This window comes from Podarcis cretensis (genome assembly GCF_951804945.1).
Source record: "Podarcis cretensis genome assembly, chromosome: 14".
In the NCBI taxonomy this organism is placed as follows: Eukaryota; Metazoa; Chordata; class Lepidosauria; order Squamata; family Lacertidae; genus Podarcis; species Podarcis cretensis.
Genome location: NC_137183.1, coordinates 9,056,185 through 9,344,542, shown reverse-complemented (window position 1 = coordinate 9,344,542; position 288,358 = coordinate 9,056,185). Strand labels below are relative to the sequence as shown.

General features: G+C 45.3%; 1 protein-coding gene across 1 annotated transcript; it reads left to right on the top strand.

Annotated features, from left to right (window-relative positions):
- Positions 1-154,771: 154,771 nt before the first annotated feature.
- On the top strand, positions 154,772-285,558 carry INSYN1 (inhibitory synaptic factor 1). The gene is made up of 3 exons (XM_079953473.1): positions 154,772-155,949; positions 156,625-157,582; positions 283,353-285,558. The coding sequence occupies exons 2-3, from the start codon at positions 157,421-157,423 to the stop codon at positions 284,019-284,021; spliced, it is 831 nt and encodes a 276-aa protein (XP_079809599.1). The 5' UTR covers positions 154,772-155,949; positions 156,625-157,420; the 3' UTR covers positions 284,022-285,558.
- Positions 285,559-288,358: the final 2,800 nt, after the last annotated feature.

The following is a 288,358-nucleotide window of genomic DNA, read 5'->3' as shown; positions in this document are numbered from 1 at the left end:
AACCACCTGCATCTGTTAGATATAAATATAACCTTACTAGGGTTGCCATATTTCAAAAAGTAAAAACCAGGACACCTTGCTTGAGCTTTTTGTTTTTTATGAAAAATTGTGATTTTTCAATTGACTTGCCTAAGATCCAGGACAAGGTACCGCCTTTCGGAAACTGCCCCCAGGACGTCAATTCCACCTTTGAAATCCTGGGAATGTCTGGGAATGGCAGCCGTACCTAAAAGCCTCTGTGTGTGTGTGTGTGTGTGTGTGTGTGTGTGTGTGTGTGATGACTTGGGGGCAGGACCGACCGCCCCCCTAATCTCTGCATTCAGTGAAGGGTTCAAATTTGAACAAAATCATAAATTCATGAATCTAGCAAGGGATGGAAATATGGAAATACTGGCCAGCTTCCTCATGACGCCAGCCTGGAAATGGCTTGTGGCGCAGGGGTGCCCAGGTAATCCCCACTACACATAATCTATCATATGACATGGCACACACCATTTGAATGGCAATGCCCATCAACTAGGGGAGCTGGCCCCCTCAAATATTTTATAGGGGGATGAAGGCACCTCAGCCCCTAGAACAGGCACCCCCAAACTCAGCCCTCCAGCTGTTTGGGGACTACAACTCCCATCATCCATAGCTAACAGGACCAGTGGTCAGGGATGATGGGAATTGTAGTCCCAAAACAGCTGGAGGGGTGAGTTCGGGGATGCCTGCCGTAGCAGTTGACTCCTAGCTTCCTAGGGGTAGGTCACGGAAGAAACAAAAGGCTGGTAATGGCCTGGTTTGTTTGATAATGGTAAGCCATCCACAAAACTTAGCTACAAAATCATCTTTTGGTGTAGGAATGCCCTTGGCCTGATGTAAGCAACAGGAAAAAGTGCCTTTTGCATTGCGCTTGAGAATACAGAGATTCTAGCCTTGATAATAATAATAATAATTTTTATTTATACCCCGCCCTCCCCAACCAAGGCTGGGCTCAGGGTGGCTAACAAGCAATAATAAAAACAAGTTAAATGAATACAACTTAAAAACAAGATTAAAATACAACATTAAAATATTGAAACATTAAAATATTAAAATGCAGCCTCATCACAGGAGGAGAAAGGAAAAAGAAAAAAGAAAGAGGGGGAGGGGGAGGGAATCAAATTGACTCCAAGCCAAAGGCCAGGTGGAACAACTCTGTCTTACAGACCCTGCGGAAAGAAATCAGATCCTGCAGGGCCCTGGTCTCATGAGGCAGAGCGTTCCACCAGGCCAGTGTTGAAAAGGCCCTGGCTCTGGTTGAAGCTAATCTAACTTCCTTAGGGCCTGGGACCGCTAGGGTGTTGCTATTTATGGACCTTGAGGCTGTCCGTGGTCCCGTATGTACGAGGGTCCTAGGCCGTGAAGGGCTTTAAAGGTCAAAACCAGCACCTTAAATCTGACCCTGTACTCCACTGGGAGCCAGTGCAGCTGGAAAAGTACTGGGTGAATATGCTCCCATGGCAGAGACCCTGTGAGGAGCCTCGCTGCAGCATTCTGCACCCGCTGGAGTTTCTGGGACAGCTTCAAGGGCAGCCCCGCATATAGCGAATTACAGTAGTCAAGCCTGGAGGTGACCATCGCATGGATCACTGTGGCCAGGGTGGGGACCCTGGCCATGGGGGTGCCTAGTTGCGCCCCCCTCAGAAATTTGCAGTCAGGGCCACGAACATGCTACACCACTGCATTGGCTAGCCCTGATGTGACTCTTACCAGTTCTGAATATAAACCCAGCCTTTTGTCTGGGAAAAATCGTAATAATGCCCTGACTGCTGTGCCTTTAAGAAATCTCTTCCTCCTCCTGCTGCTGCTGCAGGATGCTATTCAGTCCCATTTATATGCAGTGCTTCTGCAGCTGCTGCACCTGACAGAGCTGTTAAACCTCAAACAAAACATGTTTTCTAATAAGCCAGCGTTTAATTAGCCACCTGTGCAATAAAGGCCTTTATTAAACTGATGCCGGCAGAGCAGAGAGACAAAGGGCGATAGGACGCATGGGGCAGGGAGCTGGTGCTGAGCACCCCTCATAGGCTGCTTTAGATCTCACTGTGTTCGGGGGAATTGCTGAAAGGTTTCCTGTGCCTGGCAAGCATCTTTCAACCAATCTACCTAGTGGGGCTGGCTGGCTTCTTACATGACAATGCACAGAGATACTCATAAAAAACCCACAACCCGTACGCTGTCATTTGTGTTGGACAAACTTGCCAGTTTTGGGTTCTCTCCGTTCCTCATTTTCCAAATCTTGAATTTAGTTTTGAAGCGAGTTGCAATTTTCTTCTTTCTTTGTTCAAAATCCTGTTAAAAATTTGTCAGCAAACACTCCTAATAAACTTATTCTTGGCTACAGTTTCGACCAATAGACCCACTCTTTTTTGCAAGCAATTTTCCTTAAAATAATGCATTATACCTGCATTTTAATTTTTTGTTTTTACTAACACATTGTTATGAGTTTTTTGGGGAGTAGACTGTATGCTTGAGCTCTTAATGGGCCATTAAGGTAACAAAGGAATTGACTCTACAGCAACTCATTGGTAGTTAAGAATAATAATAAAATTTTATTTGTACCCCACCCTCCCCAGCCAGAGCCGGGCTCAGGCCAGCTAAAATCATAAAACTAACACAGTTAGAAAAACAAAGGCCAGAGTTGAAAGTTTAGTGAGGCGAGCTAGAAGCTGGCAGGTTGCAGGCTACTTACAAACTCTCCAAAGGTCAGATTCATGTGTTTTCCCATACATCAGTCAGGAAAGTTGCACAGGCAGTAAAACATAGCTTAGTTACAATGTGGTAAAAGTTCCTAAACTATTAGTAGAAACACAGGAGAGACTGGTGAGATCCATGTGGCTGAGCTGGAGCAACACTGAATTCACAGCTGCTCTGGGGGCAGGGTGAAGAGCAAAGGCTTGATTGCCTATTTCCTCCTGAGGTAAAGAGAAGTGTCATAGCTAAGCCTGGCAGGACAGTTTACTCTATGGTATTAACTCCTTCATGCATTAATTAGACTTAAGCATGCTGGTTATATGAGGCTGGACAACCAGCCTCATATAACCAGCATGCTTAAGTACTCTTGATCTGTGATATCTCCAGTGGAAGTTTATTTTTATCAAATTATTTTTAAGGTATCATGTGATGGGTGGGATCACCTGTCTGAGGCCCTGGAGAGTCAAAGCCAGTTGGAGTTGTCAGTGCTAGATTTAATGAACAAGTATAATTTGACCTGGTACAAGGCAGCTTCCAACATGCAAGTAAAGGTAAAGGTAAAGGTACCCCTGCCCGTAGGGGCCAGTCGTGTCCGACTCTAGGGTTGCGTGCTCATCTCGCTCAAGAGACCGTGAGCCGTCGCCGTCCGAAGACACTTCCGGGTCACGTGGCCAGCGTGACGAAGCTGCAGCTGGCGAGCCAGCACCAGCGCAGCACACGGAAACGCCGTTTACCTTCCCGCTATAAAGCTGTACCTATTTATCTACTTGCACTTAAGGGTGCTTTCGAACTGCTAGGTGGGCAGGAGCTGGGACCGAACGACGGGAGCTCATCCCGCCACGGGGATTTGAACTGCCGACCATGAGATCAGCAAGTCCTAAGCACTGAGGTTTTACCCACAGCGCCACCCGCGTCCCACCAACATGCAAGTAAACTGCATTCCTAAAGGTGAGTTGTGCTAGAATCACTGTTATGACTGCTTCTGTAGGGCTAGGGGGGAGTCTATGTTGTACAGTGGTACCTCGGGTTAAGTACTCAATTCGTTCTGGAGGTCCATTCTTAACCTGGAACTGTTCTTAACCTGAAGCACCACTTTAGCTAGTGGGGCCTCCTGCTGCCACTGTGCCGCCGGAGCACGATTTCTGTTCTCATCCTGAAGCAAAGTTCTTAACCTGAAGCACTATTTCTGGGTTAGTGGAGTCTGTAACCTGAAGCGTATGTTACCTGAGGTACCACTGTACAATGCTTTTTGTGCTGAATGTATATATGTTTGAGGTTTGTTCCATGCCCTGCATTCTCCCTGTTGTTTAAAATTTATTATGATTGTTATCATTTCAGGAAACAGTTGAGAATTTTATCCCTTGCAAAATTGCAGCTTTCCCACTTCACAGAAGGACTCTGCTGTCACATCTGAAACAGGTAGACTGTTTGCACTTGTGTGAGTGAGGCTTTTTTTTATTTTCTTGCACAACTGAGCATAGCCAATTAGTCATGGGAACCGGCCATGACTTATCCCACGGTGTTTGCTGGCTTTGCTGCATGGATGCACAGAATGTGCACCTCCTCCTTCATGTTAAGGCTCAAATTCTCCAGCAACTGTTTCAGAGATGTCCTCCCTTGAGGCTGGCATCTAGGATAACCCTTGGTAAGTTCACACGGAGGAAGGAAAAGAGAACAGTGTAGAATTTAATAATGCAACCTATTGTTTGACAAACCTTTGTAAGCGATGTCCACATCAGAACTGCTGTTAGATATCATACAACCCCCTTGTTGCTCAGCTTACCTGTCAGTTCAGTTTGTCTTCTTCCTTTATTTTGCTTGGCTTACATTTCTCTCCCAACCCCCCGCCATTTTGAGCAAGGAGGAGGAGGCGACAGAGGAAGGGTTTCCTAGACAATGGGAGAAATAAGCAACCACATCACCACCTTCTGCCTTCTGATGCAAGATGCAGCAATATTTGCCATTAGCTAGGCATGGGCACTTCAGAACTATGGGCTGTAGCCAACATTCTCTGAGGGCTGTTGTATTAGCAGACAGGTGAGTTTTATTTCCCAGGCAGGCACATTCTGTGAGAGCAGTGAAATAACTGAGACAGGATGCCAGAGTTGGGTGAAAATCAGGGCAAATCTTTATTGACTACACTGGGTAAGTTGGGTTGGCATGGCGGTAGGGAAAGGGTCAGTTCCTTATTCTGCTCAGCTCTTATTGATGGAATGGCACTCAGTTGGTTGATGGTTGGCACTCAGTTGGCACACAATTCACCTCCATGGGAGTCACCCAGCATTGAGCCCCGGTGTGGTGCAAGCCAGGGGTCTCACGGGGCAACCAGGGGGAGATATTCTAGTCAGGCAAGAAGAAGAGGAGGAGTTTGGATTTGATATCCCGCCTTTCACTACCCGAAGGAGTCTCAAAGCAGCTAACAATCTCCTTTCCCTTCCTCCCCCACAACAAACACTCTGTGAGGTGAGTGGGGCTGAGAGACTTCAGAGAAGTGTGACTAGCCCAAGGTCACCCAGCAGCTGCATGTGGAGGAGTGGAGACGCAAACCCGGTTCCCCAGATTACGAGACTACCGCTCTTAACCACTACACCACACTGGCTCTCAGAGGTCGTAACCTGAGTTTAGGGAGTGCTTTAGCCAATCCTCCCTTCAGACCCCTTAAGGGAGCCCCTTTTATATGCTGGTTATGCCCAGTGCCATTTCCACCAAAGAATACAAGATTCCATACACGGGTGGCGCTGTGGTCTAAACCACTGAGCCTCTTGAGCTTGCCAATCAGAAGGTCAGAGGTTCGAATCCCCATGGCAGGGTGAGCTCCCGTTGCTCTGTCTCAGTTTCTGTCAACCTAGCAGTTCGAAAGCATACCAGTGCAAGTAGATAAATAGGTACCACTGAGACGGGAAGGTAAACGGTATTTCTGTGTGCTCTGGTTTCCGTCACAGTGTTCTGTTGTGCCAGAAGCGGTTTAGTCATGCTGGCCACATGACCCAGAAGGCTGTCTGTGGGGTGGAGAGCTTGTGGGGTGAAATGGCCCTCAAGCCTCATGGGCAAGGCATTTTAAAGGCCTCGACCTCTATTTCCTCTTGTGAGATCCCAAGGGATGAATGCCATCCTGTGAGATCTCATGAGGGCACAATGGGGAGCCATGGCTATGTCTCTTGCACTGCTGTGATCCTAACAGTAAAAAATGATGGAAGGATTGGAACAGTCTTGGCTTTTCCTCTAAGAATTGTGGGAGCTTAGTTTGTTAAAGTTGCTGAAAGTTGTTAGGAGACCCCCCCCCTCCCGTTCACTCCCCACAGAGCTACAATTCCCAGAGCAGTTTAACAATCAATATCTCTTCCCAGGGAAGTCTGAGAATTGTAGCTCTATCGAGGAAATAGTGGGTCTCTGAACAATCCCCAGCATCTTTAGCAAATTACAGTTCCCAGCAGCATGTGAATCAATATGGCTAACCTGACCCAACAACCTACCTCCCCCCATACAAAAAAACTACACTACAACCAACTGAGTGCAATCAACCAAGTTCTGAATTCCCTAACCTCTTGCAATGTCAAAAACAAAGAAACAAACCTATCTCTAAGGTGCTACTGGACAATTTTTATTTATTTTTATTTTTATTTTTATTTTTATTTTTATTTTTATTTTTATTTTTATTTTTATTTTTATTTTTATTTTTATTTTTATTTTTATTTTTATTTTTATTTTTATTTTTATTTTTTATATGTTTTGACTGTGTCAGACCAACACGGCTCCCTACCTGAATCTAGACCTATCCAAGTAATGCTGGCACAAACCCCTTGTCAGGGAACTGACATAGGAGCCAGAGGTGGAGGCAAGGCTCTCAAGCGATGCTGGAGAGGGGCCCAGCAGGGAGAGACGGAGCTCATCGGCGTAACACCAGGGATAAAGGGGGGCAGATGGGAGAATCGGCAAGGGGGCTCCAGGACTCTTCGCTGGAGACCAGCGGGGAGAGCACGGGTCCTCCGCTACCCACACCCACCCTGCGCAGAAGACTTCCGCGCAGGGAAAGTAGGCATAGACTTGGCGTCAAAGAACTTCTTTGCTGGAAGAAGTTCAAGAAACGCCCACTGACGGATTCTGCTAGCGACTGAACAGCCACGAAGTGAAGGGCTGTCCAGCCAGAACAGGCTTAACCAGGCTACCTATCCAGGAGTATCAGCAACTTACGCACGAGCAACCCCTTATAACCATTACACCCCTACACCAATACTATGCAACAGAACAAAAGAACAAAACACCATCTCCCTCCCTCCTCTCTTTCCCTTCTCTCCCCCCTCCCCATTGTACTTTTCTCCCCTTACTTGTCTGTTTTGTAATACAAGAAAATCTTTAATGAAAGCTAATTTTTAAAAAGCAAAAGAAATCTCAGTTCCTGGAATTCTCTGGGGAATTCCATGACTGTTCAAAGTGGCCTCATCCTGCTTTAAATGCATGGTGCAGATTTGGCCTGTGTGTTCATTTGGAAACTGGACGCAATCTATGAAATTTGTGGTGGTTGATCATTTATTTTGGTATCCTGTTGATGAACTCTGTGACAATGGAAAGTGGTCCAACACAGGACATACACACACACTGATGGGAAACCTCTGTCCCTGCAGGTGTCCTTGACTCCATCACCCATCAGCCCCAGGCAGCATAGGCAACGGCCAGGGATGATGGAGTTTCAGTCCAATGATTTCTGGAGGACCACATTTCCCCGTCCTGGGAAGAATGTAATCCCCTCTCCCAGGTTGGCCATTCCTCCCAATATTACAGCTAATTGGCTGACTGCTGCAGCGCTGTTTGTTTCAATTAATTTCCCCTTTGCCTTAGGTTCTATTTATAGCAAGGCTTCCTCTGTAGGATCTTCCCTGAAACAGGAAGGCAGATGATGGGAACAGGGAAAGCAAGAAAAGTGAAGGCACCGGTACAACGCCTCTTTACAGTAATTTGCTTTCTGCAATATGCTACATCACAATCCACGTTCTTCTTTTCCTCTTCATCTGAAAATGTTAAAAAAATCAAGTTGTTCCATCAGCAAAACTGAGCCGCTGGAAACAATTTGCTTTAAACTTTTTAAGATGCCATTTGGGAGTTAATAGCCTGGAATGTGTTATTCACTTCCATTTTAATAGATGATGTACTTTGAAATTCAGCCTTATTATTATTATTATTGATTATATATATATATATATTTATATATATGGCAATTTTTGAGATTTAATTGTGGTGAGTGTGGGGTTGTGTGGAGGGGGATTAATGGGGAAATGGCTCCAGTGGTTTAAAAAAAACCAGGGAACGTCTGACTGTCGGTGGTTAAGACTCAAGATCATGCCCTGGCTCAATGCATACAATGCTTAGTTAAACCATGACTAGTGAAACTCATGAGTAATAAGAGGTTCTGGGCAAAGAGCCCTGTTTGAAGAAGCAGGCTGTCTTAAGGAGGCAGTTTTATATGGGAAAAGAGGCCCCTGTAGAGATGCAGATGGTCATTTTCCATCCTTGAAACTGTGATGTCACAGTTGGCTGCTGGACAATGTGGAAGTGATGCCACAGAACTGCCTGTTGGGGTTGTACAGACTCATCTGTTTCCATTCCAAGACCCTCCAAGTGTCCCTATTTTCCAGGGACATTCCTGACTTAGAGAATGGTATCTGATTTGATCTGATGTGATTTCCTTAGGGCGCCCCAATTTTCACTGAAGAAATGTTGCAGGGTATGGTAAAGGCAAAGGTAAAGGGACCCCTGACCATTAGGTCCAGTCGCAGACGACTCTGGGGTTGCGGCACTCATCTTGCTTTACAGGCCGAGGGAGCCGGCGTTTGTCCGCATACAGCTTCCGGATCATATAGCGAGCATGACTAAGCCGCTTCTGGCAAACCAGACAGAGCAGTACCTCTTTATCTACTTGCACTTTGACGTGCTTTTGAACTGCTAGGTGGGCAGGAGCAGGGACCAAACAATGGGAACTCACCCCGTCGTGGGGATTCGAACCACCGACCTTATGATTGGCAAGCCCTAGGCTCTGTGGTTTAACCCACAGAGCCACCCGTGTCCCGTAGGGTATGGTAGGATGTCCCTTTTTTCATCACACAAATACTGGAGGGCATGGAGTTATCTGACCCCCGAGCCATCAGAAGGCAGGCCTGTATAGGGAAGTTTTTCAGTGTTTAATGTTTTATTATGTTTTTGAAATAATAATAAAATTGTCCAGTAGCACCTTAGAGACCAACTAAGTTTGTTCTGGGTATAAGCTTTTGTGTGCATGCAAACTTCTTCAGAAAGAAGAAGTACTCTCTGAAGAAGTGTGCATATACATGAAAGCTTATACCCAGAACAAATTTAGTTGGTCTCTAAGGTGCTACTGGACTTTTAAAATATTTTTTATTTTGACTGCCTCAGACGAACACAGCTACCTACCTGAATCTTATTATGTTTTTTATATATGTTGGAAGGTGCCCAGAGTGGCTGGGGCAACCTGGCCAGATGTGTGGGGCTTAAATAGTAAAAATTTCATTATGGGTTAGGACGTCCCTATTTGCATCAGAGAAATGTTGGAGGGTTTGCCTTCTATGGGTGCTGAAGGACTGTTGCTATTTTCTAGCTGGATTCAGTTGCATACCAGAAAACTCAGGTTGGCAATTAAGCTGGATTTGGTTCTCTTGTGCAACAAACCCTCTCCCCTGGCCCCGCAAAAATATGGACTTTTGATAAGTGATGGGGAAATGCACTTGAAACTGTGGAATAACATTTGCTTAATGCAACATCATCTAGCTTCCCTGCAAACAAATGAGGTTGAATGCTCAGTAAAATGTTTGCCTGGAAGTGACCCTTGTCAGTTTCACATGTGTGCTGTCATATGTCCATGAAACTGTATGCTTTTAAAATACCCTATTTTTTGCTCTATAAGAATCACTTTTTCCCTCCTAAAAAGTAAGGGGAAATGTGTGTGCATCTTATGGAGCGAATGCAGGCTGCGCAGCTATCCCTGAAGCCAGAACAGCAAGAGGGATTGCTGATTTCACTGCGCAGAGATCCCTCTTGCTGTTCTGGCTTCAGAGATTCAGAATATTTTTTTTCTTGCTTTCCTCCTCCAAAAACTAGGTGCGTCTTGTGGTCTGGTGCATCTTATAGAGCGAAAAATATGGTATGTGCTCTCTCTCTCTCTTGCATATACTTTCCCTAAAATGTGCATTTCCGCCTTAAAATATGCATTTGGTACACATTTCCCCCACGAAGTGTGCAAATAGGCATTTTTGGCAAACAGAACTGAACCGCACAATTCGAAGAAGTGCCCAGAGTGGTTGTCAACTGTGTTCCGATTGTGGTATTTGACTGGGAATTGGGCTGATTTGCTTAAAAATGCAACCCCAACCAGCAGTCTCCCTTTTGGTCTCAGCTGCCTGCAAATGCAGAAGTTACTGGAACTGAAGATGAGAACGAAAGAGTTAACCGAGCTGCATGGATGGAAAGGTTCTGTTTCTCTTGAAAATGGGTTTGGTTGCCCCCATGGCACCTTTGCTGAAATGCTCTTTGATATTTACAACCATCAGTGAATCACAGTGAAAATCCACCGCGGCTGCTTTCCCTGCGCTACCTGAACTGTGACCTTCCCCTTCTAACAGAGGCAGCTGGCCGATAAGGAGAAGACGCAAGAAGCGGCAGAAGAAAAAGGATTTCATGACAATGTGTAAACTATGAATCACTAAAATTGCTGCAGGCCAGATGGAGCTGGGCTTCGGGGACACAGAGAAAGCTACTGGGATGGTGGTTTATTTGCTTACTTATTACTGTGTGTGTGTGTGACACACCTTAGTTTCAAGACTTTGTCAAGATCAGGCGTCCTCAAACTTGGCCCTCCAGATGTATTGCGACTACAATTTCCATCATCCCTGACCACTGGTCCTGCTAGCTAAGGAACATGGGAGCTGTAGACCAAAAACACCTGGAGGGCTGAGTCTGAGGAAGCCTGGTCAAGTTCAACATATAAACTCTCTAACCACCTGCAAGCTCACTGAGGCTGCAAGACACTCAAGGCAATTCAAGTGTATGTCCATCTGTGGCAGGGAAACCTCTGGCCTGTGGGCCAGATTTGCCCACCATGCCCTTAGAAATGGCCCATGAAGTTCCCCACTGATATACAGTGGTACCTCGGGTTAAGAACTTAATTCGTTCCGGAGGTCTGTTCTTAACCTGAAGCACCACTTTAGCTAATGGGGACTCCCACTGCCACCACACCACCACCACACAATTTCTGTTCTCATCCTGAAGCAAAGTTCTTAACCCGAGGTACTATTTCTGGGTTAGTGGAGTCTGTAACCTGAAGTGTCTGTAACCTGAGGCACCACTGTACAGTGATGCCATTTCACTTTTGTATGAAGAGAAAAGTTGGTGATGAGCTCAGCAGACATGAGGCAAGGAGGGGGGAAAGCAAGAGGGGTGGCTGGTGTGAAGGGAAAAAAAGAAAGGCGGTCTTATCAACCTTTGGCTGTGGCCTCACTCACTTTTGTCTCCAAACCCGCCCACTTTTTGACCTGGGTCCTGTTGGTATTTGGCTCACAGCGAATTGCCTTTGATGGAGGTTGTGCGCCCCTGGGCTCGATAGAAGGAGGTGCTGCTTGAGAACAATGAGCCCAGCTCAGCTGGCAGCTGCGGTACAACCCTCCAGCCGCATGGCGGTAGTGCTCAACAGCAGCAAGGAGGCGGCCAGCAGCAATCTTAACTTTCCTTTTTTATTATTTTACTTATGATTTTCAATTTTATACATTTCAATCATTCTATAATCGTTTTAACATTTCAAAACATGACTTCCTTCCCCCTCTTTCTGCGGTTCCTTAAATTTATTTTTAATATTTTCTGCATATCCAAATTAACTTAATTTGCTCATTTATTCATCTACTAAATATATACTCTTATAAAACTGCAGGTTATTACAATAATCCTGCCAATGTTCTTATCTGTTTACAATTTATTTGTAAATATTCAATAAACCATTTCCTTTCTTTTATAAAAAGTTTGTTATCTTGATTTCTTATTTTTCCAGTAAGTTTCACCATTTCTCCATATTCCATATGTTTTTGTATCCATTCTTCTTTTGCTGGGACTTCTTTCCATTTTTGGGCAAGTAACATTCTTGCTGCTGTAGTCGCATACATGAATTCATTTCTATACAGTTTGAAGAAGAGAAGAAGAGTTTGGATTTGATATCCCGCTTTATCACTACCCTAATGTCAGGAAACTGCCATCGGAAGAACAGGTGGTGGGAGGGCTCCAGGAGGATAGAAGAGATTCAGCAGCCGAAGAGGGAACCAGTAGGGGGGGAGCAGGAGCTTCCAGGGACAGGAAGACGGAGGGGAGGCTCTGGGACACTTCCAGTGAGAACAGTGAGGAGGTATCAAGGCTCCCTTTAGCGACCCCCACCCCTCGCCGGAAGCTGTCACGCAGGGAATCTAGGAGACGCGTTTCCGTCAAGCAGCTTTTATGCTGGAAACGTTTCCGCAAGCGCCCACTGTTGGATTCTACCAGTGACTGACGGAGCCATGTCCAAGGGCTCTGCTCAAGGCAGGGCTTTGCTACGTTAAGCAAACTCCGAGGGACTAATCCTTTTACGCACAAGTAGCTCATTGTCCCATCACACCTAAGGAGTCTCAAAGTGGCTAACAATCTTCTTTCCCTTCCTCCCCCACAACAAACACTGTGAGAATTAAGGCCTTTTGGGAAATGATTTATAATGAAATTAAGAAGGTACTTAAATGTACTTTTCATAAGAAACCAGAGGCATTTCTTTTGGGCATGGTCAGCCAATTGGTGTCAAGGAAGGATAGGACTTTTTTTATGTATTCCACCACAGCAGCAAGGATTCTTTTAGCAAAGTATTGGAAGACACAAGAACTACCCACATTGGAAGAATGGCAGACGAAAGTGATTGACTTTATGGGACTGGCGGAAATGACTGGCAGAATCCGTGACCAAGAGAAAGAGACGGTGGAAGAAGATTGGGAGAAATTTAAAGTATATCTTAAGAACTGTTGTAAAATTGATGAGTGCTAAAATGTCAAGGGAAAGGAAAAAATAGAATTATAGCTGTAATTGATTGATGAATTAGGAGAAGAAATTGAAAAAGAAAATAAGTTATTATTTAATTGGAGCGAAGGGTTGTTGAAAAAATTTAAAACAAGGATGCAGAGAGGGGGAGGTAAGGGGAAGTCCGAGAAAGAAGGTTTATGAAAAAGAGGATCTGAAATTATACTTGTTTATATGTTTTTGTATGTCTAGGTGTGTATGTTATTTTGTTTTAAATTTATGTTGGAAAATCAATAAAAATTATATAAAAAAACAACAACAAACACTCTGTGAGGTGAGTGGGGTTGAGAGACTTCAGAGAAGTGTGACTGGCCCAAGGTCACTCAGCAGCTGCATGTGGAAGAGCGGGGAAGCGAACCCGGTTCACCAGAGTACGAGTCTACCGCTCTTAACCACTACACCACACGGACTCTATAGTTCTGTCCCTATAATTCCCAAAAGGAAAGTTTTTAATATATTTTTTAACAAATGTTATTTTAAACATCTTTTTCAATTCATTATATATCATTTCCCAGCAAGCTTTAGCCTTACTACAAAACCACCACATATGATTGAAAAAAGAACCTTCTTTCTCTAGCAATCTTAACTCTCCGAGACTTTCTGAAGAAGGCACTGTGCTAGAACATGCATAGGGCAAATGGATTCCCCACCCCCCTCAATAAATATTTGCAATCCCAACGCCTTTTTGGCCCTTTTTACTCCTCATCCTTCCTTTCTAGCTGCCACATAAGGCACCTGGGATTGTTTGATAGAGTTCCTGAATTTGGGAACCCTAGCAGTGCCTTAAAGATTGAGGACAACTCATTTCATGACTTTTTCTAAAGGGAAAAAAAGAATCTTTATGTAAAGAGCAACCCTTTCTCATTTGGGCATGTGCTGCTTCACGAGATGAAAGCTAAAGAAGTCTTTGCACATTAAAAATTAACATGAAATAAAGTTTCATAAAACCAGAAAACACACACACACACAAAGTCAGCCACCTTCAAAGCGCCCTTTGAAGATCAATTGACGGAGAACTGATAGAATAGCCGTCTCCTGAATTCTCTTTTTGTACTTTTGTAATTGCTGGGTAAATTTGAGCATTGTAACAGGTGGGTTGTGTTGTGGGAAGGGTCTGGGATATATCGGACAGAATCCAAAGGGGTTACAAAGGCCATGATCCCAGGTGGAAACTGCTCCTTATTCTTAAGAGGAAGGAAAACTCATTGGTGACAAGCCACTAGTCGGCTGAGCGAAGGCAGCCCTTTTTCATGTTGTTGCCCTTGATCTTCCATCAACTTCAGCCATCATGACCAATGGTCAGGGATGAAGGGAGTTGGAATCCAAAACAGCTGGAGGGCAGCAGTTTGGGGAAGAATGAGCTATAGAGTTTAGTCACATTTCTACCAACAAAAATCTATATTTCATCCAACCCTTTCCTTTTTGTTTATTCCCTTTAACAGTTATTTCCTCAATACAGTCGTACCTTGGTTTTCAAACAGAATGCATTCCGGGAGTCTGTTCGAATCCTAGAACTGTTCAAAAACCAAAGCGCGGCTTCGGATTGGCTGCAGGAGCGTCCTGCAGCCAATTGGAAGCTACAAAAGTTGCGCTGGACGTCCGGCTTCTGAAAATCGTTTCAGGGGTTTTTGATCGTTTTGATCACTTCCGGGTTTTGATCATTCAGGAGCCAGTTTGTTTGGGAGCCAAGGAATTCAGCTTCCAAGTCTTGTCAAATCTTACAGCGTGGAGGGCTTCTGTTCAGGATCCAAGCCACTCCATTTCATCCCAGCATTTTGAGAGAAATGGTTTCCACGTCTTGCTGGGGCAAGTCATCACATGACAAATGCAGAAGCGATCAGGCATCCATGGGGAGCGGGAGCTACCAGTCCATGTCAGGATCTGAAAACTGCCTCTGATTATAAATCTATATATCATGTTTATAAACCCACGCGTTTTATCCAAGGAGCTCCATGGTTCTCCCTGCTCCCCATTTTATCCTCACAACCCGTCTCTCATGGATACTTTAACTGAGATTCCTGCCTTGCAGGGGGCTGGGCCAGATGATCCTTGGGACCCTTCCAATTTTACAGTTCTATGATTATAATCCTGTTGTGGCATTGAAAGGATTGGTATGACTAAAGGTCCACAATATTATACATGGTGGTGTAGAGGAAGTGGATAGAAAGACATTTTTCTCCTGATCCCAAAACCAGGGGGTTATGAAGCTGAATGCTGGAAAATTCAGGGCAGGCAAAGGGAAGTTCTATTTTTTTTTAATAGAATATTTATTAAAGTTTTCAGAAATAATACATTAAAAAACCAGAAAAAATAATAACAAAAATTCAAAAATACAAAAAAACACAAAAAACACACACACATAAAGTTTCCATTACTTATTTTCTTTTAACTTATTTTCCAGACCTCCTCATACCTCCCTTTCTTGTATTCCAATTGAAATTGTTAGTTCAGCAAATCCTCACCATTAGTTTTTACTTATTTCTAAACCTTATTTTCCGTATCTCTTAAACATTACAGCTGGAAACCACTTAATTTCTGTCCAACATCATTCTAACATTCATTAATTTTACAATATTTCTGTAAGTAATCTTTAAATTTCTTCCAGTCTTCTTCCGCCGACTCTTTTCCCTGGTCTCGGATTCTGCCGGTCATTTCTGCCAGTCCCATATAGTCCATCACCTTCATCTGCCATTCTTCCAGAGTGGGTAGATCTTGTGTCTTCCAGTATTTTGCAATAAGTATTCTTGCTGCTGTTGTGGCATACATAAAAAAAGTTCTGTCCTTCTTTGACACCAATTGGCCGACCATGCCCAGGAGGAAGGCCTCTGGTTTCTTCAGGAAGGTATATTTAAATACCTTTTTCATTTCATTATAGATCATTTCCCAGAAAGCCTTGATCCTTGGGCACATCCACCAAAGGTGAAAGAATGTTCCAGGCAAAGGGAAGTTCTAATTCACATCACACTTAGCTAAACTATGGGATTCTCGACCACAAGGTACAGTGATGGCCACCAATATGAATGGTTGTCAGTGGCTACTAGCTGTCAGGTGTGCGTGCAGGAGCCAGGCCCTCTGACCAGTAGGGCTTCGCAGGACTGGGGCCTTCCTAAGTTTGTTCTGAAGAGGCAAGGCATGGCCACACAGGTGAGGCCAGTTGGTAACTCACAGCACCTGGTGGCAAGAGCGGGAAGGGATATAAGGTCAGCATTTCTTGCTGTGTTTGGCTCCTTGACTCCTTGCTTCTCGGACCCCTGACTTCGTGACTCCTTGCTTCTTGATCCTTGGACCCCTGATTCGTGACTCCTTGCTTCTCGGACCCTTGACTTCGTGACTCCTTGCTTCTTGATCCTTGGACCCCTGACTTCGTGACTCCTTGCTTCTCGGACCCTTGACTTCGTGACTCCTTGCTTCTCGGACCCTTGACTTCGTGGCTCCTTGCTTCTTGATCCTCGGACCCCTGACTTCGTGACTCCTTGCTTCTCGGACCCTTGACTTCGTGACTCCTTGCTTCTTGATCCTCGGACCCTTGACTTCGTGACTCCTTGCTTCTTGATCCTCAGACCCTTGACTTCGTGACTCCTTGCTTCCTGACCCTCGGACCCTGGGCTTCTTGCCTCCCAGCTCTCTGACCCTCAGACTCTTGGCTTCCTGACTCCTGGCTTCTGGACTCCTGTTCCTACTCCCACCCCACCATCTTGCCCCCGGTCCCGACATCCCCAGCCGGGACTTCGAACCATGACACTAGTCATCTTGGCTGTGTACTATAAGAGGGAATGTGCTTCTGAATAGCATCTGTGGGATTCTCAAGTGAGGAGGGTACTACTGTGCATGTATATTCCTTGTGGGTTTCCCAGAGGCATCTGGTTGGCCACTGTGAGAATTGGACGCTAAGCGAGATGGGCCATTGGCTTTATGTAGCAGGGTTCTTTTTAATGTTCTCCATGATCACCACACTATCAATAGTGTATTTACAGATGTGTTTCCAGCTCATCCATCTCCCAGACCATTGTGGGGGCTAATTTCACCACTCTCATTCTGGCCTTGAAGCAGTGACAAAGTTGGGGACTTCATTGCAAGATTCCATCCATTTTCCTAAGTCGTTTCCTTTACAGCGATTTGGCGCACACATTTTCCGGCTGCTTCTTTTCATGCCATTTCCAAAAAGTGCCATTCATATGAGCTGACAAGCTCCAGTCTGGCACACAAAGCAAGTCCAACGCTAGATTTATCTGACCATTTTAAAAGTTGGAAATAGCCGGGGATTCCAAGCATTGCGAGGGGATCCTGAATGCTCCATCTGCCTGTCATTGCATTGTTTTCGTTTAGAGAGGGAAGGCATGGACTAGTTGTTGATTTCCTTGTTTTTCATCCATTAATGAAGATGGGACATGAGTTTAACATCTGCAGGTCTCTCGTGAGAATCTTAACTCTAGCGCTAAATCCAGTTATTCAAACCTTCAGAAGGAATCATTCAATGCACTGAATAGGCTGGTGGGGAGAAACTGTACAAAAGTTGCAAAGATTTTTTGAAAAACCTGGGGGTGGGGGACGACAAACTGCACATTAAGCTAGGTAAAGGTAAAGGTAAAGGTACCCCTGCCCGTACGGGCCAGTCTTGACAGACTCTGGGGTTGTGCGCCCATCTCACTTAAGAGGCCAGGGGCCAGCGCTGTCCGGAGACACTTCCGGGTCACGTGGCCAGCGTGACATCGCTGCTCTGGCCAGCCAGAGCCGCACACGGAAACGCCGTTTACCTTCCCGCTGGTAAGCGGTCCCTATTTATCTACTTGCACCCGGAGGTGCTTTCGAACTGCTAGGTTGGCAGGCGCTGGGACCGAGCAGCGGGAGCGCACCCCGCCGCAGGGATTCGAACCGCCGACCTTTCGATCGGCAAGTCCTAGGCGCTGAGGCTTTAACCCACAGCGCCCACCTGCGTCCCAGCACATTAAGCTAAATGCAGCTAAATCTTTGGGGTGGGGGGAGGTTCTCCATTTAAATAATTACAGGCATGCCAAAGATTAAGGCTTTCTGGGAAATGATCTATAATGAACTGAAAAAGGTATTTAAATATACCTTCCTTAAGAAACCAGAGGCCTTTCTCTTGGGCATGGTCGGCCAATTGGTGCTAAAAAAGATAGAACATTCTTTATGTACGCAATGACCGCAGCAAGGATACTCATCGCAAAGTACTGGAAGACACAAGATTTGCCCACCTTGGAAGAATGGCAGATGCAAGTGATTGACTACATGGAATTAGCAGAAATGACTGGCAGAATCCGAGACCAGGGAGAAGAATCGGTGGAAGAGGACTGGAAGAAATTTAAAGAATATCTTCAAAAGCATTGTAAAATGTTTTAATGTTAAAATGATGTGAGATACAAAAATAATAGGGCACTAGGGGTTTGGTAAAAAGAAATATGCAAAAATGATGTGGAAAAGAAGGGGTAAGACCAGAGTACTATTATGTGGTGTTTAAACAAATGATATAAAGGACTAAGTTAAATTACAAAGAACATGTGATAAAATTTTCTTTTCATTTTTTCTTAAAAAAGAAGGAAAATAAATGCATAATAGGTTGAAATGTACAATATTGAATAAGATTGGAAAGAGGGTAAGAAATTGCTAAAATTGATTTGTGGATAGGGGAATGCAGAAGAAGGAGATGTGAGGAAGTCAGGAAAGAGGGTTAAAAAGTTAGTAAGTAAGCAATATTTTTTTTTCTTTTTTCTTTCTGTTGTTTTGTTCTGTTTTGTTTTTGCTTGTTAATTTTGATGCATTGTTTTGATTTGGATTTGTTTTGAAAAACCTTAATAAATATTTCTAAATAAATAAATAAATAAATAAATAAATAAAGGCATGGTGAGAGTCACAGTGTATGGCAGGCGTGGACAATCATTTTTCAGCTTGAAGGCTGCATTTCCATCTTGGGGGTGGCACATTTGCCGGGCCCCAGAGGCTGGAGCAATCAGTGCAACATTCACCTTTGTACAACAGGCTAGTTTCTAAACTCCTTTGCGCACCCCTCTCTCTCATAAAATCATAGAATTCTTGAGCTGGAAGGTGACCATACCCTTCGACATTTCTCCGTTGAAAATAGGGACATTCTATTCAACATCAGGAAGCTGCTTCTGTGTCTGATGTCCCGCACACGTAGATGACATGTACACATATACATCTGTCACCTTGAGCCACTTGCAACCTCTCAGCCTAACCTACCTCACAGGATTGTTGTAAAAAAAAAAAAAAAAAAAAAGAGGGAGGGAGGGAGAAAATGGATCATGTGTAACACCTTCAACAGATAAAACTTTAGCTGAGTCCCTGCCAGGGAAAAAGGCAGGAAATTAATAATACTAATACAGTGGTACCTCGGGTTAAGTACTTAATTCATTCTGGAGGCCCGTTCTTAACCTGAAACTGTTCTTAACCTGAAGACCATTTTAGCTAATGGGGCCTCCTGCTGCCGCCACACCGCCGGAGCACGATTTCTGTTCTTATCCTGAAGCAAAGTTCTTAACCTGAAGCACTATTTCTGGGTTAGCGGAGTCTGTAACCTGAAGCATATGTAACCCAAGGTACCACTGTACTAATACTAATACTAATACTAATACTAATACTAATAGAAACCATGAAACTGATCAGAGTGTAAATCCTATTGAAGTCAGTGGGACTTATTTCTGAGTTAAAATGCTTAAAATGTAAGGCTTCTCAGTCTTTACCCAGTTACTTGATGTGAGCTCCCTTGGAACAGTTTGTGTTTTATCCACTTTTGATAAGTTTTCCTGGTCTCTGTGATCTGAGCCCCGCTGGACCACAAGCCCATCCCAAAACTTTTTGAAGATGTTGATGCACTGTTTTAAGCTTCTACGTTTGATCTTTTGGTTTTGGCTGAGCTATTGAGTGTTGATGGATATCCCCACCTTTGTCTGTGTTCCCGATCCTTGTGTGCTGTTGTTCGGCCAGGTTTATTTACCCTCACCTCCTTCCCCGCTACCCTGTGCGCTTTGCTTTTTTGCATGTACCAGCTCCAGAGGCACATGCTCTGGAATGGGTAATGAAGGCCCATTCATCACTGTCTCATTATGGCCATAAGATGCTCTGACAATGCACTGCATCAAAACCAAGCTTGCCAATTTAAATCCCAAGCTCTGTGCAAAAACCGAGGTTAATAGAATCAAAACGATCTTTATCCCAACATCAACAGAAGGGGGAAAGAGTTGATAAGGTTTGGTGCAACAGCCCGAGAACTGCTTTGTCATAGGTCCCAGAGGACTGGCGGGGTAATTTGCTAGCCCTTGATTTGGAATATGGGGATTGGCTTTGGTGACCTTCAAGACTCTTCCAATCACAGAATGACAAAATGTGGTCTTTTTTTCCCATGTGGTCAAGCCGCTACAATATAACTTTTTAAAATTCATGTAAACAGGGCCAGATTAAAGAAGAGTTACATTGACCATTTGCTGTTCTCTGTTGCTTTTGCATGTTTTTACCTATAATTCCATTGTGATTTGTTTTGGCATTCATCTCTGTGTTGTTGCATTTTTAAAAAATCTCTCAAAACATGTACTTAAAATGGATATATTCCCCCCTCAAAAGGGGTATTCTAATGCATCTTTTCATACATTTCAGCTGTCAAGAACAGTACCACAACAACTGGAGAAGGGAGCACTCATGTGGGTAGATACAAGGTTTGAATTCACACTAGGGATGGTGGAAAAATTAGATTTCATTCGCATTTAAAGGTGAGCCTATCTATTTCACAGTTTCCAAAACAACAACTGAAGCACAGCTGCCTTTCAAAATGAAACAAAATAAAACCCTCATGAAAATTAACCAACATTTTAGTGCAAAGCTGTAACATACACATTTCTGTATGCAATTTTTGCCTAATTTCGTAGGTTATTTGTATGCTGTATTATGTTTACTAATACCTTCATTGTAAGGTAAAGGTAAAGGTACCCCTGCCCGTACGGGCCAGTCTTGACAGACTCTGGGGTTGTGTGCCCATCTCACTTAAGAGGCCAGGGGCCAGCGCTGTCCGGAGACACTTCTGGGTCACGTGGCCAGCGTGACATCGCTGCTCTGGCCAGAGCCAGAGCCAGAGCCAGAGCCGCACACAGAAACGCCGTTTACCTTCCCGCTGGTAAGCGGTCCCTATTTATCTACTTGCACCCGGAGGTGCTTTCGAACTGCTAGGTTGGCAGGCGCTGGGACCGAGCAGCGGGAGCGCACCCCGCCGCAGGGATTCGAACCGCCGACCTTTCGATCGGCAAGCCCTAGGCGCTGAGGCTTTAACCCACAGCGCCACCTGCGTCCCTTTTACCTTCATTGTACGTTCCCTTTAATCTAATTAATGCATATATTACAGTTTGCTTGGTTGGAGAACTGCATTGCAAAATGTGGAGAAGTGAAAATTTCAAAGGATGATTGTGTCTTGCTTTGCATATTGGTTTGAGAAGTGTAAATTAAGTAGTTTCTCATTAAAATGCAAAACAAAATCAAATGCCCACACTCTTCCTAGCTACAGGCAGCATTTTATAGAAACTATGGGTTAAGCAGAGCTGGAAAAAATGCTCTCAATTCCTAGGAGTCAGTAGCATCCCGTATTTTTGTGACTTCAAGTGTCCAGACACCCAGAATTTGTGTTATTTCTGGTCAGAACATCTTTATGACATAGCTTATTTCCCTGGAGATGTGAGTCTCTCACTGCATCACAAGCTGTGTTATAATTGAGGGATACATGAAGTGCTTTAATGATCTCAGCACCGAAATAACAAAGTGGAATTCTCCCGTGAGATTTGAGTTTGGCTCAGAAATGTAAGAAAAGCTCGCGAAGCACCCATTTAACAACATTTGACAATCCCACTTTCACCCTGAAGGATCAAATGCCTCTCTGTCCTTAAGTAAACGCCTCTCTCACCCCACGCCAGCCTCCCCCAGTCTTTCCCAGTTCCAAAATAAGCTTCCTGTGAAAATGAATCCGCAAGCCGTGAGTTTGAAAATTGCCTCTATTGCTTTAATTAAGGAAGCAGAGGCATTGATTATCAAGCATCTGTGAAGACTTTTAATTAGGCCAAGAAGCAAGTGCCTGTGGTGATCATGGACAAGCATAACTTCTAGGCATTGTTGGGTGATACTCTGGCCTACACCACAAACATGTCATTCCTTCTTGTTTCCCTTTCCTATACTTACACACTGCTGAGCTGAAATGCACTCTGCCCCCCCCCACCCCGCCACTTTTCGATGACTTGACTGGAAGTAAGCATACTGTGAATCTCCTTGGGGAAAAGGCTGTCAACAGGACTGTCCATTTAAGGGAACCCTATTCTGCCTCTTTGTCCATGGGGTTTTCTTGGCAAGGATATTGGAGTGGCTTGCTGGTTCCTGGTCCAGGTGGATCGCGTTTAGTCAAAACTCTCCACTTAAGACAACATTTTAAAAAGCAGATACACCACCTTGCCGACAAAGGTCCGTATAGTTAAAGCTATGGTTTTCCCAGCAGTGATGTATGGAAGTGAATGCTGGACCATACAGAAGGCTGATCGCAGAAGAATTGATGCCTTTGAATTATGGTGCTGGAGGAGACTCTTGAGAGTCCCATGGACTGCAAGAAGATCAAACCTATCCATTCTTAAGGAAATCAGCCCTGAGTGCTCACTGGAAGGACAGATCCTGAAGCTGAGGCTCCAATACTTTGGCCACCTCATGAGAAGAGAAGACTCCCTAGAAAAGACCCTGATGCTGGGAAAGATTGAGGGCACAAGGGGAAGGGGACGACAGAGGAGGAGATGGTTGGACAGTGTTCTCGAAGCTACCAACATGAGTTTTGCCAAACTGTGGGAGGCAGTGGAAGACAGGAGTGCCTGGCATGCTCTGGTCCATGGGGTCACAAAGAGTTGGACATGACTAAACAACTAAACAACAATTCTGCCTCTATAGGAGCCATGGCTGCACCTCAGTCAAGCCAGCCAAGAGTAGGGAACAGATGCCACTATCTAAGACTAAGGAAGAACTCCTGGGTTTAATCAGCCTAGAGGCAGCAGTCAATGGAGAGAAAGAAGAGGCAAGGGTGTAGGAAACAGGCAATGGGCTCTCAATGAGGCTTTTGTTACCAGCAGGAGAAAACACCATAGCAGTCAACATCCCTCTGATGAAAATTGGGATGTGCATCTTAGGGTGCTGCGATCTCACGCAGGTCAGCTGACTTGCGAGAGAACGCAGCACCACTGCAACCGCCAGCGCTGGCTGCAAGTGCCAGCTGATCCTCCTCCCCAAGCTCAGTGAGGGGGAAATTGGACATTCTGGGATCAAATCAGAAGCCAGGATGGCTTCTGTAATTCTGGGGTCGTCCGGGAAAATCGAAATGCTTGAAGCTTCCCCAGGCTGCAGTGGGACTGCAGCCTCCTCTGGGATGGGCAAAGTCCCAGATCTCAGCTCGCCTATATCCTCTGTCTTGTTGGGATTCAGGACCAGTAACTCTCTGCTTAGGCATTGTTAAAAGCCCCATGCACCCTATGAAAGATCAGCTGTAGCAGGGATAAGGAATTTTGTTTTCTTGCATCAGTGCTAAGTATAATTGTGAGCTGCCATCAGTGGTTTTGAAGAGCTGTTGTTCATCACACTTCAGCAAAAACAGAGACGTTGCTCATTGAGGGTCAGAGGCTTCCTTCATATTCTGTGAGCCTGCCTAATTCAATAACTTTCAATGCAAAATACTCACCCAGAGCAAAAAATGGAGAGTTTTGGTGGAATGCATTGTCATCAGAGCATCCTATGTCTCGAAGGAAATCATGGATTGCCACAAGTAACTGCAAGACATGAAGGGGGGGTGTTGTGTGTTCTCCTATGAAATAGTGTTCATTGTTTTGTCAGAGAATACCTCCTTTTTTCCTCTCCCCAACTCCCACGATCTTGCATTCCTTGAGCAAGGAAGAGACCAACGTGCCTGAAAAGAGCTTAGCTGAACTCTAGGGGCAACAGCTAAACTATTCCGTTTGGAATCGTGTTGCACTTCCTGATCCTGTCATCTTCCAGCAAGGAAGCTATGTGGGAGGAAAATGAGTCCACAACAAGATGCAGCCCTTAAGAATTACCTTAAACAGCAGATGGAGATGGAGTTTGAAGCTGATTAGAAAACCTCGAGGCTGATCACAGCTCCAGGTGGATCAATAGCAGTGGTCTGTCTGTTGAGCAGCTCTTTCAATATGTGATCGGCCTGTGATGCTCTACTCTCAGCAAGCCATCCTGGAAGGGAGGGAGGGAGGGCAATCAAAGCTTAGAGAACACACTCCAAAGTTGTCAGAGATCTGGGGCCTTGGGAAAAGAAATTCAGAGGCTATGTGCCTGGCGGCTGGCTGCTCTTGTTTTCTTGAAACAGCCGTTCATTGTGGGGTTGTTGTTTTTGTTTTGTTTTTTTAATCCTTGGGTAATAGTGGGGGGTTGGCAGCCCTAAAGCAAAAAGTCTAGTTGACAGATGTACATCACACCTGTGACCCTAGCCCCAAGACACTCTTTGGGCAGCAGCCAATTAAGTCCTACTCGGAGTAGATCAATTACAATGAATGGATCTAAGGTAGTCATGTTCACTGACTCCAATGGGTCTGCACTGAAACGGACTTTGTTTTGATACACTTGCTGCACTGATTCAGACATAACTTTAAATATCAATTGAGCTGTGGAATGAGAAACCTGTGGTCCTTGAGGAGACCTGTTTGCCTGCTCTTCCTGCTGTCCAGAACTGTTGATAGGCAAGTCCAAGGCCCCTGTTTCCCCTTCTTTGGGATCTCTTTTACAACAGAGTCCTTCAGATCCAGGCCCGTTTCCAATTTTACATGCCCACCACAGGAAGAGGTGAGTTGCACTCATGCAAATGGAAGAAAACCCCTGACATTTGCTGGCTGGCCTTATTTTTCAGAAATGCTTAGGGCAAGGCAGGCACTGTAGTATGGAAGGCATGCGATAAATAATTGAATCATAGAATCATAGAGTTGGAAGAGACCACAAGGGCCATCGAGTCCAACCCCCTGCCAAGCAGGAAACACCATCAGAGCACTCCTGACATGTGGTTGTCAAGCCTCTGCTTAAAGACCTCCAAAGAAGGAGACTCCACCACACTCCTTGGCAGCAAATTCCACTGTCGAACAGCTCTTACTGTCAGGAAGTTCTTCCTAATGTTTAGGTGGAATCTTCTTTCTTGTAGTTTGGATCCATTGCTCAGTGTCCGCTTCTCTGGCCTGTCCACAGATATGGTGTGTCCCTCCCTGCTTTTCCTCTCCACCACCCTCTCTTTCTCTTTTTTTCTCTCTCTCCCCATAGTTGTAAGTCTGGTTTTTATTAAAAACAATATTTTATTTTTACCTGGCTGCATTTAAAAAAGCACAGCAGAACAAGCAATGCAAGAGAAAGAGGCCATGAGAAGAAGGAGCCAGAGGTTGCAAGAGAGCAGAGGCTAGGTAGACTCTGAGGAATTGCATGTCCCAAGACTTTGCCAGCTGAGTCAATTCAAGGGTTAGAGTCATCTTGTTTAAACAGTCTGACCAGTTTTTGATTGTTTTTCATTATCTTATGTGTAAATCGCCTTGATGGCTTGTTTGGCAGGCAATTAATAGTAATAAAACTCCATAAAGCAGCTCTTAAGGAATCCCAAGATGCTCAATTCCTAAAGACCACATTTTAGCAGAGGAAGTCAATGTGGTGCCCTTCACCGGTAGTTGGCTTGGGGTTCTCTACAGAGTCCCATACTGCTACCACAGAGGAGGCCTCCCCAGGGTTCTGCTAGGGCAGGATCCTGGCAGAGGGGTTCCTTGATCTGGGTAATAATATGAGCTTGGAAGTCACTGCCCAAAGGCACCCCCAACTTGGATGTCTATGCTAAGGTGCGAAGGCAGGCTCAAGGCTGGGGGCTAGGGGAGCTGTATATTGTTGAGGTTGGGTCAGAAGGATGGTCACATAGCCTCTTCCTGACCATCTTGCCCCTTCATGCAAGATATGTGTGACAGTGTTGTGCTCCAGCAGGTGCCCTCTGGGGCCAGGACCCCTGTCTAGGGAGATATAAGGCTCCCAGCCAAAAGACTCCCCACGGAGAGCTGGGATTATGGTACAAACCATGGATAAGCACAATGACTACGTCAAGCTCCGAAACGTAATCCAAAGGCAAGGTCAAGGAAGGGTCTAGGGCTACATTCACACCAATTTACACAGTCAAGGCGTCCCCCAAAGAATCCTGGGAGTTGTAGTTTATTAGGGGTCCTGAGAGTTGTTAGGAGACCAGTATCCCCCGTACAGAGCTACAGTTCTGAGTTCCCTGGGAAGAGGGATTGGCTGTTAAACCACTCTGGGAATTATAGATCTGGAGCGGGGAGATAGGAGTCTTCAAACAAGTCACAGCACCTTTAAATTGTATGAAGGACTTTTGCTTTGAGCCTATGAAAGAGGAAGGAGAGAGAGAGACTCATGTTTCCTTGATCACCTTCTTATAGAGACATATAAAGCTGTTCTCAGTCACACACACTTGCTGACTATCTTGAGTAATTCAAAAGTAACTGGATGTATTGCTCCGGAGAGGCAAACTTATTTTAGTACAAGACTCTGACCTTCCATAGATTGAAGTCTGCTTTATCAGATTCGAGAAACAGAGTTAACAGCAGCTGAAGTTGGTTGCAATCTATGAATGCTTCTGCTGTTAACAGTAAAAGAAGGAACTAAGTGGCCCTTATATTTTTATTGCACAGCCATAGACACCCCCAACGTACTGCCAGTATTTCAAGTTTGGTTTTCTGTTTGGAAAAGCAAAACCCACCCAGATGCAACAGGCCTACTGCTGTTGAAAGCAACGGTAGCCAATGTAACACCCATCAGATGATGGTGTTTGAGCACATCTCCCATCATCCATTGGTCATGCTGCCTGGGGTGGATAGGAGTTGGCATCCAGCAACATCTGGAGGACCACAGATTGGGGAAGGCTGTTCCAGGGCATTGAAGAAGGGAAATGATATTGAACACATACAAAAATGGTTGTTGGTCTAATGTGTAGCAGAGATAGTTCAAGGGTGCCCATTGGCCATGGTAGCAGGGGCTGGTGGGCGTTCAAAAGCATCTTGAGCTATGCCCCTCAGGAATTAGAATCATGCCAAGTTATTCTTAGACAACCGAGGAGGAAACCTCCTTTTCCCCAAGTTATGTGACCAGGATTTTTTTTTATTAAAAAAAAATCAGTTTCATTTTATGAAATACAAAATTGCCCCTTGAAACTGCATAGAAGCTACATAAAAAGCAGAGAAAACACTTAACAATGTTAGGAGGAAATGAATAGGAAGGAACTCTAATGTAATGAAAGCATGGGGTGGTTCAGGAGGTTCCAGAGGCCGTATGAAATGATGTCAGGGGCCACATGTGACCCACCTGTACTCTCCATGCTTTCTTTGGAGAAAATTCACTGAACATCTGAATAGCCATTCACAGGAATGTCCATGTTTATGTCTTGACCACCCTTCTGTATCTTCTCATTTGGACTGCTGTCATGTACTCTCTTGGGATGAGGAATAATTGCATGTGCACTGGAACATGGGGCGGAGGAAAACAGAGAAAATGCCCTCCCTTCCTTTTTTTTAAAAAAAATAATTTTTATTAACAGACCAATCAAATCACATAAAATGCCCTCCCTTCCTAAATGGCACATTTCCTGAAGTTGGTTTGGTCCAACAACTTTCACATATTGAATGACTGTCTCTCCCCCCACCCCCCAGTGCTCTTCCACCAATTTCTTCAACCTCTGCTTGGGACTTCTTCCAAAATAATTCATTTATTCTCACTTTTAAAAAAAATATATTGCGCATGGTGCTTGATTGACACCTGGACATTGAGTGATGTCACGACGTCAAGCATCGTTGCATAACCCCAATCTGTTTGCTTTGTAGCATGAGACCCACATGATCTCACTTGTGGAACTTGTTGTTAGCTTGCGAGCCAGGAACGGCTGTGCTAAAAGGGGTGCCAAAGCACTTTAAAATCAAACTATGCTTCTTTTTTAACAATGAAAAACAGGCAACTTTGTTTGTGGGGGGTGGGGTGAAGTAAACCCTGCTCTTCTGAATTTAGGCTCATAGCCCAAAATTTTGTAGTGAGGGGATTCAAGTGTTCACTGGGAAGGCTTCCCCCCAAAAGTCATTGCATTCCTCAGCCAGGAAACGGGAAGGTGTGAACATGTTTGCTTCTTCCTGAGCAACTAAGTGCATCTTGTATTTTTGTTTCGCCTTATACAGTACCTCCATAAGGAAGTAAACTGGTTATACTTCCTTTTAAAAAGACAGAAAGTGCACACTAAACATTTTGGAAAGTGACAGATTTCCAAAAGGGCCAATTTGCCAGGAGAGGGATTAGATGGCGCTTTATTCTAAGTCCCTATAGCTTCTTCCCCTTCCCAACTTGTTCTGAGAGTCTAGGTTTTAAAAGGGAAACCTGTAAACCACAAAGTAGTAGTGCAACTCTGGTTTTGACCCCAATGCTTTGACAACAGAAAAAAGAACTCCTTCCAGTAGCACCTTAGAGAGCAACTAAGTTTGTTATTGGTATGAGCTTAACAAACTTAGTTGGTCTCTAAGGTGCTACTGGAAGGAATTTTTGTTTGTTTGTTTGTTTGTTTGTTTTGACTACAGCAGACCAACACGGCTACCTACCTGTAACTAGAGAAAAGAACCTTATTGCAAAACAAAGGAGCTAGGAAACAACATGCTTGGACTGCTCAGGACCTTAAAGGACCACCTCTCCCCAAATCAGGGGTGCCAACTTGAATAAAATATTGGGTGGGGGCATGTAAGCCCCACCCTGCATAATCAATCACATGATATGGCATGCACAAACCATTTGAATGGCAGTGCCCATCAACACTTCCAAGGGAGGTCCAGAGGATCACAATGAGAAAACTGATGTTTTCCCTTAGTCGCTCCCCATTGACAAAATGCTCTCCCTAGGGAGGCCCATCTGTCCCCAACTCTGTCATTGTTTCGACACCAGGTAAATACATTATTGTTTTCCCATTTGGGCAGCATCAGAGACTAGATGTTTTAACTCTGCATGTCTTTAACAGGTGAATTCCCCCCCCCCCCGGCCGCTGATTACTGTATCTTATGCTCGTACATCAGGGACGCAGGTGGCGCTGTGGGTTAAAGCCTCAGCGCCTAGGACTTGCCGACTGAAAGGTCGGCGGTTCGAATCCCTGCGGCGGGGTGCGCTCCCGCTGCTCGGTCCCAGCGCCTGCCAACCTAGCAGTTCGAAAGCACCTCCGGGTGCAAGTAGATAAATAGGGACCGCTTACCAGCGGGAAGGTAAACGGCGTTTCCGTGTGCGGCTCTGGCTCGCCAGAGCAGCGATGTCACGCTGGCCACGTGACCCGGAAGTGTCTCCGGACAGCGCTGGCCCCTGGCCTCTTAAGTGAGATGGGCGCACAACCCCAGAGTCTGTCAAGACTGGCCCGTACGGGCAGGGGTACCTTTACCTTTACCTTTATGCTCGTACATCGCTTCAGGACTGTTTGTTGTGAGGAGCGATGTGCACATAAGCCACCTAAATAAAACACTTGTCGTTCTCTCTGTGTGACTGTGGGATGCTGAATCAGTCTTGCAAATGTTGATGGTGTAAATTCACAAGGATCTCACCCAACCCAACCCAACCTTGATGGGAAGGACTATCGCTCAGCAGGAGAGCATCTGTCTTGCATGCAGAAGATGGCAGGATCAACCTGTGGTGTCTCCAGGTCAGGCTATGGAAAGCTCCTGCCTAGAACCCTGGAGATCTGCTGCGGGTCAGAGTAGACTCTACTGAGCTTGAAGGACCGGTGGTCTGATGCAGTATAAAGCAATTTCCCATGTTGCACACAAATACCCCACTTGTTATGCAAATGTTATGCACTTATTATGCTGTCCCAGAAACTCCAGCGGGTGCAGATTGCTGCAACGAGGCTCCACACGGGGTCTCTCCCATAGGAGCATATTAACCCAGTGCTTTTCCAGCTGCACTGGCTCCTGAGAGAGTACAGGGTCAGATTTAAGGTGCTGGTTTTGACCTTTAAAGCCCTTCACGGCCTAGGACCCTCGTACCTATAGGACCGCCTCTCCACGGAGAGCCTCAAGGTCCATAAATAGCAACACCCTAGAGGTCCCGGGCCCTAAGGAAGTCAGATTAGCCTCAACCAGAGCCAGGGCCTTTTCAACACTGGCTCTGGGCTGGTAGAACGCTCTCTCATGAGACCAGGGCCCTGCAGGATCTGATTTCTTTCCGCAGGACCTGTAAGACAGAGTTGTTCCGCCTGGCCTTTGGCTTGGAATCAATTTGATTACCTCCCCCTCTTTCTTTTTTACTTTCTCTTTCTGTGTTGGAACTCCTATTTGGGGACTTCCCTGTCTTTATTCTGGCCTGTGTAGGACCAGTCTGGATCGTTAGCCTTGGTGAAGACTTGACGTCTTTATCCCCCAAAAAGTTTTTGATTGAGTTTCCACTGAAATGAGGCTGCATTTTAATGTTTTAATGTTGTATTTTCATCTTGTTTTTAAAGCTGTATTTCAATCAATTGTTTTTATGTTTGGTGTTAGCTGCAATGAGCCCGGTCTTGGCTGGGGAGGGCGGGGTATAAATAAAATTTATTATTATCATTATTATCATTATTATCATTATTATTAAATGGACCACCTTAGCCATCAGCGGGGATGCAGGTGGCACTGGGGGTTAAACCACAGAGCCTAGGACTTGCCGATTAGAAGGCTGGCGGATCGAATTCCTGTGACGGGGTGAGCTCCCGTTGCTCGGTCCCTGCTCCTGCCAACCTAGCAGTTTGAAAGCACCTCAAAGTTCAAGTAGATAAATAGGTACCGCTCTGGCGGGAAGATAAACGGTGTTTCCATGCACTGCTCTGGTTCGCCAGAAGCGGCTTGGTCATGTTGGCCACATGACCCGGAAGCTGTACGTCGGCTCCCTCGGCCAATAAAGCGAGATGAGTGCTGCAACCCCAGAGTCGGCCATGACTGGACCTAATGGTCAGGGGTCCCTTTACCTTTACCTAGCCATGAGCACTGATGCAGTCCCCAGCTGTGTCCGCCTGGCCCTTGCAAGGTCTTCTCCCTTCTTCTTTGCATGGTGTGGGAGCCACTCCAGCCTCTTGTAACTTCATCTGTTTTACAAGTCACAGCCTGCACAGCTCATCAGGAGGAAGTTGTGACGTTCCAGTTTATTATGTAAAGTAACTGCGCACAATCCATTTTAATGTAATAACAATTCATCCCTGTTGATTATGTCACAGCACAGGAGAGAAAAGGAGAGGGAAGGAGCGGAGGGAGAGGGAAACGACACATGCAATGTTTATTAAGAAGCACAGGAGCTCCAGTGTTGGTGGCTCTTGATTTATTCAAAAGGTCATTTGATTACTGTTTTTCTGCTCACCCCTCCTACATCCGGAGAGAATTCCTATCAGTTCAGGACATAAATCCCCCCCCCTTTCATTCCTCCCACTCCAGTTACAAAACAAGCACGAGAAATCCCGCTTGTAGCATTTCACGGAGCTGCGCTCTCCCCCCCCCCGCCCCCAGCTGCTCGTCACATCTTTCTGGTTTTCAAAGACTTTGTGCAAAACCCCAGCGCAGCAGCAGCAGCACGTTGCACCAGAGAGAGGTGTGATGGTGATGGGGGGGGGGGGGCGTTGCTCTGCAAATCCTGGCTAACGTCTACCGAATTGGATCTCGGTACTGTATGCATTATGAAGCAAAACAAAAAACAAAAAAACAAAAACGGGCTGCCTGCCCCCGCTGCAAAAAACAACAACATGTTTGCTGGGTATTGGTGCAGGAGGAGAATTGGCAGTTTGGAGAAGGAGCTTAACCCTTCTCCTGCCAACCAGTTCTTTGACACAACAACTCTCTCTGATGCAATTTTCCAGTGGGGTCAGTTGATTTGCCCAGCCAGGCTCTTATTGAAACCAGGCATAATCACTGCTATGGAGAAGAGTTGCCTCAGTGGCGTAGGGTGGGGGGTGCAGGGGGGGCTGGCCGCACCAGGCGCAACATCTGGGGGTTAGAGTTAGGGGGCGCAAATCCACGGGTTAGGGGGCGCAAATTACTTGCCCCGCCCCGGGTGCTGACAACCCACGCTACGCCACTGAGTTGCCTATCGCACTTTTAAACTTAAAATCCGTTGTTGTATATTTTTTAAAATGTTTGTTTTGCTATTGGGATTGTAGTTCCATTTGTGTTTCCCAAGCTGGTCTCTGACCGTAATAAATTTTATGTATGTATGTTGTCCCATCACAGTAGAGCATCTGCCCTGCATGCAGAAGGTCCGAAGTACAATAACCAGCATTTCCAGGGAGGGCTCAGGAAAATCCCCGACTGAAACCTTGGGGAGCTGCTGCCAGTCAGTGCAGGCAATGCTGATGCAGATGGACCAATGAGCTGAAATGGCATAAGATGAACAGGGAACCTGTGGTCCTCTAGAGGGGGTAGAAATGGTTCAGCTTGCATTTAAGCTACCTACTTCCTGATACAAAATGGGAACCCTTCTACATTCACACTTCTTCCAATTTGGCAATGCAGTTCTCCAGTCAAGTGCCTATACTACGGCAAAGTGTGCATACAAATGCATATAAAGGTGGTGGTGGAGAAACTCACATATAAAATGCTTTTTAGTCAGGGAAATGGCTTTCAGAAATGTGCATATTCAGAGAAATTCTCGCTAAAATGCTGGTGAAAAGATTCTCAAACTGATATGGAAATTGGAGAACTGAACTGAAAGAATGAGAAGGAAAGAAATCTGAAATTGCCCTGCCCATCTCCAGGTATTGGGACACGGGTGGTGCTGTGGGTTAAACCACAGAGCCTAGGACTTGCCGATCAGAAGGTTGGTGGTTTGAATCCCCACAATGAGGTGAGCTCCCATTGCTCGGTCCCTGCTCCTGCCAACCTAGCAGTTCGAAAGCACATCAAAGTGTAAGTAGATAAATAGGTACCGCTCCGGGGGGGGGGAGCTAAACAGTGTTTCCGTGCGCTGCTCTGGTTCGCCAGAAGTATAAATAAATTATTATTTTATCATCATCATCATCATCATCATCATCATCATCATTATTAAATGGAGCACCTTAGCCATCAGCGGGGATGCAGGTGGCACTGTGGGTTAAACCACAGAGCCTAGGACTTGCCGATTAGAAGGCCGGCGGATCGAATCCCTGTGACGGGGTGAGCTCCCGTTGCTCGGTCCCTGCTCCTGCCAACCTAGCAGTTTGAAAGCACCTCAAAGTGCAAGTAGATAAATAGGTACCGCTCTGGCGGGAAGGTAAATGGCGTTTCAGTGCGCTGCTCTGGTTCGCCGGAAGTGGCTTAGTCATGCTGGCCACATGACCGGAAGCTGTACGCCGGCTCCCTCGGCCAATAAAGCGAGATGAGCGCCACAACCCCAGAGTCGGTCACGACTGGACCTTATGGTCAGGGTCCCCTTACTCCAGATATTGCCTTCTGCACTACAACTCCCATCATCCCTGGCCACTGGCTATGCTAGCTGATGGGAGCTGGGACACCTTGTAGGGCATAGGACTCTCTACCCCTGCAATAGAAGGCAACTTTCAATGTCCCGTGTTCCTAGGTGATGGTGCCTGGGCCAAGCTAGAGCCAAGTGGAAGACGTTGCTGCCATTTCACAGGCGATCCCACTCCCTTACATTCAAATTAAGTTGGCAAACCTGGGCTTCAGTTACAGATAATGCTTTTCTGGAGAGCTGGCTGAAATCTCACAAAGGCCTGGTTAACACACTTGGCTTCCCTGCCAACTCAACTCCACACAAACTTCCCCACCATCTCTGCAGCTCCTGGTCCATTGGGAAATCCTTTCCCTCAAAAGGTACCTTCTAGTGGGAGCAGTTGACTGGGTAATGGCAAAGGCTCCTCTACTGGTCTTCATGAACGCAGAAAGCCTTTCCCAACCTGGTGCCTTCCAGTTGTTTTGGACCATAGTTCCCATCAGCCACAGCCAGCGCAGCCATAAGATTCCAAAAGCCATCTGGTTGGCAGTTTTAGGTGATGGGGTCCTGGATGAGACAGACCTTTGTCCTGACACAGCTGTGATCTTCTTATGTTGTCCATGCCACCTTCCTAATTAGGCAGCATGATAACTGGCATGTCCTGCTGCCAGGTTGATCAGAGTACCCCTGGCAGTCAATCCCCGCCAGCTGGTAAACCTCTTCTCCATGCTTAATCCCGCGATGGGCCACGGCTTCCATTTCAAAATTTAGTTCCTGAGCCTCTCATGCGCAGGCATGACTTCAGGCTGCGAATTAAAAACCTTATCTGATTCTGTTTAAGTCTTCAATCCAATCGTAGAAGGATTATGCAAACTCACAACATAGGAACATATAAAAACAGACTTGCCATGGACAAATTCACTGATATTTGGAATCCATTCTTATAAATACTGTAATAGGTTGTTGTCGTTTAGTCGTGTCCGACTCTTCGTGACCCCCTGGACCAGAGCACGCCAGGCACTCCTGTGTTCCACTGCCTCCTGCAGTTTTGTCAAACTCCTGCTGGTAGCTTCGAGAACACTGTCCAACCATCTCGTCCTCTGTCGTCCCCTTCTCCTTGTGCCCTCAATCTTTCCCAACATCAGGGTCTTTTCCAGGGAGTCTTCTCTTCTCATGAGGTGGCCAAAGTATTAGAGCCTCAGCTACATGATCTGTCCTTCCAGTGAGCACTCAGGGCTGATTTCCTTCAGAATAGATAGGTTTGATCTTCTTGCAGTGTAATAGGTTAAGATCTGGTAATGTGCAATAACAGTTTTGGGTTTTCCCCCTTCCCCCCTTTATTTTCCCTTCTACATGGGTTCTGTTTCTCTTTCTTTCTCTCTCTCTCACCATGTTTAGTGCAGGACACGGGTGGCGCTGTGGGTTAAACCACAGAGCCTAGGGCTTGCCGATCAGAAGGTCGGTGGTTCGAATCCCCGTGACGGGGTGAGCTCCCGTTGCTCTGTCCTAGCTCCTGCCAACTTAGCAGTTCGAAAGCACATCAAAGTGCAAGTAAAAAAATAGGTACCACTCCGGCAGGAAGGTAAACGGTGTTTCCGTGTGCTGCTCAAACCGCCAACCTTCTGATCGGCAAGTCCTAGGCTCTGTGGTTTAACCCACAGCGCCACCCGCGTCCCTTCCAATGTATATAAAAACATAATAAAACATTAAACATTTTTTAAAAAAGCTTCCCTATACAGGGCTGCCTTCACATGTCTTCTAAAGGTTGTATAGTTATTTATCTCCTTGGCTCAGGGGTTGCATAACTCCATACCCTCCAACATCTTTCTGATGGAAATAGAGATGCCCTAAGGCAAAGTGGAACATTCTGTGATCAAATAAAAAACTAGAATGAATTCTGTAAATCCAGGACTATCCCTGGAAAATAGGGACACTTCGAGGGTCCGTTGGCCCAGCTGGCTCCTCTTATGTTTTATTCGCCAGGCTGGTTATTGTGTTTCAGGAATAGCAGAAACTTTGCAATTGTATAACTGGAACCTGTTTTTTTTTTGTCAGTCCCTGAAATGTATTCTCTCCACTTCCGCTAGCTTGCCAACCCATTTAAGCAGGCTGTGAGGTTAGGGAGCCATTTTGGCAACCAGAGGTAGAGATAGGCAGGGCTGACCCGTCCTGTTTTACCACCCGAGGAGAAATGAGAATACAGTGGTACCTTGGTTTATGAACTTAAGCCGTTCCGGAAGTCCGTTCTTAAACAAAAGCCATTCTTAAACCGAGGTGTGGTTTCCCTAATGAGGCCTCTCGCTGCCGGTGCCCTTCCACCATTCGGCTTCCATTCATAGACTGAGGTAAAGTTCGCTAACCAGAAAAACCTACTTCCGGTTTTGTGGAGTTCATACACAGAATAGTTCATTAACAGGGCTGTTCTTAAACTGAGGTACAGTGGTACCTCGGGTTAAGAACTTAATTCGTTCTGGAGGTCCGTTCTTAACCTGAAACTATTCTTAACCTGAAGCACCACTTTAGCTAATGGGGCCTCCTGCTGCCGCTGTGCTGCCGGAGCACGATTTCTGTTCTCATCCTGAAGCAAAGTTCTTAACCTGAGGTACTATTTCTGGGTTAGCGGAGTCTGTAACCTGAAGCTTCTGTAACCTGAAGCGTATGTAATCCGAGGTACCACTGTACCACTGTATGCCACTCCCTGCCCCCTATCTTTGTACACACACACAACTTCCACCACCACCGGAATGCCCCCCTCTTGCCAAACTCAGTGAGAGCCAGGGGTGGGGAAGATGACTGTCAACACCACATGCCGAAATGCCCCCCTCCCGCCTTTCTCCCAGAAGCAGGATTCAAGATGGCTCAGAACAATGAAAACCATCACAACATAACACAGAAAACTAACAACATGTAGAAGAGAATAGTTAAAAGGTAAATATAAAAAGACCTTCAGGCACATGACATCCCCAAGGTGGCTCCCTTCTGCCTAATAGTGGCTGGGAGCAGATTGAGGTACCTTAATTTCTGCTATGCTTCCTTATTTATTTTATTCTATTTCTCTTTTTTTTAGTGCACATTTTATCCTGGGTTCAGAGATGGTGGGTGCTACGCACTATCTGTGAAGAGAAACTGGAGGCTCCCGAATCCAGGATAAATCTCATTTTTGCTGGGAAAGTGATGCAAAGCACAGAGGCCAAAACCCAGAGGCCAAGGACTCAACTGGTTTTTTCCCAGAGAGGCTGTTCTTCTCTGTTGAGAAACAACAGCAATTAAATTAACAAGAGAGTGACTGTTTGCCTTATCTATATTTCATGGCTTTGCTAGCGTGGTGGTTTTGAAAAACAGACTGGGGGGGGGGGGTTGTTTCTTGAGAAACAGGATGTCCAGCAATTGCTACCTGTTATCCTTACGACGGACAACATAATTTAGCTTTTGATTAATTTTGTCGCACACCTTTCCTCACTGTATTAGGCCGTTACTGCTTCCTTCTGGCACACCCTCTAATTGTCCCCTCCTGACTCTGTCTCTATTAACTCATCCTGTCTTTCCAGAATCACTTCTTCACCCATTTCAGTTCCTCCCATTTCAGTTCAGCTTCAAATTGAGGGATGGGGAACCATTCCGTGGGCCAGGTTCCCTTCTGGAAAAGCTTTCTGAGAGCCACTCAAGGATGGAGCCAGAGGCAAAAGTGAGCAGAGCAACCGGTACCTTTGTAAAGTAGGCTAGTTTCTATGCACACTCACCTGTCCCTCTGTCCTCCATCCAGCAAGCCAAGAGGTGTGATCAGAGTTCAAGGACACATTCCAGCCAGACAAAAACACTCAGAAGAGGAGCAAAGCAGGGTCAGTGAGAGATGTCTCCTGAGGAGAGTGGGTGTGGCCTGGAAAAAGTCTCAAGGGCTGCCTGGATGGCTATATTTGACTCCTAGGTGCAGTGGCGTAGAGTGGGTTACCAGTGTCCCGGGCCATGTGGAGGAGGAGGGAGGGAGATGGACTGAGTATGCATGTGCATTCACTTCCTGTTTTGCATGGAGAAGCCATTTTAATGGAGTTCAGCGATGGACGTGGGTAGCTGTATTGACACAGCGCCGGGTGTTGAAATTTTGCACCCCTAACAACTTTTAGGGATGCGGGTGGCGCTGTGGGTAAAACCTCAGTGCCTAGGACTTGCCGATCGTATGGTCGGTGGTTCGAATCCCCGCGGCGGGGTGAGCTCCCGCCGTTCGGTCCCAGCTCCTGCCCACCTAGCAGTTCGAAAGCACTCTTAAGTGAAAGTAGATAAATAGGGACCGCTGCAGCTTCGTCACGCTGGCCACGTGACCCGGAAGTGTCTTTGGACGGCGTCAGCTCCCAGCCTCTTAAGCGAGATGAGCACACAACCCTAGAGTCGGACACGACTGGCCCGTACGGGCAGGGGTACCTTTACCTTTTTAACAACTTTTGTTCCTGGGGCAACTGCCCCTGCGGCCTCCCACACAACGCCACTGCTGGGGTATGACGTACCATTCTGCAGTTATGATGTAACACATCCTTTGATCAGTCTTGCCCATTCCACTTTGACATAATCTTAGGTTTTAAAAGAGCCTGTGAAGTTCCCTGCCCATCGCACACACCCCTTTTATTTCTTCGTTCAGAAGGATTTGCATACACCACACAGGAGGGTCATGGAAGAAATTAAGGCTGCATACAAATGCAAATATAGCTTGAGGAATGAGTCATCTGTGCATCGCTCGTTTGGGGAAAGACACACGACGTGCCTCAGAAAACAGCATCAGGACAAATTGGGTGTTCCTGTTTCTGGGAGAAGTGGGCTCTTCAGAGTGAGGATTGCCCTCTGTGGCCCCCACAAGGCTTCCTCACTCCTCCCCCTTAGCCAGCAGCAAAGTCTGCTTATTGAATGGCCTCTCTGAAAACCAGCCTTACCCAGAACAATGGCACAATTTTTATGAGAAAAATAGAAAACACCTGGATGAGACTTCGGTGGGGTTTTTTCCCCTCCCCAAAGCTGAAAACCTGCCTGGATCATGGGGAGGATTGGGGGGGGGGGAGTTTGGGAGGGGGAGAAATATTCATGTTTTTAACCATACAGTGGTACCACAGGTTACAGACGCTTCAGGTTACAGACTCTACTAACCCAGAAATAGTACCTTGGGTTAAGAACTTTGCTTCAGCACGGCGGCAGCAGGAGGCCCCATTAGCTAAAGCGGTACCTCAGGTTAAGAACATTTTCAGGTTAAGAATGGACCTCCAGAGCGAATTAAGTTCTTAACCTGAGGTACCACTGTATAATAAAAGAAACAAACTGATCTACAAAAATAAAGAAAAGAAAGAAACTAAAGAAAGAAGGAACAGAAAAAGAAACAAGATGCTTCCCCCATCACTATATCTCAATTTCCATCCCCTAGAGAGGATGGTGTGCCCTCCCATTCCTCACCTGGGCTCATCCCTCTCTTCTCACAGCCTCTCACCCTGTGATGTGGAGATAAGCCCTGGATTTGTATGAATGCAAAAAGCTAAAAGCAGAAAAAGAAACCGAGTCTAGTAAAAAACTATTTTGTATGCACCCTAATATGATGGTGTCTGGGTTCAAATCTCTGCTCACTAGAATTCCTTGTTTGTTTGTTCACCATACATTTTCTTACCTGACATCACAGATACAGTTTTAATTAACCCTAGATGAGCTGATTCAGAATCGGGCATAAGCTGAATGGAAACTCGGGAACCTCTCCTATAGCAAGTACATTGCTGACACCTTCACTGAGTGAGCAGTTGGGCACATTTAATGGGATGTTCCTTCCCTGCCCCTGTGAATCACAGTGTCAAATGTCATGGTACATGTTATGCACTGGCTAATTACAAGCTTTGGTGGCATCACTAACTTTAATTCTGTTTTCAAATGGAACCAAGTTCATTAAAGGTGTTACTTTACGCTCATCTGCTTATACCAGTCTTCCCCAAGCTGGAACCAATTTTGAAAGGCCTTGCACAGTTCAGGACCAGGTTCTTTGAGAGAACACCTGGCCCCTTATATACTTCTGAGGAGAGTTTCTCCTTAACATCCCCCAAATATCAGGAAACCACAGAAACTCAATAAGGCTTTCTGTGTGGCAGCGCCTGTTCTGTGGAACAGCATGCCTGCCGAGATAGGATGGGTGCTGAATCTCTGTGCTTCCTGGTCAGTAGCTGATGGCAGCAAAAAGGATTCTGGAAGGTGGAAGGCACCACCGCAGTAAGAATTCAGTCGGTAATATATCCATTCGCATCAACGTGATTGTGAATTTTTCATGGACCACATTATTTAGCCTAGGTAAGAGGCCAGATTCATATGACAAATTGTCTGATACTTTTTTTAACCTCTGAGGAAGAGCTACATGGTAGAGATGCATTTTGAGTCTGGGCATATATTATGGTTTGTGTCACAAGTTTGTTGTTATACGGACTGAATATTTCAATTTATTTTTGCATTCAAGTGAGAGAGGCTAGTTGGCCCACTGTCACCCAGCGATCTTCATGACCGAGTGGGGATTCAAACCCTGGTCTCCCAGGCCCTATTCTGACACTCTAACCACTATGCCATCCTGGCTCTTGGAAAGTACAAATGAAGTACGTTTGCCTTTAAATGCAAACTGAATCAAATTTCTCTCTCCTCCAGAACCAGTGGTGCCATAAACAAGCCAACCATGAGTTCTGTCCTGTAGCTGCTCTCATTTCGTTGAAGGGTCCTGTTACCCCTCTCTGTGCAATTTCTGCCCACCGGCCCCTTCCGAAAGTAGGGTGCCCCCCTTGATTTGATGCTGAAGCAGGTAATCACTGCAGCCGGATGCAAATAAATGTGCCCATTCAAGGCCATCTCTGCCTGATGAATGGTATTTCATAGGGGAACAATAGCACAGCTTGTGCACTCATCAAGGGCAACAAAGGATATCGCTGAATGCTTAATATATGCTCCCGATCTCAGGATTTGACAAAGGAAGAGACTGAGAGAGCTTGCATGCTCAAATTATGTTTTCTTGTGCTGAAAGCAGTCACCCTCCCACTTTTTGGGTCTCTGTTGTTGCCAACAGAGAAACATTCCAGATCCCCAGGAATTGTTTGCTTCCAACTCCCAGCTGGGGCACTGATAACAGGAATATACCTCTCCATTTTCAAATGCTATGTTGTTGTTGCTTTCATGTAAATCACTCCATTCGTCCAAGGAGTTCAAGGTGGTCCTCCTCCTCTCCTTTTTATACTCACAGCAACCCTGTGAGGTAGGTTCATGTCTGAGCAGGTTGGAACTGCGTTCTCTGCCCTCTCCCTGCACACCTGGCATGCTAACCATTGAACCACATGGACATGTTACACCAGCATCAATGTTACTCTTGCTTTTCTTTATTCTGTCACCTAGTTAGTCAGTCAGCATTCTTTGACCACTGAGCACATACCCTCCAACATTTCTCCGATGAAAATAGGGACATCCTGGCAGTCATCTTTGAGAATTCCTGGAGAACAGGCGAAGTCATGGCAGACTGGAGGAGGGCAAATGTTGTCCCTATTTTCAAAAAGGGGAAAAGAGAGGACCCAAATAATTACCGCCCAGTCAGTCTGACACATCAATACCAGGGCAGATTCTGGAGCAGATCATTAAGCAGTCTGTGAGCACCTAGAAAGGAATGCTGTGATCACCAATAGTCAGCATGGATTTCTGAAAAATAAGTCATGTCAGACTAACCTGATCTCGTTTTTTGACAGAATTACAAGCCTGGTAGATGAAGGAAACGCAGTGGATGTAGCCTACCTTGATTTCAGCAAGGCATTTGACAAGGTGCCCCATGATATTCTTGTAAAGAAGCTGGTAAAATGCGGACTTGACTATGCTACCACTCAGTGGATTTGCAACTGGCTGACTGACCGAACCCAAAGGGTGCTCATCAATGGTTCCTCTTCATCCTGGAGAAGAGGGACTAGTGGGGTGCCACAGGGTTCTGTCTTGGGCCCGGTCTTATTCAACATCTTTATCAACGACTTGGATGATGGACTCAAGGGCATCCTGATCAAATTTGCAGATGACACCAAACTGGGAGGGGTGGCGAACACCCCAGAGGACAGGATCACACTTCAAAACAACCTTGACAGATTAGAGAACTGGGCCAAAACAAACAAGATGAATTTTAATAGGGAGAAATGTAAAGTATTGCACGTGGGCAAAAAAAATGAGAGGCACAAATACAAGATGGGTGGCACCTGGCTTGAGAGCAGTACATGTGAAAAGGATCTAGGAGTCTTGGTTGACCACAAACTTGACATGAGCCAACAGTGTGACGCGGCAGCTAAAAAAGCCAACGCAATTCTGGGCTGCATCAATAGGAGTATAGCATCTAGATCAAGGGAAGTAATAGTGCCACTGTATTCTGCTCTGGTCAGACCTCACCTGGAGTACTGTGCCCAGTTCTGGGCACCACAGTTCAAGGAGGACACTGACAAACTGGAACGTGTCCAGAGGAGGGCAACCAAAATGGTCAAAGGCCTGGAAACAATGCCTTATGAGGAACGGCTAAGGGAGCTGGGCATGTTTAGCCTGGAGAAGAGGAGGTTAAGGGGTGATATGATAGCCATGTTCAAATATATAAAAGGATGTCACATAGAGGAGGGAGAAAGGTTGTTTTCTGCTGCTCCAGAGAAGCGGACGCGGAGCAATGGTTCCAAGCTACAAGAAAGAAGATTCCACCTAAACATTAGGAAGAACTTCCTGACAGTAAGAGCTGTGCGACAGTGGAATTTGCTGCCAAGGAGTGTGGTGGAGTCTCCTTCTTTGGAGGTCTTTAAGCAGAGGCTTGACAACCATATGTCAGGAGTGCTCTGATGGTGTTTCCTGCTTGGCAGGGGGTTGGACTCGATGGCCCTTGTGGTCTCTTCCAACTCTATGATTCTATGATTCTATAACAACAACAACAACAACAACAACAACAACAACTACCCCACCCATCTGCTGACCGGGTTGCCCCATATAAAAACATAATAAAACATTAAACATTAAAAATCTTCGCTATACAGGGCTGCTTTCAGATGTCTTCTAGAGGTTGCATAGTTACAGTCATACCTCGGGCTACAGACACTTCAGGTTGTGTGATTTCGGGTTGTGCACAGCGCCAAACCTGGAAGTACCGGAATGGGTTACTTCTGGGTTTCGGCGCTTGCGCATGTGCAGAAGTGCTAAATCGTGCTTTGCACATGCACAGAGGTGCTAAATCGTGCTTTGTGCATACGCAGAAGCAACAAATTGCAACCCATGTGTGTGCAGATGCGGCACTGCAGGTTGCAGACGCTGCGGGTTGTGAATGTTCTTCCCACACAGATCATGTTCGCAACCCAAGCGTCCACTGTACTTATCTCCTTGGCTTGGGGGGCACATAACTCCATACCCTCCAACATTTCTCTGATGAAAAGCAGGATATTCTCTTTTCCTTAGGACGCCCCTGTTTCCTTAGGGTGCCCCTGTTTTCAACAGAGATGTTGTAAGGAAAAGCAGGACATTCTGGGGTCAAATCAGAAACTGGGAAGACTTCTGTAAATCTGGGACTGTCCCGGGAAAATAGAGACACTTGGAGGGTCTGTGAGCATACTAAGTCCTCAGTGGGTGGTTTGGGGGTGCTTTTCCTAAAGACCTTTTTGCACTTCTGCAACTCCTGGGGTTTCCTTCAGCTTGTGCATAAATAATACCATTTTGGCTACAATCAGAGCCCACACTCGGGGAATGAGCCCATTTTTAGTATATAGAATGTGACAGAGAAATTAGGGTTCCTTGCTGGGTATACAGGCTATGGAACTGAAGGACTTGGCCCGAAGGAACATGAAACCACCCTCTTGGGGAAACTAAGGAGGTCTGGGCACAGTCAGTACCTGGATGGGTTGCTACCTGGGAACCAAATGAATGCCTCCTTGGCTTCCATGATGGAAGAAAAGTAGGGTGTAAATATATGTAAATAAATGAAATACGTAAATGCAAGGAAGCATTTTTTCTCCATATGTGGAAGAGAAAATATTGCTACATGCTCCTGATTTCTCACTGCTGACATATTCCAAGTCTTAATTTTGTTTGAAGCGCAGTTTGCTAGAGAATTGTGTTTTTGTATTATTATTATTATTATTATTATTATTATTATTATTATTATATTTCTTCAAACAAACACGTCAAACCAGCTACTCAAGACCATCTCCAGCGGCTGAAACAGTATCTTTCACTTGTACAAAGGTGACTTTACTTACACTCTCAGCAATATTCTCAGCTCCTTCCTTCCACATTTAAGCTGTTCCTACAGCCATTAGTTGCAGCTATCACTTCCGATTCCTCTTTTGGGGATAACTATTCTCTCATGTTTTAACAACTAAGCAAGCAAAGCTTCTAGGAAGCAAACAAATATTCTTTTACCAGATAGCAACTCCCACCTAGGCCCTTCTTGTGAGGTTGAAACTTTAGCCAGCTTTAGATGTAATCATGATTTGTGTGTCCATTCAAACTGAATTTTCTCCTTTCTCGGCCCTCAGCTGTGCCACCTTCTTCCAGATCTGATGGACATCTCATTCTAGATGGCTAGAGAGAGCTATATCCAGCTATCAGGAGATCAGCTCCTGTCATTAGCTCCCATTGACAAAACATCAACTGGACCATCCTGGACGATTAGCCAGCAATCAGCTTGTAAAAGCTGGCCTGTCAGCAGCCATAAAGTATATATTTATGGGATAAGTGGTTCAGCTGATTGCTTAGAGGCATAAGAAAATGGCAGGCATTTCAAGAGGAGAAAAGCAGCAATGAAAAAGAAAAAGCTAAGCTAAGCGAGTTGGATACCGTGAATGTGTCCTACGCTAGGGAGAAGAAAAGTGGGGAAATTCCATATATGGTGTACAGTCAGGGAATCCTTGACATGTCTTATTTTAGAAATGAGATGCAATTACTTCTTCAGACTAAGCACTCACTAGAAGCCGTGTGGAGATGGGGGAGAATTTCAGTTTGGTTCACATGCTGACTGCAAACCTGCCTAATCCAGAACATTATGTCAATGGAAATGTCGCTACCCTTTTTAAAATTTGCACTCTCAGGATTCTTTTGCAAAGCAGTTTCCGAGCAAAACACATGCATGAAAAAGACACACATTAGTAAATGCAATATTCTGTTAGGAAAAATGAATTGCAAAAATGTATACGTTAAATGAAAAGTGCCTTGAATTCTGATGAATGTTCGTGAGGACTTAAAAAAAAAATCAACCTGACTGATAATTTAAGATTATTAGACTTCCGGTCGGCGCCAGCGCTTAATGGCGGTCCGAGCCTCGAGCTCCGAGGCAGGACTGCTTCGTTAGTTCGGGTCTTACCCGCTACGGCAAGCGGGGGACCCTTAAAATCACAGGCGCGGAGCCTGTGAACAAAGGAGATTCGGTGGGCACCTTTTGCGCCCCCCGGCACTGTGAGGGAGCCTTTTTAAAGGCTTCTGAGCGGCATCGGGGTAAGCGCGGTGCTGAGAGTCGTCACCCAGCTAGCGGAGTGAAGCCGCGTCGCCATGAGCGGAGAGCGCCGATTCCTTCCTGTAATTGGAATTTGACCACAGCACCCGTGAGTAAGATCGAAAAAGTAACGGGACATTAAATAAGAAATTCGGCTGAAAACGGGAAAGGCATAAATTAAGGAAGTCTGCCTCCCCGGAACTGCAGGAGAGATAAAGCAACGGAAATCAAGCTGCATTTGAAGGGAACCTTTCTATTTTTTTTAAGCTGTCAAACTGACATCGGACTTAAAACTTCCCCCCAGATTGGCAGGAGAAGGGGGGAAGGGATTGGGACGTTGTTAACCTGCCGGAAAATTATTGGAAAATTAAGATCTTCCATTGCCAAATCCCCCTGGGTCGGGCTGCCCAAATAAGACACCGGGACGTGGACTGTCAAACTTTGCGAAGTGGGGGTTTGTTCGTAACAAAGTCACCGGACCTTAGATTTACCCTGTTGCATTTTGGCCACATAGAAGATAGAGACGTTACAATTTGGATATTGGAAACTTTTGGCTACTGTTACACTTCCTTGCTTCTTTGCTTTTCTTTATCTTTGCCATTTGGATACAATTGAATGCTCCCTCTAGAGGGCTTTAAGTGAAACTGTTGCACTTGGAAAAGTAACAGTGGGATTTTCCACTTGGAAATCAACTCTGTGAAAACGACCTTGAGGATATGAGTGCCCCTACAGAAGAGATAGTAACAAGGCAGAAAGCAAAACAATCTCAGAAGAAAAGGGGCTCTATATCAGGAACTGTTCCAGCTGCACAGGAAAAAACACCAGCTTCTATGGATCCTATGACTCAGGCACTACTTAAAATAAATCAATCCCTGGAAGCATTGACAAAGCTATCGACAGAGAATTCTAAAAAAATAGCAGAGTTGACAACAAGATTGGATGTGAATACAGCTAGTGTTAAATCTAACACAGATTCTATAAATAGATTAATTCAGGAAAATTCAGAAACACGAAAGATTGCAGAAAGTGCAAAAACAACGGCTGAAGAGACAAGGGAAAAGTTTGGGCCTATTATTAAAAAAGTGAATGAGCATGATGCAGCCCTCTCCTTACTGGGTGCCTGAAGGGGAAGGGGACAACCTTGTGCAATTTCTCACGGAGAACATTATAGCTTTTTGGCAGGAGGAATGGGAGGAAGAGGATGAATTTGAGATAACATCAGCCTTTCGATTGGGTAGAAAGCAGGATAAAAAACCAAGGGATTGTCTAATTACATTGAGATCAAAAGAAGAAAGAGATAAAATATTGAATCTACATTATCAAAAGGCATTGGTGATACAAAATTGTCAGATACAGATTTTTAAGGACATTCCCAAATACATTTTAGAGGTGAGAACATATTACAAAAGCCTAGCAGATCTGCTGAAGAAAAACACCATACCATTCAGATGGGAGTTTCCACAAGGATTGTCCTTTAACTTTAAAGGAAGGAAGATTAAAATAAAAACAATTCAGGACAAAGAACAATTTCTGGAGAGATACCTGGAGGATTTGCAGAAAGGAACTGTGGAGGAGAGGGAATCACCTGATATAGCAAATTTGTCATTTGGACTTTTACCACCACCATCGGAGGAAGAGCAGAAGCTTGGAGCAGTTGGAGGAACAGCTACTTAAATACAAAATGTCTCTGCAACTCCTTAGTTGGAACTGTAACGGTTTGAACCTTCCTCGGAAAAGACGACAGGTTTTTCACATTTTGAAGAAAGAACAATTAGATATAATATGTTTGCAAGAAACCCATATTGCCAGGATACATAGGAAATTACTGATAAATAAGAGACTTGGTCAAGAATTTATCTCATTAGACAAAGTAAAGAAAAGAGGTGTGGTGATCTATGCAAAGGAAAAATTGGCTCCAAAATTGATATTTAAAGATGAACAAGGAAGATACCTGGCAATTGAAGTACAAATTCAAGGAGAAAAGATACTAATTGTGGGAGTTTATGCCCCAAATGAAGGGAAGGCCGAATTCTTTAGGAAGTTGCATGAGACATTAGTTGACTTTTTAGACTATAAAATCCTAATGATGGGAGACATGAATGGAGTTGTCTCAACAAACATGGATAAAGCACAGAGACAAGTGATTTCAAAAGAAGGGAGACTACCAAAGATCTTTTTCGAAATGACTGAAACAATGGACTTGATTGATATTTGGAGAACAAAGAATCCTCTAGAGAGAGAGGGAACTTTCTTCTCTGAAGCAAAAATGACATGGACAAGAATAGACCAAATTTGGATTTCTAGCAGTCTGGCGTCAAGAACAAAAAAAGTAGAAATATGTCCAAAAACGTGCTCCGACCATAATGCGGTGAAGATGGAGATGAAACTAACAACAACTGGATCCTTTAGATGGAGAATGAATGACACCCTATTCAAGGATGAAGAGATCCACAAGAAGGCCCTTAAAACATTAAAAGATTACTTTGAGATCAACAGGAAAACAGATGTGGAAAAAAGAATAATCTGGGACGCAAGTAAAGCCGTGATGCGAGGTTTCCTAATTCAACAAAATTCTATAAAGAGGAAGCAACAAAATGAGAAGAAGGAAAAAAATTTAGAAAAAATAAAAGAAGGAGAGAAGAAGTTGAGGTCCAAACCAAAGTCCCATGAGATTTTGAGAGAAATAAAGTTTTACCAGATGCAGTACATGGAGCTCATGAACCAACAAATAGAATGGAAGATAAAGCAAATGAGACAAAGAACTTTTGAATCAGCGGATAAATGTGGGAAACTTCTGTCATGGCAATTGAAAAAAAGGCAGAAAATGAATACTGTAACAAGTTTAGAAATGGATGGAAAAATTATCCACAAACCCAATGAGATAAACAATTGTTTTCAAAGTTTTTTTAAGAAATTATACGCACAAGGGCCAATCAATGAACAAGAAATAGAAGAATTCATCAGAAAATACGGTCTACCAAAAATTCCAGAACAAAGTAAAAGGATCTTAAATGAGGAAATAACAGAACAAGAAATAGAGGGTGCCATTCAAAATATGAAATTGGGAAAATCACCAGGACCAGACGGCCTGATGGCCAAATACTACAAAATGCTGAAAGAACGGCTGATACAACCATTGAAGGAAGTTTGCAATGAAATTTTGAAGGGGAAAAAGGCACCTGAATCGTGGAAAGAGGCTTTCATCTCACTTATACCGAAAACAGAGACTGAGAAGAACCAGGTCAAAAACTACCGCCCTATATCTTTACTCAATGTGGATTACAAAATTTTTGCAGACATTTTGGCAAAAAGATTGAAAAGAGTGTTGGCAGAAGAGATTCATAAGGACCAAACAGGCTTTCTCCCAGGTAGACATATGTCAGACAATGTGAGGAACATTATAGACATTTTGGAGCTGCTGGACGTTGACATTAACAGGAAAGCAGTTTTGATTTTTGTGGACGCGGAGAAAGCCTTTGACAACATTTGTTGGACTTTTATGAAAAAGAATCTCCAAGGGATGGGGGTAGGCCAAGGTTTTGAAAACGGTATAGGTGCAATATATTCTCAACAAAAGGCCAAATTAATTGTAAATAACGTGGTAACAGAAGAAATACCTATAGAAAAAGGTACACGACAGGGTTGCCCAATATCCCCTTTGCTTTTTATATCAGTCCTGGAGGTTTTGTTAAACATGATCAGAAAGGACCAGTTGGTTAAAGGAGTTCAGGTCGGAGTTAGACATTATAAATTAAGAGCATTTGCAGATGATCTAGTATTGACTTTGCAACAGCCAGACACTAGTACTAAAAGAGTATTAGAATTAATTGAAATATTTGGTCGAGTAGCAGGCTTTAAATTGAATAGACAAAAAACGAAAGTGTTGGAAAAAAATTTAACAATGGAAGAAAGAGAGAGTTTTCAGAATGAAACAGGCTTGGAAATAACAAAAAGGGTAAAATACCTGGGGGTAAACTTAACATCCAAGAATGTGAACTTATTTAAGGATAATTATGAAAAATGTTGGTCAGAAGTTAAAAGGGATCTGGAAATATGGTCAAGGTTGAAACTTTCCTTGTTAGGCCGAATCGCTACTATTAAGATGAATGTATTGCCTAGAATGCTGTTCTTATTCCAGACGTTGCAGATTGTGGACAAGATGGACTGTTTCAAGAAGTGGCAGAAAGACATATCAAAATTTGTCTGGCAGGGCAAAAAGCCCAGAATTAAATTTAAGATTTTAACTGATGCAAAGGATAGAGGGGGGTTTGCCCTGCCGGACTTAAGACTTTATTATGAATCAGCAGCTTTCTGCTGGTTGAAACACTGGCTACTTCTTGAGAATACTGATATTTTGGATCTGGAAGGGTATGACAATAGTTTTGGTTGGCATGCATACTTATGGTACGACAAGGTAAAGGTGTATAAAAGTTTTAAAAACCATATTGTAAGGAAAGCATTGTATAACGTTTGGATTAGATATAAAGATTTGTTGGAAAGTAAAACCCCTAGGTGGGTGTCACCAATGGAAGCTAGGGAAGTAAAAAAGCTTAATATGGATTCTAAATGGCCAAAATATCATGAGATTTTAGAATACGATGGCGAAAGGGTGAAACTTCAGAGTTATGAGAAACTAAAGCCTAAGGTTCGAGATTGGTTGCACTACCATCAGATAAATGAGACGTTTAAACAGGACAGGAAAATAGGATTTCTGAAAGAGAAGTCAAAATTAGAAACAGAATTGCTGGAACCCAATACTAAGAACTTATCAAAAATGTATAACTTGCTGTTAAAATGGAATACACAGGATGAAATGGTGAAATCAGCTATGATTAAATGGGCACAAGATATCGGTCATGATACTATGTTTGCTGACTGGGAACAGTTATGGACCACCGGTATTAAATTTACTGCATGTAATGCTTTAAAGGAAAATATTATGAAAATGATCTATCGGTGGTACATGACCCCAGTCAAGCTTGCAAAAATTTACCATTTGCCTAATAATAAGTGTTGGAAATGTAATGAGACTGAAGGCACTTTCTACCACCTTTGGTGGACCTGCCCAAAGGTTAAAGCCTTCTGGGAAATGATCTATAATGAAATTAAGAAGGTTCTTAAGTGGACTTTTCCCAAGAAACCAGAGGCTTTCCTCTTGGGCATGGTGGGCCAAATGGTGTCAAGGAAGGATAGGATTTTCTTTATGTATGCCACTACAGCAGCAAGAATTCTACTGGCAAAGTATTGGAAGACGCAAGAACTACCTACTCTGGAAGAATGGCAAACAAAGGTGATCGACTTTATGGGACTGGCCGAGATGACGGGCAGAATCCGGGACCAGGGGAAAGAGACAATGGAAGAGGACTGGAAGAAATTCAAAATATATCTTAAAAATAATTGTAAAATTGAGGAGTGTTAAGATGTCAGGGGGTAAGAAGTAAAGAATTGCAGCAGTAAACAGAAAATTTAAGAATTTTTTTATGAAAGGGAATTAGGACAATGGACGTAAGGGTTGCTAAAGAACCATTAAACAAGGATGCAGGGATGGGGAGGTATGGGGAAGTCAAAGAAAGAAGGGTATGAACTGATGAGCTTGAAGTTGTACTGTTTTATATTGTTCTTTATTATTTGTGTGGAAAATTAATAAAAATTATTATAAAAAAAAAGATAATTTAAGATTAGAAAAAGTGTGTGTATGGGGGGAGGCGGGATTGTAAGAGAAACTGAAACTGACGGAATCACTCACCCCTCACCTCCACCAGAGTTGGGGAACAGGATCAGGTGAACTGAATCGTGAGCTCCCATCCCATAGACCACTTTGACAGGTGCAAAGGGGCCACCCACCATGGCATTAGGTGACCCAACTTTAAAGGAGATTCTTTCCTTATTTTCTTAAACAAATTCACAGACAGATGCTGCTGTCCATGCATTGAACAAAGGCCTGAAGAAGATAGCCTGCTCTCTGGGTATAAATGCAGTCTGTACTCTAAAATCCTGCATGATCAGATATCAGCATTCTAGACACCCACCTTGCTGATACAGGCAACTTTTTAAGCCTCTTCTGTCCAACCTGGCCAGCCTTCCCAGCAAAACTCTTCAGGGCTTCAACTGGAAGGTTTTTTTTGTCATAGGCTATGCCAATACTAAGGGACGCAGGTGGCGCTGTGGGTTAAACCACAGAGCCTAGGACTTACCGATCAGAAGGTCGGTGGTTTGAATCCCCGCGACGGGGTGAGCTCCCGTTGCTTGGTCCCTGCTCCTGCCAAACTAGCAGTTTGAAAGCACATCAAAGTGCAAGTAGATAAATAGGTACCGCTCCAGTGGGAAGGTAAACGGTGTTTCCGTGCACTGCTCTGGTTCGCTAGAAGCGGCTTCGTCATGCTGGCCACATGACCTGGAAGCTGTACACTGGCTCCCTCGGCCAATAAAGCGAGATGAGCGCCGCAACCCCAGAGTCGGTCACGACTGGACCTAATGGTCAGGGGTCCCTTTACCTTTACCATTTTATGCTCATACTATCCAACGTGAGCCAAGCTAGAAAACTAGGTTATATGTAACTCCATCTTGTTCTTAAGCAGCCCTCTCGTATAATTGGGAATATCGTTTACAGACCATGATTTGGTTGTCTGGCACACACAATGCATTTTTGTTCCAGGAATAGAGACTGAACAATAAGAAAAGTGTCACTGTGTAGTATCTACCTGGAACATAATTCCAAAATGGTTTCTTTTGGTTTGAGCTCTGCCTGAAGAAAACTGAACAAATCTAAGGGCTCATCTAGAATTTCTTTTGTGCTGCCCATTTTGTGCCAGTGTGGACGACTCCAGAGAAAGATTTGACCAGTAGTAATGGATGGTGCAATCATTGCAAAAGGGCTCCCAGCATATTTCTTACTTTCATGGAGGAAGACAACATTGAACTCAGTGACGCTGACCTGAATATGCATAGTGTTGCAGAGTCAATAAAAGAGATTCCCTTCGACAGCTGGTAGTTTCCCCGGGGGCAGAGATGACGGAGTCAGTTCTAGTCTGGGGATAATATCCCTTCCTCTCTGAACTGTATTTAAGCTAGGCTATTTGGAGGCTATTAGGAGTGCAATATGTCCTGGACCTTTATTGTCTGATAACTTTCATTTTGCCCTTCACTTAACATATTCAAGTCCAACTTATTCATCTCGTAACATTGAAGTTCTTCTAGGTTTGCTAAATAGTTGGTTTTGGTCTTCTTTTAATTTATTGCTATGTTTTATAAAGCAACCTCCATGAGTAGATGGCCTGGTCATCAACAACTCCACCACAGCCTAGGTTGGGTGGCTGGAGCGGGTGGCGCTGTGGTCTAAACCACTGAGCGTCTTGGGCTTGTGGATCAGAAGGTTGGCGGTTCAAATCCCCGTGACGGAGTGAGCTCCTGTTGCTCTGTCTCAGCTCCTTCCAACCTAGCAGTTCAAAAGCACACCAGTGGAAGTAGATAAATAGGTACCACTGCAGCGGGAAAGTAAACGGCATTTCCGTGCACTCTGGCTTCTGTCACGGTGTCCTGTTGCACCATGCTGGCCGCATGACCTGGAAAGCTGTCTATGGACAAATGCTGGCTCCTTTGGCCTGAAAACGAGATGAGCGCCACAACCCCATAGTCGCCTTTGACTGGACTTAACCATCCAGGGGTCATTTACCTTTTAGGTTGGGTGAGATACTTCAGGAACCAAATATGGTACCATTCCCTAGTATATTGCGTGGTGGGGAAGGCTAGTGCACTACATCAGATAGTTTGAGAAGCACTGTTTTAAGCCAATTTGGGGGCAGCTTTTTGTGGAAAGGCGCCATATTAATAAAGTCAACCATTTGAAGAGCCCATCCTTGGAGACTACTATCTCAACTCCTGCAGACTGTATGCCTCTGGTCACCTGAGTGGGGAGGAAAGTGTTGTTCCCCTGGCATCTTGTTTGCAGACTTCCCAGAGGCAGCATTCTGGCCACCATGAGAACATGGGTGTAATGGTTGTAAGGGGTTACTTGTGCGTAAGTTGCCTTCGGTTTTGGTTAGGTTGCCTGGCCAACCGTGCCTTGGCTGACAGCCCACACTCCGTGGCCAGTCACTTGCAGAATCCGTCAGTGGGCATTTCTTGAACCTCTTCCAGCATAAGAGCTGTTTGACACCATGTCTCCTCCTACTTTCCCTGCACGGAACCCGTCTGTGCAAGTAAGGGGAAGGCAGAGGCGTGTCCGCACTCTCCCCACTAGTCTCGGGTGAAGGGTCTTGGAGACCTCTCTCCGAATCCTCCATCTCCCTCCCTTCTCCACTGGTGTTATGCTTAATTCCTTCCCCCCTGCTGGTCCCCTCTTCTGCATCGCTTTGGAGCCTTGCCTCCACCTCTCGCTCCGATGTCAGTTCCCTGACAATGGGGTAGGCAGATCTTGGGCCTGATCTACCAGGGCTCTTTCTGTGTTCTTGAAGTAGGGGGAGACACACTTCTGGTTTTGGTGATTCTCCAGAGATCCTTCCACTCCTGCCTTCAGAAGGTCCTGGCAGGCAGGGGTGTGTCTAGACAGCAAAGCCATTTGGAAAGCTAATCTCACCACATGCTCTACCTGCCAGGAAACGGATGCATCTTTTCAGATCATCTGAGTCTCTGTTGGCCCTCTTGTTTGTCAGCGAGTTTACTCTGGGAAATCTAATCATCTTTTTAGAGCTAATCCTTCTAACAAACCCTGCCAAATCCCTTTATCTGGTAGTTTATTAATATTAGCGCCTCTTGAGCAGAAGTGAATAAAACTTTTATTTCACATTTGTTCCTCGCTTTCCCCCTCATTGTTGTTAATAGGCACAATTCAATTAAGGAAGGAAACGTCTGCCTTTTTCTTAAAAAAATAAAATAAAAAATAGAGTACCCCTCCCCCTCTACCCCTGCTGTTCACTCCAGAGCTAATCATGTTCAGTTGTTGAAATTAACTCTGCTTTCCTTGATCACACAGAAGAAACCAGAACATCACAGCATGGTACAGCAGTCAACATGGCTGGCCTGACAATTGAGCTAGTTAGGCGAATGACTGCAGGATAGCAAAACTCCCGGGCAGCTCACTATGTTCGTTTTCTCTCCCTAGCTCCCTCCCTCCTCCCTCCCTCTCACACACACTAAGGTAAAGGTAAAGGGACCCCTGACCATTAGGTCCAGTCGTGACCAACTGTGGAGTTGCGGCACTCATCTTACTTTACTGGCTGAGGGAGCCGGTGTACAGCTTCTGGGTCACGTGGTCAGCATGACTAACCCACTTCTGGTGAACCAGAGCAGCGTACGGAAACACCGTTTACCTTCCCGCCAGAGCGGTACCTATTTATCTATTTGCACTTTGATGTGCTTTCGAACTGCTAGGTTGGCAGGAGCAGAGACCGAGCAACAGGAGCTCACCCCGTCGCGGGGATTCGAACCGCTGACCTTCTGATCGGCAAGTCCTAGGCTCTGTGGTAAACCCACAGTGCCACCCGCGTTCCTCTCACACACACTACAGTATACAAACTACCCATTCCAAACATGAAAAATGCTTAACACATCAGAATGCCATGCGGGGCAGCATTAGGACTGAGCCAAAAAGGGGTAGGAGAGTTCAGCAAGGCAGGACTCAAGATAGTTGGACTCCAACTCCCATCAGCCCTATTCAGCCAGGCCAATGGTCAGAGGTGGTAGGAATTAGAGTCCAATAACATCTGGACGCGGGTGGCTCTGTGGCTTAAACCACAGAGCCCAGGACTTGCTGATCAGAAGGTCGGTGGTTCAAATTCCCATGACGGGGTGAGCTCCCGTTGCTCGGTCCCTGCTCCTGCCAACCTAGCAGTTCGAAATCACCTCAAAGTGCAAGTAGATAAATAGGTACCATGCCAGCGGGAAGGTAAATGGTGTTTCCGTGCGCTGCTCTGGTTCGCCAGAAGCGGCTTAGCCATGCTGGCCACATGATCCGGAAGCTGTATGCCAGCTCCCTTGGCCAATAAAGCGAGATGAGCGCCACAACCCCAGAGTCGGTCACGACTGAACTTAATGGTCAGGGGTCCCTTTACCTTTACCTTTAACATCTGGAGAGCCACACATTTCTCACTCCTTCACAAGAGGAGTGGGGGGGAGCACACCGCCCCCGGCAACACGATCCTGGTGGGGTGCCATCATGGCTGCCCCCCTGCCCGCGCTGGGCACCACACCCCCGCAGGCAGTGCGCCACACTCCCAGGACGCATGCCACGCTCCTGCGGGTGGCACGTCACGCCCCGCCCCTGCCTGCTCTCCCCCCCCCCTCCAGTGCCGGAGCATGAAGCTCCACCACCGCACTCCTTGTGTGTAGGATGCTGTTGGTCAGGAATTTTAAATTCTGAAATATCAAAAACTGAATGTTCAGGGTTTCCTTGCCAGAATGCAGGTACCAGTTTTGTGGGTGGCATTCCATTAGTGGCTTGTGATTTATATAACATCCTTTTATCCAGCATAATGAGCACTGAAAGAGAGCTTGCCGTGGTGCGAATGCTGGACTCGGGAATGAAAGGCACTTCTCACACCAATGCATGGAATAAAGCCTTGTTTTTTTTATTATTATTAAAAGAAGAAGAAGATGAACAGTTGTCTCGGGAGACTGTGATTTTTAGCAGGGCAACAAAAAAAGAAGTGCCTTGTGCCTTTCTCTGTCAGCTGTTTTCCCTGTCAAGATTGCACACATCCTGCTGTTTATACAAAAAGAGGAGCAAAGATACACACACAGGGTTTCATGTGCATTTTTAGAAGCACAAACTTTTAAATGCATCCAGAACCTGCAGGGGAAGAAGCAGGGGGTGATTTTGATTTGGAAAATGGAAGTAAGCTTATGCAGCCCCCTCCCCATTGCTGCTGCTCCATTCAAAACTGCAAACTCCCAATGCTTTTTTTCCATTCTAAAAAAGGTCTGTGTTGCATTCATCTGCAAGTGCGGTGGGCCTTGCCTAATAGATTAGGGAAACAGAGGTTCAAATCCTTGTATAGTTTTGAATCCAGTTGGGCAGATCACTTCTTCTGAGCCCTGGCTATATTGCAAGGCTGCTGTGAGGCTATGGACCTTGCTGTTTGGAGAAATAGTGGGCTGCTAATGTCACAAATAAGCAGAAGGGATGCATTCCCATTTCCTTAATCATCTTGATAAACTGAGGCTCAGAGAAGGCAGTGGGGCTTTATTCATAGCAAGTAACACAGCCAAGTGTCCCTGGCTCGACTCCTTAGGCTTGAGACCATATAACACCGGAAGTAACACAGCCAAGTCTCCCTGGCTCGACTCCTTAGACTTGAGACCATATAACACCGGTCCTGAAAGAGCTTGGCTCCCAGTACGTTTCCGAGCACAATTCAAAGTGTTGGTGCTGACTTTTAACTCCTAAATGGCCTTGGCCCAGTATACCTGAAGGAGCGTCTCCACCCCCATCGTCCAGCCCAGATACTGAGGTCCAGCTCTGAGGGCCTTCTGGCTGTTCCCTCACTGGGAGAAGTGAGGTTACAGGGAACCAGGCACAGGGCCTTCTCAGTTGTGGCGCCCACCCTGTAGAACACCATCGTATTAGATGTGAAGGAAATAAACAACTATCTGACTTCTAGAAGACATCTGAAAGCCACCCTGTTTAGGGCAGTTTTTAATGTTTGATGTTTTATCGTGTTTTTAATATTCTATTGGGAGCTGCCCAGAATGGTTGGGGAAACCTAGCCAGAAGGACGGGGTATTTATTATTACCATTATTATTATTATTATTATTATTATTATTATTTCAGATGTCACTGGAAACTGAGCTGTGTCCTCAGATGGAGGCTGCAACGTGGGGGGTGAGTTCCTCCTCTGGGTCTGTCTGGCCCATTGCTCGGCAACATGTACGACTCTCTGAGAGTGGGGTATGAGAGGAATAGAGGCAGCAGGACTGAGAATGGGATGATGGGTGTACCCTCTGATTCCTCCCTGTCTGCATCTGTGCTGAGCCTCCACTGAGGTCCAGCTCCGAGGGCCTTCTGGCGGTTCCCTCACTGGGAGAAGTGAGGTTACAGGGAACCAGGCAGAGGGCCTTCTCGGTGGTGGCACCTGCCCTGTGGAACGCCCTCCCATCAGATGTCAAGGAAATAAACAACTATCTGACTTTTACAAGGCATCTGAAGGCAGCCCTATTTAGGGAAGTTTTTAATGTTTTATGTTCTATTGTGCTTTTAATTCTTTTGGGAGCTGCCCAGAGTGGCTGGGGAAACCCAGCCAGATGGGTGGGGTATAAATAATAAATTATTATTATTATTATTATTATTTGCAGAGAATGTGCTAGGGAATCAATACTCAGCAGGATTGTCCTCTCAGCCCACCAGCTGGTGAAGTGAGGGTGCAATCCTGCTCGCTACAGGAGTCTGCTTGGCTGGTGTGTTCCCTGCAGGGAAAGTGCTGGCGAAGCACCACCCTGCAGGATTGTGTCCTCTGCCCTGGACCATGTCTGCATGTGTACCCAGCTCTAGAAAGCAGCTTGCCCCACATTGCTCAGTACTTTCCCCTGAGTGCCTGTTTTCGACTCCATTTCTCTAGAACCCAGAAACGAGACTGATTGCTTTGTAGCCCCTGCTCACAAGAGCTGCCTGTCAGCTCCATTCTGTCGAAAGAGACTGTGGGTTTTCCAACTGTCACAAGACATTTGCTTTGTTGTGCTGTGCTCTGCCTTCCACCTTGCTTGGGTTACCAGTCCCGCAACTTCCCCTGGTGCCCAAGACAGGCTCGGTGATGGTGCCTGGCGGTGACTTTCAATTTCCCGCCCATCACTTGCAATTCCTCCTGCTCTCCCTGCCCCTGAGACCAGGGGAGGCCGTGGTGGAGTTTGCTTGGCTTTCTGTGCAGGGAGGCAAGTCAACGATTCAAATGCTAACCCCAGTGCTGCTGGAGCATATTGCGCCTCGGAAGCGGCTCACTGCAAAATGTCAGCGATGTCCAGTTGAATGAGTCTCATGGCTGAGGTAGATAGAGCTGGACAGAAAACGGGAGAGAGAGAGAGAAAGAGAGACTGGCAATGGCAAAACCACAGAGACATAGACTCCCCCAGAACTCAGAATAACATAACATCCTGAAGGCCAATCAGGCTGATTTACATTTTTATGGAATAAATACTTGCAATTGAAGGCCAAGTCATGAATCACTACCTTTTGCATTTGCAAGCTGAAAGGAATCCATCTGAGCACAGGGGAGACAAGTCGAAGCATTCCAGCGATGTGAATTCCAACAAATGTCTCGGTGAAGGGGCACAAGTCTCTGAGTTCTTTCGGAAACATCAGAGAGGAAGAAAAAGTCATCCTGTGAGTTTTGAGGCTTGCTTTGTAGTAGTGAGAGCTGGAAGAGGAAGACTCTCGTGGTTTTCATGGCATCTTCATCTGCATGTCAGACTCACTAGCAGGAATCTTTTTGCCCAGTGTGGGACTTGAACCCACAACCCTGAGATTAAGTGTCTTGTGCTCTACCAACTGAGCTATCCTGCAGTCAGAGACAAACTGTATAGTCCAGAGAGGTTACAAGGTGGAATGGATGAGTGTGTCCTTTTCGGTTTCTTTAAGCATCTACTTTTTCCAGTCTTAAGTTCAATTCTCCCTATTTCTGTATCAGTTTGTAATCACATATTTTTATAAGTCCACATGGAATTTTGTACACATTTTCTCCTGCTATATTTATATTGTGCACATATTTATGCATTTAAAACCATTTCTAAGCCACATTGGATTATATCCAATGTTAGTCCTACTCGCAAGTGGAGCCATTGAAATTAATGGGTCTAAGCTAACTGTGTCCATTAATTTCAGTGGGTCTGCTCTTATTAGAGAGCATTGGATACATTTAATATTTTTTTTAAATCAGTATACAAACAATACAGAATTGAAACAATAAGAAAAGTATAATCATAAAAACAGAGGTACCACACAAAAACCACTCTCCTGTCCTTCCCCTTTTGACAGCTCCACATTCCTTGGTGTCACCTGGAGCCACCTCAACCCACTCTTAGCAAATCCCGGATCAACCTGAATCAACCCGAAGTCTATTTTGCCCAAAGCCAATAAGAGCCCTATGAAATATAGATGTTTTTGCAAGCAATTTCCCCCAACCAACGTACTGTGTTTTAAAATGTTAATTTCACAACTAAAACTGCATCACATACCGGTAATTTGGATGGATGTGAATTTTAACAGACAGTTGCATTTCAGTTTGCATTTTGGTTCAGGAAGCGCAGATGAGGTAGGTGATGATTTTCCTCTCCCGTACATCTAGTTTTCGAAGCATCTTCATCTATGCATCAGACTCAAGGTCTGGGAGGCAGGACTAGAGGATAATGGTATGGAGTGAAGAAGTTACAGATTAAATCTGAAAGCAGCAGTCTTTGAGACCAGAGGCAAACAACCTGATCCAAGACAGTCCAGTGGGCAGGCAGGCAAAGACCAGAGCATCCCAAGGCATGCAGTGTGGTCCAAAGCAAGCAGGGAGTTGAATTCCAGAAGGTAAGGAAGTGGTGCTTATTCTCAAACCTGGAAGCCAAACTCATCCCTCCAGCCCTCCCTGTTTGCAATAGGCCCTTGAAGTGTGATATTGCCGCTTGTTTGCCTGGATGGATATACAGTGGTACCTCGGGTTACAGATGCTTCAGGTTACAGACGCTTCAGGTTACAGACTCCGTTAACCCAGAAATAGTACCTCGGGTTAAGAACTTTGCTTCAGGATGAGAACAGAAATCGCGTGGCGGTGGCGGCAGGAGGCCCCATTAGCTAAAGTGGTGCTTCAGGTTAAGAACAGTTTCAGGTTAAGAATGGACCTCCAGAACGAATTAAGTTCTTAACCCGAGGTACCACTGTATGTGTGTTAAAACCTCTGGCCTTGCTTTGCTTGAATGCAGGCTATTGCACAAAGGGAAGTGTTACATCTGCTGTTCTGCCTACTTTCCTTGGGAAGCATACTCCACAAGCAGGGAGCCACCACTGAAAAGGCCAGCTCCCTTGTCACCACTCACCACACCTCTCTTAGAGAGGGAACATGGAGAAGGGACTCCAAAAAAGAACACAGTTTCAATATACCCAGGGGTGTAGGAAGGGGGGGTGGGGGCGGTCTGCTCTGGGTGCCCTCACTAAGGTGGGTGACATTTGGCGTGCTGCCTGCCCACAACTCCCAAGCCTACCCCGAACTGTCAGGGTAAGGGGGGGACTGCGCTGCTTTGCCAGTGGCATCCCCCCCTTCCACCTTTTTTTTTGATAGCTTGGGGGAGGCTTGGGAGTTATGGGCGGGCAGTGCACCGAATGTCCGCCATTGGAGGCTCGCCACCCTCTGCGCCACGCCCCACCCTCTGCACACCACGCCCTGGGCGGTGCAGGCATGAGGGAGCCAGTGTGGTGTAGTGGTTAAGAGCGGTAGAGTTGTAATCTGGTGAACTGGGTTCGATTCCCTGCTCCTCCACATGCAGCTGCTGGGCTAGTCACACTTCTTTGATGTCTCTCAGCCCCACTCACCTCACAGAGTGTTTGTTGTGGGGGAGGAAGGGAAAGGAGAATGTTAGCCGTTTTGAAACTCCTTCAGGTAGTGATAAAGCGGGATATCAAATCTCTTTCTTACACAATGGCAAATCAGGAGGGTTTTCCGGCATGGCAAACTCTCCTCCAAACCAGGAGGCTCTGAAGCAATTCTCACTCTCATCTGCAGCATTCTCAAATCCCTGCTGAAAGGAAACAACCCATGGGAAATGCCAGGATAACTGTGCCCTCTTACAGCCTCCTTTTTTCTTCCTTATATCAGCGATGAGAGCTTGTTCTCAGCCAGCTCTTCAGAGTCAGTGGCGCAGGCTGCATTGAGACCAGAACTGGAATACAGCAGATCCTACTTGGGATTCTGGCTGCTGATGCTATGTAACTGCAGCCCTGTTGGCTCCAGTTCTTAGACATGTCCAATGCGGGTACTGAAAGAAGCTACGGACTCCAATCCAGGGACTCGGGGGTAGCGTCTCACAATAGGGAACCAGAATCTAGCCCAGAGGGATTGCACTAGAATAGGGGACACGTCTACAAAACAAATCACACACTTTTATTGCAACCCTGGCTACCACCACATGGCTCTTTTCACAATCACTAAAGTGGATTAGAGAGCTAAGGTTGTCAACACATTCCACTAAAAGTGGGATTTGGCTTGGAATGTGTCATTCGTTTAAAACAGAAGACTGATCTGTGACGGCGGTGAGCCAGCTTACAGAAATGTTCAATTTCCCATCAAATCCATGGCACACTCATTCATTCAGGAAAGCTTTTCTTCTTCTGAGGAGTGGAAATTGGCTAGAAATATGTACCATGTGGTTTTCCTTGCAGCTCCTAAGGTATCTTGCTGCCCTAGGGTGGGGTAGAAGACTCTCTTCCACCACCAGTCCTGAAGTAAGATTCAGCTACTCCTCTAGTCAGATTTTGTGCACAGAATGGGGTAAGCACCATCTTGTCTTTCACCTCAGACAGAAAAATGGCTTGGGCTGCCCCTGGCTGAAAGACAAAGACCTTTTTGCAACAGGGAAATAGGGTCGTGAGGTGTGAAGGTGCCCTTTTGGCTCAGTCCCAAGTAAAACCAAGTCTCTGTTTGGCTAGGACCTGTGCCAACTTTCCCCAACCTGCCCTCTAGATATTGGTGAACTAAAACTCCCAACATCACTACTGGAGATTGTCCAGCAGTAAGCTCTGAAATCCAGGCCTGTGCTGATTTCATTGAGCAGCTTCCATGCCATCTATTTTCCCTATATACTTTTTCCCTAGTATCACATTACCAGTACACACTTGGGTCACTCTCCAGAATCCATGACATGAAATCGATGCCATGTGAGACATGTTGGAGAATTCTGATGGAAACAGAAGGGGACACTTATTCTTCCATATCAAGAACAGAAATAAAACCTGTTGTTGTTGTTTTCAGTCTGCAAACGATATGTAATTGATGACGCTCCCACCATATCTGTTGCACTTCCCTCTATCTAAATGAACAGTGTGGAAATAATTACATCACTAATTACGTTAAATTAGTAATTTATGTAAATCACATGAATAATTATGTAGATTACATTAAATAGCCAACAGTGAGGTGAATAACATAGCATCTGAGGAAACCAAACTGCAGCAGAATGGAAACAGCACTTATTGTGACGATGGAATAGAAACTGCTATTATCTTTCATCTCTGGATGCAGACAGTGGACTTTGCTGCACAACAGATAAAAGGATGGAGCAGGGTTGAGTTTTGCTTTTCCACATGCTTTTTTTTTTTTTAAAGGGAGAGCAAAGGGTGAAAGAAAAATGTGAGTGTCCTCTAGAAGAACCTCAATAAAACAACATAACACACATAACACTGCGTTAGCGTGACAGCATACACTCATTGTGCCATTAGGTTCTAATGTAATACACTTGCAGTGTTGTAACGTAACACGGATCACTCAGCACTTTATGGCATTAGCAGAAAGGATTGCTGAAGGCGTAATAACCATGCCTTAATAGCATCAGGCACAAAGGCGTGAGCCATATTTTACAAAAAGGAAGAGGAAAAGAAACAAATGCTCCAACTGTACAGGTCAGATCTCTAATCAGCTAGATTAACTCCTTGGATGGACAGAAATCTGCTGGCAATTCTTCCCCAGCTGAGCCCCGTTTTAAAAAGAGGCGTACTTTCCTTTGTCTGTCTTGAATCTTCCAACATTTCCATCCTATCTCACACGTAGACCTCAGGACAAATTAGCTTCAAAACCAGAACCACCACAGATTAATACATCAATAATTATCATTGAAGAGGGATGCGGGTGGCACTGTGGTCTAAACCACTGAGCCTCTTGGACTTGCTGATTGGAAAGTCAGCGGTTCAAATCCCCACGATGGGGTGAGCTCCCATTGCTCGGTCCCTGCTCCTTCCAACCTAGCAGTTCAAAAGCACATCAAAGTGCAAGTAGATAAATAGGTACCACTCCGGCGGGAAGGTAAACGGTGTTTCCATGTGCTGCTCTGGTTTCGCCAGAAGCGGCTTAGTCATGCTGGCCACATGACCCAGAAAAACTGTCTGAAGACAAACGTTGGCCCCCTCGGCCAGTAAAGTGAGATGAGGACCGCAACCCCAGAGTCGTTTGCGACCGGACTTAACTGTCAGGGGTCCTTTACCTTTTTAATCACTGAAGAAAATATTTTGGTCAAAATGCATTGGGATTTACAATATTGAGATAAAACATTTTCATTTAATTTTGTTTCATTTGAATATATTTATGTTGGTGTTGTAAACGTTCGTTACTAAATCAGTGTTTTATCACTTTATTCCCCCCCCCCCGATTCTAATTTGTTTGTTACCATTAGCAGGCGAACCGCGTTGCAAATTTCAGAGGAGTGTGGGTTATGAAGGGCAACTGTGTGTTGGTTCATGTACTGGTCCGGAAATAGGCAAGTGGGGATAAAAAACATGAAGCAAACACATTTCTCCTCCGTTTGGAAGCAAGAGGAGGTGATTTTGAGCTCCAAAATCCAGAGAGAGCTGGAGGTGAGGATTTCGGAGTCACCCCTAACCTCAGACCTGGTAAGGACATGAGAGCAAGACTGTTCTCACCCAATGGGTTTCCTGAAGCTCTAGATCAGGGTTGGGGAAACTCAGGCACGGAGCCAAATGCAGCCTTCAGCGGACCAACTTCACACCCTCTTTGAATATTTTTAAAATCTGGCTGGAATATGCCCTTGAACTCTGACAATGCTTGCCTGGCTAGAGAAGGGTGTGTGAGAGTGTATGTGGAATCACATTTCATGCTCCACCCACTTTTGCCTCTGGCTCCACCTACCACTGGCATCATCATCATCATCAGAAGTTGCCCCACCCACTCTGGGTGGCTTCCAACAAATTAAACACAATAAAACATCAAACATTAAAAACATCCCTTTATAGGGCTGCCTTTTAGAAGATGTCTTCTAAAAGTCATATAGTTGTTTATCTGTTTGACATCTGATGGGAGGGCATTCTACAAGGTGGGCGCCACTGCCGAGAAGGCCCTCTGCCTGGTTCCCTGTAACCTCACTTTTCATAATGAGGCTCTCAGAGTTGGATCTCAGTTTCCATGCCGAACGACAGGGGTAGAGAAGCTTCTTCAGGTATACTTGGCCGAGGCTGTTTAGAACTTTAAAGGTCAGCAGCAACACTTTGAATTGTGCTCAGAAACTTACTGGGAGTCACTGTATGTTTTTCAAGACCAGTGTTATATGGTCCTGGCGGCTGCACCCAGTCACCAGTCTGGCAGCCGCATTCTGGATTAGTTGTAGTTTCAGGGTCACCTTCAAAGGTAGCTCCACATAGAGCACATTGCAGTAGTCCAAGTAGAAGATAACCAGAGCATGTACCACTCTGGCAAGACAGTGCATAGGAAGGTAGGGTCTCAGTCAGTGTACCAGATGGAGCTGGTAGACAGCTGCCCTGGACACAGAATTAACCTGCACTTCCATGGACAGCTGTGCGTCCAAAATGACTCCCAAGCTGCGCACCTGGTCCTTCAGGGGCACAGTTACCCCATTCAGGACCAGGGAATGTGCCCTTTGGAAGGTTGCACAGAGGCAAATGGAGCCCCTGGTCTGCAAAAGAGCTCACCTTCCAAACACCCCGGTGCGATATCAGCCAGAAAAGTTGTATTAGCATCAAAAGAAGGGGAGTTCTGTTCAATCTATTAAAGTGTCATTGATGGGCTTGAAGGTAGCTTAGCACAAGAGGAGCATTAGAGAAGTAAATGCCCCATTTGTATTCAAAAGAGCTTTCTCTCTCTCTCTCTCTTTTTCATTTAAAGTCATTGATGTAAGAAGTGGTGCTTAAAACAGCTTATAAAAGGAAGAGTGCATCTTTGCTATGAGACAGAAGGCGGTGTTTATGTCGAATGGTAAAGGGAAGCAAATAGCCCATTAAGGAAATATATTTCTTTTGTGTCTCTCCTCGTTAGTGGCAAGTCACAGGGGGCTCCGAATGTGCGCTGCAGTTCTGGGAAGACGGGAGGGCCACGGCACCCAGGAACTACCGCAAGCAGGGAGATACTTGTCATCCTTGAATCATTCAGCAAATGTTCCTTTCAGCTTCCTGCCAAGGACCACAAACGTCTTCCTGCTGTGTTGCTGGGGCTTTGTGCTGCAGAGATTCACTCTCGGCTGCACCTTAATGGCTGGATCATTCATATTCTCCCTTGAGGAACCGTGTCCTATGAAAAGTTGGGGTTGGGTCAAGATTTTTCAGCAGATTCCCTCTTTCCCCCAGTGAAATTATCTGAGGATTTTTTTGGGGGTGGGGTGGGCTCCCTAAAAATAATAATAATAAGGCCATCTAATATTCACAGACTGTTGGCCACCAATTTTTTTTTAAATCATTAATTTGGTTCCATTTAGGAATTGGTTCCCATAAAATGTCTTAATGTGATTTCACAGTAAGAGCATCAATAAGGGGAAGCAATTCCATATATAAAAAATGACAAGAAATTATTTCATATCTTTGGTTTGTTATTATGTTGTGTATTTTTGTGTTTGTGCAATGTAAACCGCCCCATGATACTCCAATGAAGGGAGATATATAACTTAAATAGCTAAATAGACAGACAGACAGACAGACAGACAGACAAATAAGCAAATAAACAGATAAATATGTAAAAACAATTATATATATACAAAAATCAAAAACAATTATATATATAATCCCTAATTGAGACCACAGCAATTCTTTCAGCATTTGGCTACTATTTGCTTCCACATTGGCCTGGAATGACAGCATTGCTGTTACAGATAGGTAGCCGTGTTGGTCTGCCATAGTCAAAACAAAATAAAAAAATTCCTTCCAGTAGCACCTTAAAGACCAACTAAGTTAGTTCTTGGTATGAGCTTTCGTGTGCATGCACACTTCTTCAGATACACTGAAACAGAAGTCACCAGACCTTTCTATATAGTGAGAAGGTGGGGAGGGGTATTACTCAGAAGGGTGGTGGGATTGGGTGATTGGCAGATAGCTGTGATGAGCCTGTTGACGACTCTTAACGACTGCAATAGGTCTTACAGGAAAAAGCAAGGGGTGAGAAGGTGAAAAATGGCTTTGTCATGTATAATGAGATAAGAATCCAATGCCTTTGTTCAGACCAGGTCTCTCCATGGTTTTAAGTTTGGTGATAAGTTGCAATTCAGCAGCTTCTCTTTCTAGTCTATTTCTGAAATTCCTTTGTAATAGAAGAGCTACTTTGAGATCTTGTATAGAATGTCCTGGGAGATTGAAGTGTTCTCCTACTGGTTTCTCTGTCTTGTGGTTCCTGATGTCGGATTTATGTCCGTTTATTCTTTGGCGTAAGGTTTGGCCTGTTTGTCCAATATAGAGAGCTGAAGGACACTGTTGGCATTTGATGGCATACACAATGTTAGACGATGAGCAATTAAATAGTCCCGAGATGATATGTGTGATGTTGTTGGGGCCAGTAATTCCACAGCATTGCTGTGGAACTGGTGGCCAAGATACAAATTAACAGCATTTCTGCAAACCTGGGAGTTCCCTCAAGTGTAATGATACCTCTCTCTTGTGTACCAAGTTTTGACCTGAGAATAAATCCATTCTTAGCTTATAGGGTTGAATTTAAGCCTTATACCAAATACAACTCATAGAGCAGCAGGGGTGGGAGACCAATTAGTTCAGCTCACATTTTAATGAGAACTTACCTTGTTTGTGAGGGACGCAGGTGGCGCTGTGGGTAAAAGCCTCAGCGCCTAGGACTTGCCGATCGAAAGGTCGGCGGTTCGAATCCCTGCGGCGGGGTGCGCTCCCGCTGCTCGGTCCCAGCGCCTGCCAACCTAGCAGTTCGAAAGCACCTCCGGGTGCAAGTAGATAAATAGGGACCGCTTACCAGCGGGAAGGTAAACGGCGTTTCCGTGTGCGGCTCTGGCTCTGGCTCTGGCTCTGGCCAGAGCAGCGATGTCACGCTGGCCACGTGACCCGGAAGTGTCTCCGGACAGCCCTGGCCCCTGGCCTCTTAAGTGAGATGGGCGCACAACCCCAGAGTCTGTCAAGACTGGCCCGTACGGGCAGGGGTACCTTTACCTTTACCTTTACTACCTTGTTTGTACTTCTGAAACCAATATGAAGCCATCCTTGGAAATACACGCTTCTCTGATTTTTGTGGTGTATTTCTCGAACCAAAAAAAATGCATACCAAATTGTGCATATTAAGGGAAAGCACCCACAGAAATGCATATATTATTAATAAAAATGATGCACAAAGATGCGTTATATTGCTGCAAAAATATGTATGTTCTGCAAAATGTGATACAAAAATGTGTATATAAGAATAAATGCATTTGGAAAAGCATATGTATTTCCAAATACTAATGTTGTGTTGTGTGTGTGTGTGTGTGTGACCTTCACAAACTGATGTTAACTGAAAAGACTGGGGGTGCGGTGAATGAGATGAAAGAAACCAAAATTTGACCGCTTTGTTTATTCTGAAAGAGTGGAGGCAGATTGCCTTATTGCTCCTTTTCAGGACTGAGCCACTGGGTTCTTAAGTGGTGTATTGATCATTAAACAAGGCTGTGGGATCTAATCTCCATGTGGATCCTCAGAAAACCACTGCCTCGTTGACATCTGCCTGGGATAAGAGCCCTCCTTACGTTGCTGCACTTATGGTGCTGCCTCGATTTTCTTCTTTCTCCCCATTCTGTCTTTGGCGTTGCCCTGTCAGTGCTCATTTCTTTCTCAGCCTCCAACAGTGGATTGTCATGTTCCATAAAAGGCAAGACAACAATGCAGAGGAAATTGATAAGCGCACGCAGCTTGGCGAACAGAAGGAAGTGAGTCCCTCTCTGCAGATGGAGCTGGAGAGAGAGTGAGTGTGTTGTGTGTGTCCATTTGCTGGAGGTCCTAAAAATAAACTTGGGCTGGATGCAGAACTGCCAATCATTCTCTAATGATATCTTGAGCGGCTTGAGATGCTGGGCAGTTTTCAGTCTGGCAGTAGATGCTCCTGGTATGTTGGTGCTACTTATTCATTCACTTGTGATTCATCAGGCAGATGCTGATGCCCCCAGGTGGAGTGGGTGGGGTACTGTCACACTCAGAAATATTCATCATCAGAAATGTGGAGTTTAAATCAGGGCTAAGCTGAAATTGGAAGGGGGGAAGGTTCCAAATTAATAAAAATTAAAATCATCCCCTGCGAAGCCTACCTTCGAAGGAAAATGTTGACCTGCGTAAGGGGAAGCATTCTGTACAGTGGTACCTCGGGTTAAGAACTTGGGACATCTGTGTAGTTTCCATTTCGTTATGAACCACTTGCCTTGTTTATGCATCTTGACCTCTGGACCCCCTCACAAGAGTCACTGCCAACATGTTTTGGGATAGGATCCTGACACTGATTTGTTATATGGCAGCTTTCCTATGCAGCCTGTTCACATTTTAAGATTCTGAAAATGCCCATTTGCACAAGGCTTGGTATTTATTCCAGCCTTTCCCAACCTGGTGTCCTCTATATGTTGTTGGGTTCCTGCACCCATCAGTTGCAACAAACAGGGCTAATGGTCACAAGGGATGGGTTCTAATACAGTGGTACCTCGGGTTAAGTACTTAATTCGTTCCGGAGGTCCATTCTTAACCTGAAACTGTTCTTAACCTGAAGCACCACTTTAGCTAATGGGGCCTCCTGCTACTTATTGCAGCAATGCACACGCTGGTCAAAATTCCGTACAAAAATGTGCATGCAGTGGTACCTCAGGTTAAGTACTTAATTCGTTCCGGAGGTCCGTTCTTAACCTGAAACTGTTCTTAACCTGAAGCACCACTTTAGCTAATGGGGCCTCCTGCTGCTGCTGCGCCGCCAGAGCACAATTTCTGTTCTCATCCTGAAGCAAAGTTCTTAACCCGAGGTAATATTTCTGGGTTAGCGGAGTCTGTAAGCTGAAGCGCATCTGTAACCTGAAGCGTCTGTAACCCGAGGTACCACTGTACTCTGATTTGGCTTTGTGATGTCGCTATGCAGCAAAATCTGATTGTGGCTGTGATCTAAGCATGCTGCCTACATGACCCCTGATTGGGTGGATCATAGAGTCAGCAGAATCCTGTAACTATTAAGACGAACCCTCTTTTATAGGAAAGAGATGCTGAGAAGGGCAAAAGCAGGATCAAAACAGGGCATGAAAAGTGACAATGTTTCTGAGAGAAATCCCATTTGGGGCCAACAAAAATCCAGCTTGTTGAGAGTCAGTGTGGTGTAGTGGTTAAGAGCGGTGGACTCGTAATCTGGTGAACTGGGTTTGCGTCTCCGCTCCTCCACATGCAGCTGCTGGGTGACTGTGGATCAGTCGCACTTCTCTGAAGTCTCTCAGCCTCACTCACCTCACAGAGTGTTTGTTGTGGGGGAGGAAGGGAAAGGAGATTGTTAGCAGCTTTGAGACTCCTTAGGGTAGTGATAAAGTGGGGTATCAAATCCAAACTACTCTTCTTCTTCTTCTTCTTCTTCTTCTTCTTCTTCTTCTTCTTCTTCTTCTTCCTCCTAGTTTCAACCTTCTGGCTCTGGGTTTAACTTGTAGCATCATGAAACACATTGCCCCTTTCAGCCCAGGGCCTTCAACCCAGTGAGACTTGCAAAGCTATCTGAGTGTCACTGAAGAGGACATTATCCCACAAATGAGGCAACAGGGTGGTATCCACAGTTACTCATACTCAGAGCAGACTGATTAAATCAGTGGACAACTAGACACTCTGACTAACATTGGATATCACCCCACAGAGTTTAAAAGGCAGCAGGAAGGACCTATTAACTTTTTAAGTAGTCACACATATTGATGGAGGACCAGAACTAGGGATGCTAGGCATCCAGAATGTGGCACTAGACTGGTGACTGGGAGTGGCCGCATAGACCATATAACACCAGTCCTGAGAGACTACATTGGCTCCCAGTATGTTTCTGAGCACAATTCAAAGTGTTGGTGCTGACCTTTAAAACCATAAACAGCCTCGGCCCAGTATACCTGAAGGAGCATCTCCACCCCAATTGTTTTGCCCGGACACTGAGGTCCAGCGCCGAGGGCCTTCTGGTGGTTCTCTCACTGGGAGAAGTGAGGTTACAGGGAACCAGGCAGAGGGCCTTCTCGGTGGTGACATCTGCCCTGTGGAACACCCTCCCATCAGATGTCAAGGAAATAAACAACTATCTGACTTTTACAAGGCATCTGAAGGCAGCCCTATTTAGGGAAGTTTTTAATGTTTGATGTTCTATTGTGCTTTTAATTCTGTTGGGAGCTGCCCAGAATGGCTGGGGAAGCCCAACCAGATGGGTGGGGTATAAATCATTAATAATAATAATAATAATAATAATAATGCAGAGAGTCCCTCCTCCAATTTGCATTTTGACACAAACCTACATAATTCACACTTCCCAAAACCAATATGCAAACTGAAATGCAGCTGCCCATCAGAATTCACACATACCTGAATGTTGGGATGCTGGTGGCTTCTGGCCACAATGACGATTCTCTACCTCCAATGTCAGAGGCAGCATCCTCTGAAACTCACTTGCTGAGAAGCACAAGTGGGGAGAATGCTGCTATTGCTCTCTGATCCTGATTGCGACCATCATGAGAACATGATGCTGGACTGGCTTGACCTTTGCCCAGATCCAGCAGGGCTCTTCTTAGATTTCATTGGTTGGAGATGCTTGGTCCTGCTTAATCTTTCTGAACCTAAGGACCATATCCAATGTTCTCTATCCAGTAGTGCAAGATTCCTTGCGCCAGTGGATAACAGAGTTTAAAGATCACCAGCAAAGGAAACCAGTGTGGCAGTGGTGCTAATGGAAACTTGTTGCGTAACAGCTGGCTTTTTTTTTTTTCTCAATCCAATGTACAACGATTATTGGCAATGTAATTGTGTTTTCTCTTGCAGAAGACCTGGTTTTTGTTGCTCAGCAGCTGTTTCTTGTTGTGCCTTCTGTTGCACAGCCATCCTTGCTAACGTACTTGTGTTTCCCCTTGTGCCACAATGTTCCACCTTCGCAACACTTATCCCGCAAAGCGAATTTAATTTAGCACTACATTTGAGACAACCCTAGATGACATTTCAGCTCAATCCCTATTTTACAGCCCCATGAATTAATGAGAGATCCCCTTCTCCAATGAATGAAATTCTTTCTGAGATTTGAGACACACGCCCTTTTGGATTTTCGTTGGTCTGGGTTTTTTCTACTTTTGTTTAGCCTGTTGTAATATCACCTTACACAAGAGCATTAGGGGAGAGGGATGAGCAGGATTGGGGAAGTGGAACTGAGAGTGACTGGCATGCAAAAGAGAAGAGATGTGGGTGATAAAACAACCACTATAGAACTAAAAGAGAATGTAAGTCAGTGTCTCGGTGGAGTCACTTGCCTTCTGTTTTGTACTGCATCTTTATTACCAAGACTTCCAGTTTCTCAGGGATTCATTAACTTCAATGTTACTTGGGTGTGCTTTTTTTTCTTAATTTGGGAGCCGGGGAATGTTCAATCCCTTGTTTGAGCTTCCCAGGGAAACTTCCATAATCAACACCAGTTTTCAGCTTCATTATACACATTAATGTGGTTTCCAAAAAACAAGAGGTGGGGTGGGAGACCACATTTCAAGGAACAAAGACCATGTGTTTGAAATACAGGAGGAAGATTGCAAGTTCCTGTACTCCCTGGTAATTAGAGATGACAGCTTGTTCTGTTTTGGTGATCCCAAACACATTGGTTCAGAGATTAAGACTGTAATGTACAGGACTAAAGGAGCACCTTAAATGACTAATTGCACTCTGCATCCTTGCCCTAATGTAGAAACTGGGTCATCCCTGCAGGATTGAGCGAACTCCAATTTCCTTTTATTTTTAACTGGTTTCTAGACACCACGGTTGTATAAAGAATAGAACTGGACAAATCTGTAAATTTTATTTTTTTCCCCAGTCCCCCCCCCCCCAGCTTAAGGTGAGCTTTCCACATTTCTACAACAGTTGATAAAAATTTTTAAAGTGTGCTCATGAAAATTGACCAACATTTCCATGCAATTCTACCCTAAAACACAACACCAGTGTGGTGTAGTGGTTAAGAGCGGTGGACTCGTAATCTGGTGAACCGGGTTCGCGTCTCCGCTCCTCCACATGCAGCTGCTGGGTGACCTTGGGCTAGTCACACTTCTTTGAAGTCTCTCAGCCTCACTCACCTCACAGAGTGTTTGTTGGGGGGGGGGAGGAAAGGAGATTGTTAGCTGCTTTGAGACTCCTTCGGGTAGTGATAAAGTAGGATATCAAATCTAAACTCTTCTTCTTCTTCTTTGTATGCAATTTTGCCTAATATACACATTTTGCTAAGCATTTCCCTCAATAGAACAATGCTTTGTGTGTTATTCTCTCTAATGTGTGCACCTGTGCGCACAACTTTACCCTCATATATGCATTTTTGTACACCTTACTTGGCTAGAGAACTGCATTGCAAATATAGGATGGCTGCATTTTTGTTCTCTTATTATGTCAGAAAATGTGACAATAGACAGAGTTGTCTTTCGGTGCTAATGGGATCAGATTTCTCCCCCATCCCCAGTAAAGAAACTTGAAAATATAGAGGTAACCCTGTGCAAATGCCAAAATCAGAAATGAGGCTTCAGTTGAGCAGACGCGAGTCCCGATTCTGCATTTGCTCTCTGTGGGGCAATATACCGTATTTTTTGCTCTATAAGGCTCACTTTTTCCCTCCTAAAAATTAAGGGGAAATGTGTGTGCGTCCTATGGAGAGAATGCAGGCTGCGCAGCTATCCCAGAAGCCAGAACAGCAAGAGGGATTGCTGCTTTCGCTGCGCAGCGATCCCTCTTGCTGTTCTGGCTTCTGGGATTCAGAATATTTTTTTTCTTGTTTTCCTCCTCCAAAAACTAGGTGTGTCATGTGGTCTGGTGCATCTTATAGAGCGAAAAATGTGGTATCTGGTCCTTTATCTGTCTTGCAGTGAGCTCCACACAGCCCAGAACCCCCCCCCTCAGCCTCTGTCTCTTTTTCAGCATGCATAACCCCAAATAGAATGAGTGGGGCCGAGAGAAGCATGTACACCAGCCCTGCTGTCCCCTGTGCCGATCATGCTTACCCAGAAATTTCCAGCTGAGATGTCAGCAGCATCTCCCCAGAGCGTGGCTCCATCTATCCCACGCAGCCTGGGGAGAGTTGCTGGCTCTCATGGTGGCTGCTGGTGTCAGTTCTCGGACTTCGCGCTTTCACTGACAGCTCTTGACAGAGCTGTTGCTTTTGCCGCCTCCTCCTGAGCCTCCAGTTTGACCTCTGGCCCCTATAAAAAGCTTGGTGTCATCTCTATGAGAAAAGGAAAGAGATGGACCATGTGGGGCCGCAATGGTTAGCATGACACAAAGTGGGTAGAAGGTTGTTCATAGCAACAGTCCTTTTTGGTTACGCAAGCCCGTTTTCTTTTATTAGTAAACGCCTTGCCGCTTTTTTTTTTATATATACCTGTCATGAGACAGGATCAGTATTATCTCAGGAACTCTGCAGTGCTCTAATTTTATTGTCACAGAGGGCATGTTCTCCAAGTCTAGTCGACGGGCTGCAGTCAACGTTCAAAACCACTGATACTGAAGGATGTGCTTCTTCCATTTCCCCACTTTGCTCATGAGATATTCACTGGCTGTTTCCTTATTTATCAATGCAAATGATGCAGGGCCAGCGTATCTTGAAGAGCATACTGAGTCTCGGGAAAGGGTCTTGGTTCAGTGGTAGAGTATTTGCTTTGCATGCACAAGGTCCCAAAGGAGGCGCGATAGTAAAGGTAAAGGGACCCCTGACCATTAGCTCCAGTCGTAGCCGACTCTGGGGTTACGGCACTCATCTCGCTTTACTGGCTGAGGGAGCCAGCGTACAGCTTCCAGTTCATGTGGCCAGCATGACTAAGCCGCTTCTGGCGAACCAGAGCAGCGCACGGAAACACCATTTACCTTCCCGTTGGAGCGGTACCTATTTATCTACTTGCACTTTGACGTGCTTTCAAACTGCTAGGTTGGCAGGAGCAGAGACCGGCCAACGGGAGCTCACCCCGTCACGGGGATTCGAACCGCTGACCTTCTGATCGGCAAGTCCTAGGCTCTGTGGTAAACCCACAGTGCCACCCACATCCCAGGCATGATAGAGGAGTACGGAATTATTCATGGTGAGAAGAAAGTGGGCTGGGAGAAGCTTTGCTCCCCTCTCAGAATGCTAGAACTCAGGACCATCCAGATGTATATATAGATGACATTTAACATCTAATAAATTGGCTAAAATGTATAAGAAGATTCCTATTAACTGTTGGAAGTGAAACCAGATAGATGGTTCCTTTTTTCATATATGGTGGCCTTGCAAGAAAGCAAGGGCATTTTGGGAGATGATATATGATGAGATTTTTTAAAAAGAAGATGTTTAAAATGATGACACCAGAAAAACCTGAAACTTTTCTTTTAGGGATCATAGGGACAGAAGTCACCAAAAATATGATTAAGCTGTTTATGTATGTTACAACTGCAGCTAGGATTCTCTACGCACAAAAATGGAAAGAGGCAGAAATACCCTCTAAAAAAGGATGGATAAGCAAGGTGATAGATTATGCAGAACTGGCAAAATTAACAGCTAAAATAAGAGAACATAATGATGAAGGTTTTGTGGAAGAATGGAAACCATTTCTGGATTATTTAAAGAAATATTCTTATACGATGAACACGTGAGCAAGATTTGAACTATGAGCAACAGAAGGGATTAAAGATTACAGTAGCTTTCTTAAGGTTTAAGAGATAGAAGACAAGGGGAGAGAAACAGAAACACCATGAAAAAGGTGTTTAATAAAAAAAAGGGTTTTATTATGTGTGAAATTTTGGGAAACTTCGGGGGGACGGGGGATTTCAGAAAAAAGAACTCCAGTGAAGCTGAATGTTAAAAGGTTCGGGACAGACAAAATAATATTTTTCACATAGGGTCTGGAACTCACACCCACAAGAGGTGGTGCCGGCCCCCAACTTAGATGGTTGTAAAAGAAGGTTAGACAAATTTGTGGAGGATGAGACTATCCATGCCTACTAACCTTCACTTTTGGAGGCAGTAGATTTGCAGCTGGGAATCACAGGTGGGGAGGGTGCTGGGACTGTCTTTGTGGATTGTTCCATGGGCTTCTCATTAGATGCTGTAAGAACAAGATGCTGGATTCAATGGGCTACTGGCCTGATCCAGTGGCTCTTCTTGGGTTCAATCCCTAGCATCTCCAGACAAGACTGGGGAAGTCTGCTTCCTGAAACTGCGAAGAGTCACTGCTGGTCAGTATAGACAATACTAAGCTGGCCTGACTCAGTACAGGGCAGATTCCTATGTTCCTAAGTCTGTGCCAAATCTCAATATATAGACATCTGATGTGGGCATGCCCATCCTGTGTTTCTTGCACAAGCTTTTTTGTCCATTGTCCACTTTGTTAGCTCTCAAGTTCATAGATAATTTCCCCCCCTTGAAATTTTCTGATCTCTCTGGTTCACTAGTCAGCTGCTTGTTTAGCAATGCTTGTTATTCAGAACTGCCAACCTTTTCATAGGACGTGTGGGAATCATGTGGTCAACATTCCACTTTCCTACTGGCTGAGAATCAAGTTGCTATGGGAATCGCTGCAATTGAACATTCAAAGTGAGTTTTGGGGAAAATATTCATTTGAATAGTGTTGCTATTCATACCATTTTTCCTGCAAGGAAGCCTAGCTACTGGAGCAGAATACACAGAAAGCAAATCTGGGGGTTAAGGAGGGGAAGGATGCAGCGTGATGCATGTTGAAAAATGCATACCCCAATTTCAACATAACCACGATTCCTAGAATACTGTTTGAAACTTGCCAACCAACTGTTGAAAAATAGGCTTCTGCTTTTCATTGGAGCTGGATTAGCCAGAGTAACACTGTCAACCTTCACCTAATGGTAGGACCAGCCTTAGTTGTTTGGAATCACAGGAGGGGAGAATATTGTTTCTCTCTGCTTGCAGCCTTCCGATGGGTATCTGATTGGCCACTGTGAGAACAGGATACTGAAACAGAGGGGCCAAAGTTCTTCTTATGGCCTTCTGACACAACCACTTCCGATAACAGATGGCAGCAGGGGTTATAGGCCTCCTGGCCATTACACCTATGACCACAGCCTGCCCTTCACCTGCTAAGATAGACTGCTGCTTTCAAGTGGGCCATCTTGTCACCAGCACAGAAATAAGGTTCAACTGCTAATTCAATTGGCTTCCACATGTGGAATAGGGGAGGGACACCATCTTGTCCTTTGCTTCAGGCAGCAAAATGTCTTGGGCCAGCTCTGCTTCCAATGTTTCCATTCTACAGCAGTTATCAGGCTCAGACTAAGGCACTCTCACTCAGGGTTTTGGGATGAAAACAAAAGCCGCTTGCCTTTAAGCCCAGATTGTTGACACTTGCATTCATTCCGATTGCAGCTTTGCAGCTTGGTTCTATCCCCTTCTGTACTAAAGAATAGATTCTGCGTGGTCTCTGGCCAAATCCCATGTTCTGAACAGAATCAAGTCAATTCAGGTTGACCCAAGACTCACCTCCTCCCAACTGCATGTTTTAATTGGGGTTGAAAAGCCTAATTAAATCCTCTGCAAGCCCCCCAGGACAAGAACCAGGTTATGTTGGCCCTGGATTGTCCCAGGTTTGATTGGGGACACTCCAAAGCACCAGATGGGGACATGAATTGGGTTGAGGTGGGTGTGCACAGCCCTCCTAAAGGGTATAATGAGCTGCCATGCTGAGTTAGCTCGATGAGGCATACCTCAGGGTTCCTAAGGTAAAAGGTAAAGGTACCCCCTGACCGTTAGGTCCAGTCGCGGACGATTCTGGGGTTGCGGTGCTCATCTCAATTTACTGGCCAAGGGAGCTGGCGTTTGTCCGCAGACAGCTTCCAGGTCATGTGGCCAGCATGACTAAGCCAATTCTGGAGAAACCAGAGCAGTGCACGGAAATGGCATTTACCTTCCCACCGGAGTGGTACCTATTTGACGTGCTTTCGAACTGCTAGGTTGGCAGGAGCTGGGACCGAGCAAAGGGAGCTCACTCCGTTGCGGGGATTCAAACCACCGACCTTCTGCCCTTCGGTAATGAGCCCTGCCACCTCTGTCCCTTAACGCAGCCCCCTCCGAAGCATCTTCCGTTCTGTCTGTGTTGGACTTTATAACTTGGCAGAATTGGCTCGGAAATATTGTATCCCAAAAGCTTTGGATCTACCTTGTAAATTGGCTTAGTATACCTAACCATTTAAATCAAAACAGATTCACGCTGTTGGTGTTTAATTGTTGCACTGTAGTTGAGATTTCTGCATTGCATGGGGCTGGGCAAGATGACCGTTGGGGTCCCTTCCAACTGTATGGTTCTATTAATCAAGGGGTTGTATTGTAGCTTAGTAGGAGAGCACATGCTTTGCACTTAGATGGTTCCAGGTTCCATCCCTAATGCCTCTAGTTAAAAAAAGGGATTCAAAAGCAGCGATGTGAAAGACCCAGAAAACTGATACCTCAGTACATAGTATCAGACTAGATAGACCAACAGTCTGATCTAGAATCAAGCAGTTTCCTTTGCCTGCATGAAAAAAATGGAAGTGGTTATCGTCACTCAAGCCTTTTTCTTCCAGCTGCTTCTGGCTTTGAGAGGAGGGTCTCTGAGCAAATCGCTAGCAAAAGCAGCAGGCCAATGCTTACAGACCCATGCTCCTTGCCGGCGCAATCCCTTTGCTCCTGTGCTGACGTTTGGCACTTACACACAAACCTACAGTTCTCTCATGCCTTCCTTTTGGGATCCCTTGACTTTGAGACAGGAGAATGCCATGAAACCAGAACATTGTGGTGGAAGAAGAGGAGGAGGAGGAGGAGGAGGAGGAGGAGGAGGAGGAGTTTGGATTTGATCTCCTGCTTTATCACTACCCTAAGGAGTCTCAAAGCGGCTAACAATCTCCTTTCCCTTCCTCCCCCACAACAAACACTCTGTGAGGTGAGTGAGGCTGAGAGATTTCAGAGAAGTGTGACTAGCCTAAGGTCACCCAGCAGCTGCATGTGGAGGAGCGGGGAAGCAAACCCGGTTCACCAGATTACAAGTCTACCGCTCTTAACCACTACACCACACTGGAATCAGAGAGTATTATTCAAGCAATTTATTATAACAGACGGGAATTGGTAGAGTCATCAAAAATATGCTAAGCAGAATTGATTGGCACAGATGTCCATAAACGGTGCATGAACCACAGTTTTAACTGCTTTAAACTAGCCTAAATATTCAAATTGCCTGTTCTGAAAGCCTGCATGGAAACACATAGACTGTGCATGAACCCCTTGATCCAGCCTGTGCTATCTGTGGCCTCTGGTTCAGGGCGACTCCCCATGCAATATGCAGATCAGCAGATATCTCAATATTATCCCACAAAGCAACCAAGCAGGTATCTGATTTATTCCTGAGGGTAGGATCACCAGTTCTACAGAGTTCCTTAATAATGTTTGCCAAACGGAGCTCACAGCTATTATTAAAACAATATTGGGCTCTATAAATATACTGTTCCAGGGAGAATCCATGCTGATGGAAACAGCGAACCATTTAGCAGCCGCCCAGGAGGTGTGCCTGTCCCCGTACCAATCAGGAGGGAAGTGCGAAGAAACACTGGCAGCTCAGGGCAGGGAGGTCAGGAAGAACGACACAGGAGAGGAGCGAGAATATTCAGAGAAAAGGCAAGGCAAACTAAGTTTGCAGGAATTATTTGTCTTCATAAGGAGTGACAGGGGGAATTGGAATGCTATTATAGCAACTCACAGCCTCCCACTTCCACGGCTGCTTTCATGCATTAGTGAATCGCTTTGGGATAGAAGCGGCAGACAGCAAAGTAGTTCACTAGCAGGAAGTATGGACCATCAACGGCTGGCAATCTGGTGGGAAAGGGAATTCCCTCTTTTGCATGTGCTGAAGTCAGCAAGAGCATGTTCACTGATTGGTTAGTCCCTTCCTAGGATGTGCTGATGGCAGGGCCCAATATCTATATAGCAGATATGCACATCCAGAGTGCTGACTGAGGAACCTTGAACCTCTCTGACAGAGATGGGGGCCTGTGGCCCTCTAGATGCTGTTGGACCCCAAACTCCCGTTATCCCTGACTAATGCTGGCTTGGGCTGATGGGAGTGGAATGTCAAAAGCATCTGGAAAACCACAGAGTCCCCACCATTGCTCTTCTGCCATCTCCCCACAGCTATAGGTAACGTTGGTAGCATTGTTGGAATTACACTTATTTTTGTGATGCTAATGCTTTTCAAAGGCTGTGTGGGTCATTATTTGATTAAGATTAGGGGGAATCGGGTGTTGTGCTATTGGGCTGTTGGGTTTTAGTAAGGCCTCTCTACTTCTCATCCATAAATTGAACATTTGGCAGGAATATCTCTCCCATTTCGATCACCCCGCAACAAAAGAAGAAGAAGAAGAGTTTGGATTTGATATACCGCTTCATCACTACCTGAAGGAGTATCAAAGCGGCTAACATTCTCCTTTCCCTTCTTCTCCCTCAGCAAACACTCTGTGAGGTGAGTGGGGCTGAGAGACTTCAGAGAAGTGTGACTAGCCCAAGGTCACCCAGCAGCTGCACATGGAGGAGCAGAGACACGAACCCGGTTCACCAGATTACGAGTCTACCACTCTTAACCACTACATCACACTGACCAAAAGTCAGTGGTTCTTACTACTTCATCCATTAACACTGCTTCAAGATATTTAGAAAATGCCAGCAAAAATACTGGGAGTCTGAGATGCTGGAAGTTGGAGTCTGTCAACATCTTGCAGGCAGGTGGGGCACAGGTTCTCCATCTTTGATGTAAATAATTTGTGTTGACTTATCAGAGGAAAACAGATCCTGCAACAGCTTCCATAAATTCAAAAAGCTCATTGCGCTAGCCACAATATTAACAATAACACATGAATGCAAAGATATTGCTTGTGAGAAAAAGCCTAGAAACATTTGGTAGTATGAATAAATGGAAGAGACAAGTTTTACCAATTATACTGATTGGTTGCTAAATCAAGCTGAAAGAGAGATTCTGAATCAAGGTACAGGTAGGTGGGGAAACAAGTTGTGGATGGTGCCTGTTGTAGAGCAGAAGGCAAGGAAACCAACAGGAGCCAACCTGAGTTGCCATATTGAGCTATTTTTTAAGAGGACCCCAAAGTTGTTGAGCTCCTTTTTTTTCTCTTTTCTACGAAAACACCACAAATATGTGATTTTTCAATTGGCTTGCCTAAGATTCAGGATAAAGCACAGCCTTTAGGAAGTTCTGCCCAGACGTCAATTCTGCCTTTGAAATCCTGGTAATGTCTTGGAAAATCCAGACATATGGCAGCCCTAAGATAGGCAGAGTTAACCAGTTCTTGTTGGGGCTCCATCTTCCTCCCTGCTGAGTTGTATAATTAATTCTACTTTTGTCTCTATCCTCTTCTCTACACAGTTCTACAAGGGCAACACTGAGATTGAGGAGGAGGAAACCCCTACAGACCAGCCTCCACTGAAAAAAAATACACAGAAAAATGGCAGGTGCTTTAGACTGAATACAAAGGATATAGCAAAACTGCATTAGAATCCTAATGGAGAGATGGAAGACAACTGGGCCAAATGGGGTTGGATATCTATGAAGACTTATGAATGACACCATAAAGTTTAAAGAAATGCCAGATGGGTGGAATGGTGTAATGCACTCCTACAGAAACAGTAAGCATATAAAAATGTAGAATAGTAAGGAATGAAATTGATATGGCCACAAGACAAATTTATAGGGTAACAGAGCATCCATACACAATTTACATCTGCACTGGGAACAGCTGCTGAACACTATTTCTGCACTGATCATACATTTGGAAAAACAGAAAAGTACGCCACTTCATATTCTACTTGCTACAAAAGTCTCCTTAAGAAATACAATGTGGATTCAGAAATATAATATGAACTCAGACAGAAAGATATGAGCCTGACTCGAAATGCGTTTATCCCTACAAAGTCACCAATATCCAGGGAGGAGTGTTACAGGTGAACTAAAACAAACCCACTGTTAGTAGTGAGAAGGAGGGAGAAATTTGATTAAGTTGGCAGTTAAAGGCAAAGTTACCAAATTCCCATTTTCTGAAATAATATTGTGACTTGCCACCCCAATCCCTGAGTGGTGTGAGAATCCAGGGGTACCAGGCTTGCTTGCCAGGGTCTGTGATTCCTTTTGGACAAGGAGACACAGCAGAGACTGTGGCGTATTTATGGTATGTGATTTATTTACACATATATGAAACCTAGAGAGGGTGCATTGCATTCACATCCCAAGAGGATCCTGTTCCTTCCATTCCTGCGGCTTTGGATTCCAAGAGACCCCAAACATTGTGTCTGACCCTCTCTGAAGCATTACCATCTTCTCCCTGGCCTGCCTCTTAAGCTTGCAAAACTGACCCCGCCCCCCGATGCTTACATAATCCAAACTAAAAAAATTCCTTCCAGTAGCACCTTAAAGACCAACTAAGTTAGTTCTTGGTATGAGCTTTCGTGTGCATGCACACTTCTGTGCATGCACACGAAAGCTCATACCAAGAACTAACTTAGTTGGTCTTTAAGGTGCTACTGGAAGGAATTTTTTTTGTTTTGACTATGGCAGACCAACACGGCTACCTATCTATAATCCAAACTGTCATCCTACACACTCTGCCCGCTAACACACAGCTGGGAGAGGGGCCTCACCCAGGGGTGTAGGAAGGGGGGCAGTGGGGGCGGAGCACCCCAGGGGTCCTCACTGAGGGGGGTGACATTTCAGCGTGCCACCCGCAACTCCCAAGCCTACCCCGAGCTGACGGGGTAAGGGGGTGAGCTGTGACGCTTTGCTGGTGGCGTTTCCCCCTTCCCCTTTGTTTTGACAGCTTGAGGAAGGCTTGGGAGTCATGGGCAGGTGGCGCACTGAATGTCTGCCATGGGTGTCTTGCTCCACCCCCGACTGCAAGGTGCGCACATTGTTCTGGGACCTGAGAGGCTTTCCTGCACCTGGGAAGGCACCCTCTGCACCACGCCCCCCTCAGGAGCACGCCCATCCTGGGAAGCACGGACATATGCTCTGCTGCTGGCCTCAACCTCCTTGTCTGGCAGAGTCTTCACCCTCCTAATGGTTTTCTTGATGTGTTAATGTCTTGGCCATTATTGGCTTTGTTCCTCCAATGACCCACATTCAGCTAGCTATGGCAGTGGCCTGGCTCCTTAGCATAAGCTGAATCTAGCCGTGTTTGGCCCAGTTTCATCAAACCTTCGTCATCCTTTGGAATTTGCTGAATTTCACAATGAAGTTCTTCACCCAAGTCATGTGTACAGAAATGCATGTACTATGGTAAAAGTGTGCATACTGAAAATCCTGCATATATTAGTCAGCTGCACTCTCCAGTTCCCAATACAGCAGGTTTAGTGCGTTTCCCATGGGGGCTTTCAAACAGGACACCTCCAGCCACAGTTGTTCCTCTGGCCTGCGCACTCCTCTTCCTCCTCCAGCTGTGCTACCTTTCCTCATCTCTAGGTGGAGATGGGAAACATTGGGGGCAAATCCTGGTAGAGATAAGGATTATTCCCACAGTGTGAAATAGCTGTGAATGCTGATTAATTGCGTCTCCCTTTGATCTCCTCTTCATTAGTCAGCTTCCTCCACTTTCGAGCATAATTAATACATTCCTGATCAAAGACTATCAGAAGGCAAGCGCAAGCAACTCTTGTTTCATTGTGTGTTCCTATTAAAAGAAGAACTGTAGCAGCAATCAACCTGGAGAAGTAGCAAGAGCTTCCACTTCGACGGTGGAACCAGTCAAACTGGCCCCAAAAAGTCAATTACAAAGAGGAGGGCTGTTTGATCATTAATTTTAGAATCAAGAACACAGCATGGGATGCCCCACTTATTTCACACTCATTCCCTCTCCCCAGATATCAGTAAACACATGGAAGGGATGGCAGAGAAGTTCTGGTCCAAGCTTGAGGTCTTTGGAATGCCTGTATATAAAGCAAGTGGTTCTGCTCATTTCAGGATAAGGATGACATGGCACACCTTTTGCCTCTGGCTGCATGTTTATCATCTCTTTAGAGCGCATTCAGCGCACATTTGGTGCACATGGTTTTCCCCAAAGACTCCCGAGAAGTGTAGTTTGTTAAGGGTGCTGGGAACTGTAGCTCTGTGAAGGGTAAATGGCAGTTCCCACAATTCTTGGGGACAGGCGGACCATGTGCTTTAAAAATAGGGTGCATAAACAGCCAGAGGTTATTCTGAGCCCTTGGTAAGTGACGTGACACTTATCCCATCTTCCCATCTCAACCAAAACCCAGACCTTTTAGAAGGTTGGAGGAATAACTGGCAGCAGGTAGGGCCAGGGTGGGGAAGCTGTGCCCCCACAGCGATGTTGAACTCAAACTCCCACCATCCCGTGCTGCATTTCCCCTGCTGCTTTTTGTCCTGGTTTTATGCTGATGCTCTTTTGACCGTTGAAGTTTGTGGTGCGCAACCTCTGGCTCCAGAGCTTTGTGAAACCCTTGCCCAAATTCAAAAGCCATGGAAGCTGTTCCATTAGAGCAAATGGGGCACTACCCTGCAACCTGAGCCAGGCCTGATCTGTCCACCTTCTTGCTTACAAGCAGCCCAGAAGGTGGCATTCCTTCTTAACTTCAGTATTGTACAGTGTCGAATGGCTGTGGCTCAGAAAGAGAGTGTCTGTTTTGCCTGCAGAAGGTTCCAGGTTCAGAGCCCAGAATCTCCAAATAGGGCTGCGAGAGAAATCCCTGTCTCAAATACTGGAGATCCACTGCTAGTCAGTGTAGACCAAGGGTAGTCAACCTTTTCATACCTACCACCCACTAATGCATCTTTCTTGATGGTAACATTTCCTTACTGCCCACCAGTGTTTGATGGAAGGAGGATTCACCCCCTATCTTCCTGGCAGCAGATGACAGAACCATGAAACAGGTGTAGAATACTCAAGCAAGAGTTTTATTTACAACCTTACAAACACAAAGCATGTAGGCAGTGGCGTAGTGTGGGGGGTGCAGGGGGGGCTGGCTGCACCGGGCGCAACATCTGGCGAGGGCGCGCTCGCCGCCTCCGGAGTCGCCGAAGAGCCTCGGGCGCAGGCTGTAGCAGAGCCCCATGTCTCGCGGAACTGACGAGCTGTGCGCACGTCCGGGCTGAAGGCGTCCGGCAGGCAGCGGCTCTCAACGCTCGCCGCAGTCCCCACGCGTCAGGGCCGCGGAGGGCGTGCCAGGCAGCCCCTCCTCACAGCCCTGCCGCCGCCACTGCTGCTGCAGCTGCTGGGCCATGTTGCATTTTCCTCGCCTCTCTGCCCTCCTCCTCCTCTGGGCAAGCGGCGTCGTTTGGGCGGCAGCGCCAGTGGCAACTCGCCTCAGATCACCTGACACGGACCCGCTGCCGCCGCCGTGGCTACCTTACCATAAATACCCCAGCCCAGGCAGCAGCAAGAAGAAGCTGGCAGCGGCGGCAGGTTAGGGGTTAGGGGTTAGGGGCGCAAATTACTTGCCTTGCCCCGGGTGCTGACAACCCACGCTACGCCACTGCATGTAGGTGTTCTCTTTTGCAGGCAAATTCAAACTGCAACTTCTCCTCCTTTTGTACTCATCACCAGCTGTACCTAATCAGCCTAGAAACCCACATCCAGAACTCACAGAAACAGTTAAAGCCCTAAACAGCCTCGGTCCAGTATACCTGAAGGAGCGTCTCCACCCCCATTGTTCAGCCCAGACACTGAGGTCCAGTGCTGAGGGCCTTCTGGCAGTTCCCTCACTGTGGGAAGTGAGGTTACAGGGAACCAGGCAGAGGGCCTTCTCGGTAGTGGCGCCTGCCCTGTGGAACGCCCTCCCAGCAGATGTCAAGGCAATAAACAACTATTTTACTTTTAAAAGACAACTGAAGGCGGCCCTGTTTAGGGAAATTTTTAATGTCTGATGCTGTATTGTTTTTAATATTCGGTTGGAAGCTGCCCAGAGTGACTGGGGAAACTCAGCCAGATGGCAGTGGTATAAATAATAAATTATTATTATATTATTATAGTTCTTAAAGTTACAATAATCTTTTCTGTTTCTTTGCGGAATGACTCCTAACACTACTGCCGACCTGGAATCCTGAAATACCCACTAGTGGGCGGTAGGGACTAGGTTGACAACTCCTGGTGTAGACGATGCTGAGCAAGATGGACCAGTGGCCTGGTGGGTATTGGGCTTCTATTGTTAACACCTTTGTCCTTTATTGCTTGAAGAATTCAGCAGGGAGGAGGAAGGGCATACAACAAATATTAGTTGTCTCTGCCTGTCATTGGACTCTGGCTCCACCTACCATTGGCCTCCTGCCTTACACTGTCCCAGTCCCAATGGACACCAGCTGCCAGTGTTTAAAAACCTTCTGCAAGTGATATGTTCTGGATCATTGATTTGATGGGCAAGGAAGAGATGGGCGGGAGAGAAAATGGTGTAGCAATGAGAGAGCAGTCAGGCTTTTTTCTTCTGGCGGACTCCTTCCCCATCTGCCTCCTTGGTTAGGTGACCGTAGGTGGTCTGAGATGATAAATAGGTGCTAAATAAAGATGATACATATGAGATAAATAAGATGCTAAATATATCGAAGGCTGCTACCTCAAAATGATAATTGCCATTGTCTCCTCTGAGAGAAAAATGAAGTTGCAGAATGTTGGATGTCTTCAAATATGCCCAATTAACCAGTTTAATTGACTCTGAAATGGTGCACAGAAAATTAATAATTTTCAGATAATCTATTTTGTTCAGTATCAAAATAATTTTCTGGCATGTCAGTGAGGACTGGCCCCCCTCATCACTTAAATTACTTAAATAATTGATATGATGGACATGATTCAGTCAAAGTTAATCCTCTTTTAAAGTCCAACTGATTTCAGTGAGGAAGATGTACAGTAGGTAGATATTTAATTCTCTCACTGAAGCCTGAGTTTAAGAAGCTTGGCCACCACACATTAAAAACCAGAGAGTCATAAACATTTGTAATAGAGCACAGCTCACAAGGTAACCTTCAATCCATTGTTTAATGAAACAAATTCATGGGGAGTACAGAGAAATCTGAAGTGTGGCTATATTCTGCTTCACAACCACATCATTGAAACGTGCTTTCAATTAAAGACTTAGCAGTATTGAGATAAGATGAAATGGAATACATTTTGATTCATGGTGATAATTTATTGTTTGCTCCAACCTAAGGGAAACTAGTTTTAAAGGTAGCTATGGATTTTCTTATTAATTATTTAGTTACAGTACATCCACGGTAGATGGTCTGTGCATATTTGGTAACGTATTTATAGAGAAATATTTTGTGCTATAAATTTCCTTCACCCTTACGTTTCCATTAGTAAGAATGCATAAAAATATTTTTTTTCATGCACTATCTGGTGTCACTGGATCAATTTTGTTGAATTAATTAAAATAAATAGTTTTAATTGGATTCTTTATAAATGTGTGATTAATTGTTACTATTTTGAATTATACTGTGTTCTTCTCTTTCTTGGTAGGTCAGGCAAACTGCTATTCTGCATAATGCTTTTTACAGGGCAGGGTAGGGGGCACTGGGTTGAGTTTATAGGATTAAGGGGCCAGTGGTCTGAAAAGGTCTAGGAACCATTGCCTTAATCCATTTGGCTGGCCATGATGAGAAATAGGATGTTGGACTAAATTAGCTTTTTTGTCTGATCCAGCAGGGCTCTTTTTCTGTCCTTGTCTCTTCCCACGTAAGTGGGTGTAGGAGTGCAGCCTTAAGATCATCGGGTATTTTTACCTTTGTGCACAAAAGGAATAGCAAGGCCATGCAAAGAGATGCTTGCATGTTATTTGCTTGGGTTATGTTTTATGTCTTAAATAAATACTGAATGAGAGAAAGCATCCCCGGTGTACAAAAAATGGGAAAAGAAGATTCACGATGAAGCTTTTTCTAGCAAATTGTCTAGTTATGTGTGCCAGTTAGAGGGAAGACAAAAATGTTACTTTTACAGAAAAGTAGAGATGTTTTATTGAATACTAGGAAAATGAAATTCACAACTCCGTAAATATTGGCTGCACTTGAGATATGCTTTAAAATGCAAGATGAAAGGCATGTAGTTTAATAAGTAGTCCTGCAATGAAAGCTAATACTGTTGCTCTTTGGCAGCTGACATCCTGTGGCCTCCTGACTTTGAAGCTAGAGGTGGCATTTAAAGGGGGGCTCAGGCCAGGGGGGCAAATATGGTCCTTGTTAGGCCTTTGGGTCTCTTCTGAGGCCACAGCCCTTGCTGGCTCTCCTCTGTTCTCCTCCTTTTCTTATCTGGATGGCAGATTTCCTTGAGCTCTGATGTCACAGACTGGCTAGATGTAAAGGAGTTTTGTGAGGCACCAGCTGGGTAACCCCCAGAGGAAGAAGACTCAATGCCAGGGGACTGGTGGTGGGACGATGATGAGTGATCAAGGGGAGAAAAGGAAAAAGACTGGGAGGTGGCGGCATCGGAAGCTGAAGAGGTAACAAGGTTTAGTGAGCCGGAAGAGGCTGTGGCAGACAGCAGTCCAGAAGCGGAGGCAGAAGCAGAGGCTGGAGAGGAGGGTTTCAAGAGGCAGAGATGAGGCACATGGCTGAAGAAGTCAGAGGGGGAGTGTCTCCCGCTCCTCCTTGGTCTCCCAGAGAACATGCAGAGAAAGGAAGAAGGCAGAGAAAAGAGAGACAAGACAAAGCAGCTTTAGGCTTCTGGAGAAGGAACCAGGGGAGAAGTCTTAGAGAGCAGTGGGAAGACCTTCAGTCCTTGCAACTGCCTCATTAAGGCAAGACCTACCAGGAAGAGTTGCTGGGATCATTAGGCCTGCACTGTCTGGGTTTCTTTGAAGAAGGAGTTAATTTCACTGACACCTGTCAAATTATTGCTGGCTTCCTCCTGACTCTTCTCCTGACACTGATAATGTTCTTGCTTTCTTGGATAGAGGATAGAGATGGGTGCACAAAGGCATGGAACAACTAGCCTACTGTACAATGGTAAAATTTGGATTCACAGCTCTCCCACTTTTGCCTCTTGCCCCACTTACCACTGGCACGTGGCTTCTAGATGTGGTTGCCCAGAAGAGAATGCAGCCCAAACAGGTCCCTTGTTCCTGCCATCATTACTAGTAATTGAAATACTTTATTGTCACTTGTACAACTTGTATACGGTGAGATTACACAAGCACCCCCCACTCAGCTCTCTTAGTCTTAATTCCCCTCATTTACTGACGCACACCCACCAAACCCGAAAGTCAGTTGCCCTGTTGTTATCTTTTCATTCAGCAGCCTAACAGCCCACAGATAGAAGCTGTTCTTTACCCTGTTGGTGCGACTAATCATGCTTCTCTATCTTCTGCCTGAGGGCAGGAGATCAAGAAAGTGCTGGCTAGGGTGTGAATCATCCCAGAGAATTTTCCTCACTCTCCTGAGGCAACGTTCTTCCGCTATTTCATCTAGCGGATTCACGGGACAGCCCATAATATCTTGTGCTGTATTCACCACCCTCTGTAGGCACCTTATGAGGAACGGTTGAGGGAGTTAGGTACGTGCAGCCCAGAGAAGACAGAGGAGTGATAAGATAGTCACCTTCAAACATCTGTAGGGATGCCCCATGGAAGATGGGGCAAGCTTGTTTTCCGCTGCTCCAGAGGGTAGGACCTGAACGAATGGATTAAAATGACAAGAAAGGAGAGTCTGACTCAACGTTAGGAAGAACCTTCTGATGGTGAGAGCTGTTTGATGGTGGGACAGACCATCTCTGAAGGTGGTGGACTCTCCTTCACTGGAGGTTTTTAAAGAGGGTTTGGATTCTTAAGCTGTGATTCCTGCATCACAGGGGGTTCAACTAGATAATCCTTAGGGTCCTTTCCAACACTTGTTGTTGTTGTTTAGTCATTTAGTTGTGTTTGACTCTTCATGACCCCATGGACCAGAGCACGCCAGGCACTCCTGTCTTCCACTGCCTCCCACAGTTTGGTCAAACTCATGTTAGTAGCTTCAAGAACACTGTCCAACCATCTCGTCCTCTGTCGTCCCCTTCTCCTTGTGCCCTTCATCTTTCCCAACATCAGGGTCTTTTCCAGGGAGTCTTCTCTTCTCATGAGGTGGCCTAAGTATTGATGCCTCAGCTTCAGGATCTGTCCTTCCAGTGAGCACTCAGGGCTGGTTTCCTTCAGAATGGAGAGGTTTGATCTTCTCGCAGTCCATGGGACTCTCAAGAGTCTCCTATAGACCATAATTCAAAAACATCAATTCTTCGGTGATCAGCCTTCTTTATGGTCCAACACTACGATTCTACAGTTTAAGCTAGCTGCCATCACCACACGTTTGATCCAAAATAAGGTGTGGGGCACAAAGAGATCAATATTTGCCCTTTCCTTGCTTGCTGGCCTGAGCTGATTTGTTTCTAGCCTCCCCCTTCTTGCAGTGCACTGCCCGGCACCCCAGACCTTGTGGCAACTTTTTTGCTGCAATGTATCAGCGTCTGCCTTCCCCTGCTGAGGTCCTTGGCTTCACTCCTAAGTCCCATCAGCTTCCCGAGTTACAATCACAGTTTGATCTATGCTCTAATTGCAGAGGTGAATCAAACTTATTGGGACAGGGTACAAGTGGGGGTGGCTTGGTCAAGGCTTTAGTTTATGGAATGCCAAAAAAGAATGGTGAGGGCATTCTGGAGAAGATCCAGACAGAACTTGTGGGGGGGGGAGAGAGAGACAGAGAGAGAGAGAGACTCTGTGAACCATTTAACCTTCCCCTTATGACTTCTGGAAGCTGGGGGCCAGAAAGAGTAATGATCCTTCAAGGAAATGTTCAAAGTGGAGCTAGCCGGGCATCTAAGCACGGCCCTGAGATCCCTGAGGGGAATATCCACGTTATACTTTGGTCTAAAGCAAAAGGCTCTCCGTTACAGAAATGTCTATGTGGGTCAGCCTGAAATAAATGTTGTTTGGTTGGACGATTGCCAGGGTGCAGTTGCGCCTTGTGAGCTACTATTTAGAACCCATTTTTGTTCATCCTTTCCTGAGGGGATGAATGGCATCTGCTCAGGAACAGTAGGGAGGGGGATTTTTTTATTCTTATTCCCCGGTTCCATTCCATTCTTGAGCTCCTGGTCCACTCTGCCCTGTATTCCCCTCCTCCCGATTTTTAACTAGGAGTTCTTCCTCAAAATAATTCTAAAAATTGGAGCTTTGCCACAGACATTAAATTCTTGGTGCTCCCTTGCATCTCTCCCTCATCACTCTGCAATAGCTGCACATGTAGAGTTGTCATATTTCAAAAAGTAAAAACCAGGACAACCAAAAAGGAGGAGGAATGAATGAAAGTCCCCTCAAAGTATCTGCTTTATATACATTATTTACACAATGGGCTGCACATGATTCGCTAATTCCGGAATTCTACTGTAAGCCAATCAGGTTGTGGATTCACTTCTATCTGGAGCATGATTGGGTGATTCCTGCCAACCAATCATACTGCTGCATTGTTCTAGGATCAATCAGACCGCTGCATTCTGAATCCTATTGTTCTAGGACCAATCAGACTGCTGCCTTTTTGAAACCCCAAAAGTTGTTGAGATCCAGGACAAAGTGCTGCTTTTCATAAATTCCCCCTGGACATCAATTCTGCCTTTGAAATCTTGGTGATGTCTGGGAAAATCTGGACGTATGGCAGCCCTATGCACGTTAACATTGATATAATCAGCCCTGTCTTTAGCATATGCGCCGCCGGGGTGCAAAGATCCACTCAGCGCCCCCAAATTTAGTTTAGCTCCCAAATTAACTTTTATTATGTGGCAGATGAAGGTGATGGACTATATGGAACTGGCGGAAATGACTGGCAGAATCCGAGACCAAGGAGAAGAGTTGGTGGAAGAAGATTGGAAGAAATTTAAAGTTTATTTACAGAAACATTGTAAAATTAAGGAATGTTAGAAGGATGTTGGAATGAAGTAATGTGCTTTTAGCAGAAATGATATAAAGGATTAAGTAAAAATGGATTGTTAATTGGTGAAAGAACAGAACGTTAAATTATAGTATATTAAGATAAATCATTAGGATAGAAATAAAGATGGAAAGGATTTGCTGAAATATCTAATTGAATTAGAATACAAAAAAGGGAGGTGTGAGGAGGTCAAGGAAATAAGCAAAGGAAAGAAAGTTATGTAAAGGATTAATTTGTTTTTGTTTTTCTTTAATTATCTGTTTCTTTTTTTCTGTTTTTTCCCCCCTTTGTTCTTGTATTGTTTTGTATTTTTATTTTTTTCCTGTTTAAATATGTTCTTTATTTTTTTTGTAACCTTTAAAATCTCAATAAAAATCTATTGGGAAAAAAAACTTTTATTATGCTTATGTCAGACACCACACTTGACAAGCGCCGCCGTTATGAATGACAAGTGCAGCGTGTCTTTGGTAAATGAGCGCACAAAGTCGAAAGTCCTTTAGTGAAACAGTAGGTATACATTTCGGTAATACCGAGGTATATATGTTTTTTGTTTTTCTAGCTTGATCAAAATTATTTATTATTTCATAACAGGTAGATAGTTAAGAGCTTAGGCGGCTTCAGCGGCAGGAGCCTGGCGCCCCTCAGAATTTGGCGCCCGGGCACCCCACACCCCTTGCACCCCTGGATAAAGATGGCCCTGGATATAATTCAGTAAAAATCCTGCAAAAAAGCAATCACCATGTGATTCCCAGTATTGTGGCATCAATGTTACTTTTCTGCAGTGTTTTACCATCAGGGATAAAGCACTCGACCCGTGAACTTGAACTGGAAGGAACAAGAACGCAGAAAGCAAATGAGAATCATATACACCTTTTCACCTTCCATACAGGACCTGTAGACTACTCTAAAATGTTTGGAGCAGTATGTTTTTCTCAAACTTCCTCAATAGCTAACCATCCCGCAGGATGGCTCATCTGGGGGTGAGCTATGTTCTGGGGTCTCCTATCCCTGTCACCAGTGAGGACCCTCAAAATCTGGCAAGCGATCTCCCCATTTTGAAGTGAAGCTACAGGGAACAAGGCAGAGGGCCTTGCCAGTAGTGGCACCCACCCTGTGGAAGAAGAGGAAGAAGAAGAAGAGTTTGGATTTGATATCCTGCTTTATCACTACCCTAAGGAGTCTCAAAGCAGCTAACAATCTCCTTTTCCCTTCCTCCCCCACAACAAACACTCTGTGAGGTGAGTGGGGTTGAGAGACTTCAGAGAAGTGTGACTAGCCCAAGGTCACCCAGCAGCTGCACATGGAGGAGCGGGGAAGCGAACCCAGTTCACCAGATTACGAGTCCACCGCTCTTAACCCCTACACCACACTGGGTCTCTGGAATGCCCTCCCATCAGATGTCAAGGAGATGAGATACAGCCTTTGGAAGACATCTGAAGGCAACCCTATATAGGGAAGCTTTTTCATCTTTAATGTTTTATTATGTTTTTATATATGTTGGAAGCTGCCCAGAGTGGCTGAGGAACCCACCCAGAGGGGTGGGGTACATAATAATAATGATGATGTTGTTGTTGTTGATGATGATGCAAATCCATGCCCATTAAAATATCAGGAATGCAAGAAACTGACTTATACCAAGTCAAAAAAATGGTCTATCTTCCTCCTAAGTCCTGCTGAGCAAATGAGACTTCTGAGCAAATGTACAGAGTTTGGGGCTGCATGTTACAGGTTGCCTCTGGTATCTCTGCCTCCCAGAGGACCAGAGATGTCCTCTGCAACAAAATTATTTGATTTAAAAATAATGGGAACTGATAGCCCTTCAGTATAATGAGGATGAAAACCTGCCCTCCCCTCCCCAATGGAATCCCAGCTGCATACCACATTTTTTGTGTGGCACCAGAAAACTGTCACTGAATTGTAGAGCAACTGCATCCCTGCGCTGATTGTGACACAAGCATCAGTACTGAAGTGCATCTCGTTTTCAGACCAGGCTTCCTTGGTACATGTACTTGTTGGGTTGCAACAGCCACTGCTGATCCTGGGTTGTTCCATACCGGCCGTGAGTCCCAGTTAGGGATCGGGGAAGAGATTAATTCTGTTTGTATTTTAATGCCTTTCTTGCAAACTTTCCAAACACACACCTCCGAAAACCAAAGTGTGAACCAGAGCACAGCTCTCCCTTGAAATGAACACTTCTCTCTGAATTTTGGTGGGCAGTTCGCCACACAAAGAATGCATACAAAACTGTGTATATTTGTGACAATAAAATACAAAAAGTTCCTTCCCTTAGGGCTATGTTTCTGGCTCAGCAAAACTGTGTACAGAAATGTGCAGGAAAAATGCGTATGGATTTTCATGTGGACATTTTTGAACGGGGAGGGGATTCACGAAGGGGAAAACTGAAAATATTTCAATTATAGTAGCTCTTTCAAAAATTGCCTCTGTGCATATGAATTAGATTGCTAAAAAACTGTGCCGCATAAATAGTTAAGGTGTCCTCCAAAGGCTTCTGGGAACCGTGGTTTGTTTGTTAAGGAGCTATTAAGGAATTGTAGCTTTGCAAAGGAATCTCCTAGCAACTCTCAGTGGCCTTAACAAACTACAGTTCCCAAAAGTCTTTGAGAGAAGCGACGACTGTTTAATGCTGTAAAAGAGTGCTTTTAATGAAAGACAAACATAACGTTTGCTACTTTTGGCAATAAGTAAATTTAAAACTGGCAATTTACTCATGGAAACTTTGCACGATGAACCATCCATATAAGAACAAAGGCACTTCTGAGCAATTTTAGTGCTACTGTCACATTTTTCTAACCCCACCGTCTGGCTGTGTTCCTAGATGCAAACCTGAACAATTTGCAAGTAAACATGCCCAGCACTGCACAAGCAGGATGTCGAATATGGCAGATTGCAATCCCTCTGACGGCATCCCAGCACACACCAGGCATTCTGCTTTCAAATGTCACCAGTGCAAGTACCCAAATCCGGTTCAGCTGAACATCAAACATACCCTTTGTGTCACTTGTGCTTAAATCCAGAGCTTATTTTAGAAAGCTCCAGGGAGCTTTCCTAGTTGTCTAATGTGGAAGGGAAATTAGCGTCCCCACCAGCAGAGCTTGTCTGTTGTAACATGTGAAACTTGAGAGGGGGCATCTTGGCAATTTTGAGAGTGGGGTGAAATGTGAGAGAAACATGGGATGGGCTAAAGCCACATTAGAGCCCTCACTGCCTGCATCATCATCATCATCATCATCTATTTATTTATTTATTTATTTATTTATTTATTAATTACGTATACCCCGCCAATCTGGCCAGGCCTCTCCAGCCACTCTGGGCGGCTTGCAACAGAATATTAAAAACACAATAAAACATCAAACATTAAAAACTTCCCTAAACAGGGCTGCCTTCAGATGTCTTCTAAAAGTCAGATAGTTGTTTATTTCCTTGACATCTGATGGGAGGGCGTTCCATAGGGCGGGTGCCACTACCGAGAAGGCCCTTTGCCTGGTTCCCTACAAGTGAGGTAACCACCAGAAGGCCCTCAGCACTGGACCTCAGTGTCTGGGCTGAGCAATGGAGGTGGAGACGTTCCTTCAGGTATACTGGGCATAACAGGTTTGCACCTTCCTGTGCACACTAAGTAACTCCAAATCAGTTCATAGAATCACAGAACTGTAGAGTTGGAAGGGACCATGAGGGTCCTCTAGTTCAACCCCCTGCAATGTGGAGATCTTTTGCCCAACACAGGGCTCCAACCCACAACCCTGAGATTCAGAATCTCATGCCCTACCATCTGAACTATCTCCCAGATAAACTTTTTTTTTCTGAATACATTTTTATTAAAGTTATACACAAAACAGACATATAAAAAAGAAATATATATATATATATATATATATATATATATATACAGAAAAGATTACAAAAAAGGGGTCACTACAACAGAGATATACAAGCCAACTTTTTCCTTTTTCCAACTATACAAAGAAAATAATTTAGCTACATCGTGCAAAAAAAAAAAAAGAAAAGAAAAAAGAAAAAGAAAAAGAAAAACACCCTAGACTCCCTTCCACCCTTTTGGTAAGTATCGAATATCTACTTCCATTACGTATTTGATTTTTAACCTATAATCCTAAATTCACTCGCTGGTAGTATTGTTCTAACCCCGCCAGTTCACATTAGACATTTATTCCAATATAGTTCCAGTATTTACTCCAATTTTTCAGATATTTCTGTTCATCTTGATCTCTTATTTTACCTGTTAATTTATCAAGCTCAGCATAATTTACCATTTTAATCTGCCAGTCATTTATGCTGGGGATGGTTTCCACTTTCCAGTATTGTGCCAACATAATTCTCGCTGCTGTGGTGGCATAGAGGAATATCGTCTTGTCTTCCTTTTTGATTTCTTTGCCCGTCATTCCCAGCAAAAAGGCTTCAGGTCTTTTGGGAAAAGTGTACTTAAGTATTTTTTTAAGCTCATTATAAAGTGATTCCCAAAAGCCTTTCACCTTTTTACATGTCCACCATAAAGGATATAGATCACCCTCCACCTCACCACACTTCCAGCATTTCTTATCCTTTAATCTATACATTTTGGCCAATTTCACAGGGGTGTGGTACCACCTATATAACATCTTCCAAACATTTTCTCTCAGTGCCATACATGCTGTAAACTTTATGTTACAATTCCACACTTCCGACCACCTTTCGAAATCGATGTTATAACCAAAGTCAATTGCCCATTTAATCATTGCCTCCTTCACCTCCTCGTCCTTTGTATACCACTCTAATAGTATATCATAAATTCTGGATAGGGTTTTGTTTTTGCCTTCTACTACTTCTATGTTAAATTTTGATTTTTTATCATCAAAACCCAACTTCTTCTTATCCTCTTTTAACAAATCATTCACCTGGTGGTATTGCAACCAACCAGTGAATAAGCTTTTTATCTCTTCATAAGGTCTGAGTTTGGGCCCTTGGTCTGTTTTTCTTAACATTTCTTCATAGGTGGCGTTTTTCTCCTCCATGTTTGTTTTCTTGACCGTTAGAACCTCTATTGGTGAAATCCACCAGGGAGTCTTTCTTTCAAGGAGGTTTTTATTCCTTTCCCATGCTTGGTATATCGGTCCCCTAAAAATATGGTTTAAAAAGCTCTTGTGGACCTTCACTTTCCCATACCAAAGGTACGAATGCCATCCGTACCAATTATTGAAACCTTCCAGGTCCAATAGGTCTCTATTCTCCAGTTTTATCCAATCTTTTAAGCAGAGTATGCAAGCCGCTTCATAGTATAAACTTAGGTCTGGGAGAGAAAAGCCCCCTCTTTCTTTTTTATCTATCAAAATTTTCATTTTTATCCGTGGCCTTTTCCCCTGCCAAATATATTTCGCCAAGGCTCTCTGCCACTCTTTACATTGTTTTAAGCCTTTAAGTATGGGGATAGTTTGAAATAGAAATAGCATTCTAGGCAGAATATTCATTTTAACAACAGCTATCCTCCCCAAAAAGGAGAGTTTCATCCTCCCCCAAATTTCCATGTCTTTCTTTATACTCCTCCAGGTGACATCATAATTATCCTTATATAAATTTATGTTCTTAGCTGTGACCCATATTCCAAGATATTTCACTTTCTTAGCTTTCTTAAGTCCTGCCACGGCTCCAAATTCGTCAATTTTTTGTAAAGCTTCTTTTACGCTATTTTTTGGGTCTTCTAAGGTTAATACGATGTCATCTGCAAAGGCCTTGATTTTATATTCCCTCTTTCCTACCTTGACTCCTTTAACTTCTGTTGCCCCCCTTAGTCTCTCGTTCAGTATTTCTAATACTGTTATAAACAATAGAGGAGACAGGGGGCAGCCCTGTCTAGTTCCTTTATATATACTAAAGTATTCTGTTGTGGTGTTATTTATTACCAACTTTGCCTTCTGTTCCTTATATATTGCTTCTATGCCTTTTCTAAATTTCTCTCCCATTCCCATCGTTTCCAGACTTTTCTTCAAGAAATCCCACGAGATATTATCAAACGCCTTTTCAGCGTCTATGAACACCAAGGCCGCTTGTCTATCTATACTCATATCCAAATATTCAATAATATCTATCAAGTTCCTTACATTTTTCCTTAATTGTCTCCCTGGGAGGAAGCCCGTTTGATCTTTATGTATTTTATTGTTCAGGACCTTTTTTAATCTTTCTACCATTATATCTGCAAATAGCTTGTAATCATTATTTAATAATGAAATTGGCCTATAGTTTTTCACTTCCAAGGTATCTGCATCTTTTTTAGGAATCAATGTGATATATGCTTCCTTCCAGGTATTCGGGATCCTTCCTTCTTTTAATATATTATTCATCACTTCTCCTAACACTGGGGATATTTGGTTACTTAGCGTTTTGTAATATTTGGCCGAAAGGCCATCTGGCCCTGGCACTTTCCCACTTTTCATCTTTTTAATGGCCTTCTTTATCTCTCCTTGAGTAATTGTCTGGTCTAATATCTCTTTTTCTTCTTTTGAAATTTGTTTTAGGTGATGTTCTTGCAAAAAGCAGTCTATTTCTTGTTTTGTTTCCTTTCCTCTTTTATATAAATCCTTATAATATTTTTGGAATATCTTTCTTATTTCTTTTGGTTCTTCCACAATCCTTTCGCCTTCCCTTATCTTACTAATCGTGTTTTGTTTTCTTCTTTCTCTTATTTGCCACGCAATGTGGTTTAACAGTCAACGTCTCTTCTCAGGGAAGTCTGGGAACTGTAGTACTGTGAGAGGAACGGATGTCCTAACAAGCACCCTCAAAAAGCTAAAGTTCCCAGGATTTTTTAAGCAGGAAGCCATGGCTGTTTAAAGTGGTATGATCCTGCTAGGATTGCATAGTGGACATGGGGCCTGGAATGTGAACTTACTCCAACTTTGCACTCTGTTTTGCCCCCATCCAGTGAAGTGGGGTCCAAGCAACCTCTGGCGAGGGAAGCCATTGACAGCAAAAAAAATCCTAAATCTCCCTGCCCTGTGCCGCTCCCTAACCCAGTGCTGAGCTGGCCTAGATCAGAGAACGTCGACCCATGCAAACAGTAAGAAGACTCGGTTTCATTTCAAATGAGAGAACGCTCATCCATCTGGCTGTGGTATTTATAGCTTCACCAGCATCATTGTACTCGTTCAAAAATAAAATCGCAGAAAGAGAGAGGGAGGGAAGAAAGGAAGGATTCCAACGGCAGGCGCAGAACAACACCCCCATCACATGATTTGTTTCTAGACAGGGCTGGCATCAGGGATGGGCAAATCTGTCAATTTTGGGTTTCCTCTCCCTTTCTCATTTCTCCAGCCTTAAATCCCATTCGCCGCATTTCCACATCCGTTTGCGATGTTATTATGCACTATGTTTTCCTTTAAAAATAAAATCCTCATGAAAATTGATCAGCATTTCAGCGTGCCTTTCTCCGAATGGACACACATTTGTCTGTGGCTTTGCTTCACGTACGTAGTACATCTATTTCTTGCAGAGCAGTTTTGTACACACGACTTGGCTGGAGGACTGTGCTGCAAAATTGGGAGAAGTGCACACTTCGAAAGAGGGCTGTGTTTTGGTTCATGTGTTGTTCCAGAAACTGCAAATTCACAAGGGAGCCTCCTTCCCTCCCACAAGTCTCCTCCCCAACCCAATTCTCCCTCCTTCTTGCTATCACTGCCTGTTTACCTGTCCTCTCTCTGCATGCAAGTAGCAACAGGTGTAACAAGATGCAATAGCACCCTCCACTTGAACTCTCTCTCTCTAGCTTGGCGTGAGGAATGTAATCCCTCAGATGAAGGAAGGACATTTTCAGTGGCATTCAGGAATATGAGGACCACAGCCATGGTGGGGTCAGTGGGGCCATCCCTCCCTGCTTGAGCACTGCTTTGCTCCATCTGCATTTTGCAGGAGGGGGAGAGTTATAGGTGTGTTTTTTTAAAGTGACATGAAAGCATACATTTAAGGGGGAAAAACCAAGAGCCTGTTTTATGGATTTTGATGTTTGGTTTAGATTTACAGGTGCCAGTGCTCCACCCAAGATGGCAGCAGTGCTTCAAAGTCCACTATGGCAGTCAGATACAAAAGAAGACGGGGCTCATGCAAATGCCCCTTTAATAGCTATTAATGTCCCCCCACCAGCCCGTCCTGGCAGCCACTCTGTGACAGGCACCCCTGGGGCTTTCTCAATATTCCAAGTGTCCCCACAGGCCCATAATGGTTGATTTAGACCCCTGGTTGGGCAAAGGTAATGTTGCAAGCCAGGATATCAGCCATGGCTGCCATATTTCAAAAAGTGAAAATCCGGATACAGAAGTTGTTGAGCTTTTCTTGCTAAATAATAATAATGCAGTTTTTGAGCAAAATAATAATAATGCAGTTTTTGAGCTATTTTTAAGGAAATTCGCCAAAATCTAGACTACCGACAGGGGTTGCCATATGCAGAGCCATAGCTAGGTGACCTTTCACCCCTGGCAGAACTGTCCAAATTGTGCCCCCTAGCCACGGATAAATTACCGTATTTTTCACTCTATAACACGCACCCGACCATAACATGCACGTAGTTTTTAGAGGAGGAAAATCTGTACACATGCCACCCGTAGGCATTCCCTCCATAACACGCACAGACATCTCCCCTTACTTTTTAGGAGGAAAAAAGTGAGTGTTATGGTGCAAAAAATACGGTAGCTCTTCTTTCCACCTCTCCTCCAAACCCCGCCCCCATTCAATTCACCCTCTATTTAAACATTTTCTTATGAGGCAATAATCATTATTTTTATTTATAGACATATTTTTAAGCTGATTTTGTGGGGGGGGCACCTGCACCCCTGGAGGGGGCCCACCTCACCACCCCCTAGCTACGGCCCTGGTCATATGTCCAGATTGTCCCAGACATTTCAGTGATTTCCACCCAGACACTGTTTGCGACGTATGGCAACCCTGTTTTTCAGTTTGGCACAGACTAAGAATAAATCCTTGGACCACTCTTTGTCCAAAGCTACTTTGGAAAAAACACCAGAGCAGACAGAAGCTGGTTAATCCAGTCTCAGGACTACAGCAGATGTGACACCAGAGATCAGCTCTGTTGTGGGATCTCACAGCTGTTTTGATCATACTTAAAAGTAGCTTCAGGGGCTCCTATCTTAATCAGGACAGGGGAAGGAGATGCTTAATCCCTTTCCCCCACACCATTTTGCAACCCTAATGCAGCTCTTACCTTTGGGAAGAGGGGCAGCAACTATCCAAATCATGGCTGTGATTGTTCCCTACTCCTCTTGCCCAAGCTGGAAAGTAGCAGCAATTTAGATTGAAAACAAAGCATTGGAAGGAAGGGTTAAGCACTCCCTCCCCCAGCACCAGTGTTTGAATTAAATTCAGAGTCCCACGTGGCTGCTTTAATATATTTTTATAAGTCAATGACAGATCTCTCGGGTCACCGTTACTTTGGTCCACAGCAGGGACAATATTTGCCAGGCAGGATGAAATGAAGCCTTTTTTTTTCCCCCGTTGGCAGAGTGCTACTTTGATTATTTTTGGATTCCAGAGTGCTAATGTTGCCGTGAAATCTCACATTTCCTGTGAGTTTCTTTGGGTGTCCTTGTCATGCCTGTGCAACCTGCACGTTTGTGAGTAAACAGATACAAAGGTCTGTACATCTTGCATGTCCTTTCCTCCAAAGAAAACTGACTCTGTAAAGTGATGTGGATCAATTGCAATTCACATCATCCCTGGCCAGTGACGCCGCTTGCTAGGGCTTATGGAATTGGTAGTTTAGCAACACCTGACAAAAAGAAAATATCTAAGCATAAGGAACACACCCACCCACTGCAATTGATTCAGGGCCAGGGCCGGATTGGGTTGGGTGTTGCCCTGATTGGGTAAAAGTAGGGGTGCTCTGTGCAGAGCCCTACTTGGTACCATTTGTAGCAATTGTTCTGAAATGTAGGGTCCAGGTTAAAGGCGATCCGTGCAAAATGCCCGCTGAAGTAAGCTGGGCTTACTGCAGCGAGCATCACCAGGCAGAAGCCATTTAAATCTCCCACAATGCCCCTGATGTAGCCTTACTCCAGGGGCTTTGTGGGAAATATATATGGCAGCCCCCACTGTGGCCTTGTGAAATGTTGCTGGCTATAAAATAAGCCCCAGATTAAACATTCATCATCAGACCCCACCAGAGCATGACTCCATGGCAAATTTGTTGTTGTATTCCTGTACGCTGTTGTTGGCATATTCCTGTATGCTGCAAAGGTCTGGCATAATGGGGACCTGCCAAAGCTAGATGGCTTTCAGGCAAAATTTCTACGATCTCTGCTGCAGGTACCCAACTGTGTCCCCAACTCCATACTTCTGTTAGAAGCTGGTGAATGCCCAATTTCAACTAAAGCGTGGTGGGCTGCCCTAAAACATTGGCTCAGGATTTCAGTGTTTGATCTAGGGAAGGGCTTGTACCAACACCTGACCAATGAGGAATTTGTCAGCAAATGGCAGAAAACCAGGGCTAAAAAAGCCACCTCTATTGGTCTGTCACACCCCCCCCCCCAACTGTCTTACCTGGGTTATAAAGGTGCCCAAAAGATGTTAAAGCAAAGATTGTGGAATAATGCACACAGTGACTTGCGATCTCAATCACACGCAGTCTGTAGTCCGCTGGCAGTAGGAGTACAATATGGGCATGCCTTTAAGTTAACATCTTACATTACAAACCTGACAGTACCAAACTATCTAAGGCTTTTCACCAAAGCCAGACTAAACGTCTTTCCTTCTGCAGTGTTGGATGGCAGGTTGAGAGGAGTTCCCTACCAGGGCAGACTTTGCTCGTGTGCTCAAGACATTGATTCCATAAAACATATTTTGTTGCTCTGTGCAAAATATGAGCAAGCCAGGGCTGAACTGATATTACCCTTGCTGGTACCTTTCCCGGGAAAATCAGAGGCTCACTATGTCAGGTTCCTATTGGAAGACCAGACAAACACTAGAACATTAGCAGTGGCAAAGTTTTTATTGGTGGTTGCAAGAACCAATGATCCCTATATTCTGAACAAAATGCTTGTTTAACCTGGAGGTAGGCTGTATGAATTGTGTATTGCTTTGTAACGATTTGTTGGGACTCTGGACCGCAATAAAGATTGTTTGTTTGTTTGTTGTTGTTTAGTCGTTTAGTCGCGCCCGACTCTTCGTGACCTCATGGACCAGAGCACGCCAGGCACTCCTGTCTTCCACTGCCTCCCACAGTCTGGTCAAACTCATGCTGGTAGCTTTGAGAACGCTGCCCAACTGGACTTCCGGGTTAGCGCCTCCGTCAATGGCTGAATTCCTCTGATCGGGAGGAACTTGCTCCGTGGATTTTAGGGTCTGACCCCCACGGCGAAGGCGGAGACCCACTAAAAACTACAGGCGGGAGAAGCCTGTGGACATGGGATTCGGCTGGCACCTTTTGCGCCTCCCCTACTCGCAGGGAAACCCGGTTTCAGGGATCCGGAGTGACGTGGGGTGAGTGGCGCGGTGCTTTGAATCGACTGCTTTTTTCATGGAGTGAAGCCGCATTGCTGTTGCCGGAGAGCGCTGACTTTTTCCTGTGGACAATTTGATCTTGAAACAACTACCCGTGAGTAGAACGGAAAATTGGATTTTTAAACGTCTTAATTTGGCATCGAACGGGGGAGGTTTTAAACAGGAAGTCCACCTCCCCTTTTTTTAAATAGACTAAAGCAAAGAGGTTGCAAGCTAAAGTCTTGGAAAGTCTTTTGTAAAGAATTAAATTTCCATCGGCTAAAATTGTTAACCCCCCCTCCCTTGGAAGCAGGAAAAGAGGGGAAAATTTTTAGATCGTCTAAGCCTGCAGGAGAGAGAGCGAAGAAAGATAAATTATCACCGTTTTGAACCTGGAAAAGGGCTGCCAATAAAAGTGACGTTTTGGGAAAGTTCATTGACTGTGAATAAAACCTATGTGGACAGATAGCTAAACAAGAGAAATATATTGTTTCCATTGTTTCCTTCTGCGCTTAAAAAGGAGCAAAAGTAACTGAAAATTGAAACTAATTTTGTTGCTGGACCTGCGTTTAAAAGGACTGATACAAATAGAAATTGTTTCCTCTAGAGGGAGTCTTTGAAACTATTACAGGAGTGGATCTAGGGAATTTCCCAGCTGCAGAGATAAAAGACTGTGAGAATCAGGGATTGACCTTGAACGGGTAAGAATGTTGACATAAGAAGCTTTACTGACTGCATTTTGTAAGATAAGTGCTTTATTGGATCAGCTTCATAAGAAGACAGATGTTATGATTATTAAAATTGATAATCTGGGACAAAATGTGACTGACTTGGGACAAAAAGTGAACATCAATACAGAAACTACGACATGGCAAGTTGTGGAGAAGGCGAGGGAGGAAGTGGTTGTTGAACCTCAAGTAATACAAGTGGAGAGAGCCCCAGCCTTACAGAGGCAATTTGATGAATATAAGTTGTTGCCTTCTGTGACTGAATTTAGAGAAAGTCAGATTTTGAGGATCGGAGCCTCGCTTGGACTGGAGAAGGAAAGATGGACAGATCCCCTTATACAGGGATGTTCTGGCTTTTGGGATTTGGATTTGGGTCAGGAGGAGATCGGAGTTGTGGGGGCTTCCAGCTTTGGAGGGATTTTGAAACATGTCCTGAAATATCTTTTGGACTTTAATTTTGACTACGGAGAATGGGCTGACCTGTCAAGAAGGAATAAAGACATTGTTAGGTTGGAGATTCCCCGAGATCTACTCCTCAGCGCCAAAGGAAGGAAATTAAGAACAAGATCAGCAGAAGATAAAGTAAAGCGTATGTATAAATATGAAGAAGATCCGCAGAAGGGACATGGAAAAGAGTTAAGAGCCTCGGACAGAAGATCACAAGGTTGATGGACCATATGGAATTGACAGAAAGGACTGGCAGAATCTGAGACCAGGGAGAAGAGACGGTGGAAGAAGATTGGAAAAAAAGTTTAAAAGTTATTTATAGAAATATTGTAAAATTAATGAGTGTTAGAAAAATGTTGGAATGAAATTATATGGCTTTAGTAGAAATGATATAAGGAGTTAAGTACAAATAAGTTTTATGGTATTAATGGTAAGATAAGGTTAAAATAAATTAAGATAAGAATGGATTTGCTGAAATAATAACTAGAATACAAAAAAGGGAGGTGTGAGGAGGTCGATGAAACAAGTAAATGAAAGACAAAGAAATGGAAAAATTGGATGTGTTTTTAACTGTTTTTGCTTTTATTTTTGTTTTGGAGGTATTGTTTTTTTTGTGTGTGTATTGTAATGTATTGATTTGTTTTGCTTATTTTTTTTTAAAAAAAATATTTCTTCTTCTTTCTGTAATCTTTAAACTTTTAATAAATATCATTAAAAAAGAGAGAGAGAGAACGCTGCCCAACCATCTCGTCCTCTGTCGTCCCCTTCTCCTTGTGCCCTTCATCTTTCCCAACATCAGGGTCTTTTCCAGGGAGTCTTCTCTTCTCATGAGAGGCCAAAGTATTAGAGACTCAGCTTCAGGATCTGTCCTTCCAGTGAGCACTCAGGGCTGATTTCCTTCAGAATGGATAGGTCTGATCTTCTGGCAGTCGATGGTGGGAATTTCTGGGGGATGAAGGGGGCTCAGAGCAGGTGTCAGAGGGGGTCCTGCTGGGATACTGAGATCCCAACAGCTGCTGCTGACACTGAACCTATTTGAACCAGAAGCCTCTGAAATCTCTAAGGAAACATTAGGCCTGGGGCCCAAAGGTGGACCTTGGGACTCTCGCCAGACCACACGCTTCATTGACTTTGCTTCTTATGTACTAGAAATGCTTTTGGCTGGCTAGAAGTGTCTTTGACCTCTTGCTTGCCTGGATGAAGGATGGGGAGGTTTGCGTGAACTGAGACTATTAGACAAAAGTAAAAATTGCATTAATTGCTCTGCCCACGATTGACTCTGACCCTGCTCACCAATGGCATGTGCCCCCAGGCAGCAATGTGGCCTTTTGGCCAAAAGAGGTTCTATGGCCCTGCTCTAGGGAGTGACTCAGAAGGCAACTTGGATGGGAAGCTACCTTCTGTGGCACTCCCCAGAGATATGCAGGAGATATGCCCATTTTTGTTGCTCTTGCCCCACTTGGCATCCTAGTTGCCTCCTGAGTCGGTCCTGAATCATGAGGACTTGAATCATGAAGGATTGGTCCAGTATATCTGAAGGAGCATCTCCACCCCCCATCGTTCTACCCGGACACTGAGGTCCAGCACTGAGGGCCTTCTGGCAGTTCCCTCACTGCAAGAAGCCAAGTTACAGGGAACCAGGCAGAGGGCCTTCTTGGTAGTGGCACCCTCCCTGTGGAACACCCTCCCACCAGATGTCAAAGAGAACAACAACTACCAGACTTTTAGAAGACATCTGAAGGCAGCCCTGTTTAGGGAAGCTTTTAATGTTTGATGTATTACAGTATTTTAATATTTTTTTGGAAGCCACCCAGAGTGGCTGGGGAAGCCCAGCCAGATGGGTGGGGTATAAATTATTATTATTATTATTATTATTATTATTATTATTATTATTATTATTATTATTATTATGTTGGGTACCCTCCAAGTGTCCCAGTTTTCCAGGGGTAGAGAAGTAGAGAAATGTCCTTATTTTCATCTGAGGAATGTTGGAGGGTATGCATTCAGGCCAGGGCAGAGGTAAATAGGTTGGCATTTCAAGTGACCCTGGAATTCAGTTGTGTGGGACGCAACACCCCAGGCCCTCTCTCGGTTACACCACTGCCTGGTTATGGAAACCGGGATTTATTTGTGTCTCTGTTTTATAAAGTGGGCCAGAATGTCTTCTCTTTATGAGCTCATCCTTGATGGGTACTTAAGGAATATTCTGAAACCAATGCCTCTGCTGAAAAGATATCAAGCCCATTGTTCTATGCTGACTGATATTTAATTTGAAGTGCACCGAGCAGAACGGGATCCCTGCAGCACTGTAAAAAGGCTGCCTTTTGTTTAGCTGAAATCAAAGCAGGACGTCAGCACCAAGACCATGCAAACACAACAGAGGCAAACAGCAAGAGCTCCCACTCTGCACCTTTTATTCACCGGTTCAGCCGGTGTACAACCTGTGCACTTGTGTACATGAGAGCTGAGCTGTTCCAGCATATGCCCTTTCACGCCAACACTTGTGCATGTGTACAAGTATGAATATTTTGCATAGATAATCCATGTGTGGAAACAACTTGAACCAGCATTTAGTGTCCTGTGTGAGCAAGTTGGGGCTTGCGTGGTCTCCTGAGAGATGCAGCTGGTGGAACCTAAGGGGTGGTGCTAGGCAGGTTTGGCGGTAGTGACTGGTGGGTTGGCGACAATGCCAAGAAATGTCTGATGGGGGTGCAGGAATGGATCTAGCCTTTTTGGAGAAGGACTGTAGCTCAGTAGTAGAACATCTGCCTGCAGAAGGTCCTAGCTTCAATCTCCTGAAATCTCCACGTATGGCCAAGACACCCTGTGTGAAACCCTGAAGGGCCTCTGCCAGTCCCTGTAGACAGTCCTGAGCTCAATGGACCAGTGATCTGACTCAGTAGAACCACTGGTCCTGTTAGCTAGGGATGATGGGAGTTGTAGTCCCAAAACATCTGGAGGGTCGAGTTTGCCTATGCCTGCAGTAGAAGGCATCTCCTTAGGTTTTTATATTCTACTTGAGGAAGGACCTCAATGTGCTCACCTCTCTTGGAGGAGCCTGAGGGACATTCTGTGTGTACAAACAGCAACATCTCTGCTTGCATCACGACATTCTTAAATATTGCATTTGTTGTCTCATTTATTGGCATGTATCACATTAATTTCCCTAGTTGCTCATTACTTTTGATTCATTCCTCACATTCATCTCCCTGGATTCCTTCTTTGGCAGGAGATTTGACTTCGGCATCATTTCCCAGGGGTGCCACTCCCCACCCCCGTCGTTTTCCTACCACCCTCAAAATGCTCAGGGATGACACAGCTTCTGGGCCATTTTGCAGGCAAGGGAGGGGTGGCAATCACTGAAGCTCATTCTCTTGCAGCCAGACACATGATGTCTGGGTTCAAACATCTGAAGGGCTGCTGTGCAGAAGGTGAAATAAAACTTGTTCCTCATTAATCTTGATAACAGGACTAGAATGAACAAGTGGGAGATATGGTGTGCTATGGTGGTTAGATTGTTGGTCTAGGGAGACCAGGATTCAAATATCCACTGCACCATGAAGTCTTTGGACCATTCATGGCCTACCGCACAAGGTTGTTCTGAGGTTAAAATGAATGGGAGGAGACGTGCTCGTGACACATGCTTCTTACAGGAAAAGGTGGATCTAAATGTAATAAATAGACAGATATGGCAAGGAAGCCAACTGCAGTGAAACCTTAGGAGAAACTTCCTAAAACTAAGATTGTGCAATGGAAGTGTAAAGGTTCTAGGGGTTGCTCATGCGTAAGTCGTCGCCACACCTGGCTGGGTTACCTGGGTGAACCCTTTCTGTCCGGACAGCCATTCATCCATGGCTGTCTCATCGCTGGCAGAATCCGTCAGTGGGCATTTTTTGAACTTCTTCCAGCAAAGAAGGTCTTTGACGCCTAGTCTCTGCCTACTCTCCCTGCGCGGAAGTCTTCTGCGCAGGGAGGGTGTGGGCAGCGGAGGACCCATGCTTTCCCCGCTGGTCTCTGGTGAGGAGTCATGGAGCCCCCTCACCAATTCCCCCATCTGCCCCCCTTCTCCACTGGTGCTACGCTGATTTCCTTCCCCAGCAGATGGGCTGCCTCTCTCCCTACTGGGACGCTCTCCGGCATCCCTCTGGAGCCCTCCCTCCGCCTCTGGCTCCGATGGCAGTTCCCTGACAGGAAGTCGCTACCTTGAGGTTGTCCTTCACCAAAGACATCTAAGCAGAAAACTGTACAACCATCTATCAGGGACATAGTTGTGGTGAGATTCCTGCACTGAGGCGTGGCTTGGATTAGATCAGGAGTGAAGAACCATGTGGCCTTACTGATGCTGCTGGAGTCCACTCCTATCAGCCCCAGCTAGCATGGCCAATGACTTGGGATGATGGGAGTTGTAGTTCAGCCGTATCTGGAAGTCCAAAGGTGAAACCCAAGTGAATCTCCACCCCTCATCTCTCCCATTTCCTCATTCGTCTCCTCTACGGGTGCTGCTACGTGCCCTCTGTCTTTGAGCTCTTTGCTCTCCTACTTTTAAGGCTCGCCGGGTTCTGGGAGATGGAGGGTCTGGGATGCTTTCTAATGACAACATGTGAGCTGGGATTTGTTCCGGCTCACCCATGATTTCCAAGCTTTCCCCATCATCCGCCTCTGAGCTGCGACCTCCATCAACCTCCTGTTGTCAATCTATACTGTTTTCCTCTTCCTCCTCCCTGGAAGGGTCAGAATGGGGAGGTGGTCTCCACCATTCCTCCTCTGCCCAGTCCCTGACAGTTTCCATAATTCTGATTAGAAGGCTTCTGACCCTGAAGCATCACGTCAGACTCAGAGACTTGGCACATCCTTAAGTCTATGATAGGGCTGCCATACATCCGGAATTTCCCAGACATAACCAGGATTCATCCGTCCGAAATTTCCAAAATTAGTTGAAATGTCCAGAGAAACCTGGGCGTATGACAACCCATGTTGGAAGTGTTAATTTTGTGGCAAATTTTATTTTTTTAAAAAAAGCTCAAAAAATGCTTTTGGGGGTGGGGTGGGGGAGATTTGCAAAAAATAACCCAACAACTTTTGTGTCTAGGTTTTCACTTTTTGAAATATGCCAACCTTAGCTATGAACTTGTTTCCCTGCCAGCTTCCTCTGCTGCCAAGCTACTTCCCTGCCCCACGGTGGCATTGCCAAGCAGAGTTTATGTGACCTTGTTCATCTGATGTCAAGAAGTGCAACATGGATATTATAAGACCGGAGGTGTGAATTATCTTGTAGGGCGGCCAGGACAGCATTTGTCCAAGGGACACAGAGATGGTGCCAACTTTTATTTTTATTTTTTTAAAGAAGCATGCAGCCTGTTCCTATATCACAAGCTAAATCCTTTTGAGAACAATGGGACTTACTCCAGAGTAAGTATGCATCAAAACTGCAGTTTGAGCCCGGGAATGCTATTTAAGCAACAACAACAACAACCCTCTTTCTTGAGTTCTTGCATTCTCCAACTTTGGATTCGGATCCCAATAAAACCAAAGTAAATTCAAGATCATTCCAGGACATAGTGGCAGCATATGTAAAGACACAGCTTGCCTCTGAAGACTTGTGGAAAAGGATCTAAAAATAGCCCTGTAATTTGGAAACAGAGGTTATTTGAAATAAATTTGATTCTCTCTTGTAAGTAAGCCAAGAGGTTCCTGGCGGATGCACAGAACAACTTCCGTGCTCACCTTTTTCTCCTCCGGAACGCAATGTGACCCTCCCCCCCCCCTCCTAAGGCAGGAGTGATATTACAACCTTCATTTTGTCTACTACCCAAACCTCATCCAGCCCTTGGAAAGGTCATTTTGTCACCCAAGGTTGTTTCTAGAATTTTGCTGTTTTCAGGTGGGATTCAATCACATACCGGCAAATTCAGGTTGCAAAGTTAAAGTTGATCTGGAGCTCTTGCACAGCAAAGTGGATTCCTCAAAAGATTTGAGTTTTTGCAATAAGGAAAGTGAAAAGGGGAATGCATTTTAAAAATAATAATAGTATTTTTTAATCACTGTAGTTTTCAGCAGTGAGGGAAATGCATTCTGAAGGGTCAGATATACTTCCTTGAGGCAACATTGTCTAACTTGCCTGCAAATATACCTGAGTTCTGCATCACTGATACCTCTGAGCCTCTGTTAAGAAGGCATGTTTGCAAAATTCTCCCCGTTCAAATTTCTCTGTGAATTTTATGCACAACAATACCCCACGTGGTGCCAAACTTTATGCAATGTTAGGTGATTTTAGGGATGGGCCATCCTGTTTCTGTTCTGTGTTACTTTCATATGTGCTCTACCACAAATCCACCCTGTTCCTTTTTCTTGAAGAACCATTTTTCCTTAAAAGCATAAAAAACCCCACTTAAATTGTACATATTTTGCACACTTTCGCCCCTGAAAATATACTTTTTGTATCCTTTTCGATTAATTGTCCCTAAGAAACAGAAACTCCTGGGGCACCTTAGTTAAAAAGAAAAACAGACAGAAATTGATGAATTGGTTACTTTTACCTATATGCCACTTCCTCACGATGAGCTGTGCCGAAGGTGATTTACAGCAAACATTCAAAACACAGCATGCCAGTAAAATCAATTTAACAAACACAGAATAAATTTTATTAAAAACAACAACAACCAATCTTGGTTTAAGAACATAAATACAAAGCAAATCAGGAGTTAAGTGGCAGTCGAGTTTCATGTACTGGTCTTGCCAGTGGCGGAGCTTCATGTTCCAGCACCGGGGAGTGGAGAGCAGATGAGGGTGGGGTTGGCACGCATCCTGGGGGCATAGCATGCATCCTGGGGGCATGGTGCATATCCTGGGGGCGTGGCATACTGCCTGTGGGGGGTGGCGCCCAGCATGGGTGGAGGGCAGCCGCAATGGCACCCCACTGGGATCGCGCTTCCGGGGGCAGTGCACTCCCCCCACACTCCTCTTCCTCCGCCAATGGGTCTTGCTGCATTCCAAGGAGCCTGGCATAAGTGCAGTTCAGAGGGAAAGGGTTAGATGACACACAGCTGGATCCAACATCTCTCCTCCCGAGGAGGCTGACAGCACCAAAAAGCAAACGTCGGGGAAAGCAATGATGGCAAGTCTCTGTTGGTTTCTCTGTGTTGCCACTTGGAGTCACAGGACTCTGTTTACATTCCAGGGATTCCAGACTGTTGGAAGTCTCACGGAAGACAGGAGACAGGTGTTATGTTACTGGTTTCCTGTTCCTTTGTTTTCCAGAGAGAGGATGTATTTATTTTCTGCCTGCGTAGCTTAGTAATAAAACCTAGCAATGTAGCCTAAACGTCTCGTCTCTTCCCTGTGCTGGAAACTCTGTGTAATGGGGAATGTGCCTGAAGCCTTATCAGAGGCTCAGGTCATTAATTATCGTCAGAGGGCGATTCTGGAGGAGTCGTTCGGTCGAACGCAGGTTCCGACATCTTTGGTTTCAGGCCCAGAAGAACGTCAGAAGAATGGAATGCAGAATCAGTTTATATGCTTCCACCTGATGGCGTACAGGTAAAACAAGGATTTGTTTGTGCTCTGAAGAAGTCCGTATACAGTCTCAAGCAAAGTGCACGGTGCTGGCATTCTAAACTCACTGAAGTTTGTTTTCTTTAGGTTTTCAGCAAGGTAAAGCTGATCCATGTGTATTTGTCAAAGAGGAAGGGCAAAAGAAGCTGTATTGCTTATTTTATGTTGGTGATATTCTTTTCTTTTGGAAGGATGTCAAGATGTACAATAGCGCCCTAGATCAACTGAAGGAGCACTTTGACATGAAAGATCTTGGTTAGGTAACTAACTACTTATCTCTGGAAATAGAGAGAGACCAAGATGGTAATATTTTAGCACACCAGTTGCAGAAAATTGCTGATGTGTTAACCAAACTAAACCTGATGGATGCTAACCCTGTAGACACACCAATGACAACAGGTTATCAGGTAGATGATACTGAAGAAGCATTTTCTGACACTACACTGTACAGAAGTGTGCTGGGCAAACTAAACTTCATTGCCAGATGTTCAAGACCTGACATTGCAGTTAGCACTTTGCTGACTTCTGAAGGTTGTAAGCAAAGCGCGAAGCACTTGCAATCGAAGCTGTAACATGCTAGAGAATGTGTTCGGAAAGGACTCGTAACGGTGTCCTACATTCTCGTCTCTTCCCAGTGCTGGAAACTCTGCGTAATGGGGAATGTGCCTGATGCCTTATCAGAGGCTCAGGTCGTTAATTATCATTGGAGGGCAATTCCGGAGGAGTTGTTCGGTCAAAGGCAGGTTCCGACAGTCTCCTCCCCAGCCTCCCAGAAGCACCAACTGCTGGTGTGGGTCTCATTGCATTTCATTGCATTGTATTTAAGTCAACAGCCTCGGCCCAGTATACCTGAAGGAGCGTCTCCATCCCCATCGTCCAGCTCTGAGGGCCTTCTGGCGGTTCCCTCACTGCGAGACGCGAAGTTACAGGGAACCAGACAGGGGGCCTTCTCGGTAGTGGTGCCCGTCCTGTGGAACGCCCTCCCACCAGATGTCAAGGAAATAAACAAGTATCTGACTTTTAGAAGATATCTGAAGGCAGCCGTGTATCATGAAGTTTTTAATGACTAATGTTTTAATGTATTTTTAATCTTTTGTTGGACGCTGCCCAGAGTGGCTGGGGAAACCCAACCAAATGGGTAGGTTATAAATAAGTTGTTGTTGTTGTTGTTGTTGTTGTTGTTGTTGTTGTTGTTGTTGTTGTTGTTCAGAGGGGCTAGATGGCATGCCTACCCTAGTCTTACTCCAGAGGATGCTGGCAGCAGCAAAAGGCAAGTGCTGGGGAAGGCAACGATGGTCACTGTACTCTTTCTGTTGCCTGCAAAAACCATTTTTCTTTAGACAAGCCTATCCAGATATTTAGAAAGTTGATGTGAGTTTTGATCTGTTTTTAGTTCATTGCTGCTGCTAATTTTTCAAAAGCTTTAAATAGTTTTAAATTCATTCATGCTGTTCTACCCTTTTCTGTAAGCAGCTTTGAGGTCTTTTTTTCTTCTTCTTGTGAGCAGTGTGTAACTTTTAGGAAATCAATCAATCAATCAATCAATCAATCAATCAAATAAGGTAAAGGAAAAGGTAAAGGACCCCTGGACGGTTACATCCAGTCAAAGGCGACTATGGGGTTGCGGCACTCATCTCGCTTTCAGGCCGAGGGAGCCAGTGTTTGTCCACAGACAGCTTTCCGAGTCATGTGGCCAGCAACACTAAACTGCTTCTGGTGCAATGGGACACTGTGACAGAAGCCAGAGTGCACAAAAACGGTGTTTACCTTCCCACCACAGCGATACCTATTTATCTGCTTGCACTGGCATGCTTTCAAACTGCTAGGTTGGCAGGAGCTGAGACAGAGCAACGGGAGCTCACTCCGACATGGGGATTCAACTTTTAGGAAATCAATCAATCAATCAATCAATCAATCAATCAAATAAACCTATTGTTGTAAGAAAATTTCTCAATCTGTGCTTCAAAGTCAGAAGAGGCCAAATAGCCAAAGCTCTCACCACTCCGCAAGGAGGAATAAGGTGCACTAGGAATGAACGCCAGCATTTTCCTTACCTGTCGAGACCTTATGATCAAGTTGCTAAATTAAGCATTTTTATTTTTATTTTAAGGAAAGCCATGTGCTTTCCAGGCTGTCTCCACCAGGTGGGCACTCGTATGCTGCAATCACACCACTACTCAACCCTCTCCTTGATCAGAATAAGTGACAACAGATTGAGCTTCTAGGGCCCCTTGCTGACAGACCTACTTTGCCAGTTCAAAGGCAACACATTTGTATTGGAGCCGCAATCAGCTGCACATGCAGGTGTTTTCCTTACATTTGATGCTTTGTTTTGAATATTTTCATCCCACCTTATATCAGCCTGGATAACTCAGTTGCTTAGAGGATGGTGCTAATAACAGTGAGGTTGCAGGTTTGATCCCCGTGAGGAACAGCTGCATATTCCTACACTGCATGGGGTTGGACTAGAGGCCATGGGGGGGTTAGGGTGATGGCGATGGCGGGCCTGAGCAGGTGGGGGGTGGCATGGGGGCAGATTTAGGCTAGAAGAAGTTGGAGGGTATGCATTTAAAGCACCTTCAGTGCACATTGAAAGCATGCAGAGTCTTCCAAAGACTCGTGGGAACCGTAGTTCTCCTCACAGAGCTACACTTCCAAGAGCCCAGAACAAACTAGAGTTTCCAATCCACATGCTTTAAATATGCATTAGCAGTTTTTAAAATGTCTGGTGCCAATTGACGCTTTTCGTCCTGGTCACTGCTGGGTGCAGGAATCACAACCATACATTTGTAGCACACCCACAACCACACACACAGAGAGAAAGAGAGTCGATAATTGAAGATGCCCACTACAAATTTGCTTAGCCAGCCAAACATTGCTAGGCCAGTCACATCCTCAACTCGGATCAATACTTGGTTCTGCAGATTCTCCTCCAATGCCCATTTGAGCTGAGGTAGAAGGGAAGATTGCAAGATGCGTTGCCCATCTTCCAGGCACCATTAGGCCCTGCTGGTTTTGGCAGGGAAGGGATTCATTCCCTCCCTGGTGTCTTTTCCTCAGGAAGTTGGACTGCATGCCTACCAGATTGTGCATCCTTAAACAGCTTGCAGGGCTCCAGGCTCTGCAGAGGAACTCCAGGCTTGGTTTTTAAAACAGCTTCTTTTAAAAGGCGGCTGGGTGTGGGTGGGTGTGGGTGTTTGTGTGTGGCAAATGTGAAGCTCACAGAAACACAAAGGAACTGAGGTTAGAGAATAAGTTGCTGGGATGTCCCTGCTCACAAGTCAGCGTCTCTAGGACCTGACTACAGTATCTGGTCCTCATTGCTTTGCATCATGAAATATACTCAGAGTCGAGAGTGGATTTCATGCTCTTTATTCAGCTCATAGTGGTGAGGAGGAATGGAAGTTCCCCCAGAATGTCTGCTTTATATACATTATTTACACAATGGGTGCCATGTGATTGGCTAATTCCAGGATTCTCCTGTAGGCCAATCAGGTTGCGGATTCACTTCCACCTGGAGTTGGATTGGGTGGCTCCTGCGGACCAATCAGACTGCTGCATTCTGGATCCTATTGTTCTAGGACCAGTCAGACTGTTGCATTTTGGATCCTATTCAACTCAGTACATAACACACCACAAATGATTTTACGTGGTTGGCTTTGAACTCTGATAATGCCCCATTGCCTGCCTGAATGGAAGTTACATAGGGGTGCATGAATATCTGTAGAAACGAGCTTATTATGAAGCGTTTATAGAGATTATAGGGGCAGAAGTTCTTTTAAAAAAAGACGATTAAGCTGTTTACGTATGTAACAACAACAGCTAGGATTATTTACGCACAAAAATGAGAGGAAGAAGAAGTTCCCACCAAAGAAGAATGGATAAATGTCAGGCGATGGACTATGCAGAATTGGCAAAGCTAACTGCCGAAATGAGAGAACCTAATGATGATGGCTTTGTGGAAGAATGGAAGCCCTTTTTGGACTATTTAAGGAAATATTATAGTATGATAAATCCCCAACCAGGATTTGAAATATGAGCATCAGAAGGAATTAGAGAATATAGAATTGATGTGATGGTATATGAGACAGAAGTTACTGTGCAGCAGAGGGTGAGAAATAAAAACACCATGGAAAATGGGGTGGGAAGTCAGAAAAAATATTATATATTGAAGTATATACAGTGGTACCTCAGGTTAAGAACTTACCGTAATTTGTTCTGGAGGTCTGTTCTTAACCTGAAATTGTTTTTAACCTGAAGCACCACTTTAGCTAATGGGGTCTCCTCCTGCTGCTGTGCCGCCGGATCATGATTTCTGTTCTCATCCTGAGATGAGATAACTATTTCTGGGTTAGCGGAGTCTGTAACCTGAAGTGTATGTAACCTGAAGTGTCTGTAACCCGAGGTACCACTGTATGTCATTTTTAAAGAACATTTAATACACTTTTTTATAGAAAAAGAAACTAGCTTACCATGCAAAGGTAAAAGTTCATTGCCTTTGGCCTTGCCCATCACTAGCATACGGCCCCCAGAAGGTTGTCCAGAAACCAATGTGGCCCACCCCCAGCTGAAAGAGGCTCCCATTTCTGCATTCAAGGCAGGCTGTTTCTTTGCTTCCTTTCTGCCCAAGTCTTCCTCATCTGCCCACCCACACTCTCTCTCACAGTCTTTAAGAAAAAGAATAGAACAACAAGAGAAATAAACACACGGTTGAATATGCTCTTGAAAGCGTATTGTACTGGTACCTAATAAGAAGGATCCATTTCTTTTTATATAGCTACACAATATATTCTATTCATATTTGATGTAACATTAAATGCAGCCGACAATAACTGGAGTACAGCAAGTCAGTAATCTGCCAGGTCTGGTTTTACAACAGGAGACACATAAATGCATAAATAGATGCATAAATAGTACATAACACTGGTAATAAGAAAGAATTCCTGATACATCGGGCCAGCTCTTAAATCAGCTGCTGGAAAAGAAAGCCAGTTCCATCTGTGCTATATCCCAAACGGTGGGGCTTGGTGCCCATTGGGCGGAAGGGACTCCAACAATAAATGGAGCTGGAGACAATGAGAAGCAGAACTGTCAATGACTAGATTAGAAGGAAGACATGGTTTTATTTGTAAATGTGCTTTTACTTTAGTTTTTTTGGGGGGTTTTGTGTGTGTTCTGTTTTTCTTTCTTGTTTGTGTAGTATTATTTTGGATTCAATGTTTGTAAGTTTTGTTGTAATTCTGCATTGAAAATAAAATTTATTAAGAGAGAGAGAAGCAGAACTGTCCCCATCGTCGTCCTTCTTGCTGATTTATAAAAAGGTCAACACTGAGAGTAAGGAGGGTGCGAAGTAAGAAGGCAGGCAGGTGACTGAGGGCAAGCTGAGGTTCATGGGCAGTGCCCCAAGGAACCAACTTCCATTGATCCCAAATCTTTTTGAGCGATTCTGTAGCCTTATTAGACTGGTGGGGTCTGTGTTGCTCCCGGGAGGGAGGGAGGAAGTCAAATGACACCGAGGTTGATTCAGAGAAAGAGTTTATTCTGCTCTCCGGATAGCAGAAGGCACTTGCGTGGTCAGTTCACAGCAAGTCCAAAGAAATGAGAAATTTCATGCAGTATATATATCCTCCAGGCACCCTCTCCCCCCTTCCCCAGGAATCCAGCCACGTCAGCTTATACACGCAGGTTGACATCACAGATGTTCCTGCTCCGGTACTCTTAACCATAAAATGGTGTTCCTCTTCCTGTACTCTTGACCATAAAAGGGTTTCCTGTTCCTATACTCTTATCTTGGAGCAAGAGGTCACCAACTCCTGGCACCGTTTCTGGGTGGCTGACAAGGTCTGTGCCTCAGTGTAAGATAAGACCCAGATGCGTCATCCCTGCTCCACTTTGGAATGGACAAGGCCATTCATTAGGTGTCACGGACCGATAAAGGAGAGAGCTTTGAGCACTTGTTTATACAGCTGGGTTTTGGCTCAAGAGCTCAAGTTAAAGCATTTTAGAAATGCTCCCTTGGAGAAGGAAAAATGCAGATTTGGGGGCCCGTTTCAGACTGACTGCCCAGTCAGGTTTTAGGTTTTGGAAACCCATTCCTTCAATTCGAATAGCTTCATGTTTCAGCTTCCCCCTCCCATGTTCATAGCAATAGCATGGTGCCATCCATATGTTTTGTCCTATAGCTCCCAATTGATAGCAGCGCTGGATAAACATGGCTTCTTAGGGAAATTACTTACACAGGAGAGTCTCATCAGCTTTCCCGTTGGAGACGGGAGCCGTGAAATGAGCACTTCTTAATGGAATACATGTGTATATTCCCATTGATGCTTCCTGGAGATGCAGAATTGGGAGATTAAATCAATGAGATGAAGTGAGAGAATGCATCTCCCTCCCACACACACAAACTTTCCAGATTTGCTTTTTTAAATGTTATTGCGCATAGTTGCCAGGCTCTGAGACACAGCAATTTTTATTTCAGACGGTGCATTTCGATGTTTCCCCGGGGTATTCAAGTACCTGAAAAGTAGCTGAAAAGATAGAAGAACAATACAATGGGAGTTGGTAAGAGCAAAATGAATCTAGGTGGGGAAAAACAGTGGCCTTTTATTTCCTGATCCATCCTTTATTACCACTGTGTCAGTGTTGTTGTTGTTGCTTAGTTGTTTAGTCGTGCCTGACTCTTCGTGACCCCATGGACCAGAGCACACCAGGCACTTCTGTCTTCCACTGCCCCCCGCAGCTTGGTCAGACTCATGCTGGTAACCTCGAAAACACTATCCAACCATCTCGTCCTCTGTCGCCCCCTTCTCCTTGTGCCCTCCATCTTTCCCAACATCAGGGTCTTTTCCAGGGAGTCTTCTCTTCTCATGAGGTGGCCAAAGTATTGGAGCCTCAGCTTCAGGATCTGTCCTTCCAGTGAGCACTCAGGGCTGATTTCCTTCAGAATGGATAGGTTTGATCTTCTTGCAGTCCATGGGACTCTCAAGAGTCTCCTCCAGCACCATAATTCAAAAGCATCAATTCTCCAGCGATCAGCCTTCTTTATGTGTCAGTAAGGGAGGCCAAAGGACAGACCTTGGTTTGAAGGGCTGTCAATAGGACAGTCCTCTGTTAGAAGAAGTCCTCTCCTTAGGAAGGAGAGCAAGAGGAGCCTTGAAGTTGCTTATAACTGGTACACATTCAGACATCCAACTGAACAGACACACAGGTCCCCTGGTCACAGTCTTGTTCCCCAGGTTGGTGAGATGTACATCAGTTTGAAAGTGCAGCACTTATCTCTAAACCTCAGCATATGCAGTCTTATTATACATCTGTAAAGGTAAAGGACCCCTGGATGGTTAAGTCCAGTCAAAGGCGACTATGGGGTTGCGGCGCTCATCTCGCTTTCAGACTGAGGGAGCCGGTGTTTGTCCACAGACAGCTTTCCGGGTCATGTGGCCAGCAGGACTAATCTGCTTCTGGTGCAACGGAACACCGTGACGGAAACCAGAGTGCATGGAAACACTGTTTACTTTCCCACCGCAGTGGTACCTATTTATCTACTTGCACTGGTGTGCTTTTGAACTGCTAGGTTGGCAGGAGCTGGGACGGAGCAACAGGAGCTCACCTCGTTGCGGGGATTCGAACCGCTTACCTGATTGGCAAGTGCAAGAGGCTCAGTGGTTTAGACCACAGCCCTTCTGGATGATACATTGCTGCTGATTCTGTGACTCCATTGCAGAAAGCCCAGGACAACCAAAGTTCTCCATGCTCTGTCAAAGAAATCTGAGGGTCTTTCCCAGCCCTACCAGAAGATTCTATGGATTGACCCAGGGACATTCCGCTGGCAAGTAGTAGCTGTTGCACTTTCTTGTGTCCATTTGAAGGAGACATTGGTAGGGATGGGTGAATCTGCCAGTCTCTGTTTCTCTCATTTTTCCAGGCTTAAGTTCAGTTCTACAAATTTCCACAACAGTTGGCAGCTTTTTATTTTATTTTAAAGAAAGTCCATATTGAGAATTCATTAGCATTTTAGCATTAACTTCTTTCTATGCAATTTTGCATAGCGTGCACATTTTGCAATGCCTTTCCCCCTGAAATAATGCATTTTTGTATGTTATTTCCACAAATACATGCATTTTTATGGACACTTTACCCCAGTACATGCAGTTTTGTTCAAATTGCTTGGCTGGAGAAGTGCACTGCAAAATTCAGAGAGGTATACATTTCAAATAGTGGCTGTGTTTTATGAAGATGATGGACTTCTCGGAGCTGGCTGACCTGACTGGAAGAGTCCGCAACCAGAAAGAGGAGGAGTACCAGGAAGAATGGAAGAAATTTAAAGACAATTTAGCTAAATATGTTAAAATAATTTGATTAGAAAAGCTTGTAAATACTAGATAGGCTTAGGATTTAAGTATGTTAGGATAGAATTCAAGATGTTTAAAAACAAATTTGAAAGAATAAAAGATATTAAGTGACTAAGTTGATTTTTTGAGAAAATTGATTTTGGAAAACTGTTAAAATGATATATAATGAAATTCAACCAAGGGGATTTGAGGAAGTCATTAAATAATGTTACCAAGATTTAAATAGGATGTATGTTTGTCTGTCTGTGTGTTTTAAAATTTTTGGAAAATTAATTTTTAAAAAATGGGGAAAAAATGGCTGTGTTTTGGTTTGCATAATGTTTCAGAAAGTGTGAATTGGGTGGGCTCACCTTTAAATGCCAGCTGAGTCTGAATTCTCTCCACCCTACCTCCTGCCACCACTGTCGCCGCCCACATGCTTAAGCACTGAAGAGTGCAATGTCGGGTGCTGTCTGAAGACAAGAGATTGGCCCAAGAGTACCATTTGCATTCAGAGAGGAGAGAATAGAATAGAACGAAAGGACATTTCCATCTTTTGGAAACTAAGAGTGACAAGACGCCACGGTACAAGGCATGCAAACAGCTTCCCAGCAAGGCTCATTCTGATGATGTGTCATGTCACACTGTTCCACCATGGAAAATTCAAAGTGACGTGCACAGTTTCTTTTCCTTGTCAAAGACAGCAAACGGGAGACGTTGCTCATCTCATTGGAAAGAGGCCCTTTGCTTCGACATATGGAGCACTCCGTCTTGGACACACAAACACATTGGCCACCTTTTCCGGGATGGGGGAGACACCTAAGGAGCTGAGATAGCAGAGAGATTGCCAGTTGTATTAATAAAAAGGGAGATTTAATAAGCTGCCACAAATATGAAATGTCTGTCTGCTCGTTCCAGCCAGAGCCTCTAGCTTCAAAGCGCAGCACAGGGTTTGGAAAGTATTCTTAATTTCATCAGCTGTGAAAAACCCATTAGCATCCTACTCAAGCCCGCCTAAAATATTCATCAGCAAGATATTTTATGCAAAACTGCCACAGTCTCTTAAAAGCAGCAGCCCAAAAATTTCACGTCAGCTCTTTAAATCGCCTTTGCCCACTGCCACTCATCCCTGGTGTATTCAAGAGGGTGCATTTGACAAGCCAAGGAGATGCAAAAGACCATTCCAAAATGGTTCACTGTCCAAAATCCAGGAGCTGTTGTCTCAGATTTCATAATACCATATTTTTCGCTCTACAGGACGCACCAGACCATGGGACACACCTTGTTTTAGAAGGGGAGAACAAGAAGAAAAAATTCTCCCCCTCTCTGTGCAGCGCCCCTTCTCCTCCCGCTTGGCTGAAGGGGCGCTGCGCAGCTCTCCCTCTCTGCTGAAGCCAGGAGAGTCTTGCTCTCCTGGCTTCAGCGAAAGGAACCTGAAGCCTGCAGAGCACAGCGGGAACTCGCGCTGCTCTCCGAAGGCTTCAGGCAGCTATCCCTGAAGCCTGGAGAGCGAGAAGGGTCGGTGCACACTGACCCCTCTCGCTCTCCTGGCTTCAGCGAAAGCAACACGAAGCCTCTGGAGTGTGGAGGGAACGCTCCCTCTGCACTTCGGAGGCTTCGCATTGCTATTGCTGAAGCCAAGGAGCCTGCATTTGTTCCATAGGCTGCACACCCATTTCCCCTTAATTTTTGGAGGGGAAAAAGAGCGTCTGTGATGGCCTGGGATTCCGATTCAGAGGCTGAACCAGAGGAATCCCAGCCTGCACAGGAGTCCCCACCTCCAGGGCTGGCTGAATTGGGGCAGGGCCTTGATGCTGAAGCACCTGCACCTGTGTCAGAGCCTCAGGAGCAGGCACCAGGTGATCCCACTCTGGCTCCAGAGGTGGTTGAGGACTCAGTGCCTGCAGGTGAGTCTCCCCCTGGGCCCAGTAACCCTTTAGCCTCTCCTGAACTGCAGAGACTCAGGGCAGAGAGGCGAAGGGAACTGGTTGCTCCCAGGAGGAGTGCTCGCCTTAAGGCCAAGGGAGGCGGGTCTCCTGGGGGCCGGGACCGCCCCTGGCCTCAGAACAGATAAAGGCCAGTCACCCCGGTCCCAGGTTGTGGGAGCAACGTCGTTGTTGAGTTCCTGTTCCTGCCCGGACCCAGACCTGACTCTCCAGTGTTCCTGTCCCCGCCCGGCTTCCTGTTTCGGACCTCGCCCCGCTCCTTGTGGACTGATTCCAGGCTAGTGACCCAGGACCGGACTTTGACTACGCCTACGGTAACCTTCCCCCCGGGATCAGCACAGCGTCCTATAGAGAGAAAAATACGGTAGTTCAAGGCAGCCATTCTCTTCAATTATTTTATTTTGTTATTTATTTAATTTCTATATTGCCCTATACCTGAAGGTCTCAGGGCGGTTCACATAAAATATTAAATACATAAAATCAAAGCAAAAACAAGGCAAATGGAGACTGAAATGTGGCTTCCCTAGTTGCCAGGGTAATGCTGGGGACTAATGGCCCAGTCCTAACAGATGCAAGAGTCATTCCTGATTGTACCACTTATCTGTAATGGAGATAATAAGTCCTATTTGTGTTGTAACTGCTGCTGAATGTTGTCAACAACAAAAAGGACTGCCAACGCTGACTTTCAAAAGAGCTCCATCCTGGGTGTCCACAGGATCTTCCACACAAGTCAGCTCATTGAGAGGGAGAGGCCTCTCCGATATTGTGGGACTCAATTTTTGGAGTTGGTTGGGAGGACTATTCCTAGCAATGGGTGGGAGGGACATATTGGGCACTTTCTCCCCTTGCTCTCTCTCTCTCCCCCCCCCCCCCGCCCGCAGTTCCTCTCCCCAGGTGATTTTTCCACCAGTAGGATGCTGTCAAATGACAGAGCCTTCTTCGTGGTGGCTCCCTGTTTGTGGAAGGCCCTCTCTGGTGAAGTGTGCCAACCTCTTTCTGTAATAACATTCCTGTTCACCCAGGCATTTGACCACTGACAAACACTGCACCTGCCAACCTTGAAGTTATTAGCTTTCACATTAGCACAGACATTTTTTTCTTCTGACAGGCTTTCCCAGGTGGAGAAACGGGTCTTTACAACCATCCACTTGTTAGGGTTTTAATCTTATTTTAAATATATTGATGGTTTTTGTGTTTTTAACTGTTTTCAATTTTATTATGTTTAAATCGCCTTGAGAAGGTGGTTTAGAAGGTGAATAATTATTTGACAGTTTTAATAATTATAAACTGAAGATATACTGTTTTTACATATGCAATTGTTTTAATGGTTTTTCATAGAATTGTAGAGTTGGAAGGGTCATCTAGTTCAATGGGGAAATTAGCTTTGTGCAATTTTTGTGTATGTTTTTCATTGTGCTGTGCAATCGTTTTGAGATGCTTCAAAAGAAACAATTCAGAAATGAAATCGGTGATAATAATACAATTCCCTGGGGAGAGGCATCAATTGTTAGACCACTCTGGTAATGGTAGAGTTCATACTTTGCATAGAGGAGGGACCCGGATTCAATCCACAATTTCTCCAGTAGAAAGAATCTAGTAGTAGGCAATGGGAAAGCCCTCTCCCTAAAACCATGGAGAGCTGCTGTCTATCAGAAGAGCCCTAAGGTAGCCAACATGGTCTGAAGCTCAACATCAAAAAAGCTAAGATCATGGCCCCTGGTCCCATCACCTCCTGGCAAATAGAAGGGGAAGAAATGGAGGCAGTGAGAGATTTTACTTTCTTGGGCTCCATGATCACTGCAGATGGTGGCAGCAGTCACGAAATTAAAAGACGCCTGCTTCTTGGGAGGAAAGCAATGACAAACCTAGACAGCATCTTAAAACGCAGAGACATCAGCTTGCCAACAAAGGTCCGTATAGTAAAAGCTATGGTTTTCCCAGTAGTGATGTATGGAAGTGAGAGCTGGACCAGAAAGAAGGCTGATCGCTGAACAATTTATGCTTTTGAATTATGGTGCTGGAGGAGGCTCTTGAGAGTCCCATGGACTGCAAGAAGATCAAACCTATCCATTCTGAAGGAAATCAGCCCTGAGTGCTCACTGGAAGGACAGATCCTGAAGCTGAAGCTCCAATACTTTGGCCACCTCATGAGAAGAGAAGACTCCCTGGAAAAGACCCTGATGCTGGGGAAGTTTGAGGGCACAAGGAGAAGGGGACGACAGAGGGCGAGATGGTTGGACAGTGTTCTCAAAGCTACTAAAATGAGTTTGACCAAACTGCGGGAGGCAGTGGAAGACAGGAGTGCCTGGCGTGCTCTGGTCCATGGGGCACGAAGAGTCGGACACGACTAAACGACTAAACAACAACAACCAACATTGGTACTCTCTAACAGTTATGAGACACCAGCTCCCATCAGGCCCAGCCAGCATGACCAGTGATCAGGGTGATGGGAGCTGGACTCAAGCAACATTTGGAGAGTGCAACATTGGTTACCCCTGGGCAGTGCTCTTTTTTATTAAAAGAGGTGCCGGAACTCTCCATGGATGCCTCCTTTGTTCTCTGAGAATGGCAATGGTGCCAACCTGACAGGTGATGGAACTGAGTTCTGGTGAGTTCTGGCTGGAAAAAAAGCACTGTCCCTGGAGCCAGATGATACTTGGCAAGATGGACAAATAACCTGACCTTATGTAAGTCAGCTATTTATGTTCAATTCTGTGAATGACTAATGGGGAAAACCATGGCTAAATGGGAGCTTCTGGAGTTAACAATACATTATTAACACAACTAAAAGACCAGTTGCCGTGATGCATTAATAGAAAAGGGTGTGTCTATGCCTAGGAGTACTCAATATTTCTGCAGCTTTTCTCCCTCTCACTCCAGGTAGAACTTTGTGAGTATTCACCCACCTTCTAGGATCCTTTGCAGCCATTTCCATGGAAACTGAATATTGCAGAAAAGGTACCTATTGTTGGAAAAAAACCTTTCAAAACTTCTTCCTTCCCCTCGGACTGAGTCAATACATTTGGGTATTAACTGCGCTTGCAGGATCTGACAGTTTAAGCATATTGGACAACGAGTAGTAGCTTGGCTGGTGCAGGGGAAGGAAGAGATTTATGCTACTCAGTGTTCAGGACTATGCCTAGTTGATATGCTGGGACACAACTTTAAAACATATAAGGTAATATTGGTATTATAGTTGCTATAAGCATGTGTGATGATAAACGTCTAGTGTCATTTGTTTTGATGTGCCAGGGCATGTCAGAATATGGAGCTTGATAACAGTAGCAGTGCCTCTGAGCATGTGCTAAGTTTTCAGACTTACCGGAATGTAAGGAGACTTCTGCTGGGTTGTACCAATATTAGGAATGGAGGGGAATTTAGTTAAGTCCTCATTTTTCAGCAAACCAACTAATGTGCATTTCCTGCACAAGGAATGGAGCATAATTATCCTTCACATTTCACTGAATTTTGAAATACATATTTTGGCTCTAAATGGTACAAAAAAGCACATTTTGGGTGATATACCTCTGATTTGGGACTTCACACAATCCTGTTGCTGCAACTTAGGCTTCAACACAAGGCAAACCACCCAGTTAAGTAAGGGAATCCATCCAACAAGCACTTTTTGGAGATCTGGACTAGGAAAAGAAAATTAAGTGGGAAAAGCAAGGCAGGAATCAGCACCCTCGGAAGGGGTGAATATGTCAATAAGTTTGCAGTTTGTGTTTATAAAAAGTCCTCCGAAAAATTACCGTAATCAGCATTTTAGTGCAGATTTTTCCAGAGGTACATATTTTTGTCTTCCGCCTGAGACCCTGGAGAATTTTTGCTAGTCAGTACCAACCATACTCCCCTTCATGGATCACTGCCTTGTTGTGATGAAGGGACTTGAATAACTGCAAGAAGCTATGAGCTGTGCCGTGCAGGGCCACCCAAGATGGACAGGTCATAGGCAAGAGTGTAGACTAAATGTGATCCACCTGGAGAAAGAACTGGCAAACCACTCCAGTATTTTGCCAAGAAAACTCCATGGACATAAAAAAAGGAGACACTTTGAGAAGAAAGTGAGACTTTCCAAAGCATGCTCAGGTTCATGGGGTCACAGAGAGTCGAACATGACTAAGATGACTAAACAACAACCAACCATACTGGTACACAGGGATGTTTTGCTGCTTTATTGCACCAGGAACATGTAGACACAAATTTGCATATGATCAATTAAAATTTGTAATTTAATTGTCACCAAAAGGCCAGCTGGTTTGCATCCCAGTCCAGGTCACTCTTTCTCCACTGACAGATGCTGCCAACCCTGTCCTGTTGTGCATGGTGCTTTGAGTCTCCTATGAATCCTACCCCAAATCCTAGACTGGGTGTTTATTTGACAAGCATGCAGTTTGGAGAAACTACAGTGGTACCTTGGGATGCGAACGGGATCCGTTCCGGAGCCCCGTTCACATCCTGAATGGAACGTAAGATGCGACAGCGTGTCTGCACGTTTGCGGGTCGGGTTTTGCCGCTTCCATGCATGCGTGTGACATCATTTTGAGCGTCTGTGCATGCGCGAGCGGCGAAACCCGGAAGTAACGCGCTCCGTTACTTCCGGGTTGCCACAGAGCGCAACCTGAAAGCGCTCAACCTGAAGCACATTCAACCCGAGGTGTGACTGTATATAGACACATCCTGCCTTCTTTATTTATTACTTGTTGTATTCAACATAGTGCTGAGTTAAAGCCCCTTTGTGGTTCTGCTGGCAAAATGTTTTGTTCCAGTGGCGCATTGTTGTGCAAGAGAATGCATAAGCAAGTTGCCAGTAACTTTATTGCCCAATAGACTGCAGAATCTGTTGCGCAGCTAAATTTCACTGGTGCAACTGCTGTGTTGCATTCCTCAGTTGCACATTAAAACCCACCCATCTGCTTGCGCGAGAGCCCTTGCACTAGCAGACAGGCAAGAACAGTCATTTGTTCTAGGGGACGCACATGCTTCTCCCTTTCTATATTTTATCCTCACAACAACCCTGTGAGGTAGTTCAGCTGAGAGAGAGTGACTGGCCTGGTGTCACCCGGTGCAATTCATGATGGATTTGACTCTGGGTCTCCCCGGTCCCAGTCGGACCATTCCAACACTCTAACCACTAAGCCACCCTGGTTCCAGCTAGCCATCATGCAGCATCCTTGAAAAAAAGTGTGCCAGAGGAAGAATGCAAGGAGCTACAAAGCAAGGGTGATCCCCAGGTAGAGAACAGATGAAGGCTATTGCAAGGTTTGAACAAAATGTAAATGAAACAGGGAAAGCTGAGCTGATGACTCCCCCACCAGCTCTGTTTCACGAGGCAGCTTGCCACTTTGCAGAACTTAAAAAAAATAAAAATCTAATTAGCACACAGTCTCCTTGAGCTGGGTCAGCGGGATGGGTTTCTCAATCTGATTGATATTCTCTCCACAAAGGTCATGGCAAGGATGAGGTCAGAGCAGCCTCTGTCAAAGGCACCTTATTCCTCAGCTGCTGCTACTGCTTTCCTTCTGCACTTCACAATGCTGCTCAGCTGAGAAACACAAGCAGGGCATGCCAAACTTCTGAAAACCCAGGAGGGAGAGAGGGAATCGAAGCTTGCCTTCTTGATGGGTAAATCATTGTGTTTTGGTTTCTCTCCATTTCTCCTTTTCCCCAATCTTAATTTCAAGCTCTGCACAGTTCCACAACAGCTTGCAAATCCCTTTTTTCCCCCCTTTTCTAAAACGTCCTCTCGGTATTTTGGTGCTTCTTTCTCCCAATACAGTGGTAACTCGGGTTACATACGCTTCAGGTTATAGACTCTGCTATCCCAGAAATATTACCTCGGGTTAAAAACTTTGCTTCAGGAGGAGAACAGAAATCATGCTCCAGCGGTGTGGTGGCAGCGGGAGGCCCCATTAGCTAAAGTGGTGCTTCAGGTTAAGAACAGTTTCGGGTTAAGAACGGACCTCCGGAACAAATTAAGTACTTAACCTGAGGTACCACTGCATGCACATTTTTGTACTGAATTTTGACCAGCGTGTGCATTGCTGCAAGCGTTCCCCCCTTGTCATATGTTATTTTGACTAATATGCACATTTTACCTGAATTTTTGCAGGCGTTATTGGGTGGGGAAACTGCATTGCAAAATTCAGAGAACTGTGGATTTTTCAAAGAATGCCTGCGCCTCAACTTGTCGAACATTTCAGGAAGTCTGAATTTGGTAGAGTCACCTTTGAGTGAAAACTGAGTTGAATTTCTCCCCTCATTCCTAGTTCCGAGCCAGCCCAAAACATATTGTTCTCAAGATGAAGGACAATATGGAACTCCTCCATCCACCTACCGAATCCATGCACAAAAGCTGACCAAACCAGCGGCTGAATTTTGGGGAAGTTCAACACCTTTTGTTCTGTTTGGGATGGGATTCAGCCACATGCCCCCAAATTTGGGTTGTTGATTGGGAGCTCTAAGTCTGCTTCTCCAAAAGATCGGACATTTTTCGCATGAAGGAAAGTGACTGAAAATTGCATCGGGAAGTGTGTGTGTTGGCACAAAACCTTTGTTAACTCCCTCTCATTGCATAAGCAGACAGGCGCTATTCCTGCTGCCTTTCCAGTACCTGATGTTCCTCTTACAACAATTTCCCTAAAATCTTTATCCCAGTTGAGACCTGTCTTGGATTTCCAGTGATTTCATATATTTGTTGCTGTTGTTTCAAACTGTTTATATTTATAGGGTTTAAAAAAATGATTTTATATATGCAATGGTGTTCCGCCAGGCCTTTGGTCAGGGTTCAGCCTGACTCATTTTCTCTTTCTATAAGAACAAGCACGAAGGAGGGCCCAGCCTGCTCATTGGTTCCTTATAATATCAGTGGAAACAGTTGGTCTTGGCAAGTATTAAAGGTAAAGGTAAAGGTACCCCTGCCCATACGGGCCAGTCTTGACAGACTCTGGGGTTGTGCGCCCATCTCACTTAAGAGGCCAGGGGCCAGCGCTGTCCGGAGACACTTCCGGGTCACGTGGCCAGCGTGACATCGCTGCTCTGGCGAGCCAGAGCCGCACACGGAAACGCCGTTTACCTTCCCGCTGGTAAGCGGTCCCTATTTATCTACTTGCACCCGGAGGTGCTTTCGAACTGCTAGGTTGGCAGGCGCTGGGACCGAGCAGCGGGAGCGCACCCTGCCGCAGGGATTCGAACCGCCGACCTTTCGATCGGCAAGTCCTAGGCGCTGAGGCTTTAACCCACAGCGCCACCTGTGTCCCTTTGGCAAGTATTAACCACTTCCAATTTAAACCTGAAGATTGCCACTTGTCCAGTTGTAATTTTAATTTTAATTGTTGGAATTAATGTGGGATGTATCTTGATTGATCGCTTGTATTATGCATGTTGTCTTATTTATATGATGTTAGCCGCTCTGGGCGGGATACAAATAAAATTTATTATTATTATTATTATTATTATTATTATTATTATTATTATTATTTAATATTGTAAATGGCTTTGGGGTGCTTCGTGAGAAGCATTTCACAAATGGATTAAAGAAAAAAGAGGAAGAAGAATTAAGCAGTGAGCACGTCCCTACCTGGCCTCCGCTGGTGCAAAAGGGGTATTGGACAGGATGCCAGGAATCCACTTGACTAATTTGTGTGCATTTCTCCCTCCCTAGTTACCAGCCTGGGAACTAGGCTGAGCTGTTCTTGTTAAGCCCACCTAACCTCTCTTTTAAGCACATCCGCTGTTTGCCCAGCTACTGTGCTCCCTGCTCAGCGCCTGCTCTTCTCACACAGGGGTGATTAATAGAGTTTCTCTGGTAAAACAAAAGGCCATTAAGACCTTTTAATATTTGCTTTCCTTACTCCCTGCCTACTTCATTTCATAGCTCAACGCAAGTTCTGTGTGTTTTCTTCCCTCCGCGAGGAATTAATAAGTGAGGAAAAGCTATATTGATTTTGGAGGCAGTCGCTGTTTCCCGGAGTTTGGATGAGAGTCGCGAAGCAGTGGGGGCAGCAGCCCCCTTGCCCACCCCATTTATTCATCTCACATGAGCTTGTCTTGTGGCAATGTCAGCTCTTGGCAGACGGCATCGCACTGCAAGGGGGAAAGATCCTTGCCGGCCTCCAATGAATGATAAGGGGAAGCTGCAGATCAGTGCTTCTTAGTGCTGCCCCCAACTGGGGATATTTTGTTGTGACGTCATCCATGCTAGGAAGGCATATTCTGTGACTCCTCCTTCTTCCATTTGCTTCCGGTTGCCATATGTCCAGAATTTCCCAGGCATAGCTGGAATACTGCAGTCAGAAGCAGTGCCCAGGTGCAAATCGGGGGGGGGGGGAGGGAGAAATGTCCTGGAAAATCCGGAATAATAATAATAATAATAATAATAATAATAATAATAATAATATTTATTATTATTATTATTTATTTATATCCCGCCCTCCCCAGCTGAAGCCGGGCTCAGAGCGGCCAACAACAATAAAAGTAACACAGCATTCTAAAATCATTCTAAAATCAATTCAAAATCAAATTAATGGAACCATTGGGCCAGAGTTCTATGAAGATTACCAAAGGTGGGGGTCAGACTGTGCCTTGGCCAAAGGGCTGGTGGAACAGCTCTGTCTTGCAGGCCCTGTGGAAAGATGTCAAGTCCCGCAGGGCTCTAGTCTCTTGTTCCACCAAATCAGGGTGACAGCCAAAAAAGCCCTGGCTCTGATTCAGGCCAGCCTAACTTCCCTGTGGCCCGGGACCTCCAAGATGTTTTTGTTTGAAGACCGTAAGGTCCTCCGTGGGACATACCAGGAGAGCACAAGGGTCCTAGGCCGTATAGGGATTTAAAGGTTAAAACCAGCACCTTAAACCTGATCCTGTACTCCACCGGAAGCCAGTGCAGCTGGTATAGCACCGGGTAAATGTGATCCCGTGGCAAGGACCCCATAAGGAGTCTTGCCGTGGCATTCTGCACCCGCTGGAGTTTCTGGGTCAGTCTCAAGGGCAGTCCCACGTAGAGTGAGTTATGATAATCAAGTCAGGAGGTGACCGTCATGTGGATCACAGTGGCTAGGTCAGGTCCATGGCAACCCATGTCAGCAGTGTCATTTTTTATGATTTCCCTTTAAAATAGCTCTTCTTCTTTTTTTGCTCAACTTTGCCAAAGAAAGCTCAACAACTTTTGTGTCCGGGTTTTCGCGTTTTGAAATATGGCAACCCTCTTCCTGGGCCACATCCGTGCTATACAGTGGTACCTCAGGTTACATACGCTTCAGGTTACATACGCTTCAGGTTACAGACTCCACTAAGCCAGAAATAGTGCTTCAGGTTAAGAACTTTGCTTCAGGATGAGAACAGAAATTGTGCTCTGGTGGCGCGGCGGCAGCAGGAGGCCCCATTAGCTAAAGTGGTGCTTCAGGTTAAGAACAGTTTCAGGTTAAGTACGAACCTCCGGAATGAATTAAGTACTTAACCCGAGGTATCTTTAAAACACATGGCTTTCCCCTAAGAATCCCAGGAACTGTATTTTATTAAGGGTGCTGGGAATTGCAGTTCTTTGATGGGTAAGCTACAGTTCTCAGCATGCATTTTGGTGGGGGGATGTCTTGTACTTCAAAGGTATGTTGTGGACCAATAAGGGAAGGAAAGGATATGTTTGCTGCTTGGTGAGCAAACTCTCTTTAAAAGCAGAATAAAATATCTACTGAATAAATATAAAATCCGCACATTAGTCCGGAAGTTGTAGATTAGGTCTGTTCATACTGGAATTTCCAAAGAATGAATTAATATATTCTCAGCAGGTCTCAGAACAGCTGCTGGAATTCAGTGCAACCCCAAGCTAGAAGCTGATAGCTGTCCCCACATCTTTCATAGATAATCTTCAGGGAGAGGGAACTTGACAAACTCTTGAAAAAGTGACTGGCACAGAAATCAAAGTACCAAAAGGAAACAAATTTGTTCTGCAAATAATTGTGCTTAATTAGAAATTATATCTTTTCCCGCTGACAGGTGGCAAGAGAATGACTTGAAGATTACACAGGGATATGCTGAAGACCAGGGACGCAGGTGGCGCTGTGGGTTAAAGCCTCAGCGCCTAGGACTTGCCGATCGAAAGGTCGGCGGTTCGAATCCCTGCGGCGGGGTGTGCTCCCGCTGCTCGGTCCCAGCGCCTGCCAACCTAGCAGTTCGAAAGCACCTCCGGGTGCAAGTAGATAAATAGGGACCGCTTACCAGCGGGAAGGTAAACGGCGTTTCCGTGTGCGACTCTGGCTCTGGCCAGAGCAGCGATGTCACGCCGGCCACGTGACCCGGAAGTGTCTCCAGACAGCGCTGGCCCCTGGCCTCTTAAGTGAGATGGGTGCACAACCCCAGACTCTGTCAAGACTGGCCCGTATGGGCAGGGGTACCTTTACCTTTACCTTTATGCTGAAGACCATGAAAGAAAAAATGTGAGCAGTGGAACAGGTAGCACACCAGCGGTGCCCACAGATGCTGCTAAGTCCATGTATTCATACACTTGCTTTCTGCTTCTGGGAATCAAGAGGACTGCTTCTGTGTGCTTTAGTATACTGCCCTCTAGTGACTGGAGGTCTAGTAGTGCAGACCCAGCTCTTCAAACTGATGGATCAAGAGTACTCAAAACTCAGTTGTGTCCCATCCTAAGCTGATGAAATAATGTCATCACTCACACTGTGGGATTTCCTCCCTGTGAAGATGAGATTGTGTCCTCCCCCCAGCATCCTTCCAGTTAAAAACAAACTTCTTCATCCATTTTTTTTCAGCAAATGGTTCTGATGTTATATGAGGTAAAGGTAAAGGGACACCTGACAGTTAAGTCCAGTCGCGAACGACTCTGGGGTTGCGGCGCTCATCTCGCTTTACAGGCCGAGGGAGCCAGTGTTTGTCCGCAGACAGTTTTTTCGGGTCATGTGGCCAGCACGACTAAGCCGCTTCTGGCAAACTAGAGCAGCGCATGGAAACGCCGTTTACTTTCCCGCCGGAGTGGTACCCATTAATCTACTTGCAGTTTTTGGCATGCTTTCGAACTGCTAGGTTGGCAGGAGCAGGGACCGAGCAACGGAAGCTCACCCTGTCATGCGGATTTGAACCGCCGACCTTTTGATCGGCAAGCCCTAGGCTCAGTGGTTTAGACCACAGCGCCACCCGTGTCCCGATGTTAAGTATTGGGTATTTAGACTGGAAAGGCCATAGCTCATTAACAGAGCATCTGCTTTGCATGCTGAGGGTCCCAGGTTCAAACCCTGACATCCCTTGTAGTTTGGAACCATTGCTCCGTGTCCGCTTCTCTGGAGCAGCAGAAAACAACCTTTCTCCCTCCTCTATGTGACATCCTTTTATATATTTGAAAATGGCTATCATATCACCCCTTAACCTCCTCTTCTCCAGGCTAAACATGCCCAGCTCCCTTAGCCGTTCCTCATAAGGCATTGTTTCCAGGCCTTTGGCCATTTTGGTTGCCCTCCTCTGGACACGTTCCAGTTTGTCAGTGTCCTTCTTGAACTGTGGTGCCCAGAACTGGACACGTTCCATTCTTTTAAAAATCCAGGTTTTGGTGTAGAAAACCCGAGAAGGAGACAGAGAAACACACAGAGAGAGAGGATAGGAAAAAACAAAGAAGTGGGGCATATATCTGGGCAGCAAAGGATTCCCAAGTACTAGAATAATTCTGGCTACCTAGGCTAGGCACTTAGGCTGAGGACCTTGCCTGGACAGTGATAGTCATTCCTGGTTCATGGCTTTCTCTGACTCTGAGTTCTGATTTCTGCTTTGGATGCAGAAGATCCCAATTCATTCATTCTCCAGGCAGGGTGGGGAATGTCCCCTGGAGAGTCGCTGCCGGTTAGTGTAGACCAGTATTTCCCAAATTTGGGTGTCCAGTTGTTTTTGGACTACAAATCACATCAACCCTAGCTAGCAAGTCAGGAGTGATGGGAATTGTAGTCCAGAAACACCAAGTTTGGGAGACCCTGGTGAAGACAATACTGAGCTACAGGGATCACTGATCTGACTTGGCATAAGGCAGATCTCTCCGTTCATATGTCCAGGTTCCTATGATCCTTGCCTAGGGAACTCAAGCCTTCCCTGCTTCCATGGGAGGAGAGAAGATGAGAAGGCTGAGCCTGGATCTTGTTTGAGGACACGCAACAAACTTGTCTGTGATTATATTTTGTGCATCTCTCCACTGCTTTGTACCTGTTACTGCAGCTTTTCAGACAAACTGTGCTAATTTGGCTGGCAAAACACTGTCTGTCTTGCTTGGGAACTGAATGTCACAACTTTGCCAGCATGTTCTGAATTTTGAAATCCCACAGAGATTAGTGTTGCAAGAGCGAGACGTCAGATGAGTCTACAAACGTACAAAATATATGACAACTAAATGTGGAAAAACCTGCTTTTCCCCTCCTTCCCTCCCTCTCTCTTTTTGAGGGGGGTGGGGAAGCTGCAGGGAAAACACATGTTTTGACATTGCTCTTTTAAATGGTTTATTCCAAAGTGCTGTCAATGCTTTCCCCCCAAATAGTGCATGTAGTAACCAGGCTCTTTTTGGCACACAATGCTTATTTAATAATTAAAATATGTCCATGCTACCTTTCCTGTACAAGAACACAGCAATGCATATGGGAGCAGGGAGCAAAAGTACAATGCAATTACAGTTCAGAATAAATAAGCAAATAAGCTTTAAAAAAACACCCAGATAATATTAGCGGCCAGCAATGACTTCCGCAAATTGATGGCTTTTCAGCAAGCACTGAAATAGCACCAATGAAGACCCTTGCCATAATTAGGGGCAGAGATGGTTCCACAGAAAGGGTACCACTCCTGTAAAAGCCCTCCCTTTTGTTGCCTCTAAACAAAATTATGCAGGTTGTAGTGTAACAATCTTGGTAACCACCAAGCAGGTTAGACCCAAGTTGTTTAGGACAGGATGGGGAACCTGTGGCCCTCCAGATATTGTTGAATTAGAGCTCCCATCAGCCCCAGCCAGCCAGGTCAATGCTTATGGGTGGTGGGAGTTGTAGTCCATCAATAATAATATTATAATAATAATTTATTATTTATACCCCACCCATCTGGCTGGGTTTCCCTATTTGGTAGGTCACAGCTTCTGCACCCCTGGTTTTGAGCTTTGGAGATCAACACTGAAACCTTGCAGTAAAAGGTAAAAGGTAAAGGACTCCTGGATGGTTAAGTCCAGTCAAAGGTGATTATGGGGTGTGGCACTTCTCACTTTCAGGCCGAGGGAGCCAGCGTATGTCCACAGACAGCTTTTCGGGTCATGTGGCCAGCAGGACTAAACTGCTTCTGGCGCAATGGAACACCGTGACGGAAACCAGAGTGCACGAAAACACTGTTTACCTTCCCGCCACGGCGGTTCCTATTTGTATACTTGCACTGGCATGCTTTTGAACTGCTAGGTTGGCAGGAGCTGGGACAGAGCAATGGGAGTTCACCCCATTGTGGGGATTCGAACCGCCGACCTTCTGATCAGCAAGCCCAAGAGGCTCAGTGGTTTAGACCCGCATCTGAAACCTTGCACCTTGCACTCTAGCATATTGGCAGCCAGTGCAGCTCCTTGAAGAGCAGGGCAACATGTGCACTGCTCTGGCTACATTGTCAGCTGGATTCTATGCACAGCTGGATCCTATGCACACATCACCACCAGGGAGCTTAATTGTGTCATACTCCACACAGGGTGAGGTTGAGCATACACATGCAGGCAGGCAGCAGAACAATGACTTATTGCATGTGACTATTTGCAATTGATCTCATTCTACCCACGCGTGACCTGGGGGTCTCAAATTCCAGTGGCGCCCTATGTGACACCAAACCCCCCCCCCACACCTCTCACCTTCCAGTCTATGTCATAGTTGTGGCGCCCCCTGCAGTGCCCCGAAGGCTCCGCGACTGGACCAGTCACAGTCTCCCAAATGTGCCTCTGGTTCTGCACAGTTTCCTAATTCTAAGTCCTCCAGAATCATCATATATTAATATATAGCTACAGAATAAGGACAGTAGCAGAGGGTTTGGAAAGTGTCATTTGCTAATATATAACCCTGATGAAACACAGAGTTGCAGGGGGGAGGTCAAGCTCAGGATATTTAGTAAAGCATTGTCTTAAACTACAGCCAATATCTTGTTCAATTTGTCATCGCCACCACCTAGCTATGGCTAGATCAGACTATTTCCATTCCATGCCAGTTTCACATGCAATCAATCACAGGTCCATTTCATCCCCTTTTCACATAGATTTTGAAGAGAGAGGAAGACACACACAAAAATCACTTTTAATTGTATGCACTTTTCTCTTTAAAGAAACATTGTTTTCCTAAATCAGGGGTGGGAAACCTTTGGCCCTAGAGTTGTTGCTAAACTACAACTTCCATAAGTCCCAGGAAGCATGGTCAATGGCCAAAGATGATGGGAGTTGTCGTTCAGGAACATTTATTTTGCTACCTTTACCTAAATGTTGCATTTTTGTATGCTTTTCAGTGCATTTTTCTCCCGAATATGCATTTTTGTAACAGCTGTTTTCTTTAAAATATGCCTACCTGTGCTCATATTCTGACAGAAACTGCATTAGAAAATCTAAATAGATGCATTGTCCAATTTATAGCTGTATTGTAGCACCCTGCTTGTGGTTAACACTTAGCTGGAATGAAATATTCAACGCAGCAATAGAGAAATTAAAATAATAATTTATTTGTCAGACAAATAAATATGAGGCACAGTGGTATATGGTTACCAAGCTCTGGCCTGGCCTCCTGCCATTCTGGCCAGCACTTATATTTCCTTAATCCAGCCCCCTTGCTCCTCCTGTGGCTGCCTCTGTCCAATCAGCCTGGTTGAAATTCCTATTGGCTGTTTGCTAGAACCAATCACAAAAGATACACCCATTTCCTTTTGCCCTTTTATGGAAATCAAAAAGCTATATATTCTTCTATCTATAAATGACAAATAAGTAGTAATATATCTTACATGTGTCTCAACAAGGAATCTTAATTACCAGCTCACCTCTTGCCCTCCTTGCCCTATTGCCTTCCAAAACAGATGGTTAATCTTGAATTTTTATCTTAAACATATGTCAAGGATTTTGAGTTCACATCAACATTGAGAGATCTCCTTCATTTGAAGGTTTCTAAACAAAAGGCCTGACAACCATATATCAGGAGTGCTTGATGGCGTCTCCTGTCTGGCAGGAGGCTGGTGGCTGATGGCTGACTTAATTTCAGGATAGTTACAACTCTTACAACTATATGAAATAAGAATCTAGCATTTCTTAAATCCTTTGCATAATTATATTTAAGCTAATATATTTAATACATAAATAACCTTTTAAAAGGAAAAGAAATCTTAAAAGGATCTTAGTTTAAGAAAGAAACAGCTTTAGAAAAGACTTCCCAAAAATATTCTCTTTCTGCCAGCCAAGCCAGTTGTCTTTTTCACTGCTCTTGACCTTTTTAACCTTAGGAAGAAGATATGGCTCATTTTACTATTTATCAACCCTTAATTTGTAGGGTCAGTGTAACCTTGGCTGTCAGCCTGTAATTCCCCTTTTACGACTTTGAGAATTGTTTTCTGCTATAAATCAGGGGGCCCCCTTGTCTAGGAGTAAAAACATTTTGCCAAGGTTCTTAGGCAGCTGGTCTTCTGCCTGGCATAAAACATATGAAAATCTTTAAGCTTTTTAAGATACAGGCCCTGATCAAAAAATATAAGCTTTGATAAAAATGCAGGCTTATGATTAGATGCCTCAGTATTGCAACCTGCATTTAAGTTCCGGGCTGGCAAATTTGCTTTTACATCACTATCGCCATCATCTTTCAGTATCTAACATCCCACGCCCTAGAACGTTGATCAGCAGTAAGAAGATGTGATCCAAATTAGCATTTGAGAGCTTTGCCCAAAGCTTTTTCCATGTTAATTAAGTCAAAGGCATCCTTCAAATAACAAAGGTCATAAGTAAGTAGCCCTTTCTTGCTTGAGCATGTTTGTTAATTAGGGGAGCCAAAATTGCCGTCCTTAGTTTAGTAAGTTTTCAACTTTATATTAACAAGCATGGCATGACCATCAACTGGCTGAGTCTCATCAGCTAATGGCAGATTGGGCTCAAAATTTATATCTCTGTGTGTATGTGAACAATCCAAGTCTCCTGGAAACTCTATCACATTTGACAAGCAACCATGCAAATGACCACTTAAAACTATGGTGCCCAGTCTTGAATCCTGCAAAATAAAATTAAGAAACCATCACTCTGTGCTCTCTCTGCTTCGTGCTCTGAACCACTGTGCAACAAATGTGTTTTCCCATTCACTATAATGCAGGTCTAAAAATGCCTATAACATTTTCACCTTTTGGCCAAAGTGGATGAAACTAACAAGCACAAGAGCTCCACCACAGTGGATTACACCTGTCAAATTTCAGATGAGTAGGTCCAGCGTCCTATGGCTAGCCAGAAGTTTCTGGAAAAAAACACAAGCAGAACAAAAACCTGCTCCCTAGCAACAGGCATTCTGTGGCATATCGCCTCTGAGCAAGGCAGTTTTGTAGCCACTCAGGCTAATAACCTAATTGTCATGTATTCATTTCTGATGGGTACACTGTTACCTGGATGGCTTCTAAGATACCAGGGTATGAAGCCTGGTTCTAGGAGTACAGTGGTGCCTCGCAAGACGAAAAGAATCCGTTCTGCGAGTCTCTTCGTCTTGCGGTTTTTTCGTCTTGCGAAGCAACCCTATTAGCAGCTTAGCGGATTAGCGCTCTTAGCGGCTTAGCGGCTATTAGCGGCAAAGCAGCAAAGCGGCTAAGCGGCTATTAGTGGCTTAGCGGCTTAGAAAAGGGGGGGGGAGCGAAAAAAATCGCAAGACTCGCAAGACGTTTTCGTCTTGCAAAGCAAGCCCATAGGGAAATTTGTCTTGCGAAGTGCCTCGAAAAACGGAAAACCCTTTCGTCTAGCGGGTTTTTCGTCTTGCGAGGCATTCGTCTTGTGGGGCACCACTGTATTTATGAACAGCCAGGATGATGAAGAACCAGTGTTACCATAAAGGCGAAGCTAGAGGAAAACTGGGGCTGCACCACCCAGCAAGATACAACAATGGGCCATGGAGCAACACAATCTCTTTCCCCAGCTTCCTGCTTCAGCAGATGACATCATAGGGTAGAACCCCAACGCCATAGGTTCCAGGAGAGTAGGAAGTCTCAGCTTGAGGAGAATAACAAGAATGAAGATAACACTGAAAAAGTCTGCAGGGAAATGAAAATCCTGGCAGTTCTTTCATTCTTCTGAGGCTGGTGCACCATCACCGCAATCTGAAGTGCATTTATTGATTTCATAATGCTTTTAAGAAGCTCATTATTATAGAGCACTGGAGCCATTGATTCTAGTCCAGGGCAGCTCAGAAGGGATGGAAAAGTCAAAGTTCCTGGCTGCTTAGAAAATTTCATTTGGGATGCCCTCTCGTTGCTCAAAGAAGATCTGAGTGGTGACCGTATCTATAAAACGTAGCTCTGGCTACCACTCGGGAAGGCTACAAGAATTCATGGCATGCCTCTTAACAGCAGCTGCAGGGAAAGGGCAACAATGAGAGAAGACTATTAACTGCAAGCCCTGCTTGGGGGCTCTCTGGAGGCATCAGGCTGGGCACTGTGGGAAATGCCATGCTAGACCAGACGGACTTCCCATCTGATCCATCAGGGCTTCTATTACAGTGGTACCTCGGGTTAAGTATTTAATTCGTTCCGGAGGTTTGTACTTAACCTGAAACTGTTCTTAACCTGAAGTACCACTTTAACTAATGGGGCCTCCTGCTGCCGCCGCGCCGCCGGAGCACGATTTCTGTTCTCATCCTGAAGCAAAGTTCTTAACATAAAGCACCATTTCTGGGTTAGCGGAGGCTGTAACCTGAAGCGTATGTAACCTGAAGCGTATGTAACCTGAGGTACCACTGTATTAGCATTCAATGTAACTTTTCAGCAATGCTGAAATATTTGGAGATGGAGAGAGAAGGTTTTCTACATCCCCAGTTTTTAAGACAAGCCACCACCATCCCTTAGAGCCACAAAATATAGTACAAGACACCATGTAGTGATTCGCTGGTGGCTCTTGTTTATTTTGACCCTATTCTTCAAGAAAAGTTGGGGAGGAACCTTATTTTCCCCTCTTTCGCTTTATCCTATATAATCACTCTGAGGTCATCCAGTTTGTTTTGCAGCTGAGCAGAGATTTGAAGCTGAGTAGCCCTTCAGTGTAGAGACATCACCTTGCCAACAAAAGTCCGTATAGTAAAAGCTATGGTTTTCCCAGTAGTGATGTATGGAAGTGAGAACTGGACCATAAAGAAGGCTGATCACCGAAGAATTGATGCTTTTGAATTATGGTGCTGGAGGAGACTCTTGAGAGTCCCATGGACTGCAAGAAGATCAAACCTCTCCATTCTGAAGGATATCAGCCCCGAGTGCTCACTGGAAGGACAGATCATGAAGCTGAGGCTCCAATACTTTGGCCACCTCAAGAGAAGAGAAGACTCCCTGGAAAAGACCCTGGTGTTGGGAAAGATGGAGGGCACAAGGAGAAGGGGACGACAGATGATGAGATGGTTGGACAGTGTTCTCGAAGCTACCAGCATGAGTCTGACCAAACTGCGGGAGGCAGTGGAAGACAGAAGTGCCTGGCGTGCTCTGGTCCATGGAGTCATGAAGAGTCAGACACGACTAAACGACTAAACAACAAGCCCTTCAGTGTAACACCACACTAGTGTAACACCACACTAGTCAGTGCATCACATGGGCTCTTGAGTGCTTTTGCGATGCTATAGTGCAGCTGTGGCCCTTTATATTTTCCAAACTCCCATAAACTCCCAACTCCAGATGCCATAGAGGAGGACTAGTGAGGGATGTGGCTTGAGAAGAAGAAGGGAGAACCATACTAGCCAGATAGAGAGCCCAGGAGGACCATATTCAGCTCACTAGTCTTCAACATGCATGGTCTTAAAGGATGATCTCAGCAATTCCCTCTGGATACGCTATCTTCCCCTGGTCATGGTTCACTGGAGGAGTCCTCCTCTGATAAGGAAGTCTCATCCATTTCTAGCTGCAAGAGCTGCCAGATACTGATACACTGATGCAACCCCCGTTTCCTTAGGTTGGAATCCAGTTGTGGGTCCACATAAAGACCTTGAAGACCAGAAGAAGAAGAAGAGGAGGAGGAGGAGGAGTTTGGATTTGATATCCCGCCTTTCACTCCCTTTAAGGAGTCTCAAAGTGTAACTTGACGGACATTTGGAGACTAAGACACCCATTAGAAAAACAATTCACATTTATTTCAGATGCAAATCAATCAATGTCAAGAACTGATCAGATATGGATATCCAATGAACTAACATCGAGAACCTTAAAGATTGAAATACAACCAAAAGTCTTCTCAGATCATAATGCAATTAAATGTATTCTAAAAGGATATGAAGAAAAAACTTTCAGATGGAGAATAAATGAAAACCTGCTGGACGATCAGAAGATAGTGGAAAGGGCACATAAATGCCTAACGGACTACTTTGTAAATAATGTGAATAAAGGCACAAGAATGTGTACGGTGTGGGACGCTAGTAAAGCGGTGATGAGGGGTTTCTTTATCCAGCAAAATGCAATTAAAAACAAAATGAGAGAAAAAGGAAATCCTAAAACAAATTATGGAAAATGAGAAAAAAATAACTACTAGGCCCAAGGATGAAAAAGTGAAACAAAATATAAAAGTGCTTCAAACTCAGTTTGCGATGATAATTAATAAGGAAGTGGAATGGAATATTAAAAAAATGAAGCAGAGGAATTTTGAATTTTGAATTTGCAAATAAGTCTGGAAAATGGCTGGCTTGGCAAATTAAAACAAGGAAAGAGCAAAATACAATAAACAAAATAAAAGTGGAAGATCAAGATATTGAAAATCCGAAGGGAATTAGGAAAGGATTTTATAATGGGGTGTGGGGTTGCTTGTGCGTAAGGGGCAAACTGCTCCAAGCTGAGTAGTTTGGTTAAAACTTTCCCCTGACTGGACAGTCAGTACTCCATGACTGTCTCAATCACTGGCAGAATCCGTCAGTGGGCGTTTCCTGAATTTCTTCCAACATAAAAGTTCCTTGACACCAAGTCGCCGCCTAGCTTCTCTGCGCGGAAGCTTTCTGCGCAGAGTGGGCGTCCCTAGAGGAGGTCCTGTGCTCTCCCCGCTGGCTTCACTGGAAGAGTCCTGGAGCCTTCCCTCCGAAGCTCCCTCTGCCTCCCCTTTCTCCCTGGCGTCACGTCTATTTCCTTCCCCAGTGGACGCTCCCCCTCTCTCCTTGCTGGTTCCCTCTCCAGCGTCATTGGGGAGCCTTACCACCACCCTTGGCTCCGATGGCAGTTCCCTGACAGATTTGTAGATTTTTATAGAGAATTGTATAAAAGAAAGGGGAGAGGTAATACAAAAGAAATAGAGGACTATTTAAAGAAGAAAGAGGTGCAGAAAATATCGATTTGCAATAAAAATAAATTGAATGAGCCAATCGAAATGGATGAAATTATAAATGCAATAAGAGAACTTAAAAGTGGGAAGACACCGGGACCAGATGGATTTAGTGCAAGATCCTATAAAGAAATGAAACACACCCTGTCTGTACCATTAAAAGAAGTGACATTTTAAAGAAGGAGGAAATACCAGAAAGCTGGAAAAAAGCCTATATAACTTTTATTCCCAAACAGGACTCAGATCTGACCCAAGTGAAGAATTACAGGCCGATCTCATTATTAAATAATGATTACAAAATGTTCGCAAACATTTTGGCAAATAGGATGAAAAGAATTTTAAAGGAAATGATACAGAAGGATCAAGCAGGTTTCCTTCCTGGTAGACAGATAAAAGACACGAACCCGGTTCCCCAGATTACGAGACTACCGCTCTTAACCACTACACCACACTGGCTCTCCAGTAATGTTTGCTACATTTTCATTCCCTTCCTGTTCCTGAAGACCAAAAGTACTGAGTCCATGACAGGCATACGTAGCTACTTTATTTCATGCCAGAACAATGGTCCATCTAGCCCAATTAGAGCAGATAGAACAGCAAAAGCAAGCCCATATTCTCTCCATCACAAATCATTAGAATATCAAAGGCTGCTCGAGTACTAACACAATCCTTGCCTATATATCATCATTAGTCGAGTTTAACGGCTTCCATGACTAGTGGAACAAAAAAAAAAAGTTCAAAAAGACATTTAAACATCTGGGTCAAGACAGTGCTAAAACAATATACAATTGACTGGGAAGAACAAAGTTGGCACCAATTGCTACAAATGCAAGTACAGAAATACTTGCTAGTGATCTGCAAGGCGACATAACCTCCAATATGTCACTGATGAAAAGAGGGACACATTGTGGATGCTTGAAACGCCCCATCTTCTCACATCTTCTGGCAGTAAGAATGACAAAGGCTCTTTGACTGCTGTATCCATTTAACTAAAAGCCCTTCCTGACTTGGGTTCTGAAACAAGAGGTGCTAGTAAACTGACTCTAAGAGCTGTTGCAATATTACTTAAAACTAACTGTTTTTTCTGAGCTGGGCTCAGAAAAACCAGCCTATATAGCATGCCTTTCCCTAGCGTTTTAGCTGTCCCTCAGTTCTCTAGAGCTCACCAGCAGCAAAACATAGCTGCCCTTGCAGAGTGGCGTGGGGCTGGCTTGCACCCTTTGAATCATTCCAAATCAGTCAGCATTCCTCCATCCTTCTTGCAAAAGGAAGAAAAACGAAAAGCCCACCGCCCTCTGTGGTTTTCTATTCTTCGCGCGAGACACGCATGGCCTGTTAAATTTTGCAAACTTGCCCCCCCCCCAAAATGTGGGGGAGGCACCGCCCTGCCTCCCCCCCCCCCACTATGCCACTGGGCAGACACACTCTGGCTACCAAAGAAGGTTGCCACCTGCAATTCAGTGACTCACCACACGGAGCAGCCACACAGAGATCTAGCAGCATTTGACAGCTGCTTGCATTTACTTCTACAGTGGTACCTTGGGTTACAGACACTTCAGGTTACAGACGCTTCAGGTTACAGACTCCGCTGTGGCGCGGTGGCAGTGGGAGGCCCCATTAGCTAAAGTGGTACCTCAGGTTAAGAACAATTTCAGGTTAAGAACGGACCTCCGGAACAAATTAAATTCTTAACCCGAGGTACCACTGTACAATGTTTGAGAATCATTTCTTACATTTATGTGACAAGAACAGAGTGATCTAAATAGCTGCTGGCCAACTCTTCTTTTGTTGAGCTGACTTGTGCCTTAAAGCCCATAATTAGAAAATCTCTTTGTAAAATGTGGGCGAAATATAAGAAACTGTTGGAACCTTAAAAACCCCTGGTGGACCTCTCCGATAGAAGCCACGGCTGTAAAAGGGAAAAATGCAAAAGGTGAATGGGCAACGTATAGAGTGCTAATAGAAGACGAAAACAATAAATTAAACCTGAAGAAATTTGACAAAATTACAGTGCACGTGACAGGCTGGCTACAATATTTTCAAATAAATGAGAGATTGAGTATTGACAAACGAAAAGGATTTGAAAAATAAATATCAAGATTAGAAAAAGAATTAATTCAAAAAAGAATTAATTCAAAGATTAGAAAAAGAATTAATTCAAAGATGTACAACCTCCTCCTCGATTGGGAGGTTAAAGAGGAGGAGGTGAAAAATGCAATGATACATTGGGCCCAAGACCTTGGTCACAATATCCATATGAATCAGTGGGAGAAATTATGGAGGGAGGATATTAGGTTTACAGCGTGTTACAATCTAAAAGAAAATGTTATGAAAGTGCTCTATCAGTGGCACCTTACCCCAGCCAAACTGCCCAAAATGTATAAGAATAGATCTGAAACTTGTTGGAAATGTAAAAAGGGGAGAGGTTCATATATGCATATGTGGTGGGAATGTGAAAAAATCAGAGAGTTCTGGGACATTGTATATAATGAATTAAAAAAGATACTCAAATTCCCATTCATGAAAAGACCAGAGGCCTTCTTATTAGGGATAATGTCAACTGAAATCAAGAAAGAAGTAAGGCCACTCTTTATGTACGCAACATCTGCAGCCAGGATTCTGGTCGCAATGAATTGGAAGATTGAAATTACACCTGAAAGTCAGAATGGCAGGCAAAAATGACAGAATACACCCAATTGGCAATAATGATGGGGAGAGTTAGAGGGTACTCAATGCAGAGGGTGAATAAAGAATGGATAGTATTTAAAGAATATTTGAAAACCTACTATGATAGCAAAAAATCTCCTGGCCGACCCTGAATGATTCTTGTAATGTACAGAGAAATAAACTATAGAATTTTTCTCTGAAGAAAATTAAGGAAACAAAGTGCAATAACATGATACTGTGTAAAAAAAACAAAAAAAAATGAGATTCAGTATTTTGAGAACAACTGGAAGTTTATTTTATCCCTCTTTATTTTTTGCTTTATTTTTTCTTCTCTATTTTTTCTTGTATTTTTCTTTTTTTCTGCGTAGTGTAAGTGCATAAATTGTAACTTGGTAAATTGTTGTGTAAATATGTGTTGAATGTTTAATAAAGATTTATTAAACAAAAAACAAAAACAAAAAAACACCCCAGGGTGGTCAGTTGTTGTATCAATCACCAATAGGAGATAATGGTTTAGGATAGGGATGGGGAATCTTGGGCCCTCCTAATGCTGCCATTGCACTGTAACTCTCATTAGCACCTGTCAGCATGGCCAATAGACATGGATGATAGGAGATGAAGTCCAATGATATATGGAGGGCAGCAGGTTCTCCATCCCTAGTTAGTTAGTTAGTTAGTTAGTTAGTTAGTTACAGTGGTACCTCGGGTTAAGTACTTAATTCGTTCCGGAGGTCTGTTCTTAACCTGAAACTGTTCTTAACCTGAAGTACCACTTTAGCTAATGGGGCCTCCTGCTGCTGCCGCGTCGCCGGAGCACGACTTCTGTTTTCATCCTGAAGCAAAGTTCTTAACCCGAGGTACTATTTCTGGGTTAGCGGAGTCCATAACCTGAAGCGTATGTAAACCTGAAGTGTATGTAACACGAGGTACCACTGTAGTTAGTTAGTCAGTTTAAAATCGAAGATTTAATTTATTAAATTCATTTTTAATTTTTGATTGTAAAAAAAAAAACCAACCCTCAAAAAAATAACACGATAACACTGAGAAAAATTCACAACACTCATTTATAATGTACAATGGTTGAAACATTAAAACCGGTTTAAATTGCCTCAACTTTCTAAGCAACTGGGTAGGCTTGTCTAAAAAAAACATTTTCAGCTGGTATGGAAAGGAGTACAGGAAAATCACAGGCTTGATCTTAATAGACAGGGAATTTTAAAGTGCAGGTGCTGCCACACTGAACGGTCGAGTTCTTACAGATGTGGAGTGGGTATGATTTGGGACCTGTATGTTGAAGAATGTGATCTGGAGTCTATGGAAGTTTATCATCATCACCATCGTTTTATTATTTAAAGTAAGAATAGCTAAAAACATGGGGGGAACACAACCATTAAAAAACCAATTAAACATTGTTATAATTAAAACTCTGTTTTTTTTTTTTTTAAAAAAAAATCTATTAATGGTTCCTGCTATAAAAAGTTTTGAGGTGCTGCGAGACTCCCTTGGTTTTGCTGCAATAGGCAAGCATAGCTGCCACTCTGGAATGGAATATGAACGACCCCCTTCTTGCTCTAGCCCCAGGTTGAGAGAACATGAATAAATGGAGGAGAGTGTTCAGTCTGTATTAAGGTAAAGGTAAAGGTACCCCTGCCCGTACGGGCCAGTCTTGACAGACTCTGGGGTTGGTGCGCCCATCTCACTCAAGAGGCCAGGGGCCAGCGCTGTCCGGAGACACTTCCGGGTCACGTGGCCAGCGTGACATCGCTGCTCTGGCGAGCCAGAGCCGCACACGGAAACGCCGTTTACCTTCCCGCTGGTAAGCGGTCCCTATTTATCTACTTGCACCCGGAGGTGCTTTTGAACTGCTAGGTTGGCAGGCGCTGGGACCGAGCAGCGGGAGCGCACCCCGCCGCAGGGATTCGAACCGCCGACCTTTCGATCGGTAAGTCCTAGGCGCTGAGGCTTTAACCCACAACGCCACCTGCGTCCCTATATTAGTCTGTATTAGTCAGTGCTTTTTTTTTCTAGAAAAATAGGTGCTGTCAGTTCTCCATCCTTTCTTCGGACATGGTCTCCTGGTAGCTGAAGCCCTCTCTGTGCTTGTGAAAGTGAAATTTATCAGAGCTTGGACAACTGAAAACCATCCAGCTGAAAGGACAGAGATTGGGGAGGGTGTGAGAGAGAAATAAAGATAGAGTCATTTGACAATTTAGAAGTGGCAGAGAGAGGGAGGGAAGCAGGGCTGGGGGTCCTAGGCATGCGCAGCACATTGCATTAGGATGTACACACAGGGATTTTCTTTTTTTATGTGAACATTTATTGACTTCTTAGTCATAAAGGACATTGTTTTTTATTCCTCAAACAAACTAAAGAAACAAAAATTTACTATAAAAAAACCTACACAACTAAATGTTACTTAAAAAAACAAAAAACCTCACTGATATGTACTCAGAGTCCTGCAGTGATTTCATGCTCTTTATTGCAGCTTGTAAAACAGTGAATGAATTTCCCCCCAAACCTCAGGCTTTTATATACATTATTTACACAATGAGTCTCATCTGACTGGCTGATTCTGCTTCCCTCCTGGAGCCTGATTGGGCTGCTACTGCAGGCCAATCAGTTGTTGCATTCTAGGATCCTACTTGCCTGTTGTTCTAGAATCCAAGCTTAGCGCATAACACTCACCCTCTTACTCTCAGAGATCTCTGTCCACAAAAGGTGGCAAGGATGGAGCCATGAGACAGAGACAGATGCAGGCAGAATAAAAAGGCTGGAATCGATCTGGAATCGATCTGGACTTCATCCTGCATTTACAGTGGTACCTCTGGTTGCGAACAGGATCAGTTCCAGAGGCCCGTTCGCAACATGAAAAGCCCGAAACCTGAAGCGCTGTATCTGCTCAGGTGAGCGGCGCAATTTAGCGCTTGTGCGCATGCACAAGCGGCGAAGCCCGGAAGTAACCCTTTCCAGTACTTCCGGGTCGCCGCAGATGCAACCTGAAAGAGCGTAACATGAAGCAAACATAACATGAGGTATGACTGTATCTCTCTTTGGTTCCCTTTGCGTGGTGAGTTCCCGCCTCCCCCCTCAGAAATAAAGACACAAGATTTAATGAGTCAAATTAGGCCACAACTTGATTGATTACAGGAATTGAGCGGTATTGGCTTAGGCATTGGTCCTAACAACTAACTGGCTTCAGCCTGCATGCTTGAAGGCCGGTGAGGGTTAACCACCAGTAGGGGGAATCCTGCTGAGGCACGTCAACTAGGATCTCCCCCCGGGGTCACCGCGTGGGGGTGTGCCGTGGGCCCATACCTCCATAGGCTTAGGACAAGGCCACGCCCCCCGGAATCCTTTACCGGACTACCCTTTGATTTGGAGAAGGCGATGGCGCTACCTTCCCCGCTTCATCTGCATAACAATACTACTGTACCCCCACCAATGCCTAACCGCCAATACCGTGGAGTTGTGACGGTTTGCTACGAGGTAGGCGAAAACCAAGTGGCTGGTGCCAATCTGCCAAATGGAAAAATTCCTACCAGGCCCTTTGACGGCGACCAACCGAAGTCCATAGCAACGTCAGAGAGCCTATCCTAACAGGTGGGAGGGGAGGGAAAACCAGGTCAGCTGTGGCGCAGAAAAGAGGGAGACCCTCGGCCGCGCCAGACCTAAGTATGGCTGTATACTCCGATTGGCTGGCTCGAAGTATGACGCGTCTGAGGATTCCCTGGTGTCGCAGGGGCTGAAGCCAGCCCCCGCGAGTGGGGGGAGGGGCGTGAAGCCTGCAACCCCACCTCCTCCCTAGCTCGGAAGTGGCGTTGTCGCTCCCCCACCATTGCTTCCCTGTGGGGTTGTGGCAACTGAGGGAGCTGGGCTGCCCCTCTACTCTCTTCTCCTTGCCACAATGCCTGTGTTGTTGTTGCTGCTGTTGTTGTTTTTAAAAATAAACCATTGGGGTGTGTCTGGGCACACCCAGCACACCCTGTATGCTGGGTGTGCATAACAGTAAAGACTGGAAGCACTAAAAAGAAAGGAGCAAAAATAACATATCATTGGAAACTCTTTGTTCCTGAGAGAGAAAATATCCAATGAATCATATTCTAAGAAAAATCATAAATAAACAGAGAGGGAAGATGGGGAGGGGGAGAGAGAGAGCGATAGGAGAGAGTATTTGATGAAAAGCCATAAAATGCACCTCTCATAACAATTCAGGGTGATTAATCCATCAGTGGTTCCTAGTCACCAGTTCTGAAGCTGCAGCCTATACTACAGAATAAACAAGCCTAGCCTTCAACACGAAGCATCTCAGTGGCTTCTCTGTTAGGATTTGCAAATGGAATGAGCACTAATATCAGATTGCCTGCCTGGTTTTCACACAACTCTTTGGATCCGTACCCGGCTGTCATGATACCCTCTTACACAAGTGTAAATCGGGGGGGAGGGGGTCACACAGCACCCTGTTAGCACTCACAGCTGTAGGCAATGTTCTATCTGCTTTATTTACCTGTTCTATGCTAGTCTATCCTGCTCTCTCTCTCTCTGTCTCTATCTTACTCTCTCTCTTCCAAGAAGATGTTCATTCCTTAATTTAAAGATATGCAGGCAGACCATAACTATCTTATAATAAAGCAAAGCCTCACTGGTGAACTGTGTTCGGCAAAGATGTGTTACCCTGTGCACTGAGTAGTGCCTTAGCGTTCATGCGGACATGTTTATGGAGATGTGTGCTAGACTCGAGTCTCCTTCATGTGTTCCTTTCATGAAGGGGCAAAGGACCTAGAAAGGGGTGTCAAGGTCACACCTCTGGGCCTGACCCTGACAGTGTGGAAGGCAGGCTTTTTAACCAGTGTTATGGCACTCCTTCTCTGCTTAAATACAGTCAAACCTCAGTTGTTGAACATACAGTGGTACCTTGGGTTAAGAACTTAATTCGTTCTGGAGGTCCACTCTTAACCTGAAACTGTTCTTAACCTGAGGTACCACTTTAGCTAATGGGGCTTCCTGCTGCCGCCGCACCGCCACAGCACGATTTCTTTTCTCATCCTGAAGCAAAGTTCTTAACCAGAGGCACTATTTCATGGTTAGTGGAGTCTGTAACCTGAAGCGTCTGTAACCTGAAGTGTCTGTAACCCGAGGTACCACTGTAATCCATTCTGGAAGCCCGTTCAGCTTCTAAAATGCTCAACAACCAAGCTTCCTGCACCCAAGCGGAAGCTGCGTCGGATGTTCAGCTTCCGAAAAACATTAGAAAATCGGAACACTTACCACCTAAATCCACAGTTTGAATTGCTGTGTTGTTTTAACAGGACTGTTTTATTGTGTGTTTTAGTTATGGGTCTTTATATTTAAATGTTTGAATTTTCAACACTTTGAAAACTTCTTGGAGGACCATTTTGTCATGAAGTGGCGTATAAAATTAAAAGATGCTGAGTGGTCCTCACAGCCTCATCCCTGCTGGCTAGGTATGTTGGAGAAGAAGAAGAAGAGTTTGGATTTGATATCCCGCTTTATCACTACCCTAGGGAGTCTCAAAGCGGCTAACATTCTCCTTCCCCTTCCTCCCCCACAACAAACACTCTGTGAGGTGAGTGGGGCTGAGAGACTTCAAAGAAGTGTGACTGGCCCAAGGACTGGTGGAGGAGCGGAGACGCGAACCCGGTTCCCCAGATTATGAGTCTATCGCTCTTAACCACTACACCACACTGGCATTCCGATGAAAAGAGGAATGGGAATGGGAATAGCAGGTGTTTCCTTATTCGTCCCATGTCTGGAATGGAAATCAATCCAGTGAATATGATTGGTATTTTCTGTTGTTACTGCTTTCAGTCCACAAATGATAGGCAATTGATATCACACACACACACACACACACACACACACACACACACACACACCTCATTTGCAATGTGTTTCCTTTATATTGAGATGAATGGGGTGGAATAATGTGATTTATGGAACCTATGTTATGTTAATTGTATAGGTTACATTATGTAATTGAGGAGAATCTCCTGTTGAGTCTGCTGATTCTCCAGAGAGGAGGAGCAGTGTTCTGCTTTCTACTCATTCAGCTCCAGCACCAAGTCAGTCAGTCAGTGTGTTGGAGAGAGAGAGAGACTGAGTGTTAGAGATCGTGTGTAGAGATAAGGTTGCTGCTAAGAGCAGCTGCAGACACTCAGTGTAGCATTCATTTATGCTTAGACCTATTTAGCTCTGTATATAGTTTTGTATCATCGTTGTAGTTATAGAATAAAAGAAGATATTCTACAGAGCTGCTCTCCGAGTCGTGTATACACTGCTAGACTCTGCTATACTCTGCTGTGCGACGACTGTATTGTGGAAGTGAATCCGGTGCTCACAACTTTAAGCTGTGAGTCCACAGCACTTTGACCTGGTGGTCTCTGGAAGTGCTACCCAGCTCGCCTAGCCCAGTCGAGGTTGAAGTGCATGAGTCCAGTTGGTGACACTGGCTCAAAGGCGATGCTGACAGTAATTATGCAATTATGCTAATTGCACAAGTTATGTAATTTTGCCACAGTGGGCCTCAAGTTGAACGTTTTTTGGGGCAGAAAACATCTTTCAGCAGAATGGTAACAGTGTTGCATGGGACAAATACAGGGAATAATGCAAGAACAATGCCTTCTTATTACATCTCTACTGCTGGCATGGATGTCTGTGTGCATTCTTGAGGGAGTCTCGGATTGTGTGAATGTAACATTATGCCTAGAGGATATTAAAGGCTAAATACTCCAAATGGGATCCCTTTGATGTTCAAATGCGCCAAGTAGATGCTTTGTGAATGATGATGGGGTAGGATGAGTGGAGAAGAACATAACAGATCAACTCAGTCAGCAAAGCTCATGAGTGGAATTAAAAATCACAGCATTTCTACCCTGAAGTGGTTGGCTTGTTTCTGAGCCGGTACAGATCACAGGTGGTAGTATCATTAAGTGTTGGTCAGAAAAGGGCATTAGTTGTGTCTGAAGCTGAAGCTTGGATAGCATACAAATAAGTGCTTAATCCCATCTTCCATGCCTGGAATTATATAAAAGGAAGAGAGGGCAAGGAGCAGGGAGCAAGGAGCTAGGGGCTTATCACGGACTTGGCTTCAAGCTCAGAGTCAGAGGAGGCTGAGCTGGCCTTCTGAGTACCAGCCATGGGGGGATCTGGACAGAACGTAGGGTCTATACCAAATATATTTTACCATGATTGCATGAGAAAAATATTCCAAAGTGAGTCTCCTTCCCAAAAACATATTCATTGGAAAATCTCACTTTCCTTTTCGAAACTGTCTTATGATGAGGACACCCCAGGTACTTTTTGCAGGATTTTCATGATTTCAGGAGTGAATAAAAGGACGGCTGCATGTGGTATCATTTCATGGGAGCCCTAGAACCTCTTGAACCTGCTCCCTTACCTCTGTCCAGTCTGGAGTCCCTTCCTTCCTGCTTGTTTCCTCCTTATGACAGATTTTTATAATGTTTCTCCACCTTGCCCCATGTTTCAAAACAATAGGAAGGAGGAATATTCTATTAGATAAAAACAACATGGGGTGTGTTTACTTTTTCCTTGTTGTATGGACTTTGGGGAAATAATTTTTTCTCCATTTGTCTGAGAACAAATTGGTAGTCTTCTGCACTCTGTGTTGGGGGGCTGAGGGCACGACAAAATCATAAAGGAGTTGCTTTCATTTGCTTTCCCCCAAGCATCCAAAAGGAGGCAAATACTGTCTCCTCCATCTTGGGAACCTTTGTGCCGAGTTGATTGACAATATATTTGGAGGCATCCCAGCTGATGCAAGTTGGAATGGTCCTGCCAAAAACCAGGGGAAGTCACACCAAAGTCACATGACAGTCTTGATTCAAAATGGTGGCCAATGTCCCAACACTGACAAAAACCTCAGGAACCCTCATGCCAAGTCTGGCAACAGTTTCTCAAGAGGCACTGAATACACAGAGAATAACTGGACAAAAAGGCAAAGCATTTCCCAAAATAGATAGTAGATTAGTCATTATTATTATATAGCATGTTATAGGTAACAAATGAGTAACATTTAGGACACACAAAAAAGAAATAGTCATTCCAGAACGGGAAAAAAAGAGAAGAATCTTTTAATGAGAAATTCATGATCAGATAACAGTCCTGATTAATATGACAATCTTTCTTCAGAAAAATACATTGTTTACTAAAAGAACATATCCATATATGTCAGTACAGTGTATTAACTAACCCGATTTATTTCCATACTTTGTAAGTACCCTGCACTGATCTAATCAAATGCTGTAAATGTAAAAAATGTGTGTTTCGTATTAAGCAATGTTCTTTCCTATATTCCTTAAACTTAATCCAATTAACCATAAAAAATACCCTGCCTTTGTTTTTCTGTTTTTAGTTTGATGTAGTATGTTAGTTTGACCATTACAGCAACCCGCCCCCACTTTATCAATCCTCTCTGTAATGGATGGTATTGTTGTTAAGCACCATTTTTTGCACAGTAGATTCTAGGCGACACCAAGATGTAAGAAGGCAGTTCCTTCCATATAATTCAATAAAAATAACACTGGATCTATGGGCATGCTAAAATCCTTCTTAGCTGAATATTATTATTCTTTTACCACTAGTCAGTCCCTGGGTCCATCTGTAGCTCCTTGTGTCCCCTCGGTCTTCAGCTTTGAACCTGGACAATGGGCACAATCCAAGCCCTTTTGCACTGGGCTGGGAGTGTGTGAGGATTGGGTGGAGATTCCAGAGCATAAAGGCTGGCGGGAGTGCCCCAATGGGAAGTGGCAGGAAGCCCCAAAATGGGGAGGGCTGTCTAGAGAGCCCATTTTAGTCTGATGGCCCGTTGCCAACAATGTGTAACTTTGACATTCACCATTCAGAGTTTAAAAACACACAGGACTCCTCCAGAATCAAAGAATCATAGAATTGTAGCATTGGAAGGGACCCTGCGGATCACCTAGTCCAGAGGTTGGCAAGGTTTCTGGCCATGGGCCAGATCACTCCCACAGAGATCGTCCGTGGGCTGGACTGGCACAGTGTGATGCCGGAAATCGCGTCTGCGCATGCCCAGACACCCAAAACCGTGCCTGCGCAGAAGCAATTTCTGGCATCTGGACATGCACAGACGTGATTTCTGGTATCTGCGAGTGCGCAGACGTGATTTCCGGCTCTGCTTGGTGAGTCCCTGTGCCACACCACGCTGGTTTAGCGCAGCGCACAGGGGAATCGCTGAGTGGGCAGCTTGGTTCAGGGGCAACTCGTGGGCTGGTAAAATGGTCTTTGTGGGCTGCATCCAGCCCATGGGCCGCATGTTGCCAACCCCTGATCTAGTCCAACCCCCTGCAATGCAGAAATATTCAGCTGTCCCATGAAGGGAATCGAACCTGCAACCTTGGTCTTATCAGTACCATGCTCGAAGCAACTGACCTATATATTCAGCACACACACACACCTGATTCGCTTGCACAGAGCTTGCATGGTGGTTAGACTATGTCCATTCGTTACTGAGCACTTGTTTTGATCTGTTTGGAGGACAGTTATATGACAATTGAGAATTCATCCTGAATTTGTTCAGATTTTCATATGGGATGTTTTGATATCTTCTGATTAATCAGTTCATTTTTATTTTTTCTTTATTTTTTGAATTTATATACCTCCCTATACCTGCAGGTCCCCAGGTCGGTTCACAGAATAAAATCAGAATATAAAATAACAAAACACATAATCAAAACAAAAACAATCCAACCCATCTCACACTTTTCAGTGAAGTTCCCCATCACTCTCCAAGCTACAAAAAAGGATATATATTTTTTAAAGTTGATTTCTTTCACTGGGGAAAGAGAGCATTTTTTTTTATTATTATTAAATTTTTATTAAGGATTTTTTAAATACAACAAACCGAATAAAACATACAAAAATATCATGTGTCATAGCATGTTTTCTGATCCTCTTTGGACTTCCTCACATCTCCCGCTCCTGCGTTCCAAGTTTATAAAAATTAAACCAGCAATTTATCACCTTATCCCCACCTTAAAATCAATTTTTACAATATTATGTCATTTTAATCCACTTTAATTGTGCAAGTCTGCTCTTTTGACGTGTGTTTCTGTCCCTCCTGGAAGTCTGGAGACACCCGCAACCCCCCCCCCCACTCACCCCTCCCCAGTTGATCACTTTTGAAGATGGCCGTAGAAATAGTTAAAAGCCAGACAGACGGAAACGTTCTGCTTGCAGCCTGGATTTTTCCAGTACTCTGGCCCTTTAAATCCCCCTGTTCTGCCAAGGCTCCACCCCGTTTTCTGACACAGCACAAGCCAAGCATCTTTAAGCTGAGCAATAGCCGTCAAGCTGGCAGGCTGTGAGGATGCTGGGGAGACCAGGACAGTTCTTTACAGATTACTAGGGACATGGACATGGACCAGGCAGCTACGCACGCACATCCTTGCCGAGCAGCCAGCACAAGCACTCTCTGGGAGATCTGACTTGCAAGAGGAAAGAAGAAGCCAACCTCTCTCTCTCTCTCGCTCTCTCTCTCTCTCTGCCCACTTGCATGGCTCTCCCTTCAGATGAAGCACTGGGCATCATAAGTCGGACACTAGCATCCCACTGCTGTCAGTCAAGGCAGAACTGGAGAGCTCTGAAGCTTTAAGGAAGAAGAGTGTGCTTCTCTTCTCCCCCCATTCCTTTCTGCCACCGTCTTCCTAGCTTCAGGAAAGGACTCCTTCGCCAGGATGTGAGCAGCATCTGAGCTCAGCTACTTATGGGTCCAAAGGCAGCACAGAAGTGGTCTCCTGGATTGCACTGCCCTGCTGAATAGCTCCAAGGGTGGCCGGCCGGCCGGCTGCGGGCAAGAAGCTGACCTAGCAACATCCTATGCCCTAAAAACAGGGGATGAGGTGGGGGAAAGGACACTGACTTCCTCTTCCTCTTCTTCTTCTTCCTCCTCCTCCACCTCTTCCCCAAGACATCTTCAACTGGAGGAGCCATGTCACCTGTGGACTGGAGACCAGGGCCCTTGGACCGGTGGAGACATTCCCTTCTGCTATGCAGATGGAAAGCCTGCACAGACAGAGCTTCTGAACTGAACTGATTAATCTCCCCAGCTGGTTGGCTAGCTGGCCACGGGGAGGGAGCGGGGGCTTTTTCTCTCTATTCATGCGGGGAATGGGTACAGTTTCCTATTCTTCCTCCCCCCTCCTTCTCTCTCTCTCCTCCATACTTGAAGGAAACCAGAAGGGCAATAATCACAATGCATCCATGTGCAACTGAAGGGTTAATCTGAGAGACATGGAAGTGTGTGTGCATGTGTGTCGATATCCTGGATTTGATTTTCTTTTTTCAAAAAACTGGATATACCTCACCACTCATGTCCAGGCTCAGCCAGCTTTGGGGAAAGGGAAGAGGACCCAAGAATCTGCTTGTGACATCCAAAGCCATGGAAGGAAGAGAGAGGAGGGGTCCGCTTGGAGCAAGAGGGTTTGACAGGCTTCAGAAGCAGCCGCCTTGCTAGTAAGTTGGCTTTTTAAGTCATCCTAGTGGGTTAAAAAGCAGCTGTCCTTTTCCTTTCGCAGAGGATTTTTGAAAATATTATTTTTATGACCCAGTCGAGCCCATGCAGCCACTGCTGTCTCAGGGCCTAGAAGGAGATAGCCTTTAGGGGAGGAAATATTTTTTGGGGGTGGGAGGAATGCTAAAGTTTATATCTGATGGCCAGCAGAAAGAGGTGTGCAAGGAATGTGTGAAAATCAGTGTGCGTGCGCACACACATACACGGACTATTTATGTTTGAAGTCTTCTCTTGGTGTGTGTGTGGGGAGGAATGTGATACCAACATTTTGTGGTCTTGGGGGGCTCCTTGCCCAAATGACTGATCTGTCAGGACAAAGCTTGACCTGCTTGGAAGGTGGTGGAGTTTGTGGGGCAAGACAAAGGAGTGGTCCCAGAGCATGGGTGATCCGTCTCATGGGATCTCTGCTAATTAGATCACTACCTGGTGCTTCTCCATGATGAAAAGAGGGTGACGGTCTTCAGGGCTCCCAAGGATTCTGGAGGTTAGCACAGGAAAGCCCTGGTCCAAGCTGGTTATTAAGTGATTTAGAAGATTCCTGGCATTTTCCAGATAAGCATCCTGACTACGCTGATTTTTCCCCTCTCTCTGTCTCTCTCTTTTATCCCTCCATGCAGGAAGTGGTGTGGAATTCTTTGTGCTTCCAGCGTCTCACGGGTGCCCACTTTCTATGCTTAAAACCACGTTTGTCATTTTAAGGAGCTTCCTGAGATTTGTAGCAAAGAGACCTCCCAAGCTTGGCTGAGGCTGGAAGTCCTGCATAGCCCCTCTAAGCCCACCAGCAATAGAGATGGCAGCGGTGCCAAAGATCTCCTGTCCCATGGGGGACCCCTCTGCAGAAGAAGTGTGGGGAAACTGCTGAGGCCAAGCAGTAAGGTCCTGCCTCCAGGATCTCCAGAGGATTCTCCAAAGGGACAGTGGTGAACTAACTGGAAGTGATGCTTTCCTTGTTGGGACAGCAAACGTGGCACAAACTGGCGTGGTATATTGGCTTCTTTCTGCACTTTATCTAGACCCAGGCACTTCAGAGCTTGCAGAGTGGAGTGCAAATAATAAAGCCTTAACCCCTTGGGTTGGCTGTTCATGGCAATCCCATACGACCAGCCTTGCAGTCAGATGGTCATACCAGATCTTCTATACTCAACTGGGACAGATGGGGGCTTGTCCAATTCATTCTTTGTTTGATCGCCCCGCAACTGCCCTAGCTTTATTGCCCCGATCCTGCTAGGGTGGGGAGATCACAAAGGTGGCAGGAGGTGAGCGTGTGGCTGGGGCTTTCTGGGGTAGGGTGGGTGGGCGTTAAGATGTGGAGATCTCCCCAGCCAAGAGGGGCTCCGTGGAGGCACAGTCTGGCTGGGCAAAAGCAGGATGCACCACGCAGCTCTGCCCCAGCTTCCCGGCACCCTGTGAAGGATGAACTCCCGGGGCTTGCAGGATAGGCAGCCCACTGACAACGCTACCGACAGCAGTAACACCAGCGAGAGGGAGCGCATCAGGGGGCGCATGAAAATGGTGATCGGGCAGCTTGAAGGCATCCTGCAAGAACTCAAGGAGGTGGCCAAGGAGCTCCGTGAAGTAAGTGTGGTTGACAGATGCAAATGGGAGTGTGTGGAGTATATCTGGAGTCGTGGGGAGGAGAGGAAGGAAATGAACTGCAAGGGCCTGGTCAGGCTGCTGTAAACTAGTTGAACACAGACTAGGTGCGGAGCTAGAGAGAGAAAACATACGTGAATTTTCAGAAGGAGCAGAGAGTTAGTGTATAGATGAGCCTGCAGGAGAATTCCATGCCTAGCTCTGTTTTTCATCCCTGTTTTCCAAGCCCAGCTCAAATTCTCTGACATTATATTGGTGTGTCTCACTTTAAAGGTCCCAGTTGTTTCTGTGCATGTCTTTATGCTAGTGAACAGAATGCACCATAGATGGTGGTGGCAATTTCAAGGTTGTGTAAAGATTCTGCAGGTGCCTATTTTGCTCTCAGTCGTGCTGCAGCATGGGTTATGTAGTCTTTAAATGGTTGCCAAAAGGTAGGCTGCTGCTGTGTGTTTGCCCCCCCCCCCAACAAGCTGAGGCTGGTGCATTTCTCTCTGGGTTGAATTTGATGCCATGGGACATTGTGAGCTTACGGGAGATGCTGGAGCTCAAAAGTGCTAAAGTAATCGCAAGAATGCAACTGCTTTGTCAGCAGGCAGGCATTGTAAGAATGCATAATACTAATTGATTAAGTGAGTAAACAATACCTAGTAGAGCCTTTGGAAGTAGGACAAGTTGGGCCATAATAATTTTCAGAGTGGAATTTTCAGAGTTAGGGCAAAATTGCCGTAACAGCTGCAATTTATGACGTGTATGTGCCTTTGGTGATGATCCTCTTGTGGAATGAAACAGAGTAATAAGGTCATGCCACATTCTTAGAAATTGTTTTCTGTGCTGCCCAATGCACCCTTGGGCATTATGTACCCTGTTGTGTAACATAACGGTATCTCACTGGGCCTTTGTTATAGTTAACAGCTTGAGCCCAAATTGTAAGGAACAGCTGCGGTTATGTCTGAAAAAAGCACCTTCTGGAGACTCACTTCAGGCAGGAGATGGGGCAGCATAGCTACCCAGACAAAAGTGGCATTTAATGCAGGGTAGGGTACCTGCTGCTCTCCAGATGTGACTGGACTCTTGCTTCTCTCCGCCTCAGCCAGCATGGCCAAACAATGGGGACGATGCTAGATCCCTCCAAGGATAATGCTATATAGCTCAGAAACATCTGTAGGGCCCTAGTTCCCTGCCCCTGATTTGGCGGAAAGGAAGGATACAAAGGGCTCCTCCTTATGACCTGTTTACGGGGCTTACATGGAGGTTAGACTACGCCTGGTCTTGATGGAACATTTGTTCTGATTTGTTTGTGGTGAAGTTATAGCACAACGAGCATTCATCCTGATTTTGGATGGATTTTAGGGTTTTATTTGGAGGGAGGGTTATAGATCTTCCCATTAATACCACCCCACACTTTTCCAAACTGCAGCATGCCTACTTAAAAGGGAAAAGAAGAAGCTTCACTGCCGTAGGGTAACCAAAGTACTTTAATTGTACATTTCTGGTATGCTGTGGAATCCCTCCCACAAATTTAGCCGATAAATAAAAATTGCCAGCAGGACCAGTTTCAGGTTTGGGGGAACCTCTCAATCAATACTTGCTTGCTATAAATAAATAAATAAATAAATAAATAAATAAATAAATAAAAAAGTGCTTTCAGATCATTGATAAAAGGTACAACGGAGATGTTTTTAATGTGGGCCAACCTTGTCACCATTACGTTCTTTCCTCTCCCTCTGGGCCCAATTCACGTCAGTGCCAGTGATGGTTGTTGCACGTTGGAACTGATAAGGCAGGAGGCAGGGAGGCCAACAGTAGGTGGAGCCAGAGAGCCAATGAAGGGCAGAAAAGACTCGTTCTCATTTTGGCCCCACCCCAGTTCCTTCCTGCTGAGTTCCATAAGAGCAGCACTGAGACTAAGGAGGAAGAAGCAGCACCCCCTGGACTGGGTGTAAGAAATCAGGCAAGGAGGGCTGGCTAGATGCAGACTGCCACTGATGGGGCAGCACTCCCTTCACCCTAATAGATCAGCCTCCACTGGGGACTGGACTAGGATGTTACTATTCCTTCTTGCATCTCTCCAATGGAGCAGGTGAGAGGATGGTGACAGCAAAGGGGAATAGGAGCCAGAAGGCTCTATGAATGGACAGTGGGGCTCCTATCAAGATGTGGGCCTTAGAAGGTTCCCATACATGCTGGCCCCTAATGCCTGCCCCCTGGAAATCATTCAGCTGAATATGAAATAGCGTTTGCTCCCACGAATGGTTTGCTTGCTGACTGTCCATTGCAACAAGAAGGACTTAGAGTTTAATTTGGGTTTCAATTTGGGCTGACCACAGGTCAGGTTTGTAGAACTCAGACCCATTTACAGTCACATTGTAGAGGGTGTCTCTGAGGTTGTACAGAGTACCTTTCCCCTTCATCACTTTTGTAACCACATCCAATATCCACACAGCAAGACTGAAAGAAAAAAGTCTGGTTCGCAGTCAGTTCTGATCATTTTGTTTGAGAACATAACTTGAGATGGAGTTTTGCAAGGTGTTCATAGCCGAAGAGCTGGCCGCTTGGTGGCCTCTGGGACTGTATTTTGCCAATTGTGCCGAATCTGTCAGTTTTGGTTCTCTTGGTTTCTCAATTTTTTCCAAACTTCAGTTCTCTAGATTTGCAGCAGTTTACCTTTTGGTTTTAATCCTTGTGAAACTTCATCAGCATTTTTGTGTGAATTTCTGCTAATCTACACATTTTAATATGCAGTTTTGACTAAAGTAATTTGGCAACAATTTTCCTTCATCGCCAGCATTTTTGTATGACTATTCATTTTCACACACACTTTTCCCCAAAACATGCATCTTTGTAAACATTATTTGGTTGCATTGCAAAATTCTGATAAGTGCAAAATTCAAATGAGAGCTGTGTTTCAGTTCAGATTGCTTCGGGAACTGCAAATTTGATAGATTCAAATCTACATGCACAGTGAATCAAATTTCTCCTCCATCCTTACTTGAGAATATTATCTCCTCTATAGGTATCTAAAGGTTAGATCCATCATTCATCCTTTGCATTTTGTTATCTAAAAATCACTTTCTTCCGTGTAGGAGAAGCCATAAAAATGGTGTAATCACAGATGAGTCCAATACATACATATGTGATTTCCATGCATGATAAACTTCTTAAAGCTTTCCCCCCTTCTTCTTCCTGCATGGAAACTGCCTTGTACTAGATCAGATTATTTGTCCATTCAGCCTAGTATTATCTTCTCCAGTTTTCTGAGATCTCAGTCAGAAATTCCCCTTATTGCCTAATACCTGGCCCTTTTAACCCAAGATGAAGAGCCTGTGGACCTCCAGGTGTTGTAGGACTGCAACTTTCATCATGCCTGATGATGGGTCATGCTGGCTGGGGCAGGTAAGGGTTCAGAAACAGCAACATCTAGAGGGACCCACAGGCTTCCTGTTTTAACCAGCTGACCTGGGACTTGGTGCATGGAAAACATGTGCTTCCGTGGTGAACTACAGTCCCCGCACTCATGTGCTTCCTCTGCAGGGAAGATGTTGAAAGGAAAAGGACTCACAGTTTGGAGAGGATGGCTTTGAAAAATGTATTGAATCAAACACTTTGCAATGATTGCATCAAGTGGTATGATACCAAGCACATTATGGCCTTTCGTATTCCCTCTCCACTCCCAACTCCTTCCTTTCCCCATCATTTCACTGCATAGCTCTCCTTTACTGAATTGTGACCCAGTTCAATAGCATCCAGTTCTAGCATCTGCCTCCAGATCTGGCTATACTGTGTGATGCATTTCTTCCTTGGAAACATGATCTATACATACAATGTCCAATCACTGGAACCTGGATCCATTCATAATTAATTCATTAATTCTTCAATTCATTCATTAATTTAATTTATATACCACCCTACACACAGAGGTCTCAGGATGGTTCTCAGAACATGATCAACATAAAAACACCACAATATATATAATCAAAATAAAAACAACAACCCAATAACACCCCCCCCCAAAAAAAGTGTTGGATAATACTTCACCGCCAACCTCCCTCACGCCCAAAACATAAAGTTGAGACCTTGAAGTTCATTCTTGTAAATCTCTGTCTAGCGTCATATCAATCCGATTTTGGATTACTTCCTTCCAAAACAAAGTAATTACTCAGCATGGTGACATAATATTAGAGAAATTAGCCTCTGCCCTCCTACGTCTTCCAGAACTATTCTGCCAAGTTAACCATTTTTCTTCGAATCCGTTAGGAGCCTGATTTACTCATAAGGCCAGCTTCTGTTGGACAGCATTGACATATGACACAACAGTCCTAAATCAAGACCAGTGACTGCTCAGGACCTTTAGCTCAATACAAGAGCTGGCTGCTGGGACGATCAATATTCTCTCCACCACCACCACTCTTCGTACATGTGCCTTTTCTTTTGCAATGCCTACACACACACACACACACACACACACACACATGCAAGTTGCAAAGTCAAAACACCTTAAAGACCAACTAAGTTAGTTCTTGGTATGAGCTTTCGTGTGCATGCACTTAGTTGGTCTTTAAGGTGCTACTGGAAGGAATTTTTTTTGTTTTGACTATGGCAGACCAACACGGCTACCTATCTGTAAGTTGCAAAGTGTTATCATTCATCAAGAGTCAGCTGCCTTCTTAGGGTCTCTAGAAATTACAGTTCCAAGTGGGAACACGAACACCGAGGCCGCAGACAGTGCACAAGGTGGCTATTTCAGACATTGCAGCTGCTGTTTTGGATCTATCAATAACAATGTCTCCTAGGACCATTATGCTTAGTGCTAGTATAAAGGTAAAGGGACCCCTGAACATTAGGTCCAGTCGCGGACGACTCTGGGGTTGTGGTGCTCATCTCGCTTTATTGGCCAAGGGAGCCGGTGTACAGCTTCCGGGTCATGTGGCCAGCATGACCAAGCCACTTCTGGCGAACCAGAGCAGCGCACAGAAACACCGTTTACCTTCCCACCAGAGCGGTACCTATTTATCTACTTGTACTTTGACATGCTTTCAAACTGCTAGGTTGGCAGGAGCAGGGACCGAGCAACGGGAGCTCACCCCGTCGCGTGGATTCAAACTGCCGACCTTCTGATCGGCAAGCCCTAGGCTCTGTGGTTTAACCCACAGCGCCACCCACATCCCTTATAGTCCTAGTATACCTTCAGCTAAAAGAATCCTTGCCCTCTTGGCATTTAAGGCTGCAAGGCTGACCCCACCTGCCTGGAAGTAAACCACCCTGATTTCAGTATAGCCTCTGAGTTGCCATGATTAGGATTGCATTTGAACCAGGGGGAGAGAGGTATTTTGTGAAGGCACCTTCCTCTTCCTCTGTGTCCAGTCTGCACAGCCGCCCGGCTGCTGCCTTATCTCCTTGCCCTTATTGTTATATTGTTTAGAGAGGGCAGGTGAACAGGCAGTGACAGCAAGGTGGAGCAGGAAGCTCCAGGGAGTGGCTGGTGAGCCCACAGCGAAGGTTAGGGCATTTGTAGGTGCTGTGGTCTAAAACACTGAGCCTGTGGCTTGCCGATCAGAAGGTCAGAGGTTCAAATCCCTGCAACGGGGTGAGCTCCTGTTGCTCGGTCCCTGCTCCTGCCCACCTAGCAGTTTGAAAGCATGTCAAAGTACAAGTAGATAAATAGGTACCGCTCCGGCGAGAAGGTAAACAGCGTTTACGTGTGCTGCTCTGGTTCGCCAGAAGTGGCTTGGTCATGCTGGCCACATAACCCAGAAGCTGTACGCCGGCTCCCTTGGCCAATAAAGCAAGATAATAATAGTAATAATAATTTATTATTTATACCCCACCCATCTGGCTGAGCTTCCCCAGCCACTCTGGGCAGCTTCCAATCAAGTGTTAAAAAAAATACAGCATTAAATATTATAAACTTCCCTAAACAGGGCTGCCTTCAGATGTCTTTTAAAGAGCTGCTTATTTCCTTCACATCTGAAGGGAGGGCGTTCCACAGGGCGGGTGCCACTACCGAGAAGGCCCTCTGTCTGGTTCCCTGTAACCTCACTTCTCGCAATGAGGGATTCGCCAGAAGGCACTCGGCGCTGGATCTCAGTGTCTGGGCTGAACGATGGGGGTGGAGACGCTGAGACGAGGGGGGTGGAGATGAGCGCTGCAACCCCAAAGTCGTCTGTGACTAGACCAAACGGTCAGGGGTCCCTTTAGGTGCCCAAAAATACCTAAATGAAACCTGGAAGGAGAAGGCAGGTTCTATATGAGCAGCTCTCTATTTTCAGTTGTGAAATGTTGGCGGGCATGGCAATGGTGCTAATGGGAAAATACCTTAACAAAATCAACTTGTCATCCCTTCTGGGGCTCCAAAGTTGAATTTGGCCTGGCAAAAGACTTGCAACCTCTTGAGGCAGCCCAGGAAATGCCACTCAGGGCCTCCTTTGTGCTTGAGATTTTTGCTGCCACTGCAGGAACAGCCACAGCAGCAACAGCGATGGCTCTATAGGCTCTTGCCCTACAATGCCTCACTTTGAAGAAGAGCTGTATATCCATAAGGTCCTTTCTCAGACTGAGACACAGCAGCAACTGGGGAGAAATAGCCTCTGAGAACCCCGTAAGAGCACCACCAACCGCATGGCTGCAGCAGGGGCATATAATGTCTAAAGCTGAAACAGCTCTGTGCTCAGAAGATGGGAGGGAGACATGGATGGGCACCAGGCACCAGGTTGTGAGTGGGGCACCGATCCTCTGTTCCTTCTGGTCCAAGTTGCAGGTTGTCTAATGTCTTATCTTGATGTGAAGGCATTAGGTAAATTCCTACTGATTTTTATAAGACAGGGATGGATGGGATTTGGGCAGAGTTCGAACTGAGGTGGTCACTTTATTTCTGAGTTATATCAATTCAGGCAGCAAGTGGAGGGCTCCTTCATAAAAAGAAAAAGAAAAAAGAAAATAGCTGGTCCCTGCACATAGAAAGCTAGCATGCAGAGAAAGGGGTTCTAATCCAGTCTTCTCCCTGACATGCTGGTTTTCTGGGTGCAGGGAGCTATGTCTGGAAATATAGTTAATTGTGTGAACCTTCCTCCTTTCGCACACTCACACAGGGCTTGCCCAGACTTCCACTTGTACTGTGCCTTCTAAGCACAGATCTAAGACGTTTTTCATTTGCCGCTCCACTTTCCCCTGGAAAACCCACTGTTTCCCTCTGAATCAGAACAGACGCCAACCCATAGAAAACCCAAGTGATGTTTGTTACAATTCAGTGCTAAACAGTGGGTTTTCCTGGGGAAAGTGTCAGGGCAAAAGAAAAGCTTCTCAGACTCTAAGAAGCAAAGGATGAGTGGAAGGGTGGACAAGCCCGCTCCCCTGCAGTTTGAAGTGGAACAGTCCAGACACTTGTTTAAAGTCACCGTGAGAACCAGGTCTCTGGTGACAGGGATGAATGAAGGTGGATAAATGCAATTCAGATTATCTATTCATATTCCGGTTCTAATACACACCATCCCAACAGTTCAAAACGGCATGGGGTTTAAGAGGGCAGGATACTAGTGCTGTCATTAAAACTCTTCCAGCAGTTGTAATGAACACCAAGACATCTGGGAATGAGGTTTGAGGGTATATCTTTTGTCTCCTTATAATATACACAGGGACGCAGGTGGCGCTGTGGGTTAAAGCCTCAGCGCCTAGGGCTTGCCGATCGAAAGGTCGGCGGTTCGAATCCCCGCGGCGGGGTGCGCTCCCGCTGCTCGGTCCCAGCGCCTGCCAACCTAGCAGTTCGAAAGCACCTCCGGGTGCAAGTAGATAAATAGGGACCGCTTACCAGCGGGAAGGTAAATGGCGTTTCCGTGTGCGGCTCTGGCTCGCCAGAGCAGCGATGTCACGCTGGCCACGTGACCCGGAAGTGTCTCCGGACAGCGCTGGCCCCTGGCCTCTTAAGTGCGATGGGCGCACAACCCCAGAGTCTGTCAAGACTGGCCCGTACGGGCAGGGGTACCTTTACCTTTACCTTTAATATACACAGGTTGAGAAAATTTAGGCTCGGCTAGGGGTAGCAAGCGGAACTTATCATAAAAGCCTTTGCATCTGTTGTTGCATGCTTGAGTGAGGAAGCTTTCAAGCATTTGATTAGACATGCTCATGACCTCCACAGATTGGGAAAATAGGAAGCTACTTCATACAGTACCAAGTCAGATTATTGGCCCATCTAGATAACTCGTACGGATACGGGTGGCGCTGTGGGTTAAACCACAGAGCCTAGGACTTGCCGATCAGAAGGTCGGCGGTTCGAATCCCCCCAACAGGGTGAGCTCCCATTGATTGGTCCCAGTTCCTGCCAACCTAGCAGTTCGAAATCACGTCAAAGTTCAAGTAGATAAATAGGTACCACTCTGGCGGGAAGGTAAACAGCGTTTCTGTGCGCTGCTCTGGTTCACCAGAAGCGGCTTAGTCATGCTGGCCACATGACCCAGAAGCTGTACGCCAGCTCCCTCAGCCAATAAAGCGAGATGAGCGCTGCAACCCCAGAGTCGGCCACGACTGGACCTAACGGTCAGCAGTCCCTTTACCCTTTACCTAGATAACTCATAGGGACGCGGGTGGCGCTGTGGGTAAAAGCCTCAGCGCCTAGGGCTTGCCGATCAAAAGGTCAGCAGTTCGAATCCCCGCGGCGGGGTGCACTCCCGCTGCTCGGTCCCAGCGCCTGCCAACCTAGCAGTTCGAAAGCACCCCCGGGTGCAAGTAGATAAATAGGGACCGCTTACTGGCGGGAAGGTAAACGGCGTTTCCGTGTGCGGCTCTGGCTCGCCAGAGCAGCGATGTCACGCTGGCCACGTGACCCGGAAGTGTCTCCGGACAGCGCTGGCCCTCGGCCTCTTGAGTGAGATGGGCGCACAACCCCAGAGTCTGTCAAGACTGGCCCATACGGGCAGGGGTACCTTTACCTTTACCTTTTAGATAACTCATACCACCCAACTTTTTCATTTCAAAAACTGGGACTCATGTTTTCTGGGACGCACTCCTGGCAAAGTCACATAACCCGTGCCAGGATCTCACCCTGAAAAAGCACTTTTTGGGGCATGATCTCGCACAGCACCCCAAAGTGCTTTTGGGGGGCAAGAGCTTGCGAGATTGTAGCATCCAGAATGGCCACTGTGTTCTTCTGTGAAAACAACAGGATGTCCTATTTTCCCGGGACACTTTGTAAGTAAAGCTAACTATGTTGATTGGCAAGGACTCTCCAGGGTTTCAAAGATGAGTGTTTGCCAGCTGTATCTTGGAGATACAGGGGGTTGGCATGGGACTTTCTGCATGCAAATTTTATGCCATCGAGCTATCAACCTCCCCACAAACCCCTATTTTTCACCAAGGCTCAGAGCATCGCAGGGCTTGCAGACTAATCACAGAAGCCTTAAAATAAAAAAAAATTAAAACCCTATTGCAGGTGTTTCCTTTGTGATGTGATTAGCATCCAGGTCTTGGACGAAGCAAAAGGTAAGGTCTGAAAGTGATTTGATGCAGTGCAACCAACATTTGGAGTCCAAGAACGCTGAGAAAAACTCTAAAAATACTCGTAATTGGCATGCCATTTCCCAATCGAACTGAAGGAAGCTTTGCTTGTCGCTTCGGGAAAGACACTGTCCATGTGTGTGTCAAAACTCAAGAGAAGAGATGCAGCCCTCTATATTTACCACTCATATCTCTGTCAGCAAAATGAAGTGTGCCTACTTCCCTCGTTGCTCCCAGAAGCCAGATTTGTGGCAGGTTTGCCTGATGTGAAATAAGCTCAGTTCAGTAGCCTGGATTTATCCCAGGCGATGGTGCCTCAATTGCCAGGTTGTTTGAAGTGTAATAAACTCCAGATGGACTTTCTGCAGCAATAGGTAAGAGCAAGGGAAGGAGCTGTCTGTCCTAAGGGATTAGCTGGCTGCCGACAAACCCTTCAACTCTGAGATCGGGAGGGTCTGGGCCTTGGAAGGATTGGGGAGGCTGCTGACCATTGTGTCTGATGAGGCAAGTAGGCAGCCAAGCGATGGCAGACCCAAGGCGGGCACTGGAGACAAGGCCATATTGGGATTTCAAAAACAAAAACGAAGCAAAACCCAAATACAGCGCTGGTACTGTGCATCCAAGTGCATTGTCGCAAGCACACACAGTTAAATAAGTGCTTGGTTAGCCTGGATAGCTCAGGTGGTTACAGCAGGAGTCAGCAAACTTTTTAAGCCGTGGGCCGGACTATATTTTGAAGAAAAAAATGAACAAATTCCTATGCCCCAGAAATAACCCAGAGATGCATTTTAAATAAAAGGACACATTCTACTCATGCTGATTCCCAGACCATCCAAGGGCCAGACTGAGAAGGCGATTGGGCTGAATCTGGCCCACAGGCCTTAGGTTGCCTACCCCTGGGTTAGAGAGTGGTGCCAATCATGCCAAAGCTGCAGGTTCAATCCCCGTATTGGACATTACAGGGGGTTGGACTAGATCAGGGGTCAGCAACCTAAGGCCCATGGGCCGGTAGTGGCCCATGAGGCTTGTCTAACCGGCCCATGGTGACCCCTGGCATCCCCCCCCCCGCCACCTGCTCTTACCGGCATGGCGCGGGGGCCAACTTCCGGGTTGATGGTGCTTTTGCACATGTGCATAGGCGCTCCTCCAACCTGAATGTGTGCCAGAAATAGCATGTGTGCACGAGTAATATAATAATAATAATAATAATAATAATAATAATAATAATAATATATTTATTGTCATTGCCCCCTCTCGGGGACAACGAAATTACTTGAGTATGGGACGGAGAAGTGCCCGTGCGCATACGCACACGCTATTTTTGGCGCACTTCCGGGTTGGAGGAGCGCCAGAAATAGAGTGTGCTCACGCGCACTCCTCCAACCCAGAAGAGCGCGCGTGCGCTCACACTCCGGCCCATCCTCCGACAGGTGGAGCGTCATTCGGCCCATCCTTTGATAAGGTTGCCGACCTCTGGACTAGATGATCATCAGGGTCCCTTCCATCTCTATAATTCTAGGCTAGGGATACTTCACATGTGATGGGCTTCTCTGCTGCATTTCTTGTGGTGAATCTTTTTTTCCCTATTTTTTTATAAAATATTTATTAAAGTTTTACAGAAAGACACATACATACATACAACAAAGAAAAAGAAAACAAACATATCCAAAAATGCAGAGAAAATACACACACACACACAAAAAAAAGGATAATAAAAAACATAAAAAAGAAAAAATCCCATTTTTAGGTTTATACTTATTTAACCCTCTTTCTTGACTTCCTCACACCTCCCTTTTTGTGTTCCCCTTTGCCCAATCAAATTCAGCAAATCCTTACCCTCTTTCAAATGTCATTGTTAATTATATAATTCAACCTATTATGTCTCCGATCTTTCTTCTCCTTTTGATTCGTTCTTACCTATTCCTTATAACTTAATCACTTATACCATATTTTTTAAATTTGACATAATATAACTCTAGTCTTTCACCCTTTTTTTTGTCCATTTTTGCATACTCTTTCTAACTTTGTCACTAATGCCATATTATTTTTATATCTTGTGGTGAATCTTAATGTCCGAAATAGAAATGGCAGTGCTACACAGATGAAGATAAGGGCACTCTTGGGAAGAAATCTCTTTCCCCCACACACTTTCCAGGTCAGCTCTACCATTAGACTCAATGAGGCAGCTGCCAGGCTTTCAGCGTCAGATGCTGGAAGGCAGGGAACGGCCGTGAGGTATTAGAGGACAGAGCTCTGTGGGTCACATGGCCTCCTCTGGGACTCCTAAGCTAGCCTGATGCCCTCAAGTTCAGTAGAGGACACATTACCATTGTAGAAGGTGGATCCAGCTGCCTGTCCAAGCAGGGAGAGGGAGGGGCTGTCTTGCTGTTCATTCAAGGCAGCAAAATCTCAAAATATCACCGTCACCCCATTGCATGTTGCCATACCCTCCAAATGTCCTTATTTTCCAGGGACAGTCCTGGACTTACAAAAGCCACCCCAGCTTCTGATTTGATCCCAGAATGTTCCCATTGTCAAGGAAATTAACAACTATCTGACTTTTAGAAGAAATCTGAAGGCAGCCCTGTTTAGGGAATTTTTTAATGTTTGATGTTTTATCATGGTTTTAATATTCTGTTGGGAGCCAGCCAGAGTGGCTGGGGAAACCTGGCCAGATGGGCGGGGTATAAATAATAAGTTGTTGTTGTTGTTACGAAGACAACGACTATTACTAGCCAGCATGGTGTAGTAAGTTAAGAGCGGTAGACTCGTAATCTGGTGAACCGGGTTCGCGTCTCGGCTCCTCCACATGCTGCTGCTGGGTGACCTTGGGCCAGTCACACTTCTCTGAAGTCTCTCAGCCCCACTCACCTCACAGAGTGTTTGTTGTGGGGGAGAAAGGGAAAAGGAGATTTTTAGCCACTTTGAGACTCCTTAGGGTAGTGATAAAGTGGGATATCAAATCCAAACTCCTCCTCTTCTTCCTCTTCCTCTTCTTCTTCTTCCTCTTCTTCCTCTTCTTCTTACTATTTCCCCGCCAGTATGGCTGCCGAATTCAGGGAGGAGAGGAACTGGTGCTTGTCCCGAGCAATGATGACGGGGGCAGTTGGGGATGCGAAGAAGCATCCCATTGCCTCTCCATGGCCACTGCTGGCGGCCTCCTCTCTTGGGCAGCTTGTAGCAGCTGCTGGAGAGGAGGCAAGGAAGAGGAGGACAGATGCTGCTGCCACTGAGGCCCCGCTCCATGCGGTGCGCTGATTCTGAGGGGCAGGCAGAGGGCAGGAACACCCTGGGCAGGAAGAAAGGGGGAGTGGAGCGGAGCACAAGGAGTCTTGATTTTTTTTTTAATTTGAAAAAAATGCTTTGTGTGTCTGTATCTAATATTGCCCCTTTAAAAAAAAAAAAACAGAATTATTAGAACCCAGGGTTAAGGTATTGTCGAGAATGTATAACTTGCTGCTGAAATGGAATACTGAGGATGAAACGGTTAAATCTGCTATGATAAAATGGGCACAAGATATTGGTCATAACATTATGTTTGCTGACTGGGAACGGTTGTGGACCACCGGTTTGAAATTTACGGCATGTAATGCCTTAAGAGAGAATATTATGAAAATGATGTATAGGTGGTACATGACCCCAGTCAAGCTTGCAAAAATCTATCATTTGCCCGATAATAAATGTTGGAAGTGTAAAGAGGTTGAAGGTACATTTTTTCACCTTTGGTGGACGTGCCCAAGGATTAAGGCTTTCTGGGAGATGATTTATAATGAAATGAAAAAGATATTTAAATACACTTTCTTAAAGAAACCAGAGGCCTTTCTCCTGGGCATGGTCGGCCAATTGGTGCTAAAGAAGGATAGAACCTTTTTTATGTATGCTACAGCAGCAGCAAGAATACTCATCGCAAAACACTGGAAGACACAGGATCTACCCACCTTGGAAGAATGGCAGATACAAGTAATAGACTATATGGAACTGGCAGAAATGACCGGCAGAATCCGAGATCAAGGAGAAGAGTTGGTGGAAGAAGACTGGAAGAAGTTCAAAGTTTATCTACAAAATCATTGTAAAATTTATGAGTGCTAAGGGCAGTGTAAATGAAATGATGGGGATCCAGTGATTAGGATAAGGAAGTGTACAAAGGGAAAGATAAAGGATAAAACGAATTTGAATGAGCTTGCTGAAAAAAACTTTTAAAGTGGAATACAAGAAGGGAAGGCGGGAGGAAGCAAGGAAAATAAGGTTTTGAAGACCATTAGAATGAACCAGAGTTGTCTTTTAATGCTTCTTTTACTATTATGTTGAATTTTCTGTATGTTTTTTTTTTGTTTGTTTTTATGTTTTTTTGATATCGTTTGTATTTCTGATGTCTGTTGTCTGTTGTTTTGAAGTTTGTCATATTTTGTGAAACTTAATAAATATCATTAAAAAAAAAAAAAAAGTTGTGTGTTTTCTTTTCTTTTTGTAAATCTACCAAAGAATGACATACAATAAAATCAGGATTAAGGGCTTTTCTCAGGACGGCGGAGCATGTTTGTGCGCTGTGTCCTGTTGGTGACACTCATCTTTCTTGTGATAGAAAATGCTCTATGGGAGGGACACCCAAAAATGGGGGTGCAAGGAGTGGGGAGAAATGTCACTATGTTAGTATGAGTCACTATGTCACTAAGAGAAATGTCACTATTTTAGTCTGAGAAATACTGGGGGGCATGTGTTACTGAAATCCTTTCTCTGCCAGCTGTATGTTAAAGTGATATTTAAGGTTTAGGGTTGTTGTGGCAGTGGGGGGAATAAACATTTTAATTGAGATTTCTATGACAATAATGTATCCGGTTATAGAGTGGCTGGTCGTAGTACAGTCGTACTTTGGTTTTTGAACAGCTTAGTTCTCAAATGTTTTGGCTCCTGAACGCCGCAAACCCTGACTGTTCCGGTTTGCGAACTATTTTTGGAAGCCGAACATCTGATGGGGCTTTCGTGGCTTCCTGCAGCCAATCAGAAGCGACACTTTGGTTTCTGAATGTTGTTGTTGTTGTTGTTGTTGTTGTTGTTGTTGTTGTTGTTGTTGTTGTTATCATTATTATTATCATTATTAATTCTTTCTACCCTACCCACCTGGCTGGTTTTCCCCGGCCACTCTGGGCAGCTTTCACCAGAACATTAAAAACAGAATAAAACTTCTAACATTAAAAACTTCCCTAAACAGGGCTGCCTTCAGATATCTTCTAAAAGTCAGATAGTTGCTTATTGCCTTGACATCTGCTGGGAGGGCGTTCCACAGGGTGGGCGCCACTACCAAGAAGGCCCTCTGCCTGGTTTCCTGTAACCTCACTTCTCGCAGTGAGGGAACTGCCAGAAGGCCCTTGGCGCTGGACCTCAGTGTCCAGGCTGAATGTTGGGGGTGAGGACGCTCTTTCAGGTATACTGGACCGAGGCTGTTTAGGGCTTTAAAGGTCAGTACCAACACCTTGAATTGTGCTCAGAAATGTACTGATAGCCAATGTAGGTCTTTTGGGATGGGTGTAATATGGTCTCAGCAGCCACTCCCAGTCACCACTCTGGCAGCTGCATTCTGGATTAGTTGCAGATGTTTTGGAAGTCCAACCGTCTTCCGGAATGGATTCTGTTCGACTTCCAAGGTATGACTGTATATTAAGCAATGTTTCCTTTCCGAGCCTGGCATGCATCTTCTAAGAAGAGCAATTGCACCTCCTCTTTCCTGCAGGAGGAAAGAGAATGTCTTTTATGGCACCTGATGGTGCTTTCAGAGATCCAGACAAGCATTTTCTAAAAGAGGCATCTCTCCTCCTCTCTCCAACAGGAGGAGGGAAGAAAATGCCTCTTGCAGTGTCCACTATTATTTAGGCATGAATCTTCTAAAAACAAAGTATGTTAAAACACACAGAGACACACACAATAATGTTATCCCATGAGTAGTGCAAATGTTATGAATTAGTTAAAATTCGTATGATTAACTGTTTAATAACTGACAACCCTCAAATGAATCAAGGATGTTCTCTGCTGGCAGTTCTACATGTAGCTTTTTCTAGTTTGGACTGAAAATACACTTAAAACGTTGGGATTTGTCCTTTATTGCCATTTGTCTCACAGGCACTTAGCTGGATTATCCTTAAAGGCTGATGGGATCAACTGGAGGCCATTTAAGGCTTCGTCTCTTAAGGCCTGCTTCTTGGCAAGGTCAGAGACATCCAAAGTTGTTTCAGAAGTTGCTAATTCTGGGTGTAAACAGATGTGTCTTTAAAACAGGACTTGCCACACTTCTCCTCTGCCTTCACAATTCGTTCTGTGGATGGTAGCAGAAAATTAAGTGCCAATTTCATTCATTTGCCTTGAGCCTCTTGGACTTGCTGATCAGAAGGTCAGTGGTTCGAATCCCCGCAACGGGGTGAGCTCGCATTGTTCGGTCCCAGCTCCTGCCCACCTAGCAGTTTAAAAACACCTCAAAGTGCAAATAGATAAATAGGTACCGCTCCGGCGGGAAGGTAAACGGCATTTCCATGCGCTGCTCTGGTTTCACCAGAAGTGGCTTAGTCATGCTGGCCACATGACCCGGAAGCTGTCTGCACACAAACACCAGCTCCCTCGGCCTGTAAAGCGAGATGAGCGCCGCAACCCCAGAGTCGTCCGCGACTAGACCTAACGGTCAGGGGTACCTTTACCTTTACTAGCCTTCATGTTGTCTGACTTTTTTATTTTTGAAAGCACAGTATGAATGCCTATTCATTTAAACCGTATCTGTCACATTATTTTTACTGTTGCCTTTTTATTTTATTACTAAAAGGAACACTCCTTTTTAAAAGCTACAAAACCATTTTCAGGATGGAGGGGAAATGGTGCACTGGTGCATAATCAACTAACCGTATTTTTCGCTCTATAAGACGCACCAGACCACAAGACGCACCTAATTTTTGGAGGAGGAAGCCAGAACAACAAGAGGGATCGCTGCACAGTGAAATCAGCAATCCCTCTTGCTGTTCTGGCTTCTGTGATAGCTGTGCAGCCTGCATTCACTCCATAAGACGCACACACATTTCCCCTTACTTTTTAGGAGGGAAAAAGTGAGTGTTATAGAGCAAAAAATACGGTATATTCTGCTGAGAAGTAGCAAACCAGTTTCCCTTGAGCTTGATCACGTACGGGGAATTGCATAACTGTATACAACATAGTGAGTGCAGATCTAAAGTGGTTCAAAGGACAATCACATGGGACTGTGAGTTGTACTGTGTTCATTAGGACTCACCACTTAATATGAGTGAGCCTCAGAGACTCAAACAAGGTACATCTGTATTTGATCTCTGGTTGCTATACTGAACTAGTCACATTTGTGTACCAGAGCAATAAATCTCGTGGTTGTGTATGTATATTTTTGCATAGTCCTTGATTGCCTAGCGGTTGGAGCACCCCAACTATACTAAATTGTGTTGTGATGGTGAACACTGATCGGCTTAACTAATGTGATATCATGGAATGTTGCTCCAGAGCATTCCAATCAGCAAGGGAACAAATTTAGACAGAATGTTTGCATACCAGCTTTTGCAAAGGAAGTGCAAGTTGTCAGTTTGGGTAGGATTAAAACCACACCAAGTTCTTAAGGATGGGAGTAACTGTGTGTGCCAACTTGAGAACAGGAAAGAGGATAAAGGAAGTAGTGAAATGAAGGGTCAGGGAGCTCAGAAACAAACAAAAAGTTAGGTGTACAGCTAGCCTGTAGCCTTCAATTCTGATCAGCCCCAGACAGAGGTCCCCAGCACTTGCCCCCTGAGCCTGTTACCACACTTTGCCCAGCCTGACCTCCAGGTGAGTCAGTATAGGATCACAGTATGAGAAACTGGCCAGTTAGGCTTTCCCTTTCAAAGAGGGAGTCAAGTGTCTATTGTGAACATTCTTTACTTTAGCATTTTATTAGCTTCTTGGCTATATATCAGAGACTGAAGCCCTTGAAAGCTTGTTATTATATCAGGATGACTAATTATATTCAATGAACTTTGCATCTGATAGACTGGGCAGAATGAAAATTCACATGGGAGCAAAGATAATAGAACCTATGCTGTGTATGTTTACGTATCTTATCACGCAATGATTTCTGCAGTGCCTGATCTGTTGATCTAGTTAGCATTTATTGGATGGGACCAAGGCTTGAGGCCTTTTTCAGAGCTGATATTTAAATCAGCCTTTGCAATGTACATGGAATGTAAAGATGAAAAGACAGTCCTTGTCTAGGATTGAAAATATTTGCCTGCCCGGCTTTCACAATACTCCTAGGTCATGTGTCTCAGAGTGAAGGGCAGGTGGACTACTGAGCATCCCCGTGAAAAGTTTCAGAGATTTCCCAGCCTGGGAAGAGCAATTCCTTAAAACTCCTTGTGGAATGATTGGTCATGTTCCAGAATTACTAATTATCCCATTCTGCTGAGGCTCGAGGTTAACTGGGGCATTGGAATAAAAAATCAGAGCCTCTTCAGTCAGGTCAAAACTGGTCAAGAAACCTGGACAACTCCCAGCGGGTCCTGTTAGGTAAGCAATGCGAGATGATGTCTCAGCTGAGGTCCAGAATTATCTCAAGTCTTCACCCTTACGCACAGTGGCAGTCCTCACACTCACCCCAAAGAGTCATATGTGATCCTTAAAGTAGCCAATTCTGCATGGCTGTGGAGCTGGAGAGTCTGCATGGCTGTCCCATCATCTGAGGACACATCCTTGGGCCATTATTGTGTAGAAAGGGATGCTGGGAGCTCCCATTGAGCAGGGTGACTCTCATCTGAATCAAAGTCACCCAAGTCCTTCTTGGTACAACACTAGGACTCAGCTGCAGAGCCTGCAGGCCCAGTTGGCTCTGCCCTTTGAGGACTGCCTACAGCCGAGGCCACCTGTCATCAGCCAAGTTAACTCTTCACAGACTTGGTGGAGTGTCAGGCCTAATGAGCACAGCAACTCATATCCAGTAGGTCTGGCCCCATGAATCAGTTGCTGAAACTGGAAGCCCCTGTCTCAGCTGTCTAAGTCCCCTCCTCTCCAAGGTTTTCCCCTCCAGCAATCAGAGACTGCGCCTGCATGCAGCCTGCCACTGCTCCACCCTTTTCAGCTCTCTTCTGGTCCTGGGAAAGAAGTGGGGAATGGGAGCTTGTTGCAGTACAAGGGGGAAACACTTGTAACTCTTCACCAGCCTGATTTAGCTCTGCCTCTGGACCTCCCTCTTCCCACTCATCTGCTTCAGGTTCTGCCTCTGATTCTAGACTTCTCTCTGCCATCGACTCTCCCAGCTCACTAAGTCCTGTTGCCTCTTCTCAGTCTTCTTCTTTTGACCACTCATTGTTGTCCCAGCACCACACCCCAGGTTCTGAGCCTTCTTCCCTCGGGGGTTCCCCAGCTGGTTCCTCCCACCATTCCTCTGTGTCCAACCAGTCCATGACACATAGCACTACTATAGATGCAACCCTGAGGATTTCCCTCCTTGGATACAAATGGGAGACATTCCCCCCTTGTTCTTCTTCTGCACTTCTTGTTGTCTCTTTTCCTTGTTGCTGCCTTTACTTTGTTAAACAGTTCTCAGGGTACTGGTTCACAAGGGAGTAGAAGGTGCATGTCAGTGACGGAGAAATTATTGCGGTCTCTGTGCTGCCTACAAATCTCATTGGGAGAAGGCTGAAGTCTGTGAGTGAAACGTGTAGTCAGAGACCTGGAAATCAGCAGTGATATTTATGACCTGAGAAGCTGCTCTCTGCTCGTTGTTCCTGTGAGACTTGACCAACGTCCATAAATTACCTCTGGGGCCTGCTGATAGGTTAGTGGTTGGCTTCCCAAGTGCAAATCAAAGCCTGGGAGATAGATTTCTTTCTGGCTAAAGCAGGTGGTAGACTCAATATTAGGGATGTTGGAGAATTCATATGAAAACAGAAAAGGAAGCAGAGATTGCCGAAGCTTGTCTGTTCATCTGTGGTCAGGAATCAGTCAAGTGAATATACAGTACTTTAATTGTGCAAACCTATTTTTCTGGTATTGATTTATTCCAAGCTCAAGGTGGTGTACATGGTTCTCCCCAACTCATTTAATCCTCATAGTAACCTATTTTTCTGGTGCTTCTTTGTATGTTTGTTTATTGCAAGCTCAAGGTTGTGTACGTGGTTCTCTCTTTTTATATATATATAATTTTTATTAGTTTTTTTAACATATCATTTTCAATAGTAATTAAACATACTTTTACATCTTATTCAAATTTTTGACTTCCGTCAATCCTGTCTGAAAATTCTCCAATCTAATCTCTCAATATGCATTTCTTATCTTCCCTATTACATTTCAAACTCATAACCAATATCTCTATCTTTTTCTACTTTGTAACACTTCGTATATTTCTCCTTACAAAACTTCTTGTAGTCCTACTAGTGTAATTTGTTGATTACAGTTGCTCTTCAAATATGTGTACGTGGTTCTCTCACTACTCATTTAATTCCCACAAAAACCCTGAAAGGTAGGTTAGGATGAGAGGCAGTGACTTGCTCAAGTGAACTTCATGGCTGAGTGGGGATTTGAATCCTGGTCTCTCAAGTCCTAGTCCACAACTAGCCCAAATGGTCGGGTCCAGTAGCCCATAACACCAGTCTTGAAAGACCTACACTGGCTCCCAGTACGTTTCCGAGCACAATTCAAAGTGTTTGTGCTGACCATTAAAGCCCTAAACGGCCTCGGCCCAGTATACCTGAAGGAGCGTCTCCAACCCCATCGTTCAGCCCAGACACTGAGGTCCAGCACCAAGGGCCTTCTGGCAGTTCCCTCACTGCGAGAAGCCAAGTTACAGGGAACCAGGCAGAGGGCCTTCTCGATAGTGGCGCCCTCCCTGTGGAACACCCTCCCACCAGATGTCAAAGAGAAAACAACTACCAGACTTTTAGAAGGCATCTGAAGGCAGCCCTGTTTAGGGAAGCTTTTAATATTTAATAGACTAGTGTATTTTAATATTGTGTTGGAAGCCGCCCAGAGTGGCTGGGGAAACCCAGCCAGATGGGTGGGGTATAAAAAATAAATTATTATTATTATTATTATTATTATTATTATTATTATTATTATGGTTTTTAAGATATTTGATAATATCGAGAGTGTCAGAGACTTCAGTCTACAGGCGGCATACAAATCAATGAGAGAGATGAACTTCTTGGACTGAGGACTGGAGATGCAGGGGCAAGGCAAAGCCAACAGCAGCATGTCGGCTTCCACTCTGGTCACTGTCTTTCCAGAGCCTTCAGGCAGGCTGCAGAAATGCCAGTGGCCTCACAAAATGAGGCCAGAGAGGATAAATCAAGACTTACCTGAGGCCTTGTTGGGGAGTCTGATGAGAAAGAGCAAAAAAAAAAAAAAACAGTGCTGTGCCAAAAACATTATTCTTTCTGTGGTGTTGGTACCATTCTCTAGCAATTACTGATGAGAGAAACGGCATTTGGGAAGAGATAAGATGGGAGCGTGGGTAGGGTGCAGGGATTTGTTTTGTGTGATTACTTTACTTTCAAGATGGCGGAGGGCTTGTGAGTGTCCTTTGTTTCATCCCAAGTGCACCAGAGAGCACTGGCGGAGGAAGGGGGGTGGCATGGGTGCAGTCCGCCCCGGGCGTCATCCCTGAGGGGGAGTGACATAGCACCAACCCTGGGTCCACCTCCACCAGAGAGATCTTGTGAGTGTCCTTTATTTCGTTCTACAACCCCTCTCTTCAGTGGCCTGCGCTCTGCAGCCTTTCTGGGTGCCCCCACTTCTTGGCAACCCCATGATACCCTCCAATGGGCTTTCTTGAGGGCCAGCGCCGAGGGTCTTCTGGCGGTTTCCTCACTGTGAGAAGCCAAGTTACAGGGAACCAGGCAGAGGGCCTTCTCAGTTGTGGCACCCGCCCCGTGGAACGCCCTACCATCAGATGTCAAAGAGATAAACAACTACCAGACTTTTAGAAGACATCTGAAGGCAGCCCTGTTTAGGGAAGCTTTTAATGTTTGATGCATTACTATAATTTAATATTTTGTTGGAAGCTGCCCTGAGTGGCTGGGAAAGCCCAGCCAGATGGGCGGGATATAAATAAATTATTATTATTATTATTATTATTATTATTATTATTATTGGTGCAGGAAGCCACGGAGGCTGTCTGCCATGCTCCTGGCAGCTGTTCATTGTTCACGGTGCAGTGTTTTGGTTTGAAAGATAAAAAATACAGTCTTCTTTTTAAAAAACAACAACGACACACACACCCCAAATGAGTGCACCGATCTCAGACATTTGGTAACCAGTTTCCCCAACTTCCCTTGTTTCAACTGAAGCCCAGGAAAAGAAGTCACGAGGCTAACGTCTGCCATGAGGATCTTTCAGATCAGGAAGTGTAGGCAGTCAGGGAAACCGCAGAGTGCTAGCGAAATAATTAATGGATTTGGGGTGGGACGGGACACCATCATTTTGCCATCTTGCAAAGAGATAAGATGGGAGCGTGGGTAGGGTGCAGGGATTTGTTTTGTGTGATTACTTTACTTTCAAGATGGCGGAGGGCTTGTGAGTGTCCTTTGTTTCATCCCAAGTGCACCAGAGAGCACTGGCGGAGGAAGGGGGGTGGCATGGGTGCAGTCCGCCCCGGGCGTCATCCCTGAGGGGGAGTGACATAGCACCAACCCTGGGTCCACCTCCACCAGAGAGATCTTGTGAGTGTCCTTTATTTCGTTCTACAACCCCTCTCTTCAGTGGCCTGCGCTCTGCAGCCTTTCTGGGTGCCCCCACTTCTTGGCAACCCCATGATACCCTCCAATGGGCTTTCTTGAGGGCCAGCGCCGAGGGTCTTCTGGCGGTTTCCTCACTGTGAGAAGCCAAGTTACAGGGAACCAGGCAGAGGGCCTTCTCAGTTGTGGCACCCGCCCCGTGGAACGCCCTACCATCAGATGTCAAAGAGATAAACAACTACCAGACTTTTAGAAGACATCTGAAGGCAGCCCTGTTTAGGGAAGCTTTTAATGTTTGATGCATTACTATAATTTAATATTTTGTTGGAAGCTGCCCTGAGTGGCTGGGAAAGCCCAGCCAGATGGGCGGGATATAAATAAATTATTATTATTATTATTATTATTATTATTATTATTATTATTGGTGCAGGAAGCCACGGAGGCTGTCTGCCATGCTCCTGGCAGCTGTTCATTGTTCACGGTGCAGTGTTTTGGTTTGAAAGATAAAAAATACAGTCTTCTTTTTAAAAAACAACAACGACACACACACCCCAAATGAGTGCACCGATCTCAGACATTTGGTAACCAGTTTCCCCAACTTCCCTTGTTTCAACTGAAGCCCAGGAAAAGAAGTCACGAGGCTAACGTCTGCCATGAGGATCTTTCAGATCAGGAAGTGTAGGCAGTCAGGGAAACCGCAGAGTGCTAGCGAAATAATTAATGGATTTGGGGTGGGACGGGACACCATCATTTTGCCATCTTGCAGCAATAAGGTATACTCAACTCTGCGCCCACCAAAAAGTGTTGACTCTGCCATGGAAGCCTCTCTTTCCAATAGTCTGGAGACAGACGCTCTGCAGTCAAAGGCCTCTCAAGGAGGAGATTCAGGAATAGAGGGACTATCGCACTCTCCCAAACTCACATGGTTAGTTCAGTCTTTTCTCATGCATGCTGGGACTTCATTGGTCCCTTATCTATGTTCCTCTCCTTCAAATTCCCTCCAGTTTGTGGTTTACAGTGGTGCCCCGCAAGACGAACGCCTTGCAAGACGGAAAACCCGCTAGACGAAAGGGTTTTCCGTTTTGGAGGCGCTTCGCAAAACGAATTTCCCTATGGGCTTGCTTCGCAAGACGAAAATGTCTTGCGAGTTCCTGCGGGTTTTTCCCCCTCCCCCCCCTTTTCCTAAGCTGCTAAGCCGCTTATCAGCTGATCCGCTGATAAGCCGCTTAACAGCTGATCGCTAAAAGCCGCTAAACCGCTAATAGCGCTAATCCGCTAAGCTGTCAATGGGCTTGCTTCGCAAGACGAAAAAACCGCTATACGAAGAGCCTCACGGAACGGATTAATTTCGTCTTACTTTGAACTATGCCATTCTGCTTCAGGCTGAAACTCCGGGACTCCTCATTAATATTATTAGTACTTTACCACGATTGATTAATTGCTCATCTCGCTTGCCACTTGTACCAGTTCCTTGCCAGCCCATATACCTGGACACAGCCTTTCTATGAGATTTATTTTTTTTACAAGGGCTTTTGTTACTAGGATAGAGGTCTGTCTCTAAAGCGTAACAGCTTCCAAACAACTTTTATAACATGCTCATATAACTTTATGGCAACTTAGATCATGTATATTGTGTTGCATAAAACCCTGCACAACAACACAGCTGGTGGGTGCAACATATTGGCACCGAGGCAGGCCTAAATATCACATCGCACTGGTCTGATGTACTACTATGCTCGTAAGGGTGGAATTACATCAGGGGTGGGAAGCCTCAGGCCTGGGGATCAAATGTGGCCCTCTGGGCCTCTGTATCTGGCCCTCAGAAAAATCCTCAGGCCACGTCCTTCACTGGTCATGCTCTGTACCAGGCACCCCCAACCTTTGGCCCTCCAGATGTTTTGGACTACAGTTCCCATCATCCCTGACCACTGGTCCTGTTAGGTAGGAATCATGGGAGTTGTAGGCCAAAACATCTGGAGGGCCGCAGGTTAGGGATGCCTGCTTTGTACCCACCTCAAGGGCTTTGGTCTGATGCAGAAGGGCTCTTCTTATATTTTGAGGACATCTTTATTAATACAACCTCACTCTTATAGTTTGTTACCCCTCAAAAAAGTACATCATACATACAATGACATCCCAGCTAGGGATGGATGGGCTAGTCTGTTTTCTACATGTACTAAAAATTTTTTTGAAGTGCTTTATCTAAAAAATGCACACTTTAAAATTAATTTTGATCTTATTCATTCTTTTGAGCTGTGAAACTGAGTTGCAAATTTTAGAGAAATGCACACACTGAAGCATAATCGCTTTTGCACATCTGGATAAATCTGCACATTTATCTAGCGAGGTACAAATTGTGTCAGCTTCATGTTGGAATTTGCAATTCCTCAACCATCCGTATTCCTGGCACACAGTTTAATATATGTGGCGTATAATTTGATTTGCTGCAACTAAGGAATGTCTTTCTCTTTTGACAAACATATTCCTCCATCGTATTCAAACACTTAAGGCAGTCACTGATAACAGTTTGTGATGAGTGGATCACAACAGAATTCACTGAAAATGAGGAGCAATTTTCCCCCCACTTCCCAATATTATTCAGCAGCTATTTGTCATCGTTGTCATCATCATTTTTCTCTCACAGTCACCCATCAAAGATATTTTACTTTTAAAAAAATGATTGCATTATCCCCTGTATAACCGCAGGATGTGCAGGTGTGTTTCAAGCGGGGATGAGAAACTTAAGGCTCTCCCAGATGTTGTTTGGCCAGTCAGCTTGACCAGTCGTCAGGGATGGGAACAGTTACTGTACAATAACACTGTGCATATATAAACTACGGAATTTGCTAAAACAACAACAACAATAATATATTACTTATACCCCACCCATCTGGCCGGGTCTCCCCAACCACTCTGGGTGGCTTTCAACAGGATATTAAAAACACAATAAAACATTAAACATTAAAAACTTCCCTAAACATGTCTTCTAAAAGCCTTCAGGTGTCTTCTAAAAGTCAGATAGTTGTTTCTTTCCTTGACATCTGATGGGAGGGCGTTCCACAGGGCAGGCACCGCTACCAAGAAGACCCTCTGCCTGGTTCCCTGTAGATTCACTTCTCGCAGTAAGGGAACCACCAGAAGGCCCTCAAAGCTGGACCTCAGTGTCCGGGCAGAGCGATGGAGGTGGAGACGCTCCTTCATGTATACAGGGCCGCAGCCGTTTAGGGTTTTAAAGGTCAGCACCAAAACTTTGAATTGTGCTCAGAAGTGTACTGGGAGCCAATGTAGGTCTTTCAGGATCGGTGTTATATGGTCTCGGTGGCCACTCCCAGTTACCAGTCTAGCTGTCGCATCCTGGATTAATTGTAGTTTCCAGGTCACCTTCAAAGGTAGCCCCACGTAGAGCGCATTGCAGTAGTCCAAGCAGGAGATAACTAGAGCATGCACCACTCTGGCAAGACAGACTGCGGGCAGGTAGGGTCTCAGCCTGCGTACCAGATGGAGCTGGTAGACAGCTGCCCTGGACACAGAACTGACCTGCGCCTCCATGGACAGCTGTGAGTCCAAAATGACTCCCAGGCTGCGCACCTACAAAATGCAGTGTTGTCTGTGAACTTAAATGGCTTTTGAACCCAGGAAGCTGCCTTAAACTGAGTCAGGCTCACTGATCCATCTAACTCAGTACTGTCTACACTGACTGGCAGGGGCATATCAGGCTATCAGACAGGGTTCCCTCCAAGCCCTACCTTGAGATGCCAGGGAATGAACCTGGGAAGTTCTGCATGCTCTACTACTGATCAATGGACCACAGAGAATGAGATGCTTTGTGGGGTATAAGGCTATCCTCTGGCTCAGAGTACCAGAGAGTGCAATTACTCTCATGTCCTCCTTGCAGGCATTCCGCAGGTACCAAGTTGGCCACCGTGAGGGCAGAATGCTGGATTAGATGAGACTTTGGTCTGGTCCAGCAGGGCTCTTTTTATATTGACGTTCTTCACATCTGGAAGGGTTCAGGTTTTCCAGCCGTGGTTTTGAGATTCTCACATTATGTTGAGAATATGGAGGGAAGCAATGAGGCGCAGAAAATAGCCAGGGCATGGGGAAGAACAGAGGGGGAGGAATGGAGCAGAACCGGTAAGAGATTAAATCAAATGAGAGGTCATGTGGAAAAGGTCACGGGAAAGCAATCTCTCCTGATTCCGTTTAACCTTCTCTGCTTCTGTAATCCTCTTGTGTTTCACTTCTTGAAACTGCTGCCTCAAAAGTGTTTTCGATGAATACCGAGATGAAAAACCGAGCACTTCCCAGGGCACAAAGGGAATTTCATATCCAGGGTCTCCAAGCATGTCAAGGAAGAACACAAGCACTTTCTTGGGATGGTCACATGGTGGTTCGTCACATGCTCAGCATACAAAGGTTCAGTCCCTAACATTTCAATGTAGGGCTGGGGGGAAACTGCTGTCTGAAATTCCAGAAAGTGATGGCCGTAGAGACAATACCGAGATAGATAGACCAGAATAAGGAAATTCCATGTGGTCCAGCTCCAGGGCCTTCTGGCAGTTCCCTTATTGCGAGAAGTGTGGTTACAGGGAACCAGGCAGAGGGCCCTATTTAGGGAAGTTTTTAATGTTTGAGGTATTTATCATGTTTTTAATATTCTATTGGGAACCGCCCTGAGTGGCTGGGGAAACCAGCCAGATGGGCAGGGTATAAATTATTATTATTATTATTATTATTATTATTATTATTATTATATCTCATTAGGAGCACCTACAGCACAGTGGTAAAACAAGGTTCCATGTTCAATTCCATGTTCTTTCTTAGGTGACCTTCTTGGCAAGCAGGTGTGTTCAGAAGCAACAGGGGACCCAGCACCAAATGTTAATTTTTACCTTTGAACCGTAAGCTAGGTGTGGGGAAACCTTTGGCCCTCCAGATGTTGCTGAACCACCTCTCCCATCAGCCCCAGTGTGGACAGCCAATGGCAAGGGATGGTCGGAGTTGTTTGGCAACATCTGGAAGGCCAAAGGTTTCCCCACACCTGCTCTGAACAAACACACACACCTCTGCATCTGCATCTAGGCAAGCAAGAGGCATTGTGACCATTCAAGAACATAGTCCAGTCAGGCAAAGCACTTAAGGAGGGTGTGGAGCAAGTCTAGTGAGAGGTGCTAGAGAGAGCCCATGGCCTGATCAGAGTCCAATATGCTCTGACTTCTGTTGATCCACTCTTGAGTAGTCTCTTCCACACTGGCTTCCATAGCAGCAAACCTATCTGTCGAGGTAGACAGGGGTGAAGAGAAAGCAGCAAACTGAAGCAGGAGACACAAAATAATAATTGTTATGTACTGAAGTTCTCACCCTGGGCCAGCAGGGGGATACTGTAGATAGTTCAGGTCCACATATGCAAATAAGGGATCGAAAGTGACGTTCAGTGATTGGATAGTTACAGAAAGTTGTTACAATTACGTTGTCCTGGAACTCTATATAAGCAGTCTGGCTGAACCCTTCAGTTCAGTTCTGTTCTGGCCTGTGAATAAACAAGAGCTGTTTGAAGAATCGCTGTGTCGTCTGGTATGTTCACCCACAACTTAACACTAACAAGAATAATAAAAAAATAAATTTATTTATATCCCACCCTCCCCAGCCCAGCCCAGGCTCAGGGTGGCTAACAACCAATAATAAAAACAAGTTGATTAAAATACAATTTAAAAAACAATATTAAAATACAACATTAAAACATTAGGATGCAGCCTCTTCACAGGAGGAGAAAGGAAAACGAAAGAGGGGGAGGGAATCAAATTGATTCTAAGCCAAAGGCCAGGCGGAACAACTCTGTCTTAGAGGCCCTGCGGAAAGAAATCAGATTCTGCAGGGCCCTGGTCTCATGAGACAGAGCGTTCCACCAGCCCGGAGCCAGTGCTGAAAAGGCCCTAGCTCTGGTTGAGGCTAATCTGACTTCCTTAGGGCCCAGGACCTCTAGGGTGTTGCTATTTATGGACCTTAAGGTCCTCCGTGGGGCATATCAGGAGAGGTGGTCCCATAGGTACGAGCGGGGGTGGAGGGCCGTGGTGCTGGGTGTTCGCCCCCTGCCCTCCACCCCCGCTGTCTCCCCCTAAGCCATGAATTCCTGGTAAGCCAGGAATGGGGATTTCTGTCTGCATCCTTTCTTTCCCTGGATTCGATGCTTTCATTCTCTTGATCCAAGGACTGTTTCCTGCTGATGCATTTTCCCCCCCAGACTCCCGTTGCCCTAGGGACTTGGGGATTGTCTAGTGACACAGCGAGCCGGGCTCTGTTCCAAATGGCACATTTCCCTCGCCAAATCCATAGAGGCTGCTCTCTGGAAACCCTGGCCAAGCTGCTCATGCGATCCTGGGGGCTTGCTTAGATTAAAAGGAAATCTTCATTGAAATGGAATTGTGTGTTTGTGCACACACACACACACACACACACACACACACACACACTGAAACTGAAGGCCTGGAGGTTTCCAGCAAATGGCAGTGTCATAAAAAAAAGAGCTTGGGAAGCTGAGCAAATTGACTAAAATGCATGCTATAGCTTAGCAATTATTATTATTATTTTGTACAGCATTTGCCCCGTTTCTCCATCAGCATGGTTTGGGTCCTCTGATGAGAAACTGGAGCCTTCTGGCTTGCTGCCCTCTGCTGATGGCCATCAGAACTACTCAGCTGTGTTTCCAAACCCCTCACCGTACGGGCGTACATTCAATTCATCTCCCTCTTCTCCTCTGTCTTCTTCACCTTCTTTATTCCTTCTGTGACACACACTGAGGATGCCTATCTCTTTAAAAAGAGGAGGTCCTGGTCACCTCTTCCAGCTGTTGCCATGGTGATCAGAGTGACCACGGCATGCAGCCTAAAGCAAATATCAAATCTTTTGAACTGTATGATTTATATTCCCTGGATTCCTCAAATGTGTTAAATACAGCGTCTTAATTGACTCTCTCCTCAGAAGTCAAGTCAAATTAATTAAAAATACGCAAAGTTTCCCGATCCGGCAATGTTTCTTTGGGTTGTTTTTTTAAGAAGAGAAAAGGAAAGGAAAGAAATGAAAAGAAATAAGAAAAGAAAAAAACTCAGTTTATCTTTAGATGTCCGACTATCATAAATAATTGTACTTCTTGCCTAAATCTTCCCCATTCCTCAGCACACAGGCCTATTTTGAGGAGTGCTTCAGCCAGATATCTTGTTTTTGTTTTGCTGGGTGTCCTAATTTGCAATGGACAGATCTCTATTGAAGGAGTTACCTGCACTGAAGGGCTGTCCAGGCTGAGTCCATTTTGAAGGAGAAATTTGGCCTTGGGTCATTCACCAACTCTTAGCCTAACCTACCTCACATGGCTGTTGTGAAGATACAGGAGGAGATATAAAATGGCTGCTGAAGGGACTTTATCCCCACTATGCTGCTTGCATCATAATTCTTGTATCTTTGTAACTTGGTGCTTGCATCCTTTAACTAGAATGAAGCAACTTTGTTCTCTAAAGGGTTGTGTTTCTCTGCAAACCAGCAACTCCTGTGCCAGCAAATCAGTACAGTCCCACGGCTTCAGCCACTCTTAATCTGGCCCGATGGTTGCATGTGTTAGATCTCTAAATTCCAGTAAAAATAAAAATAAAATAAAATCTGCTCCCACTTTCCAATGTTCTGCTCTGGAAATAAACATGCCAGTCAAAGAAAATATAAAACCCACATTTAGCAATGAGTTTGATTGGGCATTCTGGCACAGTAATTCTCACAGACATGCACGCACAGAAACGTTATTGACAAATATAGCAGATTCCCACCCCCCACTTTCCACAGCAAATAAGAAAATGTGTCCAGTGCATTGCACAACAGCAAGAGACAGGGCATGTGGGAAAGTAGCGCATGTTTTATTCTTCATTGCTCCAACAGCTCCACCTTCAGCAACTCAAAGCTGAATACTTGCTAGCTGCAGACTCCAAACACAAAATAAAAACAACCCACGAGAGCAAGTCTGAGAGCTAAACACAGATGAGACGGGGGGAAATTTGTACAGTGCAAACTACTCAGATTCTTAAATATTTAGGCTGCCCTCCTAACTGAGGTAACCTTCCCAGTCAACGGGACTTCCTTCTGAGCAGACATGGGCTGGATCCAGACACGTCAAAGAAGTGATTCAGTTAAAGCATTGCAAACTCATATAGGGAAATCCGGTAGGGAAAGATGGGACTCCACAGTGCCATCTGGTGTCACAGTGTTATATCGCATATACAACGCATATAAAACACTTTTTCCTTTACCAGTCTAACGGAGTCAGATTGCCCTGCAAATTGCTGTGAAAATGGCATTTTTATAAATGGGGGGGGGGGGTTGATGAGGAAGAGGCTTTTTGTGTGTGCCTTAACCATAGTGATAGGTGTTCAAACACATGGAGAGATTGAACTATCAGAACCTGATTACATAGAACAATCAATCTCTTTATTATGGCCAGTGATCAATCTTCAGGAAACTAGCCCACACAGGTGGAACAGGAGCAAAGCAACAGATAATAATAATAATAATAATTTATTTGTACCCCACCCTCTCCGGCCAGAGCCGGGCTCAGGGCAGCTAACATCATAAAACTAACAGTATACAAAGAACATAAGAACATAAAAACAGGCAATCAATTAATTAAAATACATCTTAAAATTTGTTAAGAGCAAATTAAAATCTGGACAGATGGCAGTCCACGGGTAAAATTGAGAGTGGTTAATATTAAAGGTAAAGGTAAAGGTAAAGGTAAAGGTACCCCTGCCCGTACGGGCCAGTCTTGACAGACTCTGGGGTTGTGCGCCCATCTCACTTAAGAGGCCAGGGGCCAGCGCTGTCCGGAGACACTTCCGGGTCACGTGGCCAGCGTGACATCGCTGCTCTGGCGAGCCAGAGCCGCACACGGAAACGCCGTTTACCTTCCCACTGGTAAGCGGTCCCTATTTATCTACTTGCACCCGGAGGTGCTTTCAAACTTCTAGGTTGGCAGGCGCTGGGACCGAGCAGCGGGAGCGCACCGCGCCGCAGGGATTCGAACCGCCGACCTTTCGATCGGCAAGCCCTAGGCGCTGAGGCTTTAACCCACAGCGCCACCTGCGTCCCTGTGACCAGGCTAGGAGGCCTCTTTAATGCTTGTTCTTATATAGAAAGAAAAGAATCAGACTGAACCCCGACCAAAGGCCAGGCGGAACAGCTCCATCTTGCAGGCCCTGCGGAAAGATGTCAAATCCCACAGGGCCCTGGTCTCTTGTAAGAGAGCGTTCCACCAGGCCGGGGCCACGTCCGAAAAGGCCCTGGCTCTGGTCGAGGCCAGTCTAACCTCCCTGGGGCCTGGGATCTTCAGGGTGTTATTATTTGCAGACCTTAAGGTCCTCCACGGGGCATACCAGGAGAGGCAATCCTGTAGGTACAATAAGGCAAGGAGAGACATCATCACCCCATGTCTTTTCCCCCCCTTCCTCTTCCCCTTCTTGGCAAAGCAGGAGATGCCACCAACACACAGGCAGGTGGGAAGAAGGAGATTTTACTTGCTCATCCATTGCACTTTTGACGTGCTTTCGAACTGCTAGGTGGGCAGGAGCTGGGACCGAGCAACGGGAGCTCACCCCGTCACGGGGATTCGAACCGCTGACCTTCTGATCGGCAAGTTCTAGGCTCTGTGGTATAAAACAAAAAGTTTCTTTTGTGGCAGAGTGGCACACCCTCATTATGCATCCAGTGAAGAATGACTGTAAAGGACAGCATACTTCGTATAAGCATTTTAGACTGGTTTGATTATTTTTTGTGTTATTCTTTTTTGGCCTGTGGAATCTGCATATATCATGTGAACTTGGATGAACTTCAGATTTTGATGCAGACTTCTTTTTCTGGGGGAGGGTGCAGGTGAGTGGGTGCAAATTTTTCATTTTCATTTTCAACTTCTGTATTTCTGTTGCTTTGTAATATACTAATCAAGTGAAATATAAAGAATAATATATATATATATATATATCCCCAAAGGCATTTATGCAGCCTTGGCTTGAAGACCTCCAGCCAGAAAGAGCCCACCGTCCCCTTTTATCAAAGCCCTCTTCTTATAACGTTCAGCCAAAATATATCTTCCTATTAAGCAAGCCCTTTATTAGATTTTGTCCTGCCCTCTCAGGCAACAGCAGGGAACAAGTCCTTGCCTTTAACAAGTTCTTGATAAAGTGGGTTGCCAGCTTTGGGGGGAATGTCACAGAGGCTGTGTAGACACCATACATTTAAAGCAGTCCTACAAAGAATCCCGGGCACTCTAGTGTATTAAGCATGTTTGGAACTGTGAGGGCTAAACTACAGATCTCTGGATTCTAGGTGTGTGTGCTTTAAATATATAGTGTACCATATGTGGACCTTAGCCTCCTCCTTAAGGTTTCTGGTGGAAGAACTCTAAACATAAAGAGGAGCAGCTGGAAGGAACCAGGGGATTATTGTCTGATGAGAGCCTTTTGCTCTTTGCTCCCCCAATCAGGCTTCACCTCTGGCTTTCTCCTGATAGGCCAGGTACCATGATTGATTCCCAATGGGTTCCACCCTGATTCCAGCAGGCTCCGCCCCAGTCACCACCTTTGACCTCCCCAGCTCCGCCTCCTCAATCTCGCTGCCTAAGGCAGGCATCCCCAACCTCGGCCCTCCAGATGTTTTGGGACTACAATTCCCATCATCCCTGACCACTGGTCCTGTTAGCTAGGGATGATGGGAGTTATAGTCCCAAAACATCTGGAGGGCTGAGTTTGGGGATGCCTGGCCTAAAGCTGAGGTGACTCTGTGCCCCTAAATTGCCATAATGTTGCTTAAGCCATCTCCACCTTTTATTTTGGAATCGCTGACCTTGAAGGATTTGCATTTCCTTATTGATTAGAAATGTTTGGTTGATTAGAACTGAATGCAGGATTTTGCTTATTCACCTTGAAAATGCCTCCCCTTTTTTGGTCACAGCTCCTTTGTCAGCTTGTCTTTTTCCTCTCCGCAGAGCTTTTGCTTGTTATTCCTGACTCGACTGTAACCATCTCTCTCCTCTCCTGCCTTTGCGTCTGTGTATATAATTATGCTCCAGAGAACTCCTGGAGCAGGCTTTATTACAAGAACTGTGGATCTGTATATAGGGCTTAGTAATCTCGAACAATGAAATCCCACCACCCTCTCTAAATTACTATCCTTGGAGCCTGGGGAGTGGGGGGGACAGAGACTAGAGAATTAACCCATTTCCCAACCTGTTTAAATGTCTTGTGTCCTAATCTGTGGATGTCCCTGTTTCCACCAGCTGTTGTCCCTGTAGGCCAGTGAGAGGAAACTCCAGGTGCAGGGACCTCTAGGCCTCCCTTTCTGACCCACAGATCTCTCCCCAGGTATCAGGGGAGCATTAAAGTACCAGGCAGAGATTGCTGCCTTTTAAAACTCCACCTCCTTTGCTTCTTGCTTTAACAGTTTTACTCAGCAGCACTAATCCTGCTCAGGGTTCATCACTCCCCACTATGCTTCAATAGTGGATGGAATACCAATACAGCGGTACCTTGGGTTAAGTACCTAATTCGTTCCGGAGGTCCGTACTTAACCTGAAACTGTTCTTAACCTGAAGCACCACTTTAGCTAATGGGGCCTCTTGCTGCTGCCACGCCACCAGAGCACAATCTCTGTTCCCATCCTGAAGCAAAGTTCTTAACCTGAAGCACTATTTCTGGGTTAGCGGAGTCTGTAACCTGAAGCGTATGTAACCTGAAGCGTATGTAACCTGAAGCGTATGTAACCCGAGGTACCACTGTACTGATAGGCCTTCTCATATTTCTTTTTTTTATAATAATATTTATTAAATTTTGTATAACCAATAAAAAACATACATAATAACATAATATTTTCCATTATCCACATTTCATTCTCAACTTTGGACTTCCTCACATCTCTTGTTCCTGCTTTCTAAACATAAATTTTACCAGCAAATGATTAACTTGATTTAGTTCATATAATATAATTTTCCAATATTTAATATCTCAAATTTTGGAGTTTAACATACACTTATTGAAGCTTAATCATAAAATATTACTTATCCCAGATTTATCTTTTCATCTTCCAATTGAATTTCTCATATTTCAGTAGGGAAAGTATTCCACCAGATTTGTGCCACAAGTGAAAAAGCCCACCTCTGGGTTATCACAAGTCGATAATCATGCATCCATGGCGAAACTAACCTGGTTCCATTTGTTGACTTTAGCGGGGAAATGAAATGGAGCTTTCCTTCTGGCGCTGCCATTTAAATTCCCCACAGTATCCTGAAATGATGCATTGTGGGAAGTTTATATGGCAGCTAATAGAGGTGAACACCCAGCCCTTACAGAAGCGCAAGAGACATTAATGGTGGGCTTTGTGGTTAGGCACTGGTGGTCCAGATGCCCAAGAACGTCACAGGCAAGGGGACTTGATGGCAGCTACTCTATAACCTTGTGGAATTGCACATTCTGCTATTAGCATAGGCTGTATACAGAGGCGTTGCAAGGTGGGTGCGGTGCGCCCCTGGTGCCACCTCCGAGGGGGGTGGCAAAATGGTGTGCGGCCGTCAACGGCTGTGAGAGAGACTGTGAGAGACACTGTTGCTTTGGCGTGCGCAGGCTTCCTGCTGCCAAAGTGGTCCCTCTGCTGGCTCTCCCTGAGCTGTACGGCAGCAAGCAGGTTCTTCGTCACAAGGCAGCACGCAATCTCCCCAACAACTTAAAAATAAAAATAAAATTCAAGGGGGGGGGGTGACAAGAAATTTTCTGCACCGGGTACCACCTGACCTCCTCCGCCACTGGCATGAAATTGAAAGCATGTTGTTGTTTAGTCATTTAGCCGTGTCCGACTCTTCGTGATCCCATGGACCAGACCATGCCAGGCACTCCTGTCTTCCACTGCCTCCCGCAGTTTGGTCAAACTCATGTTAGCAGCTTTGAGAACACTGTCCCACCATCTCGTCCTCTGTCGTCCCCTTCTCCTTGTGCCCTCCATCTTTCCCAACATCAGGGTCTTTTCCAGGGAGTCTTCTCTGCTCATGACTGGAGCCTCAGCTTCAGGATCTGTCCTTCCAGTGAGCACTCAGGGCTGATTTCCTTAAGAATAGATAGGTTGATCTTCTTGCAGTCCACGGGACTCTCAAGAGTCTCCTCCAGCGCCATAATTCAAAAGCATCAATTCTTTGGCGATCGGCCTTCTTTATGGTCCAGCTCTCACTTCCATACATCACTACTGGGAAAACCATAGCTTTGCTTCCCCCCAAAGAATTTTGGGAACTGCTGTTTGTTAAGGGTGCTAGGAATTGTGTCTCTGCAAGTGGTAAAATACAGTTGCCAGAATTCTTTGGTGTAGGGGAGCCATGCCATTCAAATGTATGATGCGCACGCAGCCATAGACGTCAGGTTTTTTTTTAAAAAAAATAGTAACTCTTAGGGAGCAGCAGGTTGAGAAAAGATTTGACCCAAATGTAATGGGATGGAGACTTCTTGCTGTAAGGGCTGTCAACCAGAATTTCCCTATTTCCACTTGTGAAAATGTTGAAGGGCTGAATCTATTTATGAGGGACAGTCCCTGCGTTCTATTTCCTGCCCCTGATAAATTGCTGTCCTTATTCTGTCCCCTATTTTTTGCTTCTTGGAAATACCGTGTGACAATTCTTTTAGCATGCTGCTACATTTGCCTGTTCTTCAGGTTTCTGCCCCCTACCCCTGGTCTATATAAATATAGGCTCAGTGCCATGCATTCTGCCTGGGTGAGACATTAATGTAATGAATGGCACAGCGGCCTCCATCCAAAGGCCAGAGGGTATTTTGCATCACAGTAACTACCAACAACACAATGCAAATATATAACTTAATATCCATAAAGTGCAAAAATAAAAAAATGTGCAGCTATATAAATACAATTCATAGTAATAAGCAATGCATAATAGTACGCAATAGTAGATAAAACATAAAAGCAATACATTATTAGCAGCAGTGTCAAATTATCAACCCAGCAATAAACTCCACAACTCAACCCCTGAAAAAGAGCACAAGTTTCATCCTGTGGAGAATCTTTGGCTTGCCTGTAATTTCTATAAAGATTGGTAACTCTCATTCTCTCAGAATTTCCAGGCAGGACTTCTAAATGGTATCTGACCTCTCTTTTGCCGGATTAACAAGAAAGGACCCCTCTCCCCATTTAAAACTATGCTTGTCCAGTTGCTATTCTCATGCATTGCCATTTTTATTCTGATTTTGTTAATTATTTGTATTTTCTGCTCACTCTGAACTTCCATATTTTAAGGCATCGTGTTATATGTATTATTTTAGACTTCTTCTTTTTTTAGATAAAAAAACCCTGAAGGCCCAATCACTCAAAGGAGTGCCCAAATGCCCATTCTCTTGTTTGGCCTGGGCACTCTTGCAATTTGCTGTGCTGACTTCTGTGCCCACCCTATTCTTCAAAAAGAAGGGGTGGGGGCAGTATCACTTGTTGGGTCACTTATTATTATTATTTTCAGTTGTTCAAATTTTATTTATACAGTAATACCTCGGGTTAAATGTGCTTCAGGTTGAGCGTTTTAAGGTTACGTTCCGCGGCAACCCAGAAGTAACGGAACGCATTACTTCCGGGTTTTGCCACTCGCACATGCGCAGACGCTCAAAATGACGTCACATGCATGCGAAGACGCGGTGAATCGCGGCACGCCAGGCGTGAGTTGCATTTGCTTCAGGATGCAAACAGGGCTCCGGAACGGATCCCGTTCGCATCCAGAGGTACCACTGTACTTGTTTCTACATTTCACTAGTTTTATACATTTCACTAATTTTACAATCATTTTAACATTTCAAAATGTGACTTCCTTCCCCCTCTTTCTGCAGTTCCTTAAATTTATTTTTAATATCATCTGCATATCCAAATTAACTTAATTTGCTCATTTATTCATCTACTTTAAATATATACTCTTATAAAACTGCAGGTTATTACAATAATCCTGGCAATGATCTTATCTGTTTACAATTTATCTGTAAATATTCAGTAAGTCATTTCCATTCTTTTATTATTATTTTTTATCTTGATTTCTTCTTCTTCCAGTAAATTTCACCATTTTTGCATATTCCATAAGTTTTCGTATCCATTCTTCCTTTGCTGGGACTTCTGCTTCTTTCCATTTGGGGGCGAATAACATTCTTGCCACTGTAGTAGCATACATGAATAAGCTCTGTCCCTATAATTCCCAAAAGAAAAGCTTCTGGGTTTTTTTTACACAGGTTATTTTATACCTCCTTTTCATTCCATTATATATCATTTCCCAGTAAGCTTTAACCTTACTACAAGACCACCACATATTGTTGGATCACTTAACCATAAATCTGTGCCTCTTTTGTACCCGTTGCTCCGTGTAAACTAAGCCTTCCCTATGCAACATTTTTTTATTTATGTATTAAAACCTTCAGCAGAAACCAAGTCCGCAGTTCCAGCTCTTCATGCAGCAGTGAAGACCAGGGCATATTGTGAAGTGTGTTTTTAAAATAAACAAATAAATATTATCAATATACAGTCATACCTTGGGTTATGAACGCTGTGGGTTGCGCGTTTTCGGGTTGCAGTTGGAAGTAGCGGAATGGGTTACTTCTGGGTTTCGGCACTCGCGCATGCGCAGAAACACAAAATGACATCACACGCATGCGCAGAAGTGCCGAATCATGTCATGCGCATGCGCAGACACAGCGCTTCAGGCTGTGAATGCTGCAGGTTGCGAACGTGCCTCCCGCATGAATCACATTCGCAACCCGAGGTATGACTGTACAGTACATTATATCAATAACAGTGATAATAATAAGGATAGCCCATAAAGAGAAAAGGAGAGTGAGAAAGCAAGAAAACAGTCCCATTGGTTAAGAACCAAGGTGTAAACAATAATTCACAATTAAAAAGTGAATAAATGTAAAATAATATGCCATGCAATTAGACAATGCTTATCATGGTTTAATGTCCCACTGAACTACACTTAATGAGAGATAATAAAAAAGTCTTCAGTTAATTAAATACTTTATTTAAATCTGCCAATGTGGTGCTCTCCTGATGGTTCTAGATTCCATAACCCATCAGCACCAGCCAGCATTCCTAGTGGTAAGAGATGATGGGAGTCGTGGTACCCTGTGGAAGTTGTTGGACTATAGCAGCATGAGCAGCCTGTGGAAAGCATCACAGGGTCTGTTGCTGCCTTAATTAAGTAAGTAAATTTAAACAGTTGAAATACTGGGCACCCTTACTAGGAAGCAAGGCCCCAAATGAAAACAGTTGAATTTACTCCCCCTAAAGCAGAGACATCACTTTGCCAACAAAGGTCCGTGTAGTTAAAGCTATGGTTTTCCCAGTAGTGATGTATGGAAGTGAGAGCTGGACCATAAAGAAGGCCAATCGCCGAAGAATTGATGCTTTTGAATTATGGTGCTGGAGAGAGTCTTGAGAGTCCCATGGACTGCAAGAAGATCAAACCTCTCCATTCTGAAGGATATCAGCCCTGAGTGCTCACTGGAAGGACAGATCCTGAAGCTGCGGCTCTAGTACTTTGGCCACCTCATGAGAAGAGAAGACTCCCTGGAAAAGACCATGATGTTGGGAAAGATGGAGGGCACAAGGAGAAGGGGACGACAGAAGACGAGATGGTTAGACAGTGTTCTCGAAGCTACCAGCATGAGTTTGACCAAACTGCGGGAGGCAGTGGAAGACAGGAGTGCCTGGCATGGTCTGGTCCATGGGGTCACGAAGAGTTGGACATGACTAAATGACTAAACAACAACCACTGATTGACTATATCAGCCTTTCCCAACCTGGTGCCATCCAGGTGTTTTGTACTCCAAACCCCAATATTCCAGCTGGGCGAGGGATGGTAAGAGCTGTACTCCAAAACATCTGAAGGTCACCAGTTTGGGGAAGGCTGGGTTAACTAATGCCTGAGATCCAGGCTGAAATGTTTCGCCAAAGACTCCATGGGGAGTACAGTGCGGAGAGTGAGCTGTTGATCTCCAGTCATCCAAACTTATCTGCCAAAATGGCTCTTCACTTTCCCATTCCTGCCTTGGTTTCGAGGGTTGCACAACATCAGGGAATGTGACAAAGAAATTACTTAATATTCTTGTAATCAATAGATGATGAATAGAAATTGCTTTGGAAGGCGAACAGTTAGAGCGAAGGGTTATTATTCTAATGGCAGTTTATTGAGATCTGTGTAAATGATTTGAAACGGTTTAACAGATGATTATGCTGCAAATGATCTAAAGCATGCGCCAGCATAGACAATGGAGGGCCTGCAGTTTTTTTATACCTGCCTCCCATGCAAGGCAGCTAAGGCCATCATCCAGCCTCACAAACACATATCCAGTTTATCAGGCTGCGCCTGTTCAATTATTTCCACACGTTGCTTTCTGCCAGAAAGGTTTTTGAGGAAGGGGTGAGCGAAGCTTCTTTCCAAAGGGGTGGGGAATGTGAATATGTGTGTGGTGGAGGGAGAGTTGAGATCAGCTCGTTCTGTCAGGCTTCTGTCAATTAGGCTACATCAGCTGAAGTATTCCATGCGCAATGTACAAGGGAACATTGGCTGGGTAGTTGTTCTTGAGCATGGCTCTGAAACTGCTGTTAATTTAGAATGCACACTGCTAGCTGAGACCAGGTGCTGCAATCATATTTCGCTGGTTCTTCACCAACACTCTGCTTCTGCGTCCAATTCTAGATAGCGATCTGGAGCTTTGCCACTTTGTGTAGGTGTGGGAGCCTTTAGCTCGCCAGATGCCACTGAACTACAACTCCCATCATCCCATGCTGGCTGGGGCTGATTGACAGCTGCAGTTCAACCATATTTGGAGGTGTGTTTTTCCCCCCCCTCCAGTCACCTGACTTCACAGTTTGAGGCCAGGGGACCTGACTTTCTGTTCTCACGAGGTTTAGGAAAGCATTTTTCTACTGCCAAGCTAGATTCCAGTGCATCTCGGGTTATTAAAATTTCTCAAAACAAGCCTGCATGTGTTCAGTGAGAGACACGCTTAACTCTGCTTCCTTGAATCAGTTTCAAGGGAAATAACTATCGGACATCTTTCTATTTGTAGTACTAATAGGATAACCCTGACTGATACAAAGAAGCAGCAGCAGAAAAGCGCCCCAGAGGCAATTATCAATAGATTTCTTGTGATATTATTTTGCCCCAGGATCTTTTTTCTTTTAAGAAAGAAAACTCTGCTTGGCCACTTAGGTGGAATCTGAATGCAATTAAAAAAACATTCTGAAAATGCCTTTTTAAAAAGAGTTTTTGGAAATACATTGAATTTTCCATAAGGCTCACAATCGCCATCTAGTGTCACATTGTGTATTGCACTTAAAACAAACATAATGTTTCCTTTGCAGCTGGATAGCTGAGTCCTTAAACCTGTATCAATGGATCACTTTTTGTCGGAAAATGTTTAGCCAAGCGCATCACATTGGTTGGAAGGGGGGAAAAGCACCTTCACATGTAGAACTCAGTTGGCTTACTTGGGTTTGTGCTAGACACTTATTGATTACAGCAAGAAAAAGGAAAATGGCATTTGTCTGAAATGTGGGGCTGTTGTTTTCCACTTTGCATGGTGGCTGCACAATTAGAGTGTAGGTCCACATCTGTGTCAACTTTGCACCAGGCACATCATGTGGCCTCCAGATATTAAACAGAGACTGGACATTCATCTGTCAGGAATATTCTAGTTCAGAGATAGAGGAACCTTGGCCCTTCCAATGTTGCTGGGCTCCCATCACCCCTCATGCCCAGTGGTCAGGCATGATGGGCATTACAGTCCAGCAACACCTGGAGATTCCTCATCCCAGCTGCAGCTGCTGGAATCCTGCAGTTACAGTATAGGGTGGACTAGATCACTGGTCTTCACCTGGTGGGGTTGGGACTCACTCGTGGGTCATGGCCTGATCCAGCCTTTCTCAACCTGTGGGTCCCCAGATGTTGTTGAACTACAACTCCCATCCCCCCTAGTTAGCAAGGCCAGAGCTCAGGGATGATGGGAGCTGTAGTCCAACAACATCTGGGGACCCACAGGTTGCGAACTGCTGGCCTGATCCAATGGAGGTTGCAGCAGGAGCACTACAGCCATGCAAATATATGATAAAGCGTTAAGAAATCCTTTGAAGGAGAATTACCTGAAAATGATTTACAGATGGTATTTAACTCTGAGCAGACATGCTAAGATGCCTAAGAATGAATCAGATAAGTGTTGGAGATGCAATGAGGTCGAGGGTACATTCTTTCATATGCGGTGGACCCGTAAAAGGGTAAAAGATTATTGGGAAATAATTTATAATGAATTGAAAAAAATGTTTTAAAGTACTTTTCCAAAAAGAAAACAGAGTCCTTTTTGTTGGGGATAACTCAGATGGAAATTTCCAGGTGTCAAAAAAGGTTATTTATGTATGCCACCACTGTGGCCCGTGTTTTGTTAGCCCCAAAATGGAAAACAAGTGAGGTCCCAACTAAAGAAGAATGGCAACTTGCAGACCTAATATACAGAAGAAGACAAGAAGAAGAACATACATTTAAAGAAGATTGGGAAATGTTTATTGAATATATGGGGGGCAACTGTGTACACTTGAAAATGCTGGCAGCATTAAGATAAATTCAACAGTATAAACAAGTTTTGATGGATGTATTGATGGAATACTGAATGGTTTAGTTTATGTAAAATATGCAGGGATTTATGATATGCAATCTGAACCATGGAAAGAGAAGAAGGGTGGATGAAACGGTAAAATCTGCTATGATCAAATGGGCACAAGACGTTGGACATAATATTATGTTTGCTGACTGGGAACAGTTATGGACCACTGGAATTAAATTTACGGCATGTAATGCCTTAAGAGAGAATATTATGAAAATGATGTACAGGTGGTACATGACCCCAGTCAAGCTTGCAAAAATTTACCATTTGCCCGACAATAAATGCTGGAAATGTAAAGAGACTGAAGGTACATTCTTTCACCTTTGGTGGACGTGCCCAAGGATTAAGACCTTCTGGGAGATGATCTATAATGAAATGAAAAAGGTATTTAAGTATACCTTCCTAAAGAAACCAGAGGCCTTTCTCCTGGGCATGGTCGGCCAATTGGTGCCAAAGAAGGATAGAACTTTTTTTATGTATGCTACAGCAGCAGCAAGAATTCTCATCGCAAAGCACTGGAAGTCACAAGATCTACCCACCTTGGAAGAATGGCAGATGCAAGTAATGGAGTTCATGGAAATGGCAGAAATGACTGGCAGAATACGAGATCAGGGAGAAGAGCAGGTGGAAGAAGATTGGAAGAAGTTTAAAAACTATCTACAAAAACATTGTAAAATTTTTGAATGTTGAGGACATTGAAATGAAACGAAGAGGTTCTAGTAAATAAGATAAATAAGAGTATGAAAGAAGGGATAGATATTGGATGAAAATTTGAATAATATAAATTAATATTTGAAAGAATTTTTAAAGGATAAAATTAATAAAAATGAACTTGCTGAATTAAATTTGAAGTGGAATACAAGAAAGGAGGGCGGGTGGAAGTCAGGAAAATAAGGTTATGAAGGATATGAATTTGAAAAGAGTTTCTTTTTTTTATTCTTCATTTTATGTAAAACTTTTTGTTTTAATTTTTTTTAGGTGTGTAATATTTTTCTTTTTTCCTTTTTCTGATTATGTTTTGATTGTTTGTTTTTGTTGTTTGAATGTTGGTATTTGTTGATGTTTTGATGTTTATTGTCTTCTTTTCCTTTTGTAAAATTAATAAAATATTATTTTAAAAAAAAGGAAAGAGAAGAAGGGAAGTCAATGATATTTTAAGGCTGTTTAATGAATATTTTAAATTGTAAAATAGAAAACTTAATAAAAATTATATACAAAAAGAAAAGAAAGAAATCGGTCCCCAAATTCACATGTGGGTTAAAAGTGGGTCCTAGGTCTGGAAGGTTACCTGGGCTAGTTGATCTCCAAGGTCACTTCCATCCTTAAAAGTCTGTGATTCTACAGCAGCAGGCCTTGGTGTGAGAATAAGCAAGGGTGTGAGAAGCATGCCCATTTGATCATCTGTGGGCAGATCCACACCATACATTTAAAGCTCATTCAATGCACATTTAACGCACATCACTTGCCCCAAAGAACCCTGGGAAATGTGGTTCGCAAATTGTAGCTCTGCCAGAGGAAACTACAGCTCCCATGATTTGGGGAGAGGAGTTATGCGCTATAAGTGTGTGTTGCTTTGAATTTATCGTGTGGTTCTGCCTTGTGAAACCTTGTTGGGCATATTCATCGCTGGCCTTGCTATTCCTTTAAGCAAAAACAGCCTTCACTCAGCTCAGGGATGGTGTTAAATAGCTGCAATTATAGCAGCAGAGGTGAATAAATTCACCTCTGAACAGCGGGGGTGCGAATAATCACGCAGTGCACTTGGACAAACTCCATTTTCGTTCAACAAACTCTAATGCACTTTGTACAAAACTTCCAAGCCGTGGGCTGCATGTTACTGAAGAGTAAATGGCAGTTTAAAGGCATTGCAGTGCAAAGTACCAGCTAGAGAAGCAAGCCAAGCAACCCTGTACTCAGGAATTGTTCTCCGGCTCCGTCCCTTTTGTTGGGCTTTCGCGGGTGGGTTGGTATCTGACCTTGCTATGGACAAAGTCGGTCTCCTTATTGGCAGCCAAGGAGGAATTCTCCCACCAGGGCTATTGACCACCTTGGGGGGGGGGGTTCGCTTAAAAAGGTAAAGGTAAAGGTACCCCTGCCCGTACGGGCCAGTCTTGACAGACTCTGGGGTTGTGCGCCCATCTCACTTAAGAGGCCGGGGGCCAGCGCTGTCCGGAGACACTTCCGGGTCACGTGGCCAGCGTGACATCGCTGCTCTGGCGAGCCAGAGCCGCACACGGAAACGCCGTTTACCTTCCCGCTGGTAAGCGGTCCCTATTTATCTACTTGCACCCGGAGGTGCTTTCGAACTGCTAGGTTGGCAGGCGCTGGGACCGAGCAGCGGGAGCGCACCCCGCCGCAGGGATTGGAACCGCCGACCTTTCGATCGGCAAGCCCTAGGCGCTGAGGCTTTAACCCACAGCGCCACCTGCGTCTTACCTTGTAAGGGGTTCGCTTACCTTGTAGCAATCATCGCAACTTTGGTGGGAAAGGCATTGGGTAAAATTTAGTCATGGTTAGAAGGGAAGGTTGTAAGCCTCTGCCTGGCCCTCCAGGGGAATGGAATATCCTGTGAAAGGGATCCTGGAGGAGGTGCTTCTGTCCAGATGCCCAGGCAGAAACTATGTCAGGAGTGGTCTTTTGGAACGGTCCCCTGCAGGGCAATGGGCTCATGGTACCTGGGCACACAAAGGCCCCTTCTCTCTCCTCCTCCCAAATATAAGCATCAATGAGATCACTTAATACAGACTGTTTTCAGTCTCCTCTGTGGTTGAAACCACTGAGCCAAGGGCTTGCCAATCAGAAGGTCAGCAGTTCGAATCCCCATGAAGGGGTGAGCTCCCGTTGCTCGGTCCCTGCTCCTAGCAGTTCGAAAGCACATCAAGTGCAAGTAGATAAATAGGTACTGCTCCGGCGGGAAAGTAAACAACGTTTCCGTGCGCTGCTCTGGTTTCTCCAGAAGTGGCTTAGTCATGCAGGTCACATGACCTGGAAGCTGTCTGCGAACAAACGCCGGCTCCCTCGGCCAGTAAAGCAAGATGAGCGCTGCAACCCCAGAGTTGTCCGTGACTGGACTTAACGGTCAGGAGTCCCTTTACCTTTACTGGCCAAAAAGCAGCAAATCTGCATCTAATCAGAAATCACTGTGAGTTGTTGCACTAAATAAATTAAAACAATTCTTTAAGAAGTGAGTTAAAAAGGCTCTTCTTAAAAACCTAAAAACTCCCTTAAAAGAATCAAGTCTTCAAAAAAGTTGTATGATCTAAGAAAGTATTTTAAAAAATCCTTACAAAACTATTTAGAAATTATAATGTGTAGCACCTTAGAGACCAGCTGAGTAGTTTTAGGTATAAGCTTTCGTGTGCATGCACACTTCTTCAGATACACTGAAACAGAAGTCATTAGACCCTTATATATAATATTGTTGGACTGCAACTCATCTCAGCCCCAGCCAGCATGCCCATTGGTCAGGAGTGAGGGGAGTGGTGGTCCATCAACCTTTGAAGGGCCACAGGTTCCCTATCCCTAATGTGCATTTTTAAAGAAGTTTTCTTCCTTGTTTTTCTGGCAACTCAGTCCTGCAGTGGGGTGGAGGGGGGAATAGAAGGTGGCCGCTGTTTTTTTGTTCCACCAGTGGTTTGCATGTAGCCTGCTGTTCAGCTCTGACTTTGCTTCCCTTTTCCTTCCGCACTGCAGCAGCACATACAATGCAGAGCAGCGCTTGCCACAGAGCAATGTCGGACACTGGTGGTTTCTCCCTTTGTCAGGGGACCTTGAAACTAACAGGGGTCAATGGGAGCTGATTGGCAATCTGGCGGCCTTCTGAGCACCTTCCAAGGCTGCTGGCCCTTCAATCATTCAAACACCTTCCATTGGGCTTGATTTGTTTTGCTGCTAATACTGTGAGCTTGGCTGGAAAGCAAGTCTCCGGGACTTCCATGTGTTTCTGGGGGCTGGGAATGAGCAGATAATGGACCAGCTTCCCCCACTAGGAGAGATAACTCCCTTCCTTTGGTCTTGGCAGTAATTGAAACATAATGAATACAAGGCACTAATTAGTGAGGACTGATAGTGTGGCCCTCATTTTTTTCTTTCCCTTTGATTTGTTTTGTTTTGTTTGAGTAACATAGGAAGCTGCCTTAGCTTTCATTTCAGTAACTAACTCGGAAGTTGTGAGTCAGACTATTTGTCCATCTGACTTGATATTTCTGAAAGCTGTCAGTTGCTCTCCAGGACTGCAGACGGGAATCTTTTGCAGCCCCCTGGAGATGTCGGGCAACCTTCTGCATTCAAAGCAGATGCTTCACCACCGAGATCAGACCCTTTTTGCATCATCAATTTATCAAATACTGCAAGCACGCTGACTTCTCTGTTATTGCCTACCTCCCAGACGTCTTTTTCTTTTTTACAGCTTTTCTTATTAGCACTTCTCGTTAGCGGGATTCCACATTTCCCAACGTTTCCTGGAAAGTACCCATACTATAATAATAATAATAATAATAATAATAATAATAATAATAATAATAATAATATCTTTATTGTCATTGCCCCCTCTCAGGGACAACGAAGTTTACTTGGCTGCTCCATCCACCCAGGTAGGGCACTCCACACAAAATCAGAACAACTATAAAAACACTAATTAAAACAATACAATATAATACAGCAAGGAAGATTAGATAACTTTCAAAGTCCAGGTTTCCCATTCAGGGCCGAGATCGCTCTGGAGAAGAAGCTGTTCTTGAGACGGCTCGTTCTTGTCTTCATCGTCCTGTATCTCCGTCCCGACGGCAGGAGCTCGAAGAGACAGTGACCAGGATGCGATGGATCTTTTACTATGTCCAGTGCCTTCCTCTGGCACCTTGTGGCATAAATCTGCTCTAAGGTGGAGAGTGGGCAGCCAACAATGCTCTCTGCTGCCTTCACAACTCTGCACAACCCCATCCTGTCCTGGGTAGTACAGCTTCCGTACCACACACATAAGCCATAAGTGAGCACACTCTCAATGGCACAGTGATAGAAGGCAAGCAGCAGTTTCTGCGGAAGATGGTTTTTCCTTAGGATTCTCAAAAAGTACAGTCTCTGCTGCGCCTTCTTCACAAGCCCCCTTGTGTTGACACTCCAGGACAGATCCTCTTGTAATTCAATACCCAAAAATCTGAACGTAGTTACCCTCTCCACACAGACCCCATCAATCAAAAGTGGCTGGACATTTCTCTTCTGTCTCAAAGCTGGGGAAATGTGATGCTGTTCACAGATAAGACCTCTGTTGATGTGGCAATTGCCATAGAGAATATTGTTGTGTAGATGCAACAACATCTGGAAGCAACACGATCCCCATCGCTGCTGCAAATGAACCCTGAGCTATGGTTCTTCCACTATAGCTCAGATATGTGCAGGTGACCCATTTCAAATCCCTTAATCAAGGGTGTGGTTCCAGAACTGAGGGATCCCTGAAGAAAGATTATTCCTCTGAGCCCACAACCTGAAAGCTGGAACAAAAGAGCAGGCCTTCTCCCTCCCTCCGAAAATGCCCCCAAAATGTGGACATCTTATACAGCAGCCCCTTGCATGGAGAATGAGTTCTGTGTCTCCCACTGTTAAGGGTTAAAAGACAGAAGTACACATTGGGCAGAGCAGCCAGCTGGTCAACTACTTGCCTGCAGGGTAGCCATGCTACACCTGAAGAACTCCAGCCTGCTTTTGGAGAGCCCGGTCTTGCCTCTTGTCTCCTAATTGTTCCCTGGCATTTCAATGCCTTGTTCATGGGATCACTATAATGGGGCTTAATTTGGGGAGATTAACAGGAGGAGAATTGATAAGGCTTCTGGCACAAAAGCCAGCTGCCTCTGTTCTCAAGAGTTGCTCTTGGCGGGGCTCCATTCTTGGGGGGAGGCTGCAAGCAAACTGCCATGGTTTCTGGCTTACTGTTGCTGCCAGAAGGGAGCAGTTGCAGGAAGGAGCCAGGAAAATACAGTGGTACCTCGGGTTACATACGCTTCAGGTTACATACGCTTCAGGTTACAGACTTCGCTAACACAGAAATATTACCTCGGGTTAAGAACTTTGCTTCAGGATGAGAACAGAAAAATAGAATCATAGAATCATAGAATCATAGAGTTGGAAGAGACCACAAGGGCCATCGAGTCCAACCCCCTGCCAAGCAGGAAACACCATCAGAGCACTCCTGACATATGGTTGTCAAGCCTCTGCTTAAAGACCTCCAAAGAAGGAGACTCCACCACACTCCTTGGCAGCAAATTCCACTGTCAAACAGCTCTTACTGTCAGGAAGTTCTTCCTAATGTTTAGGTGGAATCTTCTTTCTTGTAGTTTGGAACCATTGCTCCGTGTCCGCTTCTCTGGAGCAGCAGAAAACAACCTTTCTCCCTCCTCTATGTGACATCCTTTTATATATTTGAACATGGCTATCATATCACCCCTTAACCTCCTCTTCTCCAGGCTAAACATGCCCAGCTCCCTTAGCCGTTCCTCATAAGGCATCGTTTCCAGGCCTTTGACCATTTTGGTTGCCCTCCTCTGGACACGTTCCAGTTTCTCAGTGTCCTTCTTGAACTGTGGTGCCCAGAACTGGACACAGTACTCCAGGTGAGGTCTGACCAGAGCAGAATACAGTGGCACTATTACTTCCCTTGATCTAGATGCTATACTCCTATTGATGCAGCCCAGAATTGCATTGGCTTTTTTAGCTGCCGCGTCACACTGTTGGCTCATGTCAAGTTTGTGGTCAACCAAGACTCCTAGATCCTTTTCACATGTACTGCTCTCAAGCCAGGTGTCACCCATCTTGTATTTGTGCCTCTCATTTTTTTTGCCCAAGTGCAATACTTTACATTTCTCCCAGTTAAAATTCAAATCGTGCTCTGGCGGCGCAGTGACAGTGGGAGGCCCCATTAGCTAAAGTGGTGCTTCAAAGAACAGTTTCAGGTTAAGAACGTACCTCCGGAATGAATTAAGTACTTAAACCGAATAGCAGAACCCTACATGGACGCGGGTGGCACTGTGGGTAAAACCTCAGTGCCTAGGACTTGCTGATCATAAAGTCGGCGGTTCAAATCCCCGCGGCAGGGTGAGCTCCCGTCGTTCGGTCCCAGCTCCTGCCCACCTAGCAGTTCGAAAGCACTCTTAAGTGCAAGTAGATAAATAGGTACCGCTTTATAGCGGGAAGGTAACAGCGTTTCCGTGTGCTGCGCTGGGGCTGGCTCGCCAGCTGCAGCTTCGTCACCCTGGCCACGTGACCCAGAAGTGTCTTCGGACAGTGCCGGCTCACGGCCTATAGAGTGAGATGAGCACGCAACCCTAGAGTCGGACACGACTGGCCCGTACGGGCAGGGGTACCTTTACCTTTTACATGGATGTGGGAGGGCAGGATGTTCCACTATTGCCCTTGCCTCCTGTTCAAACAGGAGCACTAGCAAGAGAAGACCAGCCTGGCACCCACTGGATATAAACGCTTATAGCACACAGTTTCATTCTGGCCTTGAAGAACTGATCACCCTCCTCTTTTTTTCCCCTTCACTCAAGCTTCATACTATTGGCCTTGTGAACATCTTGTCATGGCCCCATCCATGGTAAAGCAGCATCACTGGTAGAGAACCCACTTTGCAATACCGGGTTCAAATCCTGGTATTTCCATACAGAGCTGGGAAAGGGTCTTGTCTGAAATCCTGGAGTACCACTGCCCATCAGAGGAGACCAATGGCCCAATGGTCTGACTTGCTCCAATGCAGCTTCCTCTGTTGCTAAACAATGCCACACCACTGACTAGTTTAAGAGAGAGGGACAGGTCCCAGGTCACCCTGTGAGTTTCACGGCTGCATGTGGGGCTTGAATCTTGGCCATCCCATGCTTAGTTTGACCGGGCCTTTGAGCTGAAATTATGCACTATCTAGAGTGCAGTTATAGTTTAGTAAAAGGTTCCTTTGCAAACCAGACTCTCCACCTACGCATTTAATTGAAGGACTGAAACCCTTTGGCTGATTGCTGCATAGTCTGTGTTTGTCACTCTTAATTGCACACAAGTAGGTGATAGAAACTGCAAAGGAAAGAAGAATTCAGTCACCTTGGCTGTTGAGTCCTGAAAGACCTGTTCCTTGCCTTGAAGGCCTATTTGTGCCAAGCCTGGGAGTGGCCCTGACTGACTCCAGCTACAATGGCCCTGACTGACTCCAGCTACAATGGCTGAGGTTGCTGAACAGTCTTGGGCTGGGGTGTGGTTTTTTTTGGGGGGGGGGGTTGTTGCTGGATTTTTGCTTTTTTTGTTATCTTTATTTTAGATCTCGTGATAAATGTGGAAATTGTTCCATCTGGTTTTGCATTCTTAATGTTTTATTTATTATTTACGACTACTTTTGTTATGATGTAGTTATGCATTTGTTTCATGCTGTAAGCCATGCTTCCTCAACCTCGGCCCTCCAGATGTTTTTGTCCTACAACTCCCATGATCCCTAGCTAGCAGGACCAGTGGTCAGGGATGATGGGGATTGTAGTCTGGAGAACATCTGGAGGGCTGAGGTTGAGGAAGCCTGCTGTAAGCCACCTTGAGCATGGTTTGAACTGTAGAAAGGCGGTATACAAATAAAATTATGTGTGTATGAATGTATGCACCAACCTGCAATATGATGATTGTCAAGCCTTAGTATGTGAAGTGCTCTCCTTCTCTTTCTCTCAACACACACACACACACACACACACAGAGAGAGAGAGAGAGAGAGAGAGAGAGAGAGAGAGAGAGGAGTACAATTTCTCCCTTTCGTTTTGCAAAATTCTGCAGGTGTCTCATTCATTTCTGCAAGCAGCTTTAAAAGTGTTGATTATGCAAAGTTACCTTATATTGCAGTGACCCACTGCTTGGAAATAGGAAACCTGGTGAATATCTTATTCTGTAGAAAACCTCTCTGGGAGAAGATGGAGGGATCTGGAGGCAATGGTCAAATGTTAGTGCATTAGGAAATGAGGCTTGCCAACTGCCTATCCAGAGGGAAAAAAGGACACTCTGTTTCATCTTCATCCAAAGGACTCTTGAGAACAGGATGTCGCCAAGATGGGGACAATATTCAAATGCCAGCATCTTAGAAAGGATGGAAAGATGGGGCATGATCCAGGCACGCTTAAATTTCTCTCAATAAAACTGAAAAGTGCTTAACCTCCACTGCACCTGAGCCAAATTGGCAGACATCAGATATCTAGAGGGAAAACAAGATTTCTCTGTATTTTCTGCATCCAAATGATTCTTTTAGTGACTCCAGGTAGCTTCAGCTGTGCTATGCCTCGTCTTCTCAACACTTCCAAAAGAAATTGCATTCCTATTCCCAGGGACACTAACAAAATCAACCAAAATGCTCCACCACATTGTATCTCCTGGTGGATTTTAACTGTAAACTACTGGGGGGGGGCAATCCAGGATAGGGATAGGTGAACCTGTATATCTGTCCCCCCTCTCATTCTTTCAGACCTGAGTTCAATTCTCCAAGATTTCCATATCAGTTTGAAATTAACAAATGGAAGAAGCCCTCATGAAAATTCATCAGCATTCTATGCAAACATCTCATAATCTGCACACTTTTGTATGCAATTTTGCCTCATCTACATGGTGAGGGACAATGTATGCTTTTGGATGTTATTTTCAGTGCCATATGCATTTATATGCATGCTTTGTTGTGGTATATGCATTTTTGTACACACTTGAAAGTTATTATTTTAAAGTGCGCTTTGTGTGTGTAATATAGATAGACAGGTAGACAAACACATACATACATACATACATACATACATACATACATACACAGATATAATATTATATTGAGGCTACTTTGGCTCTTTTTCATATCCATATAGTATTCGTCAGGCAACATATGCTCTTGTTTGTTCTTGTGTAATCATATATTTCATTCACCTGAGCTGCAAATGTCAACCTCTGAGCGATTCAGTGTTGGGATTGAAAAAAGGGGATTGAAGAAAGAAAAATCATGCCACCATCCCGAAAAGCATGTGTAGATTATGTTAATGAGGAATATACATCCATACAGATGCATATAGAGTCAATGAGAAATAATAATAATAATAATAATAATAATAATAATAATAATAATAATTTATACCCCGTGCATCTGGCTGAGTTTCCCCAGCCACTCTGGGCGGCTTCCAACCGGGGGGCAGCGTTATATTCTGGGTGCACTCATGGGACCAATGCCAACTTCTGTGACACTGCATGTAGAGAATAGAGCATGTGGGGAAACCCAGGCCCAGGGGACAAATGTGGTCCTCCAGGCCTCTCATTTTGGTCCTCAGGATTCTCCACTGGTGTCGGGGACTGGCAGGATTCTGGTGAGTGTGCACTAGGGGAAGAGGGGCTGGAGTCTGACTCAAAAGAGAGGGGCAGTGATTTGTGGGGAACTGTACCGGCCAGGAGACAAGAGTCAGGGGCTGGGGAAGTTTCAGAGCTGGAGGGTGGAGCACAGGATTGGGCTGGAAGAAGAGGCAGGTCAGGCAAGTGAAGGGTCAGGTGCTTCCCCATCCTCTCTCTCAGAACCAGGAGAGGATTGACAAGGGGTGAGCAGAGGAAGTTGCCACAAAGGCACAGTCTCTGGCTGCTGTAGGAATGTTCAGGGAGGCAGGAGAAGATATATTGTTTGTTAATATCCTTCCTAATTTGTGCTAGCAAGTTCTATAACTTAGCAGAGTTTTAACATCCCCCTTTTAAACACACAGCAGGTAGCTGGTTGCAAGCTTGTTTAAGCTTCTCAATATAGATTCCTGGTAAGATCCCTTATTTCCCTCTTAAAAGAATAAACATGCCACAATCTTATTTAAGATATATAAAAGAAGTTTACTCACAGCATCATCAATTCACAGTTGGATCCCTGAAGGCAGACTTATATATATATATATATATACACACACACACACACACACACACACACACACACACAGATATCCCATATGGAGATAGTCCCTTTGTCCTCTGTTGACTGAAAGCATCTCTAGTTAAACAGAGCATCTCTAGCTAAAAAGCTGCTCCAACGATGAGAGGAAGTCAAAAAGAGGGAGGGTACTGCGTGCTTTGTGCTTTTGTTACCTGCACAGCTAAGGTCACACCCACCTCTAGTCACATGCAAAAGGAAGGGTAGATACTCCAGCCCAGGAGGAAACAGGAAGTTTTCGACTGGCTGGAACAAACACCCCCTTTGCATGTCCACTCCAGGCAAACAAGGAATGTTGTACTTGACTGCTACTTATGTATCACATCCTACAGTCTGCATGCAGACTGTTAGGGGACATAACCTGGTGCAGGGAGTTGTCCCCTAATAGCTGCCTAGATGCAACTACAGAGCTCTGTAGAAGTGACTGCAAGTGCTATCTCTGACAATAAAGAGTTCACTATCCCTGACAACAGGCTCCCTCCCTCTTCAGCCACACCCCATTTCTCCAGGCCACACCCCACGCTTGAGTGTTCTTGCTTGGCTGAAATGTAACCTTGAACTCTGATCATGCCCAGGACCGGCTCTGGGGTTGCAGCGCTCATCTTGCTTTACTGTCCGAAGGAGCGGTGTTTGTCCGCAGACAGCTTCCGAGTCATGTGGCCAGCATGACTAAGCCACTTCTGGTGAACCAGAGCAGTGCATGGAAACGCCGTTTACCTTCCCGCTGGAGCGGTACCTATTTATCTACTTGCACTTTGACATCCTTTCGAACTGCTAGGTGGGCAGGAGCAGGGACCGAGCAACAGGATCTCACCCCGGCACAGGGATTCGAACTGTTGACCTTCTCATCGGCAAGCCCTAGGCTCAGTGGTTTAGACCACAGCGCCACCCGCATCCCTATAGCCTACTGTAAAAAAGGTAAAGGTACCCCTGCCCATACGGGCCAGTCTTGACAGACTCTGGGGTTGTGCGCCCATCTCACTCAAGAGGCCAGGGGCCAGCGCTGTCCGGAGACACTTCCGGGTCACATGGCCAGCGTGACATCGCTGCTCTGGCGAGCCAGAGCCGCACACGGAAACGCCGTTTACCTTCCCGCTGGTAAGCGGTCCCTATTTATCTACTTGCACCCGGAGGTGCTTTCGAACTGCTAGGTTGGCAGGCGCTGGGACCGAGCAGCGGGAGCGCACCCCGCCGCAGGGATTCGAACCGCCGACCTTTCGATCGGCAAGTCCTAGGCGCTGAGGCTTTAACCCACAGCGCCACCTGCGTCCCTATATAGCCTACTGTACAAAAGTGCAATTTTCATTCATTCCTCTGCCTCCTTTTGCCTCTGACCTTATACACCACTGGCATGTGGACCCTGGAAGGTTACTCAGAAAAGAATTCGGCCTTCAGTCTGAAAGATGCCTCCATGCCAGAGGAGCTGTTTGAAGGAGCTTATCATCCCATCAATTTGGATTGTGCTTACTTCAGAATCCCAGTTTATTCATTTTAGGGGTTTCCTAAGAGATTCCCTGGGATTTATCCTAATGGAAATGATAGAAAAGCCAGATTCAGTTCTATCTATGCTACACGTATTCTGGAACACCAATTCCTGTTGGTTAACAAAATGTGTTGTTGTTTCCCCCAGTTTTGTTTCACCCCAACTTCTAAATCCTCCTTTCCCTTGTTGAACATTTCTTTCTCTCTCTCTTGCCCAAGGCATCATTTATTTCCACGACTGCATGCTGCAGAATGAGATAGTAGCCAATAGCCATCAGACCACAGTTTTTAAAAGGAAAAGGAAATGAAGAAAGAGACTAGCAAATTTCATAAAAGGAGGAAATATCAGTGGCTATTAACTAATGCGGCTAAGATACATTCCCAAACACCAGTTGCTGATCTAATTATTTTTAAGCAGTCATTATAGGAACATAAAAAGTTGCCTTAATGAGGAGACCAGTAAATGACATTGTTTTAAAAGATTAACAAGGACTAGAACACTCTGTTGCCAAAATCACACATGTGCTCTCTAATGTGTTATTGATCACTTGGGAGACTTCTCCCATTTCAATTAATGCACATCGCCCCACAATTACAGCTTCTGCATGCCTCTTCAGTTAGGGCAGGAGACAGCGCCCCCTTTGGCCATTCCAGTTCTTGCCCCATACTGACTTGCAGGTAGATTAGAGTGTAGTCTTGATATTAACATGACTGATGACAACTATTGATCAAATGGGCAAATCGACAGGCAAATCTGCCAGTTTCAGTTTTTCTTTTTGAAGTCATGAAAATTCGTCTGCTTTTAAAATACAAATTTCTCCTAATATATGCCTTTCTGCATGCAGTTTTGCCTAATATACATATTTTTTGCAAAACAATTGCTCATAATATTACACATTTTGGTAACATATGCATCTTTATGCATGCCGTACCATAGCATATGCCTTTCTATATGCATACCTTGACTGGAGAACAACATTACAAAATTCAGAGAAGTGTGAATTTCAGAGGACGGCTGTGTTTCACTTTGCATATTGTTCACCTTTAAATGCAAGTGGAACCAAATTTCTCCTCCATCCTTATTATTCATAACCCATCCTTATTAGCTTGCACAGCACTTATGCAGAGGTTATGCAATGCCCGGTCTTTACTGAGCATTTGTTCTGCTTTGTTTGTAGAGAGGTTATACGACAATGAGTTTCCTCCTGATTCCATCCTGATTTGCTTGCACAAAGGTTATATATCTCCCCAGTTATCAGTGTTTTATCCCACAATTCTAAGTATATTTCCCCATCATGTTCCTACCAGCAAAAAGTAAAGTGTTTTTTTTAAGCCACTCAATTTATTGCTGCAGTGAAAGACCATTTTAATCCACTAATTGCACAAACCTACACTAGAATGCAATTGAGTCCCTCCAGCAAAATACTGACAGTCTGGAGGTGACCTTTGACAGCATGTAACACACACACATTCCCTTTCTGTACTATATACTGTATCTGCCTCTGTGACTGCTAAAGATGGGGAGAAATTCAACTCTGTTCAAATTTAAAGGTGAGCTCACTTAATTCACATTTTCCAAAACAAGATGCACAGTCATCCTTCGAAATTTGCACGCCTCCAAATTCTGCACTGCCTTTCTCCAGCCAGGTAATGTGTTACGTAAGTGCATATACTAGTATAAAGTGTGCACGTGCATGCATATGGTAGTGAAAATAATGTAAGAAAGTGCATTGAATTGGGGAAAGCTGTTTTGTTAAAAATGTGGATATTAGGAGGAATCCACATTAAAATGCTGATGAAATTTCAGGAGGACTTTAAAAAAATGAACTTGCAAACTGGTGTGGAAAAGTGGAGAGCTGTACTTATGATTGGGGGAGGGGGAATGGGAAACTGAGAGAAAGTGAAATTGACGGATTTATTTACCACCACATTCCTCACTGTTCCAATCTCTGTCCTCTGGGACAACTGGGTTAGGGTAGACCTGGTGCCTTGGCAGTTCAAGTGATGCCAATTACACACACACACACACACACACACACACACACACACGACTTTGGCCAGCTTCATCCTATTTGACTGAGTTGCATCACAGCTTTCTCCAGTAACATCAGAACTTATGCATATTGTGCGATGGAATATTACCCTAAGATAAAGTCTTGCTTAGCAATTCTCTCCCCCCCTCCCCCAGCTGTTTGGTTTTGTATCAGGATCCAATAATGCCTGAGTTCCTTTGCACTCAGCTTTGTTCTCTAAAACACAAGGATGGAAGCCTTTTGATAAGGAAGGTCACTGAAAGCCAGAACTTTAATACTTGCTTCAGAACAAATGTTCCCAAAGCAAGAACATGATGAGGTCTGGATTGCAATGAGAGCAGGGAGCTGATTTCGGTAAGGATGGAGAAACCCAATCACTGTTAGATTTCTATTTGCACCTGGACTACTGTTGAATGCCAGCTTGGCATACACAAGCCTGACTACCTAAGGATATCAATCCTGCGGCAACTGGGCCCCTTCTTGCTGCAGCATATCTGCCAAATACTTAGGAAGGATGCTGTTCCTGTTGGGTTAGCAGGCTTGGGGTGGCATTTCTAGCCTATGTAATAAACCGGGCTTGTAGCTGCTCTCTGTCAGGAACCTGGTAGCCAACAGTCAGTGGCCCATCTGGGTGTGCAAAGCCAAGCCAACTGATTCCATTTAGTCAAGTTCATAATAGCATCCCTTTTCAAAAGAAGGAAATTGAGGAAACAGACTGTAGCTCAGCAGTAGAGTAAATTAAAGGTAAAGGTAAAGGACCCCTGACAGTTGAGTCCAGTCGCGAACGACTCTGGGGTTGCGGTGCTCATCTCGCTTTACTGGCCAAGGGAGCCAGTGTACAGCTTCTGGGTCATGTGGCCAGCATGACTAAGCTGTTTCTGGCGAAACCAGAGCAGTGCACGGAAACACCGTTTACCTTCCCATTGGAGTGGTACCTATTTATCTACTTGCACTTTGACGTGCTTTCAAACTGCTAGGTTGGCAGGAGCAGGGACCGAGCAATGGGAGCTTAGCCCATCGCAGGGATTCGAACCGCCAACCTTCCGATCGGCAAGCCCGAGGCTCAGTGGTTTAGACCACAGCGTCACCTGCATCCCAGAGTAAATTAGTTGCACACAAATTAATTGCACGCATGCTATCAACAGCTACTAGTTGGTATGGTTTTTCTGCATCCCCTGTCAGAGGCAGTAGGTGTCTGAATTCCAGCTGGTCGAAACCGCAGTGGGATTGAGGGTGCTGTTGCATTCAGGTCCTGCTTCTGGACATCTGGTTGGCCACTGTGAGAACAGAATGATGGGCCAGATGGGCCACTGGCCTGCTCCACCAGGCTTTTCTTCTGTCCTCATAGGCCTCACCTCTGTGATTTTGTCAAACGCCCTATAAAAGCCCCTTAAGTCAGTGGCAAGCACCTTATTCTGTGGCTGTTAATTCTGTAAAAATATTATGAAGCTTGAGTGAAGGGGAAAGGAAGAGGAGGGTGATCAGTTCTTCAAGGCCAGAAGGAAACTGTGTGCTATAAGCGTTTATATCCAGTTGGGGCCAGGCTGGTCTTCTCTTGCTAGTGCTCCTGTTTGAAAAGAAGCTGGTGACTCTTGCACCTTTGGCCAAATCTGTCTCTAGTTGGGAATATCATGACTGGAGAACAACTCCCAGTGATTGTGGGATGTAAACACAGGAGCAGTCAATGACAACATTCCTAGAGTGTACATGTTAGAACATGGGGAGGGATGTCTGTCCAGCAAGCAGGTAAACTTCCTGGGGACGGACTTCCTCCGCATGTGACCAGAGGTGGGTGTGGCCTCACCTGTGCAGGTAATGATAAAAGCACAGGGAGGCAGCCATTCTCTCTCTTGCCTCTCTCTGCCATTTTTCCTTCGATGAGGAAACATCTAAGGATGCTCTCTTGGCTCCCAGCCAAGAGAGGAGATAAGGACTATCTTGCTACAAGATAGATTCTAAGTGTATGTAACCTTTTTAAAGCTGTATGCCTTCTGGGATCATATTGTGAACAGAATGTGAGTAAACTCTTTTATACTTTTATAAAGACTGTGTCGTGTCTTGTATTTTAAGAGGGAACAAAAGGGGAAATTACCAGTGTAATTATTATAGAGGTTCTAGCGAACCTGTGCAAGCGTTACCGTTGCGAACTTAAAGGGGAATGTCATAAACTCTGCTGATATTTTGGGAACTTGTTAGCACAAGTTGGATAAGGATATAATTAGTCAATATATCCTCTCCTGCACCCCTGAACATTCCCACAGTGATTTTAAAATGAGTTTGGGTTTCTAGTATTTATGGGCCAGGGGGCCTGATTCCTGGTGCTTAAGATCAGTGATACCACCCAACTGCTGTATAGCTGAAAATATGTGACTTGTTTTTTTCCATCACTATCTCCTGCCATAACCTGTGAGTCTACCATTTCTCTTGTGTGCATTAGCAGTTTGCTTGGATGACTATGGCGTTGTAGTTGAACAACACCTGGATGGGCAAAGGTCCCCCAAACCTAGTCTGCACCAACACTCACAGGTTATTCGGTGCTTTTAGACAGGGTTTCCCCCCAGCAATCCCCTGTGTATGCCAAAAAATGAACCTGGGACTCTGGGCATACAAACTATGGTTCGTGTGCTTGCTGCTGAACTACAGCCTTGGGTAGATGTCATTTAGAAGTCACCTTCATTTGCTGCAATACTTCCATCATGCTCAATTACTCTTCATGCACCTTGACGCCATTAGTGCTCTGAAAATTTTCTGGCAGGCTTCCTGTTCCTAATACACTGAAATTCCCATTGTTGTGTTTTATGCCGCTTTTGAGCTGCTCTACAAAATCTTCCTTTTCCCTGCCTTATTAGGTTCTTATAATTAACATGCCGGAATCCACAGTTTCTTTTGGTTCTGCTCATTGGGATTACAATTCCTTCTTTATAAAATAAGCCCCTTTTTGCCTTTAATATCTTCTTTAACATTGCTTCAGCAAATGCTGAGATTCCATCTTCCCCCACCCCGAATTCTCTTGAGTTTTAATTGAGATTTATAGTTATGCAGAGCTCCTGGTGCTGCGTTTTAAAAACAGTTTTAGCATTTTTATTTTGCTCACAACCCTTCTGATATCCCACCCCCACCCCCACCCCAGTAATATTCTCATTTCTGAATTGTTGCCCTTTATGGGATTGAGCATTGCAGAGTAGCGATTTCTAGCCCGTGGCTCCCTAGATGTTGCTAGACTACTTCTTCCATAATTCCTGAGTCTCTTGGCCATGCTGACTGGGACTAATGAGAAGCTAATAACATATGGAGGGCCAAAGGTTCCCAGCCTCTGACCCAGAGGGATAATCTAAAGTGGGATACCAGCAACTCTTATTCCAACATACCCTCCAACATCCCACTGATCAAGAGAAGGATGCTTGGTTTTTTGGCCCCAAGCTCTCATGGGAACCAGCTGATTTGCATGAGACCAAAAAAAGAAGAAGCATCTTTTGGTCTGGTCCTGTGGCATGAGCCATCTGATTGACATGAGAAATCTGGGGTGTCCCACTCACATTAGGACAGTTGAGAGGTATGCAACAATGGAGGAATAATATAGCCATCATGCTTAGTAGCCATCACTAGCCTAAATCTCCATGGATGATTTGTCTAATTCTCTTTTAAAGCCATCCAATTGGTGGCCATCATTTGCCTCTTGTAAACCCCATAGTTAAATGATGTGTTGCATGAAGAAGTGCTTTCTTCTATCTTTAGCTGAGATTCCTGCGTTGCAGGGGTTGGACTAGATGACCCTTGGGTCCCTTCCAGCTCTATGATCTGTCCACACATTTGAGTGATATAAGAGAGGGAGAAAAAAATTCCCTTGTTCACTTTCTCTGTTACATGCATAGGATTTTTTACACCTCTTATCATAGCAGTGGCATAGCGTGGGGGGTGCAGGGGGGCTGGCCGCACCGGGCGCAACATCTGGGGGGGCGCGCTCGCCGCCTCCGGAGTCGCCGAAGAGCCTCGGGCGCAGGCTGTAGCAGAGCCCCATGTCTCGCGGAACTGACGAGCTGTGCATGCATCCGGGCTGAAGGTGTCCAGCAGGCAGCGGCTCTCAGCGCTCGACGCAGTCCCCGCGCATCAGGGTCGCGGAGGGCGCGCCAGGCAGCCCCTCCTCACAGCCCCACCGCCACCGCTGCTGCTGCAGCTGCTGGGCCATGTTGCATTTTCCTCGCCTCTCTGCCCTCCTCCTCCTCCGGGCAAGTGGCGTCGTTTGGGCGGCAGCGCCAGCGACAACTCGCCTCAGATCACCTGACACGGACCCGCCGCCGCCGCCGCCGTGGCTACCTTACCGTAAATACCCCAGCCCAGGCAACAGCAAGAAGAAGCTGGCAGCAGCGGCAGGTTAGGGGTTAGGGGCGCAAATTACTTGCCTTGCCCCGGGTTAGGGGGCGCAAATTATTTGTCTTGCCCCGGGTGCTGACAACCCACGCTACGCCGCTGTATCATAGTCACCTCCTGCTTATCTGTAAAATGGTAAAGGTAAAGGTCCCCTGACAGTTAAGTCCAGTCAGAGACTATTCTGGGGTTGGGGCACTCATCTCACTTTACAGGCCAAGGAAGCTGGCATTTTTCCCCAGACAGTTTTTCCGAGTCATGTGGCCAGCATGACTAAGCCGCTTCTGGCACAATGGAACACCGAAACCAGAGCAGCACACAGAAACGCCGTTTACCTTCCTGCTGGAGTGGTACCTATTTATCTACTTGCACTGGTGTGCTTTCAAACTGCTATGTTGGCAGGAGCTGGGACTGAGCAATAGGAGCTCACCCCACTGCGGAGATTCGAACCGCCGACCTTCTGATTGGCAAGCCCAAGAGGCTCAGTGGTTTAGACCACAGCACCACCTGCGTCCCATTGCTTATTTGTACTCTCAACTAAAAAAGCCTCCGAATGCTGTAACATTTCCTCATAGGGTGATATAAGAACACAGGGAGCTGCCTTGTACCAAATCAGGCCAATGCTCTATCTAACTCAGTATTGTCTACCCTGACTGGTAGTGGTACCCCAGGGTTTCAGGTTCTACATGAAGATGCCTGGGACTGAACCAGGGGACTTATGCATGCAAAGCTAATGTTCTAAGCTGCACCACTGAGCTGCAGTTCATAATATTCCAGATGGAAAAAAAACAGAAACAGATGATGGAGCATAAGGAGAGCACTGCTGAATCAACCCAAAAGGTCCACCCTGTTTCCTACAGTAGCCAGTTAGCCACTTTTGGAAAGCCCATCGGCAGTTCATGAAAGCAGTTCTGTGGATTCAGAGGTCTACTCCGTGAAGGCTGGTGCCCATTGGTGCTGTTAGGGTGGAAGATGGGGAAATGAAAATTAGGTGGAGCCAGAGCTTATGATAGGCAGAACCAACTAATTCTTCCTTTGTCCCAATCCTCTTCCCTGCTGAGTTCTGCAAGGGCAGCACGAAGGCAGATGAGGAAGCTGTCAGGCAGTCCTGTCACCCCCTGGACTGGTTGTCAGTAAAAAGGAGGCAAGTATGAGCTGGCTGAGGCCAAACTGAGGTTGGTAGGGCAGTGCCTGATTCTCCCTAACAGGTCAACCTCCCTAGGGTATACTGCAACATCACCATCACTAATGGACTTACCCTCTATGAATTTACCTGATCCCCCTTAAAAGCCATCTCAGCTTGCAGCCATTGTTGCAACGTTCCACAGTTTATTTGATTTGTTTAGTGGGAAGAGGTAAAAGAAATACATATGCACCTGAATTCTTTTATTCGTTTTGATTTAGAGCAGATGGCTGGCATCTCATGAGAAAGTTCTCTCTGGATTTCTTTTCATCGCTGATGTCTTTACAGAGCACTCTGGGTGAAAGTGCACAGGACTGGAGCTGTGGCATCCTTTGTGCTATATTCCCTCCCAGCCCCATGGGTGAATAACATTGACTTGGCTCCAGTCCCCTATATTGGCACCGAACCATAATAATGCCATGTTAGATTACAGACACAGGCCACTTAACTGTGATCAAAACACAACACAGGAGACCTGTCCTTTGATACAATAGTCATTAAAAATAACATTTTTGAGCCAAATCCTTTGTTTCCATGAGATCAGCACCTGATCTCTCTAGGTCAGGGGTCTGCAACCTTTAAGACATAAAGAGCCACTTGGACCCGTTTCCGAAGAAAAAAAAACTGGGAGCCGCAAAACTCGTCATTATAAAAATAACTTTTTGCCACTTTTTTATTATTTCTTTGTTTGACCCCTCAGAATTACTCCTCCTCATAGAAATAAACGTTAAATTAACAAGTTACCTTTTTGTGTGTGTGTGTTCTTCACTCCCCTTCAAAACAGTGACCAGCGTACATGCCCCCTTTCAATGCAGTGACCAGCGTACATGCCCCTTACAATGTAGCGGGCAGGCGGGCAGGAAGGTGACGTCGGGATGGTGCGTGACTAACGCACGCACTGCCCCCATGCGACGTCAAAGCCAGTACAGCGCTCGCCACAGTGGGGAGTGTCGGGGCACACAATGCGCCTCCTCCCCTCGCTAGTATCCGCCCCGGAGCCGCGGCAAAGGTGTAAAAGAGCCACATGCTGCTCCGGAGCCGCGGGTTGCCGACCCCTGCTCTAGGTGATGGACTTTGCTTTGTTCTAAAGCTCTGTCCCGCTCTGACTCAGACAATTTGTTGCCTTATGTTAATTCGCTTAAGCCCCCTAACTGTAGGCTTCTGGGATTCTTCTAATCCTTCCTAATAACTTCCAAACTTGCTGGTCTTTAATGGTCTTTAGCGCCTCACTTGCTCTGAGCCCTGCAGGGTGTGTCTTTCTTTCTTTTGAACCAGCCAACAATTTAAGGCTGTATTATTGACTTTAGCTTCTTCTCAGTTGAGGTGCTTGCCTACATAGCCAGCTACTTCCTCCTAGCATGAGAGTTAACTGGATTTGAGAGACAGGCAGAAAGAGATCTTGCATGAAGAGACCAGAATAAACAGGCAAGACACATGGCCTGGGTTTAAATTAAGCATGTAGGAAGGCATTGTTTTCTGTTCACCCCCGTGTTCATGACATGTGACACTATTCCTGCAGTTTGTCTTCTGCCAAAAACTACATTATTTGTCTCACAGCCCACTGAAGCAAACTTACATAACTTATGCAATTTAAATAATTATATGAATTACACTGTCGTTATTGTCGTTGCCATGTCTTCTTTTTCCAAGACACTGTTCACCTGAAACGTGCCTCAGTGTTTTCACTGTCTGTGCCAGCCTATTCTCTTTCCTGGTAATACCCGCCAAGTAATCAAGTCAGCTAACCGATTTGTTCAGATTCCACCTCTAACTCCTCCTGCCTAGATCGACAACATGTAGGCGAAAACATCCCTTCTACAGGCGAATTGCAGATGTTAAGAAAAAGATCCAACTTAGCTCTATCATGGTGAGCAGCTAATCCCATTGTCAGAGGCGGGTGCCAGGGTCAGGTAAATAATAACCCACAAGGCATCAGCGAAATGAATTCTTTATTCAAAGAACCAAAACAGCTCAGACCTAATGAGCCCAGTAACTCTCCCCAGTAGGTCTTGTCCTAGTGAGGCAGTTGCAAGGACTGAAGGTCCCCACCTTTTCACAGCACCCTAAGACTCCTCCCCCCTCCCAAACAACCTGAGGCATCTCCACCTTGTCTGTCTTTGCTCCACCCTCTTCATACCTCTGTGGGCTCTGGGAGACCAAATGGGAAGGGGAGCTGGTCACAGCAGGAGAGGGAGACTCCCTGGCTTCTTCACCAGCCTGCCTCCACTCTGCCTCTTGACTCCTCTCTGCTTCTGCCTCTGATTCTGAACTGCTCTCTGCCATAGCCTCTTCCTGCTCACTAAACACTGTTCCTTCTTCAGCTCCCAACACCGCCTTCTCCCAGTCTGCTCCCTTTTCTCCCTCCCATCATGGTTCCACCACCAATCCCCTTGCTCTGAGCCTTCTTCCCTGAAGGCCCCACCACCACCACTCCTCTTCATCCAGCCAGTCCATGACACCCACACACAATATAGGGATGAAGGATTGGCCAGAAGCTGCATAGAGGATGATATGAGCCACGCTGCCTTATGAACCCTCCCAGCTCCTCCCCAGTACTGGCTCCCAAAGCAGTACTGCATCAGAGAGCCAGTGTGATGTAGTGGTTAAGAGCGGTGGACTCATAATCTGGTGAACCGGGTTCGCTTCCCCTCTCCTCCACATGCAGCTGCTGGGTGACCCTGGGCTAGTCACACTTCTCTTAAGTCTCTCAGCCTCACTCACCTCACAGAGTGTTTGTAGTGGGGGAGGAAGGGAAAAGGAGATTGTTAGCTGCTTTGACTCATAAAGTGAGGTATCAAATCCAGAGTCTTCTTCTACTTCTTCCTTTCTTCCAGCCCCACCACAAAGGAGCTCCCATTGCAACCTTCAAGGCTGGACGGTGGAGCAATGTGTTTATTTTTATTTACATAGCCATGGCCAAATAATATATATAGCCTCATTTTCCACAAATACATCTGTGCTCAAAACAATTTACATGTTGTTGTTTTTTTAAAAAATCTAAATATAGTACTCCAGTAGCAATGCCTAATACAAATTATAATATCACCTCAATAGAACACTTTTTCAAAAAATCCATTAACTGTTTATTTAAAATACAACAGCATTCAAGAGAGCATGAAACGTGCCAATCGCTCAAGTAAAAATATCCAAGAATTTCACATTCAAAAGGAGCCGCAAAGAACACAAACCCCCACACATACCCTAAGTAGAAGAACAGTAACATTGCCACCTGACCCCACCCCACTCACCATTCCCCCTCCCCCTCTTTCCCCCTCTTTTCTTCCTAACCTAACACTGTACGTAACACTAATGTCTCAAAACAAATGAAACTGATCTGTGGGGAATGCAACTTGAAAAAAGAGACAGTGCACGTATTTTGTAAACTAAGGAATATTTAGTAAAAATATATTTTTAAAAAGGAGCCCCAAAGTTTATGTCCTTAGTAACCAGCAAGCATCCCCATACACATAAATGTACACATAACCTCAAATCTGTTTTTGCTAAAAACAACTCAGAATTAAACATTTAAATTAAAGCAAAATAGGGGAGGCACATGTCAAAATGCATTCAGATCCCTATAACTCAGGCTCTCAACCATGATCGTCTAAAATTGATTGCAAATGGAAGGTGGCTGAAACCTAGAGCTGAGCTGATAGCTCTCTCTTGACAGAGCCTTTGTCTTAGATTTTGACCTTTGGAAGAGGGACAAATGATCCCCTAATTCTGCCATTGCCTCTCCCAGCCATACTACCTGAGCTCAGCTTTTTCCATTACAGTTTTAAGCATCTTGCACAGCAAGATATATATATATAAAGATATATATATATATATATAAATATATCCATATTTATATCACAGCGTGTCTCAAAACGGAGGTGTGAGCAGTCCTTGCATTAGTGCAAATGGCACTATGCTGAATGGTGCAAGAGGCCAACTGCTTGCAAATGAGGATGGGACTAGGGGTGGAGGGGAACATATGGAGTGTGTTCAAAAAAGTGCCTGGACCCAGAGGCATTTTCATTCCTTCCTCTCCTTTGACCTCTCATCTCTCTGCTTCTGCCGTGCCTTGGGCAAAGTACTGTACAGCAGATGGCACTAACCAGCTCACCAGCTATGCCCCAGATGGTGAGACAGGTTCCTTGTCCCAAAAGCATCCCTTCTAGAATGCTAGGGGAGAAATGGGAAGGGAGGAAGAGAGAGAAGTTGCTAGCTCTGTTCTTCAGAGTTCAATTTACCATCTGGTGCCATGTGTGTGAATAATAATAATAATAATAATAATAATAATAATAATGGGCTACCCTTGAGACGTGGGTGGCGCTGTGGGTTAAACCACAGAGCCTAGGACTTGCCAATCAGAAGGTTGGCAGTTCAAATCCCCGCGATGGGGTGAGCTCCCGTTGCTCGGTCCCTGCTCCTGCCAAACTAGCAGTTCGAAAGCACGTCAAAGTGCAAGTAGATAAATAGGTACCGCTCTGGCGGGAAGGTAAATGGCGTTTCCGTGTGCTGCTCTGGTTTGCCAGAAGTGGCTTAGTCATGCTGGCCACATGACCTGGAAGCTGTCAGCAGACAACGCCGGCTCCCTCGGCCAATAAAGCGAGATGAGCGCCACAACCTCAGAGTCGGTCACGACTTGACCTAATGGTCAGAGGTCCCTTTACCTTTACCTTTACCCTTGAGACTGACCCAGAAACTCCAGTGGGTGCAGAATGCCGCGGCGAGACTCCTTACGGGGTCCTCGCTGCGGGATCACATTCACCTGGTGCTATACCAGCTACACTGGCTCCCGGTGGAGTACAGGATCAGGTTCAAGGTCCTGGTTTTAACCTTTAAAGCCCTATACAGCCTAGGACCCTCGTACTTATGGGACCACTTCTCCTGGTATGTCCCACGGAGGACCTTACTGTCTTCAAATAAAAACATCTTGGAAATCCCGGGCCACAGGGAGGTTAGGCTGGCCTCAACCAGAGCCAGGGCTTTTTCGCCCGTGGCCCCAGTCTGGTGGAACGCTCTGTCACAATAAACTAAGGCCCTGCGGAACTTGACATCTTTCCTCAGGGCCTACAAGACAGAGCTGTTCCACCAGGCCTTTGGCCAAGGCACAGTCTGACCCCCTCCTTCTGTAATCCTCATAGAACTCTAGCCCAATGGTTGCCATTAATTTGATTCTGAGTTGATTTTAGAATGAATTGATTTTAGAATGTATTTCAATTAATTGATTGTGATTTTATGTAAACTGTGTTATTTTTACTGTTGTTGGGCGCTCTGAGCCCAGCTTTGGCTGGGGAGGGACAGGATATGAATAAATTATTATTATTATTATTATTATTATTATTATTATTATTATCATTATCATTATCATTATCATTATCATTATCATTATCATTATCATTATCATTATTATTATTTGTACCCCATGCATCTGACTGGATTGCCCCAGCCACTCTGGGTGGCTTCCAGCATATACAAAAACATAATAAAACATTAAACATTGGAAACTTCCCTATGTAGGGCTGCCGTCAGATGTCTTCTAAAAGTTGTACAGTTCCTGAATTTCTTGACATCTGCTGGGAGGGCGTTCCACAGGGTGTTCTGACCTTCTAAGTCGAGCAAATAGGAACACAGAGAAGTCGTCTGCTGGCAAAATGAAATTGGTTGCTAACAATAGGGTTGGAGTCCAGGAAATTCACCAGGAATTGGATATACTGTGGCAAATGCCGGATGAATTGTAACCTTGTGGATGATCTCTGTCGGGAGTTCCCCAGAAGGATACAACAGAGAAGCAATGAGCATAACTGAAGACTTTGGGTTTGCTGTTTCTGGACATAGGACTGTGGGGCTAGTTGGAAAATTAGGCATGGGGACCTGATTTATATGGCAGATTAAAGCACAAGTCAACATTCCACATGTCTGGTTAGGCAAAAATGTGTAACCTAGACTTGAAGAGGGTCCATAGTTTGCCAAAAGAGTTCATCCTTTGTGTGCAGGAGGCTCCTGGATCAATCCCAGGCTGAAAGGATCTCAAGTTCCAAGATGGAGAAAGACTCTGCTTGACACTCTACAGCAGATGTTGTTGGACTACAATTCCCATCATCCATAGCCAGCAGGGGCAGCAGTCAGGGATGATGGGAGTGAAAGACCAACAACATCTTGGAACCCAAGTTTGAGAAAGGCTGCTCTAGAGAGCTACTCTTGGTAGAATAGACAATACAGTGGCACCTCGGGTTAAGTACTTAATTCATTCCGGAGGTCTGTACTTAACCTGAAACTATTGTTAATCTGAAGCACCACTTTAGCTAATGGGGCCTCCTGCTGCTGCCGCGCCGCTGGAGCACGATTTCTGTTCTCATCCTGAAGCAAAGTTCTTAACCTGAAGCACTATTTCTGGGTTAGCAGAGTCTGTAACCTGAAGCGTATGTAACCTGAAGCGTATGTAACCCGAGGTACCACTTTATTGGGTTAAATGGGCCAATGATCTGAATTAGCATTGGGCAGCTTCCCATGTCTGATTTTGTTGTTATTGGCACCTATCTGTCGAGAGACAATTGAGTGCATCTTCGGGTGGGGGGGGGGTGAAATCAAACTGTTGCATTAGCAGCAGCCAAGTGACCTCCCCAGGGCACAAGTCTGAGAAGTATGTGTAGAGGTTCTGCACTGCGCAGACAACAAGACCCCCTCTCAGTCTCACTGCTATGGTCCAAAGGGAAGCAGAGCGATGTGTTTGGCACCAGCTTAACTGCAGGAGTTGCCAGAAGGAGGCAGAGAAGGCACCATCTAACTGCCTTAGCAACTCCACTCAGCATTTGTTTACTCTTGAGCCTTTTCTTCCCCTGAAGATGTCCTGCAAGGCAGCGGAGTTTTCCTTCTCCCAGGTGGGCTACCTTCTCTGACTGATGAGCGCCATCTTCCCCTCAATTCCCTCTGCAGCACATGCAGAAACCACCTTCTTGGCTGCTGGACCCACTATCAGTCTAATCAGCTCAATCTGCCAGAGTGTGTTTTCGCACACTGGTTGAGGTCCTTAACTCATGGAGGGTTTGAGACCCATCAGCTCCTTTCACCTGATTTAATTGGCCAGTCGAAGGCATCTCCTAGGGTGTGGCCGCCATTGCATGCTGACAGCTTCTTGGAGCCACAGGTGAGAATTGAGTGCAGGGTGGTGACCAAAGGTGGACAAACTACTCCAGAAGGAGCACCGCCCCCCCCCACCAGAGGTACTACCCCTCTCCTAACATCCCATACACCCATGTCTGATTATAGACTAGGCATTGGAAAACTCGGCCCTCCAGATATTTTGGGACTACAACTCCCATGTTCCTTAGCTAGCAGGACCAGTGGTCAAGGATGATGGGAGTTGTAGTCCCAAAACATCTGGAGGGCCGAGTTTGCCTATGCCTGTTATAGACTCAACAATTAGAAAAGGTTTTTTGGGGGAGAAGGTTTGTCAGGGAAAATGGGTTAAATGGTGTCCATTACAGTTATGTCAACTAGGTGTCCTACTCTACAGAGGAGATACAGTGGTACCTTGTATTGAGTCCAGGATCCATTCCGGAGCCCCGGACGCTTGATGAAAGGGACACTTGACAAAGCGCCGCTCTGCACATGCGCATGGAGCAGTTTGTGGTTCTGTGCATTCACAAAGTGCGATTTAGTGTTTCTGTGCACGCGTGAGTGGCAAACCCTGGAGTAACCCATTCCGGTACTTGCAGGTTTGCCGCGGACATTCGCCGAAATGGACGGTGGAGGGGGCGGATGTTCGCGGAGGTATTACTGTATTATTATTTGAAGGTTGCAGAGGAGAGTCCTCTATCTGAAAGTCTGTCTGGAGGGAGGCCATTTAAAAACAGAGTCATGAAGATGGGGATGGGGGGGGCCTCAGATTTCAACATCATATGTGAGCACCAGACTGAGCAGTCTCACGGGCAGTGCATTTTCTGGGGGTACTCAAGGTTATGCACTGCCAGCAGCTCCCCCCCCCCCCAGAAAAGAACTTAAAAGTATGGCACTTACTGCAACATGCTGAGTACTGCCACCTCTTTTTCCAGAAGAAAAGCACTGCTCATGGATTACCTGGCCCCAGTCTCCCCCAGTGTGGTGAGACGTACGTTTTAAAATTTAAATCAGAGTCATTATTTCTACATTTGCATGCATTCATTAAATAAATGCACATAAATTAGCATGTGGAATTTTTATGCAAATCTGTGTTCTCGGTCGTCCTCTTTTTGATGCAGAAATGGCCACCCTGGTCACAGTCAATGGTCCTCAGTGGGCCCTAATTCTTACGGTTGTAGCCTGCTGAGACTCCGGATTTAGATAGACTGTTCAAAAGCCCGTTCAACTTCCCCCCTGCTGATGCATCAGCACTATTGTCTTCCCTTTCTGGGATGCTGCCTCTGGCTTTCTTCCAGGAAGTGTTTGAAGCAGGGATGTGCAACCTGTGACAGTCCAGACTACAATTTCTATCACTACTGGCCTTTGGCTGTTTTGGCTGGGGCTGACAGGCATTGGAAGTCCAACATCTAAAGGGCTGCATGGCGGTTCAGACCCAAAATCTGTCTAGACCAGCTTCCCACTGTGGCTGACAAGATACCTGTGGGAAGCCTACAAACAAGACCAGAGTAGTTGTTGTTCCCCAGCTTGCAACAGAACATTGCATTAGATCATGTGCATCCCCCACTGCAGTCTGAAGTGGTACAGTCCAGGCACAGGTTTCCTCACTCCTGTCACTCTCGATTTGTGAATGAATCCCAGCCCTCCCTCATCCACAGCTGTGCTGTAATTTTAGTACGTTTAGGACGTTTCTGAGCACAATTCAAAGTGTTGGTGCTGACCTTTAAAGCCCTAAACGGCCTCAGTCCAGTATACCTGAAGGTGCGTCTCCACCCCCATCGTTCTGCCCGGACACTGAGGCCCAGCGCCGAGGGCCTACTGGTGATTCCCTCACTGCAAGAAGCCAAGTTACAGGGAACCAGGCAGAGGGCCTTCTCGGTAGTGGCACCCACCCTGTGGAACGCCCTCCTACCAGATGTCAAAGAGAAAAACAACTACCAGACTTTCAGAAGACATCTGAAGGCAGGCCTGTTTAGGGAAGCTTTTAATGTTTAACAGACCACTGTATTTTAATACAGTGGTACCTCGTGTTAAGTACTTAATTCGTTCCAGAGGTCCATTCTTAACCTGAAACTGCTCTTAACCTGAAGCACTACTTTAGCCAATGGGACCTCCTGCTGTCGCCGCGCCGCCGGAGCACAATTTCTGTTCTTATCCTGAAGCAAAGTTCTTAACCCAAGGTACTACTTCTGAGTTAGCAGAGTCTGTAACCTGAAGCGTATGTAACCTGAAGCGTATGTAATCCGAGGTACCACTGTACTTTGTTGGAAGCCACTCAGGGTGGCTGGGGAGACCCAGCCAGATGGGTGGGCTATAAATAATAAATTAGTAGTAGTAGGAAACATTATGGGAATTCAGAAGCACTTCTGCATGGGTGTGGGGTAACTGTCTGTGGACAAATGCTGGCTCCCATGGCCTGAAGTGAGATGAGCTCCACACCCCCTAGTCACCTTTGACTGGACTTAACCGTCCAGGGGTCCTTTACCTTTACCTTTTTACCTAGTCATTTTTATGGGGGGGCGCAAGTAAAGGTAAAGGTACCCCTGACCGTTAGGTCCAGTCGCAGACGACTCTGGGGTTGCAGCACTCATCTCGCTCTATAGGCCAAGGGAGCTGGCGTTTGTCTGCAGACAGCTTCCGGGTCATGTGGCCAGCATGACTAAGCCACTTCTGGTGAACCAGAGCAGCGCACATAAACGTGTGCAGGACATCACCCCAAAGAATCATGCATACACTGTTGTTGTTTAGTCATTTAGTCGTGTCCGACTCTTCATGACCCCGTGGACCAGAGCACGCCAGGCACTCCTGTCTTCCACTGCCTCCCGCAGTTTGGTCAAACTCATGCTGGTAGCTTCGAGAACACTGTCCAACCATCTCACCCTCTGTCGTCCCCTTCTCCTTGTGCCCTCCATCTTTCACAACATCAGGGTCTTTTCCAGGGAGCCTTCTCTTCTCATGAGGTGGCCTAAGTATTGGAGCCTCAGCTTCACGATTTGTCCTTCCAGTGAGCACTCAGGGCTGATTTCCTTCAGAATGGATAGGTTTGATCTTCTTGCAGTCCATGGGACTCTCAAGAGTCTCCTCCAGCACCCCCAAATTTCAGGTGGCATTGGTGGCAATCCATTATCTGCTGCTTTAATTCAGGGGATGCTTGTGTGCTGTGGTTCGGATGTCGTTGGACTCCCGACTCCCACCATCTGTGACATTACCTGTGATTCCTCCATTCCAAGGGGTTGGACTGAATGACGCTTTGGGCTCTTTCCAATTATATGATTCTATGACCCTATGATTCTTCTCCCAGGGAAGTGGATTTAGGATTGCAGCCTGTGTCTCTTTTAGCCCAACGATTCTCTGGTGCTCTCCCACCATTCAGTCTCCTCTCTTCTCTTCTCTTCTCTTCTCATTACATGTGCCGAACAAGGTCAGGGAAAGCTGAAACACAGAATGTATTTTCTCCCTGTCTGTGGCCAGCGGCTGAGGAGCTGCCTGCATAATTGTGTCCGGGGGACAAGCAGCAGCTCAGAGACAGAGTGAGGGAACTTGACTGTTACTGGAAATCAGGGCAGCATCTGTGTGTGCCTTGCTAAATTCTATTTTTTTATTTTTTTTTAATATAAGAATACAAAAGCCAAGGTAAGCTAAAATCTGCATGCGGAATGTATTCCACATATTAAGCAAAATGGCATATGGTGACTTCCTTTGCATAATTTATTTTGCTTTTGTATTTAGTTATATTATATATAAAGATTTGGGGACTCTTGAACAAGGGCCTAGCTTGTTCAAGGACATCAGAGGACACTGTAGGAATGGAGAAGGTTTAGAAAAGGGTGACCAAACGATCAAGGGGAAGGGGCGATTCCAGTATGAGGAAAGGCCTGGAGTTTTTTGGTTTAGAAAAAAAAAAGTGAGTTGGGAAGAGACAAGATTGAGGTGGTCAACCTGGTCTGTAACCACTGGGAAAAGGTTGCTGTAATAGTAGGATGGTGGACCAGATGGGCCATTGGTCTGATCCAGCAGGCTCTTCTTAGAAGAATAGAATTCTAGAGTTGGAAGGGACCCTGTGGATCATCTAGTCCAACCCCCTGCAATGCCAAAATATGCAGGGGATCAAACCCCTGTGGCAGCCAATACAGGCGCAACGGCTGAGGGCGTCGGCATGGCCCATCGATTTCCCCGGGCGATGGACGAGCCGTATGGGGATCAAACCTGCGACCTTGGCATTATCAGCATCATGTTCTAGCCAACTGAGCTATCTATTACAAAAAAAGTTTCTCTATTATGCGTATTTCTTCTTACATTCATAAGATGCTGGACTTCAGACTTCAGTTACATCTGAAGTTTACAGCATGTTATTCCTTGAAGGAGAACTACTTGAAAATGATTTACAGATGTTATTTAACTCAGACTAGGCTTACTAAGGTGAATAAGACTGAATCAGATAAGTGCTGGAGATGCAATGAGGTCGAGGGTACGTTCTGTCATATGTGGTGGACCTGTAAAAGGGTAAAAGAGTATTGGGAAATAATTCATAATGAATTGAAAAAAATGTTTAAAAACACTTTTCCAAAAAACAACAACCCAGAGTCCTTTTTCTTGGGGAAAATTCAGATGGAAATTCCCAGCTGTTTAAAATATGCAGCCCGTGTTTTCTCAGCCCCAAAATGGGAAATGAGCAAAGTCCCAGCTAAAGAAGAATGGCAGCTTAAACTGACGGAATATGCGCAGCTTGCGGACGTAACATATAGAATAAGAGAACAAGAAGAACATACGTTTAAAGGAGATTGGAAAATGTTTATTGAATATATGGGGGGGGGACTTTGTACACTTGAAAACATTGTCAGCATTAAGATAAATTCAACAGTGTAAACTAGTTTTGATGGATGTAATAATGGAATACCGAATGGTTTAGTTTATGTAAAATATGCAGGGATTTATGATATGCAAAATGAACCATGGAAAGAGAAGAAGGGAAGTCACAGATATTTTAAGGTTGTTTAAATGAATATTCTAAATTGTAAAACAGAAAATTTAATAAAAAAATTATAGAGGGATAGAGAGATGATAGATAGATGCTGGACTAAATGAAACTTTCGATGGTCCCTGCAAGACCCTTAAGAACCTGTATATATCCCTGTGCTAGGAGCGTACTGAGGACGGGCCACATCTCAACACTACAGCAATCTGCTTCTTGTGCAAGAGGTCCCAAGTTTAATCCTCAGCACCTGTAGGGAGGACATGATGGCTGCAGGGGCGGAGCAAGGTGGGTGTCATCTGGGTGTCATCTTCGAGGGAGATGACATCTGGCTCGCTGCCTGCCCATGAATCCCACCTACCTTGATCCGTCTAGGGAAGGGGGGAGCTGCAGCGTTCCCCCCTTGCCCCTTCATTTTGACAGCCCCATGCTCCTGGGCTGCTGGAGGAGGCAGGCGAGCAAACAAGCAGAGGTTGTAGGGAACTGTGTACCCAAACCCTGGAATCAGTGGCGTAGCGTGGGGGGTGCAGGGGGGGCCAGCCGCACCGGGCGCAACATCGGGGGCACGCACTCGCCACCTCCGGAGTCGCCGAAGAGCCTCGGGCGCAGGCTGTAGCAGAGCCCCATGTCTCTTGGAACCGATGAGCTGTGCGCGCGTCCAGGCTGAAGGCGTCCAGCAGGCAGCGGCTCTCAGCGCTCGCCGCGGTCCCCACGTGTCAGGGCCGTGGAGGGCACGCCAGGCAGCCCCTCCTCACAGCCCCGCCGCCGCCGCTGCTGCTGCAGCTGCTGGGCCATGTTGCATTTTCCTCGCCTCTCTGCCCTCCTCCTCCTCCGGGCAAGCGACGTCGTTTGGGCGGCAGTGCCAGCGGCAACTCGCCTCAGATCACCTGACACAGACCCGCCGCTGCCGCCGCCGCCGTGGCTACCTTACCGTAAATACCCCAGCCCAGGCAGCAGCAAGAAGAAGCTGGCAGCGGCGGCAGGTTAGGGGTTAGGGGCGCAAATTACTTGCCTTGCCCTGGGTTAGGGGGCGCAAATTACTTGCCTTGCCCCGGATGCTGACAACCCACGCTACGCCGCTGCCTGGAATCCCCCCAAAAAGCTCAATAACTTTGGCCAACCCCCCCCCTAAAGAAAGAAAGATCAACAACCCCTGGCAATGACAATGGGTAGATCACAGGCAGTCTCTTATACTGTGAGTAGATCGCAGTCTCTTGGGAGTCCAACTAGATTTCAATGGGGGGGGTGACAAGAAATTTTTCACACCAGGTAACACCTGAACTTGCTATGCCAATGGGTGGTCGTGGGAGGGAACCGAAGGACCATAGTCAGCCCAGTGTAGGGAATACTGTTTCTCTCTCTCTCTGTGTGTGTGTGTGTGTTTGAATATTACATAAGCAAAGCATCTTAAGTGGTGCAGTAGGAGTGAACTTCAGCTGTTTGAACACACCCAACTTCAAACACATTCTGGCACCCTTGATGATGCCAATGACTTCGGGCAAGACAGTGATCATAACGTACTGATGTTTTAGAATGCAGCGGTGACACATAACGAGGATTGAAAGTTCCATGGTGACCTAGAATGCTTGGATAATTGTAGAGCACTGAAGCCAAAAGGCTTACACCTGCAGTTCCGCGAGCGCATACAGAAGTCCCACGGACATCATCAGCAAAACAAACCAATTTTCTATTTATCATCCCCAAATGTGCTTTTTAGAATAGCTTGCAGCACATGGAGACTTTTTAAATAGTAATAATAATAATAATAATAATAATAACCTAATGGAAAACTGTGAACAACAACAGTAGCAACCCTACCCTTCATCCAAGGAGTTTACGTGATTTTCTAGAAAGCAGGCTTTTTGTGGATAGGAAAGTGGCCACAAAGTGCACCAAAAAAATGTGGGGTGAATGACTGATTTGGGAAGATGTATACCCAGCAAATCGAGATGAATGCTCCCCACAAACAAATCAGAACAGGTGCTCAATAAAGACTGGACTTTGTCTATGCTTTGCATAAGAAGCTTTGCACAAGCGAATCAGGATAAATGCTGAAAAAGTCCCTACAGGGGCTCATGAGCTTCATTCAGATGATTCACATTGTGTCTGTGGATTTGTGGTTGAATGTGGGAAATGGAACATCCGTTGCATTAAATACACATGTATGTATACAATTCAAATGGTAATATGATAAAAGATAGGATGAAAGAAATAAAAGAAAAAGAGTTTTAAAAATGTATTTAAAACCATACATCTAGCATAGTGCATTACAATTGCTACAACAGGCAGAAAAATTGTTAAGTGGTTCAGTAATTTTCAAGTGGTTGGGGATTTTAAAAAGTTGGGGAACCACAAACGTAGAAGCAAATTAATAGCACAGGGTATTGTAAGGGGCACCAAGTTTGGAGGTCACAACTTCCTACCCTGTATTATTTTGCATTACAATAGTTTGAATTAATGCATTTACCTACAGTAATAGCAGAACGTGCAAATCTGTACATATCTTGTCATTTAGTGTAATCTGCTCTAGTGTTCAGTCAATGCATCAGTTAAAACCATTTTTGTTACATTTATTTGTTAAAAGGACAAATTATGATTATAATTCTGTCTCACAATACAAAAGAAGTTATAGTCATTATTAACTGTAAGCGTATTTCACATAGGAATGGAGAAACTCAATGCCAAACCTTTGGGGAAGCAGAACTGAAAATAGTATAAGGAGCAATCTAAGTGAAAATGGATTTATCTACAAGGATGTCTAAAACAGTAAGAAGAGAACTGGATTATAAAGAACCGTGGCTTTATAATGCATAATACATAGGAGTTATTTGTCAGGATATATTCCAGTGTGATATGGCTATTACTGATAACAAATCACTTTTTAATGGACTGAAAAGGAGAGCCAAATTAATCAGTCAAAATGCAAAAAAAGAAAGTTTATAATTTGTTTAATTTTTTTATATATAGTTTCATTGATTTCCAATATATAACAATTACCAAAAAAAGAGAGGAAACGATACAAAAAACAAAATCCCAACTCGCCTGCCTCCCCAGTCCAGGACAGATCGATCTAGTTAAGTTTGCCAAAGTCCAGTGTGTGATTTTGGTAGTTGCCATTCTACAGGATTGCCAGTAAAGTATTTTATAAAATGAATATTAAAACTTTACAATTATTTCTCCACTTAGAAGCTGCATTTCTTCAAGTGTATATAACAAGACAGGGATGGCCTCTTCTGAAATGATGTTTGCTGCAACATACAAAAGAATAAGAATGCTCATTTATTATTTGGGGAAACTTTGGCCCTTGAAATGTTGCTGGATTGCAACTCCCATCATCCCTGACCATTATTATTATTATTATTATTATTATTATTATTATTATTATTACTTGTACCCTGCTCATCTGACTGGGTTGCCCCAGCCACTCTGGGCAGCTTCCAACAAATATAAAAGCATAAGAAAGCACCAAACATTTCAAACTTCCTTATACAGTGTTGTCTTCAGATGTCTTCTAAAAGTTGTATAGTTATTTAGCTCCATGATATCTGATGGGAGGCCTTTCCACAGAGTGGATGCCGCCACCAAGACCCTCTGCCTGGTTCCCTGTAGCCTCACTTCTCGCAGTGAGGGAACCGCCAGAAGACCCTTGAAGCTGGACCTCAGTGTCTGGGCTGGATGATGGGCATGGAGATGCTCCTTCAGATATACTATAATGGGCTGTGGTAACTAGAGCTCATGGGAGTTGTAGTCCGGCAACATCTGAAGAGCCATAGGTTCCCCACTAGTGAACTAGAGACTACAAGCTGAGGTTCTCCGGATATCAAATTCTGAAACAGAATTCCTGCATTCTTGCACATTGAAGCCATACATCCCCTGCTTGGGATATGAGTTAATGTTCTGCTTTGGGACTAGGCTTCCAGATTAATATCCTGCAGAATACATGTAAGCAGTAAGCATGCCCACTGCTTACATGTGTTTAAAATAAATGTCCCAGTGCCTTCGTTTGAACCACAGGACATCCAGTGGAAGGGCAAAGCCCACAGATCTCCCACAGGAGCTGATGTTCCAAGCTGTCATCCTTCTGCATGTCAATGATGTGCATGAAAAGGACTTACACGAGTTAAATGCACTGATCATACATAATACAAGCAGGTGGGGATGTAGGATGCAGAACACAGAGAGAGCAGAAGCTAGTGACATTTACTGGGTTTTGGCTGTGCTTCTGCATGGAGGGCAGGCTTCCAGGGATCAAACTGGGGAAGAAGAACATTTGCCAAGAGGAAGGTGAAGGAGGTGGAAGAGGTAAATAGGGCAGAATGATGCCTTGTGTTTACACCCAGCTTCAGTTAGCAAAGAGTGCTCAGCGCAACTTGTAAATTGATGAGCAGATCTGGATTAACCAGGATGCATTAACCTATTACGGGTTTATTAGTCGTTGATAACTAAATAGCACCTCCAGGCTCAGAAGTGCTGCATATCCCTTGGGGAGCAGCAAGAGCAGGAGAGGGCTGTTGCCTTCATGCCTTGCTTGTGAGCTTGCTGGGGGTACCTGATGGGCTACAACCAGAAGCAAGATCCTGGACAAGATGGAGCATTGGTCTTCTCTCCTAGGACTCTCTTTGTGTTCTCATACAACGCTGTAGCCAGACCCTAGATAAACACTAAGGTTTGGATGGAGACGCGGGTGGCGCTGTGGGTTAAACCACAGAGCCTAGGGCTTGCTGATCAGAAGGTTGGTGGTTTGAATCCCCGCGACGGGGTGAGCTCCCGTTGCTCAGTCCCTGCTCCTGCCCACCTAGCAGTTCGAAAGCACATCAAAGTGCAAGTAGATAAATAGGTACCGCTCCGGTGGGAAGCTAAATGGCATTTCTGTGCACTGCTCTGGTTCACCAGAAGTGGCTTAGTCATGCTGGCCACATGACCCGGAAGCTGTATGCCAGCTCCCTCGGCCAATAAAGCGAGATGAGCGCCGCAACCCCAGAGTCGGTCACGACTGGACCTAATGGTCAGGGGTCCCTTTACCTTTACCTTTTATGGATGGAGAAACCTGGGACCCTCCAGATTTTGCTGGACTAGTAGTCCCATCATCCTTGTGCGTTGGTCACCCCAGCCTGGGGCTGATGGGAGCTGGAGTCCAATAGCATAGGGGAGGTCCATAGGCACCTCCCACCCATGGCATTCCAAGGAACTGCCTGGAGTCCCAGCCATACCAAGAAGCCACACAGCCCCATCCTGGCACACACACTAGAAGATGATGCATCGCATACCGCAAAAAGAACCGATGCTCAAGAATTGCTTTGAGATTACCTAATAACCATTTGCACATTTCCTTGCCATTTCCAGAAGGACTGTGGGCTACAGCAGGAGGGAGGGATACTGATAAAATGTCCTTGTACAATGCCCAGGGAGCTCTTAATGTCCTGGCAACAAGCCTAGCAGAGCGATGTGATGTTGGCCCTGCCAGGACTGGGGGGAAATTAAATCCTGTAGCTGATCGGTGGCTACAGTGCCAGCTGCTGCCATGATGAGTTGTCCAGGGCTTTGGAAATGCTGGAAGCTGTGTTATACCAAGTCAGACTATTTATCCATTTAGCCCACTAGGATCCATAGTGGCTGGCAATGACCTGGGGCTGAGTGCAGAGTGTAGAGGCCATGCTTCTCTCAGGTCTTCCTTTGCACCTTCCTGAGTGTTTTTGCCTGGCTGGAATCTGTCCTTGTACTCTGATAATGCCTCTTCCTTGTCTGGATGAATGCTGCAGAGAGATGTGTGAATGTGTGCAGAAATCAGCCTACTGTGCAAAGGTCAGATTTACATAAAACAAGAACAAGCCTTCTGGGTCAGGCCAAAGGCCCATCTAGTCCAACATCCTGTTCTCACAGTGGCCAACCTTGTGCTCAAGCAGGACCTGAGCACAAGAGCTCTCTCTTCTCCTGTGGTTTTCAGCAACAAGTTTTCAGAAGTGTTGCTGCCTCTGTCCATGGAGGCCAAACATGCCCATCATGCCTAGTGGCCATTGATAGCTGTCTGGATGCCGTGAGCAGCTCCTGGCTGGTTGCCCAGTAAAGTATAAAGACAAGGAAAAGTTTCTTGCCATCCTTTTTTATTTCAGTCTTTACAGAGAGAGGCTCTAGAACCCAGCCTCTTGGATAATGGCATTGTCCTGAGTGAATTTCCACCCCTGTATCTCCCACTTCCTCATTCATCTCCTCTACGGGTGCTGCTATGTGCCCTCTGTCTTTGAGCTCTTTGCTCTCCTACTTTTAAGGCTCGCCAGGTTCTGGGAGATGGAGGGTCTGGGATGCTTTCTAATGACAACATGTGAGCTGGGTTTTGTTCCAGCTCTCCCATGATTTCCCAGCTTTCCCCATCATCCGCCTCTGAGCTGCGACCTCCCTCAACCCCCTGTTGTCAATCTATCCTGTCTTCCTCTTCCTCCTCCCTGGAAGGGTCAGGGTGGGGAGGCGGTCTCCACCATTCCTCCTCTGCCCAGTCCCTGACAACAGCCTTCTCATCCATGAATTTGTCCAGTCCTTTTTTAAAGCCATCCAAGTTGGTGCCTATCACTGCCTCCATGGGAGCTGGTTTCATAATTTAATCCAGCAACGTGTGAAGTTGTTCTTTTGTCTGTCATTGAATCTTCCAACATTCAACTTTATTGGAAATTGCTCTACCCACTCTGGACTCTGGACTCAGCAATACATACAGTGTACATAATCTACTCCTTCCCTATTTTATCTTCACAACAACCCTGTGAGGTTGGTTAGACTGAGAGGCAGTTGCTGGGCCAAGGCGACCCAGGAAACCCGTTCCTGAGTGGGGGATCTGAACCATGGTTCCCCATGTCTGAGTCCAGCACTCTAATCTCTATACCACTTCACTGAATACTAAAAAGAAAGAAAGAAAGAAAGAAAGAAAGAAAGAAAGAAAGAAAGAAAGAAAAAGAAAGAAAGAAAGCTTTGAGGATGCTTATTTTTTTAGTGTTCAGCAGGAATGCTCAGAAAAGCCCAAGTTGTTTCCAAGGGAAGCCAGGGGGGGTTCACACCTCACTAATCCTAATATCTGTTTCAGTAAACACAATCTAATAACCATGACAGTCCCAAAAGATTCTGCTCAGTCACCTTCGGCAGAGCGAAGACTGGGGGGCATTTTCTGTGTACAATCTGCGCTGAATTGATGAAAGGGAGAGAGAAAATGATTTGATGATATCAAATCACCGGCTCTCACCAAAGGGTGGCTGGGAAAGATGCGGAGAGCAAGGCTGTCTTTATGGAAGATGGAGAAGACAGCTAACTGGCCAAGAGCTCTGGTCCCAGGGATGCCAACTGGAGAGTGATAATAATCAGAACAACAGATCACTGGCAAACGCCCACAGATGTAGCATGCAAGAATTATAGGCGAGCTGAAAGGGCAGAAGGAGACCTGGGGTGGTGCCAAGCGATGCCGTTAGTGTCGTCACCTTCAAATGTGTTTATTTTTAGTTGTATCCTGCCTTGCCTCACATTGCATAGGACATCAAGGACTGGATCTCCCATTTTCTTTCTTCCCCTTTTCTCTGAAAGACAGCCATGGGGAGGAAATGTTCCGCTCCCCTTCCGTGCCGTTTTCCTAAATCAACCCCCCACAACAGCTGCAAGTGATCCAATGGGGGAGGGGGGGAATGCAGCTCCTGTAATTTCATTCACACAAACCAGGCAAAATGTGGAGGCGGGAATTGCTTGGGGGCCTGGTTTGATCCCGATTTGGCAGCCGCCCCATGGCTACCTTTCAATTCTGAAAAGTCATGAGGTCTAATCCTGGATGCCCTGTATGACACAGAGCTTGGCACTGTGCCGAATTGGGAAAGAAGAGGGCAGCTCTCTCTGTTCAATCTAGTGATCCTTGGCTGAGATTAAGGGAGGTGAGTTCTGAGGCTCCGTGGTGTAGCGTGGGTTGCCAGAGCCCGGGGCCGCATGGAGCGGGGCTGGGAGGAAAGGAAACAGACAGAGTAAGCATGTGCATTCAACTGCCTAATGGCATCTGCATCACCCAGGAGATTGCAGCTGCAGAGATAAGAAAAGAAGAGTCATTCTGTTGTCTGGAGAGGTCACTTCCTGGTTCGCATGGAGAAGCCATTTTCAATGGAACCCAGCCACGGAAGTGCACAGCTGTATTGAGGCAGCACCAGTTGTTGAAAATTTTCACCCCTAAAAATTTTGCACCAGGCACAACGGCACCTGTGTCCCCACCCCAGTGCTACACCACTGCTGAGACTGGAACAGCAGGAGGAGAGGGACATCAGGGGGTTAGAAATAGGCTTATAACCTGATTAAAGAAATTGTAATTTATTAATTGTGTGAGTTTTTGTCAGTCAATTGAATTGAGGCTGCAATGCGCAGTTAGCTGGGAGCAGATGCTACTGAACTCATTGTGGCTTACATCAGAGTAGGCATATATAGGATTGCACTTTAAATCTGAATAAATTTGCATATGAGGGGGGGAATAGAAAGAAAGGAGCTTCATTTTTAGTATTTCACCAACCTTGTTGTTGTTGTTGCTGCTGATGATGTTTGGACTATAACTCCCATCAGTCCTTGCCAGCCTTGCTGATGGTAACAAATGCTGGGAGTTGTAGCCCAAAGCATTTGGAGAGCACCAAGTTGACAAAGCTTACCTTAGGGGATGCACTACAAATGTGTCACATGCAGCTCCACTCCTGTCAGGCTTCAGGTAATCCAGTCCCTCCCATGGTGACAGCCAAGAAGTAGATAAACAAGAAGAGTTCTTACCAGTCTTTTATTCAATATTCACAGAGGGAGATGTAGAAATGCTATCTCTCTTAGATAATGGCGTTGCTCGGAGTAAAGTCCCACCCTCTTCGTCTCTCCTATTCTACGTCATCCCTGCATCGGCTGACCTGTGCTTTCTGTCTCTGAGCTTTATGTTCTTCCACTCTCAGTGCCTGCCAGGTCCGGGGGGGGGGGGGGGGAGGTCAGGAAAGCTTTCTAAAGACACTGAGTCTGTTAGCTGTCTCTCCACTGGTGTGCCTTCTTCCTGCTCCTTCTCACCCACCAATATTTCCCAGCTGCTCCCCTCTGCAGCTTCTGAACTATGACCTTCTGCAAACCACTGTTCTAAATCGATACTGTCTCCCTCTTCTCTGGGAAGTGCAGGGGGGCAAACTCCCGCATTCCTCCTCAGACCAGTCCCTGACAACTCCAGGGTCTTCCCATTTTGCCTCTGATGGTGAAACAGGCTGAGTCTTCCCTGTGCAGGGCATTGGACTAGATGACCATTGGAGTACCTTAAAGTAAAGGTAAAGGGACCCCTGACCACTAGGTCCAGTCATGGCCGACTCTGGGGTTGTGGCGCTCGTCTTGCTTTATTGGCCGAGGGAGCTGGCGTACAGCTTCCGGGTCATGTGGCCAGCATGACTAAGCCACTTCTGGCGAACCAGAGCAGTGCACAGAAATGCCGTTTACCTTCCCGCCGGAGTGGTACCTATTTATCTACTTGCACTTTGACATGCTTTCGAACTGCTAGGTTGGCAGGACCAGGGACTGAGCAACGGGAGCTCACCCCATCATGGGGATTCGAACCGCTGACCTTCTGATCAGCAAGTCCTAGGCTCTGTGGTTTAACCCAGTGTTTCCCAACCTTGTGCCTCCAGCTGTTTTTGAACTACAACTCCCATCATCCCTGACTAGCAAGACCAGTGGCAAGGGATGATGGGAATTGTAGTCCAAAAACAGCTGGAGGCACAAGGTTGGGAAACACTGGTTTAACCCACAGCACCACCCGCATCCCTTTTACCTTGCAACTCTACTATTCTCTAATTCTGGCCACACACCCATTGTAGGTCTGGCTAGAAATATAGGGGTCTAAAACAGCTGGTAGATTATCAAGACTCAGACTTCTTCTGAATCCTAAAGCTCTGGTCATATTGACCTTCGGAATGCAATTCCATCTCGCCTGTTCCTCAGCAATGACTAAAGTGAGTGAAACATGTGTAATTGCCCTGCTGATGGCTTTACATAATAGACCACCTGAATGTTACTTTGACAGCCCCAGGCAGGAGTGCATGTTCAATTTCCCATAGGAAATAATCCTGCTAGTTCCAAGTCCATCCTCTTCATTTTCATATCCCTAATGATTCCCCTCATTTCTTTGAGCTGAAATGAATATGCAGAGCAACATTCAAATGGGATGAATTTCACAGCTTTTTTGCATGGAGATAATTCAAATATAAGCCATGTTCGGGGAATTCGGGAATGCAAAGTTTTGTAAGAGAGTTGGAAAATACCACGTGCGGCTTTGTGTGGGGGTGGCTTTGTGGTAAGTGCTTTGATGTGGTGCCAGCGTTTAGGTTGCTGTGGCTCTTGCCATTGGACCTATGAATGGCAAGGAACTCAATATTGATTGCTAAGCTAAGCTAATGCATTAAGAGCAGCTGGTGGTGGTTATTGTTTGAATTCAAACTCAACATTCCCAAAGGAATTGAGCACTCTTTCCTGAAAGGCATGTGGGGTGGTAGTGGTTGGAAAACCATAAATCAGGACTGTAAAAGCTGTGGCCCTCTAGATGTTACTGAACTGCAACCCTTATCTGCCACAAATCTTTGCTATGCTGACTGGTGCTGATGCAATTTAAGATTTAGCAGCATCAGGAGGGCTACAGACTCCCCCATTTGGGTATAAATGCACAGATAGTGATGAATAATTCTCTGTGGCTCAACTTCATGGTCCCCCAAAAGTCATTTTTATTCCGCACTCATGACAATTTGTGCTCACAATGGTCTTTCTGGTAAAGCGCGATTCCCCTTTCAATACTTGTTGCACCTGCAAAAGTTTTAGGGTGGACGTGTGACTTTGTTTGCAAGCTGTGCATGTCCTATAGCATGCGGCAGCCCCTAAGTTATGGAATTCGATTCCTGCAGAGGTGAGTGTGGCTTCTTGTCAGAGACTGGTCAGAAGAGGAGGAATGGTGGAGTCTGCCCTCCCCTCCTCCTGCACTTTTGGAGAAGAGGGAGACGGTATTGATTTAGAACCGTGGTTTGCAGAAGGTCACAGCTCAGAGGCTGCAGAGGGGAGAAGCTGGAAAATATTGGGGGGTGAGCAGGAGCAGGAAGAAGACACACCAGGGGAGAGGCAGCCGACAGACTCAGTGTCTTTAGACCAGGCTTCCTCAACCTCGGCCCTCCAGATGTTTTTGGCCTACAACTCCCATGATCCCTAGCTAGCAGGACCAGTGGTCAGGGATGGTGGGAACTGTAGTCTTAAAACATCTGGAGGGCCGAGTTTGAGGAAGTCTGGATTAGACAGTATTGCTGACCACACACCCCAGGACACGGTATGCATTGGGAGTAGTAGAACAGAAAGCTCAGAGGCAGAAAACACAGATTAGCTGGCACAGGGGTGACATAGAATAGAAGGGGGTGGGACTTGGAGCAACGCCATTATCAGGGAGAGCTGGCATTTCTACATCTCTCTGTGAATATTGAATAAAAGACTGATAAGAACTCTTCTTGTTTTTCTACTTCTTGGCTGCCACCGTGGAGGGGATAGGATTCCCTGAAGCCTTGACAGCTTTTGGCAAATGCTGAAGACACACTTCTGCTCCCCAACCTTTGGCACCTGAGATGTGTGTTTTCAGGGCCCACCCTATTCCTCTGAATGTACTCTGCACATTTTCAGTTTTGAATTTTATATTGTCGTAAGCCACCCCGGGACTTGCTGGTGAAGAGCAGGTAATAAATAGCGATGATGATTTGCAAGGAGTGTCACCTTAATTGAAATATGAGGTGGTTCCAGGGGGTGATTTGTTTCCTTTTTCATCAATAACAGTAGGGGGGGCTATGCTGAATTTTGTGTAATCCCCCCCCCAAAAAAAATTTGGTTACTCCACTCTTGGAAGGGGTGGGGGTGGGGATAAAGAGGCAATATTTAATTCACTATGACACAGTAATGATTATATTAATTTTATTTCTTTATTACATTTTAATTTCTTCCAAGATGGAACACTTAGTTCTCTCTCCTCCCACATTCTGTATCATATTCTGCCATTTTCCTTTGAGTGCTTATACCCCATTCTTCAAAGCAGAAAGCTTCCGCGAGGCAGCTAACAATATTAAACTATTATAAATACAATTGAAAGCAATGAAAAATATCAATATAGCAAATGAGACAATTAAAAAACAAAGCAGCCATCTAAAATAGGAGTCCAATAAAACAAAGCAGCTAAAAGGCATCCAAAAATGTTAAGGTAAGGTTTTCAGCGCATGCCAAAAATCACAAGGAAGGGCACTTGGCAAATTGTTGTTGTTGTTGTTGTTGTTGTTTATATCCCACCTTTTCCCTGATGGGACTCAAAAACTCACTAAAAACATAGGGGGGAAAAACAGTCATTAAACATTAATAGAAATACACACACACACACACACACACACACACACACACATTTACAAAAATTGTTTAAAACAGATAAATAATTACAATAAGGGCATCATGACACTAGCCCTTTCATTAAAGGAGATTTCCCAAAACCTGTTGGAACAAGATTTTCAGTTGTTGGTGGATGGACAAAAAGGCAGCCAGTCTAGCGTCTTTAAGGAAGGAGTTCCAGAGTCTGGGAGATGCTACCACAGAGGTCCTCTCTTGCGTTTCCATGAAGCAAAACTTCCTCTGATGGACAGAGCCCCTAGGAAGAAGTCTCTGTTGGAATCTACATACATATAAAAAACACTGTAGAAATGTTTTGTTGTTGTTTTTTTAAAAAATGTTTTGAAAAATACATTGAATTTGGCATAGCTCGCTGTCGCCATCTAGCGTCACATTTGTATATTGCACTTTACAACACATTTAAAACGTTTTATTTGCAGCTGTATAGCTGAGTCCCCTGCCCTTGTGTGTGTGTGATAATTGAGCCAAACAATGCACTGTAAGAAGTCCAAATTCAAACATGGCCAACTAAAATTTGCATCTGTGAGCATCCAAGAAGTATTTTGGCTGGCTTCAGGCAAACATCTACCTCCAAGTCTAACTTTGGTCGCAAAATATGCACGTGGGCCTCCCCATCTCTCCCAGTATGCCAGTTGATAGCCCTGGGTTGGCTTCTATGGCATAGAAGTTAAACCTGGGTGTCTTCACTTACAATATCCATGCTTTGGGGTTTTTTTTAATCACTTCTTGTCACAAAACAGCCTCACAGTGACTTACAAATTCACAAAATGTAAGCAGCTTAAAAATCTTTAAAAGTCAGGTATATAGAAGAACAATAGAGCAGAATACCTTTAAAGTTCTCATCCATCCATCCATATCCTGCAACATTTCTCCAATGAAAATGTTGTTGTTGTTTAGTCGTTTAGTCGTGTCCAGCTCTTCGTGACCCCCTGGACCAGAGCACGCGAGGCACTCCTATCTTCCACTGCCTCCTGCAGTTTGGTCAAACTCATGCTGGTAGCCTCGAGAACACTGTCCAAGCATCTCATCCTCTGTCGTGCCCTTCTCCTTGTGCCCTCCATCTTTCCCAACATCAGGGTCCTTTCCAGAGAGTCTTTTCTTCTCATGAGGTGGCCAAAGTATTGGAGCCTCAGCTTCACGATCTGTCCTTCCAGTGAGCATTCAGGGCTGATTTCCTTCAGAATGGATAGGGACATCCAATGAAAATAGGGGCATCCTATTCAACAACAACAGCAACAGCAACAACAACAACAACAACAACATTTATACCCCACTCATCTGACTGGATTGCCCCAGGCACTCTGGGTGGCTTCCAACATATATAAAAACATAATAAAACATTAAACATTTTTTTAAAAAACTTCCCTGTACAGGACTGCCTTCAGATGTCTTCTAGAGGTTATACAGGTACTTATCTCCTTGGCTCAGGGTCACATAACTCCACCACCCCCACCGCCAATTCATCTGATGAAAATAGGGATGTCCTAAGGAAAAGCGGGACATTCGAGGATTAAATCAGAAACTGGGATGCCTTCTGTAAATCTGGGGCTGTCCCTGGAAAATAGGGGCACTTGGAGGGTCTGCCATCAATAACTGTAAAAAGGATAATAAATAACAAGATGACAGATTTTAAAAAAAAAAAAATTAAAAGGTGATCCAGAAAGAATTCCCTTAAGAGAGTTCTTTTTGGGTCATCTTTTAATTAAAATAATAATAATCTTTCACCTCGTTATGTATTATGACTATGACAGACCAACATGGCTACCTACCTGAATCTGTAGAAAGGATAATTCTTACCCACTGCAGTGATGGACATCATGAAAAGGTGGAGAACTGGATTTAAGACTGGAATAATGAGAAACTGTCTGAGGGCCTATTCATACTTACTCCCCCCCCCTTTTTTTGTTTTTTTGTTTACCCTGGACTGGAGCTTTCGCTGCGAAAGCCCGCTCTTCAGATCAAATGGCAATTTGGGATTGCTGTTTGCTCCAATTCAGCTTTAGAGAGTAGGTTTTCATGGAGCAAATTCAGCTTTAGAGAGTGGGTTTTCATGGAGACTTGAAAATGAAATGGATGGGTTTCCTCCTGCCTGCTTTCAGTTGGGTATCTCACTTTCGTCTTGCCACCCTCTGGTTGCAAAAGACAATCTTCTCAAGCATCTGTGCTGAAGCAGGTCTGAAATTGCAATATGTATACCAAGGGAGCATGAGTCATTGCAAATGTTAATGCTTCCAGTCTCATCAGACAGTGCCTGTACACACAGATCTCAGTTTAACCCACTGCCCTTCCTTGGCAACAAGTTTCCGAATTATCATTTCCAGCCATGCCTCTCAAACAGGCAACAGACACTATGGTGGGAATGGCCAGTTGGAAAAGATGCCTGGGAACTAAGAAGAGCCTACTGGATAAAGCCAATGGTCCATCTAGTCTCAGAGTGGCAAACAGATGACTCTGGGAAAGCTGCAGTCAGGATCCAAGAACCAAAGCACTCATATATTTAGCCCTATTATCTGATACCCTTTTAAAGCGGGCACTCAGGCAACTCCATCTTTGACTTTTTGGCAATGGGTGGCCTACTTGCTCTTCCCAAAAGGGTCATGTGTTTATATGAACATGCCTTATCTTCTGTTGCTTTTATTGTTGTTGTTAAAAAGTCCTCCTGCAAATTCTTCAGCATTTTAGGGCGATTTTCTGCTAATATACACATTTTGGTATGCAATGTTGCCCAATATGCACAATTTTGCGAGGCATTTTCTCCAAAGACAATGAGTGCTTGTATGCAATTTTCACTAACGCATTCTGATGCTCACCTGGCCACCACAGCATGCCTTTTTGTGGAGCTGACTTCCATTGCATCATTAGAGAAGTGTGGCTTTCAAAGGATAGCTGTATTTTCCGTCAGTGTATTGTTTTGGAAGGTGCAGATTAGGTTGGTTCATCCTTTAATGTGCAAAGAATCATATCTCAGATCAGAGTTTGCCAGGAAAGGGGCTTTCTCCATGCTGGCCCCCCAACGAATTAACTTCCCAGTGTGTCTCCCCAATGACCTTGAAGTCATTTCGGTGACAAACAAAAGACCTCTGCGTCCAAAAGACCTTTTTCATCTGACCTGTTTATTTATCCCTGATTGCTTTTATGTTGCTTCACATTAGTTTTATGTCTGCTGACTTCTGTTATGTTTTATTTATCCCCCCCCCCCAAAAAAAAGAGAGAATCAATTGCTTTTATTGTCATCTTGATTCCTTGTCAGCCGCCCTGGGAACTCGTTGAAGGCTGAACGTAATTCCTTTAAATACATAAATAAATGACAGTTTATTGGCCCAGCTGATGGAGTGGGCTGTGCTGTTTCATCTTTCCCTCTGTTGCAGCCAGGTGGGTTGGCTGCTAATAGATGGAAAACTCATCCCCACGCTTGCCATTTGCTCTGGAATCGCCACCCTCTCATTCACTCAGCTGTTCTGGAGGATCTGCGTGATGTCCTTGTCAGATCGTTTCTCCCCACTCTCATAATTGGGGACCTTCCAAGGAAGCTGAATGTCGGAATATTCGGGACAGATAAAAGTGCCTCCTCCTTCACACAAGTGGCTTATTAAACTACAGAATCTGTTCCCACAAGAGGCAATGATGGCCACCAGCTCGGATGGCTTCGAAAGAAGATCAGACAAGCTCATGGAAGAGAGAGCTATCAAAAGCTACTGTCCACAATGGTTATGTTCCACCTCTACTGGCAGGAATCAGCGTGCCTCTGGACGCCAGTCGCTGTGAATCATAAGCAAACACACCATTGTTGGAGTCAAGTTCCTCTTGCAGACTTTGCATAGGAATCTAGTTGGCAACCAGGATGCTAGGCAAGGTGGGCCTTAGGCCTGATCCAGCAGAACTGTGTTTTTTTTAAAGGGGGGGGGTTCTCATGCATTTCAGTTCTCTCTGTGCTTTCATCCTGGTTCCCCCCCCAAAAAAACTGATTTGTGTCTCTTGTAAAAATAAAAATAAAAATGCCATCCTATCCAGTATGGAGAGGCAAAGTGTTGTTGGTGCTCTTTGAGGGTAATGGGAAAGGTAAAGGGACCCCTGACCAGAGTCATGGCCGACTCTGGGGTTGCGGCGCTCATCTCGCTTTACTGGCTGATGGAGCCAGTGTACAGCTTCCAGGTCATGTGGCCAGCATGACTAAGCCACTTCTGGTGAACCAGAGCAGCACACGGAAACGCCGTTTACCTTCCCGCCGGAGCGGTGCCTATTTATCTACTTGCACTTTGACGTGCTTTCAAACTGCTAGGTTGGGAGGAGCAGGGCCCGAGCAACGGGAGCTCACCCCATCACGGTGATTCGAACCACCAACCTTCTGATCGGCAAGTCCTAGGCTCTGTGGTTTAACCCACAGCGCCACCCGCGTCCTCTTTGAGGGTATGTGTTCCTTAAAACTGAAAGTTTCCTGTTTTCAGATTCAGCCCAATTTCTTTCTCAGCACAGTCTCAATTGTTCCTTATTTGGTCAGTTTCAGTCCTTAGGGAGTGGGATATATTGTGCTGCTTGTTTCTTTCCATTATTTCCCCCCTTCTTTTCATTTTGCTACAGCATGAACAACACTATAAAATGGGCTGGACCTACAAACAGGAAATGTTCAATTAACATTCCAAAGAACTTTTGCTGAATGGAACTTCATTGTGAATCGACATTACAGAAGGATGTTGGCCATGGCACTGCTGGATAATAGAGGACCAGAATTTCAATTTTAACCCCACTTTCAGACAGTTGCGTATGTGTTCTGGCATGGAGGCAATCATAAAATTGTTGCAAATATGTATGACATCTGCACTTCTTGAATTCTGGTGCCACATCTGGTGCCACACATGCCACCAGCCAGAAAGGAAGCAGAATTTCCCAAAGGGACACTCAAATGATTGAAATTTTCATGACAGTTTTGGGATTATTATTATTTCAGTAGAAAGCAGTTAGTTTGGACCAGTTATTGCTTTTAGGGACTATGGGCCCTGGGGAGATGCCTCCCTCTGCAAAAGCAAAGAGAGGGGTCTGCTGTGTCAGGCTGCAGAAAGATCTACAACCAGTGACCCTCTGACATCAGAGAGGAGGCAGGCAAAGATCATGTCAAGGGGGGGATGCAGACCAGATCCAAGGCCCTCCCATTCCTCCAACACTTCACCAAATGGGACATAAACTAGGGCTGTGCAGAGGTGTAGCATGGGGGGGTGGATTGGCTGAGCCCCAGGTGCATATAACACCAGTACTGAAAGGCCTACATTGGCTCCCAGTACATTTCCAAGCATAAATCAAAGTGTTGGTGCTGACCTTGAAAGCCCTAAATGACCTCGACCCAGTATACCTGAAGGAATATACTGGGCCCCCTTCATTCAGCCTGGACACTGACGTCCAGCTTTGAGGCCCTTCTGGTGGTTCCCTCACTACAAGAAGTAATGTTACAGGGAACCAGGCAGAGGGCCTTCTCGGTGGTGGCACCCGCCCCGTGGAATGCCCTCCCATCAGATGTCAAGGAAATAAACAACTATCTGACTTTTAGAAGACGTCTGAAGGCAGCCCTGTTTAGGGAAGTTTTTAATGTTTGACGTTTTCTTGTGCTTTTAATTTTCTGTTGGCCAGATGGGCAGGGTATAAATAATAAATTATTATTATTATTATTATTATTATTATTATTATTATTATTATTGAGTGCACAACCAGGTGCCCTCACAACAAGCTCTCTCATCGATGCTGGAGTTGCGGAGAGGGAAGCCTCTGGGGCTGGGGCTGGGGCTGGGGCACCTCCTTTTCTCTTTTTTTTTAATGATATTTATTAAAGTTTCCAATACAAACATATAAACACAGATAACATTAAAAACATACACAAACAAAAGACCTAAAACAAGTATAATTTCAAACCTTATTTTCTTAAACCTAATTTCCCCAACCGCCTCACACCTCCCCCTTCTGTATTCTAATTCCATTTATCTAATCAGCAAATCCATTCCCTTATTTCCCATAGTTTTTAATAATTCTGTTCTTTTTCCTTGATCAACGCCCCTGAAAACCACATAATTTTTAAACCCATGTCAATTCTAGCCTTCATTAATTTTATAGTGTTTATTTAGATAGTCTTTAAATTTCTTCCAATCTTCTTCCACTGTCTCTTTCTCCTGGTCTCGGATTCTGCCAGTCATCTCTGCCAGTCCCATGTAGTCTGTCATCTTCATCTGCCATTCTTCCAGGGTGGGTAGATCTGGTGTCTTCCAGTACTTTGCAATGAGTATCCTTGCTGCTGTTGTGGCATACATAAAAAAAGTTCTGTCCTTCTTTAACACCACATGGCTAACCATACCCAGGAGAAAGGCCTCTGGTTTCTTCAAGAAGGTATATTTAAATACCTTTTTCATTTCATTATATATCATTTCCCAGAAAGCCTTGATCCTTGGGCATGTCCACCAGAGGTGAAAAAATGTACCTTCATTTTCTTTACATTTCCAACATTTATTATCTGATAAGTGGTAAATTTTTGCAAGCTTGACTGGGGTCATGTACCACCTATAGATCATTTTCATAATATTCTCTCTCAAGGCATTACATGCCGTAAATTTCATACCGGTGGTCCACAACCTTTCCCAGTCAGCGAACATAATGTTATGACCAATATCTTGTGGGGCACCTCCTTCTCATGGCCAGTGAAGGAATGCTCGTATGCTGGGCTGGCTGAGAGGGAGAGGGAGGGCCGTACCATCACCCACAAACACACACCTCTCCTTTGCTGGGCTTTGGTGCATGAAGGAGCTGTGGAGGCAGCTTCCTAGCTTGATGGCCCAGCACTGCCAGGCTGCCCAGTCCACCAGGGGGAGCAACACTTGCCCCACTCTATGTCACTGCAACCTACACTATGTCACTGGAGCTGTGCACTGGATCTGGTCATATTCCAGATCCCATTCTGGATCAGGATGATTTGAGTTGATCCTGAGATTTGGCCAGATTGGGTCCAACAGCCCTGGATCACATGGATCAAATCTGGCCCACCTGGAGCGTCAGGTGGTCCGGTGGCAAGGGGAGGAGGAGGGAATTTTCAGGCAGCCTTGTGTGCATCTCCTCCTCCTCCTCCCCAGTCCCATGTTCAATTAGAGTTTAAAACCCAGATGACACATATGGTTGGGAAAGGGGATAAGGAGAGGCACCTATCTACATGACTGTGCAGGACCCCTGAGTCAGTTTGGGGCCTGAATCTGGGTTGGGTTGGCTCCAGATAATCCCCAGTTAGACTGAGGTGCCTCTGAAGCACTGGAGGCTCCCTGAATCAGACTGGAGTGCTCGTGCACAGCCCTAGAATAGCCTCCTGGTGAGGAGTTCTGTGTAACCCAAAAGCTTGCTCATTGCTGCACTACCAGAACTTGAGCCAATTAACAATATCACCTGAACTACAGTGGTGCCTTGCAAGACGAAATTAATTCGTTCCGCGAGTTGCTTCGTCTTGCGATTTTTTCGTCTTGCGGAGCGCGGATTCCCTGGGTATTAACGGCTTTAAGAAAAAGGAAGCAAACCCGCAAGACGCTTTCGTCTTGCGAAGGAAGCCCATAGGGAAAATCGTCTCGCGAAGCAACTCAAGAAACGAAAAACCCTTTCGTCTTGCACGTTTTTCGTCTAGCGAGGCATTCGTCTTGCGAGGTACCACTGTACTTCGGTACTGTTTATCCTCTGGGGTGGGGGAGCATGGGAGGAGATACGCATCCATCCATCCCTAGGCATAATTCTAAGCCAGGTACCAAACAATGGAAGAGGCTGGGTTGCCATGCCGTTATTCCCTCTCTGAATAGAGAAAGCACCTGCATAAATATGCAGCCTGTTTGCAGATTTTCCTCCGCTTCTTCTTGGTGTGCTCAGAGCTCTCCCAACCGGATGAAAGCTTCTTGCCTTCAGCCTGTTTGCAGTGCTGTTCCTGGAACTCTTCCTCCAGCACCAAGGAGATTTTCAGTGCCATTAATAGCTCTGTCGGCAAGTGCCCAGCAAGAATCAAGAGGCAGCTCTGAGAAAGGGACTTCCTCCCAGTTCTTCCCACCCCATTCAAATCTTCCCTCTTCCTACGGGCAAATGCAATTTCCCTTCTTACCTCCCCACATGTGAGCCAGTGTAATGTACTAATCTACTCAGCAATTTACACAGAGCTTTGTTACTGTTCTATGATTAGGAATAATCATAGCTCCAGCATACTGTTTAAGTATGTGAGTGGGTAATGCCTCTTAGAATCATAGAATCATGGAATTGTAGAGCTGGAAGGGACCCTGAGGATCATCTAGTCCAACCCCTTGCAATTTAGGAATCTTTTGTCCAACATGGGGCTCAAACTGACGACCCAGAGATCAAGAGTCTCATGCTCTGTTGACTTAATGTGTGACATTTTAGTGTATTTTTGGTCTTTGTTGGAAGCTGCTCAGAGTGGCTGGGGAGACCCAGCCAGATGGGCAGGGTACAAATAATAAATTATTATTATTATTATTATTATTATTATTATTATTATTATTACTGAGGTATCCATCACTTGATCCTGACTGAAGTTCAAGCTTCAAAACATTCCCGAAGGCCTATGTTGTTCTTTGTGTAGAATGAATAAGTTTGCAAGTGGATTTATATACCTGTCACAGGAGGGGTAAGCAGGATCAGAGTTGAAACTACATGAAGAGGCTGTTCCTCCTGCTGCAGTCCTGAAGAACAGCCCCCCGCCCTCCCCATTGTGATTAATTCCAGGAGAAAAACTCTTACTGGAAACAATTGGAAATTTCCTTCCATGCCAAAAGAACTTGGGAGGGGGGCAATTTTCATCAGGGCTGTGGCAGAGAGAGGGGAGAACCTGGCCATTGCTGCTATGATGTGTGCTGAAGTGTATAAAATTGTGCGCGGTATATAGAAAATGGATAGAGAAAAGCTTTTCTCGGTTGCTCTCATGATATTAGAACCTGGGGACATCCAATGAATGGTGGAAGATTAGGGAAAGACAAAAAAGGAATACTCCTTCACACAGCACACGCTTAAGCTATGGAATTTGCTCTCACAAGATATAGTGATGGCCCGGGGCATAGCGCGGGTTGTGAGTGCCCGGGGCCACACGGATGGGTAAAAAAAGAGATAAGAGCACGTGGAAATGCCGTTTACCTTCCCACCACAGCAGTACCTATTTATCTACTTGCACTGGTGTGCTTTCAAACTCCTAGGTTGGCAGGAGCTGGGACAGAGTAACAGGAGCTCACCTCATCACATGAGGGAAATAGATGGACTATGCATGCACATTCAGCTGCCTAATGATCAGCATCACCCAGGAGATTGCAGCCACAGAGATAAGAAAAGAAAAATCATTCTGTTGTGTGGAGATATCACTTCCTGGTTCGCATGCAGAAGCTGTTTTCTACGGAGCCCAGCGACGGAAGCACACAGCTGTATTGAGGCAGCACTGGGTGTTGAAATTTTTCACCACTAACAATTTTGCACCCCACATTATGCCACTGGTGATGGCCACCAATGTGGATTGTTTTAAAAGAGGAGCAAGCAAACTCCTAGGGGGATAAGCCCCTCAAATTCCTCAATGTTGGAGAAAGCAAACTTCTGGGAATCACAGGCAAAGAAAGTGCTGTTGAACTCATGGGTCTGCCTCTTCCCAGAGGCATCTAGTGATCCCTGTGAGAACAGGATGTTGGACCAGGTGAGTCTTTGGAATAATAATAATAATAATAATAATAATAATAATAATAATAAATTTATTTATACCCCGCCCTCCCCAGCCAAGGGCGGCTAACACCCGATATAAAACAATTGATAGAAACACAACTTAAAAAACAAGATTAAAATACAACATTAAAACATTAAAATGCAGCCTCCTTTCAGTGGAAACTCAAATCAAAAACTTTGGGGGGATAAGAACGTCAAGTCTTCACCAAGGCTAAAGGAGAAAGTAAAAAAGAAAGAGGGAGAGGGGATCAAACTGATTCCAAGCCAAAGGCCAGGTGGAACAACTCTGTCTTACAGGCCCTGCGGAAAGAAATCAGATCCTGCAGGGTCCTGGTCTCATGAGACAGAGCATTCCACCAGGCCGGAGCCAGTGTTGAAAAGGCCCTGGCTCTGGTTGAGGCTAATCTGACGTTCTTAGGGCCCGGGACCTCTAGGGTGTTGCTGTTTATGGACCTTGAGGCTCTCCGTGTGGCATACCAGGAGAGCAGAGTTCTTCTTTGTACCTCTGCATACCTTAGATCCATCTGAGCATGCCTATGCCTGGAGGTGGAAGTATAAATATATTTTCTCAGTAGCCCAGTTTTTTGCTCCAGTTCTCTACCCCCTATTAGAAGGAAGGATGTTTTAATTCAGGGGTGAGGATCCTTTTTCAGCCTGGAGGCCACATTCCTTTCTGAACAACCTTCCAGAGGCCACTGCAGGAAGCAAAAGTGTGGCATGTAATCAATGTGCATTTTACGTTTGTGTTATATAGACCTAGTTTCTGCGCATGCACGCCCACATGCAAGCCAGCAGGCAAGCCAGAAGCATCATCTGAGTTCAAGGACACATTTTAGAAAGGCAAAAACAGCCAGGTAGGGTGCTAAACAGAGCTGGTGAGAGGTGTGGCCTGTGGAGAGGAGCTGGTGTCAGGAGAAAGCCCCAAAAGCCAGATACAGTGGTACCTCTGGTTATGAACTTAGTTCATTCCGGACGTCTGTTCTTAACCTGACACTGTTCTTAACCTGAGGTACCACTTTAGCTAATGGGGCCTCCTGCTGCTGCCACGCTGCCAGCGTGCAATTTTTGTTCTCATCCTGGGGCAAAGTTCTTAACCCGAGGTACTACTTCCGGGTTAGCAGAGTCTGTAACCTGAAGTGTTTGCAACCCGAGGTGTTTGTAACCCAAGGCACCACTGTATTGATGCTCTGTACATGTACATGTTCCTTCTGTACATGTTCCTACTTCCTTCTGCCTCTCACCCTGTTGTGTCCCTATTTCTGTCTTTGGGGAGACCTTGTTTAAAAAAGAAGGGGATTGTTCGCCTTGTCATTCCCTGGGGTTCAGCTCCCTCCCCACAGCCGCTAGAAGTTCAGTCTCAGAGCGGGGAGTGGATGCATCTTCTCTAGAGTCAACGCATGCTGTGCCCAAACTGCCATTTCACACACTGCAGCTGCTGAGGTATATTTTGAGCTGTTGATCGTCTGTTGTAGGCAATTACACCCCCCCCCCTCCTCCTAGTCTATCTTTAACCAAGGGAATAAACACCCTCGTGGCTTCTGAATTGGTGAAAGACAAGCAACTGCAGAGCAAATGAATTCATCATGTAGAAAGTAGTGCAGAGCAGAACTGGGGGGTCCAGTGGCCCTCCAGCTGTTGTTGGACTACAACTCCCATCAGCCCTGATCATTGGCCATGATGGCTGGGGCTGATGGAAGCTGGAGTCCAGCAACATCTGGAGGGCCACAGCATCCCCATCCCCTTCGTAGACCGTATTGCAGCATGTAACCATAGTGGGAGTCATGAAGAAAGCCCCCCTTGGGGGTCAGCAAACTTTTTCAGCAGGGGGTCCACTGTCCCTCAGACCTTGTGGGGGGCCGGACTATATTTTGGAGAGAGAAAAATGAACCAATTCCTATGCCCCACAAATAATCCAGAGATGCATTTTAAATAAAAGGACACATTCTACTCATGTAAAAACATGCTGATTCCCAAACCGTCCGCAGGCCAGATTGAGAAGGCAATTGGGCCGGATCTGGGCCCCGGGCCTTAGTTTGCCTACCCATGATCTAGATGCAATTATTGCAATGGGCTCTGTATGGAATAACCTTAGTAAATGTCATTTGGTCCAGAGTGAGGCAGCAAGGATGTTAGTGGCTCTCACTCATGGGACCATACAGTATTACACAACTGTGCTGCAATGCCTGCACTGGTTGCCAACCTGTTCCTGAGTGCAATCCAAAGAGTTAATCTTTGTCGATCCTGATATGTGGGCAGAGTGCTGTCGCACTTAGGTTTTGCTTGTGGACTTCCCATAGTCATGTGGCTAGGATGCAGGTGGTACTGTGGTCTAAACCACTGAGCCTAGGACTTGCTGATCAGAAGGTTGGCGGTTCAAATCCCCGCAAAAGGATGAGCTCCTGTTGCTCTCTCCCAGCTTCTGTCAACCTAGCAGTTTGAAAGCATGCCAGTGCAAGTAGATAAATAGGTACTGCTGTGGCAGGAAGGTAAACGGCGTTTCTGTCCGCTCTGGCTTCCATCATGGTGTTCCGTTATGCCAGAAGCAGTTTAGTCCTGCTGGCCACATGACCCAGAAATCTGTCTGTGGACAAACGCTGGCTCCTTCAGCCTAAAAGTGAGATGAGCGCCACAACCCCATAGTTGCCTTTGACTGGACTTAACCGTCCAGGGAACCTTTACCTTTTACCTTAGTCATGTGGCTGACTAATTTTGAGAACAATATGCTGTGGGTTAAAGCCTCAGCGCCTAGGGCTTGCCGATCGAAAGGTCGGCGGTTCGAATCCCTGCGGCGGGGTGCGCTCCCGCTGCTCGTTCCCAGCGCCTGCCAACCTAGCAGTTCGAAAGCACCTCCGGGTGCAAGTAGATAAATAGGGACCGCTTACCAGCGGGAAGGTAAACGGCGTTTCCGTGTGCGGCTCTGGCTCTGGCTCTGGCTCTGGCTCTGGCTCTGGCCAGAGCAGCGATGTCACGCTGGCCACGTGACCCGGAAGTGTCTCCGGACAGCGCTGGCCCCTGGCCTCTTAAGTGAGATGGGCGCACAACCCCAGAGTCTGTCAAGACTGGCCCGTACGGGCAGGGGTACCTTTACCTTTACCTTTTAATGCTGGACTTAGATGGACCTTTTTGCCTAATGCAGCAAGGGACCTCCTTACATTGATTGACCTGATCTGCATCTCTTCTGTGAATGGAACACAATTGTGCAAAGGCACCATCTTGGGCCCAACATTGGGGGGGGGTGCTCAGTGTCATGTCGCAGCTGTGATGTCACGGGCGCAACATGCGGCATGCGACATCAGGAGGAGGCTGAGCGCCTAGACCAGCACACTGAGCCTGACAACAGACCGAACATTCCGGCCGGGCGCCTATGCTGTTGTCCATCAGATAACACTAGTCTGAATATTGTGGCATAGGTCCTGGCTCGAACAAAAATATAACAAAATGTGTGTTTAAGTTAACAGAATGGTGTGCTTTGAGATAAAATGCATTTTTTGATGCCTGTTTTGTAGGGGGAAGTGCATTCAAAAATACATACAGTATTTAAATATTAAGGTTTATGCAGAGCTGTGGGAAAGAAGCTGCAACTCACTGGCAAAGCATTTAGCAAAAGGGTCCAGGTTCAGGTAGGCAAAGACTCCTGGTCTGCCAGAACTAGATGGAGCAATAGTCTAACTTGATGTGAGGCAGCTTCCTCTGCTCCTAAAGAAAAATTCGCAGAATAATAATAATGTGGTACAGCAGAAAATCCCAGCCCTAAACTCTTATTTCATGGAATTCTATTATTGTTATTGTTGTTGTTGTTAATTTATTAGTTCCATGAAATTCTTGCAGGATCAGACAAAAGATCCAATCCTGATTCCCAAAGTAGCCAAACAGAAAGCACCTATACCTTCTGCAACCCGGTCCACCTTCCACAGCCACATCTCTGGGTGCATGTTGCACAGTGCAGAGAAACCATGAATATTTATTAACCAAACAAAATGTGTAAGGACATAAGTAGGCATCCATTATTCAATATGACAAGGGCGGCTAAATGTGTTTGTGCTTGGAGACCTGACTGGTGAGCTGCCAAGCCCAGAAGTTTGTAGATTTCTCAATAGCTTTTGCCACCAAAGTGTTGCCATGCCCAGCAGTTGAACCTGTCAAGGTGAGCCATCTGGGGCTTTTTCTGGTGAAGGCAATCGTTGGAAGAGGCCCCAAATATTTCCTGACCACACCTCTGCTGCTCCCCCCACACACACACACCAGTTCATTGCCATTGCTCCCCATGTTCTTGTTAGAATTCCTGCTCCATGATTGCAGTCACAGGATTGTTGTCTTTCACATGACTGTATATGTTTTGACTACACAGAGTGGGAAGTGATGAAGACAGGATGTTTGTGTTACTGTTTTCCGTGAAGTGGGACTATTGTCCTTTGTTCTTTTTCTCTTTGCTGTCTGATGCTAGAGAGAGGGAGCCATGTTGCAGTGCTCCATGTGTGTTTATATGTAAATAAAGTAGATTAGCCAAAATGCTGAGTTGCTGAGGTCTGTCATGCTCATGATGTGCAAACTCTGTGGATCCCTAAGTGTGTCGGTGTCGGTTGGCATCGGTCGCTGTGATGTTCAGGCTGAAGAAAGCTTCTGAAGCTCCCGAACGATTAACCAGGAGGGAGAAAACATGCCAGACAGGCATGTGTCTCTGCCAGGGTCCTACTCGAGTGTAGGCTGAACTCCTGGCAGTTCTGTGGCATCAGGGGCCCCTTGGTTAGCACTGCTTCCTCCTTCACAGGATGATCCCAGGGAGATCACATCAGAAATGTAGACTGCAGTCAGGTTTGGCTTCATGCTGATATCACTAAAGACCAAGGGCACTGATTTGAGGGGTGTTCATGCATCCTCAAATGCATACCCTCCAACTATGGGTGGCTTCCAACATACAGAAACATCATAAAACATTAAAAATAAAATATAAACTTCCCTATAACAGGCTACCTTCAGGTGTCTTCTAAAGGTTGCAGAACTACTTATCTCCTTGGCTCAGGGGTCAAAGAACTCAATCCACTCCATGATTTCTCCTATGAAAATAGACACATCCTAAGGAAAAGTGGGACATTCCAGGGTCAAATCAGTAACTGGGAGGGCTTCTGTAAATCCAAGACTGTCCCTGGAAAATAGGGACACTTGGAGGGTCTGCAAATGTGTTCACTGAATGTGTGGAGTGGAGCAGGTTCGTGACCACTAGGCATGGCCCCTAGGAATGACATGCCCACCTGCCACACCTCCTTGTAGTTGCACATTGGTGTCAATGTGTGAGGACCCTGAGGGTATGACAAGTAAACACATACCTGTTAGGGGCAGAATAGGGAAGGTTCATTTTGAAAAGAGACTAGATCTAGTTTTGGTGCATCGTATCCAAAAAGGATCTATGGGTGGATCTACACACAGGGGGGAAACACGCTATAAATAAGTCATAAATTAAATCCCTACAACAAAAGAAAAAACCTTTAGGGAAAATCACGTAGAAAAAAAATGCACTCACCAGCACCATCTAGTGTTTATAACTCAATTAAAACACTGGTGGTTTTTTGTTTGTTTGTTTGTTTGTTTTTTACTAATGTAGCTGAGTCCTAGGTCTGGCTCAGGTGTGTTCCTTTACAAAGCAAGCTGGTTTACGTTCAGGTTACTGTTCAGACCAAGTTCATCCAAAAGATTCATGGCAAAAATAAATACATTTAAAATCAGCATTCAGAATGCTGCAAGCTGCTGTATTGAGGTGAAAAATGTACTCTAAAATATGAAGAAAACATCAAAGCAAAGACAGTGCAATGTGAATTGTTTCATGTATTTTTCACTCAGAGTAAGCAAGTGGTTACCAATCTTCTTGTCATTCAAAATGGCTGCCTCATAGTCAGATGAACCAGAAATCGCTCAGCTTTCAGTCCCCCAATGAACTCAATGCATCTTCAGTTTATCAGTCAGTTATGAGACCTACTTTCAGGTGCAGTTCAGAGATTTTTGAATTAATTTAGTGAGAATCATTCAACTGAACTAGTTCATTCTGAGCACTGGACCGCTGAAGACATAGCCAGCATCAAAATCCCACTGCCTTCCCCATCTCCAAGGCCTTTGGTGAACATGGGTGAGAGTCAAGGCCCCATGAGGGAGGGCAATGCTTTCAGGACCTATCATGAGAGTCAATATTCAAGAAATATTCAAGGCAAGAGCACTGCTGCTGCCCACAGAAGAGGGGTTCCTTTCAGTGCTTGTGAAAAAATGCCTTCAAAAACTCTCTCTTTGGCTCAGCCCTAATCTTAAATCCCAAGACCTCTCCCCTCACTTAAAACAAAACAAAAAAAAAACCCCAAACCCTGTAAATTTTAAATACTGGCTACAACTCTACAGAAAACCAAATGCTTAGTTATATAGCCAATTTGCTAAATAGGACTGCGCCTTTGGTTTCATTAAAAGCAGAATGCAGCCAAAAATATATCAGTCTTGGATTTTAGAACTTGGGTGTGAATAATACCCTGAGCAGCCTGAATGAAGCCAGAGGAGCAGGAAGGAGTGTTCGGGCTGCTAAGCTTATTAAAATGGAAAGTAAAATACTACAGGCTGTTAATGCATTCTGGCTGGCCAGTGAGAGCTTGAGGGCAGGAGAGGGGGGAGATAAAAGTCTTATTGGCTGCCTAAGGGTTTCAGGGAGGATTTAAAGCCCAATTATTGGACTTCTTTTTATTTCCAGCGGGGGAGGACTGAATGAATGTCCCTTTTTGCTGTATTGGCTCTTTTGATCTTGGAAATATAGAGCATGGGCTGGGCTGGGAGGTGCTTCCTAGTCTAAACAGGGGGTGTTGGTTTTGTCTGCTTGTTCCTTTCCCCACTGTTCCATCCACCCCCCAGCCAGCCAGCTGCAATGCTCTGACATCAAACCTATGTCTGCGATCACTTTTCCAGGGCCAGCAAGCATCCTGGCCACTTCACTGGATGGCTGCTTGGGTGTGTGGGTGCATGAATCGACAGGTGCAGTGGCAGACTTTGGGCTTTAAGATTTCAGCAGTGCCCTGCGTGACACAAAACACCCTTGGCAAAAGTTTTTTGGGTTTTTTAAATACAGCGGTGCCTCGCAAGACGAAAAGAATCCATTCCGCGAGTCTATTCATCTAGTGGTTTTTTCGTCTTGCGAAGCAAGCCCATTAGCAGATTAGCGGATTAGCGCTATTAGCGGCTTAGCAGCTTTTAGCGGCTTAGCGGATAAGCGGCTTAGCGGCTTAGAAAAAGGGGGAAGGGGGGAAAAGTCGGAAAAACTCGCAAGACATTTTCGTCTTGCGAAGCAAGCCCATAGGGAAATTTGTCTTGCGAAGCACCTCCAAAACGGAAAACCCTTTCGTCTAGCGGGTTTTTCGTCTTGCAAGGCATTCGTCTTGCGGGGCACCACTGTAATAAGATGAATCTTTATATTAGACATTTGGCTGTCCTTATACAGTGGAAGATGCTTCCAACAATTCTCTTAAGCAGGATGGGAAACTTTAGACCTGGAGGCCTGATACCTGGGGGGGCCCCCACCCGGCATCTACCTGACCCTTGGGACTCTCCCCAGGCTACACCCCACTCCCCAAGTCACATCCATCATTGGCCCTGCTCCATGATGTTGTCATTTAGTCGTTTAGTCGTGTCCGACTCTTTGTGACCCCATGGACCAGAGCACGGCAGGTACTTCTGTCTTCCACTGCCTCCCGCTGCTTGGTCAAACTCATGTTGGTAGTTTCGAGAACACTGTCCAACCATCTTGTCCTCTGTTGTCCCCTTCTCCTTGTGCCCTCCATCTTTCCCAACATCAGGGTCTTTTCCAGGGAGTCTTCCCTTCTCATGAGGGGGCCAAAGTCTTGGAGCCTCAGCTTCAGGATCTGGCCCTGCTCCATACCCTCCTAATTTTTTTACATCAAAATATATTTATGTATCTTGGTGATTTCCCATTCTTACATCTTGGATGGTTGTTATGTACTGGGTTGAATAGGATCCAAACTGCAGCAGTCTGATTGGCCCTAGAACAATAGGATCCAAAAGGCAGCAGTCTGATTGGTCCTAGAACAATAGGATTCAGAATGCAGCAGTCTGATTGGTCCTAGAACAATGCAGCAGTATGATTGGTTGGCAGGAACTACCCAATCATGCTCCAGATATAAGTGAATCCACAACCTGATTGGCTTACAGTAGAATTCCGGAATTAGCCAATCATGTGCAGCCCATTGTCTAAATAATGTATATAAAGCAGATACCTTGAGGGGACTTTCATTCATTCCTCCTCACCACTATGAGCTGAATAAAGAGCATGAAATCACTTTGCGACTCTGAGTATATTTCAATGGTCTAATTCTCTCTCCTTCCTGCTGCCTTTCCAACTTCTTAACCTTATCTGTTTACCTAAATCCTATATTACAATCTTTCCTGTTTTCTTTCCATTGCTCATAAGTCAAAACCTGCTTGAGATTTTATTAGGCTGTATTGCCTTCTTATATGGACTGAAAAGGGCCCCCATTCTTCCACGAAGTGTAGCCTTATTAGGCTTTACTGATTGGTTTCAAACTGACTGCATAGAAACCCATTCCTTCAGTAGATTTCATCTTTCTGATTCCTTATTTTAGCAGCGGCCGCATCATAGCCAATGAGGTTAATGCAAGGTGTGATTATTGCTCATTGCAAACTGCTCCACACCCTCCTTCAGTGTTTCTTACCAGCTGGAATGTGTCCTCGAATTCTGATCATGCCTTTTGCTTGCCTGGATGGAGACTAGAGAGGAGGATGTAGAAATTGGCCTACTGTACAAAAGTTAACGTCATTGCTCCACCCACTTTGGCTTCTTGCCCCGCCCACCTCTTGCATATGGCCGCTGGAAGGTAGCCCAGAAGCGAATGTGGCCCTCGGGCTGGAAAATGTTCCGCAAGAGAAGCAAGTGTTCTCGGCCACATTCCTGCTCTGTGCCGCTGTAGAATTCCCTGTCTTCCCTTTCTGTAATAAAACAGTCGCAGAGCACTACGTTCCGTGGTAGCTGCTAAAGTGAAACCGCAATGAAAAATTAATGGAGAATGTACCTATAATATATAAGCAGTGTACATTATGATTTTACCAAGCTGTTGGCTGCTTTATTAACAGCCTCCAATATTTCACAGATGGAAATAGGGAGGTGTCTGGGACTCTTTCAGAGACCAGATCCAGCAGCTTGAGGCAGGGGTAAGAACAACACAGTTATCTTTATTATATCATGGGGCACATATATCAGAACTCTGCACAGACTCAGGGGCTCTTCTCTACAGTGGTGGCCTCTGTGCACTTAGAACTGTGAGGGAGGTAAACTGTTGATGGAGCCAGAGTCAGGGACAGCAGAGACAACTAATTCCAGTTTTGTCCCCATGTTGTTCCCTGTTCAGTTCTCTACGGGGAGGAAGCAAGAGGACACTGACAGCCACTGCCACTGCCCTGGGCTGGTTGTAAAAGGGCAGGGAGGCAGGCAGTTTGGGTCTGGATGAGATCAGGCTGAGGTTGGCGGGGCAGTGCCAATCTGCTTTGCTGTAGTGCCAGGGCTGTTTTGAAAACTAGAGCTGAGTGAAAAAGGCCCTCCCAGTTTTGCAAGTCCATTTGTAGCAGACGGCAAAATTTGTTTGTGTAAGAGAAAGAGAGAAGTGTTGGTGTGTTTTGAGTGTGTGCATATCGAGGATTGTGGGTTGCAGAACTCACTAGCGTTCCTCCTAGTGTAGTCTTATTGGAGTTCATCGATTGGGTCTGCGTTGCTCCTGGACAGGAGGAAGGAAGTCAAATGACACCGAGGTTGGTTCAAAGAAAGAGTTTATTCTGCTCTCCGGATAGCAGAAGGCACTTGCGTGGTCTGTCCACAGCAAGTCCAAAGAAATGAGAAGTTTCATGCAGTATATATCCTCCAGGCACCCTCCCCCTCCTTCCCCAGGAATCCAACCACGTCAGCTTATGTACGCAGGTTGACATCACATATGTTCCTGCTCTGGTATTCTTAACCATAAAAGGGTATTCCTTCCTGTACTTCTGACCATAAAAGGATCTTCCTGTTCCTACTCTTATCTTGGAGCAAGAGGTCACCATCTCCGAGAACACACTCTGGCGCTGTTCCCAGACTGGGTCTATGCATCTTTGTGGTCAGGACGTAAGATAAGGCACAGACGTGTCTTCTTTGTTCTACTGGTACAGTCAAGGCCATACTTGTCGTCACAAACTGATAAAGGAGAGGGCTCTTGTCTATACAGCTGGGTTTTGGCTCAAGAGGGATTTTGGTGCAGTTTCAAACTGCCTGCACAGTCAGTTTTGGGGTTTGGGAAACCCATTCCTTCACTAGAGCTTGTGGCTACCATGTTTATTTCCCCAGAATGTCTGGAATGATGCACAGTGCAGCCTTCCTCAAACTGTTCCCATTCAGATAGTGTTGGACTCCAACTCCCATCAGACCTAGGCAGGCTGATGAATGGTCGGTGATAATGGGAGTCAATGTCAAACCGATATCTGGAGGGCATTTGGTTGGGGAAGGTCTTCAGCAGGTGCCAAAAAGACAACAGAGATGGTGCCTGCCTAATATTCAAGGGGAAGGAATTCCAGTACAGCTGGGAAAGGGAAGGTCCCATGACACGAAAGGCCTGATTCCTACACAGACTTCCTGATAAGATAGTATTCGCAGGAGGCCCTCACCTGTAGAGCAAAGTGATCAGCTGGGTATATAAAGGGGTACCTCTCAGATATCCTGGTCCCAGAGGTTCTCAGACTGTAGCCCACAAACTTCATGCAGGTGGTCCACAGCCTATCAGTAGATTTGAGGTTGAAGATGGGGGATGGCACATCCATTACACGGAATATTCGTATTGATTTTTGATTATATTTTTGTTGTTACTTTTATTTATTAGCTTGAAAGAAAGGAAGCTCCACTCTGCATTTAGTCTATAGTTAGAAACACTTTATGAAAGCATACAGGGAATTGCATGGAGAGAAAACAGACGGATGCAGATCCCTCTGGCAGTTAAAGAGTTCTCTGTGAAGCCCTCTAATACAGCCAAAATTTATAGGCACCACAAGGCTCAGAACTATCTGCAACTTGCTGATTAGTAAAAAGGAGCTGAACAACCCTAAGAGAAGAACACTTATCAGTTTAAAGACTGTTTGTGGTTTCTATGGCTTCACAGGCATTTTCCAAGATCATTTTCACTGTTCACCCTGTCAGTACCTACACAAATCCATTATGGGGGCCGTCAGGTCAATTTTGGTCTTACATTCCCCACTTTTGTGCTTTTAAGTCTTAGGAAAGTCTTAAATTCTTTCCCCCACACTTTCTCCTTTTTCTTCCTTCATTTTTGTGGTTGTTGGTGGTAGTCAATTACAGTTCTGTGTAATCATATAATCATGAATAGATGGCTTTGGTCAGCAACCTCAGTAAAGGCGGAATAATCATGTAAGCAAGCAAAATAATCCTATCACACCAATAGACCGCATCATGTGTTGTGGCTGGGAGATTACCTTTGTTGCATGGCAGGTGAGATCATAATTTGTGCATTAAGCTGCAGTACAGTGAGCAGCTACAAAAGCATACAGTATATTTTTTAATATAGTCATTGCAGTCTTTGTTATAAAATCATCAATTTTGTGATTTTGGGAAGCAGAGCAGTTAATTCTAAAAATGTATCTCATTGCCGACCAGTTGAAGAATATAACATATTTTGATGTGGTCTGTCTTTGTTGATCAACTGCCCAATATATAGTATGGTTCTGAATACTGGTCTGTACAATTATATAAATATCCCTTATAATGGTTCCATTTGCCCAAGCATAACTAATCTTTGCTACAAGTAATGTTTCTCCATATATAGTGGTACCCCTTCCCAGCAAATCTTATAATGAACAGTTACGATTTCCCCTTCTTTTCGTATTCTTACACACTGAAGTTGCAACTTGGTTGTTCCCTACTCCCAACCCAATTCTTGGTCATCTCCCAGGTGCACTTACTACAAAACAGTTCAGTTTATCAGGTTTCACAAAGAACTTGATAGACTACCCAATCCCACCGGCACCCTACCCATGGACCTGGGAGAATTTGGTATGTTGGTGCCCAAACTCCTTCTAATGGTCAATAGGTCTAGAAGGAACACTGCAACCATCTGCGCTGCCATCCAGAGAATCTCCATGAATGGTGCCATGGTCACAGATCCTCAGGGATTCTTGAGGTGTTCTTTAAGGTAAAGGTAAAGGTACCCCTGCCCGTACGGGCCAGTCTTGACAGACTCTGGGGTTGTGCGCCCATCTCACTTAAGAGGCCAGGGGCCAGCGCTGTCCGGAGACACTTCCGGGTCACGTGGCCAGCGTGACATCGCTGCTCTGGCGAGCCAGAGTCGCACACGGAAACGCCGTTTACCTTCCCGCTGGTAAGCGGTCCCTATTTATCTACTTGCACCCGGAGGTGCTTTCGAACTGCTAGGTTTGCAGGCGCTGGGACCGAGCAGCGGGAGCGCACCCCGCCGCAGGGATTCGAACCGCCGACCTTTCGATCGGCAAGTCCTAGGCGCTGAGGCTTTAACCCATAGCGCCACCTGCGTCCCGACGAGGTGTTCTTTAGAATCAGCTAATTCTGGTAGAATATATAATCCCTTATGGATTTACAGTAAATTGGTCATTGAGAAAATCTGAGCAGGCCTGGTTCCAGCCATGACATTATGAGAAACTTGGTTGGCTAGGAGATCTCTGGTCATGGCATTGAGGGTAGATACAATATGTAGTTCCCTGAGGGCCACCTGGAGATGTGAGTGTTGCACACCAGTACTGAGACCCATAGCGTTTTCCAAGTGGTCTAGCCTTTTGTTCCTCAACTGGCTTTTATAACCTTTGTATGCTGCCAATGTGGTGATTTCCCCATCCCATAAATGACCAGCCATGCCGTGTTTCTTGACAGGTTTATCTCAAGCAGCAGCCTATGCTCGCTGTTCTGTTAGTCCAATGGCTGCACCCTTCATACAGCTAGGAAACTGGAATGTGACTTAAGAAACAAGTGACATTCTTACTTACTGTAATTGTTTAGGAATGCATATCAACCCAGGAGCCTTGAACCTGGGCTGGTTAGACTGCAGCCTCCCACCATCCCTTACCACTGGCCATAGTGACTGGGGCTGATGGGAGTTGCAGTCCAAAATAGATGGAGGGTGCCATGTTAGGGGAGGCTGATTTGGGATTCTCATTTGAGCTGAGGCCTTTGTCCAAGCAACTTCTGTTGCTCCTGGGAGTCTGCACTGCGACCTGACCCAGGTCCTGCCCTGTGTGGCCCTTCCTTGGTGGCTTGGAAGCTTGCATAGCTTGTGCTGGACTCTCATGGCGGCGCAGTCTCTGCTAGACTTCATTCAGAGCCTTGAGGGCTCTCCCAGATTTGCCAGAACAGGGCAAAACCGATCTTCCCCATCTGTCTCTAGGAAACTATCTGGGCTCCTTCTAATCACATTGCTTATTAAAGTACAGGAAATTAAATCCTCACCAGCCTTTTTTACACATAGCGATTTGTCTTGCAGCAGCACAGGCAGGTCAGACCGGGTCCTCCTGTGCAGAATGCAGTATAAATTGGGAATGAAATAGCACTGCCTCTTCCAGAGATTTAACAACCTAAACAGGCAGAGTATGTATCTAGCAAGGCGAAAGGAGGAACAGAGAATATGTCTTGCACTTATCTGTGCTCCGGCCCGTTGCAAAACTGATGAAATAGACTTGATTACTCGTATTCCTACCATGACATTGAACTGCCTTCTGAGGGAGGGGGGGCAGAATCTAATTCCTTAAATCAGTGATGGGGGACTTGTGCACCCTCCCTGCCAAGCAGTCATTGGATTCCAATCCCAACTTGGAATCTCAATCTGAAACCACACTAGTGCAAGGCTGGGGAAACTGTGGCCCTCCACATGTTGTTGGACTACAACTGCCATCATCTTTGATCATTGGCCACATTGGCTGGGGCTTATGGGAGCTGGAGTCGAACAATACCTAGTGGGTCACAGGTTCCCCAGCCCTGCACTCGTTCTTAGATCACAACATAGGACCAGGCTGCATTCACAAAGCCATTCATTCCATTTCCCCAATGTTAATTCCCTCCCACCCCCTATTATATTTAAGTTTTCACATGATGTAAAAGCTGCTTCCAGAAATACAGCAGACTCTAGAACGAGTTTAGCACTTGTTTCTGTTTTATTTGCTTCCAGCAAAAAGCCTGTTCGCAAATCCACGTTGTTACTAAGTTGCTGATACAGGTGCTCTCGCACAAAATGGTATCATGAATTAGAAGGTATGTCATGGACCACGGACCATGATGACTGGGGCTGATGGGACATGCAATTCAAAACATCAGGAGGGCACAAGGTTAAAGATAGCTGCACCATAACAAGTATAGTAGCCAATGGGGTGTCCTCAAGATGTTATTGGACTCCATCTCCCATCAGCCCCAACCAGCATCCTCCAAGACCCTACAAGACCCATCATTCCTGTCCATTGCCCATGCTGGTTGCGGCTGATGAGGGTTGGATGCCAGCAACATCTAGAAGGCAACAAGTTGGCTACCCCAATACAGCACTTTGATCCAATCCAGCAGCACCGTTGTGGCCTCCAGCACCATGGACAGTTCCCCAGCCGTTTCCCAATCTAAACAAAGATCCAGCTTCCCCCTTTTCGCTTGAGTAGAAGCCAAGCACACTCATGCCTTATTATAGCCTGTGTGCCTGAGAAGGAGATGCCTGAATCAGTAAGAGGCACTGAGTGCTCCAAAAAGGGGGGATGTATGCCAACAAAATAGGGCCTGCATGAAAGAACTCATCATCCGAAGCCATCCTGGATGAGCTTTTCTTTTGCACCTCCCACCACACACCCCTTCAGGATTACTCATCTCTCGTGCCTAACCCTGCCAAGCCCACACTGTGGTAGAAAAGCAAGGAAGCTGACTAAGGTATCTGCCGAGTTGCAGCCAGGGCTTAAATATGGGAGGGAAGCATGGATTTATAAGAGGGCAGGACTCAGAACTAACAGAACTATACCAGGTCCATCTGAAGTCCATCTAGCCCAGCATCCTATTTCCAACAAGAGTCAGCCATTGTGATGGCCTAGGACTCAGGCTCGGAACCAGAGGAGTCTCAGTCTGCACCAGATCCTTTGCCTCAGGCATCATTTGAACCAAGTCTGGGGCCTGATCCTGAAGAGTCCCAGTCTGCACAGGTTCCCCTGCAACAAACACCATCACTTACAGCTGCTCCACTACCGGTTTGGTCAGGGGAGGCAGAGGCAGCCCCTGGGTCTAGTAACCCACCGATGTCTCCCTAGCTGCAGAGACTGAGGTCTGAGAGAAGGAGAGACCTGAGGAGGAGTGCTCGCCTTTGGGCGAAACAGGGAGGTGAGTGGCAGGGGGATCAGGACCAGCCGTTACCCCAACAAAGATAAAAGACTGTTGGACCCCGCCCCAGGTTGCGGGAGCAACATTGCTGTATTCTAGCTCCTGCCTGAGATCCTGTACCTGTATTTGCCTGGTTTCCTGCCTCATGTCCTGCCTTGGCCCTGTTGGACTGACTCCTAGCAGAACCTCTGGATTCTGGTCCGGTCCTGGACCGCATTTCACGGGTTACCCCCAGGCCCAGCACAGCCATATCCCTCCAGCAAGTTGCCAAGCAAGGCATAGTGACTACATAAAGAGGAAGGGCTATGGCTCAGGTGTAAAACACAGGTTTAGCATGCAAAGGGTCCCAGGTTCAATCCCCAACATCACCTACCTAAATCCCTGTAGAGCTGCTGCCAGTCAGTGTCAACAATGCTAATTTAGATGGGTCAATGATCTGGCTCAGTGTAAGGCAGCTTCTTGTATTCATTCCTCCTCTGTTTGCCTTCTCTCCAAAGCAGTTGACAAGGAGAGATACACTGCAAATATCCATTGATACAGTATTTATTTGTTTGTTTTACATTTATTTGGTTTCTCAAAACAAAATAAAAGAAAAAAAATTCCTTCCAGTAGCACCTTAAAGACCAACTAGGTTAGTTCTAGGTATGAGCTTTCGTGTGCATGCACACTTCTTCAGATACCTGAAGTATCTGAAGAAGTGTGCATGCACACGAAAGCTCATACCTAGAACTAACTTAGTTGGTCTTTAAGGTGCTACTGGAAGGAATTTTTTTTCTTTTATTTTGTTTTGACTATGGCAGACCAACACGGCTACCTATCTGTAATTGTTTTCTCAAATTACAGTTTTACAATCACATATCCAGCATACAACATAAAGACAAGATTCCCTAAAATCTTCTGGACTTCCCCCCTCCCCTTTGTGGGTCCTATTATTAATCATTTCCCCCTGCATCTTTTATAATAATCCCAATCTTTTACATCTCCATCTTATCCAAAATTCACCATTAAACTACAAGTGTTATTCCAATCCTACCAACAATTTTAACTGTTTACAATGGTTCTTAAGATAAATTATCATTTTCCCCCATTCTTTATTAAAATTTTGGTCTTCCTGATTTCGGATTCTTCTGGTCATTTTTGCCATTTCAGCAAAATGATACAGTCTTTAAACCAGGGATGAGGGACCTTTGGCCCTCCAGATGTTGCTGGACTCCAACTCCCTTTAGCCAAGCCTGCATAGTCAATAGTCAGGGATGATGGGGATTGGAATTCAGTAATATCTGGAGGACCACAAGTTTCCCATCCCTGATCAAAACAAACAAGCTGGCAATGAAACAGATACTTCAGTTTAATACTCAATAAAGTAATTTAATCTTAACTACTTATGCTTGTTTCCCCATTTCATGGAAGGGTGGGCTATCCAGATGTTGCTAGGTGACAACTCCCACCATCCCTGATCATTGGTCATAGTGTCTGGGGCTGATGGGAGTTGGAGTCCAGATACATCTAGAGAGCCACAGATCCAGAACTTAGATCCATAGTTCAAGCAGTTCCCAAAAAGCCTATAGTATAACCAGTGCTAAGGGACTCGGGTGGTGCTGTGGGTTAAACTACAGAGCCTAGGACTTGCCGATCAGAAGGTAGGCGGTTCGAATCCCCGTGACGGGGTGAGCTCCCGTTGCTTGATCTCAGCTCCTGCCAACTTAGCACTTTGAAAGCACATGAAAGTGCAAGTGGATAAATAGGTACCACTCCAGCGGGAAGGTAAACGGTACTGTATTTTTGGTTTTTATGGAAGCCGCCCAGAGTGGCTGGGAAGGCCCAGCCAGATGGGCGGGATATAAATAATAAATTATTATTATTATTATTATTATTCCGTGCGCTGCTCTGGTTTGCCAGAAGTGGCTTAATCATGCTGGCCACATGACCTGGAAGCTGTACGCCGGCTCCCTCAGCCAATAAAGTGAGATGAGCGCCACAACCCCAGAGTTGGTCACAACTGGACCTAATGGTCAGGGGTCCCTTTACCTTTATAACCAGTTCTATTTTTCTAGAAAAAAAGAGGTGCTGGAACTCACCATGAACACCTGCCTCCTTCTCTTAGAACAGCAAAGGCACTTACCTGAGAGGTCCTGGAACAGAGTTTCCAGCTGTAAAAAAGCCCTGAGTACAACCACTAGAATAGTACAGTATTGTAGAGCAGCCTAACTGGCATAAAAGATGGGCAGCACAAAGCAATGGGGGAACTAGAATGCTTTGTCTATGGAGAAAAATTAGATAGAAGAATAAATTGAGTTGTTTTTCCTTCGAAAGGTCATGGTAAGATTGAGAAAGATGACATTATGGCAAAAGGTTTGTTAGCAAGCAGTTACAAAGAACCTAGGAAATGAGAAGCGTATAATTAAATGATAATGGAAAAGAGACCTGGGTGCTAATTGATCAGAACAAAACAAAAAAAATGGAATATGGTGTGATATTCAGTAAAGAGATCAACTCTAAATTTGTCAATAAAACCTGTATACATTGTTACTACAATGGTATTTATTAACACCTGCTCAGCTGAATAAGATCTATTCAGATATGAGGTTCAGGTGCTATGAATGGGCATCTGGTTCATATATGGTTGGATTGCCAAAAACCTATTTATGTATGTATGTATGTATGTATGTATGTATTTACTTACTTACTTACTTACTTACTTACTTACTTACTTACTTACTGCTCTATACCCAGTGGTCTCAGGGCAGTTCACAGAACAAAATCAAAACATATAAATATAATTATAATATATAAATATTACTCCTGGGGACAAAGCCTAGATATAATGGTGGAAATCACAGGGTGCAAATTAGGATTAAGGGTGTGCTCACTTTAACTGTAGACCACAGTGAAGTTCTCCCCTGGTGTATTTCACAGCTCTTGCCCAGCTTCAGAACAGTTGGAAGGAGTCTAAGTTGTTGTAATATGGTGAATTTACATCTTGGGGGGGGTGCATTGAATTCTCATTGCAAAGATGCTAGAAAGTGTGCTTTATCATTCATGTTTTAAAACTGTGTACTATCATTTAAGGAAGAGTTTACCTTAGTCCATCCTTCACCAAATTGGTGTCCAGCTTCCATCAGTTGGAACTGATGAGAGACCTAGTCCAAAACATGGTGGATTTACAAGGCTGGCAAAGGCAAATCATTTGTTGTGCACTTTACGAAGGTTGGAGAACCAAAGTACTTCACCACTTCGGACAGACGAAAGGGTCACAGATGTGAAGTAAGGCTGTATGATGAAACCGAGTCTTCCTCTGCAATGATATGGTAAAGTGTATTCTAAATCACAATCGAACTATACCCATTAATACAAAAATAAGAGGCTACACTGAACATAAGTACATATTGCTATCATTAATTGAAGCTTCTTATTAATTGTGTGGTGTCTCTGATGATACAGAAGCATTCATTTAATGGCAGCAATATCCAGTAACTTCTATAACATACAAGGCTGTCCAATAGAATGGTCTTGAATATATTACCCATTTCTATGAGTTATTGACAATTTCTCCCCTAAGGAGATGGCTTCATTAGTCTCAGATTCACTGCTGTCTGTGTACACACCAAGCAGCATTGATGGGGCAGGGATGTCTTCACACCTTGGCTGGAGATGAATTAGGAACACCTTAAGGGCTCTGATCAGCATGAAGCTGGCTTGAGGAAGAACACATCCAACAGTAGCATTTTATGGCAAAGTTATGTGTGGGGTGCATATGCATTTTGGAGAACATCATGTAAACACAGATTAAAAGTCCAGCCTTGGAAAAGCAGTGGAGTGCCCAGTAAATGGGAGTTTGAACACAGCTGAAATCCCATGCTAATTCTGTTTAATTGGATTGGGGGTGGAGATTTCAAATGGACTAAAATCCCGAATATGAAACGTATTAATGACAGAAAGACTGATAGGCAGACATATAAATGGAGCGGGAAGCCACTAGTCGTCACTGTATGGGAATAGCTAATGAAGAAGCTGGAACTGGCAGAAATGGGCAAACTTAATGTAACTGGTACACAGGAGAAAGGGCAGCTTTCAAAAGAATATGTACATTGAGAGAAGCACGTGTGCTTTATAAATGACTAGAATGAACATTATGGACATATAAGACCTGAAAAGAGAGTATTCTTGTAAAATGAAGAACTAAGAGAGAGCTTACATGTCAAAGAAGTACACCGATTGAAGATACAATAAGATAATTAATGGTGCTGTTACCAGGAACGGGGAGCTAGTATATTTGCTTTCTGTCATAAAAGTAGATCTAAGAGGGACTCAGTGAAATGTACAGGCAGTTGATTTAACAAGACACTTTTAAGTTACTGTCACTGCATTTCATATTGTGCAAGCACAGAGACACACATGCACACACACCTGTGACGCTCAGTGGCATCTTATGAAGGCCAATAGGATAATTGACTTTTCAAAGAGGATTAGTCAGATCCATGGAGGACAAGCAATCACCCTTGGATGGTTATTAGTGTGCCGGGGTGTTCAGAAGATTCAGCCTCATGCCAAACAAGTCCCTAAATCTCCCACGATTGCAAACTAGAAGTGATGGCTGAGGGATAGCTAATTGCCTTGTAGTTTCCTAGTCACTTTCTCCTTGAGCGTCTGAACTGCCTGGTGCAGGAGAGCAATGCTACAACTACACGGATGAACTTCAGACTCGCTCTCCTTGAGTGCAGTGTCAGCACTGACCAGTGATGGATGGGCATAATGAAAACATAATGCATAATGATTACAAGAGGGAGCAAATAGACAGGGCTGGAATACTTGTGTGACCTTTCATGGGACATACATAGGACGTTGCCTCGTGCTGAGTCATATCCTTGGGCCATTTAGTTCAGTATTGTCTACAACAAGATGTTCTGGGACTACAACTCCCATCATCCCTAGCTAACAGGACCAGTGGTCAGGGATGATGGGAGTTGTAGTCCCAAAACATCTGGAGGGCAGAGTTTGCCTATGCCTGGTCTACAGTGACGGCCAGCAGCTCTCCAGGGTTTCGGATGGGGTCTCTCTCATGTCTACCTGGGCTTTAAACCTGAGACTTTCAACATGCAAAGCAGATTCTCTACCACTAAGCTGTGGATCTTCAAGATAGCTATCACACTGACTATATCCAATGGTACCCATGCGTTTACTGGTGGCACAGTCTGTCATGTGCAGCCTGGTGTCCTGTTGGATCAGAAGAAAGGTCCATCTGGTTGATAGCCTCATCATCTATAAATGTCTCTAAACCTCTTTCAAGTCATCTAAGTAACTGATGACTCCCCCAACCCACCCACAATTTGCATTGTGTTTCATCTGCATTGTGCTTCATGATTGTTGGTGGTAGTGTTCTCAAATGTTCAATATTTCCTAGGCATACTTGAAGATGGTGGGGATTGAACTGGGAACTTGTGCATGCAAGGAAGTTGGTCTGTTGCTAAGCTATGACCCTTTCCCCTAGTGCTGGTGCCCTGGCTGGCATAGTTAATGCCATCCCATAGGGAGGGGCGGGGGAAAGGGCAAACAAAACTTGCAACAGGAAGGTTGGTGTTCATGGCAAGCAACACAAAACCGCCATTCAGTGAATTTATTTACGTATCAGTGTACACTGTGCTGCACATAATCAAATTAAGAATTCTTCCGCAAAGGGTGCACAATCTACAATAATGAATGTGAACAAGACAATAACGCTTCATGGTTTAAAATGCACAACTCGCATGCCATTACGTCAGGTATACTAAAACTGCCACACCCAACCGGAACCAGAGTGAATCACAGTGTAGGGTCAATAGGCATTGCTCAGCTGAGTCGTGATCAAGACTTCTTGCACCTCTGAGCGGTGGCTCCCATAAATACCTGAGAGGGAACAAACGTAAGCTCAGAACATAGGCTGAAGTCTCTCAGGTGTTTCCCTTCTCTCTCACGACAGCCCTCTCCTCCAGGAAGCTTTCAACCTCCACCTTGTCAGAGCTTTGCGTGCTAACTCTTCAAATGAGGCCTATAATGTGCTCTGACTGGGAACGTTATTTGATTTAAATTCCCCCTGATTGCCTGTTCAATTAATTGCATAACCATACCCTCTGCATAAGAGCAAGCGGGGGGGGGGGGAACCCTGCATAAATTTCATCTACTGCGCTCCTCTTTTTCATCTTGTAAGCAATACACACTTTTTAAAAGCAAAAATCAAAGAAATGAACTATTGGGAGCCAGTCACTGTCTGTTGAAATGTCCTGATGCATTTTTTCTCCCGTTGTCTCAAAATGTATCAAGTGCTTTCATGAATAGCTAAGTTTAGTCTTTGCCAGCCTGGTGCCCTCTGTTACCACAGCACCCCAATCTCCAAGCAGCACAAGATTCTAGGGGTTCCAGCCACTTCTTCAGGGTTTGGTTTCCTTGGAATGAGGGACAGTGGAGACTTGGTGTCTTTAGGATACAGTGGTACCTCGGGTTACAGATGCTTCAGGTTACAAACACTTCAGGTTATAGACTCTCCCTAACCCAGAAATAGTACCTCAGGTTAAGAACTTTGCTTCAGGATGAGAACAGAAATCGCACATGAGAGGTGCGGCAGCAGCGGGAGGCCCCATTAGCTAAAGTGGTACCTCAGGTTAAGAACGGTTTCAGGTTAAGAACGGACCTCCAGAACGAATTAAGTTCTTAACCCGAGGTACCACTGTATATGGTTTATTTACACATATATACAACCTGAGCCTAGGGACATGGGTGGCGCTGTGGGTTAAACCACGGAGCCTAGGACTTGCTGATCAGAAGGTCAGTGGTTCGAATCCCCATGACGGGGTGAGCTCCCGTTGCTCGGTCCCTGATCCTGCCAACCTAGCAGTTCGAAAACACGTCAAAGTGCAAGTAGATAAATAGGTACCGCTCCAGCGGGAAGGTAAACGGCGTTTCCGTGCGCTGCTCTGGTTCGCCATGAGCGGCTTAGTCATGCTGGCCACATGACCCGGAAGCTGTACGCCAGCTCCCTCGGCCAATAAAGCGAGATGAGCGCAGCAACCCCAGAGTCGGTCATGAATGGACATAATGGTCAGGGGTCCCTTTACAACCTGAGCCTAAGATGGAGGGGCTCACAACATTAACACTCCAGATGATCTTTGGCTCTGAGCAGAAATAAAGCATGACTCTGTCTCTCTAGCTTATGCCTGCAGCCTCCCCTCTCACATACACAACTGCATGTCTCTTGTCTCCTGACTACCAGCCAGGTGAGGGAGAGGGCCTGCCCTTTTGTCTTTCATTTCTGAAAGACATTAACTCACAAACTTGCCTGACCAGTTCAACAAAGGGATCCTCCATTGGATTTTTAACCCTGCTGGATTCGGGATCCCAGGGATTAGAAGGGACTCAGGCATCATACTGACTGACACCCTCCCCCAAAAAACCTCACAACCCCTCCATAGTTTTGGACTACAATTCCCATCAGCCCCCCCCTGGCTGTGATGGCTGGGGCAGATGATAGCCACTTGTCCAAAACACATTTTTATTATTGTTATTGATTTATTTACTGTGCAGTATTTATAGCCTGTTCTTCGTTGAATGTTTTCAGTCGCAGAGCAGGTTACAGAGTAATGCAAATAAACAGAGTAAAACAAGAGAGAGAAAAAAACAAGAGAGCAAATCTGCCGTAAGGGAAAGAAGCAAATCCACAATAGCAAAAATTAATATTTCAAGTTTAACCGAATGCCTGGGGGGAACCAAATGAGACATTCAAACAGGTCTTTCCCCACATATGGCAGCCCACTGCCTCCCTCTATGTCTCTAACCCAAAGAGGGCCTTTCTCCATGCCAGCAGATTCTCACGCCTTGGCTTTTGGGTAACTTAACTCCTTTCCCCTTACTCTCCAACCAATCCAGGCTCTCAACCCAAGTAGAGTGGCAAGATCATTGCCCACAAACATAGTCCAACCCCCTGGAATGCAGGAATCTCTCACCGCTCGTCCACAGCAGCAACAGAGCAAAAAGCATACTGGAAAGATAAAGAGAGTGCCAATGAGCCGCAACCAGTGTTTCTTCCCCTTCCCAGTCCTGAGGAAGCTCATGGGCGCTAAGATCCATTAGGCTGTTAGGCAGAGACCTGCAGATAGATTTGCTGGGCGCTCCCTTCCCTCTTCTCCTTTGCCAGCTGGCACAAACAGCTTTCTGGGTCCTCCAGGTCCATATGGGGTTGTATTCAGCTAACTTTTGCTCAGAGCAGACCCACTGAATTGGACCCAAGTTACTCATGTGCATTAATCTCAATGGGTCTACAACCCAGATGAGACACCAGGTTGACAAAAGCTGACCAAGTGCTTAACCATTGCATTCATCCGTTGCATTTTCCAGAGCATGTCAGACTTGCCCCTCTGCTATTTCATGGCAATCCCCATTGGGGCAGTTGCCAACCTGTGGGCTTTGCTGCAATGTGAAAAGCACTGAACATGACTCTCGGACTGCATGCATGCTCACGATCTTCTTTTGGGGGGGGGGATGTGAGGATGCTCAAAAAGGAATTACTCACAGTCAAATGGCATTTGCTCAGGGTATACTTGAGACAATTGTTAAAAGCCCTATTCCTCTCCCAGAAGCAATCAGCTCTGCTTGGCTTGGCAGATAAGCATCCCCATCTACTGGGCATTTGAAGGAATGCAACTAGAAGCCACCCCAAGGACTACTGACTTGTGGTGGCCATGGTGGTGGTTTGCATAAGTGTAATGTTTATGGTGGGGTGAGGAAGGGAAGGGAAATGGCAGTTGCTTTACTGATGCTCCAAGAGTCGTTTGCATGCTTGGTAGGAAATCCAGTTGATGTTCTCCATGATATACGCCTGCGTTTCCCAGCCGGGCATCAGCCAGATGTTTTGGATTACAACTGCCTTAGAGCTAGCGGAAGTTGTAGTCCAAAATATCTGGAGGGCACCAAGTTGGGGAAGGCTGCCATATACCATGGAGAACATTGATTACGTTGACCAGCACTGAGAAATGCTGGTTTATGGAACTTTGCAGCCTAAGCGGTATTTTAATTGTATGGCCTTCGTTAGGTTGCGAGTTTTGAGGCAGGAACTTTTTTCTTTCAACTGGTTATTATCAATGTCTGGTTCTGTGGTAATTAAATGGCAGTAACAGCAGTATTTTATGAGCTCCAACAAGGAGCGCAGTGGTGTGCTTAGTTTCTGTCCTGAAAGTCTCTAGGAGAAATTGATAACAACAAAAAAAAGGTAAAGGACCCCTGACAGTTAAGTCCAGTTGCGAACAACTCTGGGTTGTGGCGCTCATCTTGCTTTACTGGCTGAGGGAGCTGACGTTTGTCCGCAGACAGTTTTTCCAGGTCATGTGGCCAGCATGACTAAGCCGCTTCTGGCTAAACCAGAGCAGCGCACAGAAACGCCGTTTACCTTCCCGCCAGAGCGGTACCTATTTATCTACTTGCACTTTGATGTGCTTTCGAACTGCTAAGCTGGCAGGAGCTGAGATCAAGCAACGGGAGCTCACCCCGTCACGGGGATTCGAACCGCCGACCTTCTGATCGGAAAGTCCTAGGCTCTGTAGTTTAACCCACAGCACCACCTGAGTCCCTTAGCACTGGTTATACTATAGGCTTTTTGGGAACTGCTTGAACTATGGATCTAAGTTCTGGATCTGTGGCTCTCTAGATGTATCTGGACTCCAACTCCCATCAGCCCCAGACACTATGACCAATGATAAGGGATGGTGGGAGTTGTCACCTAGCAACATCTGGATGGCCCACCCTTCCATGAAATGGGGAAACAAGCGCAAGAGGCTCAGTGGTTTAGACCACAGCGCCACCCGCGTCTCATGTAACTTGATAACAAGCAACTGATAAATCATCATCATCATCATCACACCAACCCTGTGAGGTAGATTAAGCTGAAGAGTTGTAGACTATCCCAAGAGCTTCATGGCGTAATTGAGACATTACCCAGGTTCCATTGGGCCGCTGTCAGCAATCTAAGCCCATAACAGCTACAGATGGGAGAGTAAAGGAGGGGAATCACGTGATGCCTGAATCACATGGAGCTATTTCTTCAATGGGTGCATCCTGCACAGTCGGTAGAGCATGAGACTCAAATTTTCAGGGTCGTGGGTTTGGGCCACATGTTGGGCCAAAAAAAGATTACTGCATTTCATCGAGGGGATGGAGGACTCCCCTATGAAGAAAAGTTGCAGCATTTGGGACTTTTTAGTGCAGAGAAAAGGCAAGTATGAGGCAACATGATAGAGGTTTATACAATTATGCATGGCATGGAGAAAGTTGATGGAGAAGTTTCTTCTCCTGCTTTCATGACACTGGAATTCAGGGACATCCAAGGAGCTGAATGTTGGAAGATTGAGGACGGAACAACGAAAGTACGTCACACAGTGCATAGATAAACTATGGAACTCGCTCCTGCAGGACTGTGGCTTGAAGATTGGTCAAATTCGTGGAGGAAAGGGCTATTGATGGGCACTGACCCATGTCGCTGGCATTGTAATATCATGCTAGCTTGAAATACAACACTAAGGGCCAGTCTATACCTCGGCTTAATATGGATCGCTCATCCTTGTAGCATTCTCCTCCAAATACTGTCTCCTCCTCCCTAAATCTTGAGGTTCTCTATGCTTTGAAAAATCCTAATAAGACAGCTACATCAATTGCATAAGGAATCTCCATAATTAGGGATTCCCTGGAGTCAGAAGATCCCTTCCTCTTGTGCGTGGGTGGAGCTGTTTTGGCTACATAAGTAACAACACTCACTGCCTGAGCATTGTAAATAGCAGGAATGGTACAACACCCATGTTGGAGGCGTGATAATATCACACTGGTATAGAATACAAAAAAAAAAAAACCCCACCAAGTTACGCCTGCTTGTAACACTACAGATCTATGCAATTAGAAGCATCTCAAAGAATTGCATGTGGGATATTAATTCCCCAGAGTAGGTGGTGCCTGATAACACACACAGGGACCAAGCATGTAAAAAATAAATCGTTGGAAAACACAAACCCACATTGAGGAAAGTACTGGTAGGTACAAGCAATAAGATATTTCATCATTCTCAGAGTGTGGGTAGATGTACATAAAATCAAGAGCCAGCATGAGTTGTCTCACTGTATGTAGGAATACAGAAAGATGCCTTTATACAGAGTCAGACCATCCATCTTGTAGGGACGCGGGTAGTGCTGAGGTCTGAACCACTGAGCCTCTTGTGCTTGCCGATCAGAAGGTTGGTGGTTCAAATCCCTGCAACAGGGTGAGCTCCCTTGCTGTGTCCCAGCTTCTGCCAACCTAGCAGTTCAAAAGCATGCCAGTGCAAGTAGATAAATAGGTACCACTGAGGAGGGAAGGTAAACAGCATTTCCATGCGCTTTGGTTTCCATCACAGTGTTCCGTTGTGCCAGAAGTGGTTTAGTCATGTTGGCCACATGGCCAGGAAGCTATCTGTGGACAATTGAGACAGGTTAGAGATTCTGCTGGTTTACTGCCCACCTTACTGCAGTAGCATAGCATGGGGGGGGCAGGCACAGGGCTCCAAAATTTCAACACTCGATGCTGCCTCAACACAGCTGTGCCCTTCCATCGCTGGACTCCATTGAAAATAGCTTATCCATACAAACCAGAAAGTGACCTCTCCAGACAATGGAATGATTCTTCTTTTCTTATTTCTGTGGCTGAGATCACCTGGGTGATATTACACATGCTGAACACACATGTGTACTCCATCCATTTCCCTCCCTACCCCACTCTGCCCGGCCCCGGGGCCTGACAACCCATGCTACACCACTGCCTTGCTGCCCTGCCCACGGGGCTGTCCCAACATACCATCTGCCCAACTCATGTTAGGAGTGAAGGCAGCAAAGAAGGCATACTTTGCCACCTCCATTGCATCCTCATTGTGGTGTCCAGCAGAGCTCTTCTGGTTAGTGTAGGGTTTTAAAGTCTGGCCAAAAGGAGGTGACAGAATGGAATGCTCTTCCCAAAGAGGCTCACCTGGCACCGTCATTACAGATCTTCAGCTGCCTGGCAAAAAATAATAATAATCCTCCTCTCCCAGGCCTTTGGCTAATTAAATAATTTACGGCCTTTTATAGTGTGGTGGGTATTGTTTTTTTTATTTGTTTTGATTTTTTGTGTTTTTATATTGTAAACCATCCTGTGATCCTGGGATGGTGGGCAGTATAGAAATTTAATAACTAAACCATGGGTAGGCAAACTAAGACCCAGGGGCCAGATGCGGCCCAATCGCCTTCTCAATCTGGCCCGCGGACAGTCCAGGAATCAGCATGTTTTTGCATGAGTAGAATGTGTACTTTTATTTAAAATGCATCTCTGGGTTATTTGTGGGGCATAGGAATTGGTTCATTTTTCTCTCTCCAAAATATAGTCTGCCCCCCCCCCCAAGGTCTGAGGGACAGTGGACCGGCCCCCTGCTGAAAAAGTTTGCTGACCCCTGAACTAAACCATAATAAGCTCAGCCTTTCCTCTTCAGTTGCCAGACATACCTTCCACTGCTAAAGGTTATCCCTTCCTGCTTTCAGCTCTCCCTCTCTCTCCCATGCTTCTGATGAACTGTTTGTCTTTTCAGGTTGACTGAAAATGCTATTTGTACTATTATACCTTTTTTATTTTAAAAAAGTCACAGCACCTTTTCTTTTTAAAAAACAACAACAAAACAAACCTCCAGTTGTTTGTCTCTTGTCTGCCCTAGGGAGAGAAAAGAAAGGAGCAGAACAGCAGCAGAACTCATGCTTTGCATGCAAAATCATCAAGATTCTATCCCTGGCTTCCCTAAGGGGGGCTGGGAGACAGCGCCATCTCAAACCCTGAAGATCTACCTCTGCTCCTTGCGAATAACATTGAGTTAGATGGGCAAATGGTCTAACTTATGAGCAGGGCTCTTCCCGATGTCACAGAAACCCTGGTCCCACCTGCACTATGCATTTAAAGAAGTATCATCCCACTTAAAATAGTTGGGCCATCCCCCAAGGCAACTTGGGAAGTATAGCCTGTTAAGAGGATACTGGGAGTTGTTATCACACACACACACACACACACCGTTCCCATCCCAGAGCTACAATTCCCAGAATTCCCTGGGAAGAGGCATTGATTGTTAAACCACTCCGGGTATTGTAGACCTGCAGTTCCCATGGAGCTATTTAAGGAAGCAGTGGCAGTTTAAAGTGGTATGAAACTGCTTAAAATATATAGTGCAGATGGACTCCCAGTTAATCAGCGCTTTGCATGGCCTCTTCTGTCTCAGACTGTTCCAGTGAAAAAGGTGGGGTTATAAATACAACTTTATGTTACGATGCTATGTAAATACTTTTGGGAATCAATCAGTCAATGGAATTATGAGAATGGATTCCAAACATCATTCTTACAAATACTGTAATAGGTTAAGAGAGTGCTTTTTTCCTAAAAAGGTGTTTAGGGGTATACTCATTTTCCTACTCATATTGAAATACTGCCCCTCAATGAGGCCAAACATAGATTCACAAAATGTTTAGAGGATGTGTACCCCTGCATCCCCCCAGAAAGAAAGCACTGGGTTAAGATCTGGTGAAGTACAACAATAACCTTGTAAAGTATACAGTTTTGGGTTTTCCCCCCTACCCCTTTTATTTTCCCTTCTACACGGGTTCTGTTTTTCTTTTTCTCTCTTTTATTTACGTCTCACCATGTTTAGTGCAGGGACATGGGTGGCGCTGTGGGTTAAACCACAGAGCCTAGGACTTGCCGATCAGAAGGTTAGCGATTCAAATCCCCGCAACAGGGTGAGCTCCCGTTGCTCAGTCCCTGCTCCTGCCAATCTAGCAGTTTGAAAGCACATCAAAGTGCAAGTAGATAAATAGGTACCGCTCCGGTGGGAAGGTAAACGGCATTTCCGTGTGCTGCTCTGGTTCGCCAGAAGCGGCTTAGTCATGCTGGCCACATGACCCGGAAGCTGTATGCCAGCTCCCTCGGCCAATCAAGCGAGATGAGCACTGCAACCCCAGAGTTGTCCACGACTGGACCTAATGGTCAGGGGTCCCTTTACCTTTACCTTTGTTTAGTGCCCCTATAGCTGTGTCAATTTTGATCTTTCAATAAAGATGTTAACAAAAATAAAAAATAATAATCAGTCAATGGAATTAAGGCCTCGAAATGCTGAAGAAGCTGGCGGGAGTGACCCAATCTGCTGGCAGCCACTCCCTAACCCCTCTCCCTCTCTTTCTCCCCAAGGTGGTGAGCCAGATTGACAAGCTGACTTCGGACTTTGAGTTTGAGCTGGAGCCGGACGACTGGACCACAGCCACCGTGAGCAGCACATCCAGCAGCGAGAAGGGAGGTGGGATGTTTGACCTCGGGCACCTCGATTTCATGACCTCAGATATCCTCTCCGACAGCTGGGAGTTCTGCTCCTTCCTGGAAGCCTCCACCCCGTCCGATTCAGGCGATGGCTCAGAGCAGCACCCAGGGCGCCAGCCTGACTACCGGCTGATGAATGGCGGGGTGCTGACCCCCAATGGACCCCGGGTGGAGACCCCAGACTCTTCCAGCGAGGAGGCCTTCAGCTCTGCCCTGAGCCACAAAGCCCAGCACCAGAGGACACCTGGGACACGGGAACGAGTGCGGTTCAGTGACAAAGTCCTCTATCACGCCCTGTGTTGCGACGACGACGAGGAAGCAGACAATGTCCCACCTCCCGAGGACCCTCCCGAGGAGCTGAGCGAGACAACACTCAAGGCGGCACCCGCCGTCAAGGCAACACTGCGGCGGTCGCCTCATCTGAGTAGCGCTCAGCAGCGGAAGCTGACGCGGAACAGCAGCACCCAAACGGTGTCGGACAAAAGCACTCAAACGGTGCTGCCCTATGTCTCGGGGAAACAGAAAGCGAAAAGCAAGAACTGAGCCCCAGCTGGGCAGGGTTTTGGGGAGAGGGGAAAGCTGCAGATATATATATAAATCTCTCTATATATTTAAGTCAATAAATGATAATGATATGATTACAAAAAAAAAAATGGTGGCAGGATATCATCGTGAACTACCTAACCATTAATGTTGAGACTCAGGGATTATTTTGAAAAAAAAAAGATCTGTTTTATTTATTGAATGGCTTCCCTTTTTTGCAGCTCAGTAAATGTGTGGTGCTTATACACAAATATCAAACACACACACACACACAAACCTCTTTTTAGGATGCAGGTGTTTTTTAGCTTTCTTGAAAGAGCTCCAAAAATATACCCCAGAAGATCAGCCAAGTTTCTCTGAACAGAGTGATTGGCAAGCACTCTCTCCCAAAAGATCTTGGGAAACAAGTCTGATCTCAAGAGACTGGAGAAAGCTGGTGATGGGCAAGTAATATGGAAGGAATTTAGGCTCTTTGTTTTTATACAATGTGATGCCAAGACAAGCTGATGACTCTGTTGCTTTGACCTGCCTTGTGAATCCTCCAGCATCTGTTGATATTAAGGCTGCATACAAGCTGTACATTGAAGGCACATGGCTTTCTGCTAAGGCTCTTGGGAACTGCAGTTTACCCCTCACATAGCTCAACAAACTACAGTTCCCAGGATGATTTGGGGGAAGCTATTGATATAGATATTCAACAAAGTTTTACTCAGAGTAGAACCACTGAAATTAGGTCTACTCTGAGCAAAGTGCAGTTGCATACCATCTGTGCTTTTAATGTATGGCATGTGCACATCCTAAGACTCTCTCAGCTTACAGGTTTGCAAGTTTCTTCATAAATGCTAAAGGAAGCCCTCTCAGACTCCACCGCCCACATTTTGGCTAGCTTGCTCCACTATCATCTTGGAAAGCCAGGAAGATAATGAGAAGGTGCATGCGATTTGTTCTTCTTTTTCATATTCCTCTCCCCATCCATTCCACCAAAGGGCTTGGCTTTCCTCTGCATTTTTAATTTTTTATCAACTTTTCGAATTTTACGCTTCAATTTGAACATCTTCTGTTATACCATATATTCATTAAATTCCCTCCCTCCCCTTCCAAGGTTCATTTAACTTATCCACCATTCCTGCATATTTTGCTATATCCATCCGATTCTATTTCCCTATCTTACGTTACTTCACTATATATCATTCTGCAGAATTTAACTTTAATGCTGCCAACATTTCCAACTATACACATTTGTTTTCAAAATATTCAACAAAAAATTTCCACTCCTCTTTAAATAGCTTTCCTTTCCCCACCTCCATTGCACATTTTATCTTCACACCAAGCCTGTGAGGTAGTTGAAGCTGAGGGGTTGCAACTGGTCCAAGGTCGCCCTGTGACCTTCACACTATTTTGCTGCAACATGCTCTGGGCAGGGCTGCCCTTGAAGACAACTCAGACACTTCAGCTTGTCCAAAATGCAGTGGCGAGATTATTGGCTGTTGGCCAAGGTTTCATTTAAAGTTTGTACAGTGGTACCTCAGGATGCAAACAGGATCCATTCCAGAATCCCATTCGCATCCTGAAGTGAACACAAGCCGCGACTGTGCGTCTGCGCATGTGCAGGTCACGAGTCACCACCACCGCGCATGCACGTGATGTCATTTTGACCGTCTGCGCATGCGCGAGCAGCGAAACCCGGAAGTAACGCGTTCTGTTACTTCCGGGTTGCCGCGGAGCCCAACCCAAAAGCACTCAACCTGATGCGTATTCAACCCGAGGTATGCCTGCACAGTGGTGCCCCGCAAGACGAACACCTCGCAAGACGGAAAACCCGCTAGACGAAAGGGTTTTCCATTTTGGAGGCGCTTCGCAAAACAAATTTCCCTATGGGCTTGCTTCGCAAGACGAAAATGTCTTGTGAGTTCCTGCGGGTTTTTTTCCATCCCCCCCCCTTTTCCTAAGCCCTAAGCCGCTTATCAGCTGATCCACTGATAAGCCGCTTATCAGCTGATCCGCTAAAAGCCGCTAATAGGGCTAATCCGCTAAGCTGTCAATGGGCTTGCTTCGCAAGACGAAAAAACCGCTATACGAAGAGCCTCACGGAACGGATTAATTCCGTCTTGCGAGGCACTACTATATAACCCATTAAAAAAATGTTTGCCAATTCAATGTGCTTGCGTTAGCTTTTAAAGCCATAAACAACTTAAAGTCAGTGTGGTGCAGTAGTTAGAGTGTTGGACCAGGACCCAGGAGACTAAAACCCGGGATCCCCAGTCAGCCATGAAGCTCACTGGGTGACTCTTGGACCAGTCCTTGCCTCGCAACCTAACCTACCTCACAGGGTTGTTGCAGGGGGGAAAATGAGGAGGGGAGAACCCCGTACACCCAGTGCTTTTTTTCTGGGGGGATGCAAGAGTACGCACACCCCTAAACATTTTGTGAATCTTTGTACTTTTGTCCATTTACTGTATTTATTTTCCCCGATTTGAACCATAAAATGGTGGTTTTCTTGAGTCAAAATGAGAGTACCCTTAAACATTATTTATTTATTTATTTATTTATTTATTTTAGAAAAAAAGCACTGTGTACATCACCTTGAGCTCCTTGGAGAAAAAGCTGGGATATCAATGTAATAAATGAAAACTGCCTCGTTCCCTGCAGAGCTTCTCATGTGTAAAGATCAGTAGGTGGACCTCTGCTGGTGATTCCACTTCCCTCTGAAGTGCAGGGAATAGAGGCTTTTTTCTGAGGCATCCCCCAGATTGTGAAAATCCCTCCCCTCGGAGACACACCTACAGTCTTTGTCATACGGCTTTCATCATGTGCCAAAGGTGCAAATCTTTACCCTGGCCTTTGACACCTGATAGATGCTGATATAGGTATAGATGAATGTAAATTGAGAAGTTAATGTGCATAAGAAGCTGATATTGTAGACATTGCCCATTCCCAGGGCCAGCTCAAAATGTTTTGTCAGGAGACAGAAAATGCAACCCCACGTGCTGCTGCCTCCTTGTCCTCAGCCCACCCTCCTCCTCCTCCTCCACTACATGCTCACCACCCAACCACCCAGGGTGGCAGGGTAGGAGGCCAGACAAGAGCTGGCAGCAGTGGGTACACAGCAGTGGGCATGCAGCAGAGGAGGAGAAGGAGGAGGCAGTGAGCAGCATGCTTCTTGAAGGCCAGATGTGCCCCCTGCATCCCAGCTGTCTTGAACCTGCTGCCCTCAGGCAACTGCCTCACCTTGCCTCATTGGTGGGCCAACCCTGCCCACATTTCATTGAGAATGTGCACATTTCCTGGTCAATATACGTCATCTCCAAAAGGCTTTGGGAATGCACATAACTCAACTTCCTTCTGTACGTTCTCCTGAGATGCACATTCCCCAAGACACAATGTCTGGAGAATGTACAAAATGCAGTCGAACTCAGGTCTCTCCCGTCATCCTAGCCTGAGTCTAATGATTCCATTGTGCTGATTCTATCTGCCCATCCACTAGGCACTGCACTTAGAAGGCTAGTGTACCTGTCCAGAGTCCCTCTTCCAGCCCAGGCACTCACCCCATGCAGATCATACCTTTGCATTCGTGTCAGTCCTGTTATGGGATCATTGGTAAGGTTCCTCCCTGGGTGAAGGGCTGACCTCTCCTCCATCACATGGCTTAATGCACACTATGACCATTTTTTGGACAGCACTGAACAATAATCTCAGCATGGGCTGGAGCTTTCAGAAGAACAGTCATGGTCCCTAAAAGGTCAACTGATGGTGATTATGCTGCATTAAGAAAGGATCAGCCTCATAGAGTGCAGAATCGACGAGCGTCACATCACCCCCATGGCATAAAACCAATTATTGTAAGAAGCAAAGCCTTCGTTCCACTAATAAGCATTGAGCACTTTCCATCCCTTGTCCCAAGAGAAAGAATGGACCATTGTATTTCTTGCAGTGGTTTGTTGTTTCGTCTCAAAAAGAAAATAAACACACAAAAATCTTCAGCCGTCCAATTGGGGACCAGCTTGCTTATTAAAGTGCATTTTCCTTCTATTTTTAATCCACAAACTGATTTTATTTTTTAAGAGTGGCTTCAATGTTTTTTGCTATCCCTAACAAATTGGGGAGAAGGTGAGAGAGAGAGGAAACAGGACCATTAAAAACAAGAGAGTGGGGAAACACGTGAGACAACTTCGCTTTTTAAAAAAATGAAATAAAATCAAAATACAGCAATGTTTCTTGGCAGGCTTTGGTATGCAGTTATAGATTTGAGGCTGTGGGGTGTGATTCTGGGCTGTTAAACTAATTTTAAAGCACTGGAAGTTTAGACAGACTGCTGCATCTCTCTTAATGCTAGAATT

Bases quoted from the DNA above. Each gene is read 5' to 3' on its own strand.
- INSYN1 (XM_079953473.1), top strand. From the start codon at position 157,421: ATGAACTCCCGGGGCTTGCAGGATAGGCAGCCCACTGACAACGCTACC. The intron at 157,583-283,352 runs GTAAGTGTGGTT...TTTCTCCCCAAG, and splicing joins TGGCCAAGGAGCTCCGTGAA to GTGGTGAGCCAGATTGACAA.